Raw genomic sequence first — 251,746 nt, 5'->3', positions numbered from 1 at the left:
CCTAATAAGACATTGTAACATTTATACTTTTATTTAGATGGAAGGAAAGCTGTTGAAGATAAAACCCATTTTTATTTCTTTCTTAAAGGACAAAAAGCAGTATGTAAGCCCTGTTTTTTCTGTATCTGGTGCCTTACTCCATTTTTCCACTGGTTATCTCATAGAAAATTAATTCTCCAAGACCACAGGTTTATTAGAGTCAAACATAGAGAAACTTAAACCAGAATTTTTACTTAAATGTTTAGACTCTTATTACACTTGACAAATTTGCCAGAATAAGGCCACAGCCAAAAGGAGAAAATCTAGCAAGAGTTAAAATTATTTATATCCATTACATCTGAGTGAAAGGCAAAACTCCATTGGTATGGAATACTTAGAAATACAGCCAATCAGCTAAGGGCATCTTTTCAGATCTGCTTGCAACATAGCAAGGAGTTTCTTATTAAGGAGAAAGTGAGACCCAACACCTGTATCTGTTTTAATCTGTGGAGGATTTCCAGGACTCCCTGTTCCTCTGTGTTCTCCATGAAGACTATGTGTTTATAACAGTAACAATCACCTATTTTGCTAGGTGCAAAGCTAATTTTCATTGCAGAAGTGGGGATTCTTATGCCAAATACAGCTTGTTCCTGGGCAAGCAACCTCAGTAATGCTGGCATGTATTCAGTCTTCTGGAAATAATATTTTGAGTCCTGGCTGATGTTAAACTAAGTAAGATGGACAGACAAAGCTTCATCTCACTTAAGTAAGCCTGCATTATTCAGAGATTTAAACTATATTAAATTTGTACTAGGAAAATGTCAATGCCTTATGACTAAACAGAAGTACTTTTTTAGTTAGAGAAAGGAAAAGGACAGTCCATCTACCCACCTATCCTTCAGGAAATACCCATGGACTGCTAGAAAGGAGAAGGCAAGATAAGGTAGTCTTCCTGACAGTCTGATAAAAACCTTTAAGAATCTTGGGCTGGGTCACAAAGATTATTTGTGAAGTGTGAAGTCATTCTTCAGAATTGGTATGAAAGTATCATTAGGAATAACACAACAAATTCAGGTCTTCATTATGTTTCATAGAGTTTGATCAACTCCTATGTGAGATAGAGGCAGAAATGAGAAGTCAGTGATGTGTGTGTGCTTTCTCACTGTTCCAAAGATAAATGTCTATCACTCAGTGCTCTCAGACTATGTTTGCTCTTACCTGGATCCCTGGCTTCAAAGTTTCCCTTTTAATTCTGCATGATACCTCATATACCAATAGAAGAGATTGCTATCTGTTTTCTACTCATTTTGATGCTCATGACATCAGCCTACTAAAAAAGAAATCCCTAAATATTAATATTGATTTAATTAACGCCACTGAAAATAATATCCCCCTCAGTCCTATGAAAAACAAAAGCGTTGTGGAAAAGAGTGCTAGACTTCTGTAGGGCAGTAAAGCTGGTTTGACCCAGAGTTGTGCATTTTTTTAAATGCAAATTTGCTGCAGGGCCATAGAGAAATATTTTATTAGATCCGTAGTAGAATCTGAGATGAGTGTGTGAGTGTTTTATCTTTCTTTTTTAATCTCCATGGTTTGTATTTGTAAACATTACAAGTAACATTAATTGCTAGTAAGAGGCTGACAGTAACTACAAGAGCTGTGCTGAAGACATTGGACTTTGGCTGATGTGCACCAGGCAGAATCTAACTTTCAGAAGCTTTCAACTCAGTAAGGATCCTTTCATTTCTGCCCTACACCTCTGTGCATTTCACCATACCATATCCAGGAGAATATATCCTTTCAATAGCTGTCAGCACTTTCTAAACACCTGCTGTTTATTCTTTTAAAAGTTGCAAGGGAGAGGAAGAAAAATAAATCTAGCAGATTTACAGGCTTATTTTCCCCCCAGATCACATCTCTTTATCCTATCTCAGAGCACTGTTAGTTTTCCAACATATTTTGGAAAGGTCAGGATTGTGCATTAAAGATCCCATTTCGTATTTCACAGATTTATCACAAAAGGTGTGCTGTTTCTGTTCTAAGTAGTCTAACAGAGCATGGCAAATTTGGTGCTAGAAAAGTGACAATTTCTTTAAAGATTTAGGCTCTTACTTCTTTGGGGCACAATGTACTCTTCAGTGTTTATGCTCGTCTGCCCTGTCTGCATTCACAGAGCTGTTCCAGGTACGGGGAGAATGGTCCTAAGCTAGGGAAGGGAACAGAAGAAAACCAAAAATTTGCCTGAAACCTGTTATGAAAAACAGTGTTTTGAATGTTCAACAGTGTTATGGCTATTAATTAGTACATCTACTGCAGTGTACTAAAGTGGTTTGGCTTGAAAACATCATAGTTTGTAGACACATCATTTTACATGTGCCTGCTAAGATTATTATTCAACTGATACAGTTTTCTCATTCTGAACAATGAAGCTCATAAAAAACTGGTTTTTGCAGGTAGCTGTTGAAGTATTCCTGCTTCATTACTTACAAAGTATTATCAGCTACAATCAAATTCAGATAGTTTTCTTGAGATAGATCCAGAAGAGACATTTATAATACAAAATGTTTTATGATATATCAATGGAGTATTTTTGTTAAATGCTTTAAATTTTCTTGCTCCATGACTTCAACTGCCTGTTATTTAATTAGGATTAAAATGCTATAAATAGGTTTAAGTGGCTATAACATAAGTCCTTGAAGTTTGCCAACATATCTGGGATCCTATAACACATATCCACACAACATCTTTGCATATGTAGGGTCATTTACAGCAGTATAGTCAAATACTGTAATTTTAAGGGTGCCATGGATAGCTTTTGCTGTGCATCCCTGAGAAACAAAATTATCTGAGGTGTGTGGCCACAGGGCCATGTTCTTAGTGGCAGCTTTGCAAAAACTCAGCTGCATGCTCACAAGCAAAGTTCTGCTTAAATTCTGAACAAATAAATGAATACAAGTAAATTACATTCTAAACTAAATTTTTCTCATTCTCTTCTTGGTTTGAACCTTATTACTTCTGTTTGTGGCATAAAGAATTTTTCAAGGCTAGAAAACTTGTCTTCTCTTGCTGCTCTACCACTGCTTCAACAGCAGGTATTAGCCATCACAAAGTAACTTCAATACATCAGGATTTAATTTAAATATAAGTAGTCAAATGAAACCTAGCAATGAGGTGATGACCCATAGTAATAAAAAGATAATTAGAATTACCATTTTTCTGGTATGAGAAGAGCCATGCAGTGACACGTATATCAGATACTTGGGAATATGTCTAGGCATTTCCATTAGTTTTGCCTTAATGTTCACTTTGAATTCAGACAAACTCAGCTATGAATATTTCTGTAAAAAATAAATGTCTATGCTACTTAACCTCTCATGTTGGATTCCTGGTACAGTTATATTCTCTATTTCTATCGGTGAGCACTGGAAAATGAAGTGCAAGCACAGACCAGATATGGCCCTTGTCAACACTCTATTTCTTTAACAAGTCCTTGGCACCAATACAGGATTTAATTGCTGCACCTTCCCCTGTTTTTCTGAGCTATATTCTGCCTCTGTGTGACATTTGCATTTGTGCTGTTATGGCATGAACTGGACTGAACACCTGATGCAAAGTAAATATGAACATCCATCATTTAGCTTGTGTTGTATTAAATACTAAGCCTCGCACTCTCACAAAAGTCGTAAGTTGGGAGTCTGAGATTGAAACATGAGACATTATAGGCAGAAATTCCAGCAAGAGATAAACACAGGCATATCCTGTGCCTGCCCATATATCCTCCACATCATCCTGTCATTTGTGCCTGAAAACATGGTGAAAGTTCAGGCTGACATAGCTCATACAGCAAGAATAATGACCTGGCTGAGAGAGGAAGATATTCCTCTTAGTTTTCCCTCAGGATTTGATTTTTGATAACATAAGCTCTTGAATGAATGGTTAGTTCCAGCTCTTTCCAGGGCCTGCTTCATTTCCAGTTGAGCATATTATGTGGGGGTAGGAAATTTAAGGACTAAGTCTTGGCAGCAACTCAGTCTATATAGTTTGGATTTCAGTGCCTTAAGGAAAGGATGTGGCTTAAAAAACAGCTCTGGAAACAAGCATTTTTCCTTCATAGAATAGCCACAATATTTACTGGGGCCCAGTGCTTAAATTCTCACACATTTGCAGCATCTGGCTTTAATCAGCTGGTTGAAGACTTGATCCAAAGATATCAAGACCGGTGATTCCAGGGCCGTAATGACTAAAATCCCTACTATGGACAAGAGCACAGTCTGCCTTTCATTAAATCCTTTGTAATGAGGATGGACAAATTGGTGGACCTAAGCAGACAGTTCCTGTTTCACAAAAAAGTCACCCTGTGAGAATGCCCTTCTGCTGCTCTGTTTGGTGGCTCAGAAGAGCACAGTACAAAGGTGGGTGTCCAAAGCCATCCTGCAAGCCTTTGGAGCACCTTTGAAGCCACTCACATTCTCATGGCGTCAGGAACAGCTGCTTCCTCACAGCATGTCTCCTAAATCTAAGCCTGGCACCTGGCTCTGCCAGTGCCCATCCCAAAGCAGGGTTTCCAGAGGACAGAAAGCCCCCGTATCTCACCACACTTGCCTCATGACATTATCTGGAGCAAAACCATAGAAGTAGGATAAGCTAATAAAGGGATTGTGGGGAAGGTATAATATATACCTTATATATAATATACCTATATAATATAAAGGTATTGTGGGGAAGGTGCTGTACTCTTGGCATGCCCATGCTGGTTGGAAGGCCGGGGGCAAGGTACAGTTGTGCCTAGCTATGGAAAACATCTCAAATCTCCTGTCAGAAAGGTCTTACTTTGATTTTTCAATGTTACGAAATCTTCAAATACTATTGCATATAATTAATAGAAAACTTAGATACTAAGATTACCATTCAGCTTCCTGAAGTGCCATAAGTGCTATCCAAGGGAATATTTCCAATGGACTAAAACCAACTGGTGAAACTTATGAACAATAAAAACTTAACTACTTTCCTTTCCACAGGAAAACTTAACTACTACTACTACTTGAGGGTCATGTTATGATGTATACTTAAAGCACAAAGAAGATTTTTTTCCCTTAAGCATGTATATTTTTTTTTCCTAATCCGCTGCTGGAATCTTTGCACTGTATTTTTATTTAATTAATACACAACATTAATTTTTAAATTTTTTTCAAGCTTACTGTCAAAATTTTCTTTTAAATTGTTTTCGTCATTTAAGTTCTTAAATTAAAACATCACAAATACTTCACAATGATATTTTTTTTCTGGTTTTATGGAACTTTCCTATGCAATTATCTATTGCATCTAAAACCTAATAAAAGAAGTTTTTGTTCCATAGCATATTTGTATCTCAGCCAGGTCTCACTGCTTCCATCGTTCTTCCAACTGAGGATGTTTGTAATGAATAAAAATTCCTTTGCCCTTCCCACAAAGCAAAAGCCAAACAATTCTGGGACAGAGCTCACCTCCTACATCCAAAAGAGACATTGCATAACTAGAGGATTAAAAATTTGGGACAAATACATCAGAGAGCAGTCATGATTTTAAATCAAGCAAGTAACCTCACATTAGTATTCCTTGTGTACTACCATGCAGCCCTGGGCAGCCAGAATTGTGCTGTTAGGGACCCCCACATCCCAGGAGGTCACTGTCAGCTCAACACACACCTATTCCCTCACAGACTCCTGCCAGCCAGGTGCTGCTGTGCTCCAGGTCCACCCTAAAGGCTCCTATGGGATCAGAGCTAAGTTAAACATTAGTTTAGAGCCCTCTATTTTTGCCATTTCCAGCAAGGCAAATGTAGAGGCAGGTTTAGGACCAAGGAATGGGAGCTGCCTTGCTCATTTAGCTGGGTCCTGCACAGGCCAGGCACTTCAGGTAAATGCTGAAGTACACAAGGTATTCCTTTGAGCTGAAGTCAAACAAACCTCTCTAAATTCTTTTCATTATAGTTTGCTCTCTACTCATACCAGTGCTAGTAGGACTTTCCAGTCTTGCTGTAAAACTGTCTTATGAAAGCAAAGAACTGACGAGAGGGAAGAGGGAAGCAAATCACTCAGAAGACAGAGATCAAATCTTAAGATTTTCTCCCTCATACTGCCAAATGCAGTGATAAGTAATCATTTGCTATCTATGCAACAAAATAAGGAAAAAAAATGCTTCCAAAGTGGAACAGATTTGTTTTGTAAGCTATAATAGGCCTATATATTTTGTTGACCAATATACTCCTGTTATGCCAACCAGCTGAAATGAGCTGCAGAGAAATGCTAAAAGAAAAATTTAGGTGCAATAGTCAATTACCTTCAAACATAACTGGCTTAACTGAAAAAAACCAAAAAGCTAAACCATATCTAGTCACCCTGAGATTTCAGGGATTTTAACAAAATGCTTCCATTGGCAGGAAATATTAAAAATTAAATTATCCCTTCTTACTGTGTTTGTTACAGACATCCTATATAGATATATCCATATATACCATCCATACATATCCAAATCCATATATACCAGTCCATATATGGACTGGTGTGTATACATATGTATATATCTATATCTGTATATTAATATCCATATCCCCATAGTAATATCTCTATACATCTATATAACCTAATCTCTATCTATCAATATAATCTGTATATATATCTATCACCCATATTTGTATAGTACAGAGAAGTGCTATATATTTGTGTTAGAATTTATGCTTTGTTAGCTTTGACACATTTTGACATACTGCATAAATGGGATGCACACAAGCATAATGGGATACATACTCAGCATATAAACAGTATCATCAGAAAATGGATAATACCTTAAACTTGAGGTTTCTCTAGTAGGAGAGATCCCTGTGATTTCTGTATAGCTGAAACACTTACCAGTGTGGATTTACTTAGCCCACATCCACAGGATGGTTGAGTTAAGTGACTGGAAGCAAAAAGTCTAGAGCTGCACTCTCTGGCTGCAGCAGCACAATGTGGAAACTAAAATATATGTTTCAAGCTTTTCCTTTTCAAATATCTTTTCTTTTTCTAATTGCCATTGCACTTTTGATAAAGCTAAAAGGGAATGATAATAACTGAAAATACTAATTTGAATTAATTTTAGCTATGAATGAATGGCACAGAGACCTTTTCTTTCCTCTTTTGTAGGTCACAAAATGAAGAGGAGACGATGGTATTTAAACCGAGTTAAAATAGTAGTGCTAATTTTAACCTTGATTGATGAAATAATGATGCCGCTGTAAGAAAGCTACAGCTTTGTTCCAGTTCCAGTTTCCCATGGGCCTGGGTATCTCAGCAAACAGTCAAGTGGAAGAATGGCTGGAGGGGGATGTGTGATGTCAGCACCATGGGAGCGAGCCAGGGAAGGGAGCCTGAGGTACCAGCACCCACAGCAAGGCACGAGCCATAAAAGAGTCTAACAGAGCTGAGAGCAGGCCACACCAACAGGGAGCCACATGACACCCCTCTTAGGAGCCCTTAGGTCACATATGGATGGAGTCGTGCTTGTTTTCATTGCAACCCTGAAAAGTTGTTTGTCTTGGAAACTATGTTTTATAAAGGCTTCTTTTACACTGTAAAAGAAAAGTCTCCAGAGAAGATATGTAAGGTGGAAATAACCAAATATTTTGAAGCATCCCACAGGGTTTATTTGGTTTTTGTATTCATTAACAGTGATAGGAACATGAAATAGCAAGCACCTTAAGCATTTTGAATAAGATATTCTTGCCACTGCATGAAAAAACGCACAAATTCATCTAGAGAGTTTGTCATCTGAAACAAGTCAGCTGATTGTCAAGAGACCAATGACTCAGATATCTCCTTAATATTGCTAGATGACCTGTCAAGGTTTACTGAAATCCCAATTACCAGAAGTCATTCAAGCACTCTCTAGTAATAATTATATCCTCTGCTACCTAGTACATGGTACTGAGCAGGAAATTGGAGGGAAAATATAAATCTACATTACATTCTAATGACTTAAAATTTAGTGAACAATCCAAGGAAAAAATTACTATTTCCAGATGATTGCCCCTGAACATCATGAATAAAGATAAATATTAAGTATCTTCATTGATGCACAAGAAATAAAAAAAACAGCTGAAAAACAATCACCGATTTTAGGCCTTAATAGCCATGTGGGTTCAGGTATTTCTCATTACCACGGTTTGAGAAGGTATAGGATTTTGCTTCTCCTCAGTCATTATAGAAGTAGTTGGCCTCACTCCAACACTTAAATGTTTAAATGAATCTTTATCTTTCTGTTCAAGAGATTCAGCTAGTTAATGGTTGAACAGCAATTCTAATAAATGTGTTGAACAAAGTAGATGATCATCATCATAATTTAAAATAATTCCATTAGTGCTTTATCACCATTGTGTAATATTGTAGCTTTAGAGTGTGTTTTGGCGAAGCTTTCACTTTCATAGTTACCCTGGCCTCAAAACAAGAAGCTCATTAGTAAAATTACTTAAGTATTTTTCTGGCAGTTAACACATGCAATCTAAGAGTGGTCATCATTGACTCATTATGATAACAAAAATGATAGGATAAATCTGATGAGACAGGGAGAATTGATGGGGTCAATATGTGTGGATAAAAGAGCATGAGATGAGTCCAAATCAATTAGTTGCTACACGTCTGTGGAAAGAAAGAAGATCCTGGATGGCAAAGGTTGCAACCAGGCAGCATCCGGCACCAACGTCCATTTGGAGAGCTACAAAGCTTTTCAGAATGGTAGATCAAAATTTTAGCAGTAATCTTGTGGTTGTGTACTCATGGGGAGAGTACATAGAAGACAAATGAACTCATCAGGTGATGTGACCAGCCTAAGCCTGTGCGTCCTAGCACAACGTCTGCTATACAGACATCCCCACCTGCACTGACTAATGAGAACAGCCTGATCTGTTCCCTCATCCAGACTATAAAGGAAAATGGATAACTGGAGGCCAGAGCTTGGACCATTGACCAGGCTCTGTTCAATCTGCAAACTACTGTATCCTATCTAATTATCTCACAAGGGCATCTGTGCTGACACAAGTTGTTTCAGCGCATGCTTGGGGAATTTACTTCAACAGTTCTGAATGGCATCTACATTTCCACAATGTCAGTTAGGTGATATGAAACATATAAGATACCAATGATATATACAAATATCAGAATGTCTTTCAGAGGTTCTTAAAAACAAGGGATGTTTATTCTGTGCTTTTCATGAACACAGTGACAAATAGCTCATACCAAAATTTCCCAAATATGCTCTTTCCTTTATCAGGTTTTCCCATTTTTCAAAAAACATAGTGAAGTACAAAATTTAAAGTTGGGTACCCATTAATAACTTAATGGGTATGAGCAGTGGGAGTACTTAGTGAGTGCCCCTGCTCTTGCACAGCAAGGCACTGCAAGCACATCAGCTGTTTGGGAGCATGAGGGCCACCAACTCTTGTGATGGCATTTCCTGAGGCTCAGCTATTTCAAGGTGCTGGAGCTGCTTCTATCTTCTACCTTGGCAGTCAAAAGGCAGCTCAGGCCTCTCTGTGTTCTGTTATTATTGCACAGAGACTAGATGTTGTCCCCTTTTCTATTTGTCTCTCTTTTCTATGTGGAAAGAAAGGTTTTTGCTTTCATTATCACCAGGGCTTGTGACATTTTTTCCCATCACAATGTCTTTAGGAAGCTATGTCATATTTAGATAATAAATAAGAACATTTCTCAGTTTTCATTTATATTAGCAAGTACTCAGTGGAACTCTTATTAGGTGACAGTGGTACTGGCAGGTCTTATAAATTTTTGCAGAAAAGAGAAAAAGGAACAGTTGGGATACAGAGTCACATACTCATTCTCATAGCAGCTGGGGCAATCACAATCAGCTTTCCCCATACTATTGGAAAGGCAGGTTTGGTTTGTGTTTTTTTCAACTGATTGGCATGTTGTGCAGACAGATCTGCCTGCATATATTTCTCTATGAGAATACACCCCCCAAACTTCACAAGATTTTTGAATCAATAAATCTAGGGATTTTTCACAAGTCCCTCTAGAATAACTAACTCCTTCAATGGGAAACACAAACCATCCAGGGTTAAATAGATGAAAATGACAGGATTTTTTGCAGAGAAAAGTCCCTTCCTTCAGAGCCACTGGTAGTTCAGAAAAATCTGTGTGTTCCCTGTGGACCCCTTGAGATCCCTCCTTTCCCTCTTGGCTGGCACTTGACAATGCAACTGCTCCACATCTTGCTGGGAACTCCTCCTGGCCTGTAACCAAATGTCTGAGCAGTGGCTTGGGGGACCTCTTGCTCTCTGCCTGCCCTACCCAGCAGCCAGAGAAAACCCCGGGAGCAAACGTGATCTTTACCCCATCACAAATGCAATCCTTTGACTTTGTATCACTTTTTATTTGCCAGAAGCTCCAGAAAATATATTAAAAAAAAAGTCTTACCTAGGTTTGTATCCAATCTGTAAATTGTGTAATTGCATCTGAAAACAAGCAAGAATTAAATTCCTTGGCAGGTTTTCTTTCTTGGTTAAACCTTTCTCAGCTACAAGGATAAATATTTCTTACTTATCTAATATTGCTTACTTAGCTAATATTGACCTCCTTCAAAGGCATGAAATTTATTTATGTCAGTGCCCAAGGACTAAAGTCTAGTTCTCCATTTGAATAAATGGTTTTAGCAAGTAGAGTAGTAGACAAATCATTGTATTTTGTGGTGCTTCTGGGCATCATTTATCTTGCATTTTATGCTACACCATGAACAACTTCTGGTACTGATTTTGTTGATTCTGAGTTTGAACAGTACACAGCTTTCTCCCCCAGGTCTCTTTTCCTTCTCATTTTAAATTCTCTCTCATGTCCAAACTGGAGAGCCACTATCCATCCCTATAAACATCAGACTGGATGAAGCAAATTCCCTGGCTTGCCAGATTTAATTACTTTGTCAAAGGCAGATTCTGTATCTTTCTGAATGTTCTGCCTCAAATCCTGTAAAAATGTGTTCCCTTAGTCAGAAACCCTCCTCAAATTTCTTTTGTTATTCTCTCAATATCAATAAGAATACATCTGAAAAGTTTGTTTGGCTTTCTTTTTATTTTTTTTCCCTGAAGTAAAAAAAAATGCAACACTTGACTCATACAGTTTTGTCAAAGTTCCCTACTTGCATACAGCTCAATGGCCTATAAATTATGCCCATTTATAAGGGGAGTTTTAGACTGATGACTGGAATCAAAGTTATCAGATTGCTAGACTATAGGACAATTGGTTCATGAAAATTTCCTTTTAACATCTTAGTCTGCTGTTATGTAACAATTTCTGTCTTCCCTTAAGATGAATCAAGTTATAAAGAGCCTTTTTGTTGGACAGAAGTTATGGTCAATTTTAACTCCCTTAATTTATGATTGCCTCTTGGTTAAAGATTTCTGGGTACAAGGTCCAGAATTCATTAAAGAAGTTATAAATGCTGACCTTGATCTACCCTTGCCTCTGGTGGTTCTTATATCTGCTTCCCTGCCTAGGGGCAAGGATACTAATGTTGAGAATGTATTAAAATATGCTTCCAGAAAGATTCTTGCTAATTGGCCAGATTTTTCCAAGATCAATAGCAAGCACACTGGACTGAACTCTAAGTGCTTGACCTGTGAATGCTAAAAAATTCCAGCAACCAAACTGACAGGTCATTAAGATGTCATCCCAGGATCCCAGAATATTTTTCCTAATTGCTAGTTTATCCTGCCCAAAACTTGAATCTGTAAGTTTCATATCTCCTATTGTATCCTGTAGTGTCATATTTTGAGCCTGTGTTTAGCTCATATTTTGTTCAAAGGTCATTTTATTTGGTTTTCAGACTTGTTTTGATGTCTCCTTCAATTTGTGGAAGTATCACATATAAAATGAATCAAGGCAAGCTAGAGAGGAAATGCATGAACCTAGAACCTCTGTCTATGTTTTCCATCCTTTGTTTCACATAGTACACTTTCCCACTTTCTTCCTATCTGAAAATCATGGTTCTGTAAACAAAATAGTAATATTTTTGTTATGGGCTTGTTTTCTCCTTCGTGTTAAATGGCAGCTTTGCTCTGGTCTGTCAGTCATCCACTTCAGCCACCAGTGGGTGAAGAACAGTAGCATTTCACCCAGAAAATCAAACCTGAAACTGTGTCTTTGCTTGGAGGGAACATACAGAAGAAGATTGTTCTCAACTAACACAAAACATCTAAAGATGTCTAGATCTGTGCAATTGCTTTATGCTCTGTGCCTGATCAACAGAAAAAAACATTCATGTCCAAGCAGTGAGTCATCCTATCTACTGTAGGCATCTTAGCAAGATGCTGGAGATGCTTATTTTTCTTAAGAGAGATTTTTTAGTTCTATTAGATAAAAATCTATCAAGGCCATCAGGAGTTAAATTTTTAATTGGCATGAATTAGATTACATAAAGTAGGATAAAATTGTATGAAATTTGATCAGATTATTAAAGGTTTTTCTTTGGATAACACTGGAATGAAAGAGCACTTGATCTGGTCAGAATATCACACACAAAAACTTCCAGTGTTGAAATTTTCTTCTGATTTTTAACTCCATACTTGATGCACTTTTTAGTACGAAACCCATAACATTTCCAACAGTTTATCATAATTGTGTCATAGGAAATTATAATTTTCCTATGAAGAACAAATGATCCTTTAAAAATACTTCTGCAGAATGAATTTATGTTTTTCTTTAAACTAGAAATGTTGTTGGATTGGAAAGCACACACTGCAAATACTTCCTGATTCACCTTTAAGGAGAACCTGTATTGTTCTTTAAGGATCAGCATCTTTCTCACCTTCTGTTTTGAAATATGAGGACATAGATAAGTGGGAATAGAAGTAAAAATTCCAGGTAAAAAAATAAAGGCTGTCTGTTCAGCTGCTCCCAAGGGCTGCATGTCAGGAGAAGGGCAGAACCCAGGGGAAGTGGTTTGGTGCTGGGAGAGCTGAGTCTGCTCTGAGTCAGCCTGAGCTGCAGGAGATCATGAATCTGAGAGCTTCTGGGAAGAGAGCAAGAAAAAAACCCACAATACAAAACAAAAGAGAAACACTCCATATCCCACCTGTCTCTAGTGATCCAAAAAGAAATGTGCAATTTCAGGTAGTCCAAGAAGCCATGGAATGGCACTGGGCTAACATTAAGAGAGGAGACAGAGATTTGTTTTGAAACTTTTGTTGTAAGTCTTTTTAGCAGGAAGACATCATTATCTCCATTTCAAAAGTGACATTCATAAATGCACTACAAAGTTCTTACTTCAAGAGACTGAAAACAATTTCTGGTTTCAAAGTGTTCAGTCAAAGGGAAAAAATAAGCTAAGGACTTAGCAAAAAGGGCAAAACATTCTTTAAAATCCTCAGCTATAGTCACATAAATTTGTTTGTAGTAACGAGATGCCAGGTCCTTACAGTTCCTAATATAAAGAACTGCTTTATGAATGGTAGCTAAAGGTATTTTCACATATGAGTCGGATGGATCAGAGCATTTGTGTCTCTTCTGGGAAGAAACTTACTGAATGTTCCTGAATGTTGCTGTGGTATGAATAAAACAAGCAATAGGCTTCTCTTAATTTAAAAGGTCCTACATAGCACCCAGTCAAATACTCAGTGCACGTTTTTCCAGTTCTGAAATCCTCACCAAGGGATAGTCTTCTTCCTTGTTCTATGTTTTTTTATAAAGATGTAGGTTTGAAGAAAGGACAGCGAAGTCTCCTTAAGTTACACATTTCTTTGATCTCAGATAACCCTAAAGCTGGTGCACACAGCAACTTAAGTTTGCATACATAAAAATTAACTCTCTTTGGTGTATCAAAGATAGCAGTAATTTTTACTTCAGGTTATTTGCTTTCTGCTTTAGTACTAAGTCTGCTCTGAGCTAGACTTCAGTTTGCTTTAATTGTTCTCTTTCTTCTAATTTTATTTTAATTTTTAATATTGAAGTGGTTCAGCAGAGTAATGTAGAAGCAAAGGAAACACTCTCCTTTTCTTGTAATGTTTTCCAAAGAAATAATAGGCAGAAACTGTCTGTGACCATATTTCATGAGGGCTGGATGACACCTTGGAAAAGGTTGACTGTGCCAAAAAAATTGCAGGTGAAGTTCTCGCTTGAAAACTACAGAAAAAAAATATCCTGACACTCCAAATTACCTATATAGAAAAACCCAAACAAATGAACAATGGCATTTTAGTTTAGTTTGGGAAGAAGAATTCACACTCAAGAATAAAGTCGCTGACTTTCCAACTGTATTTTCAGTGACCAATTACAAAATAACAGAAAAAAAGATGAAAAAATGGACTGAAAAGGTCACCTATTTTATCTTTGGGTTGCATCAACTATACCTAACCAGTCCTGACAGATGTTTCTCTAACTTGTCCTTAAAATCCTCCAGTGATAGAAAGGCTGCAGGCTTCCAAAGCAGTCTCATACGCACCAATTTATTATGATAGATAACTAAACAGTTTAATCAGAGATTACTTTTAATGCTCCAAAGGAAAACATGTTTTGAAACTGCCTGAATATCATCCAGGCTGGCTTGAGAGAATCACAAGAAGATGTGTAATTGCAGTTCACTCGTGGTCAAGGCCAGGACTCAAGGATGTACATCTGTTTGCTCAAAAGGATGAGGGATCAATTGCTGAATGCAACTGCAATAAGAATTACAAATTACTGGCAAAGGTACAGCATTAAATCCATGCAGCACCTGGTAAGTACACATGCACGTGTAGCCTCACCAAATGCCAGGTACCCTAGTTCTCATTTATTGAGTGGGAGGAAACAAAAAGAAGGCATGGAACACAGCCCAGTAATGTGGAACAGCTGATTAAAAACTCTCACCACTGTTTACTTGGTAATATTTTCATCTATACACACAGAACAGATAAAACAGTGCAATCTATTATAATCTTGACTGTGCTAAGGATTTTGAGGAAAATATAAAAGGCTCCTTTCTTCTTGGTGTCTGTTTTTTCTATTTTATCAGGGTCAATCCACTGACAATCACATGGGAGTCTTACACTGAGAGTCAGATAAAAAAAATCTGGAACTTTCATAAAAATTTAAAAAGCAACCAAAGGATTAGGTGATACCCAAATTTCTCTGAACTGGAGAACAGGTTTGGTATTGAACAACTGCACTGTAAAATCAATACATGACTGATACTTTTCAGTTCCTCCATCTCTCCCAGTATGAGCAGAAAACAGTCTGAGCTGTGCATTGACTTGCATTGGATCCAAGAAGGTTTTAGAGTTGTGAATATGTACTCACTCTCTTGTGTTACATACTTTGCTGTTAGTCACTGTTGTGACTAATACCAAATTCACCATGGACCACAGCCTTTAGAAATTGTTGGCTAAGGGAAAATGTTGGTTCAAGGGCAAAAAGAGCAAGCAAGGTTTGCAAAGAGAACAGTAACAGCTGGTCCTTCAGATATATTAGGAGAAAATATTGATGTGGACATATAACACAAAATAGTCTATTTACACTGACAATACACTGGCTACACAAGGACCATACTTCTACAAAAGAAGAGTAAAATATTTTACAGGTCACCTGCAATACAAGATAGAAGATGGTGGAGTAATTTGGGAGGAAAATAAATTATTAAACAAAGGTAAAAATGAAACTAAGGGAGATATGGGCATTTTCGGCAAATAGAAAAGTACTTTAACTGTTAATAGGACAATTAACCAAGGTAAGTTTAGCTTGCAAACTACAAAATAGCAGGGTGAGTTGGATAGGACTGGAAAATGACCTCTTGGCAGACAGAGGCTGGGGAAACCCTGTTCCAGATGGTTTTAAAAAGACCCTGTTAAAATAAATCTCTGTGGGGGCTGCTTTAGGAATAGCTGATCTTGTCTTGGAGAAGGAGACCAGATCAAGACACCTGCAGATATTTACTAAACAGAGCAGATTTTTAACAGTTCAAGACATTTGCTTGCTCTAGTATAAGTGACACAACACAGAATTTGTCAGTAAAGACAAATGAAATACAAGAAGAGAGTTTCCTCCTTTACTTTAGCAGTCTGGAGCAAACGGGCTCTTCCAATACTGCTTGGCTACAGATCCATTATTGCTTTATAAACTTGCTTGTAGGTTTGCCTCAGATGCAGAATCATGGTGAAACTGTACAAGTGAAGTCCTATCCAAGTAGCAGAGAATGAAACCAGGAACAAGGCACTATAGACAAAGCAGAGACTTTTGAACAACTGAGAAAGCAATTTCTCTAAGAGTAGTCTGTTACAAAGGCTACAGAGTTGTGTTAAATACACTCAATGTAAAATCATTCTGAAAAATGTTGTTTTGGAAAATGCATGAGATGGTAAACTATTTCTCCATTGGGATATAAATTGATAAACTATTTATTGGTCTGGATGTAAATGGATAAACTATTTCTTGATCTGTACATAACCTGGGATGAGACGCTATATATCTATGGAAATCTGAGTCAGTGGGACTGACAGGGTTCATTCAACTCAGTATGTTCACTTGAGTCCCTTTGCCTCTTCACAAGGACAAGTACAAGCTGAGCTCCACTGCAAAGGATTTCATGTTTGGTTTTTGTAAAATTTTCAGTGGAGCAGTTAACCAAGTGAATGGAGTAATCCATCTACAGCTCAAGTATATTTACAAGCAGGCAGGCTAGTAAATCTCAGACCAGGTGGAGCAGGCCAGTGTTCATATACCCACTACATGTTCAATACCCCAAGCACTTTGAAACACAACTGACTAATCCTCCATGAGAACGTGCAAAATCTGATCACAGATTATGGATAGAGGAACTATTTCTTTTTGTAAACCTCATAGTAATACAGAGCCTTATTTTAAGCTTATTTTATTTTTTTTTATTGGTAAGATTTGAGTGCTAGGTGACTTTGCTTGTATATGATATGCTATTAGTGGCTTACTGAAAATATTTCTGGAAATGGAGAGAGGGTCAGGTATGCAGATTCTCTCCTTGAACTGTCCCACTGTAGCTACCAGAGAATATGGGAGACACAAATGGACAGTTATTCTCATAGCCCTCTGAAGTGACTGCAGGACCAACAAACCTGCGGCTGTTACCACAGCTATATCCCAATGGCTATACTGAGCACTGTCCAAAGATTGTGTATCTGGTCAGGTCTTGTCTCTGTGGAGGATTTTCTTCACAGCAGAATGCTGCACCTGCCAGGGGACTGGTGTTCCCTGCATGGCACTTTGGGGAAGTTAAACACACCAGTTTTCACTCCCACTTAGCTTGGACAATCATGGAGCAGGAGAGCTGTCGGGGTCTCTTGCTGGTCACTGTGACCCCGAGAAAAGTTGGAAAGTTTCTTTTCCCAGCTCAGCACTTGAAGAAGGAGTCAGAGCTCTTCATTTCTTGGTCTCAAGATTGTTTATTGTATCTTACCTATGAAATTCTTTCTCCTGTCCTGCCGAGGTCCAGTCACCATGACAGTCAGAGGCACTCTGCCTGCCCCCGGGGTGGTGTTATGTCTTTATACTAAAAACTACGTACACAATGTTTACAATTACTTTCCAATACCTATCACCTATGTTAGACAGTGAGCTTCTACTCTAAACCAATCTAAAAGTGCCAACATCACAGCAGAAGATGGAGACCAAGAAGAAGGAAGAAGAAAGGCTGGATGCACCCAGATCCCTCCATCTTGCCCCCTGAACCTCCATTCTAGAAACCCCAAAATCTACTTTTTCACCCTGTGATAAATTCACTATTATTCTACTTAACTGTCGTGGCCTGCAGATCTTCATCTAAGGTTGGTAACTTGCTCCATGGGTCACAATCAAACCCACCGGCATCTTGGGCTCTGTGCCAGGGTCTCTGAGCACCCTGGCAGGGTCTTGGCTGCTCAGAACAGCCAGAGGGATGTCCTGGGTCCTGACAGAGAGCACAGTGCATCATGACCTTCTAAAACTGAAGGTAATCAGTAATCTGTATGCTTTTCTCAGTCCATGAACATATCTGTGTTACCATGTGTTTAAGCAGCGTGAATCTTTCCTTACATCTGTGCATTTAATTTCAATTAATTAGAAAAAGTGCTAATCCTAGCTGGATTATGCATGGATTAAACACATAGTACAACCTCTAGTAAGAAGGTTGATGTTTTTCAATGCCACATTTCACCACCTAATAACTGAACATCCCTGTGGGTCATATGTGTCACAAGGAAAGGGTCATACTTGCAAGGTCAAAGTGCACAGTAAAATTAAAGAATGATTAAGAATGATTTAATTCTAGAAATTAAAAAAAAAAAGCACTATATTTTGCCTTTTTTTCCCCTAACAAGAGCAATTATCAATTCAGAGACAAAACAAAACCAATCCAATTCCCAGAAATGTTACTAAAACCTTAATGAATGTACTTGAAAAAAAATATAATAAACTAAGGAATAAGTGCCCAGTGAGCAAAAAAAGTAATATTTCCCTACTTGCATAACTATTTTAAGAGAATTTTGCTTCTTAATGATCTCAGCCTATTTCTATTTCTAGTTTTGCAAGTACTGCTTTTTAGGAGTCTCACAGCATTTAATACTTTACAGTGGTGTGTGCTGTCCCAGATGTGTCGTTCTGCATGCTAAAATACATTTGCAGTGTTGCAGGTTTTGTTCTGCTGACTCTTAGCACAATATCAAAGGCAGGTGCGTGCAGGATTTGGATAAAAAATTGTTAATTTTTTTTTAACTACCCCATTGCCTTTTTATAATTTTTTTTTTTGTAAATATATAAACAATTTCAATACTTCATAGGCTGCAGGGATGAAAAATGCAAAAGCTCAGTGTTGAAGTTGTTTTAGTAATATTCCAGGGAGTCACTTGTTCAAACAAATTTTACTATTTTGTTAATCTTAGGGATGAACCAGATGCTCAGGAAAAGACTATTAAGGTGGCAGATTTGAGGGCTGGATTGTGTTGTGAAAGCTGCCACATGTTTCTGGAGCTTTTTGTTAATGCCCATCACTGCAGGGGATTGGGAGGACACGCTCTTTGTAAATTCTTAGAGGAAAATAGAAGTAATTACCCAGCCAGACCTAGTTCTCAATACTATTACTATTTTAGCACACCTTTCAGATGTGCCAGATCATCTGATATGAAAAAAATGTTCAGGGTTTAGCCTGAATCTCTTTAAGCACTCACACTAAAACTGTTCCTGTTTCTGAGCACTTCCAGATAAGAACCACTAGTTATTAAATTATTAGTTTTTTTCTATTTTAAGAAAAAAAAACTAAGCGTGGCTAAATCAAAGTTACAGGAATGTCTTCAGAGAGACTGAAAATCAGCTGAGCTGTTTATGTCTTCACCATAGACAGTTTGTATGACTTTTAAAAAAGTATTTGGCAATACCAAAACATAAAGACACAGAATAGGTTTCTGTTGTAGGTATTTAGACATCACTCTTCTACAAAGTCCCTGGTCATTAAAAAAATTCATCTCTGTAATAATGAGAACAAATTGAGGAAATCTTTACTGTTATATCAGCCTTTGTGGTAACTTTCCTTTTCCCTCCTTTCCACTCCCCCCGACACATGCTTGGCTCCGATTCATCCTAATTCTCTTATATGATAAATTCCTAAAGCTGCTGGAAGCTGTTGGCAGGGAGAGATGTAATAAAAACAACAGGGGGGAGAGGGCATTAGTACTTATAATAACACTGACACCAAATGACTTCCACCAGAGCTGTAAACATGTTCCTAAGGAGGGATTCACCAGGCTGCTTCCCTCTGCCCACAGTTTAGCTCCACAATGGGACCCAGAGTGGGAGCAAACAGGGGGAAACAAACACATTTCTGGGAAACAAACACATTTCTGGGAAACAAACACATTTCTAGTAAACAAAGCACAAACAGGGGAAAAGCCATGACCCCAGTAGCCCTCCTCAAACCTTGATTTAGCTAGCAAGCAAGGTTTGTGGGCACACATTCATCCCACCTCCATGTGAAATCCCTCCTGTGTTGATGAGTTGCCAGGTTCTGCTGTGTTTTCTTTGAGACTTGTGTTTGCCTGGAGACAGCAGGTCCCACCCTGCACTGATGGACTCTGCAGTTTCTGCTGCCTTGCCCAGCACTACACCAATGCACCAAAAACAAAGGAAGCACAGGTTCCACTGCAACAAGCAGTTTTCCCAGTTCTGTGCTCTTCAATGCAGGGATATGCATAAACACTAATTATTATCTTGCCTGAATAGATGCAAAGGTAAATTACACTCAAAGAAGTGAAAAGAATTTGCAGCCTCCCCAAAAAACCCAAAAAAAAACCCAAACTGAAAAACCCCAAACACAACCAACTAAACACACAAACAAACAGAAAAACCAAACAAACAAATGCCACAAAAACATGGCCAAAAGAGAAATGTTTGGAAATTGATAACCTGGAAAGACTTAGAAATAAAGAGACACACATTAAATGAGATAGAAATAAAATATTGTATAACTGAAGAATAAAATCACATAATTTCAATACTTATAAATTTTAGAATCTTCTAACTGCATTTAACACTACATAAACAGACATATATAAAATATTATTTGTATCAATAAAACCATCAAATCATTAAAAGCAAATTATATTTTTAGATTTTACTAAGGACAGGCACTTTTGGGTTCTTATGTATATTCCTAAACAGGAGTAGACATTTCAATAGGCAGGACAATCCTAACAATGAATACAACCCTTCTATTTTCACGATTGCTTTCCACATGATTTTATTGTAGTTTAGCTGACAGACAAGGACATGAACAAAAGAAAAAATATCTCACACATTGAAGAAAATGTATCTTCTCTAGTTTCTGTCAGAGTGATAGATTGCATTGTCCTATATATGTTGTATGTAAAGAATACACACAAGAAAAGTGCAGAGCTTGCAAAACAATAGTTTATGTTCAGTAAAAAATAATCCTGAGAAGAAAAATACTATTAATGGCAAAGATTCCAAAAAACATTGTGGAAGCGCATTTTCCCCATTTTCTGATCATTTTTCACTTCTCATAGAATTATGCACAATATCTCTGCCATAATTCTTCATTAATTCAGGTAAGGAAAGAACTTATGAGATAGTTTTCAGGCATTTTACTTCTGAAGATGAAATTATGTTTTAACTTCACTTAGACCCTACTTCAGGTTCAATTTTATCTAAAGCCTCTTGCTGGGTGAGACAGAGATGCAATTTTTAATGAGATAACATATTCAATTAATAATTAAAATTCTGGTGAATGGTTTGAAATAAAGTTAGGGGAATTTTCTTGACTAGGAATTTTTCTGAAAACTGCTAATCTTATGTGGCTTTTTAGGACTGTATATGAACCATCACATGTTCAGAAATTGAATTGAAAAGTTAGGTGTCTTTTTCCTCTGGAAAAAACATCCAAATTGCATTCTTACTTTTAATCTCACTCTAAAGAACTGTAACTTGGTTTTATAAATGCCCGCTGCTAAGAGTTTATTGTTATAAACCATTGTGAAAATATTTGTGTTCACCCCGTGTTGGTACTCTGGGCATCCAGGAAGGCAGAAGCCATTGCTCTCCCCAAGTCAGTAAATTCAGTGTAGGTTATTGGGTTGGTCAAGCATGATGTCCCATTTGTGATTCCTTGTTAATCACTCCTGAAACCTTTATTGTCCTCCCTGTGCCTGGCAGGATTTTGCAGGATTAGCTGCTCCATCACCGTCCCTAGGTGTCAAGGTGAGACTGAGGCACCTGAAGTTCCCAGGATCCTTCTTGCCCTTTCCAAGGTAGGAGTAACATTTGCTCCTTTCACTATTCCAATTACTTTTGTCATTAACTGTTAACAGTTTCATGACATGACATATTACCATAAAAGGAAATATGGATGATGACCCTTTTTAATATTCCCAGGACAAGTGTCTCAATTAGAATTATTTGGTGCTGTCCTGCTTAAGGTACACAACTCTTACTCACTTGAAAATCATGTAAACAAAAAAGTTATATTCCCAAGATTGCAAATGAGGAATAAAAGTATATAAGTATAGCTCTTTAATGTCTTGTGTTGACATTACTTCCGCAGTCAACTTTAAAACTGTGTTAGGACCTGCAGTGGTCCTTTTAATTTCATGTGGACTGAAAACAGGCACCACCTGTCAGAAAGTTAAAGCTATGTTAGATGGCCTTGATCACATCAGTTCTGCTGGTAGGAAATCAGTAAAAATTCTGGAAAGAGACACAAGGAAAATGCAAGGAAATTCAAAAGTAACTTCATCTTAAAAATAAAAAGTGACTCTTTGTTAACTATTTCAGTTTTCTAGTAAATACTTGCCATCTATTCAGATATGTGAGGGAGGAAATGTGATATATGTTTATGCAGGAATGATAAAACAAAAAAAAATGAGGCTGCAGAAAATAGATGGGAATTAGAACATGTTATTTAAGAATTAATGTCATAAAGCATCATATAAGTGCTAATTTTTCCTCAAGACCTGGAAAATGCTTGGAAGATAAATAGCTACTGTTCATATGCATAACGGAGCAAGGAACACAGAACCACCCCAGGTTTTGGTCCCCAAAAACTTTGGGAAGTGGATACTGATGAGCTAAACACTGCAAACTCATGAGATAGCCACACACTTGCTAGTCACACAGTGAAAAGAAACAATCAAACCAGTCAAGGACAGAAATGGAATGTGCATTCTTTCTTCTCCCAGGCAGTTTGCCTTATTTTGATGAGTAGTTAAATGAGGGCTACTGAAAAAAATGCTTTCACCCCAAGGCACTCAGCAAAATAGCAACTGAAGAGAAACAAATTCTGTACCTGAACTGGAAATAGATATATGTTACAGAAAATGTTGGATTTTATAATTTCAGAGGTCTCAAATGTTAACAATGTGATAACACACAGCAATCAAAATTTAATGCTGCATATTTAGAGTTATTAAAACCTTCTATGGAAAGCCTGTTCATGCAGCACACACAGCACCTGACCAAAAAACATAAAGAGGTAAGGTAGACATCCAGAAAATGGCAAATGATCAGGAAATTACCAAGGGCTAATCATAAAAAGATGAAGAATGAAAGAAAAAAACCAAGACAACAAAACAAATGAACAGTGAGGATGCACCTTATTCATCACTGAAGTGTGCAAATTGTCATGAATAGAAAGTGACAAGCAATGGTTGGCTCAGGTATGGGATAATAAAACACAGACTATAGGCCTTGATTAAAGAGTATTGTCTTATATAGCCAAGGAGGGTAAAATCTTTGGATGCCTGATGAAATAATCATTTTCCATTAATATGCTTAATTGAAGCTTTTGAATCAGAAAAACGTGCCTGATTTTTGACAACTGTCATTTTGAATCTATGCTTTCCCAGCATGGTTATAACAAAATATATTCTTGACACAGAAAATGGGACATGCAAAATGGAAAACTAAAAAACCATCTCAGTACTGAAGAGTGTGGCATCCACTAAGAGATGCTGCACCACTCATAGATGGAAATGGTTGATCAGAGATGATATGAAAAAAGCACAGGGATAAAATGGCAATAAAATGGCAGCTGGCAATGATTTAAGCAGAAGAAAATGAATGTGTTAAAGTTAATTTTGACTTCTGAGCTGTGACAGAAGAAGATGCAGTTAGGTGCCTTAGGGGAGTACAGGAGGTGTGCAGATCCTACACAGAATTGGATGGTATTTCCAGCAGCTCTGGCAATTACACCATGAGCCCATCAGCTATTGAGCAGGTACCTAATATACTCTGCTCCTTCACCTACCTAATGACAGAAGGAATTCTTTCTGATGGAAAAACCCATATCTAATATGAACTGTGACTAAACAGCTGCACTGAGTCTAATTCAGTCTAAAGCCCTGGAAGGTCTGCAATGTGGCTGCACACCTGGGACATGTGAAGAGCCTCTGCTTCCTTTGCACTGAAATTTTAATTCAGGCGGCGCTTAGTTCCACCTACTTGGAAAATGTCCAGCAGGCTGTGAGAAAAATACATTGGAGCATTTTTACCTAGAAGTGTAAAGAAAAGTCTCCTTATGCAATATTCTGGTGAGAGAGGTACTCAGGACATCTGTGTCACACCACTGCCCAGTTTAAGTGGGTGTTTGAGCTTCAGCCCCAGATGATTATTTATTCATTTATCTGGCAAAAATACCTAGCTCCCAGCCAGAAAGGAAGGCCTGGCTTTGTTTAGGTACCAGATGAGGTTCTCAGCCCAAATCCTCAATGGAGGAAATTGCTTCTCTCCTGCCTAGAAAGAGGCATGTGGCTCAGCATCCCTTCCTCCAAGGACAGCTTTGGCTCTCTTGGCTCTCAGTTCTCCTTGAAATTTTGCTTCTGAGTCAGGCCTTCCCCTGCTTAGTCATAAGCATTTTTGTGGGCACCTAACTCATCATGTGCTGTACCAGGGAGCCCCATCAAGGTGGATACTGTGAAGGACAGCCTAAAAATTTGATAGTGCGCAGTGTGTCCTAGAATGCTTGCTTCTTTCGCAGCTAATGAGCTGCATTTTTCAAGGGACACTGCCAAAATATGCCATTTAAAGTGATTTACATTGCAAATGAAATGAATGCCAATGAATATCCCATTTTCTCAGCCTATCCATGGCATGGTTTCCAAGTGTATATAAGAATAACACGTATCAAAAAAGTGTGCCTGAAATATTTCCAATAGGAATACAAAGTCTGAATGTGACCACCTCACCTCCTGTAAATAACCTTTCATTGCCTAGACTTCTGTTTATTTGTGTTCTTAAATTTAACTTCTAGACTTCAGGGGAAGGTCATTCCCATCCAACCAGAATCTCTTAAGTAGGCAAGCACTTGGAGATCAGAAAAGCTTAGAGAGTTGTAGCTGTGTAACAATCACATGTGATAGAAATCAAACATTTGTTTCAAACCCTGTAATTCTAACTGACATACAGAACGTTAATGACTGAGGAAGGAACAAAGGCAATGGAAGCTTCAGCAAATCCTCATGCAAAATTAATAGGCAACTTTGAATGAACATTTGAAATTAATACAGAAAATTTTAACTTGTACCTGTATTTTTGCATCTGTATATGACAAAGCTTTTCAATCTGTCTCTCTTGTTCAAGGAAGTGTGAGTGAAATGGGGGTGGGGAAAGGCAAAAAACCCTGCCCTGATGCTGGGAATCACTTTTTTTATTCTCACTCTGAGAACTTTAAGTGTTATTATTGCCCCAAAAAGAAACCCTGAACTATAATTTCAAACTTCTCACAAACTACTTTTTCCCCACACTCATCCTTGTCTAGCTGAAACTATATTAAATTAGGGGCAAAGCTCACACAATCTGCATATGTGCCTACATAGAGATGACTATATATTACCAGACATGTAGAAAGGCTTCACAATTTATTTACAGTTGGATGGCACTGAAATTAGATGTCAGGTGCTCAAGCATTCTCATCATCAGAATGACAGCAGGAGTAAAGGAATTGCTGGTGCTGTTTAATTGTTTACCACAAGAGGCATTTAATAAAAGAAATGAAGATCCTGTGCTCTTGGCAGTGTATAAAGGTATTGCAAGATTCTCTGAGATTTACATTTACCAATATTTTGTTAATTGTTGTTCTACTTCTGACTTAGCTGGTTGCATCTAATTTCACGGTTGAATTCCTAATATAATTTCTGAGCTTTATTAGTAGTGATCTGGTTATTAAGAGACATATGGTAAATTAAAAAACCCAATAGCTTGTTAAAAGGGGACCGGATGTGCAGTCTATTGAAATCAGTGGAAATTTCCCTTTGACTGTGGACCAAGCTCAAGGGAAGCAGCATCTCAGCCACCAGGAATGCTGGTAACTCACTACCTTCCCACTGCCTCCCTCCAGCAGTGTCCTGAAAGGAGTCCCCTGTCTGTTGTCTGCTCCAGTTTTACAATCTCACTATTAAAGAAGGCCATTCTTTTTTGTTGCTTTGCTTATAATTGGAACGATTTTAAAGCAGCCACATTTTATTTTATAATATTCACTAACAATTCATTTTTGCCCAGAAAACATCTAGGTGGATTCCAAAGGTCCACCTATTGCCAACACCTAGAATAATTTCTTGACCTCTAATCAACTTTCCTGCGTTCAATCAATATTTATATTCCTTTCCTCATAAAACACATCGATGTCAAAAGCCAGTGATATCAAGGAATCATTGTTACTGCAGTGAAAAGTGAACCTCTATTGCAAAGAATGGAGACAATTGTAATATATTATACAACCATTATGTGTCAAAGTCACAGAAATCTTACTTAAGATCCCAGTGTAGACATATATCCTTTATTGTTCTAGCTTAAATACATAAATTCACCATAGTAGAATAATATCCCACAGTCCTCTTTACAGTAAGAATCAGATTTTAAGAGCATTCCTTGCTAGATTTTCAAAGAAATTTATTTCACCACCCAAGAAAGACCTTTTGTATTTTCTTTTTTATTTTTTTTTTTAAATTTCACTTCATTTTTTCAGTAATTCGGAGTTCAGCATTTTGAGTTTATTAGGAAATGCTGCTAAGTATACAGCAGGTTTACAGTTGCCAAGCTACTTATTAATATGACAGTCATAAATAAAGATTAAATTTGAATTGGTATTATTCCATTATAGCAGCACTGTGTATGCATTTAGATATGAATTACAGAAACAGAGTCATTGAAATTCCTGCCTCCGATTCCTTTTTTGACCCTTTCCTGGGACTCCCAAAGCTACTGAGGCATGCTGATGGCTAGGACCTAGTTAAATTTGGCAGAGTTAAGTCATGTGAAAATGTATGTAACTAAAATGTTAGGAAGTGTTTATTTGGGTAAAATGATACAGAATCACATACAGAAATGGACCAGATGATAAAACCAATCAGGCCAGTCTAGGCTGTGTGCCTGTGCAGTGCAAGTGCCAACATGGAAAACAGGCACACAAATGCCATGTCATGAGTGGAGAGCAGATGTGAAACAGCACTGCCTCAGTGATGCCTTGTAGCACACCCCTGCTCTCTGGGGACACACAGCGCCACATTTTTCACAGAGGAAAAGGTGAAATGTGCCCTTTTGACTTCACCAAGGGTGAGAGTAACTTATCAGGGAGTTGCTGGCACTGCAGGTTCAGCCCTGACCCACTGCAGTGGCTTGTAGCCATGTCTGTGCTGCAGCAGTGTTGACGGTCCTACGCCACGAGATTGCACTGCTGTGTGTGACAGAGCCCAAGGGCAGACTTGGGTCCATAAACAGGCTAAATTGTGCCTATGGAGGCAACACAGCTTACTGATGCCTTTACTGCAGATTTCCATCCGCTGAACTTGGGAAGGTGTTCTGCTTTTCAAAACTGCCCTCAGGAACATCTTCCACCTCAGAGCTGAAAGCTGCTAGCAAAATGAAGAGTATGGCACTGCCTGAGGCAAGATAACAGACTTGAAAGAAACAGTGTGGTCTTGGCACAAATAATTTCCTAAAATGTAGGTATTTCTGAGGAAAAAATCATGCATTAACAATTTTTAACCTAAAAATGTCTGAAATAAATGTAAATTAATTTTAGAAGCCCTCTGCCAAGTATAGTCAGTGTCTCCAAATGTTAGGAGGGGAGCATGTAATGGCCTCTGGAAGCAGCAGTGGCGTAACATCAGGGAAGCTGAGATGGAATTAGATATCTGGCTCTGAATGCACTCTGCAGTGTGCCCACAGTCCAGAGCCAGACAGCCCAAAGCTCCCCCACCAGCACACAGAGAAGGGAGGAGGCCAATAACGCAGAGGAACAGAAGATTGCAATGCAAGGACCAGCAGGAGGTCCTTGATCCTTCACCCAAAGCATGAGGTGCACTTGCTGTACCATTTTCCTGCTCTGCAGACTGAAGACACATCACATCAGGAGACATGCTGGGGCTGGGTAAGGCAGCCTGGTCTGCTTGCTGTACAACCACCAGCAAAGCAGCCTGATCTGCCCATACAACAGGCAGCACAGCTTGGAAAAGGTGACAGGTGAGAGTAGTGGGGGACTCTTCTGGCAGAAGCAGAGGCACCCCTGTGCTGACTTGACACACTCTCTAGAGAGATGTGCTGTTTATTGGGGGATCACGTCAGGGGTGCCAGCTGGAGACTACTAAGCCTCCTAAAAGACCACTTATTACTCAGTGCTGTTGTTTCACATGGGTGGCAGTGATACAGACAGGAGCAGTCTGAAGAGTACCAAGAAGGATTACAGAGCCCTGGAAGTGGGCTCATGACCCTCTGGTCAAAACGAAGGGGTTTGAAGGGGCCATCTTCCTCATACAAGAGATGCAGCAGTCCTCCAGTCATCTTCCTAGCCTCATCTTCCTAGCCCTTTACTGCATCCTCTCCAGGAGTTCTTGAACTGGGGCTGGACACACTACTCCAGACACAACCTCACCAGAGTAAAGTAGAGAGGCCAGGATCACTTCCCTTTACTGGCATTACACTCATTATAATGCAGGATACCCATTGGCTTTTCTGGCTACAAAGGCACACCAGGACTCTCAGGTTCTTTTCTGCAGAGCACTTTTCCATCAGGACAGGCCCCATGCAGTACATGCACCTGTACTGGTGCATGGGTTTATTCTTCCCCTACTGCAGGACCCTGCAAATTTGCCTTTGTGGAACTTCACTAGGTTCCTCTCCACACAACTCTCCAGCCTGTCCAGGTCTCACACAGCTTCCTGAGTATCAACCACTCCTCCCAGCCCTGTGCCATCCTCAAACTTGTCCCTTCATGCCATGTCCCTTCATCCAGGTCACTGATCAACAGGCTGAACAAGATGGACCCAGTACTGAGCCCTGGGGAACACGGCTGACTGCAGGCCTCCAACTGCACTCTGCACTGCTGATCACAGCCCTCTGAGCTCTGACAGTCAATTCTCAACCCAGTCAGGTGCCACAATATAAGAGATTTTAAATTAATGGAGATCATCCAAATGAGGGTCACAAGGACAATGAAGGGTCAGAAGGGGAAACTGTGAGGAGCAGCTGAGTTCACTTGGTCTGTTCAGCCTGGGGAGGAGAAGACTGAGGGAAGACCTCACTGCAGTCTAGGAGGAGCTTCCTCATGGGGGAAAGTGGAGGGGCAGGCAGTGACCTCTTCTCTCTGGTGACCAGTGACAGTTCCTGGCTCCCTGAGGTGCTGGTCTGTCTTTCAAGGAACAATGGGGCACTTTGCAGGATCTCAGCTTGTCAGTGTAATCCTATAACTTATTTACTACAGAGGGCTTTTAAAATCCATCAAGAAAAATCCATTATGCTTTAGAGAAAGGTCTTATAAGGGTTTGAATGCTGCAGCAGCCTGTACTCCAGTATTAGGGCAGTTACTTGCAATGTGACCAGCTGTTTTTGAAATGGCCACAGCCTATTCTGTCTCTGCAGGAACAGCATCTCTCATGTCTGTCTCCACTGTGTCATCTGCTCAAACTGAAGGCAGCTCTCACAGCACTCCCCTGCAGCTCCTCAGAAATGGATGAGCAGAAAAGCATTTGTGAATCTCATGAGATCACAGGAAGAATGTAAACACACAGAGAAGAAATCCAGAAATAAAAAGGTTTCACAGCATTTAACTCAAAAGGTATGCTCTGAGTCAGAAAATGGCTGCTACCTGGACATTTTGAAATTAAAAGTTGATGTAAAATTACAGTTTATTGGGAGTCAGGTACAGGCAGAAATGTATTTTCTTTCATAGTTGCAGTACCAGAGCAAAATCTGAAAGTGAAGATAGATTTAGTGTATCTGGTCCTGATGAAGTACTCATTAAAGTATTAGCCTAGGTGAGCATTAAAGGATGTCATCTCAGCCCCATAGCTAGGAGAGGAAACCTGAAGTACCTTTTCCACACCAAAATTACAGACTCACAGAATACCTGAGAATGGTTGGCACCTATAAAGACCAACTTTTCTGTCCCCTTTTCTCAGAGCAGGGTCACCTGTGGCAGATTGCTCAAAGCCATGCCCAGTAATGTTTTGAATACCCCCAAAAGATACAAAGTCAACACTTTTTTGGGCAATCTGATCCATTGTTTGATCACCTGCACAGAAATAAAACAAACAACCTTCATAATTCCAAGTAGAAATGCAACTTTTGCTTATTCCTTCTTTTCCTCTCACTGGGTACCACTAAGAAGGGTATGACTTCATCTCCTTTATTTCCTCCCATCATCAGGCAGTTACCAGATTGATAAGATTTCCCCTGAGATTTCCCTTCTCTGGGATAAACCCTCTCAGCTCTCTCAGTCTCTCATGGTATGCCTGATACTTTAAACCCAGCCTCAATCATCTTAGTGACCCTTTGTTAGGCTGTCTAGTATGTCCACACCTTTATTGTACTGGGAAAGTAACTCCAGCTGTGTCTTACCAGTACTGAGGGATTGGATACCTTGCCCAACCTGCTGCCAACAGTTCTATTGCAGTCCAGGATGGTTTTAGCCTTCTCTGACACTAAGGAATATGACTGGCTAATGGCCATCTCATAATTTACTGGGACCCTCAGATTCTTCTCTGCAAAGCAGCTTTTTAAGTCAGCATTTACTCATGCCAGGGGTTATTCCTCCCAAGGTGTAGGATTTCACATTTGTCCCTGTTTGACTCAATGGGTTTCCTGCTGACCCATATATTTCGAATAGTGGCAGAAACAACTGGTGGCAGAAACAACTGTTGTATCAGGTACTTTTTTGCATCATCTGAAAACTAGCTGAAAACTCTGTCTCATCACCCATTAATGAAGATGCTAAATGGGATTTGTCCCTGTATTGGAGGGAGGAGGTAGCTCATGTTCAAGGAGAGGCAGAGTATGAAATGAGTAAGGGACAGTGGCAAAAATCTAGCCTTTGATCAGGTCTTCTACAACATGATTCATCTTCATACACATTCATTAATGCAGCTGGTTTGGGACAACAAACCACCTTTTAATGTAAGTTTTCATTTCTGTAGTCTGATATTCTGTGACTGTGACTTGCTCCTTTCTACAAACCTTTCTACTTTTAGATTGTATCCTAAACATGCCTTGATAGTTGAGAACTATTCAACTTCCAAGACCAAAGAACAGGAGTACTCATCCTAGTGTGCCCAAATGTAATACATTCCATGACAAAAGACTGAGAAGGCAAAAGAGGCCACTCAGGCCTGTCCCCACACAACCCTTTGGAGGGCCAAACAAGTAATTTGCTATGATATCAACAAATCAATGGGTTGAGCTGGTGCTGAGGCCAAAAGGTTGCAAACTCAAAGGCTGCAAAGGTAACCGAGCCCTTCTGCAATCATAACAAAGCTGGTGAATGATCAGGGAAATTGCTTGAAAACCACAACTGCTCTGACACAAAATACTAATGTAGGCCCAGCCTAAAGCATAGACAGCAGAGATAGAATTTTCTCTATCTCCAAGAAAATGCAGTAACAAAATTAGTCTGAAACATGTGAGGGAACAAATAACTTTTTCCTTATTATCTTTACCTCATTTGTCTCTAGGAATCAGGAAGTAGTTTCTGAGGGGAAGCAAGATAAGAGTCCAGAGAAATTGACAGGTGGCAGCTATATACATATACATACACATACACATACACATATATATATATATATATATATATATATATATATATATATGTATGTATGTGTGTGCACACATACGTGTGTCTAAGTCCAAATGCATAACTAATCTTTTCCCAAAGCTCATAAAATTCAGGTCATGTAAGTCCTTGTTCTTTCTGTATTGTAAAGAAACACATTTTGTTTTTTTAGACTCAGATTAGAATTCTCTGAATTAGTGCACAGGGAACCTTGCCAGTTTAGTAAATGCCTGATGAGACCCATATATCACAGCAAAACACAGCATTCAGAGGCCTGGCCTACCTTGCATGAAAAGTTGAGAACACAGCCATCAATAGGTATTTAATGTTGCCTTGTAAGTTATTGATTTTTTTCTTTAAAAAATCAAGGAAAGAATGTGAAAATAATAAGTCATGCTTACAAACTCGAATTGTTTCATAATGTATACAAATGTGTGTATAACAGCACTGAAAACTAGGTTTCTATTCAAATCCCTGGTGGTACTAAAGATCAAATTTACCTCATTGAAAAGCAAATACAAATCAAATTAATGTACTGAATGTCTTTAAAAGCCATTTTTCCTTTTCACAAATGTTTCCTTAGACTGCTAGAATTATTTCAATTTAAAATGGCCTACTTACATTCTTGTCAGCTGCAGGTTTGTTACAGTAAGCAATTAGGGAGTTTTGTGTCATCCATCAAGAATATTGAATTTTCTGTCAGTGTGACGATTCACATTTAATAAAATTAGTGCAAAAGTAGCAATTGTTTGAATATTGAGCCCAAGAGAGTATAAAAATTTGACCTGCCTTTTGTATCCCATGAACAGAGTGTAATTAATCAAATAGTATTAACGCTCTGGAGTATTGCAAAATAGCCCACTGCAAAGATTCTTAGGATGCACCATGATAGGGACAGGCTTGCTGCCCCCACTGAAGATATCAGGTGGCAAAGTGAAAAACAAGATGCCTTTTGTCCTTCCCCCCATACTTGCACTGGTTGCAGTGCCACCAGGGAACGAGTGGGTGTCAATCTGTCAGGCTTTCCTGTCAGGCTTTCCTTTTGTTGCATTCAAGGAAGACTGACAGTGACAAACTTTAGCTTTCAAAAATCATGCATTAGAGCTAAATAATAGTGAAATTCTGCTCCTTTTCTTGTTTATCTTACATCCTGAACATATTTTCAGCTTGGGTAGATTTACTTTATTTTTCTTTTAGTGAAGTTGACATGCTGATATGTTCATTATTCAATTTTAGGGCTGCTATGAAAGAGCAGAAGAGTCACAGTAAATTAGTAAGAATTGGTAACACTGTACCATAATAAGATGACTGTAGCAAACACCACTGGGCATTGATGTTAGCATAAAATTTTTATAAGAACTTCCATTAACTATGGGCTTTACATTCTCTTAAATTTTTTGAATCAAAAAGGGATCCATTTAGATATAAACTCAAGGCATGTTCAGTTGGCACTAATTCTCTAGGAAGATTTGAGATAGGAAAAGGTTTTGACTGAGGCTAAAAGTTTGTTGGTTATTGGAGGTTTTTAAAAATAATTATGTAACCACTTTCAGAGCAACTATTTACTCTCTTGTTGAACTTGTTGAACCATTTTACATAAAAGTCTTGCAGAGTGTAACCTAAAATAAGAACTGTAAAACCAAGACATGGAAGTGAAGCAACATATGCCTGGATGCTGTTGATATTTTTGCCATATTGGTTTAAAGCTAGGAGGGAGTATTTCATCTGCACTCTCAGTAGGTAGCCTAACACCATGGCAGAGGCACACAGCTGACAAGTGACACAGCAGAGTGCTGTGTGAAGTGACACAAGCAGCTGAAAGGCAAGGAGGACTTTTCTGTGTGCTTTGCTCTTATGCTTTCCTTTCATGCAAGTCCTTAATTTTAAGGGTTGATAAATTATTTGGCTAACAAGGAATCTCTGGAAATGGACCTTGGTGTTCAAGCAGCCAAGCAGCCAAATTAATGTCAAAGAAAACAAAATATTATCTCCTAGTTCTCTCTTTCTTCTGCCTTTTGAGCTGATTTTGACTGGAATCCAGTGTCTAAATTTTGAGCGTGTCTGAGGAGGCTTATTTTACTGTTCTAGTAGGCCCACATATTCTGTGAGAACATTAAAAGACACTCCTACCACTAAGCATTATACCATGTGTTGGGAGGAAAGGGTTAGAACCAGAAGATATGGTGAGTAGTGAATAATTTCATTTAAAGTCATCTTGCAGCTGGGAATACTAGGAATATAAGTGTGGGAAAACCCCACTCATTATGCCTAGCATTCATGCCCTGCCTGTTCTGAGCAGCAGAATTCCTGTGTAGAGACACTCTCACAGACATGCTCGAGCCTCCTGCTGGAGGAGAGAGAACGTGAAAGCACAGCCTCGTGATAAAGTGTGTGTGCAAAGCCCTTTTTACACCGGGGCAGGCAGTGGGGCCCCCGCACTGTCTGTCAGGGTGAACTGAGCCTGGCAGAGCCTGTGTCCCTCTGTGCCTCTGCCCACTAGGATGGCCTGAGCCTGAAGGAGCCTGTGCCCCACGTGTCCCTGCTGCCTGATGTTGTTAGGAAGGTAACAATGAAAATCTGCTCTGCATTGTGGCTGCGGTCTGCTGGTCTCCCTGGCTACCTACATCTGTCAATTCACACACCACGAAATACAGGGCACGAGCAGTACCCAGCTGATATCAAACTCTTGAGTTTTCTTATGTAGCCGGTCCAGTTACCTGAACCTCAATTTAATAAGTGTGTACAGCCACATCCATGAAGACACATTCCTGCATTTAAGGAGAGATGTTATAACAAGCACTGGAAATTATTTGCACATGCACTGAATTATTTTCCCTTTCCCTATAGTGTGTTGCATTAGAGCCTGGTGACTTCAAATTCAAGTGGCTTACTAAGGTGTTACTTTTCTACTCAAAGGAATTCCTTCTTTGTTAAAGAATCCAACTTGATTCTTATTTTGCATCTCTGGGGCTTCATGTACCACTACTGCAACAGATAATAAAATATTCAGGACCCACATGACTTGGACTTACTCTGTTTTGAAGAACAGCCTGAGTCCAGAGTTCATGTGTGATGATACAGTTTAGAGAGACTGACAGTACAAGATGCATGTATGGGCTAGACAGACTGAATCTATAAGCTGCATGCACTGTCTGGGGCAGAGTGAAATTTGGGGCCACTTAAAAGCAAGGCTTGTTTGACTCTTGACTCTGGCAATGATTTCTAGTCCTGTTTCTCTGCTCCTTGTGTGTAAATTCAGGATAAAAAAAATTTCCTTGTTTCCCACGTTATTCCAAAAACTGTTCAGAAATTGCTAATATCTTTGTTATATTGACTAGCCAGGAAATTATATTAATTAGCCAGGAAATTATGCTGAGCAGTCAGGAAAAGTGTTACCCACAAGATAAAAGAGGATGTTAGCAAAATACAAGCTATTTAGAAAGAATAATGCTATGATGGAGTCATTTTTTCAAATCATCAGATATGTGATGTTGTACAATGTTCTTTCAATAGGATGACTTAGGGATACATTTGCTAAGCAGTAAAGAGACTCAGGAGAAAATAAATCTGATGGGTAAGGAAGATAACTTTCAACTCCTTCGTGTTTAAAAAAATGTGACTATCTCAAAAATGTTTAATTTCTAGGGCTGTGTAAAGTATGCCCTATACTTTACTGCACATTTTAAGAAAAACTTATTTCAGGACAGCTGATTCTACATTGCTGAAAAGAATCCTGATTAATTTTAGGATAACTAACTAGTAAAATATTTTCTCAACATAAGGAAATGTTTGGCAGAAATCACAGTGCATGGTTTTGGCACAATTGTAAGCTCCCTAAAGCAGCAGCTACATGTGCTGTGAAAAAGGAGGGGCTCTGGTATGAATAAAAGAAAATTCTTGCCACTTCTTCGAGTTTTCTTGGGTAAAGGAAATTGGAAATTATATTAGAAGAGATGTGTTTAATTCATACAGAGATAGTAATCAACTTTGTTCTTATGTTACTATTTTAAGGAGAAAAAAAATGACTAAGAACTGAAAATAAGTTTATGTATTTCATTTAAGCACAGGTCTTTTCAATTTCAGAAACTCCAAATCTAAATGCTGTCTGTCCTCTCACTAAAACCCATGCCCATACTTGCTCCTCTAACAAGGCTTTAATGAAATCACAAAAAACTTCGAAGATATAATCCATCTGTAATTCACAAAGAGTGCAATTAAGAAAAAGGACAGCAATCTTTTCAGAGCGAATCACACCCAACTTCTCAGTTTCCATTGCAATGACAAGCCCTTGCTGATGCCACCTTTCCAACACAGAACTATTCTGTCACCTATATGAACTGTGCTTGATACGTCATTAATACAGCCCGACTTCTATTTCACCTAGAATGAACACAGCCATGATCATAAACACTACAAGATGGGTTTAAATAGTTATTTTTCTCTCTTTACAAAGCAGTATATGTTTCTTAAAACAAAGATTTCCAGGCCCAAGAAAATTAAAGCCTGACTTGTTTTGGAAACAGACTAAGCACATCTTCGGATCACAGATTAGCTCAGGAAAGTTTGCTCAAATGGTTGACTCTGTGAATTCTAATAAAGTCACTAAAGTTGCCTATAACAAGTTGTTTCTTGAGCTTGCACTCCAGTGTTCTGCTGACACAGCTGCAACAGAGATACACAGAGTCCCTGAGCTGCAGGATCCCTCTTGGACAAAAACATTGATCAGCAAAACTCTACTGTTAGCAGAGTTGCTCATTTCTTTCATTGGATGAGCACTTTGCAGACTCTATAGATTGAAACTGTACCTTCCCATTTTGAGCCATTATCTGGGAAACCACATTTACATTTCAGTCAACAGTCTCAGTCCCTACTTCAGTATGTTCCATAGATTTTCTTTCATCCCATTTCACATGACAGAAACTAAGAAGCAAAAGTTGCAAGACAGCTCTCATGTCACAGGAAAAAATGCTTCCTGTGCATCATCAGTTAATAAAATTGGATTTTGTTCTGGAATTTAGGTATAGACACTGCTCATCTGCACACGGGCCAGCAGAGCTATTAAGATGTCTCGGTTTCAGCACCAGTCATTTGGCAATGTATTTAAGGCTAAGTAGCATCAGTAGAGCTTATGGCAATAAACAAAATTGCCAGATTGACTTTACACTTTAATTAATTAGAAGTACTTGTAAATTATCTTTATATCTTTTAGATGTAAGGCTAGCATTAAGTAAAGTAAATCACCATTAACTGTTAGGAGAAGTTGATAAAAAAGCAGGGATTAAAAAAAAAAAGTAATTAAAATTAATAAAAGATGACATTTTTTATAATGGAGACAGAAATGAATGCAAGGACAAGAGGCCAAGAAAGCATGGAGAAGAAATTTTAAATAAGAGAGTGGCAGGGGCAGATACATAAATTGCTATTTGAGCTTTCAGACTTCCTTAATTTTTTGCTGCAAGGAATAAAGGACCATTGTGTATTCTACAAAATCAGGAATGTCTGTGGGGGGGGCACATAGTGCAATGCAGCACTTTCCAATTTTTATGCAATTTTTTATTGCTGTATGACAAATACAGGTTGCACACAATCCAAGATGCAACAAACTGGGAACAAACATCATTCTTGAAAAAGTGACTGTAAAAACTCAGCTGTTTAGGGCTCTGCATCTTATGTGTCTCAAAGGCTGTAAATCACATCTGTTCAAAGCAGAACTTGGTTTTTTCGCTTCTAGAAATATGGCCAGAAGGCTTCCTTTGGGATAAGAATATTCTACTGTGTTCCTTTAGGATTATGCTTCCTCCTCGGGATGATGATTTATTTGAATACATATTTCTGAGTGTGATAGGTAAGCCAAAAGGAAAGCAGAAGCTTCTTGCAATACCAACTGCTCGCAGAAAACTTTACTTATAGCATAATGATTCAGAGCTGACTCTGAATGGTAGTGGAGCATCTCACCTGGCTCTTATATTAACTGATGATCAGAGTTAAAATGGTAATATGGTTACCATGGTTATCTGCTCAGTAACTAACTGAGCACAAAGGTTTGAATTTTGCAGCATGTACCTGAAAATGACTAAAAATCCATTTGACACACATAGAGGGCCTACCCCAACTTTGATGATAATAATAATAATAATAATAATAATAATAATCTTGCAGCAATATGCAGTATACCCCTGCTTCATGCTAACATTTAAAATCCAAATTAAATAAGATACTATGAAGAGCAATCTTCAAGAGCATTGAACAGTATCTCCACTCTGGGGCTGTTAGCTTACTTCTAGATGTCAGGTCTGAGAACAGGAAGGGGATGTTTCAAAATGCTTGGAATCTGTCACCTGAAATAATAAAACAATCTCAGCATCCAACTTTGGTTTGTAGAACCCTTTAGAATGTCACTTGGCCAACAAAGACAGAGAGGCTCCTGCACTGCTCAGATTTCAACCAGAAAGCACCTTCTAACCTCAAAAATGAAACAACATAGATAACCATCCTTTTGAAGCCTAATTGAAATGTCTTCTTGAATGACAGCAATGGCTATCACACAATCCAAGCATGTCTGGAAAGAAGCATATGAATGGCTGTCTTCTCACATATCAGCTTTTACAGGTATGAATTCTTCCTATTTCAATTTTTTGCAGCATTATTGGTCCATAAAAATCACTGCACACACACAAAATCAGTTTGATTTGTAGTTAAACAGAATATTTAATTTCTTCCAATACAGACTGAACATGCAGGGCTATGTTCAGCCTGTGTGCGGAGACAATACATACAAAACAAATATACCCTGGTTTCTGTATTACAGATGGGGATGCTGGGCTATAATCCACACAGAAGCATAAGCAAGATGCTTCTATCACATTTAGTATTACCTGTTGCACCTCTGCCGCTAATAAAGACTGAGTTTTGGATGTATAACTACAAGTTTGCCGACAGTTTTTGTTCCGGTTTATAACAACAGACAGAAGGGAATGCAGCCTAGTCTGCTGGCACCATAGTGTTAAGTGCAAGAGATAGGAAAATACTTGTCAGCTGAGTGAACAGAAGAGGTTTGAGTGCATATGCAGAAATAAGATTGCCTGAGGAAAAAAACTGGAAACTTTACTCAAGAATTTTCCAGCAGGAAGGCCACTGTATTACCTGGGATATTTCATTGTTTTCCCCCACTCCTCTGTGTTCTTCTCTTTCCCTCTTGCTTTTAACTTGAGGAGTGATTCCAGGCAGCTCCATTTCTCCTAAGGCATCTTGTACAAGGGCTGTTCTACAATGCCCAAGCCAGAAAAGGTCTCCCTCCATATTAACAACAAAGTAGCAGTGGCTTTGACTTTGTGACATAAGGATGCAAGCTTGTTCAGACAAACTGGCTGGTGCTGAGATTGCAGGAGTGGTGGGCACATTACAATCACAAAATCACAGAAAAATTTAAGTTAGAAGTGATCTCTGGAGTCTATCCAGTACAAGCCTGTTTGAGACAGGTCTAGTTAGATCAGGCTCCTTGTGGCAGTGCTCAGTTTAGTCTTGCACACCCACAAGGATGGTGATGCAACAGCCTCACTCAGCTTGTTTTCCAGTAACTGTGTGCCCTATTAGGAAAAAACATTTCTCCTTTACATCTATCTGGAACTTCATTTGTTCCAACTTATGTTCATCACCTTTCAACCTGCTGCTTGCATCAGCAAGAAGAGTCTGTGGATGTGTCTGCAGCACATCTGTATCCTCTGATCAGGTATTCACAGACAGGAATAAGGCTTCCCCAAGGCCCACCCACTTCATCTTTAGGCTAAACAAGCTCTCCTTGTCCATCACCCTGGATACCTTGCATATTCTTTCCTGGACTTGCTCCATTGTTCAATCGTTTTCCTGCACTGGGGAGCCCTGAACTGGATACAATACTCCTGGTTTAGTCCCACAAGTGCTGCATTGAGGGACATGATCACTTCCCTCAGCCTGCTGGCTGCTGCTTTGCTAATACAGCTGAGCATGTCAAGTGCTGCCTTTGCTGCCAGACCACAACCTTGACTAAAGATCATCTTGTCATCTGCAGGACTTGTCATGTCCCCAGCTCTTCTGCAAAACTGTTTTCTACATAAACATCCCTCAGACTGTAATGCTGAATAGAATTATTCCATACCAGCTGCAAGACTTTCCATTTGCTTTTTTGACCTTCATGAGATGTCAGCCCATTTGTCCAGCCTGCTGAGGACCCATTGGATGCCCTTGTCCTCTGTCTTATGAACTTCTTGTCCACGCTGCCCCCTGTCAGCTGTGGAGTGCTGGTAAATTTGCAGAAAGTGCACTTTGTCCCACCACCAGAGTTATAAAGCTACTGGCCAGAACAGTGGTCCCAGAGGGATGCTGCTAATTACTGACTTGTCAGCTGGACTGTGCACCCATACCATGCAAATGGTTGTACACATCATTTGAACCGCCTTTAAACACAGGCAATGGTGGTAAATGGTCTATTTGTCCTGAAAAAAAGGAGTAAAAATTCAAGCTGGACTAGGGAAGACTAGAAAAATAAAGGTTAGTGAATGAACTGTTAGACGAATAACCCTGAGCAAAAGAGACTGAAGCTAAAGGGCTGGTACTGCCATGAGACTGGGGGAACAGAGCTGAAGAATTTGTCCATAGTGTTTTGTACAGTGTAAGATTTCTTTACTCCAGCCCTTACAGAAATTCCTCTGTTCAGTTCTACTACATTAGGGTTTCTTTCTTGTATGCCAACACTCTTCTCTAATGTCAATATAATAAAATATATGAGGTAATAATCAAAACTTATTCCTTGTGACATAACCTTAATCTTAGTATACAGTATAAATCTAATATATTATCTAAATGAGGGTTCTACTTGCTGAAAAAAAATCTAAAATAAAATGTCTGAAGTATGATATTTAGTATTTTTATAAATGGTTAACAGTTTAAGATTAGGAAATACTTTCAGCTAAATTTCCCACACTGAAAGTTTAAAAGGAATAGTTTTGACTACAACATTCCTCTGGCTGAAAAAACATCCCATCAGCCACTGATGGTATTGCATGCACTTAGCAATGGCTGGAGACTACAGATGGCTGTAAACAACTTAATATCCAAGGTACAGTCTTTGGATTCAAGGTATAGAAGGTTGGGTTGTGCTGCTATCTGCATAAAAACCCATGCACAAGCTTTAGACAGATGTAGATAACTGTTTCAGCTTTGTTCTATTCAATTTGGTTTGATTTATTTATACATTTATACATTACTGAATAGCTTTCCATCATTTTGCTGTAAGGGCATGTATTCAAAGTGCTAGCACCAATAAAATTTCAACTAATTTACATGAGGCCTATTGAGATATGATGTTCCATCAAAAATGCAGTTTGTATGTGTGTTCTTAGATGTTAATGGTTAAAAGAGTGGCGTCTCTTTTCCTCCCAAAACTCATTTGTTGTAGGGTCTTAGGTGTAGTCACTATTTATTTATCCTAGATTTGATGTTATTATCTGTGATGAGCTTGCTTTTCCCCAACTATAGTGTTAAAACTTAATGTATAAAAGGAATTAAATAATATTCTAGTTATTTTATTCTTGATGGATTTCAAAATAATGCATGGCTCTCTTTAATATTTGCAAGACATATTATGAAGCAAACAAGTAGCCTTTCCTGATTATAGTCTCTGCCAAAGACAGTTTTATCACAGTTTTCTGGGGCACTGTCATGATTTGTTGACTTTCACCATCACTACAGTGATGTTCTGGCTTCACTCCCAGAAGCCAACAAATGACTTACAGGATGTGCAAAAAAAAAACAGGGAAAAAAAAAGAAAAGGAAGATAGGGTGATGTGTAGGGTTTAAATTAGAATGAATCTTTGGGAAAAACTTCACTGGAAATCTCATATGCTATTTATGCGGCATCCCAGCCTCCACTAGGCCCTGACCAGTAGTATTTTTTGGGATTTTCATTTTAGTTATTTGGACTGATTCACATTAAACTTTTTTCAGCCTATGCTGAAGTTTAATTAGCAATGCTGACAAATCTTGTGCACATTTTCCAATAATTATAAAAGGAATTGTTAGACACAGAGTGCAATACTATTGTAACAAAAAAAAAAATATTACAGCATTTTTCCATGTAGAAAAGGTCCTACAAGGATTCATTTATCAGTGAACATAAAATCCCAAAATATCCACTACTTTTGTGATGTTCTTGATCATCTTTCTTACATCCTTCTTCTAGCAGGCCCATCTCTGATATCAACAGAAGGAACAAGCAAAGTAGGTCTACCAACTTTCAGTACTCAAACAACAAAAATTGCATAAAAGAAGTCCAGTATTTGTGGCAGAAACAAGAGAGATTGATTTCTGCTGCTCCCCCAGCTTTATGGCTACCCTCATGACAGAGCCGCTTGGCAGCCTTAAATAGGACATGACATGTTGTCCTCTTTGCTCCCCTATCCTTTTCAGGTCCTTCAGGGAATCTCGACACAAACGCCTTATTTCAAGGAAATAATTTGTTTCTGCCTCTGGCAATTCTCTTTTCCTTTCATCTACTCATTGTTATTGTCACTTTTGCTCTTTTCATTGTGCTTGGGCAATGACATCAGTATTTCACAATTACTACTGAGAACCTTCTCCAAACATATGAGAAAAAAAGAAAAAAAACCCCTAGAGAACAATCATTCCACCTGATGCAATGAATTTTTTCACCTATTACGGCTGAAGTGATGAAAATACTGTTCTAGAACAATTTTTGTATGTTCCAGCTATTCGCATGTCTGTCTTGCACAGGAGTACTAGGGACAGGATAAGAGAGCAAAAAGTGACCCAAGCAGAGTCAGCAATAAACAATACGTGACCTCATTAAAAATCATGGACTTGAAACAGCCAGTGTAACCAGGACCATGACATATGGTGCTCTGTGCTAAGTGTTGTCTGCTGTAATAACACTGCTTACACTATGGAAGTTTACCCCAGATATGTCAGTTTTTGCCACTTATTAACAATGCCAACTTTCTTTTTCTTAGCAGGCTGTTAAAACAATGACAGAAGACCTGTTAAAAACATAACTCCTCTCACAGAACACTTCACTGCCATAGAACTGAGCAAGAAAACAACAGATATATAGTATTCATCTTCCCAAACTCCAAATCTAGGAGATGACATATGTGAGATACTTTCATTATGATTAATGCAGCTCTTACAGAAAACAGGAAACCAGTTGGAATGCTTATTTATAGAGGATCAAAACCTTAGGGATTTGTAATGTCCTCTTTTTGTTGCTGTTTTTGTGTTTGGATTTCTTATTCTGGGACATTAAAATGTGTATAAACAAAATAGGAGATTAAAAGCGTAAAGACATAGTTTCTCACTTTCTGGCTCAGAGGTTATCTTTGATCTTACCCAAAGACAGATTACAGAGTGTTTAGGGACACACACCACCTTAAGCCATGTGTGGTGAAAAAATGAATTTTTTTCATTGTCTAAAAGCTTGTTTTCTGATGTTATGTACTAAGATTAGCATAAGCTCTATAATTTCTCTGTGTGTATTAACTCAGTCAAAGTTTTCACTAGCAGCTCTGAATTGTGTCCACATCTTTTTGTCTTGCAAAAAAGACATGAGCAAAAGCAACAGCCTTGAACCACACCATTTGATTCTTATTCATCTGGTGGATCTGATGAACTTCTTGCTATTGGAGAGAACAAAGGAGATGTCAAAACCATTCTCTAGAATCTTTCCATGGCATTCACCATTTCTGCCAAGAGCATGATTATCTGTGACACAGTACCAAAGGTCCAAGTGCATCAGTGAATGTACTTGAGTCCTTCCTGATGGAGGGCACCAGCGTAATACCAGTTGGTAAAACATACACATACATTTCCTTTATCATGTTTGGTTGTTTTTTAGCATTGTTTTGTTTGCCTTTTTTTAAAACCCCAGACTTAATCCTTTTTGATATTTAACATGCAGGTATCAGCTAAATGGAAATATAGTTGCGATGCACTCTCTACAAATATTGGTACATATTTCTGTTGCCAAGACGACGTTGCAGAGGATGAAGACACATTACAGACAAAATGGGCATTGACTAGCAGATTTTAAAAAAAGCAAAGTCTGCAACTGCAATATAATCTAGTTTATCACAGAAGGCTCAGATGCGAATTGATCAGTCTGGTTCATTTTTGGGGATATTTCTGGTTTTTGTAAGACCACATCTAACACTGCTATCCATCTTCTTGCTTTACCTAGATTTCCTGTAGCAGCGGACAACGACCTGGCAACAGTTACTGCTCACAGCGCCTGTAGCTGGAGTAGAGGAATGAATATAATAGGATGTAAATCTTCCAGCACTTAGAAATAATTAAACGCTATAAAAAACTGCAGGCCTCTCCTCAAAAATAGAGACTGCACATTTAGTGTAACAAACACAGCACACCCATTATTAATGTTGACTTTGCAGAGAAATAAAAAATCCAATTCAAGAACAGCCTGGCCTAGGAACCCAAAATGCCTAACAGCTTACATGAAAACTGAGATCTGCAGTTACTGTCCTCTGATACACAGGAACTTTTTAAACTTCAAAACCAGATCTCTACTTAAAACCTCTACACTGCAGTGACAAAACAGGAAACAGACTGCACATATTTGGCTTTCTGAAGAGAAGGTGTTTAAGCATGAATAGTGGTCATACTCAATGTACCACCCACAGAATACTGCAGATTTTGTGACGTTAAGATGATCAAGAATATGATTCACAGGGCTAAGTATGCAAGCACTGGGTACTGATTGTTGCGGAAAAATCTATAAATTCAAAATTCACGGCATGTATTTCTCTTAGGACATAGTCTAGGACAATATTAATGCTCTTACAGTCAGTCCCTTGATTAAATAAAAAAAATAGAAGGCCAAACCACTAAAGAAATAAATTTGCACACCCAATTCTAATAGAGTGTTAAAATAATGCTTGTAGCTCAGACCTACGATTTGTAAAGAAACATTTTCTGTTCCTATAGTGTAGCAAATTTTTTTTTTTTTTTTGTGAACAGAGAACTTTTGAACAGCAGAAATGACTGTCACTGAGTATTTCCAGAGCAGTTGAATTTCAGATTAATTTAAAAGTTTATCATCTTGTTTTTCAAATAAAATGCTTTTTACTTCACTGAACAATGTCACTTACACAGTAGAAAAGAATGCATCTGTATAGAAATACTGAAGTCAGTGTGAGAACTCAAATTTTGAAAACAGAAGTATTAAGTTTACCTCTTACTGACATGCACCAAGGAATGAAAGTTTGCTATTCAGAATAAAATTTACTTTGGTTCCAGTCCAAGGTAAGGTAGGAAGTAGGCTGAGGTAGATAGAGATATAAGACATTAGGAGATTCTAAAAATATACAAATTAGTGTGTAAATACACATCAATATCATGTATAGTGATATAAAATACCACTTAAAAATAACCCTTTGTTTTGCTTGGATGTGGACACAAAAATGTATGTTATAATAAGACTGGACCAGACAGCAATGTATACTCTGTGAAGTGGTCAAATGCAGACAAGAGAACTGGATTTTGCTGCTCAACAAAATTCTTCTGGTTCAATGCTGGTATTTTTGAAAATCACTTCATTGCCTACCACTGGAATAGAGCTATATCTTAGCAATGCAAAGTAAAAATAAAAGAAGAAATACTAGTGAAAGGAATTCACAATACACTTTACAGTGCAAATTACAAAAAATAGAATAAAATAAAATATGACTACCCAGGCTTGCTTAAAATCAGTTTATCAATTCAGGATTCTATTGACCCTACTGAAGGTAATGTAAAACACACAATGTGCTATTGATTTGAACGGACTGTGCTTTTTAATTTACAATGACCTAAAATGCGATTAATGAACATTACTTCCATGTCAATGGTGCCTTAAAATCTCAACTCTTATACACAAGTTCAGAGGTACATCATCTGGGATTGGCACACACAGTAAGATAAAGTGAAATATTATAGAATACATTTTCCTTAAGTTACACTAACAACTATTTGCAATTCTTCCTCCAGATATTTAATATATAAAAACAAGCTTAACTTTCAAATATTTGTAGTCATGATATATTTCTGATAAATGGTAATAGCTTACATGAGAGTTTTTTGGGAAAATAAATTTCTCTAATCTGCAGAGGAAACACAGCTTAGGAACTGCTTGTGTAAATCACATAGTATCCTTGAATTTCTAAGCCTTCTTATTTCAGAAATGCACAGAATTAATCAGGCAGCTTTTTCTCCACCTCCCCATACTCAGTGCATATCACTTTTGGGCACAGAATAAAGAAAAGAGATAAGCAAACAGTTCTTCTTTTATGGTAAAGCAAAAGTTGGCTCAGTTACACAGATAATGGAAGGAAAAAAATATCATGGTTTTATTTTTTTATATATTTTCTTCAATTTATTAATAATCTTTTATATTTGTTTATTTATGGCTTTGAGCAAAGACAAAAAAAAAATCTAACTCATCCCTGATCATACAATTATTGTAAGAACCAGATCTATATTCTTCCCAGCAGCAGTAAGATCCAACCTTTTTCATTAATACATTTCATCTTGTACAGATGTGAGATTTCATACTTATGGGCCTACTTATGTACAGAGAAAATAGGTCACTTCTGAAACTAGCAATGGACCTTTATATTACAGGAATGTGAGTCATTTGTTTCTTAATCTAAGTATATATACATTCATACATACATATATATATATACGTATATAATTTTATACCCTGTACCATTTTTTTTAATTAACATACAAATCCTAGATATTGTCCACTCTATTACAAAGTCATTAAAAATTATTTATGGTTTCACTGAAAGACCATGTGAATTAATATTTCTTCATAGTGCTTAAAATAAAATAAAAATATATATAAAAATATTTTGCTACTAACCCCATTTCTCCTATTAAATGTAAACCTTAAACAGTTTTCAAGATCAGTATATGATCTTAATTAACTGACAGAATTTGTTAGCATTAAAATAATATAAGGGGTATTGTACTCATAAATAAATGGTCTTGCAGCGTATCCATAATGTTTGAGACACTTTTTTAAACAATCATTTCCCCATTTCCACTCCAGGTCACTTAAATTAATGGCAGCAGCATGTTAGTGGGTTAATTACATCGATCTTTACTGGTGAATGTGAGTCAGCAAAAAAAATGGACGATTTAAAAAAATTTTATTTGATGTACCACTTTAGTAAAAGGTATAACAGGCAGCACGGGTTCAAGCTCTGTTAGCTTTAGAGAATTTACTTGGCTCTCAAGTACATCTGGATTCACTGCATTACGTAGTTTGTGATGTTATTTAATTTTTCCATGCATCGTTAAACTCAGCATTGATGGGAAGAGGAGAACTCCTTTGCATCCATTTCCTTAACAGAGTCAGCTGGGTTTTAAGGAACAGAATATATGCTTGTATCATATCCATAATGCTGATTTTTCAGTGAGTTAAATTATGACACATTTAGTTTCAATCTCTATTTAATGTGACAAATCAGGCACAAACGATTACGAATTTTTTTTCTTTTTTTTTTTGTGGATAAGATAATGTGAAGGTTTGAGCAAACAAAACAAAATGTTCACAAAACAGTATGCTTTAACCCTGCTTTCTGTCACCATTTCCTTTCTGTTTTGAAGACATAAAAAATAATAAACCTCATACCTATGGGCTATGTTTGACACTACATGCCTTAGGATATACTAACCATTTAATTACAATATACACAGAGCAAATCGTGCATTTCCAGACAGACTTGATGCTATATTATATTTATTTTTGTAAATTAACACCACAGTCAACTACAAAACTACAGTGAAGACACAGAAAGCACCTGAAAGTCTAAATCAAGCTGTGGTTTACAAATAATCCTTTAAATGAAAAACCTCACTTCTAGACTTAAACCAGAGATTCAAAGTCAGCATTATAGGAATTTAAGGTAGACACAATTAATGAATGGTTATTATTTTCTAAGATACCGTAAAGCCTTTTCCTACTGACCAAACCTATTTTTATTGTCTTTTTTTTTCCAAAGCATGCATGGAATATTCTCAGATGCTATTGAGGGCAAGAAGAAAAGTGATGGTATTGGTGAAGTACAAGCGATTTGCAGGATCAAGCGTACAATTTTGCATAAAACATTGCATGTAAAAGTAACACTGTAGGTTTTAAGCCATTGCATTACAATTTAACAGTTGTGTTGCACTTAGCTTTAACAAATTTTAAAACTGTAAATTTTGAAGTGAAAAGCGGAACCTAAATTCCTAAACAAAGACCTTGCAATGGTACACCACACAGCATCTATTTTTGCTTGGGTCTAAAAAGTTATTTACAATGGAAATATATTTAGTCTTTGAAAAGTCTTTAGCAGTGTGAAGATCAAAGTCCACCCAATTCTCTTAGACAACAGAAGGGTTGACATGCCATGAGGTTACAACCTATCCAGAGGAGTGCTAGTGCCTCCCTTTACACTGCAGGTGTTTGTAATATAATTCTCTTCCAATCTAAATTCCAATGGATGGTGCTAACATATGAAATGCAATGTGAAATAACAACTGAATTCTTCACGAGAAATTAACAACGTATACGCAATAAATGAAGTAACAAAGGTTTCAGAATATCACTCAGTCAGTGCTATGTGTTAGTTAAATTAATGGTTTTCTTTCCTTTTTTTTTTTCTTTTTTTAAAATATACTTGTTTGAAGTTTGTTGTTGTGTTGACAATTTCCCCATGAAAACAGCCAATCTCATAAACAGAGAAATCTGTTAGGCTGATTTTAAAGTCAACACATTAAAAATAAGTAATATTAGCGCTAATTTTAATCTTCTGCAATGGTTGCAAAAAAGGAAGACGTGAACTCAAACTAAAAGTTTTTTTAATTGCCTTTATATATATATATTTAGATATATATATATAAAACTTTTACATTCGTTACATAGGGCAAAGCTGTCTAAATTATTTTTCTGATAGTAGACTGCTGGGGCACATTAGGAAACAGGCTAAAACAGTTCGGGGGATGGTGCTCGGTTTGTTGCAAGTCTATTGCTCACAGTCACCAGGGATCATAAGTTTGAGGCGAACCGCGGTTTGTCTCCCTCGGGCTCTGTGCTTAAGACTGTGGAAGAATCCCTTTGCAGCGGGGCGGCGGGCGGCGCGGCCCCGCGGTTCGGGGGGATGGCTCCCGAGGACATCTGCCGGAACAGCGAGACCCGCTGGGGCACGGTGGCCCGGCCGGCCGGGGGCACGCCGGGGCCCGGCGCGGGCTGCGGGAGGGAGGCGAGGGACTCCCCCACGGTGGGGTGAGGCCTGGCGATCAGGGTGGAGATCTCGTGGGGCAAGGAGGGCTGCGAGGCGGACAGCGGCCGCACCTCCCGCGTCAGGTTGGTGTTGTGGAGGGCCTGGGTGCTCTTGTGCACCTCGTTCTTCTGCGCGGCTCCCGGCGGCTGCTGCGCCGCCTGCGGCTGCTGCTGCTGCTGTTGCTGCTGCTGCTGCTGCATGAGGGAGAGCTGCGAGGCGGTCGGCGAGGCGTACTGGAAAGTTCGGCCGGCCAGCGGGCTCTGTACCGGCGGGCTGCAGACGGCCGTAGTGTAGGAGCAGGGCGACAGGATGACAGCCTGCTGTGGCGGCTGCGTGCTGGGCGAGGGCGAGTGCAGGTTGGTGTGCGAGAGGCTGCTGCTGGTGTACACGGGAGGGGACTGCGTCCTGCCGCGCGACGACGAGGCCGAGGTGCTGGAGTTGAGGGCTGGCATCTGCTGCAGGCTCACCGGGGCGATGGTCTGCACCATCTCCCTGTCGTGCTTCACGATCTGCTTCAAGATCTCATTCTCCTGGTTGTTGAAGACGCCGGTGTTGAGGTCCTTCTGGAACTTCTGCAGCAGGATCGAGTTCTTCTTCCCTTCACAGAGAGGCAGAAGAGTTAGTGAGCCCGAGGTGCGGGGGCAGGGCCCCGCTCTGGCTTTGTGTTCAGCACCCATCGCTGAGGACTGTGTGTTGTAAAAGCCTCAGCAGGCAGCGGGTGGCTGAGCGGGCATCGCTCGGCCGGCCAGCCCAGGGCAGGAAGGGGCTGTGCCCCGCCGGCACTGCCGCAGCTCCCCGCGGCTGTGCTCCGCATGCAGCCCGCCCCGGCCCCGTCCGCACCGCGGCCTTCGGAGCCCCGCCGCGCTCCGACACCTGGCCTTGCTCTGCCCCTTCGCCTGCAGCTCACTGTTATTACTGCAATTACGTGTAAGAACCGTAATTTCCTGAACAACTGTCAGAAAAAGTCATCGTGCTCTGCACCTACATCATCTTTCTCGTTGCAAAACTGTCTGAATTTCCACTAAACAGTTACATATTTTAAAAGTACACCTGCCATCTAGCACATTTCTGGGAACTAGTTACTAGACATCGGTAGTAACCATTGTTTTTAAGTGTTTGTGAACTAATATGAACTCGTGGATAATGTGACGCTTGCACAGTGAAGACGGCTGTACACTGTGACCTGATGGTTCACAGTGTCTGTAAGATGTAGACGCTATTCTGTCTGAGTCATCAGATGCTTGGGAACACAATGGCACTCTACTGCTCTTTTTTTTTTTTCGATAAAACACTGCACTTCAAATGGGATTGCTACTCCAAGAACAGACTGAAGCTTTAGTGCTAATAATTTTCAAGCACATATAACTTAGAGTTGGACTGCAAGACAAATTGTCTTGCAAGACAAATTGTAGAAGTTTAATGCATTGAGTTGATGTGGAGAAGTCCTCAGACTGAAAATTTCTTGTGAAGTTGAGGAAACACCACCAAACAGGACAAGTTTTTTTTAGAGCTATATTTTTAAAATGAGTGGCAGTAATGATGATCAGAGTGCAATTCTCCTGACCAAAGATGTTATGCTTTGCCTAGTATGTCCTGTTGGGAGGTCCCAAATACTGGAACAGCAGGTTTACACCTCTTGATTTTATAATCTGCCATACCCTTTCACTTGCATATTATTGGACTGCTTTTCTGATTGCAGGCAGATCTGAGCAGTGCCAGTGCAGCCATCAAGGCTAGCAGTGCCCATGTTGTGAGGAAAATGAGAGCCCTGTTGCAGAGGATTAATTCACTTCCACAAACAACAGGTTTGTGAGTGCTGAGAGGCTTCAGCTCTTCCCAGCATTATAGATGTCATCTGTAAGCAATTTATTTAGGAAAATGTCATCTACTGCTCGTGACACAGCATACATCCTATCAAGTGCTGAAGGCAGCAAAAGAAATCTACAGGATTAATAAATAATACTAATGATAATTAAAGTATGAAAAATAATCCTCAGAGGAGTACAAGACCTTTCTAAAACTCGGTGGGTTTTATTATTTAAAAGTGAGACTGCAAAATTCTTGTCTGCACACGTGTTATTTAGAGATCAAGAAAACATTTACTGCAGCATAAGAGAAAAAAACTTTTAAAGATGGCTCTTTTATCATGCAGTTCAAGGGAAAGAAAATGGATTTTAAGAAGGATTTTGAGAATTAATCATACGCAAAAAAAATGAAATAAATACCTATCCTGTCAAGTCTGTCAATTGCCACGGTTTCGAAGGCCCTTCTCATCATGGGGTACTCTTCCAGGACCTCGTTGAAGTTGTCCACGGAGAGGGAGTACAGGCGACAGTACGTGTCTGCTCGGACGCTGGCAGTTCGACGGCCCTTGGTTAAAAGGCAGATCTCTGGGGAGAGAAAAATTCAGCACACACTGAAAACAAAGAAGTTACTGAACCATGTGAAACTTTAAAGGTAGAAATCGACTCTGTGCTAACAAGTTATAATTTAGTACTCAGCAGCAATTTTTCTATTTCTGCTTATGTAAGGTTGCAGGGACAATTTTGAAGGTATTTGATTCTATTTTTGCTACTCTGAAAAAATAATTCATGTCCTTTAAGAGCCCTGCCTATAGGTTTTCTCAGTATGAACTCTGATTTTATGAAGCCTTTTTAAAATAGTGCTTCAAGTTCTAAGAAATGATCCATCAGCTGTCAAACACAGCTTGATGACTTCGATTAACCCAAGTGCTGAACTAACCCAAGTGATTCTATTGATTTTTTTTTTTTAAATATACAGCTGCCATAGAGGACCAATCCCTTTAATCATTCACCAGATTTGCTAAACTAATGCAATACATGATATCATGATGTAATGATATTTGAATATAAGAACTGTTCTGAGAAAAAAAATAACTTGAAGCATGAACATGCCTTCTGTTTCCTTGATGTTTATGTCCTAGCTAGGTATTTTGGGGAGAGAAAACTTACAACTTTTGAACTTTTTTCTCATTAGATTAAAAAGTGGAATTCATATGATTAGTCTAGTAGCCTTTCTCTGCAAGTGCCCCCAACAGAAATTCATTGTTCTGGAACACTGGAAACTGAAGCTAAGAAACAGCCCCAAACTTCTGACTTCTATTTCTTCAACCCACAGAATCAGGGTTACTGCATAGAGGCCAAAGGCGGTGTCTGAGGCTTGTATCAGCAAAACACTTGGGGTAAAATATTTATTTACATTATTTAGATTAAAGTACAGAAAATTAAAAAGTCATTTGCAAAAAGTAGTGTTTGAGTTCATCCTATTTTCAAACTGGAGACTAAGAACACACTTAAAAATACTGAGAATTCTTGAGCTCGAGCAGAGCAAGAGACAGTTCCAGCAGTCAAGGGCTGCGAGTTCATACTTTGTATTTAAATACAAAAGTAGGAAACTGTCTCCTACCTTTCTTTTTTGTACATTACATGCTCAATTTCAATCAAACTATAATTTTCAAGTGGAAAACTAATAAATAATTCTGGGGACTTCAGTTCTATAAAGTACCAACCTAGTTCTTGGTTTGGGGTCTTTTTGCTGTATGTCTTTAAGAAATATATTTTTTATTAATCTAGAATATTAAGAACCTTGATTTTTTTGTCACATACTTCTTGAGGAATTTCCACATGCTATCTAACCCTGAAGGCTTAGGGGATAAGATGCTTAAATTACAGTGGATAAATCAAAGTAAATTAACATTGGACCAGTACTAGTACAGAATGTACTTAAACCCCAACAGCTTTGGGGAGAATTTATAGAGACTATTGGGAGAATAAAATACAGAATTTATAGAGAATGCTGGTAAGAGACTTGACCTAACTTGAAACTTGACCTCACAAAACTTGATGTCCATGAAATAATGACAGTTTACTGTAAAGAACCAGCCAGGTATAACAGAAGTCAGTCCTTTCCTTTTCTCACTCCTAGCGTAGCCTGACCTCTTCTCCTTAGATTGAACCCATTGCATTTTAGTTAAAAGAGAAGGACATTTTGCCCAAAGGGAGCAGTTAAATGCAGACAATACCTGTTTTATTTCCTAAGATATTCTTTAGGTCTCACAAATAATAAAGTGTTACAATGCATGGTTGAATTTAGAGAAAATCATCTGGAAAGTCTGTGTGACTAATGATAACCTATTGATTTTCAGCTCTCTTCAATTAAAATTGCTGCAGACAATAAAGACACATAAATAGGTGTCTTCTGCTACTCTCAACAAATACTTGAGTATAAAAAGCATCACCCCCAAAAACCCAGCATCTCCTAAATCCCCATCATCCTGAAGAGTGCAGAAAAAATTAGAGAAAGTACAGTTTTCATCGTTAATAGTCTTGACTACTGTATTTAGATTACTTAAACAAGAAAAATGGGAAGAAACCATAAGAGACAATGTTAGGCTTCATGACAGGACAATGGGACCAGAGAATTCATAGATATTACTGAACAAATAATTCCTTTTTTTCTTCAGCTTCTCTCATCTTCTATTATTTTTGTCAAGGTGAAGGGAAAAAAATCAATGAAAACTGATGTGCAGACTCTGTCAGCCCACAACTTCTGGTTGAAGACTGTAAGTCTGGAAGGCTTTTAATATCTATAATCCTACTAGTTAGATAATATAATAAACAACGGGTCAGAAAAGATGACTAATATCCCAGTGCCCAGAAAATGGTCAGGGAGTGCTGCTGTGGAGCCTGCCTGCTCAGAAAGCAAAGACAGCTTTGTGTTCTCAACTCCACTTGAATGGTCTGAACTACAGTTTCCGTACAGAAAAAATACTGTGAATGAATACCCACATACTGCATTTCCCGTGGTATTTCTTGTCTGATTAGAACTGTATTGTAGTCACTGATACATTATCTATATTGCCTTGTAATATGTATCAATCGCATCATCTGTAGTCTGTTCATAAGACTAAAGTGTTTGCTAATTGCATGTGTTAATCTATCAGCTGTTTGTTTGGACATAAAAAATAATATATGAAATCTTCCTTACCAGGACCAGAGAGGAGGAACACAGAATACTGAAATGAGTTCCCATTAAACACTTGTGTTCATTTAAATAAACCAAAGTGTTTGTTTTCCATGAAAATAATAAAGTAATGAAAACAGCCATGACATATTTAAAATGAGCCTTAGTGGCATCAAGTACACCAGGTGCCCTTAACAATTATGCTCTCCTTGATGTTCAATTGATTTAAATAGACTGGGAGATACAATAATAGCATAGGAGTGTATAGGGGAACACAAAAGGCATAGACTATTTTTAAATAGCTTGGGTAAACAAGGTGCTCTATTAGCATTAAAATAAAGTGTCAGCAGCATATTACTCACTAATATTACTATGTGCATTTGGCATGGTGCATTGCCTTCATGCTGACACTTTCAGTGTGTGAAATATTACTATCTTTCCTTTCCAAACAAAAGAATATCTTAAGTTCCAATTAAAAATTATGTATTAGGCTACAATGAACCCGTAATTCAATTCTGAATGCAAATTCTACTTTAATTATTTACTCTCTGTGGACAGCTGTTACCTAGAACATTGTGAAACAATTGTCAATCACTGAACTAATGAAAAGTGACTGAAAACACAGAATGATGCTAAAAACATTAATTTGTTCTTACAGTCCATGTTTAATGAAAATTTAATTAATTAATTTGTGAAAATCATAATTTGTGGTCTGCAAGGATCAGGTGTTTCCCATGTAAAAAAACAGCCCTCAAAAGAATGTGGAAATGGGCTCAAATACAGTGTACTCTCTGCTGTGAAGATTCTAACTGAAATGTGCAATGATAGGTTAAAGCTAACTTGTTCTGAAAGTTGCAATAATCAAAATTGATCACAAACAAATCAGTTGCACACCTGTGTGGGATGTGGCTGTGTGATGGAGTTGTTAGTGCTGGGTTAACAGTGGTATTCAATGATCCAAAGGTCTTTTCAATCTAAGTGGTTCTATGATTTTATGGCAGGATTTCAGCAAAAGCTGGATCAGGTTCAATTTTTGAAACACTATGAATTTCTAAAGGAACTTGCCTGTATCAATTTCTCATAAAACAGGGAATGCATAGGTTGTGTTTTACTATTGCATTAATGTGACAGAACACTCTGCATGGGAAGTTCTGCATATCTGAAAGACAGCAATGAGGAAGGCTGATTTCAGGAAAATCTGAATGAGGTAAGGTGAGTGACATAGCCCACCATATGAATTTTAAAGAATAGGATTAATAGGTCTTTTGTAAGGATCAAGTTTTGATCCTAACTGAGACCAGTTTCATTGTTCTTATGGACTGTACTGATATGCCACTGTAGGAGATAATTTTTAGCCCTCCTCTGGTGCTACATGATGCCTAAACACCTTTTTCTTTGAGAAAATAAGGATATGGGGATGTATATGTAATGTTTTATGTATCAATCTCCCCCACATTTGTGTATATGGATGTGGGGCAGATTAATGATTAGTAGCATGTATGACATTGATCTCGTCTTTAGTCTTTGCTGGATGGGTATGTATCTACTGGCCATCCTAGCAATAACTTCTGGTTTCCATTTTATACAGAAAATTTTTAGATAAGAAAATTTCTTTTTTACTCTGAGAAGCAGTACAGTTTCTGTGAGAGTGTTAACTTGTCCATTCATCATCTATTCATTTTACATCAGTTATATTCCAGATGTAATTACCTCATATGTCACATTAACATTTGACTAGAGAAAATCTACAGAAAAAACGTGCCCACCAAATGTGTTGATAAAGGTAAGCTATGAGTCCAGTAGTTAGCAAGTTTACTGAAGGACACCAAACCAGTCGTGTCTCCATGGACCATATTTCTTAGCTTAGGATTGTATGAACAGAAAATTCTTACAATGAATTACCGTATGTGCATCTTTGTCTTGCAAGGACACAAGTTCCCTTTACTAGGTGTAGAAATTAAATTTGTGTAGTAATGAATTAATGAATTCAATAGTATTTCAGCTATATAGTGTCTATATTAAAAACAACTAAAAACAAATAGCAGTTTTTATACATTTCTGTCCCCTTCCAAATCTGTGTGATTTCTCATCATCTGTTAGATTAAACATTAACTAGGATCTAGTGAGAGGTCCTTCCAACTGAGGACAGCTGACTACTGCTTCAGTTCCTCAACAGCAAACTTGTTCTTGTCATGGGCATATAGGTTGCTGTGCGTGCTATCAGCTGTTCAGGCTGACTACTTCCAGCAGCAGAAGAAAGATGGAAAGTCAAAGCAATTCAAAAGCTTGGGTCAGTCAGTCTAACAGACTTGGGAATGTTTTTTAAGAACAGGACAGTGGATTGGAATATAGTTTATTTTATAGAGAGCAGTGAGTTACTGAACTGCCATAGACAAATGTCCAAGTGCTCTTTCCATCCACCCATCTTGCAAGACTTCAGAGTAAGCTTCCCAGAACCACCATGGCTATCCTTATTTTCCAACAGCTCTTCCTAACAGCATCTCCTTTGCATGCTACAAAGATTGATAGTTCTTTACTTTTTTCAAGCAGCTGAAGTTATCCACTGAGCAGAAACTAGCTAATGGGCACTTTCTTGCTGTGCCACTCACAGCAAGGGACATTCAGCATGGGACACTCAATTCTCAGCTTTACAACACTTAGTATGAGAATGGTTGGGTTCTTTTTCCCTTCAGGAAAGGACTATATGAACTTCAAGCAGGTTAAAAAAAAAAAAAAATCAGTAAGCTTCTAGGCATCCCATTCTTTCAGAAATTGTGTGATTTTCCAGTTCCATGTTGACTTAAGCATCTCCCATATAGAAAAGAGGGAGAAGCTGTTTCATATGATAACATGTTACTTTAACATAAGCATCTGCACTTCTGTTTTCTTTTTCTTTATTAAACTCTGGAAAATTCTAGAAATACATTTATCTATGTTTTTTCCACATTTTAATGTGTTCAAAATTTCAGTGTATTATTGCTAGTGTACACAATGGTAAAGTCGGACATATGATGCTATTTTTTTTATAGTTACTAAAATATCTACCACCATGTCTTACAATTAGTCAAAATGTAGTTTGATGCAATTAAAAGAATTTCAGTAATGTGTGTTCTAAAAAATTCAGTCCTCCATTTAAGAAATCCTAAAATATAGTCACTGCTCAAGAGGAACATTTCTGCAGCAAGGAAGAGAGCTTAAGGAGAACAGAAAATGGAGATAATTCCTGCCTTTTACCGCCAGATTTGTAATCTGGACTGTCCAAAAGGAAGCTATGGAAAAACTGCCACTTTTGCCACCATGTTTACACTAAATATGGAATTGCAGACAAGTCAGTTTGAGTCAGGAGATAAAGCCTGCATGACCTCTTCATTTAAAATATGACAGCAATAATTGTCTGTTGAGTTGCTTTCAGATATCTGGACTCATCAGTTGGAGAGAGGGAGCCTGGATACATAACTGAGAAGTTATTGTTTTGAAGAGGGGCTGAAAATGGCTGATTGGAATGAAAAGCAACTTCTGTAATATCCCATTTCCAGTCTTTTATCACTTTTTAAACTACTTACCTGAACTTATTTTAAATATATCTATTTGTAATTTGTGATAGCTGTTGCCCTTATTAGTCATCCTATTAAAAAATCCAACCAAACAAATAACAAAAAAACCCCGAAATTCCCCAAACAAAAAACACATACATTAGTTTAGCTAACATTTTTACTGTCTGTTTGTAGTATAATTAATAGTATTTTATTTAATGTAATGTAAAAATAGCAAAAGAGATAGCAAAAAATTACTTGGGGAAAAAAAAAGTGCCTACATTTAATTGACCCAAACTTTGATAGAATTTATAGACAAATACTTATTAAATAAAAAAAAATATTTTAGGGTTTGCCAACAACCCTGAGAGTATGTCCCTTTCTTTACCTAGCTCCAAATGTGTATTTTATGCCACTTAGCTAGGAGAAACCAGTTTTTCATCTTAATAAAATGTGGCAAGTTATCTGAGCAGGAACTTCTTATTTTTCATCCTGACCTCTCTTTGCTTTCTTCCATGTGCAGGTTCTGAAAATAGCTGTGGCCAAGTTTTCAATACTAGTGCAGAGTAATGAAAAGGCCAGTAGCAGAAACACAGAATCACTGAGGTTGGAAAAGACCTCTAAGATCATCGAGTCTGACCTTCAACTGAACTCCACCCTGTCAGCCAGACCCTGGCACTCAGTGCCACATCTAGACTTATGAACATTTCTTACATCCTGACTATTTTCCCATGTTCTATTAAATTCTTCTAAGAAAGGTCTGTAAGAACAGAAGCTTAGGGTCATTTTTTAAAACAGAAATAAAAGTGCATATTTTGTCTTCAAAGCTATTTATAACAGAGCATCCACATGTTTTTCTTCTTACTTATTAAAGCGTTCTTTCTAAAAGAGTGATTAATATAGTCTATTTATTATCTTTTAAAAGCCCACAACTTTACTGATAGGAATTCCATATGCTTTAAAAAAATTAATAATTAAGCTAAGATGCTAAGATAATATGCCTAAGTACAGATTTAGTTTCCATACTCACTGTGTCAAAGGCCAAAAGTGATTTTATCTAATTCATTTACTCCTACTTTTATTCTGACACATGCTTACTGCCTATGGAAAAAAACCACTTAATTCCTTATGTATTCAGTAGTATGCTCTTGTAATCTTGAGTTTGGCAAACAATAACAGTTACAATTTAAACTATTCAAATTAAATTAAAGTTGACTATAAAAATATTGTACTTCTTTTCATTAAATTATTTAAAATATTATCAGAGACTGTCGGTTCTGAATTAAATATTTAGATTAAATATTTAATCTAAACTCAAATATTTAGTTAAAATTCTACTGTGTGAAATTGAAGGTGCTTGGAAAATCTTCTGCTTTATCTGTGTTGACCACATTTGATTTCCAAGGCATGCTATGTCATATTTTACTTGTGTCTAGTTATATAAAGTTTAAATTAAAAATATATGCTGTTAATGAATTAGTAGAATTATAATTATAATTTATTTATGCTTTTAGATTGCAAGACATATTACTTGTGTTATTATTATGAATACTGTTAAATTTATATTTATATTTGCTACCTAATAAAACTCCTAAACCCAAATCAGCTTCTGATTAAGAGTAAGTTATTTTCATTCAATTTTCCTAAAAATTCTCCTGTAATTTTAAAAAAATTATTGAGTTTGAATAGCAAGAAGTCCTTCTGACTGATTATTATTTTCAATATAAAATGTGGTGCCAAAAGAACAACACAACCATTTATTGTCAACAAGAAATTACGCAATATTACGAGGACTATTGCATATTATGTAGCCTCAAAATGGCAGATTAGTCTGTGCCAAAAAGATATTTAATTTTTAGGCCCTCTTGCAGACAATATTTTTAGAAAAATGTTCTATACTGTTCAGCTGAAAAATGTTTTACAAACGAGTTGGCATGGAGATGTGGAGATCCTGCTCCCTTAAAGCATTTAATTATGTCCCTGCTATTAAGAATACGAATAATCACACCTCAGTGGGGCTACTTATAATTAACTATCTGGATTATAGTATGAATATTGAAAGACTTAATCCACCACTACCTTGAATAACGAATAGCCATATGCAGTATTTTTGCAAAATGTAAAATTATAAATCATATCATATCATAATGTCCATATGTAAAGCACTTAAAGAGATCTTTTTCTATTTAAAATCAGTATTATACTTCAAATCTTTTAAAGTATTCTATCAAAAGGAAGCACCTAGAGTGTAACCAGAAAAAAATAAGTGGGAAAATATAATCTAAAGTGACTCAACATTTCCCATGGTATTATTTTCCACTGCACTGGTCTAAAATATACTGACAGTTACTGTTCCGAGAGGGGGAAAAGTTCCAGAAATAATAGGTAGGTCAAAGAAGTTCTGTCTAATTGGCCTTCTACAAGCTGAAGCAAATGCAAAATAGAGTTTATTAGAATTTTAAGTGCAGAAGGGTAAATGTTAAAACTGCATTAAATAATTGAAGCAAAATAAAACATTTAAAATTGAAAGTATTCCATGAACTACATGTTACAAAAAATAAACCAAAAAAGAAAAGATGCTATAATATGTCTCTGGGACATTGTCTGGGTAGATGGCAATGAGAATCTGGTTTCTAGATAGATTTGTTAGATGAATGATGACATGAAGCACAGATAGTGATATCTGCCTTTGAGTAAGTAAAATAAAACATGTATTTGTTTCCTATTACAATGCAAGAGATAGGCCAATACATTTTCATATTCACACACAGTAACTCTCATATATACAGCTCATAATTATTTTTTTTTTAAATCACATTCATTTCTTCATGTTCAACATACCTGGAATTTGATAGGAAAAAAAATTAGCAGCATGAGTTTTAGTTAGTCTAAAAACTGATTTATCTACTGATTCCAAGTGGCATGATACCAGTGGGATTTTCAGTGGGGGAAAAAAACAATGGGGAGCTGGATCTGCAATGGATACATGAAAAAATTGGGCTGTGTGAATTATTGAAGACTTACCTACTGGAATTAGGAAATTCCTTGAGCTAACAAAACCTCCATGGGGCCCCCAGACCTAATTAATAAAAATATATCTGCACTTCCTAAACACTAAGTTTGGATTTCCCTAGGAATGTCAGCATTCCTTCAGCTCTAACATAGTATCTGTTAAAAACAGCAAAAAAGGGGTTAAATTTCCAGGAACATATGTCTGGGCTGCTGCATGAAGGAAAGCCTGTGTAAACACAGGTGGGAAAACAGATGGAGAAAGGAAAAGATAGCAGGGAGACCAGTCTTATCTTGTGTCCTTTGTGGTTGAGAGGAATTTTGCCAGTGACTACAGAAAAGAGCAGGATGAGACCACAGTGAACAATCAGGCCTCTGTCCATCAGTGAGTAAGCAAATGAAGTAACAGCAGAGTCCTGAATGTGTTCCCAGAAATCCTCCTTTGAGTAAGCTGTGCTGAGCTGTACTGGCTGGGCAGTGTGGGATTTATTCCTTTCTTCTCCTCTCTGTAGGCTTGTCAGCCCCACTCTAACACACCAGCTCATGGAGGCAGCTCAGCAAGTGCTTATCTAAACCAGGACTACCTGTCCTTAGTCACTTCTCTGGTTCTGATTCTGACAGGGCTGGCAGCTGACGGGGCATAGGACCTCATGAAACCACTCCTGCTCATCAAAGTCCTTTGCACTAGCTTTGGGAGAGCTAAAACTTTTTATGTTTTCAGGGGTAACAATCTCAGGCAAGTTATCAATGGTTGAAAGCTGATTTTCCACTTGGCTCTCCAGGCAGGAGCCTGCTGTGTGTAGGTGAGGGCATGGGAACACCATCTGACTGAGTCTGGGGTGAGGGATGTGCAGAGAAGTGGAGGGTCACAAGGTATCAGAGAGCAGAAGGCCTTTCCAGAAGGGAAAGAGAATTTGCAGGGCTTGATCTTACTGTCATGACTGAAGTACCCTTAAGACCCACACATCTGAGAGGAAGGAGATAATTGGAAAGGCTTTATTGTATTAAAGCAAACATCTCTTTAGTTTATTACACTACTGCATGTTTGATAATTAATGTCAGATTAATCATCAGAGATTTTGAATTACCAATTTATATAATATTATTATGTAGTGTTTCTGAAAAAATTCACCACAGCAAAAATCAGAATATTCACACAGCAGTGGTAGTACATCAGTTTCTATCAATATGTATTGGTATAGGTAAATTAGATTAGTATCAGGCTCATTAGATATGTTAATAATTCTGCTCTGTAAAGCCCCTGTAACTGATGAACTAATCTCTTCTATAAGCAAAAGACTCATATTCTGGTGCTTCATCTCAAAAGATGTCAAAATCTTTGCATTTTGCCGATTTTGTATGTGTAGTGAAGAATTAATACACAATCTGTTGAGTAATTCCTCCTGTCACAAGAAGAGCAATTTCTAATCCAACACATGGTACTGAGAGAAAAAGGTTCAACAGGATTGAAACCTGGCAATTTCTTTCCTACCATATATTACTAGGATTATATCATAAATGAGTTTGGACTACCAAGATACTAAAGAGAAAGACAAATATGCACTGAGACAGAGAAAGCAAAAATGGGGGAGCTGTCATAATCCACTGCTGTGTACTTTGTATTTTCAGTATTGTAAACTGTAGATACTCAGGACCAGGGACAAGATGACAAGAAAATTAAACCACTTCATAATCACAACATCCTCAAAATACAATTGCTTACATTTTTCACCTGCCTCCTGATTTTTATTCTTCATTCGAGGAAGCTGAGTTCAAGTGTGTCAATCTCAAGTTTTCAGTTCAGCTTAAATGTGCAGTCAGGTTTTCCAACTTGCTATCCAAAAGGGATAGGTGTAAGCACCTTCCCACTCTTTTCCAGCTTCTGGAGGTTGTTCAAAACTGTGCTTGCCACTTGCGTTTTCCTCCCTTTCCCATCAGTCTCATGCCCATGATGTTCCCCTGCACTGTCAGCTGCTCTGTCTCCCATTTATTTGCACCACTCACAACCTGACTCCTACCCACAGAGTTCTCTCTCTGTTGACATCTATATCGCTCCCCACGCTCTTCCCTACAGTTTTGTCCTATGTGTTAACAGAGTCCGTACCATCCATTCATTCTCTCCTGACCTTCAGTCACATGTCACTAACCCTACAGGCAGCTAGATCATAATTCCTTGAATAAAGAATTGTTTGTATGGTCACATCCAGAGGGCACTGTCAATGGCTCAGAGTCCTGATGGACATCAGTGACAAGTGGTGTCCCTCAGGGATCCATACTGGGACCAGTCTTGTGTAGTGTCTTCATTAATGAAATAAATTAAGCAATTGAGAGCACTCTCAGCAAATTTGCGATGAATCCAAACTAAGCAGTGCAGCTGACACTTCTGAAGGATGGGATGCCATCAAGAGGACCTGGACAAGTTTGAGAAGTAACTTCATTTGAGAATATAATGAGGTTTAACAAGGCCAAGTGCTGGTGCTGCACCTGGGCTGGGACAACCCTGGTACCAGCACAGGCTGGGCATGAACAGCCCCAGAGCAGCCCTGCCCAGAAGGGCTTGGGGGTGCTGTGGGTGAGAGGCTGCACATGGCCCAGCCATGGCACTCACAGCCCAGAGAGCCAAACGTGTCCTGGGCTGCATCCAGAGCCCCGTGGGCAGCAGGGCAGGGAGGGGATTCTGCCCCTCTGCTCTGCTCTGCTGAGACCCACCTGGAGCACTGCATCCAGAGCTGGGGTCTCCAAGACAGGAAGGACTTGGACCTATTGGAACAAATCCAGAGGAGGCCAAGATGATAAGAAGGCTGGAGCACCTCTCCAATAAGGCAAAGCTGACAGAATTGGGTTTTTCAGCCTGGAAAAGAGAAGGCTTAGAGGTGACCTGATTGAGATCCTCTGGTACCTGAAGGGAGTCTCCAAGAAAGAGAGAGAGAGTCTTTCTACAAGAGCATGTGGTGAAAGGACAATGGGAAATGGCTTCAAACTGAAACAGAATAGATTTACATTAGACTCTAAGAAAAAATTCTTTACTGTGAGAGTGGTCAGGCACCGGGACAGCTTGCCCAGAGAGGGTGTGGATGCCCCCATCCCTGGAGTGTTCAAGGATGAACACTCAGATGGGGCTTTTAGCAACTCAGTCTAGTGAAAGGAGTCCCTGACCATGATGGGGGGAGCAGAAGTAGATGATGTTAAACATCCCTTTCAACCCAAGCTAGTTTATGTTTCTATGTTTCTATAGTAATTTCAATTGAGGGCAACCTTATTTCCTGCCATATGAAAACTCTGTCAGTGTCTGTGTGAGAAGTTTCTCTTGTACTTGTACAAGGAAAAGATGCATCAACTGCTATCTATGCTATGATAGTGGCAATTCCATTTCTAATAATGGGGAACAAGGAGCAAAACTTCTAATAATGGGGAACTGTTAGCAAACAGAGAACAAAAAATTAAGGACATAAAAAAATCCACTGATGTTTTGGAGAAAACAAAGTTAATTTAAAAATAAATCCAATAAAAGCCACTATAGAGTATTAAAATCCCATGATTCTTCACTGTTAACTGTGGCTTACATAATTTCACTGAAGTAGAAATAACTATATAACTGCACAGTATAGTGAAAAGTAGTTTCATGTATTCTTCCTTGTCTAATTCCTGTCCCTTTTATAAAAATTCACATGAGCATACCATGAATATGGTAGGGGGAATATGGCCTATTGAAAAGGATAGTACCAGAAACAGCTTTCAAATTCCTGCTAGCACTTGGAGGAGATATGTAGGATGATAATGTCCTTTAACTAGCAGTCTGAAAAAAACCCCACTTACTGGGGATGAAATGAAATGTTGAGCTAAAAATTGCTCCTGCACACAAAGTTCAAGAAGATTACATTTATGGACAAACATGAAGGTCAAGGGACAGAAAGCTCTTCCCACAGAAATACCAGGGAGTAAACCACAAGATCTTTGTGGTTACAGAATTGTATTTACTCCTTCCCTCCCCAAAGGAGAAACCAGCGAGCACAGATGAGGAAGGAGGCAGACAGTAGTCAAGCCCAGATCTTTCTGTTGTCACCACTTTGCATGCCCCTGTCCTAGGGTGACGTTATGATGCTTGTATCCCCATCATGTGTTCTGTTTATGCTGGATATTATATTCTGTGCCTTCAAGAGTGGCTCTGAGAGGAAAGGTGGGGAGAAGAAGCATGGAGTTTGTTATCAGAGAGTGCACTTACTCCTCCACATATGGCTGAATACAGAACTGTGGTGTCTGTAGACAGGGCAGAACAGGGCCCTCCTTTGCTTTTTAGTTAGTTTAGCTAGCTGAGGCAGAGAAGTTCCTGGACTGGTTTTCTTTTTCCCTTTTCTTGAAACTGTTCTAACCTGTTCTGGGAGCTGGGGAGCACTGAGAGCTTGCACTTTGTGGCCTATGGGGGCCTACTCTGGGCAGCAGCCTTTGCCAGCGCCGGAGGGACTGATAACAGAGAGATCACCCAGGAGAGGATTTCTGAATTTGTCATCTCTTCAGAGCAGCAAATGAGTTTTGTCATCTGGTATTGTTCATTTTGTGTGCTGGGGAGTGCTTTGCCTGTTTAAATAAAAAGGTTTTTTCCCACTTCTTTCTGAGGAAATTTTTTCCTGATCTGGTTGTGGGGAGGGGCCCTGTGGGTTGGCTTTCTGGGGGGGCCCCTTTTGGAGGTTTTCTCCCAAATTTGCCCTAAACCAGGACAGTCCCTCAAAAATGAACAGCAAGTGTACAGCAGAGGTGTAGTCTGATTCATCTATTCCACTGGTGGTTATCCAGGCATATTCTTTTTGAGAAGAATTACCAACTAACTGTAAAGTTTATTTGGTTTCCTATTAGACCAGATGTAAGGCTGTTTTTAATTAAAAACAAAGATCAGGCAAGAGAATTTAAATGTTCAACATCAGTCCTCAAACCTCAAGATATTTCCTCTTTTTTTTTACTGCAACTTTTGGTTTCATTAATTTCATTCATTTCAACTTTCATTCTTCCAACAGTCTCCATTCAAGTCACTCCCAAATATTCGTGATTCTGCCTTGGTTCCTCTTAAATCTTGGCTTTCACACTTATCTCCAGTTCTCCCACAACTTAAGAGTTGTTGTTTTTTTTACTGGTAAGTATTTTTACCTAAATTTTCTTCCTGATATAATGTTATTAGCACAGAAATATTTTACATATTAAGAGTTTGGTTTTCCAAATCCAAGGCAGGATGCTGGTGAAACCCTCCACTGTTCTGGAAGTGAGCCTGCAATCTCTCTAGAGACAAGGTCCCCAGGTAACTTAGCTCTGGGACATACCCAACAGACAGAAGTTAGCATCTCTGAGCTGGGACAAGGAAGTTTCAAAACATAAGATATTTAAAAAATTTAAAAAAAATTAAAAATATCTGTTTAGGCATGGCACCCTGTTACCTGTGTGCCCTTTACTTATTTTTGGGAGCTCAGGTGTTGATATTGATGTATTGCATCAGACCTGGGAGCTATACAGATCAGTTGTTACAAGTAGCATTTTAAACATAGTGTGAGCTTCGGATTTATCATGCGTCCTTTAAGCAAAAAAAGGGGTTATTGGTCATAGGATTTGAATGTAGCCTTGACTTCCAGTTTATTATTTTATCACTATGCAATATTCCTTGTGTCTGCTTTGGTCAGGAAGCTTTACTCAGATTCTGATACACACTTCAGGGAAAGTGGGTATTCTCCAGAGAGATGACAATTTTAGAACTGTTTTTTATTTTCTCCTTTGAGAATCCCAACCTTTTCAATTCACATATATCTGATTTGCAGCTTGTTTTCTCTCTTTTCAGCTGCAGTCATAGAATTATAAAATCATGGAATGGTTTGAGTTATAAGGGACCTTAAGGATCATCTAGTTCCAATGCCTTTGCCATTGATGACATTCCCTAGATCAGGTTGCTCAGGGCCGAATCCAGACTGGCCTTGAACAGATCTGTGGATAGGGCATCCACAGCTCCTCTGATCCAGATAGGTCTTTCTTCTCCCCAGCTGGAAATACACTTCTGGAAATTCATAATATATGGTGTTTTTCTACAACAAGTCTGAGCCACATCATTCTGGATCTTGGGGCATTTCCTCTCTCCCTGTGCACTTGTCTTTTCTCACCTGTCCTCACCCCTCCATGCCACAGCAGCAGCTATTACCTTCTGTTTGCCCCAGCAGGCTTTGGATGCATTACCACCCATTTTTGCAACACCTGTCTCATCCCAGCTGCAGTTTGGATGAGCAAAAGTGCTTTGGTATGCAGTATAGTAAGTTCCTGTAGTGTCTGGATATTGCAAGTAGCTTATTTTTTTGTCTGCATTCCTATTAAGAAGGGTAGCAGTTGAATAGGATGAGCTAAATAGTTGTTTGCACTGCAACAACAGGCTGACAGTTATGTAAAATACTTTCATGTGCAATCTCTTCTGATCCTCTGCTGGTTCAGAGGAGTATTATGGCCAGATTCAGCACGCAGGCTCTTGCAAAGACATTTTCATAAACTAGGGCACTGCCAAGCATAGAGGAGACCAAGACCAAGGTTGCTCTGTTTCTTCATCCTCAGCATTTACCTTTTCTTTCTACTTAATCTCCTGTCTTCAGCATCTACAGTTTAATCCTGTGGGATAAGCTCAAGACCTCTTTACCAAAGTGCTTCTACAAATACTGGTGATACAAATCACCTTGCAGAGGCTACTTCGAAGTGACAAGGTCTTCAGGCCAGATCAGTAGGAGTTGCTTTAGCGTATTATTCTAAAATGGGATTAGTTAAGTAACTCTATAGCCCAATCAAAATGCTGAGCCCAATTCACTTTTCTTAGCTTCCCCCCTCTCTTTACCAACTAAATGGCACTGATTAGGCTTTCAATTGAGCATTTTCTGAAAGGGCAGTTATGGGATCATTAATGGAATTCAGCAGCAAATTAATACAATGACCAGCTAACTGTAACTCTCATGAGCAGCAGTGGTACACACACAAATATTCAAGCAGCTTCTGAAAACCAGCTTGCTTGTGGAAGCAGACACCTATTCCATTGCATAAAAATAATTTACAGTCACAAGGAACAACTATTTTGTATTGTCAATTATTATATGTAAGAAAAGCAATTGCTTTCATCAAGATATACATATTCAGATGCCTTCATCTAAGCAAATAACTATTTTTCATTAGGATTACCAGATTAATTTAATTAGGATTAAAAGTAATACCTGATTTAATTTTTTATATTATTTAATAATAATATACATTTGTTAGAGAACTACCTAGTCAAACAGGAAGTCCAGTTTCTCCTAGTATATATTGTCAGGATAAACACTGATGTATGCTAAAATTCATGGAAAAAGCACAAATAACATATTAAAATATGAATGAATTACAAAATATCCCACGTAAATAATGCTCTTCTACTCATTGTTAATTTTTAAATTCTTACTATGATTTTTACCATCAGATTTATGATTCAAAAATTTTATTATTTTTTAAAGATTAATCCTGTCAATTTTACACTTGAAAAGCTATAAAATAACTATGCAAATTAGTTTGCATTTTTATTTAAATATTTTCTGTTAAATAACAGTAATTTTAATTCAAAATAACTTCAAAATTCTGGAAGGTAATTTTGCATTTGTAACAGCTGTCCTCACAACAGTAAGCAGACTCTGAATGTTTTGTTCAGAAATATTTTGCACACTCTTCACTGTGGTTTGAATTGTCTAGGCAAGTGACTCTTAGTTAACTTAATCAAAAGTCTCTTTTAATCTGTTATCTGTATGTATTTTGTTTATCTGTATGTGTTTTGGTTTAGTGTATTCACTCCAGTGTTATTCATTTTTTCCTACTCACCTCCAAAGTAAGAGCCATCTGTCAGCTTCAGCTCCTTGTTGGACTTGGTGATGACACCAGCAACACCGTGTTGAATGAAATACATCTTCTTACCCACGGCCCCTTCTCGGATAATATAATCTCCAGGTTGGAACACCTCAAATCTCAGTTTGCTTAGCATGGCAGTCACAAAATTTGGGTCTGCATTAGCAAAAAGAGGCATTGTAGCCACCAGCTTCCGACAGTTGAAGTTGACAATCTCCTAAATGGGAAGGAAACATCATGATAATAATGGTCAGTAAATATGTTCAATATGATGGGCTTTGAAAAAAGACATTCTGCTTTCTTAATAAAGAATTTCTTTATGCTCATATTGGACTTTTCTGCGTCTCTGTGCTCACTTTATAACATATTTTCATGTGTTTCTAGAGAACTGATTGAAACGAAAGTGCAGTCTGACTTTTATTTCTAAGGTTAAATGTTGCCTTCCTCTGGTGACTTTTCCCATGTTATTTATTATTCCCATTGGAGTTTAAGAGGACAATGTGAGAGAAAGGTAAAAATTAAATAGGAATGACACTGCTTGACAACCAGATTGGCTGTTGCAATAACTATATTAAGTGATAAAATGATGCAAGCACTGTGTTTCCAAAAATTACACCATCTTTCTGTTTGAACATATCTAGTGGTAATATAAATATATATTACATTAGATAGTTGAAAGCAACAGGAAAATATCCTGCACAGTTTCTAATTAATTTTGTAAACACAGAAACATACATTTCTGCCTTTTAAAGAGATGTGTTTAAAGTAGAAAGCACTACTATTCTCCTAGGGCCTTAAGGATTTCTCCTACCAAGGAGAAACTGCATTTATATTTACAGAGCACACTGTAAGCTCATCTGCATGAAAAGATTAGCACCAAAAAAAGCTGATAATGTCATACTTACTTTAAATAAATAAAAAGAAAACAAAACCATACGAATAATTTATGAAATATTTTCAAGCTCATTCTTGCAGACCTTACATTGTCTTGGGAATACAACATGGTCAGTTGCCATTACAGATTTAACATTGCATTGAAAAACTGAGACTAATCAGTATTGCACACCAAGAATGGCTCAGGCAGGCAACATCTACTGAGGAGGCAAACCCAACATGACAGGAAGAGCAAATATAATCATCTGTATATAAATGAAGACAGAGAAAATAAAAGAAAAATACAGCCAGCAGTCACTTAACTGCTTGCAAAACAAAATATGCCTTCATTGTCTGTGGAGTACCCCTAGCATTTCTTAAACTAATACTTCAAGATTGATGTAAAGGACAAATTCCACCTACCAGTGCTCTCACTCCCATGACTGCATTCCTGCTGGAAGTGGCTCCATGCATCTGCTGTCTCATATATCTCATATATGCCACACAGACAACCCTGATCATGAAGCTCAGATATAATTGTCCAGAGATCACACAAATTCTTTTCCTCTCCCTGTCCCACAATGTAATAACCTGCTTATAGGCATGTTGGGGAAGTTCAAGTAATTTCACACTATAAGCAACAAAACCATAGTGGGTTTGTCAAATTAGTTCCCTTGCATCTAGGAAAGACATGGGAATTCCCCTCTGAAGGGAAGACATTTGTTACTGAAGCAACTAACAGGCAAGTGCATTAAGAGTGAGAAGAGTGAAGAAACAACCACCTTTCCCTGAGCAATCAACATGCTTTCCAAATAAATCTAGTGGGACTTAGAAAAGTAAATTTGAACAAAATGTCTCACTAAGCACCCTAAAAACTAGTTTCCCGTGTAAAAAACCCATGGTAAATTTGATGCAGGATGTCTTCTGTTTGCCTGAATCCAAAAATGATTGCAAGTAGCAGCATGCGGATTGCCATATCGGTGACATTCAAATCTGTGAATACTGCTGAGTCAGTAGGTCAAGAAGGGCAATGCCAAGATACCCTCTAAGTATATTTTTTATGAGGCAATAAGTATCATAATGAGATTCCAACTGTCTGTCTTTCTAAGGCATGGAGACAAGCTTATTTTCCTTCTTGTTTAAACTCTACATTTATTAGTAATGCTTCAGCCATCACCTCCCTCCCAAAGGAAAGTTATTTGCTTCTCTGACTGCCAGCAATGTGGTGGCATCCCATGAGGAGCCCCAGACTACATCCCCTGCTCCCCATGAGACTGCCTTGCTGCCATCTCCACTGACGCTGGCAACAGCTATTACTTGTCTTGTCTTGCTCAGGGACTTTTCAGTAGGCTTGCTGCTTGTTTTCTGCTTCTGAAAGTGAATAGCTTGTCTTGCATGCCCAGGAGGCAGAGAAAGGAAATTACTAAAGAAAGCAAAAATTGACTGGAAATTATGTAGAAGCTGGTGGGGAAGCACAGAAAAGGCTGGGAGAGTAGAAAGTTCAGCTCCAGTCAAGATTAGGAAGAAAGAGTAAAATAGGTGGAGTAGTACTATGAAAGAGAGAATGGGAAGAAACACAAAGAAGGAACAGTAAGACCTAGAAAAAAATAAACAGAAAAAAAAAGAAGGCAGGAATCTTGACTTTAAAAACAGGTTGAGAAATGGAAATTGCAGAAAAGTGAGAACACAGGAACACAAAACCTGGAGAATTGGTGTCTGGAGTGAAAGCTGAAAAGTAGGGCAGATGAAGTAAACAAAAGGGAAATTGGAAAAAAAAAAGAAGTTATCCCTAACATATCTTTATCAGTATAGAGAGGGGAGAATTCAGACCTGGATGAATCCTCTGTGCAGATCCAGTCCTACCCACCAGAAGGGAATTCATCACATCTTGGGAATCCCAACAACACATACCTTTGAAAGAGGATTTTCACCCATGGAATCTCATGTCCTCTTATGGCTCAATCTTCTGCCCACTTTTCTGTCACATTATGTAACCTGTATCTGGATATGCCCATGTATGCACACACATTATCCTGCTCAGCCTGAGTTGCCTAATGAAGGTACCAACATAGCTACAAAACCACCCTGCTGAGGTAATTTCAGCTGTTATTCCTAGTAATGCATTCATTTTGTTGATTAGTTTTCTGTGAAAGTTTGCACTAAAGTACAAACTTCCCTTATTTAAGATGTTAGAAGGTGGAAAATTACCGAGGGAGAAAGAAATGTGTCATTTTTAAGTGCTTTGTTTTTCTTTAAAGTGTTCTTTTATTTAAATATGAGATCATTCAGAGCAGTAAAATACATTTCCCTGAATCTTAATCACAGGCAGTTCTGCAATTTCAGGTTCTTGTGTATTACTTTAAATATCATCCTGGGGAGAAAGAAACAGTAAAGATTATGAAAGTGTTTTATGTAACTCAGAAAGTACTAGGAGAAAAAGTTCTGAGTTTTAAAAGAGAGGTAACAAAAGAACAAACTGACAAATTAAGAGTTGACATTTTGTATAGAGAAAAATCTTTCACTCTTATTTTTCTTTTAATTCTTTGGAGCTAGACTGGAACCAGACTATGGTGCCCACTATTACATCTTCATTAAATGAGATTTTGTCTCACCTCTACTTGAAGAAAATACCAAACGAAGCCTGAGGAAAGGATCACGGAAGACAATATCAAATGAAGCTTGAAGAAGGGATTAGGAATGCATTATATAGCTGAAATGGTTAAAGAGCAAGAATGAATCAGACCTAGATAGAGCAAGTGTTGATCTATCCCAATTGCTGGTCTCTTACACAATAATTAAGAGATGCAATGGTCTGCTTTATATAAGAGATTGGTTAGGTAATTACACTGGCTTCTGCTCCTTTGTACTATATTGGATTTATTACTCATCTTGACCTTTCTGGACTTTTTTCAAACTGATGTTAAAGTGTCAGATATTATCATTTTGTGTGGGTTCAATATTTCTTGATGGCTTCTCTGAAGCATCTCAAGATGTTACAGAAGCAGTCACAAGGCTGTCCCAACCGTGACTGCAGTTGTCTGATGGCATCTCTAGAAGTTTTTAGGACCTCTTTTCCAGAAAATTTTTAGATGGATAGTAGTTAGACTGACTGGAAAATCCTGTTGCCATAAAAAAGGAAAAGTTCTTGAAAGATCTGTATGCCTGAAAAGTTCTTTACTTTTTCTCAGTAATCCAGTTGAGCTAATAAAAGGTACTACTTCCATCAACAAACTATGTTCTCCCTATGTGTAGGCCATTTGGAAAAATGGCTTAGTTTAGCTTAATTATGAGACTTCTACATACTATTGCAAAAATCTAGTGTATAACTGTAACAGTGCAAGTTTTTTTCCCCAAGTGTTCCTTTACATTTTGCTTTAAAAGGATGTGAAACTAAATCAGTCTTAATTTCCTGATCATTGAAAGGAAGAAATCACTTTACTGAGAAAACTATTTTTCCCTTAGAAATACCTTGCAAATGAAAAATTACTGACCCATCATTAAGTGAGAACCATAGGCATTATATTTAGGGATTTGGGTTAATTTGAGCAGGTTAGATATATTTAAACCCAGTTCTAAGGAGCTATATTCTCTGTGTGTTCATGATTTCCTGTAATTTTTTAACCCATTGGTCAATTATAGTTGAGTTTGGCAGAAAGGAGGCATCTCACTGATACTAAGTTCTCACAGGTTTTATGACAGCAGGCAGTCAGGAGGACTAGGATTAGTATCCCACTGAGGGAATGACTACATCATTATCTAACAACTTGTTAAATGCCAAAAAATCTACATGTGGCAATGGGATGCAATATTCTTCATTTCTGGTGCACCTGAAGTTGTTCAAATTGCTTTGACACATTCTGTTTTATCATCTCTACAGAGTGTATGACTTAAAAATAAATTTTGCTCAGAGGCCTTTTATGTAAGTAAAAACAACTACATAAATTTTTTTTCTCTTTGAATGGGATTGCCTCAACTTTCCATTTTTCAATTACACTGATAAGTTTCAACATAGAGACTCTGCTTAAATTTTACTTTTAAACATGGTAACTCTTCACCATTATATCTAGAATTGTGTCAAGAAACACTATTCTTTTTCCTTCAGGATTTGGTATTTTGTCATTTTGTCAATAGAACTGGATATTCCTTGTGTCTGTTTTAGAAGCCTGTGTAGCCCCTATGGTTATATATTTTAAAGCCCAAGAATGCTCTGGTCTGAGGTACCAACTTATCTGACCCAAAGACAAAGCACAAAACCTGAAAAAAGCCTTTGATCTCTAAGGCAAAGAGAGTCCATGGGATCTCAATTGCCTTGAAAACCAGTGACCAGCCTGTCTATTTCATTTTCAAAGTCCTCCAGCTCCCAAGACCCCCAGTATATACCTGGATAAAGCATATCCAAATGCAGAAAATTTGCCATCCAGCCGTGAGATAAACTTAGGCACAATGAAGGAAGGAATTCATAGGCTTTGCAGAAAAACAATGAATGAAATTCTGATTCTACCAAGACTGACAGGACTGAGTTAAAGCAGGGGTTTTTTTTTCTGTCTAGCTCTTTTCAACTCCGATTAAGACAAGTCAGCCCTAAACAGAGCATATGGTAGCTGGTATTGCTGTCTTCGAACAGAAAGCAATCTTTTTTATGCATTTGCAATCAGGAGGGATAAAGATTTGACCAATTATATTTTCTTCGCTTAGCTGATTAAACGTCGGCCTTCTGCATACTTTTCTGTCATTCCCTTCTTGATTAGAATTTTCTATTCAACTCTTTATATGCATTTTTTATGCTTCAGTATTATTATTGCATTAAATTCCAATGCAGACAGAATAATCCTTTTGAGGCAATATGGTTCAACCAAACCTCCAATAAAGGCACTCTGATGAAAGATATCCATCTTTTTCCCAGCTTGTTAATTGATTTAATGGAGCTTAAGAGAAAGCAGTCCTGTGCATCTCAAGCTCCTCTTCAGATTGTCCATTATATTTAGAAGATTAGAAAAGAGAAAAAGAAAGAAAAAAGACACTATCCACTCTTTCATTCATCCACTGCTTATCCATTTTCTAACTATTTTTAAAAGGAATTTAGCTTTCATCTTCTTCAATGTTCTGATATGCTAAATGCTGCTTAAGTTTGTTTTCCAGCTGGAAAAAGGACGAGAGGCTTTAAAATGGGAGCAGCAATACAGCCAATGTTTTAAGGAAGCATGTAAAAGAGAGATAGCCAGTCTAATTTCAAAAGCCTGAGAAGTCCTGATAATTGAGATAAGTACTTAAAGTTTGGTCCATTTGACCAGTCTCTACTTCTTGAAGGTTTTACCCTTTAAACTATTCTGCTGAACAAATTTTCTCTGTGTATGCTTTTTTGGAAAAAACACCCACAGTTTATTAAAGAAGGTAATGTGGAATTAGTGCTGTACCATAACAGCAGTTGCTGTAGAGACTGTGTTGTCTTATTAACTGAATAAATAAACTGCAATTTTCAAAAGTATTTAACAATCACTATTTCAGTTTTTTGCCTCCGAGTAACTAAATATCTTCATTCCCATTTGTGTGTGTGTGCACTGGAATGTTGTACTTGTTAATCCTATACAGTATTTAAAATAATATCTTTGGGGGGGTGCTAATTAAGGCTGATATCTTTGTTTATCAGGAATTTTAAATATTGAAGTTGCCCATTAAGCCAATGAGAATACAGATTTAAACACATGTACTTTAACACTGCAGCAGAAAATAAATACTAAGGAATATGAAGTTGAAAAACTCCTATCAGCACCAATATCCTGTTGGTATCTATATGGTTTTCCATATTTTGTGTTAAGTGCATGGAAAAGTGGCACGAGTTAGACTTCATGTTTGCTTCACAATGAATGAAGCAACTTTCATCTTTTCCTAAGCATCACTTTTAGTGATTAAGAAAGAGGAGAAAGTTTTGCTAATAATCACAAAACTCTGTCAAACTCTGTCCAGTTTGCTTGCTCACAGGTTAGTCTCTACTGCAGCACTGCTTCTCCATGTCTTTGGAGCCTCCAGTCACCTCCTCCAGCTGGTGATCTGGTTTAATGGTAGTGGAAACCATTTCCACTGCTATGCCTTTGTACTGAAACCCCACTTGCCATCACCAGTCAGTATGTGCTTTACCTTCTATGTCATCTGTGTGGCAGCTACCACTTTTTAATAGTAGTAACTACTACACTACTACATGCTCCAAAAAAAAAAAAAACTAGTTCAATTGCTACTTACAGCTTTGCTCAATGAAGACTACCTCCAGTATCCACCCAAGTCAGTAAGATTTTACCTGATCACCACAAGAAAAGGGGGTTTGTTTTAGAACAGTGCTGGAAAGAGTGCTGCTGTTCTCAGGACAGTGCTTGATTCACCTGATAGCAAGGTAAAGTAATTGTGCTTGAGAGAAAGAAAAAGAGGACACAGTGGAGTTTCACAAAGGCAGCCTGAGTTACATTTGTGTAAACTATTAGGTAAAATACATTGATTGGGGTGCTTTATTGTTTAAAACATACAGTTAGAATGCAGGACAGCCTGGAGAGTTTCTCTCACTTGAGAAAAGGAATGCCATGCATAGAATAACTTGTGGATGAAAGCAGGGAGGAAGAAATCTGTGTTTAAAGCTATCAGGGGTGACTGGGGGCTAAAACAAAGTTTGAAGCAAAGAACTAGGTGGTGGGAAAATATAAACATGCCTTAAAAGAAATGGAAAGCCATGGTTTGGGTACAATTTTTTTGTGTTATTTCTGATTTGCTCTTGTTTGTTCCAGATCAGAAACGGAAGCTGTGAATGCATCCATGGAAAGTTTAATGTGTGCTCTGAAACAGGCAAGTAATTCCTTCTGCCATTCCAACTCTCCCTGTGTCCTCTCCTCCCTTCTTCTGTCCTCCATGTACTGCAACCCAGATGGCCAAAAGTGAGCAAGAACACAGTTCCCAAGAGAAGGTTCTTTATCTACACCCTATGTGTATGGTTTAGTTGACACAGTAGCAACAACAACCAGGAAAACAGTTATTTAAAAATCAGTGGTGATTTGTTCACTGAGTTATTTTACAGCTCTTGAGCAGCTCTGGATGAGAAATACTGTTATCTTGTTAATTGCTAGGTTAACACTTACTCTTCTTATAATGAATTAAAAGCCCACTGGTTCAAAGGCTCTCCCTATAAATTTATTAAGTGGCTTAAATTAAATCTTACCGATGACACTGGATAAATCCCAGTTAGCTGAACTTGGAATATCCACACTGAAATTATGTTTAGTGTTTTTAAGTACATTTCAGTTTGCATCAAATCTGATTTGTAACTACTCAGTAAAGGCCTACATTATATTATGTGCAAGAAATATCAAACTTTTAACTCTACCTAACACACAAAATTTAGACTTTGTTAGACCATGTCTATTCCACATTTTAAAGTGAGAAAAAGAGATTTTATAATGAATGAGAATTATTTAGGCTTCTTAGGTAAATGTGTGACAGGACCCTGAATGCCTGCATGTATATGTGCTAGAATATTTACAATGCCAGCTAGAGAGGTACACAGCTATATATAACAGAAGGATATAAAAAGAAAGATAAGGAGGATGCACAATCCCTTTCTAATTCTGAACTCGGCCTTCGTCACTGCTTTGCAATGTGAACTGGGGCAAGCTAATTGTAATACCATTTGAATTTGCCTTCTAAAGGAAACTACTGGCAAGGATGCTGGAGTGGTATCAGGTGCAAAGGCTCAGTGATCTTACGTTGTGAGTAGCAACTTGCAATACAGGTGTAAGAAGTCCATGACCCACATTCAGGCCACTGCACCAGAGCTCAAGCATGCAGAAGTAGAAAAATACTGAAAGTGCTGATTTTAGAGCCCTGGTTTACAGTGAAACATGAGGATGATGCTCATTTGTAAGGGTGAGACATAGAGAGCTGGCTCCAGAAAAGTTATCAGCAGGTCATAAAAATGGAGATGAATTTTCTGGGAATAATTTAGTAGAGTGTCAGCCAGACAGCCCTCAAGACAGAATTTGTTTGAGAGTACCACTTTGGCTAATATTGGTAGCTGCAGGGGAAAGAGATGAATAAATTGCAAGGGAGTTGTAAAGAGTGGAAAAAATTTGAGGAGGGCAAATGGTGACAGCAGAAACAGCCTCAATAGCAGATCATGTGGAGCAAAGAGAAGGAAATCTGGCAGGAGTAGACGAGTCAATGTGTATTAGTAATAACAGCTAGAGCAAAAGTAATGCATTAGACTTTAAACGTCCAGTGTTTAGTGTGTAGGCAGACACACTAAATAATGGCATGGCATCAGAGTAACAGAGTCACTTTACAACTAGGAGCCAAATCACCGTCAAGACTTGACATATCAAGGATGCACCAGGACATCCTCAGCATTTTTACATTCTGAAAACTCTTATTCTATAGAAAATGGAGAAGAAGCAGCTATGTAAATAATAAAAAAGAAACCAGGGGAGATGCCTACAGCCTTCTGCTGTCTACATTTACTCTTTGCTTTGCTCTTTGAATGCCATCACTGAGGCCTTAAATACTTGTGCTTGTGCTTCTACTACAGGGTTGGACATACACTAAAAGCAAAGGGGTCGGATGACAGCAGGGCACTCAGGATCTGCCATTAGCATCTGTGCATGAGCCCAGGCAGCCATGGTATGCTGTTCTTTATGTAATTTTAATATTCTTTTTCAAAACAATTTCAGTTCATCTGCTTGCTCAAAGTTTGAAATATATATAACTATTAGTAGCATTTAATTAACTTATATGTATAATTTAATTGCTCACTTAGTGAATTAAAGATAGGCTGAGGTTTATTTCCATAAGAAATATATTCCTATAATTTATTCAGAAAGTTCTTGAAATTATCTTTAGACTATATCTTAATCTCTACTTTTATGAATAAATTTCTCTATATTGATTTTGTATCATAGGAGGACCCCTAAACTCCTTGTAACTACAAATAATTTTAAGGTAATATATTATAAATATAGTCTGGTGGCATAAGGAAATTAGTGCTGAGATATATGACAACAGCAGAAGAAGGGAGACCATATCAGAGTACCTAATGCAATATATGCACTTAGTACTTTGCAAAGGTATCAACAGAGTTTGACACAGCATTCTTCTCAAACAGACATCCTGTACGTGTGTTTGCATGTATGTGTCAGAGTATATGTATATAGGTGTGTAAATATATGTATGTATGTATGTGTGTGTATATATATATATATATATATCAACATGTATATACATATATACACCTATGCATATATATGTTCTCCCACACATGTATTGATATGTGTACTGGACATACCTCTATGTCCTTTACATTAAATGAAAAAAAAAATCAAAGTGTAACTAATTAATGTGTCCTATTAGAAACTATATTTCAAATTAGATTTAGTTATCTTATTTAGAGGTTGATACAACTCACGTAAGAGTGTGTGTGCTTGTATAACCCAAGTTATAATCTCCAAGCAAAGAGGTGAGAGGAAAGAAGATTCTGCTCCAAGTCCCAATTATGTTCTTTGGAAATGAAATGTCCTGATGTTCTGTATTCTGCAAGGACACATGATCTGTATCTATTTTCAGCTAACTTCTTTTCACATGGTGGCCTAAAAATAGGCCAGCCATGAACTTTAAATAATGGCTCAGGAAGGTTATTAACCTCTTTCTCACATTCTAAGTTTGTCCCATTGCTCTAAGTATCAATATTATGAAGAACGTATCTGGTGTTAGAGAATGACAAAGCAAGCTACATACACTCCATTTCTGCTCCTCTACAGATGCCTTTGCTTCTTAATTCCCTTCAAGGGCTTATATAAATTAAGCTGTCCGCACACAATACTGACAGCATTTCTCTTCCTCTAAGTAGTGAATCTGTTTTCTGCCAGGTGTTAAAAAGCATGAACTATTTCATTTCCAACCCTGCAGGGTGGGAGACTTTCTACTCTTAGTGAAAACTTGCATTTTTCATAAATACACAAGTGTTTATTCAACGTGTGGCAATGATTGGTACATCGAGTTTCTGGATTTTTGTTTTGGGGATTGTGGATATCTGTACTACCTGCATTTCCCAAATACTCTCTTACAACTCCCATAGCATAATGCAAATTTTTCAAATGTTTCTTAATAATTCTGCTCCTTTCTTACTTTTTAAATAGACACAAATACATTGTTGCTTCCTGATTTTCAACCTTAGTAAAAGAAAAAATTCTCACTATGTAGTAAACTTAATTTTTTAATACATGTAAGGGATCTTAATGAGATTACAAAAATAATAGTTTCAGTTGCACAGTGATCTAATGACAGCCATACAGGCTGAAGTGAAAACTGCTAATTACAAAGAATGTGGCTTTTCTTTAAATTGATACCACACAGGTGTTTATTTTATCTACAGAATATTTTAGTTGTGTAGCAATCATCCCATTGCTTCAGCGAGTGCACAAACATGCAATGATCAGTTCACAAATTTGCAACTGTTCATGTTTTAGGGTACCTCATTTGTATCCTTTCAACCAAGCATGGAATTTTTTTGCTTTTCACAAGTGAGGGAAAAGAAAAATTCATTTATTGAGAAGAAAATTAACATAGACTTCACAGAACAAGCTAGGAGATAAAAATCCTTTTCAAGGAATTCCTTGCCTGTCAGTGCTCTACTACTACCAAGGCTGGCTTAGGATCCAGTGCTACAACTGAGCCAGCACTGAGAAAAGGTATTGTGAAAGAGGCAGTGGGGACAGATAAAAATATTGCCTTGAACTCAGTCCAGGAGCTACCAGGAAGTCTGTACCTGTACTCACAGTGTCAGACTCCACATTTTGCTCCAGCTTTTAATTTCACTCCTCTCTGAGACTCTCATTAATCACAAGTATCACATATTAAGTTCTATCAGTGTTAGACACTTTAAATGAAACAAGTGTAATTCAACACCTTGTGCATCCATATATATGCTATATTTAATTATCTGTCTATTTATAATAATTTCAAAAAATTTAATTCAATTTCCATTTTTATTTAATCCCTTACATTGAAATTATCCATCAAAAGAGATTAGATTTTCAAAAGATTATTCTGGAGCTGTTAGGAGACTCCAGATTTTCATCATGTACTAAAAACAATTCAGTGTTTCAACTTTTACTTTTACTGCAGTAAAATTTCAGGAGAAAAGATTTTAAGCATTTGCTTATTGCATCTTCTAGATAACAGTTACAATACAAAAGTACAGATTAGGCAGAGTTTTGTGTAGGTTTCAAAGTAATGTACATCTTTTTTTGCTCAAGTAGCACTAGGATGGAAGTAAAACAAGGATTTAGCATTGCCTTGAGGTGCAAAATTTAACTTGGATTATCTCCCACAGCTTTAACTAGGTTAACCTTCCTAAATCATCGGTGCATCAACAGGAAATTAAATTCATAAATGCACCTTCAGAACAGATCTGGTGCTCTGTTGTTTTTTGCTCTCCTTGTCTTTGCCTTTGAGATCACATGCTTTTAAAAGGCAACTACAGATTTATGCATGGGAAGTGCTGTGTACCCTTCTGTATGCTGTTACTACCATAATGTGCAACTGAGTGCATAAAAATAGGCACATGCATTTGCTTCTGCATCAAACAGTTCATGGCATATTTATTTCCTTTTGCTGGAGGTGAGTCACAACTCTGATCTTTGTGGTGACTTTCATGGGCAGTGGCACATTAAAAGGGTGCCCCCTCAACACCGAACCTTTTGTATTTAATGCCCCTCACACCATTTTTTCTGGTTCCAAACAAGTCTGCTTCAAAAGCCTTTAGCCTGCTTTCTGAATTTAAATTCCACAATGAAAACTCAAGGAAAAGATGTTCACTTTCAACCACCTCCATTAATGAGATTTACAGGAGAGGGATGGATGTGGGCATGTCTGTACTGTGCATCTCTGCCTTGTTTGAAATAGGTTTTCTACTGGAGTCCTGTCTGCATCCTGCCCCTCTGTTTTCTCCTTTCACCTTCCCATGCTTTCATTATGGAATGCTGTGACTTTTTTTTGCAGGAGTCAATGAAGAAGAAATGGAGAACTCTGGAGTACCAGGGTGCCAGATCCTAATCTTGTATTAAGAGAAACAATGTAATTTCCAGCTCTGCATCAAGAATTTTAATTTACTTGTTTTTCATTTATCTTCAGTTATTCTCTAAAGAGTTCAGAGGAACATATTTTAAATTCTGCTCTTTTACTGTAATGAATTAGTAGTCACAAATCAGGGATTAGGGACAATGATCATTTGGTTTCAGCTAAATAAACCAAAATTTCTCACATCCTACCAAAAAGGACACCTCTCAAGCCAAAGCAAGCTTAGTATTAAAAGAATGTGTTTACAAAAGAAGACCTAACTCAGGAGTTATCTGAAGTATGTTACTATTACTATTTTGAACCTCCTAAAAAATCAGCAATGCTATCTCTAATTGCAATAGCATATTCAGATCTGATAGGAATGAACATGTTGTGGTAGGCACCAATTTATGGCAATGCCTCTTGGCTTTCCCCAGAAACTGCAAGGAGATTTAAAAAAAAGTGCTTGACTCTTTCCATCCACTGCCCCAAGCACCACCTTGGTGTCAAGCAGCTGAGCAATTCTTTGGTCTGTTAAAAACTGAGACATGACCGACACTTGGAAGCACGGTCTTGGGCAGAACAAGGCAGGGGGTGAATTTAGTCTCAGCAGGACAGATGCTATTCTCGCACTGCGCTGGACCTGGTGCCCACAAAAACCTTTCTGATTCTGCTCTTCAGATGCCTGAACAGCACTTCCCACAGGAGCACACACAGACTGGATTTACTTTTCTGTAACAGGATTTTACCTCTCTCACAGCATCCAGTTTGCATCTAATAGTTTGGAACTTTTATCAAACAGCTTGCCTCGCTTTATATGAAAGACAACTGCTGCACTAAGAATCGGGCATTTATTTGGATTAGTATATTTGAAGAACTCATGAAAGAACTGTCATGTCTGAAATATTTATTAAACAATTACAACAAAGGAGTCTTGTAGGTGCAGTAACATGACTATTCAAAATCATAACTACTGAGGAGTACTGGTGTATTATTATCTGCGCTATTGGAAGCAATTAGACCTGGGACTTGTCAAAGCATGTCTCAGCTCAGGATGGATTTGCTAATAAAGCATGTCAAACACCAATAGGACCGTGATCAAAGTTTCCTGAACATGGGGAACAGCAGTGGAAGTGGCTGACAATTTCACTGCTGCATGTACACCGTGAATGTGCATACATCAAAGGGCAAACACTCCCCAGAGCTCAGCAAATCAAACCACATTGTCTTAGGTCCCTGGAAAACAGCCTTGAGTGTGCCCACCGTTTGTTACCACGTCACACCTGCGGAGGAAAATCATCTTAAAACACAATAATCCAATCACCACCTGGTGATTGTCTGCCCATTTCCACATTAAAATGGCCATTTGCTACTATTTCTAATTTTAAAAGCTTCATTATAGTTCCTTAAGAACTTTTCTTTCAGCCTTGTATACTTGGACTGCAATTTAGACATAATTTACACAGATATTTGAAAACCACCAATTTTCTTTTTCAGCATTAGCCAAATAAATCATGCTGTGGTATATCAGCATGTATTCTGCAAGACTGACATGCTGCATAATTCACTCATGATTCAGTACTCCAGAATATGGACTACAGTTATACTTTACCTGAGCCTCTGAGAAAAACAAACAAACAAACAAATAAACAAACACCCACACCCCCCTTTAATTCACTAATTAAAGAAAAGGAGATATTTAAGTGACTTCCAATGTGACCAGCTCTATAATGAGGATACATTTTTTTAGTTCCTCTCTTTAAGCTTCGTACAAAGGATCACTGCATTTTAAAATGCAGAAAAATACAGTGGATTGCAGTGAACTAGTTACCTGTTTTTATGAGATAAATTTATGGACATAAGTTGTAATGGAATCAAAATCTCCAAATTCAAACATTTCTATGATAATTTATTGTGTTATAATTAAAAAAAAAACTACCATTATTTTAATATTTGAAAGTCCAATCACACCCCATTTTGGCCTTATATTATTACTATGGAGATGCTTCATCTTTTGTGCACAGTACTATAGTATAGTCTAAATAAGAATACATTGCTTAGTGATTTCTAAAGATAATTACTAAATAAAAGAAAGATATAAAAAAAAGAGAGAAGTTTTAATAGGGAAAATGAGAAGGTCAACAATTAAGAAAGAACACCGAGGTTACCAAATTGCTAATTTTAAAACTGACTTTAAACACACAAAATATTTCTCTACAAAAGTACCTAATTTGTTTACAAGTACCAAACCATTTGGTTTGGGTCAAATTTTCACTCAGACACAATATAAATTATAAATCGAGTAATGGAAGCTTTCCTTCACTTTATTGTGAGAGTACTTTTCTCACAGGAACTGTCACAAAATGCCACTCCTAATGCAGCACTAAGAGGCTTCTCGGAACCCTACACCTGACTCATTAGGCTGTCATGGGTACCACAATGTACCTGCATTCACTATCCCCATGGGAACAACAGAAGTCAAGGACTTCACAAAGGTCTGCTCAGTTCCAGAAACAGCACCATGTAAAGGTGGAGAAGCTTGCAAAAAGAAACTACAAGAAGCTTCTTATGGTCTGGTTGGAAGTTACTGGTGGGGAGCAATATTAAGTGATGCACCTAAATAAATGCATGAAATAATGTATTTGTTACCACTTAGTTTTTACCATTACAATTTAAAAGAAAAAGTAAACTCAATGCTTGGCAGTGATTAAAAAGCAAATCAATATTAGGAATTACTTGCATTATTATAGCATATATCTTGCTGCAGAACTGATGCTTTCACTTCTAAAAGGCTATAGTAGACCCAGGGAAAAATAATGAAAATGGCAAGAAGAATGATCTAGCTTCCATGCAAGAAAGAATTAACATTTAAAAAATATATTTAAGGATGTTATCCCAAAACTATAAAATCATAACTGGCATGCAAAGAGTCAGTAAAAATTGACTGTACTATATCATTTTTGCTACAAGAATTAATGGCCATCTAAACCAAAAAACATTTGGAGCCATTTTCAATTCCAAAAGAAGATGGTGGTTTCTCATGCAGGAGGGGTCAGGTCTGTGCTCTTTGACAAAGGATGGTGTAGCTGCAAAGAGTACTTAGAATTAAAGAATGCAAATAAGGAATTGGAAGAGATGTGTATTAAGGATTACCCAGTACTGAACCTGAAAATACTGAAACCCTTCACCTGAAAATACTGAGAGTCTAGGACAGTCATTAAGGGTCACCATACTTTCCCTGTTCTTGTTCTTTCATGGGCATGCACCCACAGCCACTGCTGGCAAGACTGATGGCTTAAACAAAGGCCAGAGCTGAGTCACTTTGACTTATACTCAGTTACAAGATGGAACTAGCAATGTATATGTATTTCAACTTTTATAACTCAGGTGTTCTTTTAGAATATATTTCTTTAGGAGCATTTGGTTTTTTTAGCTTCTTGTCTGTAGAGTCTCCATTTCATGTAATGACAATTACAAAGAACCCCTTTGGATTAAGGCCTCCTAAGGCCAAAGGATATTCAAGCCTTGTAGAAGGTAAGAATTACAAGTTAAAAAATGTGAAGTTTAATAGCTCAGCCTGCTGAAGAGCTAGAGATGATATTTATATAAGGACAACAAGCTAATTGTTTCTAATCACTGAGTCAAGAAATGAGGGAGAGAGACAGTTAACTGCAATTGCTATTAAAGACAGAATTTATTTCACATGTCAATTGCTGTTAGAAAATGCAGTCTTTTTTCTAAGCTAGTCAGCTATGTTTTCTTTACCGTGAGAGCATGTGTGTGTGGGTGGTGTGTGCAGAGAGAGCCTGATTATTATCTTAGACTTGTTGCAGAACTTGTATGGAGCGACAGATAGGTTGGATGAATCCAACGCTGCATGGCATCAAAGAAGAAATTTAAAATCTGTCATCTCTACCAAAATTCTAACTGCCAGGAGTCTCTTGATTATCCTGTTCTTGAGAAGACTGGACACGTATTCTCAGATAAGTCTAACTGTGGAAATGGGGATATGCTTTCAATTCAAGTGAAATTTCTGAATTTAATGAAAAGAAACCCTTATAGTTTACTTTTGAGAGTACACGATACATACAGAGAGCATGTATGCTTACAAGCAGATATGCACATAGCATATTGCAATTTATGGTTAATTCAGTTTGAGCGTGCAGAGCTGAGAGTATCCAATTAATTACGTTACTGGTGGACTAATACACCCAAATTGTGCAATTAACTAAACAGGGGAGAATATAGAGCTTTTCAGTCTCATAAATGTTGTCTTAGTTCCCAGCCATTGAATGCAATCTCTTTGTTAATACTAGATTATTCTTGAAGGATACAGGTCAGGAACCAGTTGCTTTACTCAACTTTGAAGCACTTAGACAGAGCCTTGTACAGTTTAAAAAGGTTCAGGATTCCTTTTCCCCTTTTTTTAATGAAGCCTTGTTAATTGCCCACAATAAGCATGACTCTATTTCTATTATCCAACCAAGCTAGGCACTCACACACATGCATCAAATCTTTTTTCAGATTTTCATTATTTTAATCATCCAATCCACCATAGTGTTCAGAAGCTCATTAAAATGAACATTCATCCTCTTTTACAAAGTCTTAACCTCTGCTATCAAGGCAGATGATTGTCCTGCTCTGCACTGGTGTGACCTCACCTTAAGTCCTGTGTGCCATTTTGGGTGCCAGAGTACAAAAGGACATTGAACTATTAGTGGAGGGTAACAAGGATGGTGAAGGGCCTTGAGGGGAAGCTGAATAGGAGCAGCTGAAGTCACCTGGTCTGTTCAGCCTGGGGGAGACTGAGGGGAGAGCCCACTGCAGTTACAACCTCCTTGTGAGGGGAAAAGAAGGGGCAGGCACTGATCTCTACTCTGAGTGCCCAGTGACAGGACCCAAGGGAATGGCCTGAAGTTGTGCCAGGGGAGGGTTAGAAAAAGGTTGCCTATTAAAAAAGATTTTTCCCCCAGAGGGTGTTTGGGCACTGGAACAGGCTCCCCAGGGCAGTGGTCACAGCAGCAGCCTGACAGAGCTCAAGAAGTGCTTGAACACTCTCAGGCACAGGGTGTGACTCCTGGGGATGGATGGTGCTGTGAAGGGCCAGGGGTTGGACTCAATGACCCTGAGTCCCTTCCAACTCAGCATATTCTATGATTATATGATTCTATGATTCTATAAGCATATACAGCTTTATTACCAGCATTGATCATGTAAGAATTATTTTTACACTAGATTTTTGCTGCTAATTCTATGTACTTTAGCTATTTTTAATGGTTGAATGATCATATTTATATCATGCATAATTACTTTCTTGCTAAAAAAAACCCCAAAATTTTAAAACATGGACCAAAAAGAAGGTCATCACTCTTAAAGAAAGCATAGCTGTGGAAAATTTCAGCCCATACAGTAAATTTGGATGGCTGAGAACAAGAAGTAGTGAAAACCCTGCAATTTTTTCATAACATTTCATGATGCTATAATTACTCAGCAGTTAGTATAGTTTCTTTTGTTCTGCTTACTCCAAGTGAGGAAATAATGGTTTCAGATTAATGTCTAAACTACTTTTATCAAGCTAACTATGTCCTATGGAGACTCTGAATGTTTACTCTAAATTCCAAGTACAAGCAAATGTAGGATTAATTAAAAAGTCAAGAAATGCACTAAATACTTAGTTTTCAATGATGCAGCCAGGGTATTTTTGCTATTACCTATTATAGCCTTGTGCAGTTAATGGCATGTAACATGGTAAAGCCCATCCAATATATTAATAACTGTGTTCCACCTTTAAAAGCCCCCAATTTATTATCCATTATTTGCATCAAAAAGACACCACCTGCACTACTAAACTGCACATACTGAAGTGGTAGCTAAAACAGAATTTGAAACTAAGCAAAATACCTAAGTGATGTTTTCAGGCCACAGTTGATAAGCTGCCTTGAAAATTTGGACAGATTCATTGAGAAACCTGTTCTGGCACTGCCAGTGGCCAGTTATTATTTTTCTCTTTCTTTTTTTTTGACCTTTCTCTGGAACTCTACTGTGTTGTCAGCAGGGCAATGTGCAACCTGATTGTAGTTATTTTTTTGTTATATAAAAGAGAGAACAAAAAGACCTGCTAAGTATAGCATAACCATAGCAAAATCAGAAGCCACTCCTTCCATGAAATTCTATTATTCTTTCATGTTTTTAGGGGCTCATTAATTTTTGAAATTTTACATGCTTGATTTCTCACCAGAAGTGCTTTTTGTTTTTTATGGTTGACCAAATTTGCCTTTCTGCTTCTAAGCTGTTAGAAAACAAGGAGGGGAAGGGGACAGGGCTAGGGGAGGGAGAGTGGAAGGAAGGAAACAAAAAGGGAGGCAGGAAAAGCTGAAAACACAAGTAATTACGGTGCCACAATTGCAAATTGCTGATAGAAAATTGTATTTTGCAATGGAAGGGTATCAGGCTTTACTTTTGGATAAATGCTTTTCTTAGAAGTAGAAACAGATGAAACTGTTTCTGCTGTCAGTGTCTGTACATGCTTCTGTTCTCTTAACAAAACAGAAGCTCCATACTGGCCAAGATTCATGTTTTTACTCTCACTGTAGTCTAGGGGTGGTTCCCACACTTCTCCTGTCCCACACGGCAGATTCTTGCAGTACATTCTCCTCTTGGCATTTCAAAAGCTACTGAGGGGAGGCACAGTGTAAATAGGCAGTGGCAATGCAGAAGCCAGGGCCCTCTACCTGCACTCCAAAACACTGACTCAAAATATAAAGGAAGGCCTCAGTCTACACCTGTGTGAGGGAATTAAGTAGGTCAAGGATCTGGAACTTAGTCATGGGTTATTAAATTTTTAGAACAACCATGGTTTGGCCTGATTTTGACTTTAGGCATCTAGCAAAGACCAACAATTTTGGGCAGTACTCACCATTACCACTTGGCAGTTTGTAGGAAGGACGCTACGAGACTTTCACAACAGAGGTGTGGATAAACTGTGACTTGGCAAGGCTTTGTTTCTTTATGACTATTTTAAATATGGAACTTGATTGAATTTGGCAATGGATTATGACGTTCTCCCCTCCCAACAAAGTGCAGGATTCAGTAGTACAGAAAATCCATCACAGACAAAGATTCTCTCTTTGCCCTTCAAAACTTGAAAAAAACCCTGACCAACCTTCATCTATCTATCTTTCCAAAAGTATAGATGTCATGCTGTGCTCTGTTGCATGCTATATATATATATATAATACACAGCCATATATACACACACATATGGACATATAATCAGCACCACTCCTCCAAAAGCAGAGGATATTAGAAGCACTGAAAATTGGTAGCACTGAAAATTACACAAGTTTCACACATTAGACTGTTCCACCCTTAATTTTCTTGTTTCTTTTCTCTTTTCACTTTTTATGCTCTCTTCCCTCTGAGTTTTTTAACTTGCTTCTTCTCTGGGTATTTTTCCTCTTCTTTCAGTAGAGGATATCAGCCAACATCCTCGACCAGGTCAGGCATGAGCACAGCCCAACAGAAGACCATCTGATTTCTATTCCCATTAAGAAGCTACTTCTGCTACTGCAAGATCCCACACCAGCAGAGAAAATTCCAACTGCTTTCACACATCACATCACATAACATAGCAAAGCATAACCCCTAAAAAAGAGATTTTTTATATGACTTTTATATATAATATTCCGGCTTCCTCATCTCAAGTAAAGACCACCTTTACCAACGATGCTACTTTAGAAAATGAAAAAAGGCAACCCTCCCTTTGTGGTGACTCTCAGTGGTTTTATCTGTATAGATGTATGGCTGACAAGTAGGGAGAGTAGAAAAAGAATTTCACCCAGGACCATTTTAGTCCAGCTGATCTCTTTTTCAAAAAGTGGCAGAAACGTGAATTTCAGTCAACAATAAGGGGGTGGTTTTACTCTTTGGCAGGATTTTATCCTTTGGCATCCTCATGTGGCAGTGATTGACAGACTGGTCCTGAATAGAGTGTAGATCTTCTTATTTCTTTGTGTCAACCTAGTATAAATTAAATTATCCTGGTCATCCATTGACTATGGTAAAGAAGCTGAAATGCTATAGAAGGTAAAGAGCATTTCATCACAGAAACAGCAAAGATAAGAAGTTTTTTCCTAGCATGAAGAGCTATTCAAATACTTTAATCTTACCTCCCTTAGAGGATCATTGAGCTCATTCAAAATATTTTCTTCATCAAAGATCTTGCCTTGGTAGCGATGCTCATAGTAATCATGGATCTTCTGGCGCATCTCAGCAGGTAACTTGTGGAATGACATGTACTGTTCCACTTGCTTGTACTGTCAGGATAAAAAAAGGAAGGAGAATTAGAAAAAAGCCTCAAATTTTTGCTATCTAGAAGTATCTACAAAATACAAATTCATTCATGTGTCCACTTAAGCTCTACATATTTTATAAAGGTAACAATTTTTTCACATATCAGAAAACTCTCACACAAATATTAATTAATGTAATATTACTCACATGACAGCATATCTACAAATTACAGAAACTACCTTTGGCATCCATATGAATATATAAGTTTTGGAAGCCAAACCCTCATACTTCTCATATGTTTCCTAAATTCCCAGCTGTACAGGAGCTGCAAAAATACACCAACACAATTTTTAGCTCATGCAGTAGACAGGAAAGCTGTACACAGTGTTTAGTCTGTAGCACTGCATTTGGGGAGAGCTGAAGTTGTGAAATTTTAGAAACTGGCTATGCTGTATTGCTAAGCAACATATTAATGTTGTGTATGCTTATGAAGTTAAAACCTGTGGAGAAAATGAAATAGACAACATTCCTCAGGAAGGATGAAGAGAAAGGTAAACTAGAAAAATAGGTGTGGGATCAGGAAACAGAAAATGAGGGAAGAAAAAGATACCAGGATCCAGGAGACCAAGAAGAGCTCACTTCATTTACCCTGTACATTTGGTTTCTTAGTTTTTACTAGTCCTCTGTCCTATATTCTGGGGATTTGCCTTTTTTTGGATAGCATAATTTTCAGAAGATGAAGTCCCAAATCAACATACTCATAGTTGTAGTGTACTAAACTACATAATAATCTAAGACCCACAAAAAGGACAAGTTGTCTAAAGTACAAATGGACCAATCCACCAGAATAAGATTTTTGCTCTTCAGAGCCCCCATCCTTGTCTCAGCTGAAAAGGATAAGGCACTGAGGCAGAGAAGGATAAATCCCTTCTCAGGCTGAAAGGTGAGTTAAAACTTGGCAGAAACTTGATTCACAGATGTAAACAGTCTTAATTTATTTTTTATTAGTTATTTCATGCTTAATTAGGGAATCTAAACTGTTTCCAACGAGAAAACCAATGAAGTCCTAATTAGGATTGGCACCTCTGTAGAACAATTAAGCAAATGTATAATGTACATGCCCTCTTTTGTGAACTGCAGCATCTATCCTTTAACTTATATAATTGAAGACTGTTCTATCCTCTGTAACTGAAATTAGCTTTTGCTTTGCAAAGTGGCAAAAGATTTGATAAGGCCATGTGTACAACATATATTCCAAAAATACAAGGAAAGTAATTCTGCATGGGACTATTTAACAAGGAATATGTTAGAGTGATTTAACCCCTGCACAGCCATTTTGCCCTTCTGCAGTAACAATTCTTCACCCACATCCTTAAGATGTGAGATTTAAATTTGCATACTTGACATTGGTTTCTGATCTGATATGAAGAAATTTATCCATACATTGTGGGTTAAAATCAGACATCATCACTATGGCCCCTAGGACAGAGGCTGCTCCCTCACACAATCTTATTCACACACAATGTGCTTAAGTAACACTAATAATGAATAATCCTTGCTAATAAAAGAAATACATTCATTCTGATGTATATTGCAAGCAAGCTGCAGAAGATTTTTATGCCAGAATGACCTTGAAATAGGGAAAATTCGAGCTACAAGGAAATTGCTTGGGCAGCAATTTCCACCACTGCCTTTCATTAGTGCTGTTATTTGAATGGGGGCTTTCTCCTGCACTAGCAAGCTATTTTCTTTAACAAGATTTATGCTTTCACATGAGACTTTTCGGGAAAAAGAAAAAATAAAACTAGTAGGAAAGTAATGCTTATCACTGGCATGTCTCAAAAGTGTTTTCAAATTAGTAATATATAGAATAATAGGCACAGATGAATATTAGCATCCTTTTCTTTAAAAATCTATGAAGAAGTGAAAAGCCTTCCCCAATTTCCAGAAGTTTTTAATCATCTAATATAATATCAAGATCCCTTCTCATACCTAAATATCTGAGCCTGTGAGTGGGTAGTGTACTATGACTAGCTCTTTAATCAGTATTTTCCTAATGTTTCTCAGTGTGTGATTTTGGCTCATTTTCTATATCATTCACTGTTCTACTACTCCCTTCTTGACGTTCTGTTCACGCGTAGCGTTACCACAAAACTTTTAGCTTGCCCTCTTGTTCAGGAACTGGTATCTTTCATTAACTCAGCAAAAGAAATAATTACTTTTTCAATTCCTCAGAAAAGCAAGTTCATATTGTCAGCCTGCTACATGTTACTGGCAATACTGTGGGTAATCCAGATTAGTTGCCACTGTGGTGTGTCACATGAAAATTGCAAAAAAAACTGTGCTGAAAGGAAGACACAAAGAGAGCAAGATTAATATGGTCTTGTTAATTTTATGTAGTAAACCAGGAATTTGTCTAAATTAATATTGGAGAGTATTTTCTTTGTGGATACAGATATCAAATATCAGTATCAGACCATAGATATCAATAGTGGTTAGAAATAAAGGTATTTTTCACTTTAATGTAATTATACTGTGTTTTATTCCTGGGACTGTCTTTATGCATTACAAAAATGCAAATAGCTTTAAGAGAACTGAAATATGTTCTGGAAGAGATAAAAGATGTAAAAAAGATTTTAAAATTTTCATTAGTGTTTTGAACCCCTTAAAAATATGATAATTCAGTAGCTTCTTGATTTTTCTAAGTATAATTTTAAATCTGAAGTGGAAAAAACTGTCAGTAAAGTTAAATTTTGTTTAAAAACGATCTTTTAATCTTATTTAAAATGGCTGTAACCTATCCACATTTGAAACTACATTTTAATATGTGAGAAAAACAATTTCTTTCTAATGACTCTTCTCATTACACTGCATCCTCTATCTTATCCCCTCTAGACTTAAAATTTTGATTTGCTTGCTTTTTTGTTTTGGGGTGGGATTTTTGCTACGTTTTTGGGGTTTTTTTTCTTGTTTGCTTTGGTTTATTCAGAAAATAAATGCCTTAATCCCACACTTATAAGAACACGTCTGGTGTTTATTACATTTGTGTAAAAAAACTTTCAGAGCCACAGTAAGCCCCCTCAAGACTGACTTCCTTTTTTTTTTTTTTTTCTTTTATGTCTGGCTTTTCATATGACATATGAGAGGCACCAGACTACATTCAAATACAAAAGACTCTGCTACCCCCCTGCTTTTTAATTTCTAATTACCTTTCCATCCTTGCTCCAACAGGCAGCACCTGATTTTCCAGGAAGGACTATTTAATAAGGATGTGTGCACATCTAAAGGGATGTGCCATAACTGTTACAAATATATATTCCTGGTCTTTTCAATGCTATTGAATGGAGTAAGTACTGTGTTGCAGACCACTCTACAACTATATATTTTTTTAAATGAATATTGAGTTGTCTCTCCTAAAATGGCTATGTATATTAATGAGATTTATATATTGCACTGTCATAATTTCAGTAATTTATGTATGTTTTCTATTCATCACTGAAATGAAAATGCCAATACATGCCACAAAATTGCTGAAATAGGTAACAGCTAAGTGGATTTCAAAGTTTCAAAGTAACATTCCACATATTTTAATGCAAACCACCACCCAGTAGTATTTGAATCTTGCTGTTTCAGATATAATTTTATTCATGGTCTCTCTGTACGTAGCAAAATTCTGCTACTGGACTCCTCCAGCAAAAGGTGAAGAGTATGACATGAGTTATATAGGGTCCATAATAGAATGGGTTAAGAAAGTGCAGTTATCTTAAAATAATAGGTATGGAAAAAGGCAAAGGAGAAGGACATACTGTGCATAACAATTTGCAACTGAGGCAGGGAAAATATTTTAACAATATAATGTTAAATCATAATACAAAAAAAAAATCCCAGTGAAACCAGTAGAACAGAAACCTGAATGTTGATCTTTCATAAGATATTTTAGCATATATGTTGAGCCTACCAGATCCTTTCTTCACAAATTTTCGTAACTAACTAGTTGAATTGACTTTTTAGCTGAAAAATTTCTCGGAGTCCTAATAATCTTTACAGCTCAGCATGCTGTCCTTGATACAATAAATTACATAAATATTTGAAAGACATGAATAGCATCAGTTGAAAAACATGAAACTAATTACCTTCATGTGCCTGGAACTGCTCCCACCTAAACTATCTGAATACTTTTCAAGCACAGGTGCCAAAGTCAGATTTTTTCAAAATGTCAACACTCAGCAACTTCCAAACTGGCTATTTTTTCAAAGAACCTAGGTCTGTGGACCATCAGTTAAAAGTCCAGCTTGAACAACAGGCCTTTTGCACTTCTTACAATAATTTTGTCCTTGGCAATAGAGCCTCGCTTTTAAGAAAGTTTCCAACAAAAAACTAAGCAACTATAAATAGCATTTTATAGAGACTTATAGCCAGTGAAATATATTTATAGCCAGCTGTATCTTTACAAATACAAAGTTTAATGAAATGTGGTGAAAAAAAATCCTATATACTGATTGCAAAGGTAAAAGAAAGCAAAGATCATTCGTGAAATCCTTCTACTGAATCAAGGAAGTTCTGTCCCACAATTTAGATGCAACAAATCCACCAGTAGTCTTAAAATGGTTTGAAGATACTTGCATATCATCTATGAAGGAAGAATCCACACAGCATTAAAATATGCAGAAGATTTAACTCACTGAAAAGGAGTAGAAAGATAAGAGGAGGAATTTGATTAAGATGAATCCTTTCTAAGTAACAAACATGCTATTTCAAGAAGCTCAGTGGTCATATATAGTTCTGAACCTTATTTTAAATTTTAGTCTAAATATATTCAGATGCAGTTTAAATCAACTAATGTTAGTACAAAATCATCTAGCAGTTTCAAAAGATTCTGTCTCTTGGTATATCTCTCTGGAGTGTTTATAGTGAATTGTGCCTCTTCCCAGCCTCATGCAGGTAGTTGATTCTGCTTTTTGTTCAGATCACAGCATTTTTGTTTAGAACTGGCTCTCTTCTCTTTCAACTGTTCTAGCTTGGGTTCATTTCTATCCAACTGCAATTACTATAATAGTACATAATACTTTAGAAGTATCACAAATTTGTAGTTCAGACTGATTTCTTTCCCATCTATTGCAAAACCAAGACACATTGAAAATGTTGTTTGCAGCCATTTTATGAGCAGCTTCAGCACTCAGATTTCTCATTTTCTCCTTGCCACTTACAGTTGCTGTTCTCTTCATCTCCCAGTTTGTAACAGCAGCTTGTACTAGTACCTGAGTCCCTATATTTTGAGTTTCTGAATTTCATCTTATTACTATTACTTGATCTCTTAAAACTCAGTTCATTCTATTTTGATCTTTCTGCAATACTAGCATCTGAAGCTTTATACCACCCTAACCAACCTTTATACCTACCAAACCATTGCTTAGCACAAGCCTTGTGGGAATATCATGCCTTTAGGTATTTTTCTACCACACAATCACAAATCAATTAGGTTGGAAAAGACCTCTGGGATCATCAATTCCAAACTGTGACTAAACACTACAATGTCAACCACACCATGGCACTGAGTGCCAAATCCTGAAACACCTCCAGGGAAAGTGACTCCACCACTTCCTTGGGCACCAGCCCATTTCAATGTTTTATCATCTCTTCTATGAAAAAATTTCTCTCTAAAGTCTAACCTGAGACTCCCTTGGGAAAGGTTGAGACTATGTCCTCTCAGTCCAGCTTGGTATCTCAAAAACTTGCAATTGGGCCAAAATAACCAAACTGGGGTGTAGACTGGCAGTAGCAGATGTGACAGCAAAGAAAATTGCTGTCCTTCACCAGATTTGCTCATGAGAGAAGAATGAGGTCTATATAGCCTAAAGCAAATCAGTTTTGTGTAGGTGACATGTTAGGATCTACATGGCAAATATCTACACAGAAGAGATGCCAGAAACATGCTGTATGTCCCAATATATAAATGCACATAAGAAGTTTTTAGTTCTGATTAAACCCAGAATTCAGCTGACTGACAGTTACCAAGCATTTCAAAAACCAGCTGACCTTAATAGCAAGCATGGAATAAAATGGACAACTAAATACTTTTATAGTGTTCAAATAGCTTTTTAGTGGTAGCTTGTTTCTATAAACACAGTTTAAAACATTAAAAAACTATTTTCCAGTATTTTTTAATCCCTATGAAAGCTCACTGGCTTTACACCTCAGAAATTATTGATATCAAAGTCCTTTTTCTCTCTGCTATTGTGCTGTAAGGCCTTGAAACAAACTGAAGGAACAGAGGAGCTTTGACTCACCTCTTGTCCTTCACTTTGTTGAGCTCAAGGTTTTGTTTTCGGATTACAGATTTTTATTTACATTTCAGTGAAGAAAAGGGAGAAAATCTTTCTGATTTTCATACAGACTGAGGGGAAGATGGAGGAAGAGGCCCAGGAAATTGTTTCAAAACATATGAACACCCAGTTTAACAATTTGCATATACATGGAGTTTTAGGCCCCTCCTTTCTCTGCAGGAGTTACCAAGCGGAAGAATTTTGAAGAAAAGAGGGAAGGTTCAACAGGGATCCTGTGATACAGAACAGGAGGGATAGCATTTGCAACAACTGTATAGCCAAATGCAGCGTTATATTGAAGCTACCCAAAACAAAATGCAAAATGGTGTAAGGTAAAAAAACATTTTGTTGGGGGTTTTGCTGCAGACTTTTTGTTTGTTTATTTGTTTTTTAATGGAAAAATAACTTTCTTGAAGTGTATAAAAGCTAATGGTTTTCATGGAAAATTTTGCTTTGTGGAAAGTATGCTTGTTATTCAAAATATCTGCCTCCCTTTCAAGCCGCAGTGATGCTCAGCCCTGGAGATAGCACGAGCTGTATGGAAGGGACAGAACTGAACGATGACCACACATTTGCAAATTGCAGAAGGGGAGAAGCTTTGTCATATTAAAGGCATGAGAGGTTTTCTTCCTCTCTCTCAAAATTGTTCTAATGCATGGTGGGCTTGGAAAGCGAACAATCAGGGCATTACACAAACTAAGAAATATTCAGGAAGCTTCAACTTCTAGCCAAACATTAAGCGCATAAAAATAATATTCTGGTTTACAATTTACAGTAATGTCTACTACACCTACATTTTGTATTCAGCTGAGTGTTGACTTTTCACTCAAATTACATTGAGGAAGAAATTTTTAAAATATACAAGCAAGTTTCATCTGATCAAAAATTCACAGGCAATTAACTTTTAAGCATTTTATCTAGACTTCATTTGTTGAAATTTTTTTTCTGCACAGAAGGATAACTGCAAGTGCAATGAGTGATTACTGAAAAATTATAAAGGAGAACAGTTTTTTCATATGAAAAAGAAGTAATATCACTTTTTAAAAACAATCTTTCAGCAAAGTATACTTTTTATGAACACAGGTAAAAGATTTGCAAAATACTGTACAAAGATCCCAGAATGAAATAATTTCCATTTAAAGATACTATTCTGAAATAAAATGTGCACTTTAAGAGCAGCTAGTTTGCTAAAACACTTTATAAATTACTTCAATTAAATTCTACTCTATTATGCAATGCTATTTAAATAGTACATAAAAATTACCTTGTTACCCCCAAAAAGAATGTGTCATTTCATACAGTACATATCCCCCTTTCTATGGTATCTTTCTCTCTCATATAAAATAGTGAATTAATTTGCTTTTTCACTCAATCCTTTGAAAAGGCAGATAATAGATTTTTTACAATCTTTTATCTCAAGCCAGTATTCAATAGTGCCGACTACCTAGCTCAGTGGGCAGTTGGATGTCTGAATATGACATGATATTGCTTCAGTGTGCTAAACAAATAATCTAATCTGTATAAGTAAAAGTAATGTCTAGGGAAAAAATCCCTGAGGTTTCTTCCAGGAAGAATTTAAATAATGTTAGACAATCATAGACACCAGGCTATCATTTTCTCCATCTGCAGGAACTTCCAATCTAACATTATAAGTGGGTTTTATGTTAAAATAATTTTAAAGGACATTAAGTTGTAGATTAATGGGAAAGGAATGAGAATTGTATAGCTAATATTTATTAATGGCTACTTAACAAATTTTCAATTTTTCTTGTCACATTTATTGTGAGACCCTAGTATTTTTCTCTTCTTTAACTCCTTAACTTGTCATCAGCTACAAGCCCTATTCCTGACACATAGTGGTGTAAATGAGGTAAAACTGGTATTCCTGCTCAAAAAAGATGGGACACCCATATTTCCAGCCCTGCCAGTGTTTGACTATGGGAATCTGAGCAGGGCATGTAGCCACTGCAGGATGGTTACAGGCTTCCTCTCTGTCTGATACTGCAAACCATGCTATTTAGTCAGCCTGATATCTGTCATCTGACTCTGCATTGTCAGCAGAGTCCAAACCAGTTTGTGTGCCTTGACTCAGGTAAACACAGTAACAGACTGGGTCTGCTGCTCTCTATTAGCTATGCTGATCACTCTAGCCCTGGAGCTCAGCTACCAGCAGCCAGAATAAAGTGGAGAGTATAATCACTGACCATCTCTCTTCTACCATAAGGAAATCCTGCCTCACTAACGAGGATTCCTTATTACTGCAAGGACCTCACTTTATGTAAACACAAGGACCTACTGCCCTTGGGTTAGAATCAGAATCATTTTTAGATTACTGGGGGACAGAAAGGAGAGAAAGGCCAACACCTTCCCAAGCTAGAAGGATTTCTGAATACTCCTGAAGTGTTTAAGCTCAATGTCTGTTCAATTTCCTCTGCCATTTAAAAGCATGATCTTCAGTAGCTGCTAGTATGCATTTCCTATTTGGAGTGCTCATTCTCTCCCATAGAACAGTTTTTTCACCTGTACAGAAGTGCACTTCTTCATTCTGTCCTAATATTAAAAATAATCTCTTTAGGCTACTGCTTCATATGTGCTAGAGAGCTTCAGCCAGTTTTCAGGCACTTGGCCATTGCTCTCCAATGGAAATTCAACCAGGAATCAGGGAACACAGCTGTGCCCATTGCAAGGGTTACTCTAAGTCTGGTGTTTGTATAGTTCATTCTTTTATACTCCTTTTTGTCCTTTCTTTGACTGGTATTATTAGGAATGCAAGTTGAAATATCTCCATGCTTCAAATGGGGAGAAGACTCCAATTTCTGTCCCTCTCTTGCATGTTTCCCCAGCCACACTGGAAAAACAAGCAATTTCCATTTCAGAAGCACCCCCTGGTTATGCGTGGTCCTCTGGCATGCCACGGCTATTCATGAGCCAGCTGAATTTTTAACCTGACCACCAAGGCACCAAAGGACACTCTCTAACCAAATACTTGGTCAGACCTGAAGTTAGCACTGACTTTAACTCACAGGATGATTACCTGTGATGATAACTCAAAAATGAGTAAGGCCAGATGGCTCTTAAATGACCGGAGATCTGTGTTCAGAATAGACATTAAGCAGGGCACATGGCAGTCAAATATTTGGTTTTCATATTTTGGTAGTGGCAAAGTAATAAGCTCACCTGTCCATCTTACAGTCACTGAAAGCTGAATTTATCAGGGCTCAAGAGATATTTCTACAATCTGCTTTCTTTACTGCTACTTTACTTAACATACAGATATTTGCACATAAAGAAAAAAACAGTTTATAATCAAACACAGATCAAAATAAAATTTAAGTATTTCTACTGCATGGCATGTTAATGGTAAGTTCAATTTTATAATTCTTTATCATGAGATGGAACAGAAGTGATTTGTTTAGCCTAAAAGCTATCATCTGTTTACCATCTATTTTTCACTAATTACCCCCCAAAGAGTACTGTTGCTTACAAGAATGCTTTAAACTGTCATTTTACTTACAAGCAGTAATTAAACATTTCCTTTCAGTTGCCACAAAATACACAATCTCTTATTATTGTTCCTTTCAATTAGTGTAATTGAGAAATTAATTAAGTTATAGGGAGATTTCTGAATAGGATTTGTTTTCTTAGACCGTTCTTTATCTTTCACAAATTTGCTTTTTACTGCTTTAAAAAGGGGAGTGAAACAGCATGAAAACCAGGATCGGTTCCTCTCTTCACAGAGGCAATGACAGGACTCTGATTTAATGAAACAACAATCAGAGCCCCAAGGCATAAGAAGAAAAACATCCCTCCTCTGTGCTACTCTTGGTGAAAATGTATCAAGTCTAAGGCAAGAGGATTTTCTTTCTTAACGAGAAAGATACTGTTAAGATGACAACTTATTTAAAAATATCAGATATGCTGTAATGGCCTCCTTAGAGTTGCCAGTTTTAACATGAAATTTAATACCTCTCCTGTCATCTTGTACAATAATTTTCCTTATCTTTTAAACAAGTTGAGTTTCTTTTTCTTTTTTTTTTTCTTCCCCTTTTTTGAATTTACTTGGCCAGTAAGAAAGAATATACATTCAAGTTAAGTGCCTGGAGAGGAGGAGCAGGAGACAAAAGGAGTTATTCCCCTGACAAGCAGTCTAGGGAAGCAAAAGGGATCAGCCCATCTCTGCTGGGTCACTTCTTCAGTTCTGGGCATGAGCAGGACTTTGTGCAGCTCCAGGATCCACGATGGGGACATCTGGACCTGGGCATTGAATGCACACTGGTCAATCACCTATTTCCTTCTTGATGTAAGGTTTTTGGAGACTTGTGCTAATTCTGTTTATCAGAAGCCCTGGTTTCCTCTGGCATGGTGGCATGGGCTTCACCTCAAACCACCATCCTGCTGCACAGAAGCATTGCATAATGCTAAATTCTGCGTGTCCCACAATGCCTTTAGCTAAACTGGCATGCTTAGTTGGGAGCATCTCACCCACAGGAAATCCAGTTATTTCAAGAAGCAAATTGAAGTAGCAATTTAGAAAAGTAATATAGAAAAATGTTTAATTAGGTTGAAATTATGTAACTTTGTATCTATTGTTTAATAGTTGCAATGAAAAGAAGAAAGTAAGTTTTATTAACAGTGTAATTGTTACATCTGCTTGGTGTTGTGCCAACAGCTATGCTACCAGCAGCACCAGCACACACAAGACAGGAACACTGGCACAATACAGCTGCTGATCCTGGTAATTTTGTCTCTGATAAAACTTAATTATGGCTTCCCAGTTTCTTTTGTATTAATTAGAGAAAAATGCCAATTCATCAAAAAGACCTTTCTTTTTTAATGCACCCATTTTCACATTTTTCACTTCCATGTCAAGATATTTGCAGGCCAGTAAGTTTATCTTACATGGGAAGGTGTGTTCAAAGCTAAAGGGAGAAACAAAGAGATTCTTCAGTAAGTAAAGTTGCTCTGTTAAAGGATGTATTGCTTTTCTTGACCTCTGATCAGAGACCCAAAACTGGCTTTCCCTCATTTCACAGAAATGTCTTAATGATGGGGAAATGGTTCTTCTAGGCTGGGCAGGGCATCTCCCAGTGTCTTTTCTACTTGTCTATTACATGTGTATCAGAAAAAGACAGAAACTGCTCTTGTCCTTTGTTGGGATAAAAAAATTGATGTAGATGATCACATTTCACCATGCTTTTCCAAGAATGCATAATCACTTATATAAAATTAGGGTGCTGGGAAGCACAAAGAGTCATCCCATGCAGATGCTACTCATGGGGAAGAAAAGCCTACACAGGGCCATTGGCTGCAATTCATCCACCTCCCTGCAGGCATTTCACATGTAAACACCTGAGACAATGTCAGACAAATGCAGTACTAAGATTTTTTAAGACCCATAGGAGCTTAAAGGAGACCAGACAACCTCTGCTCTGAACAGGTAACCTCATTAATACTATCATTACTTTACAAACTATTGTTTAATATCTGCAGTATGAAACCTTGCATATTTTATTTGAGAATACAGGTAGATACTCCAGCATGACATAAAGAGCCCTTCCACTTAAAAATGAGACTTGAAGACTACAACTTATTTTTAGATAATCTAAGACTCTGTTTTGAACTGTTCAGGTCTCCAGTGTCACCTAGAAGACTGAGTTTCACACTCAGTATCACATAATATTCATGCATTCTTCACCAATACCTGCAGCCATCTTGACAAAATGCTCTTCATCTTCACATTCACAGCTCTTTTGTTTTATTTCTTCTTCTAAACTACCCATAATCTTCTTTTTCTTACCTTACATTTTTATAGTCTTGAAGTACTCACACTTCAGAGACATCCTCAGAGAAATAAATTTATGGCATCTGAAGGCTTCTCTGATAAACGACAGCCATGGCAGGAAAGTAATATTCCAAGCAACCTTTTGTACTCTCCTGAAAAGCATCATTATAGACCTGATGGTTCCAGAGGAATGACTGAGCAACAGGATGTATTCTCTTACATTCCAGAATTATGGAACTTATTCACTAGGTACAGGAAAAAAAACCCTTCAATTTTTAATGACTTAAAGATAATTTTTTAATTAGAATAAAAATGAGGTATATATGAGAACTACAGGCTCTATCAGGAATGGAAAAGCCAATGAAACATTCTGCAAAGAACAAATTTTAAGGCAATTTATAGCTTTCTTCAAAGAAATAGACTAATGATTCCTGTAATAGTTCTGGTTATGAAGACATAGTTCAATGCATTGACCACTTGATCATCCAAATGCATCAAATCTTACATAAAGAGTCGATCTTACTTTTTATTCTCCAAAACAATGCAGAAAGTTCTTAGTAATAGCGGATTGCTTCCCAAATATCTATGGAGATTTAAGTCTCAAATTAATGTTGATTCTGTACTTCTGTGCTGATCATTTCTGCAGAAACATTAGGGAAGTCTTTTATTCAGTATAGCTGGGTTCATTCAAAAGTGAAGTCACAGAGCTGTAACTCTTAAAGAAAAAGAACTGAGCTTCTGTGAAATAATACCTTTATTTTCTTTTCCATCTTTTTTCAGAACAAGAAGGAGAAATAGAGAGTGCTTTGAGGAAATGGGCAAAACACCTGTAAGGTGCTATGGAAAAAAAACATGAAAAGAGTAAAAGGCTAATAAAGGGTCCTTAAACAATTCTACGAACAATTCTAAAGACCTAAGGATTCCTCATAGTTTCTTCCACTTAAAGAAATATGGTTTATGAAATGCAGATTTATTTCTTCCCATCTTAAATATTTTAGAACCACTCAACTCAGCACCTGAAATTTTAGGAAAATTTGCCTTAGAGTTGAATAAAGGATCCTTTATTTCCAGAGCAAGAGAAGCAATTTGCACTCCAGTACCACTGGCTGTGATTATGACAGTCTGCCATGTGTACTGTTGTTCAGGCCCAATGGATAATTCACTTTTATTCTGAGCTAGTCCCCCAAACACCATTACCAGCACCGACAATGGTGTCTCATGGAAAGGCTGCAGTGCAGGACCCCTGCTGAAGCTGAGAAGGCACCTGCATAGCCCTGGCAAGGAGGACTCTTCCTGGTAGGCAATGCAAAACACTTGGTTTTGTTAAAAAAATTGGTTTTGAAAAGAGCCTTTTTTTTTTGTTCAGTTTTTAAAGCATGAAATAGATAAATAAAAGATCACCTTTTCATTATTCCAGAGATATTTGATGTAGACCACAAGGGAAACCTTGCAAAGAGAACAGCAGTGCACCCCCAATAGAGAAAGCTACACCTGGGCTATGTGAAAACCACAGGTAACGAGGTGCTGAGGCAAGAAAAACCTTTTCATTTGCGTTTTGTTTTTAAACTGAATCTGAATCAAGACCTGGAAGAACTCAGAATGTCTTACCAATAAATCAATAAATTTTGAAGCTGTACAGACTATGAAATTTTGAGTAATCATAATCAAATATAGCACAAGGGTCTGCAATGCTAATTCCTGAAATGGAATATTGCTTCCACTAAAACTTCAGTGTAACATAAGAACCTCACTACAGATAACAACTACCTAACAATTAGGTGGTAACCTAACAATTTTAAGGTAGCAACCACTTCAGGTAGAAGCTGGCACTTCCTTCTGTTTTTCACAGCACAAATTGATGGCTAAAACAAAAGCTCTCTCTGCCACCCAGGAAGAGTATATTAGAAATAGCATATAATGTAAGTTATAGTGTAAAATGTTGTTTTGAGAAATTTTCTGCCTTTAGCCCTGGTGTGCTGCAGAAATCCAGGCTAACATTCTGAGGAGCTGCCTTCAGCTGCTGCAGACAGAGACAGCTCATTTTCTCAGCCTGCCTGATTGATCCCTCCTCTGCTCAGAACTGTACTGCAAATTTAAAAGCCACATGCAATGGCGCTTACACCTAAATTAATGGATATACCACAGCACAGTGCTTTCATTATTCATTTTCCCCCCTTTCTTCTCCTTTTTCACATTATTCTATGTAGTTACATCACTGGGCCCTCCCCAGGAAGCTCTAACTTTCTTGATGTTAAGTGATTCTGAATCATTTGGAAAATGAAAGCTTTCTTTTCCTGGCATGGAAGGCATGGTGCAAGGTTTAGATGAATGCCCTGTCTTCTCCAAACCACACAAAACAGACTGGTTTTGTGGAGGGTTTTGAGGAAGAAGAGGACAAATGGTCTCTGCCAGATGCAGAGACTGCCTTAGAAAGAGACATGGGGACTGGGGGCAGTGCTGGTAGACTGAGAAACTATGAAGGAAAATAAAGCTGAAGTATAACCAAGGAAGAGCTAAGGTTTATATCTGTTCCAAAAAATATCGTGTTTTGGTACTATTTTGCAAGGTTATACTGTTCTCCATCTTAAATCATAAACTTTTGCAGATTAAGAGCCTGTTTTTTAAATATTTTGCAAACAAATCTAAACCACAATCTTTCAGCAATAAAAAAAAAAGTATCTTTTCATTTACTGAGTTACATATACTGTTGATTTTACTGTGCTATCATTTTTCACGCAGAGTTACTTTCTGACTGTTATAGCTTTGTTTTGAAATCAATGGACCAATGTAGTTCATCAGAGTTTTAAATCTCTTTTTTCCATTTTTACACCAGATTTCAGATTTTTTTCCTAGCAACACTGCTTAAAGAGTAAATACTGCTCATGCCTTACAGCTGCACCTGATGGAGCAGGGATTATCAGATGTTATCTTGTCTCTGCTCATGCAACCCAAAACTTCCCACCTGGCTGAACTCGGTAATGTGATATAGTAATCCAGGTAATCATTCCATTGATCATCCTCACTTCAGTTCTCTTCTTTTATTTGCACTGTCCACACACAGAAGCTGCTGCTCAAAGTGAGGGGATATGCAGCTGGAAATAGAAGGTTCATCTCTATCTCTTTGCCAAAAATTCAGAGTGTGTGTCAAATGACTTCCTAAATTCTTTCAGATGACATCATGTACTGCCCAATGAGAGGTTCTTGCTTAGCCATCAACAAATCCCTCAATACAAGCTCCTCTGTTAACCACAGTTCTTCTCTAAAACAAGTCAACATCCTCTACCCCCGGTGCAGTCCCTGTTGTTTCTTTCATCCTTACTTCCTCTCACATATTCTTTGGCTCCTGCCATTTCAAACTGGTTTTCCTTGCAGGCATACCATAGGAAAAAGCCAGACATGCCTTTCCACTATCTCTGTTACACTGACAGTCATCTTCTGAGGCTCTCTGCCTCAGTTTTCATTTGAGTCATCCTTTTGGGTTGCCTCTGGTGTCAGTGGTACTCCTGGCTAAGGTGGGGCCACGTCCATCCTCTGATGCTGCCTGATGATGCCCAAACTTGGGCTGAACAACATCAGACAGTGTGCAGGAATAAAGCAGCAACACAGACAGATGGACTCTTCAGCCAGGTGATCACCCACCTCTCTTACTTACATTCCCTACTAAATCAGGGGAAGCAAAGGCCTATGCCTTAAAAAATGTTGAAAAATTAAAAAGGATTGGGAGGTATCTTGCAATAGGGGAATTAACTCCATAAATTCTAGTTACCAGCTCCTTCATATGCATAACAAGAAACACCCGAAGACTTCACTTTTCATTTTAAAAAATTCTCAGTGTTTTCCTCAAAACTTTATAAAATTACTTTTACATATACATCAAATTCTGACCAACAAATATTTTGTCTAGAAGGAGATTGTATAGATATCTTTCTGAAAATTACAGTTTCCTAACCCAAACCTGTGAAAACATAGCACTGTGAATTTTTATTCTAAAAGCCCTTTTATTATGCTTAAGTAACTAGCATTTAGAAAAATGTTTTCTGAAGGTTTTTTTTTTCCTTTGGTAGCATAAGATGTAAAAGGCAGGTCTAGTGTATTTTATGAAAACAAATGGAGTTAAAAGCATTCTACTTCTATGTTTATTACTGCTTGTCCTTTCTAATAAATTTTCTTGAATTAGTGTTACAATATTTTTTCAAGGTTAATAACCACTTGGATTAAACTGTTAATTTATCACACAAAAAAATACAAAAGGGTTTTTAAAACACTCATTTGAAGGGAAAATGCTTTGGTTATTCTGCTATCCTCTGCACTCCAAAGCATTTATAAATACTGCATGTCTTATTTATACAAATTATTTTCTTCTCAAAGTATACATGCGTTAATTTCTCAAATATTGAGAAACAGGGTGAGGTTGGGAAAGAACTACGATGTACAAGTCAATATAAAAATAATCAATCCTTCTTTCTTCCCTTTTTCCCTAACAAAGTAAAGGAAAAAACCACATAATCTTTCACAGAAAGGATTATTTTCTCACTCCTAATATTATATTAGATAATATTGACTTTGATTTCCTTCTATCCATCTACAGGACATAAGCACAGTTATCCTAGTGCAACTTGGATAATTGCTACCTGCTATAGCTATCTGGTGTGAATCACAGTTTTCTCTTGCTAAATTTGTAACTCGTGCTGTGTTTGAACAGAAAGTTTGAAGCCCAAAACTTAGTTCCTTGTTTCTTGTTTCTCTCTTTTTTTTAAAAAAATCTATTTAGTGTGGGAACCTATGGTAATTACTGTGGAAAGAAAGCAGATTGTGTGTAAAATCTGACTCTAGAATAACTTCATGCCTTCACAGCTAATTTTATATAGTCATCATGAACATGGTTGCAATTGTAATGAGCTTGCTCTGCAGTTTCATATGGAAAACTGCTAGAAACCTAATCCATAATGCAAGACAGCAGAACACTTTATAGGTAAATTACCCACAACACAGCAATAAATCAAAGACAGTCCCATCTGTCATTTTAGAAGCAGTGGGAGTCTATTACACTTTGGCACAGGTATGATGCAGCCGGGTGGAGAGCGCTTGGCTTGCACAGAACCTGCTGCCGGCAGGGACCAAGCGCCTTCTCAGAGGAAAGGCAAAAACCACCAGCCCGATTTCCCCAGCAAGAATGGGGTAATGAGAAGGTGGAACAATAATGAAGTACCAGGACAAAAGAGGAGAGCAGTCTAGGGAGAATGTTCTGACTAATTTGTATTTCTCTCCAAAGTCTTGCTCTCAAACTAAACATCATATTCAGTTCAACTTGAGAGAAAAAAAAATTGTAGATTTTTTTAATGTTGTATCATTAAAGGTGAGTAATTTCTGATTTTTGATTGGGAGAGGGAAAGTATTTTGTTCCCTTACTTTTTGCAATGCCATCTATCATTCTTTCCTGTTTCAAAAATTGTGAAGACCAATGTCAATATCACAAGTATGTGCAACAAAAATCCAGGTAATTATTATAAACAAAACACTGATAAAGATGAGAAAGAGAAAAAAAGAGATGGCAGTGAAGGCCTTATCATGACACAACAAATATTTTCATGCTCAGTGAATAAGCTTCTGCCTGCACAGCCCACACTAGTTCTCATGGCTGAGAATTTACATATTCATTTATATGTCAGTTGATTTCATGATGGCCTTAATTACACATCAAGTTAAAAGATGCATATAAATAAAAGGATTAATGTACCTACAAGTTCTATTATGTGCATGTTCTATCAAATAACAGGATGCATCCTGTGAACTAGAGTACCTGAAAAGATTTTTCTGAGATTCAGCTGTTTTTTCCCTTCCAGAATGTTTTCCCTTTCAGAATTTTGCGTGATACCAAGTATCTTTTAATTGCTTGCTTTGTTCTAATAAATCTCATTGCTTTCTACAAGGACCAATAAGGCTCACAGAAGCCAGGAATACTACATCTCTACATTTAGCAGTCAGTGATATGATGTGTGCCAAAAAAGCATAAGATGATTCAGAAATAATCCTAAAGGCAACACTTACAGACCCTTTTCTAACTATAAGACACCCTGGACTTCCAAATAAACTCACAAATCCAGGAATTAGAACTACCAGAAACAATCCACAAATACTATGGTGTGCAATGACTCTCAGTCATGCCTAAATATTTAGGGAATAATGAATTTTGTTGTTCACAATACTGTGATGATTATATGGCTTCTGGTTGAAATGAATACTTAATACTGAAGTCCTAACATTGTACAAAACTGTTAGCAACTCTTGTACTTGATCACTTGATAAAACACTTCAAAATTCTTTACCATTTAAAATACTGCACTGTGGCAAAGCTGAATAGGATATGTGTCTGTGTAAGCTGATGAGAATTTTCTAAAAACCTGCAAAAGTAGAGAAACCCTGCTGAGAAAAGGGTTTGCTTTATTTTCCTGTTTTAGTTTGGGTTTTTTTGGTTTTGTTTTGGTTTAATTTTGGGGTGTTTTTTGTTTGTTTGTTTATGTGTTTTTTCCAAGTAGGTCAAATTCAAGGATAAAGGAAACCACCCCTCATTTTCCAAAATAAATAATTCCTTGGTGTGCCAAGTATGCTGTGCTGCATAGAAAATACTAGATTTATCTTCCAAGTTGCTCACCTTCTTCAGCAGTGATATGACATGACTTATTGCTAAAATTATGCTTTATAAATGAAAACAGGCTATTTTTAAGAAAAGAATCACAGAACATTTTTGTGTTACAGTATTGTGAGACTTTCTAAAAACTACTATCAGCCCCAGAAAAGCATTACTTCCATTTTTAAAAACCATGTGTAAACCATGAAAAGCTACTGAACTTAGAAATCAGTACGTAATGAGTACTTTGCTGCTCAGATCACACCAGATCCAGTAATAACATTCTGTGACTTCACTCTTGCAAATTCAGCTGTGTGTCTAAAATTCAGATTCTGCAATTTGCCATTTAAACATCTGTTCAATTTAAGCAAAAAAAAAATCCATAAACCAAAATTTTCAAAGATTTTATGAATTGCATATGATATTAGGCATTGGAAACGTTATCAGTTTCACTCTATTTCATCTGACTCTAGTCCAGCATAGATATTTGTATTTAGTTTAATAAAATATATAGACCACAAGCCGGTGTAAGCCTAGCTAAATAGTGATGTGGTCCTGAGTTGGCCACAGCTCTTCCTTTCCTATGAATTTCCATCATGACCAGAGCAGCCATTTCCCAGACTCATGTGGATATACACAAAAACTTACAGATGACACAGTTACAAATATCTAAAATTTTCCAGAAATATTTCCTAAGAACTGAAGTAGTTCTAATGAACACGCCAAAACATGGTATTCACCTTGCTCCACTTTCAGTTTAACCACCAACTGCTTGAAACTCAAGAAAAAATGGAAATGATGTCTCCCACTCCTCCTTAGGAAAATGCAGAGGTGTCACTGGCTGGATGAGTAGCTACCAAGTTTGATTTACTCTGTGGCAGAGCCCCTCCACTGCACCCTAAAACAACTGCTCAGAGAAGGAAGATCGGAGAGGTGGCCCCCAGTTTTGGAAGGGAGCACCTCAGCTGTGTCACTGCCCAAGGTGAGGGAGTACACACACCTGGAGGGGCAGGGAAGTGGGAACGTGTCCCATCCACAGCTCCCCCAAAGCACCCCAAGGTGCTGCTACCTCTAGCAATGCATGTCAGGGATTCCCCACGGACTGCGAGGGCAATTTAGATATCCTCTGTGAGTGTGTGACAGACAGACCAGAAAAGCTGGGGAAAGGCCTCATGCTGCAAAATCTAAACCTGCCCTGCTGCCCTAATTTGGTTATTCCTTTTAAAATGTTTCTTCTGATGCTTAAGAAATGAAAAATTGGCAATCTGAGCTCCAAATCCCAATGCTAGCTATATTAAAATGCACAATGTCATATAATTATGTAGTAGTTGCTTACTACTTACAACTTACTGGTTGCTTTTAAATTAACTTTATATATAGTTATTACTTTTTCTCTGTAAAAAGGTACATTTAAGTTATTTTCTTCTTTTGAACTAGACTGATTTACCTGAAGACATGCTCAAAGATCATAAATTAAGAGATAAAATACAAGCAATATATGGGGTTAGAAGATGTTCTTTGGGACATTGAAGGCAGTTGTAATTTTTTTCCACTTCCTATTTGTATATAATTGAATTAAACATTTTAATGTCTCTCATATTGCTTGCAATTGGCAAAAATGGTCTGACCCTTTTTTCTTTTTTTCAACAACTTATGTGGTTTGAGTTCTATTAGACAATAAACAATATATATAAAATAATAGTATAAGGAAAATAGAAAATGATAGCATAAGGAAAACTAAAATAAAATTAAATAATAACCTCCCCAGCTCATACCTGGTATTTTATCAAACCAATTTAACAATCTTTATGCTCTGAGACAATCTCTATGCCACTACAAATCTTGCCTCTAATAGCTTGTTGTTCCTTGATGCTTTTTGCCTATGACAGAATGTAACAGAGGAAATTTTAACCTATCTTCAATCATGAAAATTCTTTGACACTCACAGCATTAGGCAAACATCTTTCTACTAGGAACTGCCAACATCTAAAGGAAGAAATATTTAGCTAATGATCCTCACCTCCTTGTCAAATGTCTGCTTATTTTGCCTTCTTTGTTTCACACCAGATTGTTAACAAGTTTAGCATATGCATTTCTGGTTCTTTCAAATAAATGTCTTTGAAAAGGCAAAAATCTTTGAGATGTGCTGACTTTCTAGACATTACAAAATGTCAGAGGTGTTGTCACTTACAATATTGCTTTTAGTTATTACTGCATTCCTCTTTGACTTACACCAAAGTCAGGAAGGAGAGAGTGTTAAGATGACATTGATTGTTGATTTATTCAGTGCTTTTCTAAGGTAGAATGGTCCATCAAACTTTATTACTGTAAAGAGAATATGGATTAAGTAGACCTGAACTGGACATCTCTCTCCTTTTTTAGGTATAAGCCCTTCACTAATTGATACCAAGATCTGATGAATGTTTTAAATCTGAGAGACTTCTTTTTTCCTGTGAGAACAGTTCCATTACTTCAGCAGAGTGAAGAGAATGTATCAATGCATTCTTTTTTGTACCACTTCTCAGAGCACAAGTTTACTGTCCATCTCCTACATCTGATGGCTTATAATCACTCTTAATTTTCTGATACATTTTGGTTTTGGCCCATAAGAGTAAACCTGTGGAACAATATTTGCTTCATTAACATGTTGTGACTTCTCTCAGCATGCAGTGCTTGGCACAGATCAAATGCTTTGATAGAGTTCAACATTTGGCTTAATGAAATATTGTTCTCATTTTCCTGTGTGTAGTTTTTCCATTTTGAACAATGTTTGTTCTAGTTTTGCATACCTTGAGCTTTGGAAGGACCTGAATGAGGGAGATTTCAGCAAATATTTTATTTCTGGCTGCTTTCAGAGTGAGAAGGACCAGAAATTTCCTTTAATTGGTTGCATTCCACAGATATATTAATGATGTTATTCAGAGAAGAATCAAATAAGAACCTCTTTCTTACCTCCACTATCATTCTGTGTTGCCTAGAAATTCATATTAATTTCATTATTTTATGTAATTCTTACAAGGAAACAAATGGAGCCAATAAATATACAACCCGAGATATACTTGTCTAAAAAAAGAAGTTAATCCTGGCCCATAAGTCCAAAAAAATCAAAGAAGTCTCCCTCTTTTTTTTTAATTTCAGAAGGAAAAAAAAAAAAGCTATCTATGCAGAAATAGATAATGGAATATATTAAAACTCTGAAATCTGTAGCGGGAATTTCATCTACCTTTTTCTAAAGTGTCAGATACACCAAATATAAAAAATGTTTGTCTGCCAGTATTTTAGACAATATGATGACAAATTGGGTACAACAAAATGGTCTTGAATGCCCATTTATGTCATTTGCAGAGTAAAGACAAATATAGAATACCCTTTAAGAATTTGTAGTAATGACTTATAATTCTTATGCTATAATCAAAGATTTATTTTAAAATAAGATGAAACTATGAGAAAGAAATTATTAAGAATCTACAGACAAGTCTGTACAGTTGTTACCACTGTATCAGGGTCCAGGCTCTCAGAAATCAGTAGAAAAATATTCTTTGTTCAAGACATCCTTTTAGCCCTTAATAAACAGCGTAAGAATAGATTCCAGAAAATAAAATTTTTTTCTAAAGCATATAAATATGCAATTTCTGGCTTATTTCTTAAATTTCCGATTGTCAGTGCCATACTATTCTTTACCTCAGAAGTCAGAAAACAAGTCAGAAGAAAAAAAAAAAAAGAAAAAATGAATGTGTTGAGAATGGCAGGAGCTGAAAAATGCTGGATATTTCCATGCTAATGTTTAACAATGTGTGTGCATAAAATCAGAGAGCAAACAAATAAACAGAAAGTTTTGTTTGCTGTTTTGCAAAAAGATGAGAAATGCAATACTGCTTGATTGTTGCTGAGTTTTAATTTACAAAACAAGTGCAATTGACACTGGCTTTACTCAGCACAGTTTAAAATACACGGATATCTTTACTATATTTCTCATGCTGAAAGTATTGTGATATACTGCTGCAGCCAGCAAGGTCTGAGGATAATGATTGACATGAGATTTCAGGTCAATAGTGACATTTCTTAAATCTATGTATATGCGTGTATGTATGTTGACCCTAGCCCGTAATGATGCTGCAGTCATACTTCATGTCCATGGTTATGAGATTTCTGTCCCACAGCTTCCTAGAAATGTCCCATTTAGATAAAATTACTTTACTTCTTGTTCAAAGAACAGACCCAAAGAGCCAGTTGAGTTAGGTAACCCACCAGGATTAGCCCTTTGACATTATACTGAGATGAATAAGGGGGTTTCATCATTGACAGAACTCATTTGGTTTTAATGATCATCTCTACTCTCTTTCTAAACCTCTTCTTCTAACTTATCTTTTATGACACTACAGTGTGTGAAATTTCTTGCTTCCAAACTTTTTTCGAACTGTTTTGAACTTCCAAACTTGTTTTTGAGCTGTTTTGTCAGACACAAGCAAATTTTTCTGTCACTGGACTTACAGCTCATCTTTCCTCTTCCTGTCTCTCACATATTGAACCCATGATCTGGATGCAATTTCAGCTTAACAAAACTGTATATAAACCCTTCTTCACCCACACCTCTCATTTCCTCCCTCTCTGCTTCCTTATAAAGAAAATCCCCCAGTCCATCCAACTCTTTTTTTCCCCCCTCTTTCTTTCCCAGGAAATTCAGGTCATTCCCCTTCATCCTCAGCAGATGCCAGGGTCATCCCCTTGGCTATTTAGTCTCTGCCAGTTTTCTCCCTCAGGTTTGTGTTACATCATACTGTGATTTCTGCCCAGTTTGCCTTTCTGGACCTTGTTATGGACACATGCCAAATACTACTGCTCAGGCTGTGTTTCTTATTTGCCGATGTAAACTTTGATTTCACTGCTTTGCTCAGCTGACCTCTCCCTTGCTATGGCTCCTCCAGTTCCCCATTTACTATAATAATGAATTTTGTCATCTTTTAAGCACCTCTAATTCTGCACGCTCTTTTTGTCCCTTCCCAAGGTTCATTCTGATCCTTTCCTCCTTATGTCATCATTGCTAGCCATATCTTCCAGTTGCATGCCTTGATCCACACCTATCTCTGATTTTTATTACACAACTGACAGTTTTAATTAGTACTTCATGAAGATCCAACCCTGTACCCCTTCATATCTTTTTCATTCCAATCTTACACAGAACAGAACAACTTTTAATTCCTGCTTCATAGTGAACACTCTTCCACTAACCTTTCTCTACTTTTCCGCCTTTGGCCAAAATAATTTTTGACCTTGGAGAGGACCTTAGAGGTCATGGAGTCACATGTAAACAATACTGTTACTAAGCAAATTAAGACCTCTTCTGAGCACTCCTCTGAGGAAGTTACAAGCAAAACTAACTGATTTGGTCTGGTCCTCATTTAAAGGTCATTCTTTTGACATGTTCAAGGGTCATCCCTGAACTGCACTCCAAAGGAATGACAGGAAATTGTAAAGACAGGGCCAAGCTACCAACGTCAAGGCCATGGTTGAAGCTACCTAGTTCAACTACCTACAGAACATAAAAGGGATACAAAGTAAGTCTGAAGCAAGGGATAGAGTTTTCACAGAAGAGTATAAAGGAAGTTGAACATCAAGAACCAGCTGCTCTTCAAGCAAAGTATATTCCTGCAAAAAATACACTGAACTCATGGAGTGTTCTGAACTCCTTTGTGTTCAATGACATCTGCCAAAGGCTTCACATGCTACGAGACCATTTCATGTAAAGAGTTAAAACATCCCATTAATCTATTCTACAACCTGAGGAGTTGTGAGACAATGAGTTACCTTTTCTTGGTATTGTCGTCGTGATGAATCCAGGGACTGGATGAGGGCAGTGGCATGACCAACAAACATGGCATAGCAAGTGGCTCCCACGATCATACTCAGCATCGTTATCCAGAGGTCGGACATGCTGACGGGGGCGCGGGCCCCGTACCCAATGCAGAGCATGTGGCTCATGGCTTTGAAGAGTGCATATGAGTACTGCTTTCCCCAGGAATCGTTCTGCAAGAAAAGAGACAAGTGACTGAGCCTGCGAGCCGCTGGAAAGAAAATTACATTTGTACCTGTTTAGTGGGATCACAGATTGCTGCCTCTGAAAGACGAGTCGGGTAATGTATCCTCTATGTTTGAGAAGAGATATTCCTTCTAAATTAACTAAAGTGTCAGAGATTCTGACAGATAATACTTATCACAGTGAAATGAAATAAAGTTGACTATTTTTAATACATGATTACATTCTTAAATGCGGGTGCTATCCTTATTACAAGGAGACTAAAGGTCAATTTTATTTTACAACCCATGGCAGATGGATTAGAAAAAGCTGAGTACTCAGACTTATCAAGCCAAATAAGGTGATGTTTTGTTTTAATATGTGTATACATACTCCTAAAGCCCTATTTCTTTCTTTTTGGAATTGTCAGTTTTAACACACAACCATATTTAGCTTACTAGATTCCTTTCACTTTTCAAGGACAGAAAAAAAAGAGTATTATTTATTGTAATATCTGTTTATCCTGATTTTTTTTGTTGTTGTTTTTGTAATATTGTGTTTCTACTGGAATAATAACAATTGAAAAGAAGTCTGTTTATTCTGCGTCATAGCAAACCTATGTTCATAGTCACAGTCTGTGAAAGTCAGCTCAAAAAAAAGGTGATGCCTAGGTCCTGCATTTCTGATGTGCAGCTACCCCTCCCAGCCTCTCTGGTAGATTAGAAGGACATGACTTCTGGCTCGTAAGCTTTTAAAATTGCAAAGATGTTGGCAGTATCCTTTACATAAAGACAGTCAAAGGGGCTGTTCCCAGCAAAAAGCAGACACCTTTACACATTCCAAAAAGCCCTGGGACTCCTTGTCAGATTTTTCTGTTTTCCAAGCCAAAAGAATGAAACAAGGAGACAAACCGTGCTTGCAGGCACACAGCACACATATGAGAAAACACAGTATTTACCACAAAAATAACCAAGAACAAATTCAAAAATGAAGAAGTAAAGAAAGAGAAACTGGGATGACTGGAGAAAGATTAGTCAGTTATATAGCATAGTGTCTTAATATACAGGACCAAAAGTAACAAATTCGTTAACATAGATTTCCATATCAGCAGCAGCATTTATATACAAAGTTTATGTATGACATAAAAATATTTGTGTCTCTCTTCTGCTGATACAAGCTGTACTCAAATGCTCTAATTTCTCAAAGAGCCGCAAGCTTGCTCTCTTGCCATTTGAATGCCAAGGTTACTAACTATCCTTGTGCTTCACATCTATTAAAATGCTTTTTCTAGACCTCCTATTAGCCTAAATAACTAGTACCAGAAGATAAGCTGCCAATTGTTGTATTGCAGATGACGTAGCTAGTACTTATTTACTAAATGTAATAATTTAAAAATTAATGGTTTCTCTGTACTTAACACTTGTTTCATGTTGCAAGTCAAGCCTTTTTAGTTTTATGAGCTGTTGCTTTTTCACAAGTTAAAATTTTGTGTCATAAAAACAGCTAAGGAATAGGTTTTGAGTGTCTACACTTCAAAAAGAAAAAAAAGAAAAAAGGAAAAAATATCTTAGATAGCTGGAAGCCAGGTAGGTTTCAGTGACTAATAAGGAATATTATTTCAGACCTTCAGACCCTGAATATTGTTTCAGACTTTTTAAATATACTCAAAAAATGAGTGACTTGAAGAACCTTCCCCAAAAAATCTCCAGTTCAGGACTGAACTATCCAGTCTGAGCACAGAAACATCTTGCTGTTGGGGTCACTGCAGATATTCTAATGCAAATTCCCTATTTCTCAAGAAAGCAACTTAAAAATATTAAGGCACCATTTATTTTGAAGACCTTTCCCTCCAGCTGGCATCTAACTCCTTGTGCAAAAATAACTAATGAGGAAATTTTTAGAGACCTGTGTCAAATTCTTTAGCAGTTGTGCTTTATATAGTTTAAATTGGGAAAACAATAAACTGCATGCTGGATAAAAAATACCCAGGGTCTTTCAATGCTACAAGTAGTGTAATTAAAGCCACAGCATTCATGAAGCTGTAAGATAAAACCTTCAGTTCTTGTAGGGTTCCATAAAGTTGATCTTTCTAAGTTTATTAGCATAACTATTATAATTATTAAACTAAAATAAAAGCTATTTTTGATCCTGCCTATGAATATTTGCTATCATATCCTTGGTGTGATAAATCCCAATTAAAATACCTTCTACAAAATTACATTTTTACACCACAGTCTCCGAGTTAAGCTGAACACCAATGGATTTTATTTCTTGACTGAGATATTTTCCAGGTCTGCAAATCACAATTTTAAGTAAAATACCACTGTTTTAAGAAAGAATAAGAAAATGGAAGTGAGGAGTAGCAATAAGCAAGAAAATAGAAAGAATGTTTCTTGCTAAAAGGGTAGCAGGGTGAGTGAAAAATAAATTGAATACTACTAAAGAAGTACTACCAGAAGGGAATAAGTAGGAATAAGAGAGCTGTAATGACAGAAGAGAAATAACTAAAAATTTACCATGTAAGAAACAACGTTAATAATATACGTTTAACTATATATCAGCCTTTTAGATATGTATGTTTATAGAGACATATATAGATGTATATCTGGACCAAAGTGTGATCCAACACCTAAGACAGTCACGGCTGAACCTGAATCCAGAGTGGAAGGCATGGCCATCTCAAATGGCCATTTTTTAATACAAACAGCATCAGCTTTTACCGTGTAGCTTGTTATAGACCATGTTACAGGCTAGGCAGATTTCAGGCACTTGTGAATGGATGGTCCTGAGCAGCAGGTCCCCAGACCAGGTAGAAAGGCTTTAACAAAAAGTGAATAAACAAAAAAGGAAAGACTGACAAAGCATCTGAATTCAGCTTGGAATTCTCTGAGGATTTTGTTGTCAAAAAGAGTTTACCAATGTGTTTTTGTTTCTTTTCTTTATTAATGACAGGTTTTTAGTAAAATCAGGTGTGCAAAAATTGGTCTTTTTAGTTTGCATGGGGATATTTTTTTAAAATACTGGTTAGCAAATACCATTGTGAAGGGTGCAGATTTCAGTACAGCTACTTGTGTTGCTCAATGATTTATTCCATATATAAACCACTTAAAAAGAACATTGATTATAATGTCAAATCCTATATATCATGTATGTTACAACCAATGTTACTAAATGAAATAATAATTATTTAATTATTTTCCTATTAGTCTTGTATAACCTAAGGGTTTGGCAGGAATAACACTAATTTTGTTTCATTGTGAGGGGCTGGAATTTTCCAAACCTTGTTCCAACGTGCTGCTCTTTGCTGTTCAAAAGCAGGGTATGACCATTTCTCTGCTGGCCTACAGCAGTATTTTTTTTAATAAGAAGTAATTTTTCACCTGCATAATGAAATTTTTGCATAACGCATTTACAGATAATATCCCTGAGTTAATTAAAGGCCATCCCATGAAACAGAAAATCCTGGTTTTATACAGGATTTTATCCTTTCTTTAATACAATGTTAATTACTAATATTTATATAATTACAGATTAAATGTTTCCCAAATAGCCATATTCTATTTTTAAGGTATAGATTAAAAAACCCCAACAACAACAACAAAAAAAGCTGAAAAAATTGCCTACCAATTAATAAAAAAGGGCATTTAATTTCTTAGCTGACAATGGGTTGATCACTGTTTCCAGATTTGCAGTAATCAGTTTAAAAAGTTTTAAATTAAATGACATTAATTTGGAAAAACTATTAAAGACAGTAATTTTGGGAAAAGCTGTTTATCCAAGGATTGATTACATAATCTAGCTTGATGACATTAAGAAATCCTCACATTTGTGACAGGAATGGTGACTGATCATTTTCAATTAGTTCTGTAGCTATATACATTAACTCCTCAATTATCCTGAAGAATACATTAATTCCAGGGCACTTCTGATCCTTAAAAATCTGTGTCCAAGACTTTTCCTTCACCAAGGATGTTATGGTTTCTCCCATAATTTCACATAAGACTGCTACGAATATCTTTTTATGTATTAACTTTTCATCTCAAAAGAAATAAATCACATGGCACTTTCTAATGGACAACAATAAAAGGCAAATTTTTTTTCTAAGGGGATTAAAAAAATGTTTCTATTTTACGATATAATCTATGGAGGTTTTCATCAGGAAATGTTGTTGTCATAAGACAAATCAATTCCACTTCCATATTGTAGTCATTCCCTCAGGCACAGCTTATCTTCCTTCAGCCATATCCTTGCACTGAGATATAAATTGATTTAGAAATCTCATACCAAGGAGACTATTGCACAGACAGCAATGGTTTCCTCATTTTTGCCTCAGTCCCTTTTTTCTTTCACGTCACAATTACTGCAGGTGTTACAGAAATGGGTCTGTCAGTTTACAAGGGCAGGCTTTGCAATCATGGAGTAAAGACTGGCTTAATTATTAAATGAAATAGTTTCTACAAGGATTTTGAACTCATCCTCTTTCTCCCTTCAAAACTGAAGCAGAAGTAGGAAAGTAGCTCTCCGTCTCTGAAAGAACTTGTCTTATCACTCACACCCCTTTCTTTTATGCTCACCATTGTCTTCAGGTCATTTTGAAGGTAAGTAGTATCTGAAGGAAGATCTTGACAGGACATAGACAGTTAGTCTCTATCCCAGTAAATTAAAAAGTATCATTTCTAGCATTTCCGAGCCCTAGAAGCTGATTCCTGTGGTTTCACTTTCAGAAACTGTCTAACACTGGCCCCACAGCACTCTGCAAGCGTCAGCAGTTGTACTTTGGAGCTGGTCTAGGAGTGGAGCCCTTCCTTCTAGGCTGCTGGCATGAGCTTGTCCACTGCTGAAACTTAAAAAATATTTTTTCTGTGGATATAGTAGGTAGCTCCACAACTAGTCTCACCCCAGTGCCCATCAGAATTAGGCACTAAAATTTACTTGTGACCATGGAGGCAGCTAGAAGTCCATAAGTAAGCCCTCTGGGTTTAGCATTGTCATGGGAAGCCATTGCACAAAATGAATGCAAAGTTAGGGTTTAATAAGTTGAAGAAAGCATGAAGTGAAGAAAGCATGAAGTATCCTTGCCTGCATGGTGTCAGAGACTGTAACACAGGAATGGCCCTGAGGAAAAATCTGCATAAATTCTGGGGGACTTGAGCTACTGCTGGTCAAATTTACTGTAAAAATTAGTCTTATCCATCAGGAATTCAATTAAACTGTATTTATAAACAGTATTTTATAGCCATATATGGTTCTATAAGTCAGCTGTTTACTTATTTGCAAGTCATTATTTTCAACTGTTTCTAGAAACTGAAGAGTTACTTATAATTTAACTAATCAAAAAGGCATGCTACAAAAAGCCTACAGATGCATGTGGGCAAAATTTTTTACCAGGTATGTCTAACATAGTTAGAAAAAACGCCGTGTGATTCTTTCCCTGTGTCAACTAGTTATGTGCAAGTAACATGACAATAGAACTGGGCCTCTGTATTGAATTGATCATTTCCTCAGTAATCCATATATATATATATCTACATATATACAGATTTATATTTTACATGCTTTTCCGTCAGGAAGCTGAATAATTTTCTGCATCTGGTATCATTCAGTACCTTAGAGTTATGCATTAGTTAAAACCTCAGAGAGGAAATTGGAGCTAAATATCATCTCAGCATTTCAGCTTTTAAAGTTGTTTGAATTGACAATGAATAACCAAGTAGGCCAACGTGAAAGATGTCCAATATTTACGGTTTCAAAGCTCATGCAATGGTGAATGCACTACCATGTAAAACCTCTAGATCTTATCACAACTATTACTACTATGAATATCTTGTTTTCTAAAACTAGTAAACAAAGGCAAGGTGGGATCAGACTTGGAAGACTAAAAATCTCAGTGTTCTAAAATTCTTATGAAGTGCAAGGAAGAAGAGCCTATTTTAGGAAGTGTGCAAGTATGTATGATTTAAAACAGAAAAACCCTGAATCGGTAAGCTCAGTGAAATAAGCAGATGTCTTCAGAAACTTCTGAACACTTCTCTCAGCTGATACGTGCACAGATAGCAGATGGTGTAGGTGACTCAGCATATACTTTCAGGAGCAGTACTAGCAGGAGAAAAATAAGAAATTGTTTGGCATTGCATTCCACAGGAAAAGAAGTTTGGAGGAGCAATGACTAAATATTATATACTCTGTTCAGAGGAGTTACATGACTTTGCTGTCATTACAGCTTGTCCATTTTTTGATGCTATGTCTTTGGCACTAGCCATCAAACAAAAAACAATGTAGCATGGCAGATCTTTCTTTTTATTTTGATTATTTTTCCTGATGCAGAAAATAGCAAACATTTATCTGCTAATACACTCCCTCATTAAAAGCAAGTAGCCAGAGTGTCTACTTGTGATCACCTTTCTGAGGTAAAGAATGAATAATTTTCATTGCAGAATAAGTGTGGAAAATTCATAAACAGCAGAAGAAGGGCAGATATTTGGTTTATGTACACAGTCTGGTGTTTCACATATATTTGAGGTGTTATGTTCAAACAAAGAGGTCCATATCATTCAGAGGGATGAGAAGATATGCTCACAATTTTATAGGGGAGGATTCCCTATACACTGCTCGGTATTGTTCTTCATTCTTTGTATCTGTGCATAGTTAAGAGATACAGTAGTGAGTTTTTACAGCTATAAATACAAAGTTACAAAATAATAAATTAAATCTTATGTGAAAAATACTTCTCCTGTTCTTTTGCCTGTGAATCATCTCACTATGACTCATCCTCTTATCTGGCCATTCTGCTCCCTTAACTGAACCCAGATGACTGAAGAAATAACATTCCATTGCAAAGGACTACTTTAATAACTATTTTAAGGGAATTTCAGCTTACAAAGATGTTAGAAAGCTTTTATAAATTTTAAAGTGAAAAATATGAAAAGTGCAAACTACATTTTTCCAACAAGAAAATTTAAAAGTGCTAGAAAACATTCCCCTATTATGGAATTTGACAGTCTATAGAAAATACTTTTTCAGAAAACTAGGTTTGGCTCAAGCCAATTAATATCTTCCAGAACAGCTCCTGAACCAGCCTGAGAGTTGGCAGAGGTTGACCTGAGGCCTCCTTGCGTTGGTAACTAGGAAATCCAGTTGCATGGAAGCAGGTTGTGGAAGCAACTGACTTCCAGGATAAAAACCAGACCTGGGCCTATTTAATCTATAATCAGTACAACCCCCTTGTCAGTCAGTCAGCTACAAACTAAGGGATGAATACTGGTGAAAGAATTCTTCCAAATTGTACCTGTTACTTCATCTCTTTCCCATCTTCTCGAAAAGAAAATCAGAGTGCAGGGAAGCAGACAGGCACTTTTAAAGGATTTGTGTTTCAGTTCCTTAAAGAACTCTCACAGGATGTGAACTGCCTCTATAAGAGGGGTGTCAAGCAGCTCTTTGCCAGCCAGTAATGATTTCTTTTTTATATGTGTGTTTTCCAACTGACCAGAAGGTATCATCTTTAGCAAAAATTACTGCTTCTGGAGAGCATTCCCTCTCCCCTGATTTCAAATCAACTTCACTATCATATAACATATTTCAAAAAATAGTTTTTACAAACGTTTAGCACTGAAACAGATTAGTTACCATTAGTTATCATTTTTTGGTGCTACATCTTTGGCACTAGCCATCAAACAAAGACAATGTAGCACGGCAGATCTTTCCTTTTATTTTGATTATTTTTCCTGATACAGAAGATATTGAAGATTTATCTGCTAATATACTTCTCCAGTGAACAAAGTTCCTTACTGAAATTTATCAAATAAATTAAAAATCTGATCAAGGCTGTTGGCTTTTGTTTTCCTTTGTCATAATGCACTCAGATTTTGATTATGTTCAAACAACTATGATTTTTTATCCCGGAATAAACTAAGTGCCATTGTTTACAAGGGACTGACTGGAACAGATATACATTGCCTACAAATTGGAAAATATGTTCTAATCACAGTAAGTATCGTGTGGTCACAGTAAGTGATTACAAGTGTATCTACAGGTTTCTTCTGGGCAAACAATGCATCTTAAAATTAATTTTCTTACAGGAAAAGAAGAAAAACCCAATACAATGGCATATCTAATAAGAGAATACAGAAATCTTGCAAGGAAGCATTTTTGATGAGCAACTTTGTTCATGAAATAGCTTTGTTCAGGAGAGGCAAGAAATTCAGTGTGCACTAAAGACAACTTATCTCTTTGTTCTGCTCCTTTCATGTGGGGAAAGGAGCTGGATATAATGTAAAACAGTTTACTTAACAAGCCTCAAGTATTGAATCAAACCAGTTATGAAATGCTTTTACAATGCAATCACCAAGAAAAGCTTTGCATTTTTAACAGTAGCTATCTAGATAGTCAAGAATAGGCAGATGATAATGTGGGCTTAATATAGAGCAGTTCTGGGAAGCAGGAGAAGGAGTGAAGTGACATAAACCTGACTCGTGACTCCATAGTGCACTGCTTCACTGAAAACTGCTAGGAAGAATCTACACCATCGAGACAGTATTTGCAAGCAATTTAGGAAAGGGAACTTGGTAGAAGGAGCTCAAGCTCTCTACTATGTGAACAACTCAGACTAGAGAGCAAATTATATGAAGCATCCAATCGCAAATAAGATGACAAATGGAAATTACATGGTTTTGGAAGGGGACACTGAGCTTTCTGAGTGTTGTCACCATTCTCTTTGAATCAAAGGGATTTTAAAGCTACATTAAAAAAGGCAGAAAACAACAAACCTCACTAGTGGCAGAAAAAGCTATCATTAGGAAATATCTAGGCAAACTTGATACATAATTTGGAAAGTACATAGACAGATATGCACAAAATAATAGTATCTCAATGGTTTCCCACTACAAATATTTCCAAATGTTCAAACATTTTCCAATATCTTCCTCCTTGTTTTATGTATAGGCATACTCCAGTTAAATTCATTTCCCTTGTAAATATTTTTAAGAATGTGTCCTTAGAGGGAAAAAAAAAAAGATTACAGTAGATTAAAATGGTCTAAACTGATCTACTCACAAAGAGTCTGAATATGTTTTAATCTGCTTAAAAATGAATCAAGGTGAACGAATGCTACTTTGACACAGAGAATCAGCATAAGGGTTTGTGAGTTACTGAATCCAGTGATTTAAAAACAGGTTTTTTTCTCTAGTAAAGTGGTTCTTGGTACCATATAGGCTAATTCAAGTACTGTTCTGCTTAGTCTAAGGATATAATTTTTATCATGTTTTATTTAAGTAAGGATTTTTTTAAGGCAGAGGATCTGTGCTGGTTTTAAGCTTTTTTTTCCCTTAGCTGGTACTTTTCTTGTCATTTTTTTCGATAAATTTCCTAACCTGATGCCTTTGAGACTCTACCTTGCATCTCGTTAGTTTACAGTTCTTCAGAAAATTACCTTACTAAATATCTGAGTCCTCAAGAGGCTGATCTGCATTTTTGGTAAAGCACAATTCTTCATCAAATACTACGTCCTACAAAAAGCTGTGCATTATTTTATTAGGCAGTGACAGCAGGAAGCAAAATAGTTCTGCAGCTGAAAACCTATTTTGGCTCTATGAAAAGAACAAACCTCAGTGTCAAAGCAAGTAGGCTGAATCTAGGTCAGAGGCTTTTTTTTTTTCTGAGAATACATCAGAGTTTCCTGATGACCTTTTCTTAAACTCAGATGCCTTAAAACTGTAGGTGCTTACTAGAGTCTGCAAGACTTTCAAGGTAATATAATATGAATAAAAACAATTTAGCAGCCTAAATACCACCCACAAAATGATGTCTAGGCATTATAATAAAAAAGACTGGCTTAGTGACTCACAAAAATTTCATTTCCCTCTTCTAGCAGAGGGAGGATAATCTAAATCATAGAAGAATATCATGGCCTTGAGGGTTTGAACTTTGAGAGGAAGAAGGGGGAACATGCTCCTCTTTTATCATCCTTGAGGGAGTTCATGGAGCACCTGAGTGATCCTGTAGCATTCACCCAAGAGGTGTGGAGCACACAGGTCCCAGTTCCAGCTATAAAGACAGTGCCCACTTGGTTGCTCTGGGCTCCCTCAGGTACAGTCACCCCAGTGCGAGGTGCAGCGTCAAGGACAGCCATCAAGGGCAGCTTGACACTGACAGTACGTGACAGCACAGCAGAGTCATGACCCTGTGACACCATGCCTGTGCTTCTGGACAAATATGAACATTTTTGCATGGTCGTGCATAATAGGACTGGGCAGACTACTAGAAGAAACACAGAGTGATAGCTGCTAAACACCTGGATACCAGCTCAGAAGCTCAGCAGCACATTTCTGAAAACTGAAAGAAACATCACCCCATGCTTGCTGTGGTTTGATCTTTCCTGGGTATCTTCCCTGCCATCCTTGGAAATGGAACAGGGAAACTGCAAGGAGACATTCTGCTGGTCCCACCTGAATGAACTCCCAACAGCTCAACCATTAACTGGGACACATTCAGTTTGTCTTTATACTACTCTTGTTTCCCTGTCCAACTTTCTACCTGTTTAAGCAAGTCCAGAGGAGGCCTACAAAGATGAATGAAGGGATGAAGGCTGAGAGAGTTGGAATTGTTCAGCCTGGAGCACCTCTGGGAAGACCTCTTAGCAGGCTACCAGTACAAAGAGAGAGCTTATGAAAAAGAGGGTGAGCAACTTTTTACAAAGGCATGGAGTGATAAGACAAGGAGAAATGGATTTAAACTGAAAGACAGTGGTTTTAGATTAGAATTATATATATATATATAAAGAAATTCTTTACTGTGAGGATGGTGAGACATTGGAAAAGGTTGCCCCAAGAAGTTGTGGATGTCCCTCCACATCTTGAAGTGATCAAGGCCAGGTTGAATGGGGCTTTAAGCAATCTGGTTTAGTGGAAGGTTTTAACTTTTCTTTAGCCAACTTGCCCTCTCACAGTTCCATAGCAAGTATTTATGAAACAACTGTTTCATCCACAGAACAATGGTAATGCCATTTAACTATGTAGAAATGCTTGGAAGGCCCATGGGAAAGTTTCATACCTACAACATAAAAAGGAAGAAATTCTCTTGCTGCAATTAAGAGTTAAACTACAGGCATGGATTACAGGAAGACCTGCAAAATAATCCTGCAGAGGAACTAAAGCATCCTCCCGGTGAGTAGTTCCCTGGAACTCAGGTTCTTCAGTGTAGACCTGAGGATAAAATGCTCTGACAGAAGCAGGTAAGGCTGAGGCAGACAGCCCAGGCCAGAGAAGAAACCCTGGGGAGAGGCCAGACATGGGATGTCTGGCTCTGATGCTTGAGGGTGGGAGGCACAGCAGGAACACCACAATCCTCAGCGATGGACAATGAACAGGAAAAGTGCATTGCACTTTTTTATTGTTTACATGTGGATGTTTGCAATGACCAGTGGCTGTATTTGTCCTGAGATTTGTTTGTGAGAACCAGCACTAAGAGAGAAAGGCATCCCAAAATTTCACTTCGGCTGACTTCAGGTACTTCACTTTGATAGTTAAGAGAGTTGGCAGGTCTCCCTAGGCTCCCTACACAGTCAGTAAAAATCTGACTTCTGCAGATGGTGATTCAGAGTAGAATGTTAATGCAGGTGTTCTTTATCACCTCCAGGGGAGAATTTCTCTTTCCATAAGCTGCCCAGGATCCTATTCAGCTAAAGCTGCATCCATTATCTTCCTGAGCTTCCCTACTGGGCATACCTCTGTTTTCATGGATAGACTTGACACCCCATTTCTTCCTAGCTCCAATCCAGAGGAGAAAATAAAACTCCCTAGAACAGTCTCTTCTCTCAAGCTCTGGTTTTATTTTATGATCTGTGTTTTTTCTCTTGCAATTGAACTTTGCAGTCAGATCAGGACATGAGCTTGCCCTTGCAAGTCTGACAAAAGTCAGAGGGGGTCTGTAAGAGGTGCTGCAGATTTGACTTGGTGAATTCTGTTTTAGCACACTGGATTTAATGTAAGCATACTACAGAGAGATGGTATCATAAACCACAGATAGGAGCAGATGAAAGACAAAAAAAGATCCCAGATGAGAACAGAGGAATGCTTAGAATGCAAACACCACAATTATTTACTTATATAGATGAAGTTATACAGCAGAGAGCATGCAGTGAGACAAAAAGAGTTCTTGGATTCAGGGCACATATTTGTAAATCCGTTTATTGAAAGTATGACATTTACCTTGCTTGTAAAAGGTTGGGAAGGATGTTAAACTGGAACCATATAAAAGGACTCAGATTCTAAGGAAAATGGCATATATTTACCCAAAAATTGCATTATCTAACATGCAAATGGTTGGAAAACTTCCTTAGCTAGAACCTTCATGTTAACTGGGAACATGCCACATTTGAAGATTGATTTTAAAAATCTGATAATCGACAGAATATCTATTTAATGTTAAGTAAAATCAAAATAATAGCCTTTTTTTAGTTTTTTTTACTTAGTTTGTCAAAACAAAGTAATACAACCACTCACTTCAGATAGGGTCAGTTAAACTTGTCTTGAAACCAATACCACAGCAATGTTTGAATCTTTTAAAAAATCTAGCAAACCACAGCACTCTGCACATATATGGCACTTATTCTAAACAGTGACAAACACCAATCATTTGTTTTTATAGCAACCATGATTTGGATCCTGCAAGCACATAGGGCAGACAAGTTTAAGCTGAGTTACAGATAAAAACAGTTTGTAATTCCCTTGTAAACATTACAGAGTGAAGTTTCTGTTTCATTTAAATTAGGTTTCAAATGGTCTTGAATCTAATCTCTGAATCTAATTTCAGATTACATGGCTATTTCTTCCTTCTGAAATTTACATCAAAAATCCCAAAATTTGTGTTAAAAAATAAAATATACTGAAGTATTTTTCAAATCCAACCTTTATAGTTAAAACTGCGAAAAAGAACAAGGTCACTCAGTGGAGGGAAGGTCGTCAAAGGATAAACATCAAGGCAGCTTTTATTCTTCAAAACAGCAAAATACCATGCTTTTTTTTTACTATCTTTTAAAATAAAATTGACAGTCATTATTGATTAGAAACACACATTATATTGCATTTGTGTGTCTTTTTAATTGATACCATATTTAGTTTCTAATTCAGATTTTGCATTCAATTTTACCACTGTAAGTGAATATGGCATTTAAATGGCATTTTTTTTGCCTCTAGCATTATTAATGAGAAAAGTTTTTAGAGTATGTTCTAGATAGTTTCTGGGCAGATGTCTATGTCTTTACTGTGTGGGCACATTCTTATGCCAACTCAGAAGGATTTTAAAAGCAAAAGAGTAAAAAAAACAATCTTTTTTTAAAGCCTAGAAACCCTTCATCTTTTATTTATCTATACACATGCCAACTTTATGTTTCCTCAGATTATGTTGCAATGGTTAAGCGCACTGGCTCATGCTTAGAAAAAATGCAACTTCTACCTCAGATGTTCTATTTCTATTTAAACTGTCGCATTCCTTCTTTCTGCTCCCCATGTCACTCTGTGTGTGTGGGAGGGTTTCCCTCACAAAAATGCAACAAGAGTCGCTTAGGTTTAGTATATTTTATTGATCTGCAAAGCATGTTTACTTAGGAGCAATACACCATTAAATCTAAAGGCACTTCCTCTCAGCATTTATATGTTTGCATTAACAGCTTCTTTGTCAAGATACAGAATGCAAAAACGTAAGGGAACCTCATCCTTGCTTATTCATGGAACTCAAAAATTCATTCATTCATCTCAAGTTTTATATGCACAAAAGTGTATGTAGCAGCAGGATAGTCTAGCTGCAAGAGTAAAGCCATGATAATCAGTGTTAGAGAGTAACAAGAAGGTAAAAGCACATTTAAATATTCTGTATTGCATATTGTTTCATATAGAGAGATGGTGGTACAGGACAGGCAGCATTTAGGTGAATGGCATGGCCTATGAAAGCTCATATAGAGACATCTGAATAGGTCCAACAAATGCCAGGGTCAAATCTGTCCTTACTTACTGGAAATGCAGCATGCCTACCCATTCTCCTAAATGTACATTTCCACGGTGAGCTCTTGCATTTTCTTATCGCACAAATCTTAGTTTTATTTTGCTCCCAGCAAAGGCTTTTATCAAGGATGATAAACTTAATTTCTGAACACCTGGAAAAAGCTATTAAAATAGACAGGAAACTCCCTCAAATATTCTTCTGTCAATGTAGTTCTAGCAACATTTAGCTGAGTTTAGGTTTGCCATAACTTTTCTAGCTGTATCTAAGAGAAAAATTTTAAGTCTTTTACTATTAGAGATAAGGAGATGGGTATTACATATTACTGCAAAGAGTGACAAATTAGTGGTACACTGCCTTTATTCCTGAGCAGTACCCAATTACTCTTTGTAAAACTGAACTAGCAGTCTGAGTGCACTCCACTTGAAAACATCACTCCTAAGTAGACAGCTGTTCAAAACCAGTCATGTTAATTCTCTCCCTATCTATACAATGTAGATAATCCTGTTTTGACTGTATGTACTATCGTCAAAGTGCTACCCTCAATTGCAAGCTAACTTTATTGTCTTCTGAATATAAAAGATCAAGCACAGTGACTAAAATGATGGATGTGATGGATTAGAAAGGGAACATGAGTCATTTGTGAAGAATATGGGCATTGTTTTCTTATCTCATTCAAATGCCAACTGCTGGCTTTCAAAGAGATTGTTTCAAAGCAGCTCTCTCATGTTAGCAGTACCCCAAAATACAGGGAATATTGTCTTAATAAACAAGGCCTCATAGTGTATCTCTGCTCAAGGCCTCATATCTGTCTCTGCTCCAATCCACTTCACAGGAGGCTGTCATGAACGTTTTGTTATAAACAACAGTGATTCAAAACAAAGAGAAAATATTAAGTCAATGTCAATAATGTTTTTTTTTTTAAATTTGAGGGGAAAAGGTTTTACTTTTGCAGCTAAATTAGATAGCTGAGTACATTATTTCTGAGTACATTATTTTGAGAAATACTAATAATTTTTTAATGATAACACTGCTTTTCCCCTCACATGAGGAAAAGAAACCCAGTGAAAATTATTAAACATGGCACATGGCAGAGAAAGTTTCACCACAGGGCTTGGTTCTTTTCCTTATGTTTAACAGATATTAACAGATTAAAAATATCTGTTAAAGCATAAATGGACAAATATAAAAATCCAGATACCAGAAAGAAAGCAAAATATATATAAAGGGCATTAAGTATTTTAAGCTATTGATACTAAAAGTATTCATTGCTTGCTTTTACAAATAATATGTAAACATCTGGACACACATCTAGAAGATATTAAAAATTTACTCATTAGCAACAAAATTAATAAATAAACATAATAAATAAGATGCTGTATACTTCAGAAAATATAAAGATTCTCCTATGCAAAATCTCGTCCATAATTTCTATTAGATTCAATTTTCTGAAAGTTTTAGGTGTCTATTTGAAATAGTTCAGGTTGAATATGCTCAAATGAGTATATTGTGCAGAAAGCAGGAAGAGCAGGAAACAGATGTATGAGAGCAATCTTAAAGAAAATTATCCTATATTTTTAAAAGAGACAAAGTACATGCAGCTCACACCCAAATCCCTGGTTTATATGTATAAACATTATGGGCAAAACCATTTCAGACATGAAGGAAAATTAGTAGCCTAAAACAAATGGAAGAAAATATCATGCCATGTATTTCCTACTTTTCCTTATGTTTTGGTAACCAGAAGTGAATGTAAATTGAGACCTCCAGTTTTATAGGGAAGGTTTTAGGTTCATTCAAATTCAAATTAAAGTGAAAATATAAAATATTAAAATTTTATTGGAGAGAGAAGTTCATAAATAACCAGAATTTAGAAAGAAATATTATAAACACCTCTTTTCTTCATTTGGGATTTTGGGATTCTAGATTACAGATCCTACAGACTATTGACATAGGTCTGGTAGCCACAGACCTATATCTCAAGTTTCTAATGCATCAGAGTGACTTGGTTTAAAATTATGTGAATCAGAACAAAGTATCTTGCTTTGATTTTTTTCCAATGTGAAATGTAAGCATTCTAAATGCGCAATTTCAGATGGCCATTTTTTCATGTCTAATTGCATCCCAGAAGAGACTTCTCTCCAGATGCATTTTAAACATTAGAATGAGTCAGATGTTGAATGTGTGATGTGTAGAAAATTCAGATTTGATATCGAAAAACTCATCAGGTAAAAGCAGTAAAATCAGTGCTCTTGAGAAAATCTGATTCTGATAATGACCCTTTGACAAAAATATGGACCTTGTGCAAACCACATTTTTGTATAGCCTTAAGTCATATAGATCATGAATTAGGCTGTGCATTTTCATTAAGGTTTGCAATGAAAAAGGGGAAGATTTTCTGAAAAAAGCTGTATAGGAATGGTATTCATCTGGATATATCTACACTGGATTTATTCTGGGAAACCTGGTCTGGCATAAATATTCCAAGAGTTCAGTTTTTGGATACTCCAATCACAAGAGAAAAGGCCACCCAGGGAAATCTAATTCAAAGTAATTTTTTCACATTTATATTCCAGTTCAATCCAGAGTACAACCACATGCAGATAAACATTTTAAATTTACAGAGCAAAGCAGACTGATCTAGATCCCCCCAGAACAAAGGGAACACTCTCTTCTACAACAGAGAATCTGCTTTTGGCCATGTGGTGCTTATAACACCTTCTGAATATTTACTCCAGGGTAAATGTGGGATACAAGGTCCTAATATATATGTGGGATACAAGGCCCAATTTATGTTTTTACTTTAGTTCACATTTTTTACTAAAGAAATGCTTAGGGCACACTTTATGAAGTCTGTTATTTTCCCCTTGAATGTCTATCAAACACAACAAAAGACTTTACAATTTTATGTGCAATTTCTTCTATTCTTTCAGGTGTAAGGCTTACATAAAATATTTTGTAGTTTACAGTTACCAGAATTCCCATCACAATATACTTCAGCATTAGCATTTATGAGTTGTGTTGATTCTTGAGAGAGAAACATGGAAACCAAATTTTGATGGCAAATAAAGCAAGTTCTTCCTTGCATCTGCTCCTTGACATATTTCTACTAGCTCTTTTGAAAACACAGAAAAAGCGTGGAAATAAGTTAGAATCTTTTAAGTGTACCAGCTTGCTTTTTTATGCTCCCTCTAAATGATTGTTTCATTATTCTCATCCCATATAGGGAAGACCAGCTTTCTATCTGAAAGAAACAGAAGCATGCAAGGCAGCCAACTAATTCATTAGAGAAGTCATCCTCTTTAGCACCTATTATCACATCAGCAACACAGTGCTACAATCAACACTTACAAACCTGTCCTAATTTAGATCCTTCCATTAGGCACTAATATCTACTAAAATAACTATCACCAGCAGCATTAAATAAAAACATCAATACTACTGCAGTAGTTTTAAGCATTTTAGTGAGACTAACATAAAGTGGCAGGGCTTATGACAATAGCTGAGTTTGCAATGCTGAACAGTTCTCACAGTTGGTGGAGTTCTGTGATTACAGCTGGGAACACCTTCTCTGAATGACTATTTTCCCTTTTGAGGAAGTTATAATCCAGATATTGAAATATAACTTTCCCTATTTTTAAGCTTCTAAAAATTTTTAAACCTCCCTGAAATTGATTTTATACCTTTATGTTTCAGTTCTTATGGTTTTACATCTGAATTAGCTCATGGCCTTAAGACAATAAAGTAACATTTATAATCTGAGAAGACATTAATGGCAGAAATAATATACAGAAAAAAAAAGCAATCTCAGTAACTGTAAGGCTGGGGAAACTGTTTTTATCTAAGCACATCAGAAATCTAATGTCAAAAATACAGCCTAAAGTATATGAGACATCAAAAAATGTACAGAATATTACACCAAAGAGGTTGGAAGGAAACAAGTTTGGAAAGAAAAATTATTAAAATTATTACTACTTGCCATTCTAGGCCTGCAAAAGCAGACTAACTGCTAACCTGTCAGAGAACAGAATAAAGCATAAGTGAAAACCTATGTGGGCTTCCTAGATTCTCAGCACTTGTGGTAAAAATGAAAACCTGATTTGTTTTCCCCTTCATTGATCACGACACACTGAATTAAATCAACAGTGTCCTCAGATACCCTATTTCTCTAGCCCCCACTAGCTTGGCATAAAATTTTGGTATCGCAGTTAATGCATGTCCTCAGTTTGCATTAAACCTACCTTGTCATTTAGCACTGCACAGCCACAGATTTTTCCTCTGCATTTTCTGTTACAGAAAAATCACACAAATTAATGTATTCTCCTATCACTTCATGCGAGACCAGTGAACCAGGTCATTACTTCATCATCTTAATGCAGGAGGAAGCACACTGACCTCAGTGACTAGGTCAGTGCTGAGGGCAGGAGAGACCAGCAACTGAATTCCGAACAGCTGCACATTGCAATATAAATACTCACTGTAGATTTAAAAACCTGTGTGTCTCAGTCCTAAGGATGTCAGTTACATATTGTTGTTACTGATATGACTGCATTTTCAAATTGTGTTGTAAACAGAGTATCTGACTTGAGCAATTCCACTAATTTTGATCCCAGCCCATCTCTGATTTGTAATTTCACACTTTTATCTGTTCCAAGATGCACTGCACTAACTAAATGGACACACATTAATATAAATATATGAGTAAAAAATACATTAGAATAGTAGTATACCACATCAGATCCTCGGTGCCTCTAGGAATCAGGTGATTTCCATATGGTCCATACTTTTTAAGCACCCAGTATAAGATTAAAACTTACTCAGAAACATTTGCGAAGCTCTAAATGATGATTATCACATAATGATCAAATGCAGAAAAATCTCATGAGAAAACTAGCTTTCCTAATTGCCAGCTATAGGGAAGAAGGTGCTAAGCTGATGTATTATCAAAAAGGAAAAAAACTCAATGAAGAATAACATATCAAAATAACTATAATGAAATCTTTGAGCTCCAATAAGTAATGCAGAGATCTTATTGGAAAAAAAAGTGATTGTGCAATTGAAAATGGTGCTCATTAGTAAGAAATGCTGATATTTAAAATTATAGTTTTTATTAATTATAATTATATTATTAATTATATTATAGTTTTGGGTAAAATACTAAAGAGCTTTTTTATATATTACATGTATGTTAGCATAGTTCTTAGGGCATTATAAATCCTAACCATCTCCTGCCTTTCTGAATTTCCCTATCAAATACTAATTTAAGAAATTCGTTTTATAATGAGAGAGACTTCCAGATTCTACAGCAGAATTCCCAAATTCTTTTACTAGCAATGCTGATATCATCAGAGATGAAGAAGGTCTGATTTCTATTGCCCTGAGGAAGTTATGAGACACAAATGGGCATCAATACAATGCAAAATCCCAGGTTACTAAATCCATCCTAGAACACCCCAAGAGCTGTAAACAATCCAACTGCAAGGACAGAAAGGAAAAGACAAAACAAAATAAATCAGAGTACCTGAAGGGCTCTTGCTGAGCAAACATTGGCTGACTGCCAGAGGAAATGCCAGAAAAGTAAGGCATTCCAAAAGCTTTACAGTCTCTTTTGGCTTTTAAAAAACTCACCATTCCAGTTAAATTCTGTACCTCTCCACTACACTTTTATTTCACAAAGGGAACATTATAAATAAAAAGATCTGTAAAGCCCAGGTAAGTATCTTGCTTAAGGGACCATATGTTTTCCTAACCATACAACTAATTATTGCAAATACAGGAGGAACGTATAGGTTGGGAATCTTCAGATATTGTTAGTAATATCTGCTGCAAGGTATGCTATATTACAGGCTCTGATGTTTAGATAGCCAGATGGCATCAGTGGCAAAAGAGTCATCTCTTATCTGTACTTGCCTAGAAACCCTCCCCATATAAGACATGACTGGGTGAGTTCATCAGCTGGGACCCACACATTGGATTTGCAATTACTGCACCTGAAACTGAATGCAGAATCTTGGTTTGCATAGACTGAGTATGGCAGAGGACCACTGTGGTTTTCTGGTTTTGTGTGTACCTAGTGATTTCTGTGTATCTGAAAGTTTTAGTCTTAATTTTTTAAGGAACTACTGGCTCAAACTCTGAGGCGTGATAAAAATGTTTAGTCTATGAGTCATTATGGAAGGACACTAGTCTAAAGCAATGCAGATCAGAAAGCTGAGGATAAATTACACAGGGAGCTGCAGATAATAGGCTTTCTGAACCAAGGAGAAATTAGGCAGCATCATTAAGAAAGTCTGCAAAACTTCTTCAGAAAAGACCTTCTTTAGGAATTAAAAAAGCCTAGTGTTTAAAAAAACTAAAACTACATCAAAGAGCTATATTCCCTCCTACAAGTAATTTACCCTTATTTTGTCTGTAATGGATGGGCTGGAATGTGACTTAAAGTGAGGAGGGAATGGGGGGGAAACAGCTGCTACTTACTTTCACACTGTATTTACCAGTGTTCTTATTTTTAATGGCCAGTACACTGACATTCTGGAAGATGTCAGCTCTGGCAGTCATTTTATTGCAAGATGAGGGCCTAGGTTAGGAACTGCCAAGATGTTCAAGCTGAGAGTACAGATACAATATGGGCTCATAATTATTATCATGGCAAAGAGTACAGCAATGTGATCTGAACAATTTTGTTGAACTACTTAGGTTGTAGGTTGGTACAGTGTTAACCAGGGGTGATCTTATCCCCTTTTACAGAGAGGGCTTTCCATTTTATAGTCTCCTTTGTGTTGCACTATGAAGTTTCTGTAACCTTTCAAAGATAAAAATCCAACTAATTTGTTTTGTTTTAATTTCATTCAGTCACATTGTTCAAAGAGGTAGTAAGCAACCTGAAACCTGGGCTCATTTTCCTATTCCTCCATGACACTAAATTTAATCTATGTTACTTCCCTTTACAGTATTTATATATTAAAACCATGAGCATGCCTTAGGCATTTGGATACTTTCGTGTATCAGTTCAGACAGATGAAACAGCTTTCAAGACAAGGCTTTTAAATGTCCTTTCAGTCTGCAGCCTGAAGCAACTAATGTGCAAGACAGAATGGAGCTATGGACTGGAAGAGTAGGTTGGGCTGTGTCAGTTGAGGAGACACCATGTCATCCTTCCAACTTCCTTACTTCCTTTATTAACAGATTATCTGCAAAAGCTTTGACTTGCCACTGACTTACATTTTGTTAAAACTGACTTCTTTCTGGCTGAGCTCACATTGGTTTAAATAAGTCTTCAAGCCAGTGATCACAATTAATAAGTTTAAAATTTTACTTTACATCCAAACCCCACTACCAGGTGCATTCATCTCAGTATCAAAAGTTAAAATTCAGAGTAGATTAAATTTTTATTTGTTACAGTATACCAGGAGAGTAAAGTTTCCCTCTTGCCAAAGCTCTTGCAGTATCAGGAATGTGAAACCTTTTCAAACAAGGTCCCTGTCACTTAGATTCTGAACACACCAGAAAAGCAGATAACCATCATCATCATCATCATCATCATCATCCTCCTCCTGTTTCCACTATCATTTTAGAGGACCGATATCCCATGACAGCTTCACTGTCTTTTTTTAGTGTTAAAGAATTCATCCCCAGAGCCTGGAAAACAACTAGGAAATGTCTTGTAACACCATGACACATCTAGAAAGGTCTATATGTTTTCCCTAAGACTGGTCTTAAATATGGTTCTGATTCCAGGCTGGCATCCCACCTCTCTTTCTCTTGCCCCTGGCCTAAAAGACTGCCTATGCTGTGAACTTTATATTCAAATTTCTCCCCAGTGTTCATTCAACATAAACAACAAATGCAGTTGCTGATAAAAAAAAAATTAGTGCTGCAACTTTCAGAAAGGATCTTTCCAAGTTTATGCAGACAGTAGAGAGAGAATATTGTTTCCATAAAAAAAACCCTGAATGTGGGTAGGCAGAAAAAAGGGTCTGAGCATGTGCATAATGTGTACAGCTTTCGTAAGATTGAATGCAGCTCTTAAGGAGCAGAGAGAATTTAAAAGTTTAGTGTTTTCTAAAAGTTAAATACTTCAATTAAGTGTAATCCGAGACTTCCTTTCATTCGCTAGCATGATTTTCATCCAGATCTTTAAAAAGCTGGTAGAAAATTTATGCTTTGTAAACATGAATGGAGGATGTTAGAAAGCAGAACACAGAATACAGCAGAATGGAAAGATGTGCCAGTCAGCACTGTGGTGACCTACTTTTATTGTAGCAAACCCATTTTTGAAGATATGTCAGTATTTTTTTTAGAAAAGTAGGGACAATGAGATGTCAGCAAACATGCTGGTTATCATTAAAGATGTTGCCTGATGACTGCAAATACTTGTCTGTGTGACTGACAGGCTTAGTCAAGGAGCTCCCACATTAATGTGCAGTATCGTGTTCCTAAAGGAACAAATACTGTATGGTTTTACAGTAGGAATATGTGACACTGAGCAAGATGCCCATCTACAATAAAGGTGATGGTTTATGGATCCTAAGATTACAAAAACTGGAGAGACACATACTTTCAGATCACCAATGAGAGAGCTGCTTGAGGCCTTTTGTTTTGGCTATAGACCCATTCCAACAATTTCACTGTAACTCCTATAAAAATGTTCTGTATACTGCCACATTATCTGACTTGATTAAAAAAAAGTATTTTTCACAGCCATTGTCCTTTAAATAGAAAGTCATTACCCGTCCTTATAAATAACGCACAGTCACATTCTGTCCTTGAACATTCTGTTCCCATACAGAAAACTATCCTACAACTGACTCTATTTATCTTATTTTACTTATAAAAATCTTGATCTGTGTGTTTGGAACAATGGATCATTACATGACTCAGAAGTTTACAAACTGAGGATAACATTACATGAAACTAATGCCAATAATCTACTTTCAGTAGCGTTCTGAAACTATGGCCTAAACTGAAAGCAGTGGTGAACTGAGTGTTTCCATATTTCTTTTTAGGGAATTTATTTTTATTTTTTTAGGTAATAAGGGTTAATAAACTAGGATGACTTTAAAACTTAAAGTATTTTCTGGCTCATTTACTGAAAGTGAGTCAATATCATTTTATTGACCATGAGGACTATAAAACAAACTTTAGTTCATTAGCAAGTGAGCCAACAAAATATGAAAGTAACCTTGAATATATTGCAGGGCAGCATATTACTAGGCATGTGTTTTTACACTAAATTCTGAAGCTAACTGTTTAGAAAAATAATGTTTAGAAAGCACAATGAAAAATGAACAATACTTACAACCATACCGTTTAGGGACACCCAGCAATCTGGTGGGAAATCCTGAAGTAACGGTACTAAAAACTGTAGACAACCATCCCAGTGGCACAGCAGGAGCATCATTCCAATCAGATTAAAGATTCTCACCACTGCACTGGCCAGATCGTATGTCATGTGGAAAATCTGCAGACAAAAATTACAGGTGATGCACATGTTGCCAATCAGAAATCAAACTCATTTAATTCTCATCAGGCAGCTTAAAGGAAAAGAAGTGTCATCCTGAACTTCTAAAAAAGGTGAGGTTTCTAAGGCAGGATCATTAATTTGAGCACATTAATTTTAGCAGAGAACCATACTGACACACCTGACTCTTGGCTGCATGCCAGTGTTATGTAAGCTCCTGAAAAAGGCATATATTGGATAGAAGTCACCCACTAAAGTGTTTTCTAAAAACCTTCTACTCCTTTCAATTGAAGCAAGACTCAGAAATTAAAAAATACCTGGTAAAGCTAGTGATACCATTACTTGCCTATGAGTTTGGTATTTAAATACCCAAAAGTTGTGGGAGATTTAATTACCCCTTCAGAAGATTCATTTTTGCATTTATTACCTTCTAAAATGCACAAAATTCTGAGTGAAGAAACAATACAAGTGTTACATTTTTTGTCTTCTACTTTTATACTTTTAATCCAATTTGTATCTACCAGTTCACCGATCAAAAATGACAAAAAGGTAGTTGATAGCTCTTAATAGCATTTTCCTAAAATGCTGATAATTCCATGGCTACTACATAGGCTACTGCAGTAGATAAATTCATATCAATTTAATACAGTAAGTTGGATTTCAATGTATTCCTCCATTCTTAAGACACAAACAATTTACATCTGAAAAGCGTCTTACAGTAAATCACACATAAAATTCTCAAAAACAACAGAGACATTTTCAAGTTTGTCATGGGCAAATTTGCTGGACAGAATTTGCATAAGGAGCATCAGTCAGCTGTTGATATAGTATGAAAAAATGCATTTAGCACTTCTCTGCTATATTGGTTTTAATGTACTTCCAATCTATAAATACAGACATAGTTCATACTTCTTACAAAATTCAACCAACTGAAGATAAATATATAACATTGTAATATGCATAATTATCACTATGCAGGAGTTATATTTAGAAACTAAAGAATGTGCAATTGGTGTTGCATAGAATTTTAAGTATAAAATACTATTTAGTAGTGTGGCTAGACATAGAAACCAGAGGATTTAGGACTGAAAACATTAGATGACTAGAGATATATGGGCATATTGGTACATGAAATTTTGCATTTTTAAATTTAAAAAAAAAATCACACATAAAAGAGGGAAAATCTGTGTCCTAAATTTTACATATCTAAACTAAAAGCAAAGGTAAAGTATCCACATTGCAAATGAGTGCAAGTACAAATATGGGGAGCACATTGTGGTGTCTCTAACTTTCTGTTCATGGGACTTGGTTGTTGTTCAAAAATGGCAGTTTATATTCTGAGTCCCAGAATGCAAAACCTGCATATTAGAAACATACTTCAGACCCTAACACTATGTACAAAACATGTTTTTCAGTTTAGAGTATTTACAGAGAATGCATTCCAAATTTCAATTCAACAGTCATTGGAAATAGAGGCTGGTAACATAAATCCTATCCAAATACCATCTAGCTGCTGTCAAAATTGAGAAGATAACACTGATATTTAGAAGTAGGAAATGGAAATAAAAAGTCACTATTATGCATTTTTCTTGCGAAGCAATGGATTTGTGTTACAGCCATTTCAATAGCTTCAGTTTCAGTAGCTGCTATGAACCAAAATAGTGGATGTGTGCACTGTAATCATTTTATTTCAAAGAACTGGAAAGAATAGCAAGGATTACTATTGGTTGGAACACCATCTCTCATTTGGGTTGTACTTTGTTGACATGGTTCCTATACTACAACTGCAAAGAGCAGGTAATTCCTGATCACATGAAAAGTGTCGGAACTTTTTCCCTCAAGTTTCCCATTAGGCTTTGCTGTAAGAGACCCAGGGAAAGACCTGATTGTCAAAACTCTCCAGAGTTCAAAACCCAGCAATCATATATACCCAAGGCTCTGAATCCTCATCCTGACTCTGCATCTATGGGCTTAGGAATTGCGCTGCTGAGTTTGGGCTCTTCCAGGACTGTTTTATCTTGTCACTGTGTTCTTCAAAATCTTTGCATTATTAGTGTGCCTCTGCCAAAATGGCCACATACTGCTAGAATGCTAAAAGGTTGGAAATTTTGTATGAAACCAAATCCATCGAAGGAAATGACTGCCAACAGTCTGTGTGCAACACTGCAAACTTCCATCATTTCTGAAACTTTGCTCCAGAAGTAGCTTCTGTGAAGCTTAGTGTTAAAACGTTAAAAATGCTTGAACATATGCAGGATATTATCTAGGCTGCATAATGTGGTAATATTTTATCAGCATTTCAAACATACCATTCTTTTATTGCTTATCTTTTGGCTATATAGCCTAATATTTGTGTGTTCTATCCTAGTAAGTGTGATGCCTCTGTGCTAAAAACGATTACTCCAACAGAAAAATCTTAAGCAAGCGTTGGAAAAACATTTAAAAAAATCTTTGCATACCCACTCTCCAGCTAATAGTATCTGACAGTTTTTCTTCAAAAAGGAACTTGTGGAAATGTGTGTTTGGCTGGAAAAACATTAAATACTGCAAGCATGCACTGTTCAATGTAAACAATAATATTTGCCTGTAGTATTGTATTGACATATTTACACTTAGTGGGTGGGAGGGGTGGGATGTGTTGATTTTTTTTAGACTATAGCCAAAATGCCCTTTGGACTGAAGTCATATACTGCATGTTTCACGTTCTTCCATTCAGGAATTGATTGTGATACCATGAAGCAGGAGGAGTAAAAGAAGCCATATTTTTATAGCTGTTTTTTGGTAATCACAAATTACAATTCTCGTATAATGAGCTAAACCTCATTAAAACTCCTAGGAGATATGTGAAGTGTAGTCTTCTCAGAGATAAACTGGATGACAAGAAACTAAGGCCATTCATTTGTGGAAATGGTGGTTGTCCATCAGCTGGTCCTCCAGTGGGATAGAAAGAAATACAAGAAGACCACAAATGAGTTTACCTTGATTTTGAAGAGCAGATGTGCACTCAAATCTCTCAATTTCAACAAGTTTTTTAACAAGATTTTAACTATCCATAACAAAAATAATTCAAACATTTGCACGCAACTAAAGTTAAACTCCTAAGCCCTTCACTCACGTAGTTAAAGATAAATGCTTGGTTATCATTAAACATTTACCATAAAAAATGCCACGCAAATAAGAGGAGATTACAATCGCAAAATACATTTGAAAATCTGGCCACTTAATTTAGATTCCTAATTTCATACCTAAATATTTAGTTTAACCAGAAAGAGAGTAAATTTTGGATTACATATTTCTAAAAAGATTACTAGAATTACTTAAGATTACTGCTCATGAGAAAAAATTAAAATCCTCCTGAGAACTAACTGTTCCCACAGTTTTGTTTCATATAATAGGAAAAACTTCATAAATATTTCTCCTTTTTAATTACTACTCAACTTCATTTTAGTATTGTTATGTTTGTCTGTATGTGTTTGGCTATAGTACTGTCATTTTTCATAGTTTCCAAATACTTGAAAATTTAAAAAATCTAGCCTGTGAACTCACTTCTATAAACTTATAATTTCTTCCTTTATTAATTTTACAGGCTTTTATCAAAAGCCTGGAAACCTTAATTTTTTTCCTGAATAACTGACAATGCATCTGACAATGGCTGAAATGGAGCCACAGATTAACAGTTTCCAGTTTTTTGGCACAATATTGCTCACAGGAAATAAGAAATTGCTAAAGAAGTCAGACTTCACATGTTTTATCTCAGTTTTCACTCACACTTTATTAATGACTCTTTTTATTCCCACATAAGAAGCAGAAAGCAGACTGTTCCTTCCTCACATTTATAATGGAGTGTATATATCAAATTGGTCCTGCTAACTTTGATTTCTGAGCCTGAGATGGAAAAACCTTTCCAGTCTCACCAGCCCATGTGCTTAATTGCCTTTTAGGGCTGTCATATTAAATTAATAGCACATGTATAGTTTAACCAAGTGAACACAAAAGCTGTTGAACTGCTGTCGTGGAATGCACAGGTTACCTCTTCTGCCTTCTGATAATTGGTATGTAATATTTGTTTAGTTGTGATTTTTAGTTCAGTTCAGAATGACACAATCATAGAACCATGAAAAAGATGGAAAAGACCTCCAAGATTAGCAAGTCCAACTTTTGACTGAACACTACCCTTCCAACTAGTCCATGGCACTAAGTGCCATATCCGGTCATTTCTTGAACACTTTCAGGGATAGTTATTCCACTGTCTTTGATTTATAGGTTCAGTTTATATAAAAATTAATTTTTATAAATCATCAGAATTTAACTCTGATTAAATTAAGGAAAAAAACTTTGGAATTTCCTAGAAAAATTTATTCAAGTCTCACTTCATTGAGTTAATGCAGATACCTCTTCTACTTCTCAGAAGTACTAAAGATGCTTAGCATCACAAAGCTACCTCAGGTTTAGTCTTCAAATGAGGTCTGCAACCTGCCTTCTGCAATATGAAATGGCACTTGCACCAGGTGAGCTGAGGAGTCAGGAATGTTAAACAGCCACGGTGGGGAAAAAGGGAGATCTGCTCAAGTGCAGCTCTGGAAGGCATGCTGAAAGCTGAACTTCCAGCAGTGAAACTCCAAGCTAGACTGCAGGGCAAAATAACAGCTATGAAAGTGACAAGGGTTTTTTGGATTCTGTCTCTGGGTCAGCCCAAAATTATTAGTTTTATCCCTCAGAGCACCAACTAAACAGAGATTATAAATAGTAGGATCTGAATTCTCCTATCTGAAGTGAATGTTTACTTTTAAGATAGTAGCTGCAACAAAGCTTCCCCGGAGATAAAATAATATAAAAGGGAGAGCAAAATGCCTCTTTTTGAGCATTCATCTCTCAATCTTCTTTAAACCACGAAGGCTTTTTTTCTTTATCTATTTCATTTTTGACAAATCAACTTCAAAAGATATTCTTCATAGATATCACTTGGGATACCACCGGTCTGATTCAACTCCTACCAAAGCCAGTTTCTTTGAGAACTGCAGGTTATCACACTCTACACTGAAAATACATCTGCACAAGCAGATGTAAACATGCATTGATTGAAATGCCTGGCTATGCCCTCAGGGTAACATTTTACACTCAACTGACTCCTGATATGTGTGCTTAATTTTATAATAAATAATTTATCATTGATAATTCAGTAGTGGGAAAAGGTATATAGCATTATCTAATCCAATTGTATTTGTGACCTTAAGCTGATGACAAATGCAAAGATCTGCTTCTGCTTTAGTTGGCCCTGAAGGGAAAACACCAGTGATTTAATAAACAGAGCAAACTATTTTTAATCAAACATATTCAGAAAAAAAAATAGCTGAGAATGGCCTATTTTATGTGACCTTTAAAATTTGTTACTTTCTAGATGGAGTCAGTCTGACATTAGGTTTTATAATAGGAGTCCCATTTATTCCAATTCAAGGAAATGTACAAATAGAAGCCAGCTTCTGCTGATCAAAAAGAACAGAACAACAAAATAGAAATGTGACAGGTTAAACCTGGAAGCATAATAGAACTACTTTGCTGAAGGACCATTTAGGCAAGACTTGAAAAGGTCACATATAACCAGAAAGCAATATTTATTTAGGATATTTAAGTTCTGCAATATTTATTTACCATCTATATATTCTGCAAATACTATATAAAAATACTGTAAATTGGCCAGTGCTATACTAAATATTAACTCTCACACAGAGGTCATGACTTCACTATTAGAATGTGTGGTTTTGTTATCCTCATGTGATAAATGCGTGGGACCTGTCTTGACATCTAAATAGATAGTAGCAGTCACTTTATCTCTACAAGAAAAAAGCAAGCAAATGACAAAGGACTCAGGATTCTGAAATAAAATCAGTGCTAATTCTCACTTGTTTCTACAGAGGTGGAGGTCTCATTCATCACTTATACTGATGACACAAAGTACCTTATTATATAGACTAAGCATTTATCTCAAGTGAAGCAAAGCAAACCAAAAACATTTCACAGCTGTCAGAAAGACATAAACATAGAATACAAACAGCCTGCCTCTGTGACAAAGTTCAGCTGTAACTCTTCTTAAGTCATAGTACTAAACTGAGTGTGACCATATGGCAAATAACACTGGAACTTGAACATGAACATAGAGACTGATAGTTTTGGCAGCTAGAAGTGTAGGTCTGTTCCCACTTCAGCATTATTTCAAGCATCAGCATCACCTGAGCTTCAGCTCAAGCTTCTTGATGGGTCAAATATTTCCTCTGACAGCATCACTGAACTCAGCTGGAGACCTCCGAGCATGGAGCTGAGCTAAAAGGAACATTTATTTTCTTTCATAATTATTTAGATCTTAAAAAGAAGGCAGCTAGGAGATATAGCCAGTCTGTAAATGGCCCAAAATATTATTTTAGATTTTTCTTACTAGCTGAGCAAGAGGAACTATTTCTTTTACTAATGTGAGGATGTACTTTGGCAGCAACAAGAGAAGAGAAATAAGTTATTCCCCTTCAGTCTTTGCCAAGGCAGGGATTCCCACTATGCTAAAAAGGCAGTTGAACAAGCAATGTGAATCCTAAAAAATATCACTGCCCACAACTTTTCAAATATCAGATACCTGACTGCATCTTTAGAAATTAGTATCAGATTCTGAAGTCTATATTCCCCAATTTTAACATACTTATGCAAGCAGTTTTCATCATTAGTGGATCTGAAACAAGCAATAAACATCAGACTCACATTTACCAAGAAATCTCCAATAAAATATATCTAAACGCAAAGCCAATGCAGGGAGAACCTTAGGAAGTAGCAAATTCTTCACAAAAAAATGCACGCTTGTTAAAATATTCTACAACATTTTTGATCATTCAAGTCTCTCAAACCCTGAACCCAATTTTATTTTTATTTTTAAGGCATAACTTTGGTGGCGATTACACTCTACCCTGAGCACACTAGGTCTTTTCCTAAGAGAGACAGGTATTTAGGAGAGAGAACAGAGCAGTGCCCTGACTGTACCTTACATTGAAATGGGTGAAGAATGATCCAGTGCACAGGCCCCTGGATCAAACGGTGCAATTCAATCAAAATGAATAAATACAAAGCAGCTACAATGCTTTTTATGCATTTATAAATATTTTTACAATCATCACTGTACAAATGGGACACATGTAACCAACTTCTTTCAATCTCAGTTTTTTCCTGACCTTCTTTTCAAATTTTTTTAAGGTAGTAATATTTTTATCTTCCCATCTCTGTGAATACAAAATGAAATCAGATACTTTTTCATAGTATGTGAAGTACCAGAAGATTGGATGTACACAGAAACTTGGATTTTTTTACATTTACAAAAATTGTATCTGAAACTAATGTTGTAAAACAAATTTTTCAGTAGATCTGTACATCACGTGTCTCAGTAGATGCAGATTTGGGAAGCAATGGAAACTGAGTGTAGAAAAGCAGAAAGTTTTCTCTTTTGTGATCCTAACTCCTCCTCAAAGTATCACTTTGAGATTTAAGTGGATGGTTCATTAAGCACAGTTCTTTTTACGTGATGCCTTCTCCCCAGCTCACATTGCCACATAGCTGAGTTTCAAACCAATTGTCCTAATTATAATAGGGCAGTGTAATGATCTCATTGAAAACAACAGAAATAATTGAGAATATTTCTTCTGGGGAATTTAAGCTGATGTCTTTCTGAAGCTGATGAGGTTAATCTTCCAAACATGGAAATAATGGGCAAGGAATTGAAAATTAAAGTAATTACATTAAATTTCCTGTGGAATAAAAGTTCTGAGATGAAACTGGTTCTAAATGCTTTCTTTTAATAGCATGCAATACCTTCCTTTTGAAAAGCCCAAGAAATGTTGCTTTCTATTGCACAATTGTTTTAATGTTTATAAATTTGAGTTGTTAAGAATAAATTTAAGCTGTGAATGAAATATGTAAAATTCCATACCATATTGGAATCTGAATTTTGCTTTTGCTAGTAATTTAATTGAAGAGTTCATAGGTCAATCGTTACAAAAAAAATCCAACACTATCAGTACAATTCAAGGTAGTTGATTAGGGCACAATATTGCATGAAATTTGGAACTGTTCAACAGTTGAATGCTTAAGGCCCTAAACACATGAAATTCATTTTCTCTGATGAAAATCTTACAATAGTCACTCATATATCATAGTAACTCAAAGGCATAAAAATCCAGGAAATAACATGTAAAAGTACATACGTGAATAAATAACTCTTCCAGTAAGGAATCAGTGAGTTGTGATCTAAGTCAATGTTTCACAATATTGACAAATTATTCTAAAAATTATATAGCTAATTGAATGAAATAATAGAGAAACTTTTCTGTAGGAAGTGAAGATCATTGTGCAAAAATGCACAAATTGTGCAAAAAAAAAAGTTTACAGTTAAAATCTTACTGCCTAAAGTAAAAAGTGACACTAAAAGTCACATGGAGGACATCTTTTAGAGTTTTAAAGTTTTAATTAAAAAGATTGCTGGGCAGGTACAAAGAACACACCAGAATCAAAATCTTAATAACTTGCCTCAAAAATCACCAGCAGAATTTAGGAATTCAGTTGCATGATAAAGAGCAACATACAGCCAATGAACCGAACCAAACCAAACCAAACCAACAAACAAAAACAAACAAACAAAACAAACACAAACAAACAAACCAAAAAAACCACCAACATTTTAAAGAAGTTACGTTTGGAAATTTGCAAATGATAGTCTCTTTTCAAAAATACTATGTTTATTTGGTTTAGTTCATAAAACTACCTTGAGCTGAATTATTCATATGCTGAATTATTCTATTTTTCTGTGTCCAACAACTGATAAATACATGGCTACCATTATTAGGAAAAGTGAGAGTATGTTTGCATGCACACAAACTTGATTTGCTCATGGCCCTTAATACTCAAATTTTCTATAGATAGCCTGTCAGCCTAAAAAAGTGAGAGACTGAGAAAAAAAATCTGAAAGACAAAATAGACATATAGGTATAGGTAGTATTAGAAAAGAGGAAATATAGTAAGAAGAAACAAGTGTTCTTTCATGGTCTTGTTTGGGTTTTTTGAATTTTATGTATTTTCTATCTATTTTAAATTGACACTCGTGTCTGATGGTTAAAATTTTTCTGCATTCAATACAGAATCAACTTAGATTTTACATTTTAATGCTAGCAATTTTAACAAGCTGATGGGCTCTTGTGTCTAGATTTTTTCCGTTGTTTTTTGATAAAATAAATTAATATTAAATAATTAAAAAATTTAACATGGTTGTTTTATTATGCAAAGGCATTTTGAAAAAGAAGACTTCTTTAAAAAGAAAACTGTTAGTGTACAGCAAGCCTAATGTGTAAGTTCCTCTCACAGTTTACTATAATACAGTCTCTCAAAGTTTACATTTGGTACCTTTTTTTTCTTTTTTAACTAGCTAACCTTATGAAACACAATGCCTAATGGGAATAATGGAAAAAGATAGATCCACTAGACTGCACTTTCCAAAAGCTGACTCTGGCTCCCTACCAGAGCTCTTGCTGACATTGGAGTCACCCCAGGTGACCACCTGAGGTCTCTCTGCAGAGATTTGGTCTCAACATTTCATCGTTCCAGCCAGATTTTATGTGACTGCCCAGTCTTGAGAGATCTGCTGTTGAACACTACGCAAATAAACATCTTTTGCACAATTAATGGCTTTCAGCTGGCCATTCATGTTGTAGTAGACCACACACCCCATTGCTTCTCCCAGGAAAACTTCTGCCCTCTCAACTATTTTGATTTCATGTATTAACATATCTGCTGATCTTTTCTAGATGTTATTGCCAGACTTCATTCAGACAATATTTAAACCCAGCCTGCACTTGGTGACAGGAACAACCCTCTGCGCACTCATTCCTTGCCCTCTTGCACTGATCTACTGCTGGGGACTGTCTGTGGGATTGTCTGCAGCCTTTCCCAGTGGATCCACACGGACACCAGAAAAATCAGCTGTGTGCTGCTCCACTGAAGTACATGCTCCATCCTGTGTTCTGCAAACCTTACAGGTTTAGCAACCAATAGTGAGCTCTTTCTGGTAAATATCCCATCCAGACCACAATGCTGAAGGCTCAGTAATTTAGGCTGCTTTCTTACAGCTTCTAATTTATAAAAGTGACAGAATTTTATCTGCTTACAAGAGCAATTCATGCAGCCTTTAACTCTCTGATCCCCCATCTCCAGTTCCAACCTGTTGCAAGCACACCAGCATTGAAAGCACCCTCACATCAGGATGGCTGGTGATGGTTGGTTCTTGTGTTAGCTCTTCTTTGACACCAGGGTTCAATGCTGCGCTGAAATACTGCAACACTGAGCACAGCACAAAGCAAAAACATCTCTCATTTCACACTTTTTTTAACCAAATGCATTTCACTTTCTGGTTTCTTAGGGGAATTAGCATGCTAAGCCTCACACAGCTTTTATGCAGTGGCCTCCTTCTGCTTTGTCCCCAAAGCACAGCTGGAATCAAACTGGCTCATGAGCAACAGCATAACTCATACGTGGCAATCTGGCAGCCAATGGAAAAGATGTGGTGAATCAAAACCAAGAATTTGAAGCAAACATGCTCTTCTTCTTTGAATTATCCCATGTGTCCCAACTTTTTTAATTCTTCCTCAAACGGAAGGAAAACTTCGGAACATTTCCTTGGGATATTTGATTCCATTTACATTGCAAGAACTTTCTTGTTGCTGGCTGAATGCATTCCTCTACAATACAGGCTGCAATCAACCTTTTTCCTTCTCCATCAGTCTGTTTCTGTCTAGTCCTATTTTACAGCTCTAAGCATACTGATGTTTTCCTTTTCTGGTTTCTCTAGGTTGCTTATATTTAAAAGAAAAGAAAGATTTCTAAAAAAATAGAACATAATTATTTTTAAGAAAAGAGTATTCTTACTTCCCTTTTGCCAATTATAAGCAATTCCAAATTAGTACTGAGATTTTGGCTCACTTTATATTTTGAAAGGCAGACTCTTCTGTTACTAAACATCTGGAGGGAAACTATTTACTTTCAGTAAGTAGATGAGAATTTCCCCCTAGTTTCTGTGCTTTCTCTTATTCTTGTTTTCCAGAGCATCCCTGCACAATTTCAGTTCATCTATTCCACGTTCTACTTTTTCTACATCCTGTCCCTGTGCCATACCTTCCTTTTGCTTTTATATACTCCAATAGAGGACATGAGTATTATATCAACAGATATTCATAAAAGAGTCTCAAGTCCAGAATAAGTAACACTTCCATCCTTTTTTTAGAATGACTGTACCCAATGGCTACCATGAAAAGGTCAGTAGTTCAACTACCACACTGTAGCAATATTGCCAACTCTGAGCCAGTATTACTGTGATTTAGGTTAGTCTGCAAAACCTGTGATTCACTTAAAAATATCCTTTGGGTTGTTCATATTTGCATGCCTATCAAACTTCCCTCAGAAACTGATGGCTAAAAATAGTTATGAAAAATAAAAAGAAAATAGTAATAAATCTGAGATATTTACAAAATCACTCAACTCCAGGAAATGGGACAGAGAAAGAAAAACATTATTTTAAGGCCTACAATAAAAATGCAAGAGTTTGCAAGTTTTCAATGATATTTTAATCATCTCCCTTTTACTAACTTAATCCTAAATTACGGGAACCCTTTGTTTCCAGAAGGCTAAATCCTGGAGCCATTTATCCTGTGTGCTCCCTGTGCTGCAGATTACATTTCTGTGACTGTGCTGTGACGGAGAGTGAACAGCAAGAACAGTATTTACGCAATTGCAGAGTGGCAGTGGGATGGAGAGGTATTTATATCATTGCATTTGGCAGCACCAGCACTAGATGCTTCAAGTGTTTCCAAAGGCTGTGGTACAGCTAATAGCCCAGGAAGTGAACAGTGGAGAACACAGAGGTGGCAGGAGGGAGGAGAACCAATATATGGTGAAAACCAATTCATCATGCATGGAAATGGGCTAAGATTGTGCATTGTTCAGGCAGTGCCATCAGGAGCACTGGGTGACAGCACCTCACATGTGGTTGACAAGGATGGAAAAAGCAGCACTGAAGCACCGAGCAACAGAAGTGGTGAGTGCCAGGAGGAGCACCAGCCTGCTGCCTCTACTGACACTGTCTGTTGTTGATTACCACATTTCCAGTTGGCCAGGTTGGCCCACGTGCCATGACCACGTATGTAAGCTGAACCCTTCATAGACTCAGGGCGTCCTGAAGTATTTTGTGGGCATGGTGGCAGACCCTCTTACTTATCAGCCCCTCTTATTTCTAATGAGGTGGTGAAAAAAAAATATGAGGAGTTTCCAAGCAACCCCATCCCACAGGACAGATAATGTTTTATCTCCAAATACTTTTCCAGCTGCATAACTGCTGTGTGCCTGTGTGTATGCATGTGTGTAGCATCACTCTAGGAAGAAACAGAGCAGGAGAAGTCATGGTTTTACAGAGCTACAAAAACTATTTCTCTACACAGTTCCTGTGCTGTAGAGATGCTCTATTAACAATAAGGCTGCAGGGAGCTCTCTGAGAGACTGCTGGATGTGGAGTAGCACTCACTCAATTCTTTACCAGGCTGTACTCCCTGAAGTACAATTTTGAAATTACTCTGGACAATTTATCACCTGCCTAAATGACCCTGTCACTTGGTGAGTCCACCTGCATGGAACTTGCTCTAATATTCCCAGCCCTAGAAGCAACAATAAACAACAACCTTTTTTTTTATAAATCAACCTGACAAATACAGCTCCTTCTCCTCTGATGACATGAAAAACAAAATAATATTCATTCCTAGGTCACCCACATGTTTTCTAGACATTAAAATGCCATTGCTAAATAAAATTGAAAAAAAAATCCCAACCCACAGTCACGATCATTCTGGGAAATCCTTTGTGGTTTGACTGGCTACCATCTGATTTCTATTTCTGAAATAAACACATTAAAAATAAATAAAGAAGTTGTCTTATTTTTTAAACATGCCTCATGTTAAATATTCAAACTGTGTTCTGCACAAGTCCTGCACTTATTCTGCTCATTTGTTCTTCTTTACAACACGAGCTGCAGAACAGCTCATGTTGAGAAGCAGGAGACATGGATGCTATGGCTCATCCTTGGCTCTCTGCTGGCAATCTGGATAAAACATGGCAGAAGACAGAGAACTCTTCTGGGGCTGATACCCTATTTCTTCTGCACCCAGCACATGGAGGTCATAAATTTCTCACATATAGTTTCAACAAATAATGCTCATCCATTTTACACCCCTTGGATGATGGAGTGGGAATAGTCAGTTTCTTTATATGAGGAGAAACAATGATAAATATTATTCATGTTAAAAAACCCTAAATAATTAATTACTTTTTTTTCTCAAAAACAAAGGAGTTCATTGCACGATGGTAACAATAAAGCAAATATTATCTCTGAAAGTCAAACCATAACAAATAATGAAAGTACATCATTATGTTCAAAAGATGGAAAAGATTATGTAATCACAGACTAAATCCTCACTAAGTCAGAGTCAGGTCTCTCTCCTAGAGATTTTCCTCTCATTCTTTTTATTTTTCCTTTCAATTGGTTGTCCCTATCCACTTCAGTGATTATTGATTTCTCCTTTCTGAAGGAGCACAGGTCTAAAACAATTATCTGCTCTCTCAGTATTTCCCTCTTAGCTACATGCAGAATGTTATTCCATTAGTGTACTGTTAGTTCTTTTCTCTTCATTAAAGTACAACTGTTAAAATGGGAAAACAGGGTACAGTTTGTTTTCTAACAATGGATATAATGTACTGACATAGAAGGGATATCATCTACCCTGGCTACACCCCTCAACAGTGTTTCAGTACCAAAAGTGTCATTTCTGTGTGTAAAGGCAGTTCCTAAAAATGCCCCATTCAACATGCAATTTCCTTCTCCATCCTTTGATTTCAAAAAGATCTTTTCTTAAGAACGTAACAGAGCTCTTTTCAGGGATGTACATACATTCAGGTACCCATGGGAATCCTTTTCCCAAAAGTCAGGAGGAGTTTGCTATTGTCTTCAGTGGATGCAGCATTTCACTTGATTTTCTCTATCCTTTTGGGGCTGAATTAAATTAAATGGCAGTCTGTCCCAGCCACGAGAGGAGAAAGGTGAGGGGAGGCATGCCTTCAAGAGAGAGAGACAGCTGTTTGGCAAGGATAGCCAAAAAAGAAGAGCTGTTGTTGATATGGATTTTAGTTTATTTCAGGTATTAATCTCTGTTTTACTAGATATTGCATATTTTAATTTTATGACTGAATTAGCAAAGGGATCCATTAACATTTCCTTACATGTCTCCACATAAAAATGTATGTAAGTTTAAGTTTTATTTGTATATCTATACTCCTGGCACTGAGAACATGTGTATCTTGGTTATCAATAAACAGCCATGTTGTAACAGTCTGTATTAAATGTTTTTGATTTTTTTTTCTATCTGTCGCAGTAAAATTGGCCTTGCTGATGTACATGCTCTTTTCTGAAATGCAAACAATTTTTAGATTTTGCATATTTTGAAGTTTACACAGGACTCATATGAAAACCAACTGAAGAACATCATGTGGGCATTTACTACTCTTCCATCTTTCTCTGATGACCCATGAGAAAACACTGTGATACTGCTTTATGTGTTTTTTAGCCTCAAACACTATTTAGCAGCAAGATGACAGGAAAGAGTCACCACTCTGTGTTAAATCTGGATACATAAACTCTAGGAAAGTCACCAAGCACTGAAATTCAAGAAGAGAACATGCATACAATCCATATAGTTTCCTTGCTTTCCTATGACTTATTTTACACCAGCTTTAAAAAAGGTAAAAAACCTGTCCTGCTAAACAACATCACTTAGATATGGCTAATCCTGGCTGAGGATGCAGAAAAAATACCATGCCGTTTAATGCATATAATGAAAACCAGGATGTCTGAACATGGTCCCACTCTACTCTGCACTGGTATGGATCTCAAATGCTATCTTCAGTTTTGGGTGTCTCAATAGAAGAAGGGTATCAAATTGTTAGAGTGTGTCCAGAAGAGAGGGATAAAGAAGGTAAGGAGTCTCAAGGGCAACACTGAGTGTCTAATTAAGTTGGCTTGCTCAGCTTGGAGAGGAGAAGCTGAGGGGGGACCTGGCAGCAAGGTACAATTTCCTCCTGGGGGCAGAGAAGGGGAGGTGCTGATCTCTCCCTGGTGACCAGTGCCAGGACACAAAGAAGTGGAATGAAGCTGCACTGGGGAAATTCAGATTTGACATTAGGGAAAGGTTCTTTACGAGAAGATAGTCAATCCCTGGAAGGGCTTCCTACAGCACCAAGCCTCTCAGTTTTCAAGGACTATCTGAAGGATGGTCTTGATCCTGTGGTTTATTTTCAATAGTCATGTGATCAAAAAGGACTTGTGGGTCCTTTCCAATCTGAAATTCTGTGACTGTACAATGCTATCATCTTGTTCTCCTCCAATACACAGTCTATCTCATTTTAATCCAGTAGGCTTCTAGGCAACACTTCCTTAGTTGTAAAACTGCCTTGTGATTAATATTAATATAGGACACAGTTTAATGTTGTGTTTTTCATCTTTGGTTACTTCAGTTCTTCTACATCAGATGTCACAGAAACAGTTGTGTTGTTTCAACAGGACTGAAGCCATCATCCCCAGTGCTACTTCAGCAATGGCACAAATGTCACCATAACTGCTGACTGCCAGGGCTTTTCTTCCTGCTTTGGGGAAGGAAGAGGGAGGAGGTAACAGGTGAAGCTCCTCTGCTCATTTGAGTGACTCTTTTGAAAACCAAACCCTATGCAACCAAGATGAGAGTGATGCCTGAGTACTCATGCAGCTGTGTCCCAGTCCTGCATTGCCCTGTGTTTGTACCACATGAAAAACTGACCCTATCTTGTGGGGGATCTTCTGTCTTCACACAAACCCATGGAACAGTCATGTCCATATGCAGCCAACAGATGAAAAAGCAGAACATATTAGTTAACATGCTAACAAGACTTACTGGTCACCAAAAAGGATTAATTCACACAAGAGAGTTTTTAGTCTTATGAAACAGGTCAATCACTCAGACCTAGTCCACTCCTGTTTGTCCCCTCTGCTCCTGTTGGCATGGCTTTACCAAGGAGGTATTCAAACATGTTAAAATCTAAGTAAAAATACAAGCATATTTTAGTGAAAGTTTTATACCTCCTTCAAGAAAATTTTGTATTCAAGTCTTTATAGGTATTTTTCACAAAATTCTAAAAAGACCTTTAGTAGTAAATCACTCAATCCTCAGACAAGAAAAATTTTATTCCATGAGTTATTGTACTGGTTTCAGATGGGACAGAATGATTTTTTTTCTTACTAGCTGGTACATTGCTGTGCTTTGCATTCAGTGTGAGAATCACGCTGGTGGCACGGAGATGTTTGGGATATTGCTCAGCAGAGCTCACCCTAAATCCAGGACATTTCAGTGTCCCATGCTCTGCATTGCTCAGGTGCCCCAGAGGCTGGGGGAGCATGGCCAGGAGAGCTGACCTGACCTGGCCAAAGGGATGTGCCATACACAGACTGACGTGGCCAGCACACAAACACTGGGAATTACCAGAAAAGAAGACAATAAGGGTTCAAGGACAGGATTTGGCATCTGTCAGTGGGTGGCGAGAAATTTTTTCTGCATCACTAGTCTTTCTTGGGTTTTATCTCCCTCTCTCCCTCTCCTTTTTATTACAATTATTAGTAGTAGTACTAGCATTACAATTATTGCGATTATTATTGTTGTTGCTGCTATTATTATTGTAGTTGTTGTTATTATTATAATCTTCTACTTTGTTTCTGTTCTTATGACTGTTCTTATGTCAACACATGAGTTCCATTTTCTTTCCTTTATCTCCTCCCCATCCCACTGATGAGAGGAGGGGGAAGGAGAAGTGAGAGAGCAGCTCTGTGGTACTTAGTTGCCATCTGGGGTTAAATCATGACAGTTAAAAAAAAAGCTTGTTAGCCACCTTTATTGGCAAAAATACGGAATGTATTTTATATATAATGCATATTAAGCTATTATGATTTTGCTTTTATTTACATTTAAAGTGTTTGATTATTTTTTAGCAAAAAAGCATGTAGTGCCACCTAGGGGTATTCATAAGCTTATGAATTTGAATTTTTGACAGCTCAAATATTTTGGATTAGACTGGTTCTTCATAGCTGCATTCCTAGGAATAAAAATATGCAATAAAGGAGGAAGTTTTGTTTTGCTGGCCTGACAACAGGGCATATGCTAATTCTAACAACATAATGAAATTTATTTTTTCTTCTCTGCATCAGCTAGTAGCAATAAAATAAACAACTCTCACAGAAAATTGGAAAAGAAATAATCCTTATACTAGAAAGAAATAAATAATAAGTGAAAAAAAGCCCCTTCTCCTGACTCAAAACTCCCACATTACCAAAACAGTGGAAAACTAAAAATCACATTAATTGGCTGTCTCAAATGTGTGAAACTCCATTTCACATGCTTGAGTTTTCATTTGATTTCCTCCAGTTCAGCATGAGCTGGTCCAGCGGGAGGATTCCTCACAAGCAGCATGAAGCCGAATGCCATGTCAGCCACAGCATCTATTTACTCACTTTAGTTTTTATTTCTTGCATTGATTTGTTTTCCTTTGTTTTGTTTTCCCCTTTGCTTGATAGCTTGAGTCAATCAGGGATATATTGGTGTTATTTTGGAGAGATTATTGATAGAAAAATGGATTAATCTACCAAAGGCTACTTTCAGACACAGTTCATTGATAAAAAGTGCACTGCTTCCAAAACAAGCCTTTAATGCACTATACTGATTACAGATATGGGCTGCTAAATTTATCAAGAAGATTTTTTAATAGAAAATACTACAGCAAATATAAAATATACTGGCAGAGAACTTATCCTTTCTATTTTACATGGCAAATTCAGATGACCAAACCGACTACAGTCATGAAAATATTTCAATCAGGCTGCTTCAGCAATACAAATTTCTCACTGACTTCCATCTAATGGTATGCACCTCCCTTGCAATAGTATCCCAGCACCTGACCAAACAAGAACTTTATACATTAGTTTGTTCAATAACAAATATGCATTTGCAGGTGATGCAGCATGAGCATTTTCTGCCTAACCCAGGAAAGCACTTAGCAAGTACATTATTTTAAGGGCATGAGCAAGTGCTTTGTTTCAGTGGAGGAAAAAAACAACCAGCCAAGCAGAGCTTTGTCCATCATTTTAACTTTGTGTAGGAAGGTTGGCATCACTGGAAAGCAGAGCTATTTGTCTCTCTCCCTGCCCTGCCTCTTTTGTCAGACACCAAAGAGAGGAGCACTGCTCTCAATCCAATATACCTCCGTCCCTATGAAATATCCTGATATAATTTTCACAAATACAACAGTAGCAAGAAGAGCTGGTTTTATTATTTTGAATTGATTTTTCATCAATTTTCAATCTGCCTGATTTTTGAGATTATTGAATCACACTGTCATAGTAATAATTCTGTCATGCTGGATACAGCCTAAAGAACCCCATATAAATGCAGAAGTGGTAGCCTATCCAGTGCAAACTATAAGAAAGCCAGACAAGTCTTTTAACAAACAGTCTCTGTTCCACATAGCAGGGTTTTTTTCACAGCTTCCTCCTCTATCAAGCCCACCCACTCATCTCCACATCCAAGTAATTCAAAGATGTTACCAGAATGTCTGCAAGGTTTGAAGAATCTGTGAAATTGTATGGATTATTTAGAAAGCACTGTTCAGAAACGCTGTATTATAATAGATTTTTCCAAAGAAATTGTCCAGTAGTTCCCTTGAAAATCTGCAGAACTAGCAACAGTAGCATAAGGAAAGGATTTAACTCTAAAAGTACGAATGTCAATGCAAATATGGGCTGTGGAATCTTCATACTCAATTTGTAAACACTTGGCTAACAGGGGATACAATGATACTAATACAGTAAGACTTAATCACAATAGTGAGAAAAAGAGAAAAGAAAAAATAAAAGATATGGGATTAGTCCCTAGAAATACAGGGTTTTTCATAGACTTTATGGGAGAACAATCCTGCAAAATGCTGTGTATTCCATGGTCCCAATCCAGGAAAGCACTTAGCAAGTACCTTATTTTAAGCTTATTATCAGTTGCCTTTATGCAATAGGGGAAAAAAAAAAAACAACCCAAAAAAAAAAAAACCCAAACAAGCAAACAGGAGTCAGTCCATCATTCTAATGCTGCATACTAAGGCTGTCATCACTAGCAAGTTATCTTTTCACCTTTTCAACTGTAGATTCATTCTGGTTTAAAATCACTCTATTTTATTTGAAGAGTCTGCTTTACATCCTGCTGACCAGAGAGCCTCCTCAATTACATTTTTTTTTCTCTGAAGTTAGTGCTCCTGCATGTAGATCCTGGAAATCCTACTGCATCATTCCATGAGGGTTTTTTTTCATAAAATTCACCAAAGTAATAGCATTTTTATAGTTGCATTTCATTGCAATCTAATTTGGTTTTCTAGTGCGATGCTCTAGTCATCTACTTGGAAATAACCCCTCCTCTCTTCTATGTTCTCTGAGGCTACTTTTCTGCTGCACAGAAGGAGAACAGTTATGGACAATTAAAATTACTCTAAGTGATAAAGGGAAATTGTGAAATGTAAAATAAGGCTCAATAACTAAGTGGTTTTTGAGATGATCTCTCTGTGTTACAAGAAGGCCTAAAAATACAAAAACAAACAAGAACCTCTTCTTGATATACAGATTATTGACTTTCTTGTTCTTACTTTAACAAGTGGTTAGAGGTTATTGGGTTTTGTCTCTTTTAAATTACTGTCTTTATTTACCCAAAGTTAATTTTTTTTGAGTCAAGGACAACAAAGGCTAATTTATCTCCATCATATTCCCAATCTGTTATATTTTTCTTTCTTCAGAGAAAGAAACTTTTACAAGGGTCCCAGTTAAATCTGTGTTCTGTGACAGATCAGCTTAATACACTGTCTGCCCCTCTTCTTCTGCCCTGGAGAGGTGACATGCAAACTAAGAAATGGGTTCCAAAGTAGTGCTTTTAGCCAACTCCCCTTCCTTTCTGATGCTTGTTTGAGACATCTTATGCATTTATTTGTTTAGTTCTTCATCACCTGTACTCTGAGATCACACGGCACTGATCACACAAGAAACACAAACTGGGATTTATTCCTCTGCATAAAAAGAGGGAAAAAAACCACTAAGCTTTGTTATAAGCTTGGTGAGCTCACTTAGATGAACGTTTATGTCTCTCAAGGGGAACCACACTCAGACCAAATTGAGAACAAAAGAAGGCATTGCAAAAGAGCATAGTAAAACCAGTTAAATAAGGCAGGATGGGGTAAAATATCTGAGAAGTCAAGAAAATTCACTCAAATAAGATCTCAAAGACTGGTGAGAGTAGGCAAGGGCATTCAGCAATATTAGTATACTTTCTGATTGGGAAAGGGAGTATCACAGGACAGAAGTAAAAACAGGTTTTCTTAATTCTTCCTGCAGAGCTCATGAAGAGTTAGTGAGCATGTGGTATCATACCTGAACACCATCCACGATCTCAGATCTAGACTGCTGTGTACCTATGCTCCTCCTGAGGTACCTAAAAACCTCCTGAGACACAATGCACAGCAAGCAAAGATACTTGTGTTTGATATGTGGCTAAATATCTATTTTGCTATTTCAGGAATTTAGCTGTAACAATTCTAGTGTTCTCTGTTCAAAATAACAGCTCTAGCTCTAAGTTTCAGCCAAATATTGCTTTTCTACATCTCACACAGAGATCCAGGCTGCCCCTGGCCAGCCACAAGGCAGAACAAATACTTTGTACACTCTTGGCCAGTTATAAGGAGTCCCTTTTGCACAGTTCCAGCTCCTCTCTGGGTGACCAGCTCACCCTCTCCCAGGTGGAGCGGAAACAGGAGTGCACCCAGCATTTCACCTCTATGAGCCTTCAGAGACAAATCTGAAATATGACGTGAACTGCAATTCTCTTTCATTTTCATAGCCTGGGCAAATGCTCTGGGATCAACTGTTTTCAAATAAAGTATCTAACTGTAGCTTTGACATGTGAATTTGGACGCATAGGTCATCTAAGGGTTTTAATGGATCAACCCCATACACACTTATGTGAACATACAGAGAGGAGCCTATTTATGCAGACAGGCAGGTTTTAGAAAAAATACAAATCAGTTAAATTCACACATTGACCCTTGGGATCAGATGGTGGAAAACAGTATTGAATCCTCCTATTCAGTGCTAAGAAAGTTAACAAAGTACAAATCTCAGAATAAAAGTGAAACGAAAAATAATTGACTTCTTTGAGTTTTTAGCTCATTACTGCTACAGTTAAATTAGCCTGTGAAGAAACCTGTGAAGTTTTCCTCACCAATTCATACTGCCTGTGTCCAAAAATTATTCATAAATTTTATCCCTACATTTCTTTCTTGCACTCCACATGGACAATTGCTATGCTTTCTCAGCAGGTCTACCAGCAAAGCCGATTAGTAGTCTCCAAGCAATTCAAAATCCAGCTGCAAGACACACTGCTAGAAAGAAAGGAATATTTCTCAACTGTAACCCCAGCATAAATCTTTCAAACAGGCTTTTAGTGTGCACTTGGAGACATACCACTTTGCACAGAACACAAAAAGGTACCTAAATTACCTCACTAAGTTGCTCATCATGTACTTCATTCACTCCTTTGGTAATATGGAAAACAAGATGTCAAACGGCCTGTTTCACCAACACAGTATGCCATTATAATTTGAATTATCACAGAGCCCCACATTGCTCAGAATAAACTGATCCAGAATGTTTACTCTTCAACAGGGCAAATAATATCTTTACAGCAGAGCACAGAGACAAATATAGAACTTCTCTTATCCTTATGCAAGGAAACAGGCACCAGCAAGAGAATCCCCCAAATTATCCCCATTCAAGTCATGCAACAGCATTGCTGTTCACTGCTCCCTCATGAGCAGACAGACCAGGGGAGGGAGAGCAGCAGAGGGCCTTGGGGGAGGCACCAGAGAGCCCTCCAAGCAGCAGCCTTAGGTAACTCGTGCTCCAGCTTTGGGTGCAGCTCTGCTGACACTGCCTGAGACACGGCAGGGCTCACAACACAGGGTTGGTGTGCATGCCTGTGCCTGCCCACACAGTGTCTACAACTGCCAGACAACAGGAAATGCTCCTCGGGCAGGGAGATGCACAAAATTAGCGTTGGACTTACTTCTTACCTTTCCCAACTGTCTTGCTATGAAACAGACTGATGGCTAATGGCTTTTAAACAAACTCACATGCATCTGACACGACAGAGCAAATCAGTTTGAGAGGGGATTGGATAAGACACTTCTATACATCTGCTGTACTTTTTAGACTTTAAAATTTTCTACAGCAGAAGTTGTAGTTACAGGGTAAAGTTTAGTTCTAAGATAGGAGAATATGCATGTCAATATACAGAAATTAAGACTTTCAGGAAAATTAAAATACTTAACATATTTAATTTTGTTTTTCCTTATCTGGCATCCAAGATTACATTGCAGTTAATTTTACTATTACTTTCACTTGCACAATGACTTTCTGATATTTTTTTGTTCAGACTTCCTCTAAGTCCCCTCCAAAAGTTGAAAATTATTATTTTTTGATGTCTCATTATTCTGAACTCTCAGTCAGCTCGTGTTAAGATACCGGAATGATTACACTGCTATCATCTTTCTGTATGGAAGAGATAATTTTTTACTAAAACTTGACTGTAATTTATTCATGTCTGGCATTAAGGTACTGACTAATGGAGTCTAATTTCTCAGAAAAACAACATGAATAATTTTACAATAATTCATTAAAAGTATTATTTACTAAAATCCAATTTTGAATATATTAACATTGTTATTAATTGAATATTCCAAGGGGTTTTTTTTTCTGTGTGGCTATTTGACATTTTTCAGTTCAGTTACACAACCTCCTGCTTCCTCTTTTCAGTTATTAGAGCAGAGGATAAGAAGATTCCTCCTGACACCCATTCATTACCATCCTTGGTAAAGCTGCAGAGGACACTGTGACAATGAGGACACACGCAGGCACATTTTGCTGACATTTGTGCATTTGTGAAAAAGTTATCTGTAGGAGTAAAACATGAGAAAGGAAGCATCCTCCTCACATCTTAGTGATGACCAGGTTAAGTGAACGAGCTAGACAAATACATTTTATTCCTGCAGATTCCCAAAAGGCCAACCGAGAAAACAGGTAAAGATTCTCCCACTACTGCTGGGAATTCCTCAAAAATTCCTGAGTGTCCAGATCCCAGCTGCTGGTGGGATCCATGTTCCATATGTAGATATTTATACACATCGATGTTTTGCAGTACATAGGAATGGGCTGCCTGCTTTTGTATGAGCACCATGTTTTCTGCCCATTTTGATCAGTGTGGCTTTGCATGCACTTCTATACGTATATGTATATGTATATATAAAGGCATGCATGTGTGACCTAGTGGTAACAGGTTCAGTCTCACTGCTGGCTGGACCTGGGAACATGGAGCTGCAACAGCCTTGACTTTTTTGGGCTACTGAATCTGGCAACTTCTAACAAACATCACTGACACAAATGCAGCTACTCAAAACGCTATCAGGCAGTACTCAAATGGAATTAAATGAGTTTAATAGATCTGTAGTTGTAACTATGCTACATTACATGATGATACAAGAATTATAAGGCTTGGCTTGCAGACTAACAGCTGGAAAGGGACACAAGGTTTTGGACATGTGGTTCTGTCATTACGTGACCTTGTAATTCTTAATAAAACAATCGTATCTGTGCAGAAAACCTGTTTCTCCAGGTAATACATACCAGAAACACATAAAGCTGTCAATGTGACACAGAAACTAATTGCATTTGGGGACCAGTAATACTGCTGACGACAACAGCAACAGAGAGGCTTAGGAAGGCTAAGCACAGAGAACAGATTTTCTGCAGGAAAGCCAAAGGAACCAAGTATCCATGTGGTCTGGAAGCATTTTGTGAAATGACAACAGATCTTCATTGACAATCACTAAATCTAAAAATGGTTACAAGTCCTAAGATTAATCTAAACAGCCAGGGTCTTTCAACTGTACAGATATTTCCTTTCCTCTCAGCTAACCCCACAAAAAACTATTTGGGTTGCCAGTATTTTGACTTTGCTTTTATATGACTAACATCCCAAGGTGTATTGTAGCAGGTGAGGTCACATGAAAAGTACAGAAGTTCCTAGTCTCCCTTCTGATTCCATGTCCTCTTATTTCCCAGGCTGCCCACTGTTGCCTTCCCAGGGGTGGTGTCCATTGGGATGCTCCCTCCAGAGCAGGGCTTATGCCTCCATCCCCGAGGAGAGCTGCTTAGTGGGTCCGTACCAAGGTCACAGAAATGAAAAGGCCACTAGATGCTCTGGGCAAGGAAAGGAGCAGCTGATCTCCACAAGGTCTGGGAAGAAGGCAAGGCAAATGAACCTCAAGCCAGCAAAGAGTTAACATTCTTTCTCAGATTATTGGGTAAGGATCCACCAACTTCCACAAATACCCTGAGGTATTGGGAACCAGAGTCTTTGGAGATGTTGAGGTCCTAGAATACAGTTCACGGAGGTTATTTGAAATTGATCACCTAATTGTTCCATTATTCATAATTTACATTGTAATTATCCCTCTTGGTTTTACTTTCTCCAGAAATTATTCTGTATTTTGCCCATTAAAACATGTAACCCATTAGATACACCTAAAATAGTGCCTGAATATTTCTGTGCTCCAAAGTATATTGAAGTACAATAAACCATGTCTTCAATTTCTTCTAAACTAGTGAATTTCTTTGAAGTTCACAAACTTATATCAGTCAAAAGAGGGATGCCATGGTTAAAATGCATTTCCATTAATGAATATGACACAATCACTGACAAAAGTAAAGTACTCATCACCTTAAACTAAGGTGAACCTCACTGCTATCTTTTACACCCAACTTCAAAGGGTTGCTTTGTTTTGTTTGAAATCTGAGTGCACTTCAGAGACATTGATTAAATGATCCAACACCACTTTTACAGGTAAACCCACATTAACCTGTCCTATTGGTAATCTCAACTTTAAAGTGAAAGTACCAATTATGCTCAGAAATTATTTGCAATTCAGACTCAAAATTTGCCTCCTGCTAAAAATTAAAAAGCATCATTTTCCATCCTTGCCCTAAACTACATCTAGTTTTAACATTTTTTCTCAAAACATCAGCTATAGAACTATGTGATACTATAATAATCAAATTTCACCTCAGCTTTTTCTTCAGCAACAACAACAAAAAGTATTTTCCTCTCTCAATCTCATAGTGCCCACACTTCTAAATATCCAACAGAAGGAAATACAGGCTAGGTTTTTCCATACTCAGGAAAATAAGTCAGCTGGAAAGAGAAGACAGATCACCTTTTTGCTCCTATGTCTTTTCCTTGTCCAAAAATAACGCCACAAAGCTCAAACAATATTAGATACTAGCAGATCCATAAGGAGAAATCCTCACCCCAAAAGAAGTTCAGAGATTACACCTTATTAAACATAGGAGGATCAACACAGAACAAGGCTATATACAAACAGATTGGAAATACCACCAATACCCAGTCTACAACCTCAAAAATACAAGTCACTAACTCTCATGATCGCCCCAAAAAGCTCACAAATTAAGACCCTGAGGGCTTGCAAACCTGACATAGGCCTCAAATGTTTTCTTCGTGTAATCTTACAACCACAACATGAAAAATAATAATTTCTAATGCTTCAACTTGTATTTGGTTGCTGGAATCAATTATATGAGTTTTCATACAATAAAATCTGTTCTGAAGGCTCTGAATGTTTTCCTTGGGAGGATGCTAATGGCACTGCTGAAATGAGTTCCTCTGGATGCTGTGAGCTTTGCAAAAGCCTCTAACCATATTATCTGGCAGAGCTTTTATTGTGATAACAGATCACAATTCTTTTCTGCTTTGCAGCATACTGAGTAAAAAATGTAAAACTGCTATATATTCTGTAAAAAATTGGTGGAAAATGGAAATATATTCTAAGGGAAGTTGCTTTCATGATATTGTAGAAAGTAGGAGAGTCAGTGAGGGAATATTTGTCCACTAATGGATTTCAGCATATATTTTTCTGTTGGAAATGAGAAGGAAAAAATAAATCTAATATCTTTTTTTCTGGCATCAAGGGTGAGGGGTTTTTTGTGCCATTATCTTCTATCTGAATTTTATTTTGTTACAACTTTCATTCCCAGACAGTAACTACATTTGCACATGCACAGGAGTAGATACTTGCTTTGCTTTGTCTTCTTAGTACAAAACAGAATAAATACAGAAGAGGAAATTCCACTCTAATGGACACCTGCCTTAAATGATTTTGAAAAATATTTTTATAGTTACAGAGTAATAAGTACTCAGAAATATTTCTGGCTTCTTTTCATTACAATTGTTTCTTCATTACCCTTCCTACCCTTTCTTACAGCAGGGACCCAGATATCAAAAGGAGGAAGATGGTATATGGTCTTAGAGCCAGGTTTTTCAAAATTGGGTGCCATATTTAGGCACCTATATATAAATGGCCTGGTTTTCAAAAGAACTGAGCACTCATCAGTTCCCATTGATTTCAATAGGACCTAGAATTGATCACACCTCTGCAAATCAGGCCACTTCTATTTAGGCCCAAGAATGTGAAAATACCAGAAGCACTTTGAGCACCCGGTTTAAAAGCAACAGCAAAACATTCTACCATAGAGTTTTTAGATAAACATTGCAATCTCTAAATTAATTCACAACAGCCCAAGAGTTTAAACAAAGGCATCTGAGCTGTGACACTTCTTATTGCCTAAATGGAGTTGGTGAGAATTTTGCTGCTGATCAGCTATTCTTCAGAGCTCTTCAAAAAACTTTTCGATTTGTAAATAAAGTGGATCTGAATAATCTCATATATTCATTTTCTTTCCCAACTAAAATAACCCAGTTCTCAGTTTCCATTTCACTAGCTGCCTGCTGTGACACTAAAAATTATGTTAGTTATGTAACAACATGCTCTTTGTAGCTGCAGAATAAGAGAATAGTGACAGGGACTGGGACAGCGAAGTCCCCATGATATTTCAGCTTTAGCTGCTTAATGACAGCAGGTTGCAAATGCACTTTGCTGAGCTGGAAGGCATTTGCTCCTTTATCTGACAGAACTAGACAGCTTCAAGAAAAAAATGGGTATAAATGGCATAAACAAGAGGCATGAACTTAATTTTTAAACATTGTATTTGCTGGATATTAAGAGACCACGCACAAATGAATTTTATATGCAATTTCTGGGACAGAGAAGCAAAAAGAGCAACATTTGTCATTATCATTTCACAGAAAATGTCAGATTGTCCTTAAAAACTATAAAAATAAAATATGATGATGCAAACTGCTCTCCTTAAAGTTTCTGTTTCTTTAAAGGTGCTCTTTTACAAACCTTAATAAAAGGGACAAAGATCTCCACAGCAGCCTTCACTCAGGCACAATGAATTCACAGAATGCTGAGCTGTGCTATGCAAATACAGAAGCCTACCTATGGAAGCAACACATGTTTATGATACTGCACCCAACCTCATACATCCTTGTCAGGATACCTGATAAAAGCTGCACAACCTCAAAGCAACACAGAGAGACAAGGGCTGGATGGGGAGGAGGGAGGAGACGAGTGGTGGAAAATCCAAATAACCCAAATAGTAGCAGGCTGCTCCCAGGGCTGCCCCCAGGAGAGTCTCAGCCTCAGTGTCCAGGCAGGAAAACCACCAAGCTGAGTGAACACTATCAATGCTTTTGACTGCCAAGGGGGCATGGGACCCTCCATGGGATGCAGAGGAAAAGCCAGCCCAGAAACCTTTACATCACTGCCCTCAGGAAATCTATTCCCAACACAACTCTGCAATTTGATAGTCTTGTAATCAGGATAGGTGAGATGGGTATGAAAATAGCTGCCAGTGATGAGCTCACAGCAAGCACTTTAACATGGAGGTTTGTAAATACAAACTCTCCCAGCACAGAAATTACCAATTACTGCCTTTAGCTCCTAAGGGAGCACCTCTAACCTCTAGCAATGGAGCATTCTGCATTCTCTCCTTTGCTCTTCAGAGACTCTGATGGGTATCCTTCATCACTGCTCTCTCCCCACTTCAGAAACACGCTTGCACCAAATCTCTTCTTTCTCCCTAACTATAAGGCATTCAAATTTAGGTGTATTCTCTTTTTGACAGTTATATATGTATATGTTAAATTAATTTTTTTGCAACATTTGTTTTCCATACCATGAGCTCACGTAATTTTATTGCCTTTGCAATAAACAAGCCTTATAAATTGAAGTAAAGGACAGGGTTCAGGAATGAGGCTGTTTTGTTTCAAGCTGGCAGCTAGCATGGATGCTGCAGCTCTTTCATGGGAGTATTCTGGGATGCACATCACTAAGGTGACAAGAGAAGCAGCAACGGGAAAAAGCTGTCTTCTGACCCTGGAACAACGATTTGGAAGTTTACATTAAAAACACAGAAAGGTATTATACCTCAATGATACATTAAAGAAATGGCTAAAAGCTGGATGCAGCTTCATTGCGAATGAATGGGAGAGAAAAACAGGCATCTGTGATGGTAAATTGATCTGCTCTTGTTCACTGAATTCATGCTGTAATGGGCACTTCTAAAAAGGGCGAGGGAGATTCTGCAACCTGAGACTCTACTGCTGCTTGTAATGCTGTAATTTCTTATTCTAAGTTAAAGTGTGCCAGGGATACTTTCTCTCTGTTATAGGGAAAGAGATTTCACTGAGAGGCAGAACATGCTGTACATAAGCACAAAAAGCTGAAGTGTAAAAAATTTAAGCAGTAAGAGTGTTGGGGAAGCTGCAGCCTGGTTCCACTTTGAGGAGAGACTGAAATACAAACTGCTGAGACAGCTCGTTGTCTTCCACCAGAGCAGAAGTGAACGTCCATGAACATACAGAAACCTTTCCAGAAGAGTACAAAACATATATATCCTTGTGTTGTGCCACCAAAAAAAAAAAAAAAAGAGTAAGTTTCAGAAGCTTGAGACAAAACAGTGAATCCATTCAGGCAAACAGCTGTTGGGAGATGGGAGGAAGTTAGGATTTTTTATGGACCATGTATAGGCCATGTAAATTCTGTTTTTCTTTCTTACCTACTTTTAACTACAAAAATTCCCTTGTTAGACCTAATTGACAGCACTTTCACATACTCTTAGAAAAGGGCTGTGGCATCATGTTTCTATTTTGAGGTTCTGTTGCACTTTCGACTCGCACAAATTGCTGCCTTTGTGATTGTTCTACTTATAAATAATTTCTGTGTTATTGCATATATACAGAGAGAAAGTCTTGATCACATTATTCTAATCTTCCAAGTCTAAGGAGGAAAAATGTAACAATTAAACAAGATGCTGATCCTGATGTTCTGAAAGAAATGTGGTTCATAAATATTGGGATTAAAAAAAATTACAGATGATGCAACTATCTACAACTGAGGCAAGATACCCATCTATCAAAACTAATTTCTTTAGACACTCTTATCAGCTCCCAGCTATCTGAAGTTTTTATTCAATGCCTAGCCTTTTTTTTTTCTATCATGTACATATTTAGCATTATTTTACATGTATCATTGACTTTATATCTTCTTTTGATGTGAATGTTTTCTGACCAGGATAATAAAAAAAATACGTCAGAAAGAGATATTATGAATGCACTGAACCCTGAACATAATGATTTTTATTTAAGCAGAAAACTTGAAGGGAAGACATACACAACTGCAGAGACAAACTATTAACCAAAGACTTCTCAACACTCAGGGAGTACTGGGCTGTACAATGTACATAGAGGGCTTTTTTACAGAAAATTACATGTTTCTTCTGGCTTGTTTTTCTTTCAAGACAACTAGTAGGCACTGCCACAAAATGAACTGGGGCAATGACTGGGTTACAAAAATAACGATAAAAATTCTGTTTTGGTTTTGAGCTTAGATCTTCTCCCTGATCTGCTTTACAGAGTAGACCTGACAAACACCCACACTAGTGCAACCAAAGGGGTGAATTCAGATAAAAGAGGTCAAGACAGGCACTTCAGCTTTTGTGACAAAGCATATTTATCCTCTGAACTATAGTCTGAGCTAGAGCTTTTGAGAAAAAAGTCCTTCCATAATGTAGAGGTATAGCCTGTGCTCTTTGTCTGTTTTAAGGACTGTTAATTCCTTAATGCTGCATTTAAATGACTGATCAGTTTTATGTCACAATGAAGTTTTACAAGCGAAGGTTTTATGTTTTCATTCAAGTTTCTGATAAATATATGACAGGGAATTGGGCAACGAGCAGATTCTTCCAAAAAGCTGTAATTTCTGACTTATATTAGTTTTTCTTTTTCTTAATTTGCAGTTTGCAGTTAGCATGTTTAGGCCTATTGAACTTGCTTTCCTTAGCCTTTTTCATCTGTTCCTAGCTACCTGACTTGGCAGGTATTATTCAATGCCTTTGGGGTTTTTGTTTCTGTACTTACTAGAAATATGTATGTATCACTGATTTTGTATCTTCTTTTCATCTGGGTGGTTTCTGATCAATTCAAGCTTGAATAAATATGGATCTATACATTTTTGGACAATCAGGAGAATGTCCTTGAGCAGTTTTTTATATTTGAAGACAATCTAACTTCAATGCGTAGTCCTGTTCCATACAGTTGGAGCATTTTGGAATGCCAGTCTCAGATCTAAATTCTAAATATCTTATTTGCATATGGAAAATATAGCTAAATGATAATCAGTGCAACCTGCACAGTTTCTGAATGGTTTTCAACTTCCATAATTCACTGCTCTGAACAACATCCAATTCTGGATTTGAGCTTTTTCACACAGGCCTTTCTGGTCTCAAACAAGTTATTCTAACTTCTGAAAAGCTTTTTTTTGGTTCTGAATTAATCAGAGAACTGCTGAGGTGGGATGGCACCTCTGGAGATCACTGAACTCACCCCTTGCTAAAAGCTGAGTCACCTACATGAAGTTGCTCGGGGCTGTTTTTCTGTCAGGCTTTTTGTGTCTGCAATGATGAAAAGGCCATTGGCTTTGTGGGCAATCTGATAACCACTCTAAAAGTCACAAACTAATTACAGAACCTGGGATCGCTAGCTTACTGCATTATGAATCTCTGCAGCACCCAATGTGTGGAACTTTTCTTTTTTTTTGCTAAAAGTGAGACAGAATACATTTTTTTCCTGATGAATTTTAATTTGGTATTTTGATTAGAGTAGTATAGAGCAGGTCTTCAGGGGAAAAAAAAAATCAAATTAAAAAATTTAGTGCTATGGACACTTCATTCTTTGCATGGAATTGCAGTCCAGACAATATCAACCCAGGTGAGATGGATCCCAACCAAAGGAAAAGTTTGACAGAGAATACAAAGACAAGGTGCTGCTCCCCTGAGTTTATGAACTGTCATTCCCAACCGTAGTTGTGAAAAATAACTCAAAGCTATCTACTCAGTTCAACAGGTGATAATCTTTGGAACCTAATGTGGAATTGCTACTGACATTGTAAGACTAAAGCTCTAGATTTTGGTGTTGAACTTGGTCAGTGAAGGTGTTTGAGTTTAATGCTCTGTACCCTCAATTGCCTGTAACAGGTAGTAATGAAATGTCTTTCCTACAAGGCTTCAAATATAATTTTTTATTTTCCATTAAAACAAGAAACTGAAACCTCCCTCCTTAAAAGTGTACCAAGGCCTCCTAACTCTTTTCTGTTAAAATAATATCAAAAATTTTACTTGTTCTTTCAAAATGAAGAAACATTAAGCCTGATTGCTAAAGGACACTCCTTTTCCTCTGATGGCATAATTCTCTGCCATAATGTACATTACTGACAATTATATTTTCATTCAGTAACTCAAAGATTATTAGGAAAGTTGGCCACTACAGATTTAAGCTGTAACAAAAGTCTCTTCGGGCTTGCGCTGAAAAGCTTGCTAACAGCTGTTTGTCTTTTAGATTTCAAATGGAAACAAATCACAAAGCAGCCAATATTTAATGTGGAGAGTTGCTAATTTGTATTTTCCCTATGCTTTTTCCCAAATCTGATACTAGTCAAGTGACAATGTATAAAACCATAAAGAAGGTGACGTTGCTAGAAGGCAGACTGCAAGGAAAAAAAGTGATTACCAAATCAAATAAGGAGACATTCATTATGAGTTTAATTCCCCTTTCTTTGACATTTCCTCCTCAATTTAATTAGTCACTCCTGAGGCTCACAGTCTTAGCAGTCTTCCTATGCAAAAGAAAACTTGCTTGCCAAGGAAAGTAAGTCCAAAACTGTCCCAGCTCTGCGTCACTGAGACTAGATTCTATAAATAACCCCCACAAAATCTACCACATTCTCAGCCTGCAAAGTCACATTATTAAATCTGACATGTCTATTACATCCAGCTGTGGCACAATTCCTCTCTTTTTTCTGAAATCTTGCAGACAACAGAAGCATTGCAGTTGTGGATAGCTAGTGCTCCCCATGAGAGACTGAAGGGTATGGTGGGTGGATGACAAGATCAACATAAGCTGGCAGTGGGCCCTTCAGTCCCAGGAAGCCAGCCTGGCTGTGATGGATCCTGGGCTGCATGCAGAGCAGAGTGACCAGCAGGGTAAGGTGATTCTACCTGTCTGCTCTGCCCTCCTGAGATCACACCTGGAGCACTGCATCCAGCTCTGGGGTCCTCAGCCCAAGAAGGACAGGGACCTGCTGAAGAAAGTCCAGAAGAGGGCTATGAAGATGAACAGGGGGCTGGAGCACCTCTGCTATGGGAGCAGGCTGAGAGAGTTGGGGTGCTGTGCCTGGAGAAGAGCAGGCCCCTGGGACAACTTACAGAACCTCCCAGTGCCTAAATCAGGCCTAAAAGAAAGCTGAAGAAGTACTTTTTAAAAACTCATGCAGTAACTGGATAAGGAATAATGGCTTCACACTGAAGAGGAGAGATTTGGACTAGATACTAGGGATAAATTCTTTGCTGGGAGGGTGGTGAGGTACAGGAACAAGCTGCCCAGAGTAGCTGTGGATGTCCCATCCCTGGAAGTGGCCAAGGCCAGGCTGAATGGGGCTTTGAGAAACCTGGTCTAGTTGAAGGTGTTCCTGCTCAAGGCAGGGGATTGGAACGAGATGATATTCCAACCTAAACCATTCCAAAAGTCTCTACTATCAGCTCTGTTTCTAGAAGAACACAGAACTTTTTAATTCAAAGTTTACGTTTAAATCTTTTTATTCAAAGTTTAAGTTTAAATATATTAATATTAAAAACATGGTACTTCAGCAGCTTACTGCTTGTCAGCACATAATGATAAAGACTAGTGAAGTTAATCAAGCTAGTTAAGGGCCTGATTCTGCAAACCTGCTCTTGAAGAACCTTTGCATTGCAAATCAAAAAAAATCACTGTTAGTCTAACAATTCCTGACTTTTTAACTCTCATATCCTAACAGGATACCCAGGAAGTATCTCATTTTTAGTTTCGCAATTTCTATAGAGATTAGAAAAACCTTGAAGAATACTTGTCTCAGACTCGTCAAAAAAATCTAAACACAACCTTTTTTTTTTTTTTTTCTCAAGCAAAGGACTGTGATCTCTGAGGGACATAACTCCTGAATTTTCAACTCCTGGCAATACTTTTGTAATTTGAACCATGCAGTCATATTGGCTTTCATGAGATGCTTTCATAATTTATAAAAGGATTTATAAACTCAGCCTTTGATGACATTTCTCTAAAACAGAGATAGAGAAATATGAGCCAGTTATTATTGCCCTTAATGTTCTCACTTTTACGCAAGGTAACCAGATGCAAAATTTTGTTGCTGCTTCTAAAATCAGGATGCTGCTTTGCTTACATTAATATATTCAGCTGTCCTGTCTGTTCAATTTTATGTGCGATATTTTTTAAATGCAATTTTAGTTCTGTTCAGTAGTTTATAGATGTAGCTGTGTCACCAGTCTTTTTGTAATGCATTCTTCTGTGCTCCACACTTAAAAATATGGTGCTGCTTTCTTTCTGCTTTCCCTCCATGTTGTATAACAAAACAGTAAACAGAAACAGCAGTGAACAAATAAGGACTTATTCTAAAACAGAATTATATCCTCTTTTTGTGTTGACCTTAGAGGAAAAAGAGGAATACTCAATTTTCTATTTCCTGACTGAAAAAGAACAGACTATTATATCTGATGACAAACTAGTAATGAAAGAGTCTGCAGCAGTAATTGATCTTTCCACTTTACTTCTCCATATGGCTCTGTCCTAAGCATCAAAAAGCTTCCAAGTGTTTTGTAACAACCTCTTCCATTGAACAGTTCATTAGTTCTGTAAGGAAGCAAAAAAAAAAAATCAGCTAACTCTCCGTTACTCCAGTCTTTTCAAAGTGCACAGAATACTTGCAGTTACAGTTACACATTCCTCTCGGTATGTTTGTCATGGATGCTGACGCTGTAGGCATTTACAGCAGTTTACTAAGAAAAAAGCCTCTGACTTCAGGCATTTCCCTAGAACTCCATTATGTCATGACCCAGTTAGCTATTTTTCTCTGGATCTGCTCTTAAATTGTTCGCAGAACTTTATATTTTGCTTGACTCCTCACTCATGAAACTTACTTGTCTCTCTGCAGGAAAAGTCTACTAGCTCAAGTCTTATGTCTCACACCAGGGCTTTATGTCTCACACCTAGAGATCACTCAGAACATTAGCACTAAGAGGAGCCTCCTAAGAACAAATTCTTTTTGATTATGTGGATTCACGACAAATTTAAAACCAGGGATGATGTCCACATCACTCCCCTTCTCCAGCCACAAGGCTGAAGTTCAGTGGTAGGCAAGGAATTCTGTATTTCCACCAAGTACTTTCTATACCCCACAAGCCTCATAATCATTCTGGAAAGAAACATAAGTTCAACATGGGTTTTTTTACTGCTATTTTACTATCCAGACAGAGGCAGAAGGAGAAGCCATCAATGTTTTTGCTATTTGCCTCTGATAATAACTCTAAAGTGCAATTTTTTTCATTTCAAGACCAGAATTTAATGCAAACAGTACTCCATAGCATTGTTCATCTTGATTTCCCTTTTAACAGTTTACAAATGTCAGCAGAAAGAACAAAGCACAGATACAGAAATCACTCTCCTTCTTGGCATCATCCTTAAAGTAGCTGAGCTGGTCCCAGGTATTTGTAAACAAAAGTATTTCTCTTTATGCACAAACTATATAGAGCATAGTTTAATTAATTTACCATTTCAGAACCCTAACTGATTTTGAGAGGAATTTCTTTTTCAACAGTATATACTGAAAAATATCCTCTGTATTTCCCTATACCGACAAATGCAAGCACTTTGAGAATATGTTCATCCAAATGGTTACCAGTGTGTACAGGGGAAAAAAAAAGTTGTTTTAGATACATAATCTTGTATTTAAGGAACAATGACTTGCTTTATAAGCTGACCTTGACATACTGTCTTCCTTTCTGTGAACAAAGTAGTGAAAAAATGATGTTTACATAATTAGGCTAACTTTACAGACACAAAAGTAACTGTACTGTTCTATAGCATAAAAAAAGAAACTTCAGATTTCTTAAGTAGTCAGGTACTTTTGGCAGTGAATTCATGCTTTGGATTGAAATTCCAAAAGTTTAAAACTTTCGATGTCCTTTAATCTTCCATGGTTTTATTGTCTGTGTTGCTCACCGTCTCCAGGAGGCAGGCTGACCTAGAATCCCAGGTCTGAAAAGGCTTTACTATAGTGTACAGGTCAGCACACACTTAGCCAGACATAAAACCACACTTCTGGCCCCTGTGTCAGGAAAAAAGGTTTAGAGCTTTCTTCTGTTCTACCAACTGCATCTCTTCTGCTCTTCACTGCTCTGCAGACATTGGGCTAAATTGATAATCTTTGCCTCTTTTTTTTGCTTTTGTCTTCTTTTCTCTTTGTGCTTTATCCCTTCCTACAGAAGTTGGCGAGTATATCACAGTGATAGAAGGCAGCATGGTCAGGCCATGTATCCTTGAAAAGAGAAAATCCAGTTACAGCCAACTGATGGAATTTTTTTAGCAGTTTTCAGCAAAATTTATGATGGTGTTCAGTCTTCAGAAGTATTTGTCCTTATCTTCTTTTTGTAGTTTTGACTTGCATATTTCAAAGTCAAATAGACCTAAAGAGTTTTCCAATTTGTCAATCTGTGACATTATTTCATTATTTCTTGGTGTAGCTAAGTATTACTGCTGTGATGACAAGCAAAATCATCAACAGTAGTACACAACAATGAAAAATTTGTCTGATAAGGAATTTCACAACCTCAGGAATATGAATTACAAACCAGACCCTTGAGACTCAATCTTCTGTTGCCCTTACCACTCCCTTTTCCCTTTTAACAACCAAGTTTTGGCATAGATTTCTTTCACTCTAACTTTTCAAACTCTGTCAGTAACAGCCTCATTTGGCTAACTTCATTGTCCTCTACCAGTACTAGATTTGTTTCAAAGTTAGCCAAAATAACTTGTGAAGTGGTTAAGAGGCCTTTGCATTTTTCAAATTTCTTACTGAAGTGGCTACATTGACAGCTCATTTTTTGTGTTCTTTGAGATAAAAATAGTGTGGTTCACTCTGGATTGAAGAAGTGATCAGGAAATTCCTGATCTTGAAGTATTTGTATTTGAAAAACATAAAAAAAGTTTAGACTCCTCAGAATTTTGTTTGTTTGAGGCAGGAGGAAGACAGTACACAGGAAGCCCAAATTCAACATTTGGGGGTCTATACATTAAACAATATAGAAGCCAAAAAATTTAAACCAAACAAACTAAACCCCAAACAAAAACCAAACTCTCAGGCAAAAGATACCTATCATAACATGTCTACAGCAAATTTCAGCCAAAAGTTATCTGTCATGATACCTCACCAGCACAGATTTAGTATTTTCTAATAGTAATTTGTTTTGGAATGCATTCCAACAACAACTGAAATTATATATAAATCTGTTATGAAACCATCTTTATCATCAAAATATTGAGTGATTTTGTTCTCACTAAAGCATTCAAGTAAGAGAAAGGGCACACTAGTAATTTTTGACCCCTACAATTGTCTTGAAAGATTATTACTTATTATCACTTAAGGTTTTGGAAATGCCTCTCAATTACCTTCCTGTAAATCACCAAACCAGTATCTTATTGCTTCATATCTACTGCACTCAGAAAAAATTCTAGATCTGTCATCTTACAGCTTCAGAATCTTGAATACTAGCCTAAAACATTATTTAAATTGGTCAGCTGGATCAAAAAGATCCATCTTGACCCCTGTTGCTTCAGAGCTTCACATTTTTAGGCAGTCTAAAGTAAGGATTTGTACTTGAGTGACAAGGATTATTCCATTTTATTTCTTCAGGGCATGCAAAATTTCTAATTTTTGTATCATTTATGTTAGCAAACTATAAAAGGATGTGTATGACAAGAAACTCTGTGAGACCATGCAACTGCTCTTCCAGTGCAAAGCAGGAGAAAATGCTGTTTTCACTTTCCCTCTTGTGACATGAGTACCAAGATGGCTCCTTCACTTTTCTACCTTCTAGAGAAGAAAGCTAAAGACTATAGATGATTCACACAAGAATAAAATGAGCAAATATGGGAGGTGGTGATGGTGTTTCTCAGTCAGAAAATATTTGAGCTATTTCAGCATATTTTGTATGTTGATTTCTTATCTTTGAGGTTCTGAGTAATATAGGACATAAACTTTCCTTAATCTTGTTTGAGTAAATTCTTAATCTGTAAATTTATGTTTTCAAATGCTGCTTGTTTAACCTGCCTTTTCAATCTTGAATTATATTCTGACCTCACTGAAATCACTGTCAAAGTCACTTGCAATGTCTGAGGAGCTGTGATTTTATTCTTCATGTTTAGTTGTTACTGCTAAGTTAGTATGTTTGTTTGCATATTAAGCTGCATTAAATCTACTAGGAAGTGTATGTTTCATTTGTGGGACAACTTCACATCTTCAGCAGCAAGCTTCTGCTCTTACTTTCACTTTTGTAGCTAAAAAGGTTGGACCTAAACAAAGCCAATTGCACGCTTAAGCTGTACATGTCTCAGCCTGACAGGATCGGGGCCTTAAATCCTGGCAGTGCTGACTATGAAACACATTATGCTGTCAGAATTTCCTTGTATTATCTAATTTTGACAGATCTCACAAAATAAATCCAAACAAATACCTGGCATCAGGAAGAAGTATGAATATTATTTTTGAAAAAACTCATTATAGTATTGCTAGATGATGGATTTTGACATTAAACTGGCATTTTTTCCAAGCACTCTCTGTTCAAGACGTTTCAATAAATAATGATTCAAATGAAAATGCATGTATCAATTGATAAATGTATTTCAATTAATGCCATAGTCATAAAAAACTTTATACAGTTGCATGCATCCAGCAACTGGATTTATGTTAACATTGCGTAAATAAATATAAAAATTATTTAACAATAGATAATTTTGTAGCTTTGTGAGATTGGGGGTTTCTGAAGAGTAGCTGAGGAGAAAAGAGGTTGCATTGTGACTTCATCCATAATTAGCAGAATACCCATGGACTCCAATATGACCAGAATTTCACCATAGGAATACAAATTTAAATTTGACGTGAGACATGCAACGTGAGACATTCAAATGAGGACTAAAATGGCAACATTCTTCAGTTTAGACTGTAACTATCTCCCTTTACAAAAACCAAAACCAAACAAAAAAAAAGGAACAAAACCAAAAAAACAAGTAAACAAACAAAAAAACCCCAACCCAGAATATGCAAAGTGATTCACAGTGCTTGATCTTTAGGTAGTTAATTATATTCTGTCAGCACTAAGGAAGAAATAGTAAAGAATTCAATAACCCTACTATGAAGTCTTTATAGAGATTTTTAAATAGATTGAGTTTCAAGTAAACAGTTGGTTATCACAATTTTTTTTCCTTATCAGCATGTGTATGCATATATCCCTAACAAAAAAATCTAAAACAACCATTAAAATTTACACCAAGAACAATATTTCAAATTAAAAGAAAATTCAGTAATTTCTAATCAAATGATACTGATAAGCTTTGTACATGTCAGAAAACAACAGTCTTCAAGACTGAATGACAATCTAAAAAGGAATCAAAATTGTTTGATATTTTTCAGCTCTCATAAAATCAGTACATGCTTGGCATGCTGCAAAAAGCATAAGGAAAAAATTAATGTGTATTCTCAAAATCCCAGGAAGTACTAAAGATAAAAAAGCCAACCTGATTTTAAAAAAAAGAAAAATGAGACACATTTAGTCTGGGGAAAGGAACAAAAGGGAAGAAACAAAGGATGGTCTGGTATCAAATAAACATGGGGAAGATTCACCTAAAGATACTATTAGGCTGTCTTTGGAAAATAAAGGACAGTGCAGAAAAGGGTATGAATATGTGGGATCTAGGATACCTTTATTACTGCTTTCGTTTTATCTCCTATTTAAAATAAACTATTCAATACCTTCTACATTATGGCTCTGAGTATTGTTTCTGTTTTCTGCCCTGGCCAAGACATTGATCAAAGAGTAGTCCAGCTTGGAGTCACTATTGAGAATACAAGGGAAGGAAATAGCATATAAATAGCATATCTAGAGGCAGCTGAATATTAGACACTGGAGCTCCCAGTGCAAATTGAATGATCGTATCAAGACATAATGCATAGTATAAAAATTTTCTTCTTTTAGACATGATCCTATCAATAAAGTAACTTTAGTATCTGACTCTCTGTCCTAGTTGTGCTGTTCATTTCCCAAATATATTTGAGGGTCAGCCTAAATGAAAGCTGGGGATATCTTAGGGTTTTTTTCCATCAGGATTCTCATACAAAGTTAAATTTCATTAAAGCTTAAATCAGTTTATTTTCCAATTCAGGCTACACTATATTTGCTTTTATCTCAAGTAATTTTTCTAGCCATTTAAAAATATTACAACTGCTGCAATACTGCTCATTTCCACTTCACTCCTGAATGATCTTTGATCTATGCTGGACTGCTTGCTAAAATATCCTCAGTTAGGTCTTCCAAACTTGCATTGTTAGCCCTGAAAGAGCTCTGAAGCAGTCACATGAGCCCTTCCCATCATACTGAAGAACTGTAGAATTTCCTCAGTGAGATGAAAGATGCAGGGGTTTTGTATCACTTCACCTGAAAACTGCTCTCCTCAGTCCTCTGGAAGAACAGTTTTATTGGAATCACGTGTAATACTTTGTACAATATATGCATACAATACTATAACTATTAAAGTATTTTGATTCTTTTGATTTTGAACATGCTTTCTGTTATAAATGAGGGACCACGGAGGAGTTTCAGACAGAACAATCTCAGTTCTGGCTTAGTAAGTTGTCACTTTTGTCTGCTCCTGCTTTCACTCTCTCAGATCCAGTAATTGACACTTCAGTGGTATGTGCAATGTAAATCTTCTCCTAGTTTACTCTTTAGCAGAAACCACCAGTACATAAAGACAACTACATTTACCTACCATAACAACTTCAGAGGAGTTATGACCCACTGCAATCTTAGGTCAATTCTACCATGCTTACATAAGCAGTAAAGGCAAAAAACATAATATCCTAATATATTTTCTTCTCATTTTCAAATGGTTCTAGTTAAGGAAGAGAGCAGTGGTAAAAATTAGCTTTGTTTGTTGAAGTGTTTGTTTCTAAAAACAAAATACATGTACTGCTTTCCATTCTAAGCAGCATATTATAATACAGGTAGACAACCGGATAAAAAATGAAGCAAAATTCTCAGTGAGGCAAGTAATCAGGTGAAGCTATCCAAGTATGATCTTTTCTGTGCCATGTACATGCATATCCATGCTCTGTCAAATTACCTGAGAAGAGAAATTATATGAAAAAGAAACATCATTTTTTCACTATTGTAAATACAAATATATGACAACAAATAATTTTTCAGCACATTTAAATATTGGAACTGATGAGCTTAAACCTGTCAGATGACCTAGCATGTAAAGCTTTCAAAACTCAGAGGAGGGTTGTTGCCTTTTACAAAACAGTAATCAGTCCTCAAGCTGGAGAGGTTTGGGGGGGCAAGATTCTCAATAACCAATGACATTTTGTGCTTGTAGAATTTTTAAGCTTTTATATGGCATCCTTCACAGACAAATTAAAAAAAAAAAAAAAAAAAAAACAAAAAGAAGCCATAACTAGAAAATGTTTTTATTTAAAAGGCAGCTTTACTCCTGAAAAATGTAGTGGTCAAACCATAAAGAACCAGGCACTGGCATATGGCTGAAATGCATTTATGAGCACAGCTGTGCTTGCTAACCAAAAAAACCTGAAATTGCATGCTGTTTTCTATGATAGAGATGTGTCATGCCAGCCACAGGAAACAGTACAAGAAAGAAGGGCTGGGGGCAAGGCTTTGAAGGCTGCTGGGGAGAAGCTGGCTCTGTGCAGAGACAGGACAGGCATTTCAGAAGCCTGAAGAGCAATAAAGCATTTAACATGCAACAAACAAATTTGAGAAACATTTATAGGAATTAAAAATCAGGATTTTTAACAGAACTTGTGAGTGCTGATGTCAAGGAGGTACTAAGGATAATGAGCAAAAGACAAAACCAGAAGATCACAGGGGGCAGCTGGCAAGGATGCAGCTAACAAATTAGTGAGCGTTTTATAACAAAGTGTTTTAAGTCAGCTCTGCTTTCACATATTTCAACATCTGTATCGGATCAGCAAGGATCAGCTAGTCTTCCAATCCCATCTTACTTATTTTTGATGTATTTTCAAAAGAAGATGCTTTTTAAAGCTTTTTATAAGAAGAGCTTAAATTAATACTCTATATCGGAAAGAAGTAATTACCAATGGGCTTGAGGTATTTTGTGGCAATATGGGGACAGAGGATGGTGAAAGGTATTATCCTAACCAGAGACACCTCTGTTTCACAGAAATTTGATGTCCTAATTAGCACAAACGTTAGATCATGTACAAATCATAAAGCAGACATAAAAAGGCACTTTAACAGTCATTCTACTGTTTGCTCATTATTTCCTAATAGCTCTGCCTATCCCCAGCTCATTTTGCTTACCACCTTTATCCTTCATTTCAAGCAGCTTTCATATACATTTTAAAGCTTTTTAAGCGTTTTAAGACTCAGATATCCTAAATACATACATTTTTATACTGCCTAACCTAAGAACTGGATCAATTTTGCATCACCTCTGAGGATTTCAAAAGCACAATATATTGCTCTTACTCGTGGCTGGAAAACAGGGTACAAGCATCAAGAAAATGTGAAATTTTCTGCTTTGCAATTCTGGAACACTTCCAAATGTAAGAGTGATACTCATGAGAGAACGAAGAAGAAATTTCATGGCATACTAATGTATGTTCAGTCCTGCCATAAGCATTAACAAACCAAGAAGTTAATTAAGCTGAATTACTATATTTAAAACAAAAAAACAGTGGTGGAAGGGATTAGCTGATCCTTAGGAAAAAAAAATACCAATTCAAGCCACCCCCAACTTTGTACAGGAAGACACAGCTCTACATACTTTGGTGTCAATGATGTTATAAAAATCCAGATTAAGTCTCAAAGAACTTGCATACTAATTTTTTTATAAATAAAAGTAACAGTTTTCCTACAATGTAAATATATATCCAGCAATACGCAACAAGAACAGAAGTTGTGAAGATCATTATTTTGGATTTGAGTTCCCAAAGCTGAACCACACAATAAAATTAAATCCAACTGACCATTAGATGGAATTAATAACACTGTACTTCATGTCCAATCCTTTGGTAGGCTAGGAGAATACTGTTTTGAGAAGTGACAGTCATCAACGTGACCCTCATCAGACCTTAAGTAACATCTGCTTGATTCCAGATGGGATCTCCAGCCCCACTAGGCTATTGGTCAAGACTAGCAGCAGCACAGTCACATCTGTATTCCCTCTGGAAGTGCCATGCTGTCTGCAAGCTGATACGCATCCTGTCTCATGTCTGTAGTCTCAGAGACTGAGGAGGGATCATCCACACCTCGATTATTCTAATTTCCCAAACTTGTTTATTCTATATCTGATCTAGACAGAAAAATATTAAAATAAAAAGGAAGTAACAGGAGCTCTACTGTCAAGACTAACCTATGATTTTCTGCTCTTATTAACCTTCAGACAACAATGCAGTTTGCTTCTCAGTCCATTAAAATCAACTGTTCAGCTTTTATTTTTTGCATTGTGGTTAGGACACATTTTACATGTAATTTTACTTGAAATGCAAGCTTAGGATCATAAAATCATCAGAAAATTAAGGAAGTACTGTATCTGGGCTATTTTGTCTTTGTTGAATAAATTACATTGGTTATTCATTTTCAGAATTCAGGTAAACAACATAGTCAAAACCAGCAGTAAGTCAGAATGCAAACCATTAATAATTATATTACAAAAATGTACCAATACATATAATAGTACATATTTGATATTTAAATGGTGATTCCCACATCTTAATGAGATATGTAGATGTTTTAAGGTTCTGAAACTATGGTTTGGAATCTTAATAGCACTATGATAATACAGTCTGCTGCTTCAGGCTTTAGCTCACACAGAGAGTAGCCCTCCTTCCCCTGAGCAATATTTTACAGGAGTTTTATATTCTGTGATATGTAGAAGAAGTGAGATGCAGGAAGGGAAAAAATTATACTAATTTATTGACCCATACTTCAAGCTGAATAAGCAACAAAAATTGGAAGAACGTACAGATCCATGAATGTTTTGCCCTGTGTAAGAGCCCACCTGGGAACATTCCTGAATATTCAAATGAATATTTTGATCTCATACAAACACATTGCTGAGTTGCATCAGCTAACTGTTCATGGTGTCCTGTCTCAGGTACCCCGCAAGTGCAGATGAAAATAATGGGGAGGAAGATATTCTTTAGAAATATCTAAAGCTGCCACACACCAGAGGCAAGGAAAACAGTTGTGAACACTTATGTCCTCTGTTATTTATTCCCTAGGACAGCAGATAAGGGAAGTGGAATTTCATTATTCTCAAAAATCCTGCTAAAGGCAGATATTTCTATTTGTTATTTCATGTGACACTAGTCCTTAACCAAACATACAATTTCTGCACCTAACTGAGCCTGAGCACCCAATCCTATTTCACTCTGATACTCAAAAGATAAAGCTCATAGCTTGAAAACACAGGTGTTCTTTCCAGGAGCAAATATGAAATTCTGCTCACTTTTTTGGATTCAATTACATTTGGGAACATCAAAATTAGAGGAAAACCCTAAAATTCGTCTCAGTTTAACTCATGTGAGCTAGAACAGTTTATTTTCTCATAGCATCAAAATGGAAAGAATAACTGTTTAATAATTAATCTTTTCTCCATAAGACTGTCATAATTCTCAATTTCTCAGCACAATTCTTCTATATTTTATGTTTTCATTATGAAATAAACAGAGCTTTTCAGACTCAGAGAAGAAAGTACTGAACCTATTTAAGTGATTATAGTATAGGAATATATCTGTTACAGGTATGAAAACAGGATTCTCTAAATGCAGCCCCATCTCAGAACTGCACTGCTTTGATGCTTAGATATTCCCTTCAACTGTCAACTGGAAGGGTTAGTGCATATTTCTAATAAATTTAATTTGAAATGGTCAACGTAGTGTCAGGAGTTTTCAAAAAGGTTTTGTAAAATAATAAAAAAATAGAGTTCATTTTAGAAAAGCATGCAGTGTATAAATTAAAAATTCTGAAATGGTGAAGTGCAATGAAAAATAAGAAAGAATACAGCTGAGTATTAACAGAAAATGCAGTAGACATAAGGTCTCTGAAACAATTAATGCTTATTTATCCTCAAAGCATTATTGTGTGAAGAGTGAAAATGAAGTAACATTCAAAATCAATTTTAAAAACCATATTATTCACATTAATCAACCATTAAAATAATATTATCTTGATTAGAGATAATTTTTCATTATTATATTCTCCAATTTACTACATCAGTAAACCAGTATCTCATAGCTGCTATCATAATTAAGCTTAATTTCTATCTTGTTTAAAGTGGTTTAGAAATGGTCTTGAAAAATAAAACCTGTGTAAAAATACTGAGATAGCTTAAGCAGGTCTGTCTTTTGCTAGAGAAAACCTAAATTCTGCAGATCTTTCCTTCCCTAAAGCCCCGTGTAACCACAGGTAAGAAATCCCTAGGCTGATCCGATGAGGTGGAGATGGAAAGAAAGGTAGAGGGTCCCTTCCCTGATGAGGAATGTCCTGCTGTGGGATGTGCAGGACATTCCTCATCAGGGAAATGCCCAAGGACATGCAGTGGGTGTGCACTTCTGTGCACTCAGTGAACACACAGTAATTCCTATTGCTGGGGCTTGGGTAAGGCAAGGCAGTAGCGAAATAAAGGACAGGGGATGAGAGACAGAGGGCAGACATACTGCCAATAAGGGAGACAACTGCACATCTGCTTGAAGAGCAGGACCACAACGCTGGAATATTATTTTAGAAAAGCATTAGTTCAAAATATACCAAATGAGCACAAACTGAAGAGCAAAGAAAGACACAAACAGATTGGCTTCCTTTTTCTGCAACCAAACTTGATAAAGAACTTGTCCCCTTACATAACAAGATCTGTGGCAGCTGAAATTCAAGTAATATATTGCACAATGGTGGTAAAATATGAATGGTAATATAATGCAGTCTAATCAGTTCAGGTTTTAGTCAAAAGCATTGCTGTGGCATCACCACGGTAACAAAGTCCTACTTGTGCAAAAGCTGAGCTCAGGGCAGTACAGACTGTTCTGAATACCAATGCTAAATTGCTGTTGTGGAAATATCTTACAAGTATCACTTTACAATGGTTATCTCTCTGCCATAGTTTAAAATGAAACATAATGAAGGCATCCAAGCACTGGACATGCAAAGAAGAACATATCATATGCCATATACCCTTTTCTTTGCTACACATGTTCTGGTCTCAAGTAACTAGTTATTTGCAGTTGTATATGCATTATTGCAACATGAATCTCACACAAATAAATTTTTTATCCTGGTCAGAGGAAAAAAAAATCTTGTCCTTAATGCACATGACTGCTTATTAATAACTTTCACCTGAGTTTGAAGCTTGCTTTCCGTCATGATACCAACACCTTCAAATAGAATTCTGAAAGCTGGAAAAATATAGTCAAGTGGTAAAGACCTTTTCTTTGCTTATGGATGTGATGCATTTAGAGGGTTTTTTTTTTTGAAGCCTGTTGAAATACTAACAGTGTTACCAACAGTAACTACCAGTTATCTCAAGGAACACCACTTTGTAACATAACAGAACTAAACTTCAAGAAATAAAATTGTTAAGTTCTTTAAGACTACTAAAACCAACATTTTTACAACATGATGAATAAGAGAACATGAAAAGTTTATAATTCATTAGTCATGAACAGGTACATGAATGCAGAACTGGTACAACCATCTTATAAATAGAAGTGAGGAAAATGTATTAAAAGCTAAAGATTTGGTGTGTCCAGAAATAATGACCAAGAATATTACATTTAGTAGGAAATGCTGAGGTCTGAAAAGAATGCTTTGATTTTATATTGCTATCACACCTTGCGTAGAAAACAACAACAAATATCATAACAAACATAGAAAAGAAAAGAAAACCAAACAGAGTAGACAAGCCTGGAATATTTTGAGTCCAATAACGTCATTCAGTTGGCAGGTTGGTCGACAGGTTGGTTCTGAGATGAACTGGCAAACCAAACTAAGAGTTTTCAGCATCCTTCCCTATAGCCCTATTTAAATATACTTTGTTTTTAATACACTGTCCTTGTCTCATGCTTTCACATACTGAGGACACATTAATTATGCTACTGCTACCTGTCTTGTACCTGAAATGACAAAGAAACCAGACTCTGTGCAGCTCGAGAGTCCTAGAGGGCAGTAGGTGCTGTGATGGACACTGGGTTGGTCAGCCATTTCGAGCTGCATCCATTTTCAATGCTGACTTCAAAAAATTATCAAAAAAATTTCTTTTTGAAATTGCAACTGCAACAGAAATCAGCAACACGTGAGATATACAGAAAAATATTTGCCAGTAGCCATTTCTGATCATAATAATGCTTATCATAATTTTAAATTCACTCGGGAAGAGAGACCAAAATAAAGCTGTACAGAGACAGAGCTAAAGAGACATTTGAAATACACTGCACTCAGCATAAAATATAAAATATGATCAATACACTCCTTTAAGGAGAATGCAAAAGGAATGGGAACATAAAGGATCAGTAAAAAGGTGAACAAGTCCAGCATATTTTTGAAGGACTGGGGAAGGGGAGACTTGTGATGTTTGGGCAGTGTTCTGACATAAATAACATTTCAAAGAATCCAAAGGAATAAGAGAGAAAAGACTCTGGAATCCACTACTGAATTTTGTCCAAAACCACACAACTGCGTACACAGTTGTGATGACCAACGCAATATAAAAATGATGCTTATCTGACATGAAAAGACATAGGAAATGGAACAATAATATTGCTTTGTGAATTTTCTATGTAGGAACAAGAAGTCCAAATTTCATCATCTGCCATGATGTTGTCTGTTGCATTAGGGAAGATGGATTGCTATTAGTCTGACAGAAAAAAAAAAAAATTAAATTGGACAAAGATGCATAAGCAAGTCTCTTGCCAGGACAAACTTAACTGGATTTTAAGACACCAAATAGGTGAAATTCTGAGAATATTCCAGAAGCACATGCGTGAAAAACAAAGTTCATAAAATAAAATTCATAAAATCGCATCAGTTGGAAAGTACTTTGAGAGGCCTTCTGGTCCAACTATTTCCTCAAAGAAAGGTCACCTTTTATCAGGTTGCTTACGTCCACATTCAGTGAAGTTCTGAATATCTCCAGGAACTGAGATACTGCAAGCCCACAATGTGGAACTCTGCTCCAGTATTTCACCAGTCTCATAGCGGAAAGATAGATTTACCTCAGATAAATCCATCAGTTCTGAGAAGTACCTCCATTCTGCTATGAATCTTCTTGATATGAATCTCTCTACAGCGTAACCATTAGTATTTTGTAATCTTTGGATTCAAATACAAGGGCACCTAGTTTTTCTTTGTGTTTTTGGTCTCAGGATACCACACTTTGTCCAAGCATTTGTCCTGTATCTTTGAAAGCATTGTACTCTCTTTCCCTGGAGAAAATAGGAGTTTTTCTGAAATTGAGCTTGCACGTAAAAAAAGGTTTATGGTTTAGTGATGGACTTGATCTTTTTTAGCCTAGGGGATACTATGATTCTATTATAGGCGATCGAAGCTTGTTACTGCAGTTCATGTCCACTAAATGTCCTCTTATTTGGCACCTGAGAAAAGCCTAACTCCATCTTCCCAAAGACTGACAGAAGTTAGGCAGCTGTAGACAGCAATCAGGTCTTGCAAAGCCTTAAATAAGCCTTAAATGGTGCCTCAGCTGCTTCTTTCACCCCTTCTGTCCCAGATCCTCAAGCATTTGATGCCCATAGTCTGCTCTTTCCTCCAGTACGAAACCTGTCTTGTCTGGCACTGGGGAACCCAAAGTTAGGCCCAGCACCCTAGATTTGGTCTCAGAGCACCCTAGATGTGGTGTCAAACAGAGGAGAAGGATTACTTCCCTCCATCTCCTTGTTGTGCCCTTGCCCCCACAGCACCAGATGCTGCAGGCTTTCACTGCTGCCAGTCCCAGGGTGGCTCCTCTGCAGCTCCTGTGTCCCAGAGAGCCGTCCCACAGAGCTGCTCCCAAGCAGGCAGTGCCCAGCTTGGACTTTTCCTAGCAATACCTAGATATCACTGCATTCACCTGTGTCTTCTAATGGCAAGATTAAACAGCTGAGGGAGAAGCTTAAGTACATCTTGCAATGCATAAACCCTCTGTCAACAGAGGAGCACCACATTTCAAAATTAACAGATTCAGCAGTTGAAAAATCAGAACTGTATCAACACTGGCAATATTAGCAGTGTAACCACAGCTTATGAACAGACCCAACTGAAAAGGAAGGTATTTTTGGAGAGAAGTGAAGCAAAGATCAATAAATTTGGAGAGCAAATATTTACTCCTATGAGCCAATGAAGCAAGTTCCAAGAGTAAAACAGAGCTAACATTTGTGCTGAATTAACCCCTTTTACAGACAACACTGTTCTTGAAGCTATGACTGCCAGCTGAGGTCCTCAGCTTTGGGCTGGGAGCAGAACCTGACGAGCAAGAGGCTCAGCAGTATGGCTAAGGGTTTATTGTTTTCAGCTTTGTTTGCTGCAATGAACACATTGAGAGAGTTCATTTTTTATTCCTGGCATCCGTTGCTTTTACATTTGTAAAACACTTGTGTGTTAACTATTCAGAATGTACCAGCTGTTAGGAGACCCAGCAGGAAAATGACCCTCTGGAGCTTGTTGTGTGTCTCCAAGATAATGTTCAGAGGCAAACTGCCAGAGAGCAATGGTTTGCCATACATTTACAATGACACCTTAAATTGGACTGGGTACAAAACTATCTTAATTTTAAGTTTGGACTGAAAGTATTAAAGCACTACTCTTGACCATACCTAAAAAAAGACACAACCATATCCTCCTTTTACTCTGACAAAAAGTTCTGAAAGTATTTTTTTGAGCAAAGGATGGCAAAATTACATCCAAATATGCCTGAAGTAATGTTTACCTTCTGCATTTATTTTCTCCATGTTAAAGTAGGCAGAACAGAGTGTATTACATTAAGTCAAAAATCTTAAATGTTTCTGTCAAGCCTGAGTCTAATATCAACTTTTTGCTAAAAAGAATCAACTGTAAACACAATCTTGAATGTCCTTTCAGTCTAAGCCTGTGATATCCTTATCACTGCTGAGAAATACATGATCTCCTAGTTAGGATCTTCCTCATGTTTGTTATTATTGTAAGTAATTTAGCCAATACTAAAATAATTTCAATTACACTCTTGTAGTCATTTTGCTTTTGGTGTCCTTTATTTGACAGATTCAGACCAACAATGATTAAAATTTTTATTCATTTAACTGAGTCTCTTTGCATATGCAAAATAAAATATTAACAAATTCTCTAGCCATGTGATTTGGACAGGAAGAATTACCTTTTCCTTTTTTTTTTTTAATCGACTCCTTTTGAGTCTTTATCTTCCACTTAAATCTCTGGTAAGAAAAGTGTGTTTGTGTATACTCTGGGTAACTTTCAGGTTCATGATGACACATTTCACCAGGTGTTTCCAATACTAAAAATCCCCAGGATATCTGCACTAATTATAAGCAATTTTAGCAATTAATATTAATGTGTTTCAAAAATTACATAGCTGTCTTGCTGTGCTGATAGGTTAAAAAAGGTTATTCTGGCTTATCAATAGTCTACATCATTGTATTTTATCTCTATGGTATCTAGAGAATCTCCTCAAGCTTCAGGTAATGTCATGGTATTGTTTTTCATCTTAAAAAATAATACCAAACAACCCTCCAAAACTGAATTAATAAACACAATTTCTTTAATTATTTTTTTAAGTCCTATCTCAAAGTGTCATATGCTACCTCATGTTGAGCTCTTTTTTCCTTTTCACTGGAGGGCTACTTTCCACTCAGCCAGTTTTACAGGAACAGTTTTAACAGAAGAATGGCACTTACACCCAGACATACAGCAGCGTGATCACATTTGCAAGTTTCAAGTTCAGTTCTCATCAGAAGTTTATTTAGTCTTGATGGAGATGTATATTAATGAGACAGTAAAGCTGGAAAATCTCTGGAGCACCTGAGCAACTTTCTAAGGAACTGGAGTATGTGCTGAATCCTTTAAACCCTTACTGGTACCGGTCCTGCAAAATACAGCCTGCTCAAAATACCACATGAAAATTCTTTGGTCTAATTACTGAAATACTTCTTACAATTTCACATTAGAAATAAACACACTGATATTTAGAAAGATATATTTTTTTTTCTTTTTAAGGGCATCAAGAACAACATTGCTGCAAATCAATCAGTTTGGGCAAAGCTGACACTGGAACAGTTTGAAAACAGCAAGAGAATTGAAGCAATTGCAGTCTTTGAAGAAGAGAAAACAAATGAAAGCATAGAGTTAAGCAGAAAAGCAAATGTTTTTAAATACTTTGTGATCACACATCAAAATACTAAACCAAGACCTGCTAGTTTGTCAGTATGATGATACCAAGAGAAATCAGACTGGGAAGCCCTTTGGAAACCTCAACCACTTCACATCAAGGTTTTCTTGAATGAAAAATGCCGTAAAGAGCTATATTATTGCAGTCAATAAAAAAAAAAGAAATGTCACATGCATAAGATCACAAATTAAACAACTGCAGAATGTCCTCCTTTCGCTAAGTAATCTAAGATTTAATTCTGATACTCAGTTAATTTAAGCCTATTGCTTTGTAATGGAGCTAATAAGAAATGTAGGAGAGAAAAAGATGTTCCAGATTCAGTCTTAGTTTAAAAAGACTGACTCAGCTCCCTTGATTTCATTCGATTTCAATTCACTTTTCTCCAAATGAAATAACCCCAATATTCTTAAAAGAAATTATAATGATATCATCAGTCTTCATCCCTCAGATAATTCAACAGTGACTATTTTTTAGAAAATTATGTTTAAGTTTCAGAAGCTCCCTCTTTCCAGGAAGGTTAATTACTCTAATATGTTTATCTAGTTCTCTATCAGTAATACCCTATGTCACATGGCAATATCACTTTAAAAATAGGGCAGATTAAACAAATCTCTTTACTTGTCCTGTAAAAATATTGGTTGTGGTTTAAAATGCACTTTCATAAGTATGCCATTAATGGCTTGTCCTCTTAAAACATTAAGGCATATGTAACTATAGTATTATGTTCTTCATAAACCCTGAGGCAATGTTAAAAAGATTGATAAACAGTGACTTAATTCTAACTGCTACTGGCTAAATCTAAATGTGCTCTGAACAGATAAGATCAAAATTAAGCAATACTCAAGATCTGCCTATGCAAAACAACATGCACTTGCTAAATTCTACCACAGATTATGTCTGCAGATTTCATGTTTAACATTTAAACAGGAAACAAAGCGTACAGGTACAGAAAACTATTGACACCACATTTTAAACATTTAGCTATGTTTTGCAAAGTGCTATATGGTCTTATTGTAACAACACAGGTTCTTGCAGGATCAAGCCCAAACCTAACATCTAAATAACCCAGTGCTTAACATGCATGCCCAGTTTTTGTTTCAGCATCTTGAAACCGAATTGAAATAATTCATGTGCACAATTTTGAGCACAGTCCTGGGCTTGGGAGAGGGTTGCCCACCACCAGCACCACCAACTTCTTGTGAGAAATGCTCAGTTCTGACAGTGGAGAGAGGCCACCACCTCTGATGGCACTGTACTTTTCTCCATGATAAACAGTTTAGAAAGGGTGTAAGAATATTTTCTGATAATAATGAAGAACTGTAGAAGGACATTGAAATGAGCTAGAAAATAAAAGTATCATTTCTATTTCAGTCTTGAGTGACATACAAGGTTAAAGAAACTCCTTAGCTTTATATCCAAGATGATGAACACTCAGCCAGCTATTGCACAGAGATAAGATCTTGGGTGATGGTAGTCCTAAAATCATAGAATCATCAAGACTTAAAAAGACCTTCATGACCATCCAGTCCAATCACCCACCCAGCACTGCCCCTGTAACCCTACACCACTAAACCACATCACCTCAATGCCAGAAGCCTCTTGAACACCTCCAGGCATGGTCACTCCACCACCTCCCTGGGTCACCTGTTCCAATGACTGACCAGCTGAACGTGAAAGTATGTTTTTTTAATCTGATCTGAATCTCCCCTGTCTCAGCTTAAGGCCATTTCTTCTTTTCCTCTCACTGTAGGCACAGTAGAAAAGTCTGCCCCCCAACTCACTACACCCTCCCTTCAGGTTATTGTTGAGACTGATGAAGTCTCCCCCAAGACTCCTCTTGAGACTAAACACTCCCAGCTGCTTCAGCCATAAGACATGGTTCCTAGGCCCCTCCCCAGTCCCACTGCCCTTCTCTGGACACAGTCCATCACATCAAACTCCTTCTGGAAGTGAGTAACCCAACAGTGAGTGCAGTACTCTAGGAGCATCCCACCAATGCTGAGTACAGGGGGGGATGATCCCTTCCCTAGTCCTGCTGGCCACACTATTGCTGATTCGGGCCAGGATGCCTCTGGCCTTCTTGGCACACCCTGGGTCATGTTCAGCCAACCAGTACCCCCAAGTCACTTTCTGCCAATGAAAGGAACAGCCTAATGCTCAGCTCTGGTCAAAAAAAGTCTATAATGTGTTTTTCTTTATTAATAAAGCTTCAGGTTATACCGCAGAACAGTAATCTATGTTTTGGTCTCTATGACCAAAACATAGATTACTGTTCTGCGGTATAACCTGAAGCTTTCTTGCATCTTAGATATTTTTGCCTAAATCGCAGACAGAGTGTTCAGGATGCAAAAAGAGTTGGTTCCTAATACCTGTTGTCCACTATTATTCATAATCAGAAGAATTAGTCCTAGAAAAGAAGATACTGGACTGATATTAGCAACACAGGAAAAAAAGTAAAAATGAGAGTCTCAATGAAAAAATTGTTTTGAAAAATAATATCTTTACACTCAGTAATTACATTAGTTACAGTTTTCATTTCATATAGCACCTTTCATTAGTTTTCTTTCAGAAATAACCGAATTAAAATGAATGTCCTTACGAAGGGCAGATAGAAGTTACTCCTACCAAAAAAAACTCCAAAACCAACCAACCAAACAAAAAAAATCAGTAGATGAACTGATTTTGACAAGGAACAAACAGCAAAATCTCAATCATTTTATCATGATAATTTTATAGAAGGCTGATGGTTTTCCAGAAGTAAACATCTACATTTCTTCAGATTAATTTTATTCCATGTGTCCATACAATTTTGATGTTGTGTTGAGTCTCAAGGCACGAAGACAAATAGAAAACAAATAGTCATGACCTTGGAGGTTACAGTGGTATCTCAGTGGGTTTGCTACTGGAATGCAGATCAAATTATTAATAGCAGTTATTAATTATATTATGATAGTTGCTGCAAAATCTAGCTGAACTCCACTACACAACTGTGCTGGCATATTACAGACAGACAAAGAAAACGGCCACTGTTCTAGAAGAATTAAAGACTGAAAATTTAAGTAAAGCAGAAACAATGACCAGTCTAGACTTGTTGAATCAAAAGTGAGCCAGAATGATGTCAGCAATAAAACATGAATTTTAGCAGAGTGTGTGGAGACTCATGTTTCAACCTCCATAAAGAGATCAGAAAGAAAAACTGTCGGGGTACTGGAGTCAAAACCGAAAAAAAAGATGGGAATTACCCCATTCCTGAAAACCTGGGTGCTCTCCAGTAGTGCCAGTAGACTTCTACATATAGATTGCCTTCATCTTTCCCCAGCTGCTTCAAGAAATCCTTGCAATAGCCTCCTCAGCACTACAGCATGTGTTCAGGGTATGATGCTGTAGCAAGAGAAGTACGGATTATGACAGAATCCCCCAAATATCCTCCTCAAAGGGAAAACAGGGAAGGGGATCACTGTAGGGATTTGCAACCAGATTTTATGTTTTTATTCATGGTTTGAAACACTGAAGTGATTCTGAAAAAGTTGGTGAAGTGACTACATTGAAGTGGTATCACAGGGACTAAAAAGACAAGTACAGATGAATGTCTGCAAGAAGAACATTATGCCTTTAAGAAGGTGAATACTGACAAATAATTTCAGGGAGTATTAACCTTGCTTTTCTGTCAAATGCTTTGCACTTCTATTCACAGCCATCTCGTTGCATTGCAGGAATAATTTGCCAGAACAGGGCATTTTAAATTCATACTAGAGAACACTAGAAAACAGAATTGTTATTTATAGCTGGGAGTACTTGTACCAGAAATATGACTGATTTTTTTCTGGCCAGGAAACACAAGAGCACGTGACACATCTATTCAGTAAAAATCAGCTGAAATTTGAAGACCAGCTTTACTTTCAGTTCTAGCAGATGATTTTTTTTTTTCAAAAACCATCCAGAAAACAGTTTCTAGTCAATGTATTTGGGAAAATGCCATATAAATAGTGAACATATAAAATTAGTTTTGATTAATTTTGACTGCTTAAAACTAATCCAAAGGAAAAATTGACTAATCTGTGTGTCAGGATCTTTAAGCAAGCAGACATGCTTACATTGTAACAAGACCAAATAGCAGCAGGTTCCATTTTGTCTAGTTGTGCATCTCGCTAACTCCAAATTTGCACTGCAGTGTAACCAAGCCCAGTCAGCCATTAAATAAGGAAACTAGCATTTCTGGTCTCATTTATAGATGGGGAAATTAGTATTTCTAGAAAAAGCTACATTTAGTTGAGGAAGCCATAAAGAACCCATGAATTATTCCACATGAAGAGAGGGCTTCTAATAAAATGCATCTGAGGTAATAACAGTCTATGCAGCAACGACACAACGGTAGGCATGAAAACTATTGTAGAGTTTTATAGCTTCAAAATCTATTCTGTTACTGCTAAGACAGTGTAGATCCCTAAGTATGGCTGGAAGAGGAGTTTTGGCTTGTCTCAGACAGAGGAAAGCAGATGGACACCCCACAGGGTTCTCTCTATATCTTGTGCAGCTTTCTCCCTTGACATGAGCAAGCTTGTTCCATATCTTTTTTAATGATAAACTCAGCATTATTTAGAAAATTACCTATGCCTACTTTCAAAAACATAAAACTGTGTTTCTTTTCTCAGAATAGAACAGTGTAAAATTCAGTCATGTGTTTGTTGCTCATATGGTAGGTGCAAAATTAAAAAAAAATTACTATGAGTACACGTGTTTTGAAATTTTGATTAATAAAAACATACATAAAAGGGCATACATTACAAAAATTGAAAGTGTTAAGCAGTATTCTAAGATAAAATATAGGTGCTTATGCATTCTGGATGGAGCCCATACTATTTGAATAGTTATACAAAATAACAAAAACTTAATTTGTAAACTCAAATGTTCCATAGATTAGATATGTGTTAGACAGGCTTATTTAACAAAACTTTTGCCTACAGAGTGAAACCTACGTTTTTCTTTTCCTCTGCCTTCTAAGAAAATCACAGCAGTTCCTGGCTTAAAAATAAGTGCACAGTTGAAGTCGTACTCCTTATGTTTCTTTTGCTGTTAGTCAAGAAAAACAGAAGTCTACATTTTTATGACATGATAGTGTCAGAAATATTGGTAAAAAAAATAACTCTGACACAGGGTAAATTATTGGTGCTACTCTTTCAAAGATGTTGCCAGAACCTAACCTTGCTTTTCTAATAATTTATTAAAAATGTGCATACAATTAGTACATACAATTAGTACATAATTTCCCTATTTTTTCACTGAGAGGCTGTAAACCTTATCAGCGCCATTCCATTGACTCTACAAGTAAAATTATTAGGATGCATGTATTTCAGCTGCGGGTACACTCGGATTTGTTTTCTGCTAATCGTTCTGTACTGCTTTATAATTATGCTTGGTTTACTTGAACTTGCTTGTAATTAGTAATTTTTTTTTAGGCCAGATAACTCAGTCTAGCTTGTAATACTATTTAAAAATAGAAGTAAGTGTCTTAGGGAAATACTTTGGGCGTGCTGAAGAACCTCTTTGGAGCGGACAGCTGAAGAGGGCTGCCCTGGCCTTGCCTCTCGAGCAGGTAGCAGCCCTTGGCAGAGTGCTGCTGCACCTGGCCAACGTGGCTCCTGTGATCCGCTTAGCGAGACACGCCTCCGCGGGAATTAAGGTGCAAACAAGGCCACACGCCAGAGTAAACAATATGGACTTTATCTAACTATGGCTGTGAGGGAGAGAGAGAAAGAAATAGAAAAGAAAGAGGAAGGGGGAGAGGGAATACTTCAACATCAAATAAACTAATTTCGGGTAGGGACTACAGTGCAATTAATGAATACAGAAGATCATTTGATGCAAGATTTCTTAAGAATCTGTCAACAGATTGCATAAGAAGTGAATATCTTTGTCCTACTTAGTGGAGACAAGGGCAGAGATTACATTACTGTCTATAATACAAAAACTGAAGCAAGTCTTTGTTGCCTGCACTAGCAATTTTAATGTCCTGCTTGTGATATTGGCTTTTTTTCATCTTGCAGTCTTGTGATACTGTGTTTAAAACCATTATTAGACTAGAATTCATCATCAGGGTCTTAGATTTTGTTTAACTATGTGAAATAGACAATACTAAACCTAAATTTAATTTTCTCCAATGTCTCCTATTGAGCTAAAGTAACTTTTTTTGTTACTTCTATGAAAATACTGATGAGTATTTTCAGTTTATTCATATCCATTTCACTTGCTCCTCCACAAGATCATTTCACTTGCTCCTCCACAAGACTGATTTACTTCATTTATTGGAAAACTGATGAATGATGAAGCTCACAACTCAAGTAACAGATGTGACAAAATTTCAACTTGTAATATTAGGTGTCTAACAAACTGCTTACTGTGAAGAAATCAGGACAACATATTTTATCCAAAATTTTCATGCTATCTTTCTTGCTAGAGATTTTTTTTTTTTTACTGCGGTTCAGGACTAGTTTTGTAGCTTAACAGAGAAGTGAATAGATCTCAAAGTCAAATGAAGATAGAACTTAAAAAAAAAAATCTTACAACCAGTAACAAACTGATGCATTTTACAAAAATTCTTTCTAGACACAGTCAAATAGGCTCACCCTCTCTGACTGACTCTTAGCAGTTTTAAGGAAAAGATCATATACTTCCACCCACAGCCTCATGGTAAAAGGAGCCAAGGAATGAGCCAGCAGTAGCTCCTATCTTCCAGTGCAATGGAAATCACAGTGAAAGTGAATGAGGCAGCAGAGAGGACAGAGGAAAATAGGAGGAAAAACCAGAATTACATAAAACCATTAAAAGTCTTATTTCTGCAATAATAATGAAACAAATCTAAAACAGTGAGAGCATGAAGAATCTAAACCAACTTTGCTTTAAAAGCAAACAAGCAAACAGAGTTAAAGAGATAAAAGAAAAACTCAGGTTGAGGACACAATTCTCAGCAGGTCCCTGGAAGCATGGTCTGGAAGCACTCCAAGAGATCAGACTGTCTGAAGGTAGGATTACCTACACCTACAGCATTTACCTGACCTGGATCTTGTGGAATGTCTGAAGCACTATTTATTTCCTAAAGTTTTGGTGGTTTTTTTTCCCAGACCATTTAGTTCCCGTACTACCATACTTCACCTACACAATAGTGTGACCTCCATGCAAACAAAGTGTACTCAAATGTAATCTAAAGGACAAAGTAAAATAATACCAAGAAGATGACAGCCAATGTCAAGCAAAACACAAGAAAGTAGAAATCGACTGAATTTGAAGGATGGTGTATTAGTAAATACATCATTTAGCCTTAACTAAATTTACTCTATTCAGTTTTTCAACTTTGTGTCATTTTCAGTGTTACTTGCCATCAAGTCAAAACTAAAAACTGAGTAGAGAGCATGCTCCAACATGCTCCAAAAATACCATACAATCATCCCCTGGCCAGAAGTGATATTGTCACTTCACATGAAATAAAATTCAGCATGGTTATGAAGATCATATAAAGCCTGAACTGCAGGATTAATTTATAAAGGCTGAAGTCCTATTAAAGCTGCTGCCTTTCTCCTTAGGTTCTTTGCAAGTGATAATAAAACATCAAGATATGTAAGGTTTTGTGACAGTCCATACAGTTTTATTCTGACTTTCTACTTAAACCAGTATTTTTTAAAAATGCTATCTACCTCTTCTCCTGATTCTCTGAAAACTGCTCTGGTAGGTCTTGTCAAAGTATCCTAATGCAAACCACCAGGAATCAAAGTCTCACAGATTTGGAATCACAGATCATAGAATACCACGAGCTGGAAATGACCATCAATCCCAACTCCTGGCTCTGCAAAGGACAACCCCAAAGAAATCACCCCAATGAAATATCATTAGCTTCTATATAATTGTTTAGGAAATTAGATACTCCATGATGGTGGAGGAGGACCCCTATTTCAGACTGTCCCACAGGACATATGAGTCACCATGCTACAGACCATTATGAATAGGAAAACCCCACACTTCTCTGGCCTCTATGTTTTATATTGCCTACCCAAACACATCTGGCTCAGGGCAAATACACTTGGGGGCACAGCATTTAGAATGACTTTGAATCCAGTTTTGAAAAAAAAATCCTTGGCACAATTGACAGGATAAATATTACGTATCACAAGTTTTCCCTAAATATTACCTGCATGATAATTTTTGTATGATAGCTTTTTAGACTAGAAAAAGCAGAGAAGGTATGAAGACTTTAAGAAGAGAAAAACTGCTAAATAATGTATGCTGTAATTGAAAAGTAAAAGCCAGACAGCATCAAGAGTGTTCCAGGCAGTGTAATGGCTTTATCTGTTCCTGAAAATGAGTCATTCTATTTCAGAAAATGCACGGTCGCCACTCTTAGTCTGCACAAAAATCTGCTATGATTTTATATAACTCAGTAGTATATCTGATGTAAAAAAAAAGATATATTTCAGATTGGGAAGCACATTTCTTTCAAAATGAAAGAACACCACTTCTTCCAACATTTTTTGGAGAAGGAGGAGCAAGGAAGAAGTTAAGGATTTGACAATATTGAAATATCCCATCTCTAAATTGAAATTAAAATTGTAACAACTGCATATATAAAATGAAAAATACAAAATATAAAAAATGAAAAATAAAGGTGAAATCAAATGTTTTGATTTTGTCACACTAAAATAGTCTATCTTAATTGAAGAATATTCTTTTTTGATTCTTCCTTTTTGAAAACATGATGTTATTGTACTTTGTTCTTTACTGAAGCAAAGAAATATTTCAAAATCACTAAATCATTCACAAAACAGAACTGCTCAAGAAAAGACTGCCACACAACCCTAGCTACTGTCTCTTAAAGTTGCATGCTGAACTGTGTTCCTTTCTTCACTGAGAATGTCTTTATCATCATTCTCTAAATGAATAAAAAACCCCAAAACCTTCATTTAGAGTGTACTAAAATAATAAATAATCATAAATCTGCATTAAGGAAACAATCACTATGAAATGGCATAAATAACTTCTTCCTGTATCAACTTTCCTCATGATTAGATTGCACTCTGAATCTAACATACATACATGTCTTTTACCTGTGGATACATAAATAGATTTCACTAATTTATTTTTCCCAACTAAAAAATTTGCCCTTGAGCTTATAAATGACAAATATTAGCTTTGAGCTAACAAAATAACATTGCCTTTTATAAGGGATGAGGAATGTGGGATAATCAAACATTCCATGCAACACATACCAAAAATCATGAGCACTTTACAGAGTTGAGTAATAATAGACAGAAATAGAATTATTACAGTGTATTGGCATTGACCATTTTCTCAGCAAAAAGCAGCTGTTAATAACAACTTTTCCATGAACTGCCAGCACTGACATTTTAAAAGCAATTCTGTCACCAGTGGCTATAAACACCTTAGAGTAATGTGACAACTGTCAAGGCTTAGGAAGGCAAATAGAGAAAAGTTAATTTTCAACGTTTGTAAGATTAAAAAGAAAAAAAGGCAGAAGAGTTAATATACATATTAGTTTCAATTTGATACGGAAATTTTGGAAAAATTTATATCTAGACATACCATCTGCCCATCTTTAGCAATGAGCCAGAAAGTTGTCCTCATCCCAAAAGCCTCTACTGCTTCAAACAAAACACAGACATTTCTATGTGCACTGTTAATAGGTCCAAGACATTTCTGCAATATAATAAAAAACAAATATGGAGGCATTTCTCCTGTGGAGCCTCGAGGCCAGACCACTTATCTGAGATAAGAAATAGATGAATTATTTCCTAAGAACAAAATTGAACCACTTCAATAGATCAAATAGGGAGTACGTAGTCATCTGATAATTTGGACCACTCAGTAGGGGGTATAGCAGTGTATCCAGGCAGGGACTTTATCTGATTTTTCTGCGCTCAAGATGAGTTATCTCATTTACTGAACATTATTCTTTTTGGCATCTCTCTCTCTCTCCTTCCCTTTTCCCCCTCACATCGATGAAAAATATTCAGATCTGCATTTTTTCCACACTAAAGAGCTGTCATTGGTAGCATCACTCTTTCATTTTTTTAAAATTATTATTATTATTTTTGGCAACATGAATTGGCATTGGCTGTGAAAGCTCACAATTTGCTGAAAATGCCAGCTCTAATTATCCTAGAGCCTTAATTTATCACTGCCAAAATGAAGGCAAGATTGGCATGCCACTTGGGTGTGTTATAACACAAGGTCAGACATTGCTACTGCTGTTACTGGAATTATCTACAGTGCATAAAAATAGCAGAACAAGAAAAGAAAATCCCTACTAATGGATAAGACATATTTAATCATCTAAGAGTGGAATTTTCCCTTCATTGGTTGCCTCACTACCACCTTCTCCCAAAGAAAATAAATATGTGGACACAATAACATCCAAGCCTAAGCAAGGTACATACATGGAACAAAAAATTCACAACAGACAAAAAACATTTCCAATTTTAAGTAAGTTTTTCCAAAAACTGAAGCTTGCCGGCCTTGTAACTATTGTTGAGTTGATATCATTATTTTTGATATTTTTATATCAATCATGGAATTGAAAAGAAAAATGCTAATCATGAATCATCTCCAAGGAAATTTACAGTATACAGACCCTCTGGGAGTTTCCCAGTGTCCCCTCCTTCCCTATACACTTATTCATGAGATTCCCTCAAAGTTGTATATTGATTACAGAGAGTCAATTAATTTGAGAAACTATGAAAAAAGAAAAATTACTCAGACCAACAAAACTTAACTCTGAGAAAGCTCTTTATGAAATAGTACATAGCAGGAGATATGTCACTCCAGAAATACAGATTGTTAAAAGCACTTGAAGCCCATCTTCTATTTAGAGTTTGACTTATTCAGATTCAAGCCTTCAAACTATCTTCAAAGTATGCCATGTTTCAGCTTTGAAACTTAAAGTCTGTAAAATTCTCCAAAAGGAAGACTGTAGAAAGCAACGATGCTCACCAGCAGAACTGAACATTTCACAACTTCATTAAATCTTACATTTAAAAAGTTAAAAAGTCTTTAACAAATAATAAGAAGCCTCATCTATGAATAAAAGAATTCATGCTACATCCTACCTACTCTGAAATTAAAAAAAAAAAATCAAACAAATCAGTTTTAAGGAGCTTCAGAACTAAGACTTATGAAACAATATTGACTTGGCTGGCATTAGACAGTGCTCACAGAAACATAACAGAAAGATGATCTGAGGCACACAGCAGCTCCCTAACAGCTGCAAGCAAAGGCAACAGGGGACAAATCTACTTGCCTAAGAACTGCAGCAGTCTCAAAGCAATATAAATGTGGGGTACTTTTAACACTGGGCTTGATGTGGGCACAAGGGAGCAAGAGCAGCAGAGCATCAAGAGGGGATTGTCTCTGAGAGCCTATTCAAGTTCTTAAAAACCTGCACCCTGGTAGGTACAGAGGTTGCTGTAACCCCATTGATCTTACAGAAATAAACAGGATAAAAGGATAAAGACATGTGAATACTGGTGGATCAGGATCTGTGATAGCAAATCTGCACTACAAAGAGAAAGAAGATTTTAGTGATCCTTTTTGGCGACTGCTGAGTCTCACAACCTCTTATCAATGGCACACCTAAAAAGGCATAGAACAAAGTGAATTTGTAACACTTTGTTAAGAATGGAGCTACAGCATCAGGGAAATCACTGACAACAATTAAATGTAAGCACTGGTATATATTTAATATTCTGAATTGCTGTGAACTACGTCAAGGTTATAAGCCAATCTGTATTTATTACCCTGAGAATGCCAAACTCCAACTGGTTCCCAATTTAAAAAGTGCTGACTGTCTAGAATTTAGCTGAGACAGGACAATATAACCTTGTACTTTACATTGCATTTTTATATGCCAAGGACACCATAGCAAACAAGCAAAAGGGGAATCTTCAGCTGCCTAATAATTTTAGAAATCTCAGATTTGGAATTCCACAGATAACTCATACTCCACTCCTTCAGGCAATGAGGGAAAACTGTGGCAAATTAAGAACTCTGAATAGATGTTACTTTGGGGAAAAAATTCTTAAAAGTTGATGATGGTTCATGGAACAGGCAAAAACATTCCATGTGACAGGAGATGTGCACAATCACAATGCTGGCTTTAAAATGAATTTCAGTTGAAGAAATTGTAAATTTTTAAAGAAACATTACCTTACAACAGGTAGAATAGCAATCTTTACTGATGCTGGTGCACTTAGCATGACCAAAAGCTAGAGTACAATATCTTTACATGCCAGCAAAGACAGTACTATGAATTACAAAGGTGTTACTCAGGGTAGAAACACATTTTGAAAAATAGTATAAAACAAAAGATATGTCATGTCAGGCATTTTTCTGAAGGTATGCAAATTTTTTTTGCTCTAGCCTTTTTACTGCCATGTTCCATTTTCCTGAGCCATTTTGGCTCACTGTTTCTTCTTATACTGATTAGAAATAAGTGCAGCAGATCTGTGTCAATGTTAGACCACCTTTTATCATCTTTTCAGCTACCAGTAGTTTATCTCATCACACTTTTAATCAGTAAGTAGATTAAGTCACCAAGCTGCTACAGAAACATGCCCTTTTTATGCACTGTAGTAAAACTTCACCCTGAGCAGTTAAGGATAAAAAGCTCATTAAAATGCCTTTTTCCATTTGAATTTTTTTTTCTAAAACAGTCATAGTAAGTAGAAGATTGAGATTCTAGTAATGGGTCAAAGCATCTGATGCCTCTGAAGTACCTCTACCTATTTAAGAGTTACTGTAAATGATTTTGTTCTACCTACATAGTGGTTTTCATCAACAATTGTGAGCTGAACGCTTCTCCCAGTACTCAACAAATCTATGAGAATTCTTTCAAAAAGCATAACAAAGAATACATAACTGTTTTTCATGTATAAATACTTGATCTGCAATGGGAAACATTGTGAAGAGTCAGAATCAGTCTTTCCCTGCTACTCTAGAAATAGTCTGAGAATACAACTTAAGGTAACTGAATGCTAGCATTACTCCTGCAAAGCTCTAGCACAATCATGGAACACATTTCTACACTTAAAATGAACAGCAGCTTTAAAATACAAATTTTTAAAGGTCAGATCTATTCTTCTGTTCCACATTTAAGGATCTTTTCAGCAGAGCTATCTATTTTTCCACTTGAATGTGAATGAAATGGGTCACCAAACCAAGTCTTAAGGAGACTCCAGAGTTTCCACCAGTAAAACAGAAAATTCTCACATTTTCACTGGTGCCACCTCACTGAATTCAGCTGAGCTAAACTCAGAGATGGGATCACTGAATTCAAAATATTAAAAGGCAAAACTAAAGGAGCTACATCTTTCCATTCTCTCCAGGTTATACACCTTATTTGTCCTGCAGACAAGTAAATTCAATGCTATCTCTGGGCAGGAGTTTGAGAGTTGCTCTATTAGCCAAGGCTAAGAAAGTCCTGATTTTGAAGTGTTTGCTTTCCAGTGATTAATGGCTGTTTGTTTGTGCTGTCTGCCCAATCTTTGGAAAGAGATGGACACTTCAGATGGTGCTGCTAAGAGACGCAACAGGGAATGTGTATCTGCTGACAGCTAGTCAATGGGAAATGTCAGGGCTGCCCTTTCTCCGTGTCATGGAACAGTCATTCCACACAACCCACATGCAGCCTTGCTGCCTCTCCATCAGTATGAGTGCTCCCACCTGCTCCATTAGGTGCTTAGTCTGGCACAAGGAATCAAATCAGGTTAGGTAGGGCAGTGTGCCAGGGCCAACTTCATCCCATGCCAACCCTGCCTGAAGCCCTTCAGACCAAGGAAGGAAGGGATAATCTTCTTCAAGACAATAGTAGATGATACAGGGGACTTCCTTGTGTTTGTTTCCTTTCAAAAATAAAGCACTGCTACTATAGGAGAAAATTTGTAAAAAGGAATTAAAGAGTGGAAAAATTCTACATCCTGCAGCTTTCATCTTGAATGGCTGGCAAAATCCCTCATTTAACTCAGCAAACACAAGTCTAGATTAGAAAACCAGTTTTCTCTCGATTCCAAGTTTAAGAAAAAATCTGGAGCATAAGTCTTCTTGGTATGCTTATTTGTACCAGCCTAAGTAAAACTGTCGCCAAAACCTCTCAGGTTTTCCATCTTCAGTTAACTTGAGGGACACAGAGCTACTAATCCAGTACCAGGCTCTAACACTCCAGAGCCACTGCCCATTAGCACAGAGCACAGGCTCTGTGTCTTACCAAGACAACAACACAAAGGAAGAGGTGTAGGACTGAAAAGATATTGTGGGACAAATGCCTGAGCGTGTATTTTTCAGCTGGAGGTCATTCAAGTACATCTGTAGCTCAATTTAAAAATGCTGTTGGATAAACTTTATCCACGTAAAAGATCTGAAATGTGAAAATGCTGAAAAATATGTAACAGGTTTATATATCAGAATTCCTAAATCATATTTTTAAGTATAAGTCATTCAGTGAAAAGAAAAATGTCAGGCCACAAAATTGCATCTCCCTGCCCTGCTAATCTACTGAATACTACACATGCCAAATGTTAAATACATGCAAATGGAGAGGGGGAATGGTGCAAGTACTTCCTTGCAACATTTCTGTCCCAAGTGCAGTGCTCACAGCAGCCCACCTCAGCTGCTTCTTACTCCTGCCTGATAGGGTCTCTGTGTATCTGACCCTACTGATGTCCTCTAGGTAGCTGGAAACCTGCTTCTATAAATGTCCCAAACTGCCCTGAGGAGTCCAGACAACTAAAGACTAATGAACACTCAAGAACTAGAACAAGGCAATTAAACAGGCTTCATAAGCAGCAAGAATATTAATTTTTACTACTTATTACTAATTATTCAATTATTACATAATTGAATTGATAATAATACTACCAGAAACCTGGAGATGCCTGTCAAAACTGGAATCCCAAAAACATAAACACAGATGAAAAGATGGTGGCTGTTAAGGAAATGGGAAAAAAAAACAACCAAAAAAAAACCAAAACCAAATCATACCAAACCAAACCAACAAACTGAAAACAAAATTAAGGCTAGGTGAAGACTACAAAGCCATCAAAAACTCATGGCAGAAAAATATCAGACATTGTGATTTCCAGTCAAAATTCCTTTACTGTACTAAACTGCCCAAGCTGCCCAGACATAAATAAGATTTCTGTAAAAATCTGCCATTGTTTCCATAATAACAAATATAAAAATATAGTCAAACAAAAATATTTACACATGAAATTAATAAAAGCACTATTCAACAGACTGAGTAGAAATCACACTGAACATATTTTCTCTCTTAGACATTCAGAAAGATATTTTCTTGTGAGGTGCCACCAGTCTTGTTTCTTTCTCACCACATTGATTCTGCTGAGTACTTTCAATGACAAGAACACAGTCAGGAGAGAAACAAATGGAGTATTCAGTTTCCAGTGACAAAGTGGGTATCAGAGCAGCGGAAGAAATTTGATCAGGTCCGTGATACCACCAGTCATAGCACTTGCAAATTTTCATATAGCTTAAAATAAAAGGTGATAGTCATGGAAGGTATGACAGATGAACATTTTGATACTGGTTTTCTAGACAGCAGCAGGTAACAAAAAGCACCAGTTATAAAGGAAAAATGGGCATGAGATGATTTTCCCTCTCTTACCAGATTTTTCTGTTTTCCCTGTCCTCTCATCTTCCCAAGGTGTAAGATGCATAAGGGTTAATACAGTATTAAAATTTTGAAGTACATTTAGCACTGGAGCACAAAGCTAGAAGTGCATTGCTGCTTCAAGAACCTTAGGTCAAAAGATCAAAAAAGATGAAGTAAAGGAAGACTCCTTAAGTATGTATAACAACCCCGCAATTCCAACTTTAAATATCTCAAGCCATACCTCTGTTATGACTCAGCAAAAATTTACTGTTTTTTAATTGGTGAGGAATTTTTTTTGCACTACTCAGATGAAAATCCACCACTGGGCTAAATTTTCTAATTCTAAATGAGCTGATAATCTCTACTTCTAAAGACCATTATGTTATTTATCACATCAGGAGAAAAATATCAACAAAGAAAGCAACAACAAAAAGCCTAATGTTTAAAGGAAGAGGAAAGAAATCCATGGAGCCATGATCATGACTCATGTGGACCTTTTTAAATTAGGAGAGAAACAGAGTTCAGTACTCAAATAAATTCACAGTGAAAGCAAAACTTTAACTCTATATTCTTCCTTTCATATTTCAGTGCTGACTAAATATTGAACTGACCATCTTTCTCTTCATTATCTGTTCAAACCTATGAGAAATTCACTACTTGAGGCTGAGAGCTTAAATAAAAATATTGTCTCTATAATAAGAGACGTACTGTTATAACAATTTTAAATTCTTAGCTCTAACTAGGTTAACATAGACGTGTAGTTTTAACATTACAATTTAGCCGCAGATTTCTGGTCTTCAGCTGTTTTTTCAGAACCATGCTCACTTTGCACAAACTGTAAAGGTATCCATAGACATCTCCCATAAGAGTAACAATGGGAAAGTAAAATGAAAAGGAAGAAAGTACATGAAGTTATACTGGAATTTCTTTTGCAATTGTTTTTAAAAAAAGATAAATAAGATAGCTCTTCAATTATTTACTTCAATGAAAAAGGTTACAGTGTTGATATTCATTCTAACCATACAAACCTTTGACATCCTCATTTCTTGTGGCTTGCAGTTACTACACCCAACAAGAATGCTCCAAAAAAGACAGATTTTTAAAATTATTTTAAAAGACCAAGAAATATACGTATTTGTGATAGGCAAGTGTTATCAGAAACATAAATATATACCCAAAGTGGGCCAATCTGTGTATTAAGTTATCAAAATTGACACATAGGAAAAAGGAAAAAAAACACCTTTGTTCTAGAGGTTGATTTTGCCCTGGGCAAAATGAGTAAGTGATAGGAAAAAAAGTGTTTAAATGACTGATGCTGGAGATAAAACAGTGTTTTGCTTAATTAATTTGAAAGTCCTTGCAAGAAAAATTCAAGTTACTTGTTTGGGTTCAGTATTTTAAAACTTCTGCTAGAAGTTCTAATCAAAACAAAGCAGAGTTTTGAAGGCAGGTAATCAAAACATGGCAGATTTCTAGAAGTTACCTCTTGCCTGCTGAAACTGAATTTCAGATGCATTTTTTTTCCATTTCCTTTTTAAAACATATTCCCCAGCTGGGACACAATTCTCATGTGGGATGCCTAGCTATTTTTGAGGCAGATGAAGACATAATTCATGTCTTTGGTTAAGGGAAAAATCGATCATTCTGATGAGAACTACTATATGGTTTTCAATAATGTCCCTTGGAAATCCCACAGGAAGGTACTCTTGAAAAGACATGAATTTTAAATTATGCACAGCAATATTTGCTTTCCAGGTTCAAGTTTTGCCATAAATTTTGTATGCCACTATCTTTACAGTATGAAAAGATCTATTAACTCAACAGTGAAACTTACAGTTTTTTAGTTGAGATAAAGGACTGCCTGTTTGTCATGAATCTTTGAATATGGGCAGTCACTTCAGGTAAACTGAGTACATGATGCAAGGAGAATTGATCCAGAGAGATAAAAAATTGTAGACAGATTCGTTTTCGTTTCAGAGGTACAGAGTGAAGTGTTCCTATTGAAAGGTGCAGTGAAGGTTAGGAACCTGCACCCTTGAAGACATATTCACAGAAATATGTACATACACACTTGTCTGAACTACCATTGTTCTCTCATGTTCTGGATTTGTGCTGTTTCCTGGGGTTTTCTCTATTTTGTTTTTGTTTGGTGGGGGGGGGTTTGGTTGGCTTTTGGTTGGGTTTGGGTTTTTTTGGGTTGGGGAAGGTTGATAGTCACATCTTTCTCTGTTCTACAGGTAGCTCAACTGAACAAGGTCCATGGTTCTGGCAAAGATTACAGCAGTTATATCATAATTAGCCTTCAGACACTTCCTTTTTTTTAGAGATGGGTTCCCCTCATGCATATACAGGGCTCCACTCCCACAGCTGCTCATCTGGGACGATCCACTTGGACTCAAAGCAGGATTGCAGGTATTGCATACCATTTTGTCACAAACCCCAAGACAGAAATGACATCAAATACACCACATGGCAGCAGCTTCTGCCAGGTCAATAACAAGTTGGAACATTCACTGGAAAGAAAGGAAGTGCAACTAAAAGACACTGTACTAAGTTAAGCAGATGTATAGTTAAGCCCATTGGTTCTGAAAGAGAGGATGGGGGAAAAAGATGTGCTTTAAGAAGATAAAAAAGTAACAACAAAATACTATGAGCTTAAATACATGGAAAGATCACAGCAAAACACCTGCCTGGGTTAAGAAAGGAGAAAATTGTGAGAAATAGAGCATCTTTCCAATGCAGTCTAGTGAGGAGAGATTAACAGTTCAACCACAGCATTCATTTCTACTTGGAAGCAAAGAGCTCTAAAAATCTCTGAATTAGGTGATCTCCCTGTTTTTTCCAGGTCACAACTACATTTCAATCATACACATGTGGGATAATACTTGTTATTTGGAATAAACTTCATGAGATTCAGGTTAGAAATAAGTCATTTAATATAACGTACAAATGGTCGAGCCAAATGGCTCTACACCGCCATCTCAGCTCTCTAACCCTCTCTAAATAGGTTTATGCATTTGCATCTTCCTCTCTAAATGGTAAATTTAGGCCATTTTACCCTTTCAAAACAGACCCTTCTTCCCAGTTAACTCTTAAAGTACATTCCACTGTCCTCAATGGGAGCCATGACAACAGAAACCTACTTAAAAGAGTAACGTCACAGGTGTTTTACTGTATTAGAAGGTTGTCAAATTTGATCAAATTCAGAACATGATCCTCAGCCTATTGACATGAAGTGAATTCTGTATCATTTCAGTCCTAATTTGTTCAATAGAATGCCCATATGAGCTCATGGACATGACTCACTGGGCGAATAAATAAATAAAAGCAGCAGTGTATGGATGGTCTGACCAGCACAGCCCAACACAAGCCCAACATCTCCATTTTCTACCTCTCAGACCTTTCTGAGATAACCAGACTTCTCCTACAAAATCCCCCAAAATTTCACCTGCACAATGTTCTGTGCATAAGAGAACCAAGAGAATACAGCTTGTTATTTTTTAAAAAAAGCTGTTCATTTCAATTGACAATTTTCTTCTCAAAGTAGAATATATTAAATAGAATATATACATAGAATTATATTAAATTGAAATCTTATGAATTATCTTTTCACCCTTTAATAAATGATTACTTAATTTAAAAATTAAAGTGCCCCTTTGTAGGCAAATTTTAGGAAAATGTTAAAATATTTCATATCCACTTTCTACGCATACACTTTTCAAATTAATTTTTTAGTGTATAATTTATTTTTCAGATTTCAAATAGTAATGATGCACTGTAAGGACATCTTCTGGCTTTCTTTAATAGACACATCAATATATACTGTATTAGGAATTATTACTGTGGGTTATATTTCAGCTGTTAGCTGGCCATATTTTACCACATGGACTAGCAACCTGCCTTCAAATGTGTGTTTCAAAATTTTATTTTAAAATTAATTATTTTAAGGCAGCATATAATGACCATAAAATATCCCTAACTATTTCTTCCCTAGCAGCTGCAGAAAGAGAACAACTGACTTTTTTACTCACAAAGTTCTATAGGTTTTATGGAAAAAAAAACAAAGAAGGAAAAGATTCTACATGGCATTAGTGACAAGGTGGGAATATCTTTTATCAATTACTGTTGCTAAATAATTTAAATTAAACAGCAATTCTGTACTGGTTACTATTAATACAAATTGAAAACGCAGAGATACCTGAATGAATTGTGTTTAGCCTGCAAGGAACAAAACTACGATTGTCATTCTTGTGAAATTTGTACAATTTTTGACTTTTTAAAATCAAATTTGAAAAGAACTGAAAAATCCCATTCACATCTTCCCTTTCTGTCTCACCACTGCAGGAATCAATGTGGGAGTTTGTAATCCATGCACTCAGTGTGGGAAGGACCCTGCAGTATCGCAGTGTCCGAATGGTGAACCGTGATCCCGACCGTGCGCTGCCCAAAAAGCTCTTTGGCTGTCAGCACCTCCTCCGACAGCTCCTCAGCTCCAGGGAGGGAGCAGGACGCCGTGGGAGCAGCCAGCAGCTCTGTCTTGCAAGGGGACTGAACATTCCTGACCTCCCCCCTTGCCTGAAATGGGGTGTATCCAGCAGGCCATTACCCTGCAAAGCTAAGTGGGTTTTCTGCCTCGGCTAAAAGCTTAAGATGGAAGAACAAGGCTTTTTTTAAATATATCTGCAGCCACAGATAGTGTGTGCAAGCTCTAGCAAATGCAAAAAAAAAAGCATTATTGCTAGAATGGCTTAAAAATAGTGAACTATGAGTTAGACTAAAAAAATTAATCTGCTAAAAACCTGTGTTAGACTTAAGTGTCAAAGACATGCTGACACTACTCTGATAATTTTCAAAACTGATTGACTGGCATTATCTATAAATGTTACTGCAAGGGTGAGCCCACTTTCTTGGGTCTACAGCCAAGTCCCCCAAGAACATTACTATAGAAGCCAGGCAAACACTTGCATAAAGAAGAAAACATTATCATACAGTTCAGGGAAATTTATCTCAGGCTATGTTCTACATTTCCCTGGTTTATCTCCCAGGGAAAGCATCACCGCCACACAATTACTCTCCTGGCGTAGGCACAGAAGAAAGGCAGCTCAGTTTGAACAGTCTTAAAAAGGGGGTAGAACGATGAAGCAAGAAACTTTACACTCATTACACTTCCTATTTGCTCTCTAGGGGAATGGATTATTCTTTCTATGAAAGTGATTATGCCTAGACCACAAAGTAGGAAATTAAAAACCAGAATACTCAGTGTCTTCCTTGCATTTTAGTAATTGCCTTCTCTACAAATGTGCTGTTCTTTTTCAACAGTTAGTATTCTATTATTAGGACACCATGGATAATAATGCCTTTTAATTGTCTCTATCTGTTATTCGTGTTTCCCTACAGTTGCACAGAATTCAAAAGAGTGAAAAAAAAACCCTTGAGTTTTTGTCAGAGATGTTTATGGATGTATGCTTTATCTGCAGTGGTACATACATTTCTCAAACAAATAATTTAACTTGAAATTTTTCCTTATAAAATATTACATAACTGAACACAATTTATCCACCTAATGTTAAAATATGCATAATTTCATGTAAACAAAAAGGTTTACAGGAAATGAGATCCATCATAATTTCCCATTTGGAACACTACCTGTTTTGTAAAGATTATATTAGGTGCTCTGTTCAGCAAAACACAGACAATGGCCTTGTAAGTTACATGTCAAAGAAGAAAAAAATTAAAAGCACTGTGGCTTACATATATTCATGAGAGTGATGAAAAAAATTTTATTCACACATTCACTTATATTGTATAACACTTTATGTTAAAATTTAGGTATCTTACCACCTTATTTATGTAACTTACCTTCAGTTCTATCCACATATGCAAATTCTATTTAGCAAACCAGAACTACATTATCAAGACATAGCCTCAACAGTCTCAAAGAAAATGCCTTTACACCCTCTAATTTTAAGTGGGAAAAAAAGGGCTAGTAGTCCAGGTTCTATCTCTGTGAAGATAAAAGACCTTGCTGTCATTGAGACAGAATATCCATGAGCCAACATCCCAATGGAATTAGGGAGGAATACCAGCACTGCAAGTCTCACCCAGGAATGAACTGACAGCTAGCACAACACATTCCCTCAGTGGAACAGGGCTGAGCAGCCCTGTGCTCTGATAAAGCTGGAGAGCTCGTCTGCTACAGCAACACTGAGCAAGGAGCACTCCTAGATTTTTCAATTCAAAATGCGACCAAACAGCATGTTTGGGGTTTTTTTCCCTGCAGATTAAATAGAGATGGTGCTGGTCAGCACATGCCAAGGACTTACTGACCACAGCTGGTCATCATGATCTCATAGGGAATGCTGCAGAGCAAAGAGGAACCCTCAAGCAAACCTGGATGTGGCCCCAGTCATAGGCTTCACGTGGGAGAACACAAATTCACTAATTTACACAAAAAAAAAAAGGACAATGCTTGTGTTTCTGTTTCCCTTCCTCTAGAACTAGGGGTTTTCTCCTACCTCCTATTTTCATCTTTTTGATGGTAGGCAGGCAGAAGGCATCAATACAGAGGCTTCGTTGCATAATTCACACACTTTGTGCCTCTTTTCCCTCAAGTTACTTAACAAATATCCTCCCCTCAGCCCTTAAGAGACAGACAACCATGAACCATGTATTTGGTTCATGTACCTCTAAAAGGCAATAAAAAAGTGTCCCACTTTCAGCTAATCTACTTCAAAATTGCCACTCAACCTGTACTGATGTGCTTATTTGCAGTACCTAACTAATTGACACAACTATATGGGGCCTAGAAAATGTACTTTAAATACCTCCCTGGACAACAGGCATTAAAATAGAATAAAAAGAAAGTAAAATATGCCACCTTCCATTTCCACAAGGCTATTAATTAAAAAAATTTAAACTGTAAAACATCATCATTGATAGGAAAGCCTCATGCCTTGTTGACAGAGTCCTGTTAAAATAAAATAAAAATAAATTAATAATCCAGTCAGTAAAGATAAGTGTTTTCAACCAACACTACCAAGTACTCACCTAATTCATCATCTCTCTCTTACCACACAAAAAGTCAGTGATCAAGAGGAGAGAAAAAAACCCTTGAATTCTCATCTGGCTTGAGATGAAAGAAAAAGTTGCTTGGTTTTCTTGTAGGGCAAAAGTCATCTGTGTACCTACCATAGAAACAGCAGGCTACTGAAGTAGAAGTTTTCTTCTGTTGTCTGGGTAAGTCTTCCTTTACAATAATTTTATTTAGGAAATAATAATGGTTCATCACAGAGACACATAATGTGTGTTTTTGTACCACTGGCAACAAACAGAACAACAAGGAGAGGACACCTAGTGGTGGTCTCTGATCATCAGGGTTGGTAGCATGGGAGCAACAGATGAAATCTTTAATGCAGGATTCGGCAAAGCTCTCACACTCTTAATTTTTGAGCTCTTTAGTAAGTCTTAGCAATCCAGCAAGCTTTTACTTATGCACTGTTCTGAACCTGCATTACAGAAACAAACCAGCAAATTTGGAATATGGCATGTTGGTGTGACATGTTCAGGAGTGTGTTTCATTAAACACCAGAGCTTTATCAACAACTAGAGTTGACATTGATACTTAGGTAGGTTCATGAAACACAAAAAGGTCTGGGCAAATTGAAAACCAGATTTCAGTAGAAGTTGAATGAAAATAAGACATGGCTGCAAATCACAATTTTTGTAGATTTTGCCATGTGATTTTTTTGCAGAATATAACCTTTATTATACAACTTGCAATAAGCATTGATTCTTTTTAAAAAAGGTTCTAGTTCTACATAATCAGACATCCCAGAACAAAAAAGATTTAGGGCACATTTTTGGAAGAACGACTTCTACTTACTCATAGATTTACTAGGTCTTGTCTATGTTTAGAATAGCTGTAAGCAAAGCTATTGAAGTCTGGGTTTTAAGCAGCTTTCAGAAAACATTGTAATTTTAAAGAACCAGTAAACTAGTATCATAGGTAAATGTAAAGCAAAGTGGCATATCATTTGGCATGGAACAATGTATCTATTTTAATTGTTTGTATCTTTTATTTTAATTGTTCACTGATCTATGAGCATATTTAACTAAGAATAATCTACTAGTTGCATATAAGCCTATGTAAAACAACATTAAAAAGTCAGAAGTTTGGGTAGTCTCATAAAACTTAAAGGAAATAAGAACTAGGTCGCAGACCTCCAGCTCAGTACTTTTAGGAATGTAAATTTTAAAAAAATCCAAAACAAGCCCCTTGTCAGAAATTACTGCAAAATTATAATTTCTGTAATCACCAATTTAAATATAGATCTTTTTCTTGCATATAATTTATTTCAAGTAAAAATATGATCTATTTTCAATATCTAAGTCTAAAGGACTGTAATATTAGAATTTGTAGCTAAAAAACAGTTTCAGGGAAGTGTGAATTTGCATATTCAGTATATTTATTTCCTGCCCACACATCTCCTGTCCCTTTCTTGAAGTGTTTCTTCCCATTTCCACTGAGCCATTCATTTGGGTAAGTAATTAACATCAGACTGATATGAATATATCAATCAGTTTTCATATATATTCCACCACAGGCTATAGCTGTTCCATACCACTTAATGAGGAGAAAGCTTCTGCAATGCATACATTATTTACATCAATATTACTTTAGGTGGCTGCTGGCAGCTTGATCTTAATTTAATTGACTTAAATGATGTGGAAATAAATAAAGAGGAACCATGTTTCAAGAGTGTCATGTAAGAATCTTTTAAATTTTTGCTCATCTTAAGGTTCAGGATAGCAACCACCTGGATTCCACATATGTGATATGAAGAAAAGCTCTTCACATATGTGAAGAAAAGCTCCAACAATGTCAGCCTGCCTTTTTTATTTGAGTATGTAGAAATACTGGGATAACTGCCTTATCATACAGCTTGGGTTGTTCATACATCAGTTATCCATGAATAACAGTTACCCAAGTATTCTCTTGGCACATTATGAAGATTGAGTTTGCTGGCCATCCCTTCAATATTTTTGACATAATGCTTATTATTCTGGAACCAAATACATATATTACAGATTTATCTGCACCACATTTAAAACCAACGTGTCAGCTCATACTATACAAAAACTATTAAATCCTTTTAACCACACACAAACAGGCTCCAGTTCTATGCCATAAAAATTAGTTAACAGTTGCTCCTTGTTGTCCATGTGGAAACACACACATACAGAGAACATTAAAACCAGCAGCAGTCTCGCTGACTACGCCATGGGATGATCCAGTTATTGTTTCCCAGTAATTCAGCAAATGTCATCCCTACCAGTTGTTTTGTCTGTCTCTTTTAAAACATTAATATATTGTAACACACATTTTCCAGGAAGGCATATATGAAAATCCATGACTTTCTGCATTTCTGCTGCCTGTAAAATGCTAAACAAAAATAAAAACAAATAAACAAACAAAAAAACCTCCCTTTTTTCTTTCACACATTTCATTTTGGGGGTTATCAAAGCCTGATTCAGACTGATATATTTCTCTCTATTCTCACATGTGATTATTTTTTTCAAAATCAGCCAACAAACTTTTCGCTGCTTTATTACAGGCTCAAAATAACCCCCAAAAAAGAAAAAAAAACCCTCTACCTTTAGATTCCCTTTCACCTTCCTGTGAACCTATTTCACAAATTTTACTAGTGGAATTAAAGCTGAAGTTGCAATCAAGCAGCCATTAGCTAAATGGACCAAACAGCAGCTACTGCTGATTTGGACCACATACTCTGGTCACTTTTAATCCCACTTAGTGGCCAATTCAACTATTTTTATTTAGATTACCTGATTTCCATTTGACAACTGACAGAAAGTGGGGGGGAAAAGGAATTTATTTCTCTGCCTAGTAGGCCTTTACAGTGGCAAGTGACTAACTCAAGCTGCCAGAAAATAATGACATTGAATTCATTTCAGAAGGTTGTCTCTCTGTGAAGCACAGAGGAGACAAAAGCACAGCTTTATGGTAGAACTGCAAAATATGCTTAATCATTTGCCTTAGTTGAATTGAGTACAAAAACTACAGTGCTCTATTTCTGTACAAAAACATCTTTTCAGTGCTTTACAGAGAGGCAAAAAGAAATAGCTTTACCAAACAGAGTAATAAAAAATAATGACCTATTTCAGGAACTTTTTGAGAGACTACTATAAATTTTTTAGACTTTTGATATTTAGCATCATCCGGCATCATGCCATTTTAAATTGTAATCTGACTTTATTTGAGATGGCACTGCTTTTAGGTTCCTCTTAAACCAGAAAGTGCATATTATACTAGAGATAACCAGCAGAAAAACCACCAAGAATAGTATCAAATCATCCTTCAATATTCATTTAATTAAATAAATCTTTATCACAGAAGTAAATAAATTTATGGAAATCAATTTTAATACTACTTCCATGATCATGCTCTACAAAATAATTCTCCCTACGCTTACTGCAAGAAAGGTTTAGAAAAAAGCAATTATTTTTCCTATGGCTTTAGCACTTCTCTTTAAAACACATGATGATATTCAGAACTACAGAAATGAGGACAGGCAAGAAACAAAATGGTGGTACGTGCCAATGCATTGACATTTCCCAGCCAAAGTATGCCAAAGTGGGGAATGCCATAATTTCCTAGAAAAATCACTAAGCCAAATTGAAAGGCAGCATAACATCATGCCTGGAATCAATGGAGTTGACAGCTTAGAAGGCAGTGACTCAAAATTTGAACTGCCCATTTTTTGTAAAGACGGCCAGTATTTATGATATTCAGCCTACATACAGCCTTCAAACAATAAGCATTCTGAGGAAATCTACTCAATGGCAGATGGTTTCAATTTCTCATAAAATAGAAAAATATAAACAAGTTTAAGTTCTCTGTCACTTCTAGAATATTAATAAATTTAAGTGCTAGTCATCAAATTCTAGTGCAGGTTTAGGTGCTTGTCAAAATTTCTAGTATTCCTTTACTTATTCCTTTACTTATTCCTTTACTTACTCCTTTATCGAATAAGTGCCTTATTCTGATATTTTGGACATTTTGTAACATCATTAGGAGTCCATCCATGCAAATTGTACCAACGCCAAACACATTTTGGTCTCTGCCATTAATAGAGAGAAGATGGTTACTCTGCTGGTTGTGTCCAAAAAGGCCTTGCCACTAGCATGTGTTTGTAATTACACCAGATAGTGAGGAAAAGCTGTGTTACATTCTTGTTCTGGTGCAGCTCTTCACAGAGATTGACTAGTGTTGGGTAGCAATAAGATCTTAGTGAATCATGTTATGACCATGTAAATCTTACCTCTTCCCACTGGTGTATGTATCTTATCAGTCTTGAAAGGCGCAATAAACGTAACAGGCTGAGGATTTTTGTAAATCTCACAATACGAAGTGCTCTTGCTGTCTTGTAAACCTCTGAATCCATTCCTTTTTCTACAATGAGAAAGATATAATCCACTGGTATTGATGAGATGAAGTCAACCACAAACCAGCTTTTTAAGTAATTCATCTTAATGATTTTAGGGTCCAGTATTATTTCAGAGCTGTCTTCATTTACAGTCCCAGTTCTAAAATTCATTATCAAGTCCAATAGAAAAACAGTGTCTGATGCCACATTGAAAATAATCCATGGTGTTGTTGTTTGTTCTGTGAAGAATGTGATTCCGACTGGTATAATGACAAGGTTTCCAACCATCATTATGAGCATGATTAAGTCCCAGTAAAACCTAGGAAAAAAGGAAGAAAGAGAATGGTTGATGTAATGAGTAAAATATTACAAAACAGTCTCCATCATGCCACCAACTTCACCACCAGATTTTGTTATTCCTAAATAAATTCTTGTTGCTTTAACTCATTCAGCATATTCATAGTTAGTAAAGACACTGTAACTAACACACTTCATTATGTGCCTTCCTTCTCAATGGCCTAGCAGTCCATGGTATATCACACACTGAAAGGTGGGCATATGTGGCACTGAGCAGATTTATTCAGACTCCTGTCAAAACCTTTTTGAGCTTTTATATAGATAAAAACGATGTCTTGTGCCAACCAGAACTGCTTTATCAATGCAACAGTTTTCCTAAAACTTTTGTCCAAATGGAAAGCCAAATACTTAATAGATATATTAAATGTCAGTATCTCTTTTCAAATGTACTGATACCATTACTGTGCTGGAATAAAATTACAGGAAAAGGAAAAAAGCACCAAAGCAAAAAATAGAAACAATAATTAGATAACATAAAAACCTTCAGCCACGTAGTTGAACTTTCATGCATTTTTACAACCTCACAGTCTATATTCTTTCAGAGCTAACTAAGAAATGTTAGAAAAAATAGCTGCAATTTGCATAGTAATAGAAAGGGGTACTGCATTTCACCACTTTTGCTCCGGAAGCATCTAAAGGCTCCCCTCCAACACTGTTAGAATATTAACCATGCTTGATACAATGTGGTAGAAGGATGGACTCATAACTCTAGTATCTGTGATGAAAATGCTGAGTAAATGCATCCATTACATAGACTATCTATCCTGATGGAAGATTTCCAGGGCATAGCCATATATACCAGATTTTAAGCAAATTATGACAAATCCTAAATGTTAAATAGTCAAAGAAAGCTATTCTTAAGTAGTAAAAGAACTGAAATGGATACTCGAAAAAGCCTGAACCCAATGCATAATCTTTTACTCTGTTCAAACACATGATCTGGTCAACTAAAATTGATTTGGAGAGGTAGAGAAACCAACCAACACCAGTTACCCATGGACTCATCATAGTTTCTAGAAGACTAGAGGCAGCAGTGGCTCCACAGGTATCCCTCTTCTCTGTCCCTCTGTCACAATGGGCCTGGTGCAGGGGACATGGCATGGACACACCACCAGCACAACACCTCAACACTGACTTCCAGGCCACTTCCATCACACTAATACCAGCCTCCTGACATGCAACACACCCTCATCTTGGTAAAGGTTCACGGCAATCAGCAAAAATAATAGTTAACTGGCCACAAAATATTTCAGAATCGCAAACCTAGTTTTTGCTAGACTCGCACAGAGAATAGGGATTGCATTAGATTTCAGAGATTGCTTCTTGTATTACCAAATTATCATAAAATCATAGATTGGCTTGGGGTGAAAGGGACATTAAAGATCATCCACTTACAACTCCTGTGCCATAGGCAGGGACATCTTTCACTAGACCAGGCTCCTCAGAGCCCCATCCAGCCTGTGGATCCCCACTTCCAGGGATGGGGGCATCCACACAGCTTCTCTGGGCAAACTGTGCAAGAGCCTCACCAACTTCACAATAAAAATAATTTTTTTAATATCTAATCTAAACCTCTTTCAGTCTGAAGCCATTCCACCTTGTTCTGTCACTACATGTCCTTGAAATTAGTCTCTATCCATCTTTCTTGTAGACTCCCTTCAGGTACTAAAAGGACACACTTATGTCACACTGAAACCCTTCTTTCTCCAGGCTGAAAAATCACAAAGATCTAGCTTTTATAAATTCCCTTTTTTCATGTCTACCTTGGAAGCGAAAACTCCTAAGTTTACAGAGTGCTCATCAGAGAATATCAATTATTATCTGTAACTGTAAAACACACTAAAGGAAAAGCAGCATAGGATTGAGAACAGCATGAGAATTCCCAGTTTCAAAATTATTTATTCCAAGAGGCACCTGGAGAGATGAGATTTAACTATCACTTGAGAAGAGAGAAGTTGGCAATGTACCTCTAACTGGTACTCAGAAACTCTATGAAACAGACTATAAAAATTATTCCCTGTGTACCACAATGTGATTTGTGTCTTACACATTTTCAGTCTTGCAATAAATGTGATCACTGACTGCTAAAAATGTTGAATTTTATGAATTTTATTCAGGCTGTATGTATTTTTGTTCACCATATGATATTATTCACCATATTGGGTAAAAATTCCCCAATTTCTCCTGTCTTTTTTAATTCCTGTAATACTTTTCACTGTGCTAGATTCCTTTTCAGCAATCTGGAATTCCTTTTCAGTAATCTGGAATTACCACAAGGAACCACTGAATTCAATACATCACTACCACTGTGATCTACAAGTAAAATTACCACAAACACTTTTCCAATGCTATCAACCAAAGTACTTCACAAAAGTGTTCTGGGAGAATAAACATCTTTGAGAAGTCCTTTAAACTAGTGGAAAACAAACAGGAAATAGTTACGACAGGTGTCCTTGCATCTGTGGCTCGCTCCTAAGCAAAGCATTGCTAACTTCAGATTGACCTTTACATTTCTCTAGCACAGTTATGCAACAAAGACTAACCAAAGCCACACAACAACCAGCCACCCAGCCAACACAGGAGATAATACAGGACCAGGTGTTTCTAACCTATGGTAATCCGCGGTTTAAAGGATCATCACGTACTGCAATTATGCAAAACACACTGGTGCTCCTGATGCTGAATGTCAGCAAAAGTGGTAGCATCAGGGCTAAAATAATATTGACTGATAAGGACTTTTGTATTTTAGCCCACAATACAATATAAGCTGATTAGTTAGTAAGAAAAAGCCTTATTATTTTTCATTTAGAAATGACTTGGACATTTCCTTGTAGGAAAATGTTTCCAAATGCTATTCTGTTGGCCATGTTTTATTCCAGGTGAGAAAAATTAGATGCAACTGCCTATATTGCCCTTCCTTGACCTGTGCAGAGAAAGCAATACAATGAGTTCCTCGCCTGCGGTTCAGAACATCCTACTATTCATCTAACAAAGAGGAAGCTGTAAAGACTCACAAGACAGTGCAATGAGCTGCCATTGACACACTGAGACAGTCCTTTGTTTCAAACTACTATTAGAATTTTTTTTCTACTTCCCCTACCCCAGTGAGGATGGTCATGAATCTACAATTTACAATCTCAAGAGTTCCACATTTATGTAAGGTATTATAAAATGTTGGTGGAGAGCAAGGAAGAGGTAGGCTTATAATTGAAAATTTTCAAGAATCAGGAAAAAAAGCAGGAGTTAGGGGGTAATGAGATCTTCCAAAGCTCAAAATGAGAAGCAAGGATTGATCTCGACCCCACAGCATAGAGCTTATTGCTCAGCTGAAGTTAACTCAGTGAATCTACTAACAAATGCCATTAACAGAGGGTGCAGAGGTGATCACTGCACTGCATTGAACTATTCCTGAAACTTTTTAAATGCTTCTAAATGTCTCAGAGGTATAATACCTCTAGGCAAAAAAATAAAGTCTTCAAGTATTAAAATATAAACCCCAATCCTTAGGCACATTTTTACAAATTTTTTTAAAATTATTTTATAGAGAAATATTGGGGGAAAAACCAAAAAAACAACAATTACTATTTTGGAATTCTCAAAATGAATTAATAGGCCTCTTTTGATGATCTTTTCACTCATAATTTATTTACTATATTTTTAAAAATTACAGTAATAGCAGTGTTTTTTCAACTCTGGAATACGGTGCTGAGGTGTTGGTGTTTTCTTCACTGCCACAGGCTGCCCTGGATAGGATGAACAGCCTGTTCAAAATGAGTGCCTACCCAAGCGGTGAGAAAGAGTTACTTAGTATTAATTAATCACTGTTTGTATTAGGCTTAATAATGTAAGACGCTATGAATTCTAACAGCCATTTTATTTTCCACCTTATATCCCTAACTCAGAGAAAACAGAGTCTTAAGGAAGGAAATTTCATCTCTGAATTAATTTGCCGCATAATTTGCTGTACATACAAATTCAGATTTGCTTGCCTTATTATTTCCTTTTTCTGCCCATCAACAGCAGAGTCTCAATTTCCCTGAATCAGCATAGTTGGAGATATGATTATCCTTGCTGCACACCCAGACTGCACCAGCAGAAGCTGTCAGTGGTCTCACAAACTGCACAGCGGAGTGAGCGGCATCTCTCAGGCATTGAGGGTGTGAGGGGAGGCTGCAGGGCAGTCAGGGCTTTGCTTAAGTTTACATTTTCTCAGTTTCAAGAAAGACTGTAAAAACTCTGATCTTTTATTAAAAAGGAATAAGTCATAGCAGTAAAACTTCAGGAAATTCAGTCTGAACAATGAAAATAAATACTCATCTACATTACAAACTGGAAGGCCATTGAAAAAGATACTAACTCAGATTGCTTGTAAAATATCTCTGAAGCAAAAAACCTCATGCATCACAGATTAGGTTTTTTGATCTCAGATGCAATGCAATTTCACTATTGCATTGAGAGGAAAGAAAGAATCAGGAACTGTAAAAAAATTTCACAAGCTTTCCTAGAAAACTTGCTTCTTCTTTAGCTAAACATTATGATTGACTAGCAATAAACATTATGATTGACTAGCAGATGCTCAGTGAAATGAACACTGACTTTCCTCTTTGCTTTGTTTTGTATTTTTTTTAATCTCACCTTCAAACACACCTTTATTTCCTTTGCTTTCATAGATCACTGGTTCACCTAACAGAGAAATCAATGTCCTATATAAAACAGAACAATCTTAGCAGAAATAACAGTAATTTTAAATTTTGTTGTACTATATGTTAGTGAACACTAAATTTGGTAGTATTCATATCAGAATTTCATTCTCATTGGATATGTCATCTTTCTCTGGTTCTGCAGCTCTATTATTCTACTAAGAGGGAACAAAGCTGGATGCCTGAAAACATCTGCAAAACACAGATAATTACTGAGATGTGTTGAAGAACGGGAGAATGAAGAAGAGTGTTTTCTTCGGAGGACCCAACTCTTTTAATGATTGCACAGGTGCCTGAAAACTTTCAGAAAAATTATCACTACTTTTTTTTACAACCTTAAAACAAGGATACCCCCTTCCGCCCAGCTATCCACTTTCATTCTGCCCCTCTGTTTCTCTCTTACAAATACACATACCTAGAGGAAAACAAGCTGCTTCTGGGAAAAAGGCATACAAATTAAATACTAAATTCGTTCTATTTTAGCAAGAAATACTTCATTCAACATCCTCCATAGAGAAAATTCTGTTAAATGTTGCCAATCCATACTTGATTGCTTCAGTGATTTTGGGTCAGCAGCAATTTTTTTTATTTTAGGATTTCAAAACATAGAATTTACTGTAATCTATCTCTGTGACCATATTAATACAAAGGCATTAAAATTACTAGTGGAGTGCCACTATGTTTTGATGGCCTGTTTTGCACAAGCAAACAGGTCACTTCTACAGTTTTGTCATGCTTCTGCATGGATAAAACTTTCCCCATCTGCATTTAACTCATTTTGCAAAGCTTTAGGAAGACAAACCTCCAGGGTTGGTATTTTGTTTTGCTTTTAAAGAATAAACTGTTCTCCTGAAATTGTCAATTTGGATTTTTTAGGTTACTCTATTTCCACCTTGACAACTATAAGCTTATATTAAGGAAACACAAACAAGGACATGTTGCAAGGCTGAAATAAAATCTCTTTCGTGGCTCACCTCTCTTGATTGCAAAGCACACACAGAATTCTAACAGTGTGTCCTACACACCCAATGGGGATACTGAAGGGCAGAAATATGATTAAGTGACACTTTCTCAGGTGAAAATTTCATCAGCATTTGCTGTTCTTTTTCAATTCATATCACTAGCTTAATGAATATTCACCGACATAGCAAGGTAACCTGCTAGAGCAGCAGAAAGGCTTTCTCTACCTGTCTGAGACTGGTCAGTCTGGGACAAGGCAGAGGCTGATGGTCTGAAAACTGTGTTTCCCTGGCTGAAATACAAGCAGTGCTGGACTTGGGAATCTTCCAGCTTAATGGTTTCATTCTCATGGAGACTAAAAGCAATTTAAAAAATAACCTAATAATGAAGTTTTCAGACCACCAGAAATCTTAATTTGATTTCAGAATAATACTGGAGTCCATTACTTCAAGGTTAGCCATATATACTTAAGAGATCCAATGTATGTCCCTTGCAGTTTGATTTTTTTATTTATTTTTAAATTAATTATTTTTTAAAATTAATTTCATTTTATGAAATTAAATTAATTATTTTATTTTTAAATTAACTTAATTTTTTTAATTTCTTACCTCAAAAAGATATTACTAAAGTTCAGTGATACTGACTCTTGTTTTCTATACAACCACAGAATGTACCTAAAATTACAATCTTCCACAATTTCAAGAAGATTTAATTATTTTTATCTCTTTAAACCCATTTAGCAGTGGCAATTTGCAATTTGTTGCTCAGTTGTGATTCTACGCACATGGCAGATGATTAGATAAATGCAGCTCTCAGGGGACCTGATCCGAGCCCAGTGAAGCCGATGAACAGCAATTTACTACTTTGGAAAGTCTTTGGTTACATAGTCTGGCTAGGTTTAAAGCTTGAGTGCTTTGAATACTAGAAAACAAAATCACAGTACAGACCATGGAAGGATACTACAAAACTAGTTAACTTACATATGTTTATTTATTTATATATATGTGTATGCATATACCTTTTCAGTATATTTTCAATTAATATTCAACCAGTGGAGATTTCATCAAAAGACAAATTGGTTCTTGCTATGCATTCAGCAGCTTCCATCTGAAGTTTTCATAGTATTTTACATGCATTAACAAACTCAGTCTCAGACTCCTGAGAAATAAAGGTACAGTAAGGAGAAGTAACTGCACTTCTTACTGCTTACAAGAGGAAAGGACAGAGAGTACAAACAGAAATTTATATAATATAGCAATATTATTTAAAAATTAGACTCTTAGTTTTTAGCCAATAATCCCCTAACACAACTGCTTGAATACTACTGATATTTGCAGTTGCTTTTCCTCCACAGAAACTTATTAAACTGCAGTGGAAAGAATTAAAGCCTGACTTCCACTTCACCTTGGGCAAGAACAGTGGATCACTGTCAGTGGAGCTCTGATAATGCTTTTGCTCTCCCTCATTTTTATATAACTCCTCCTTTCTGAGCAACTTGATCTAGTGGGTTGCATCCCCACCCATGCCAGGGTGGTTGGAGCAACATGAGCTTCAAGGTCCCTTCCAAGCCCGGCTCTTCTATGATTCCAAGATTCTTCAGCACCCTCCTCATTAAGAAAATGTGGGTACTGCCCCTGTGGGTACCAGACCAGAAAAAGGTGCTGATGAACAGTCAGGGCTCACAAACACATTTTTTCATAGCAAGTGCTGATTCTGTCTTTGCATATCTGATCGTATGGATATATATCACATCATCAAGACTGCTTCTGCATCAACACATGTCACAGCACAAGCATTACAGCTTCCTCCAATCCACCCCCCTCACACAAGTTATCAGACCACTGCTCTCAGAATCAGGCAACATTTTGTGTAGGGGCTGTAACTGATTTGTTTCAGTTTGATATCATCAGCCCTTAAACCAACTGAAAAGTGCCACACATTGGTTATCTAAGTGTCAGCAAATTTCTGTAGTGGATCACTGTAAAATATGCATTCACATTCTCAAATTAGAAATGACCATTTTAAAGGCATGAAAAAAAGTTTGAAAGAGACAGATCTAAAAATATTTCAGCTGCAAAATAATCTTGTATCTCGTGTTGAAAAACTTGCATTAATTAAGAATTTTGTAGTGACAGTAATTTTAAGAGTGCCATTCAGAAACATGACATTTAGGATGCCTCCATACTAAAAATTCAGAGGCTTAAATTGGAAGAAGCCTTCTGTAATTCTTCTCAACAAAGAATCAAGTGAAAAGGAAGGTAACTTCCTAATGCCCTTCCAAAAATTAGAAAGCCAATCAGTATCAAATAAGATTTTTTTCTTTAACCAATTAAATCTCAATTACCATATATATACGATAATCATGTATAATCTTTAAGTTTCTGCTGACAGGGAAAATTCTATTTTCTCTACTTCAGAGAAAGAGACAATGGGGAAGACGTCATTCAATAGCTATTGATAGATCTCAGGCATAGGGTTTGGTGAGGAGACTGGCCATGATCACCAGATGATGTAGGAAAATTCATTTCTTTAATTAAAAAAAAAAAACAACCAACCAAAAAAAAAAAAAACCACCAAACAAAAAAACAACAAAAAACAAAAACAAAAACAAAAACAAAAAAAACAACAAACATACCCAAAAAATAAAAAATAAAACTAAAGCTAGAACCACCAACTTAGATATGACATATATACATATATAACAATTGTATTCTGGTAATCAGAGGTAAAACTGGCTTTTTGTGTAGCTGTAACATGATACAGTACATTTGGAAGAGCAGCTACCAAGTAGGACTTGGTGTATCATTTCTTGACAAAGTGCATTGAAGGCAAGAATGGGCCCTATTTTCAAACCGAAGGAAAAAAAGAGCCAGTCTTCAAATTTCATTAAGAGAAAAATTAGAGATGTGAAAAAGTGTGAAAGAACTATAGATAGACATGAAACAAGCTGATGTACTCCCACGTCATAAATGAAAACAAATATTCACGACTGAATATTTACAGTCATCTTATGTATCTACACAGACGTGCAAGATTCTAATGCAGGACCGGGTAATCAAGATATATATATCAAATTTAATTATTATTCCCCTTTACAACTATTTATAGCTGACTTTTGGCTACAAAGCCTATGTTTCCTTGACTATAAAAATAAGTACTGAAATTTCAACCCTTTAAAATCAATGACAGCACACTTAAGAATCAGTAAGTTATTTTTATATAATCCATGAATATCACACTGCAGTAAATAATTTGCTTCAAATGGTAATAAATCTAATTTATATCTGTTAAAAACATAATAATTTGTTTGTTCTGAAAATAACATCAGAAAATTATGTATGCATGTTCAAATTTATATTATAATTTTATTAACTTATACTATGATGAAAAATATTCAAATATATTTCTGACAATTTTTAGGGAAGCAAAGGAAGGAGAAAGATCAGATTTATGGCAGAGCAACATGGTAAGTAATTAGGGTCATGCCACATGCATCCTCCTTTCAAAAAACAACTGAATACCTAGAGCTTTCATCAACACCTGTGAACATCCATTGGATTTCCTCATCTATCTGTGGGCAGCTGAGCTCAGGATCTCCCACACCTCAGAGAGCTCACTTTCCCCAAGCCATACGGTGCCTCCTGAAGTGAGGTATGCTGCTGACATGTTCTCTCTCCCTAAACAAATATAAACTAGAGCAGGAACAAAATCTTGTTCCCAAGGAAGGCAATGATGAGACAAGAGAGGCGTTCTCAGTTCCCCATTCCACCAAAGCAGAACAAATCTGAGAGGTGATTTTGTTATTGGAAGTGTCCCTACCAGAGGTGCTATGCAAAGTCAATGCACAGGTTCAAATCCTCTCCAGTAGAGGAAGAAAATTATTCTGCAGTTTCAACATCCATGCTGAATGATTTTAATTCCTAAGCAGATAAAGGAGACATTTAGGTATGCACTCAAATACACTGAAAATTTTAAGATTATGGAATTTTTATTTTAATAATTTTATTAACCAAACTAATATGGACTTATCTAAAACATCAACTGATTGAAAATACAGTGTGCACAACATGTAAGAAATAAAAGGAGTAATCTTTCACAAGCTTGATTATACCTTTCCCCATGTATGTTAATTAACACTTTTTTACGGGGGGTGCACTCCACTTTTCTAATTACTCAGCTTGTATTCATATATCTCTGCTAGCCATTTGCCTTCCACAGTATTTACGCAGATACAATGTTAATTTTAACATTTCTTTAAGACTTCCCAATTTGCATACTGCACATCCCAGTGTTACCATCCTTCTGACAGCGTAGTGCTCTGCCTGCATTGCCAAAACAAATCAGCGCATTATGCAGCTAGACAGAGCAGTGATCAGATAGACCTGATATTCGCTTGTTTAAAACAAAAAGGAAAACCCAGAAGAGCAAACAAAGTAAACAAGAAAGAGCATACATTATGCTCAGAGATGCTCTAGTTACCAGCCTAAGTAACCCAGACCTTGTCAGCTCTGCCTCTGCTCCCCTCCTCGACTTTTCGTGCTGTTCACCCTCCAGAAAGCTCCGTGCAAGCTGAGCACAGCCTCATGTGCTGCTGCTGCAACCTCAGCCAAGGCTGGAGGTTTGGAATACAAACCAAATTTCTGGGTATGCAAAATCTCTGACATTTATGAACACTGGTCAGTGTAATGGAATGCAATTGCTGAATGGCCTTTTTGCTGTTTAATCCAATATAAGGAAAGAAAGAGGGTTTTTTTCAATGACATTACTTCAGTTATTCTCAAAAAAGGAAACAAGCAAATTCCTTCCAAAAATCCCAAAGCAGCATATGTGAACTTAATATTTGAATGGTTTTGTGATTTGCAAAACAGAAGATAGCCCACAATATCAAGCACCAGGAGATGCCTTTATAGCACACCTTTGCCAGCAGTACAGGAGATAATTTCCACTGCTTGCTTGCAAATAAACATGAGGGTTTATTACATTTTATCAAAGATACATGCAATAATGACACAAAACTGAGATCCTAAAACCAGTATGTATTAAATTTACAAACTGTATGTAGAAAGTGTTTATTGAATTACAGCAGATTATTTGCTTGAAATACATTTGTTAAGTGTTTTGTTTTAAATTAGTCATATGAAATGGTTATTGAGCCACTGGAAGATACATTTTACCAAGACCTAGATTAATTTAAAATTCTGTTCTATCTTCATTGAGACAGAATCATCTAAAGTGGAGTTGTTATACAAAATACATACACTAGATAAAAGTTTTTCCTCTGCACTGCCTTTATTCATTTTTGTAAGAGAGCAAGTCACTTTAGGCACCAGAATAGCATGTCAGTTTGCAGACTGAAAAATGAAAGATTGCTAAAGATATTAAGATTTGAAAATTTATTCAAACTTAACTACAGGCTTTGTTATATGCCTCACCTATAAATATTTATCAGAAAAAATATAAAAGGGAATTATTTAATAATCTGCTTCTTCACTTTTTATTTTGGTAGAGTGACTTTGACAGATGACTTTGAAGTCTCTTCATGCAAAAATTCTTTCTCCAGTCTTAGGGTTCAAACAAAACAGTCTGAATTCCTTTCAATGGGCTGGTCTTGACATCAGACACCCACTGCGGGTTAGGGGTTGCAGGGGGAAGTGTCTGCGCCCAAGTAAAGTTGCCTCTAATTGTAGCCACTGATAAGCAGCTCTAAAATAAGCACTCAAAGAAACTTTGGTCACGCACCCATGACCTGAACTATAAACAACCACAAGAATACCAAGGAAGCTCTTTACTTCCATACTGATAGATGACTCTTGTTTTGACACAGCAAAGCAAAATGAGCTGCCCTTTCTGTGGTGAATAAAACACCAGATGTCCATCCTTATCTTTCATCCATATTCACTCAAAATGCAGTTGCCTAAATATAATAAATAGGTTTCTGCCTTTCAGCAAATGAAAACATTTTACTTTGGAGATCTCATAAGAGGTTTTAGCCACAAGCCAATATTCCTCAGAAAGACAAAATCTAATTTAGCCAAATATTTATGTTTCATCTTTTGGAGGACAGTGAGTTATGAACTAATCAAATGCGTTTAAACTAAAGATGTGTAATAATTAGAACTGCCAAATAGATATTAATAATTTATTGGTGGAGAACAGCAAGAAATTGAGAGTGAAAAATTAACAGAGCTTTTCTTCATAATCTTAGAATATACATTGATCTGTAAATTGCAAATCAAAATATATAATACAGAAAAAATGGAAGTTGAAACATATTTGCATTATTCTGACATACTAGTTCTGCAAAATACACAGCACCCATGGGCGACATTTTTTAAAAATTAGGTTTACCATTTTGGGCTCCTTATGACTGGAATTCTGAAAGATGTTCAGGCATGGAGTCCAGATGATTACAAGTATCTAGCTCCTGGAATTCAAAGATAGATGGGCTCCTGACTCCCATTTCAGATCTTCATCTAACATCCTATAGATTTGCACATTGTGTAGAGCACTGGGTAAAACTGACACTTTCAAAGCCGTTCCAGAAATGGAAAAATTTGTGCTGGAAACACGAAACCAAGTTAAATACCATATTCCATTTGCTCATTTTGCCAGTGGCACAAAATCAGCATGCACATTCAACGCAGACGAACTGCTATTCAGTGACACTTCACGGAATCACGAGTCAGCAGCCCCAGCAGGAACATCTGCCACCATTTTAGGCAGATCCATGGTACCTGCATTCCCAGGCTACACAGCTAGCTCTCCTTCCCCGAAGCAAATCTGAACTCTGTCGTGCTATGAGGAACAAGTGTGGGAGTGGAAGTTCACTGCAGCTCTCCCATCCATTCCACAGAAAGATAAATTTGGTCTAGCCTGTGGAGAATGTAGAAGTTGGCTGCAGCTTAGAAATTACAGAAACAGCCATAGTCACATCAAGCAGTGCTCATACAGGCCTGGGGAATGAGGGGGATGGTGGTGGAAATTGCTGAATAACACTGCCTGATTGTATAATACTGACGGAGTATTCCTCAGACCCGTCTTAATGAGAATCATCTCTCGAAAAAAAAAAAAATTAGCATGCTTGTGAACAATGAAGCACAACACACAGGCAGACTACAGAAAATCTAACTTTAGGAAACAAGAATAGAGAATAGTTTAAGGTTAAACAAGAAATTTTAAACTCATAGTTAGTGCCTTTAAATAGCAATGTAAAGCCAGAGACATTTAATTGGATTCAGTCACAATTTATGTTGTACTTATTTCACATCTATCTAAATGATATGTATATGAAATAATAAAATTATTACATCCTGGATTTAATTATTTTCAACACAAAAACCTTGAAATTGTTTTTTGACTTCTTTTTCCATTGCAGAGAGATGAAGCATGCTAATAAATTTATTACTTCAACAAATTAACAGTAAGAACATGTACAAATCCTACTGAACTTTTCAACACTCAGCAGTATATCACTGGATTTAATATTCTGTTCCAAATTTCAAAGCCACATTTAATTTAGCAAAAACAAGTATTTCATATATTACTGGCAGAATGCATGCAATTAAAAGTCTGTTTGGTCATGTGGGCACCTCATGCTTAGGTTACTCATCTCTCACTTTTCCCACACATTCAACATCTACTGCTTAATAAGCCATCGGATTTCAGACATTTTCAATTCTGACCCTTTTTAAACGCTCTGATAGATTGCCTACCATCTGGCAGTGCTTACTCTTGGTACCACACTCCCTTTGCATTACAAAACTGTGCTTCTGATAATTATATCTTTAATGTGGTAGATGTATGCAAGACTTGAATTCCCATGCTGGCAGTATACAAGCTGAAGGGACAATTTCGGCCGAGCGCCTGTGTAGCAGTGCATGGTAACAATATGTTCAACTGCATCACGGTGCAATTCTCAACAAAAGGCTGCTAACCTGTCCGAGTCAAGGGAAATGGAAAATATACGTGAAGTTTTTTTGGTTTTTTTTTTTTTAATTACTACAAGGCATTTTACAAACTGCAAGAGGCTATGAAAATACCTAAACTGAATTCCCCCTGCTAGTTTGAACAAACAGCTCAGTATCTTCTAGCTAACAGACTGAGTAAGAATGGAAAACTACACAGCAGAACAAAAAATTGTAAAAATAAAAAATCAGTGCATTGTTTCCATTTATTTAAAGGAATGCATTATATCTTCAGAAAGAGATGTAGGAGGATGAAGAGAGGACAGAATGAGGCGGGAAAGGAAGCTGTTTCCAAAAAATACTCTTTCAGGGACTACATCCATGCGCTCCTAGGAACTTTTGAATGCAAATTCCCTGTAGCATGATTTCACAGACTGAAAATTAAACCATAAGAAATGCTATAAACAAAAGAAAAAGTAGGATTCAGTACTTCAGCAGTCATCTAGATAAGACCTTCCATGAACACTGTATACACAGCTCTGAAAAACAGCACTTAAGAACACTTGGTAAAGTGGGTATATGAGAAAGGTACCCAATTAAGAACTGAAGTTTGAGGTATATACTTAATTTATTTTGCTTCTTTTGTTCTGTTTCCAAGTTTCAATCTACCAGACTAATCCCAAGCTGGAAAAGCAATTCCTTTTCCTACCACTGGGCTTGTCTGGCACTAAAGGCAAGGTGAACCCAAGTGGCAGACAAGCTTGGCTCTTACCTTCACTGAAAAATCAAGTGCAAACAAGCCCATATGCAGCTATTCCAATGATCCTGTAGCACTGGATGTGGTTGGGGAACCCAGAGGCATGCAAGCACCTACTGCCAGGCAGTAATAAGATGTTTAGGGAGTAGCAGCACCTGCTACAGGTTTCATATCAATTTCTCTGCCAGACCTAAATAATAAGTCCTCCTGGAATGAACAACTAGATGGAAATCACTTAAGAGCCTGATGGAAAACCTCTAACTAACCGTGTGAAAGCTTGATTGCATCTCTATGGTTTTGCAGTCATGCTTTTATTCCATCTCCTGGGTAGAGCTGGATAGATCTTACTCTGCGTATCTTATAAAATTCTGTGTATTTTCCACAGCTTTTCCCTGGGACAAGATAGACCAATTTATTATTTATTATTGGGGTCTCATTATATATTACTCTAAATTTACTGCGATCCACATATCTGCATTAAGGTCAGATCATTTCATCAGCACACTGTCTATTGCTGCAGTCATGCCATGAAGAGAGGTGCTTCTTGGAGGATCTGGTAAATTAGTGCAAGATGCAATGGAACCAGCTAAGGAAACATCATTATTTCCACACCTTAGTCTGCTGATATAAGAGGGCAAAAAAACTGGAGGTAACCAGGGTACAACATGTATAGAATTGATACTGTGAGAGCACAGTTTATTTCTATGGCACTCTTTATATACTGGAGCTTTAGTGCAAATGTAAGATTCAGTGATTTTCAGGCAAAATTGGATGAAAAAGCGTACTTTCACTTAAATCCCTCCCCAATATTAAAAACGTATAATGACCTCCCCAAATTAAAAAAAAATTAAATGTTTATTGGTTACTTTAAAGTAATTTTAAAAAATAAACTCACTCAAAAAATATTTAAAAAACAGAACCAACATAGCTTTGATTGTGAACATAGAACAACCCCTGCTTTTTCAGCTGAAAACAGAGTCTCTTAATATGAATTTTTAATAAATATTACTTGCTTAGAGATAAAAACTTAATAGCAGTAGAATACTAAATTCCAATAGTGCATCAAAATATTTAATAATTGACATGCTTAATTAGATAATATATACACATAAACAACACCAAAGATAATCACATAAAAACAAAATCCTATTCTTAGCTATGTAATGTAACTTAAGTTTTGGGTACTTCACTGGAAAAATTGAAAATGGCTTTGGGGTTAGTTTTCGGCTTTTTCAAATATTTAATGGAAACAGTATGCAGCTCTTTTGTAAATGAACATTTTCTGAACATAAGTTTATTCCAGACTTATTCCAGTTGCATTGCATTGCAAGGCAATAAGATTACTGAAAAATACCATGCAGCTTGCCTGAATCTGTCATCAGATTAAAAGATATTAGTAGAGATTTTATAGAAGCTAAATGACAGTGTCCTTGAGGTAGTACTGACATTGACTTCAGCTGATACAGTTTTTGGTCATTAACATACCTTACTATGTGTCTAGAACAAGCTCTCCAATAATTAGAGCTGAATACACTATGATTTTTAAAATTAAATCATGCCTCTGGGAAAGAATCAGGAAATAGACAGCTAAAGGACTTTCAAGCAATTAACGAGAACTGTACTGTCAGGTTAAAAATTAAACATTGCAAAGTAGGTTAAAAGTTTCCTCTCTCAAAAAAAATGTATATTGACATAGAAAACAGTTCTCATGCTGTTGAGTGAAAGCAAAGGTGAGAATGGATACTTCTTGTTTATCATCAAATTAAGTAAATTTCTTTTCAATTTTTCATATTCTACACATACTCATCACTAAAAATAGTTTTTCGCCTCTTACAGCTTCAAGTTGAACCTCTCAAAAAATCTGACGAAGTTTAATTAAATATTACAGTGACACTGATCTTAGATAGGTAGGCAGAAGTGCAGCACTAAAGACTCATACTTTTCAGGTGACCTCTGCATTCATACATCTCTCTTTCTGCTACTCCAGGCTGAACAATCAGAAACTGAGCCACTCAGATTTTGATTTCATTATATAAACCCCCCCCACACACACAAGAAAGCCTAAAGCAACATATCAAATCCTATGCATCTTTCAATTAGCTGTTGTAGTCACCAAACACCCAATCAAATCATAATCTAGACCTTTGTATATTACTCGATGCTTTTACACAGTATTCCAATTCACAGTTCCCTTCATATACCCAAGTCTGAGAAACCTAGGATGAAGAAAAAACTTTTACTGACTCAATTACAAGCATCACTTATTTTGATGTGCTAACAAATGGAGTCACAGGACACATTTAAAAACATGTTGCCGTGCTAAAACAATCAATTGGAATACCAGAATCAGTGCATTTTCCCCACAGGCCCAAGAACAATGAGACCTAATTTTGGATATGCGTATACAGAGATATGGATATAGATCATATTTACCAAGCAATTTTTTCCTCCTTGCAGTCAAAGCAGAAAAAAAATCAGAAAACTGAAGAGGAACTCTCATGATATGGACTGTCCTGAGTTAAATTTTAAAGACTCATATATAACATCCCCAACATATCATCTTTGACTTACATGTAACAGAATTATTAATGGGAATTCTGTAACATTTGAGTTTATTTTATTTTGTTGTGTTTTCTTTCTAAACCTATCTCAAAATCATGATGAACATACTTGCCTTTACATATATTGTCTAGAAAGTGAACACTGTAAAACAAAGCATCTTGCAGAAAAAAAAATGTACTTTTGTGCATATTCATAACTGCCAGTGATCTTCAAAATGTCCCAAGTTAAATTAAAAGTAACTCTGAGAACTGAGGAACTGAGTTACACTTGTTCAGCTCTTTCTCTCCCCTAAACTTCATTCAATGTTCAAGTACATAACACGACAAGAGTGTGAAAGAAAATGCAGTGAATGGACCGTTATTCCAGGACCAGAATGAACATAATGAAAACTGGCAAATGTTCAACATATAAGTGAGCTCAAATTATGCATTAGTATTCTACATATCCAGAGACAGAAGGACGTCTTACTAATAAAATGAATCACTTTGCTTGGACAAACAAGGGCATACGGCTTCCCACATGCCCTAGAGGTCTGGAAGGCGGGTGGCTGCTGCACCAGCCTTGGGTGGACTCCACTGCCTTGCTTTAGCAGCTCTTGAAGAAAATCTCAAGGCAGACAAGAGTACACAGCCCTCATGAGTCCAAAAGCACGAAATGCACCTCTCTATCCCTGTTTTCCCTCACTCATCCCTGCTTACAAGTAGAAAAGGAAAAGTCAAAGTACAAAAGGAAAAGTCAGTAGCTAGCTTCAGTCAACTAGATTTCGTAACAGATGAATCCATGATAACTACTGATGAAAAATTATTCAGTAGAGAAAATAATAGGAATGGGAGATGAAAAACAGCCTAATGCATTTCTGGCCTATATTTCACATCAGAACATTTTCAATAGAATATTTTGTTGCTTATTTTTGGTCCTGCCTCCTAAACATCTAATTTAGATACTTGTTGCTGCAATTTCACTCCATTACTTAGATGTAATTTCCTTCCTCTTGGTAACATCCGTTTATGCGTTTGAGAACCATTACTGTATTTCTCTTCAGCCTGCCTTTATGAGAGTTGCATTCTACCTGGGGAGCTATTATGAAGGCCATACATAACTTGATGTCAGAGAGAATTTTCAAACATTATAAATGCATTATTTAGGTTAATGCGACAACTCTGTCATTTTATTTTTTAAGGCATTTTCAGAAGTAAAGGGCAAAAATTTTTGGAATGCTGCAAATAAAACCCAACTACTATTAATAATCTTTTTAGTACTAATGGAACTCCATGTTTAGTCAAATGTAAGGACTGAACATCTAGCAATACGAATAGTTTATCTGTACAAAGCTTTTCTATAGTAGAACTAAAAATTACAGTCACAACAATAGTATTTGAAAATGATACATGAAAGATAGCCCCAGATGAATCTGTGCTTCATTTATAAAAATATAAATATTTTTTTTAAAAATTGCTTGCACAAGGAATGTACTGTATATAGCACAATTATAAATACAGGATAATGATTTTATTAGTGAATTCAGAAGTGTCAATTCTGCAATAGAATCACATCCTGAACAAAGACAAATCCTGAATAAGAAATTACTACCTTGAGAATACAAAACTATGGCCATTTCATATTCCTACACTACCAGTGACACAATGTATCCATTAAAACCCACGCAAATTTGTATCTGAACTATTTAATATAGACCAATATAGACTTGATTTATATTTTCCATTTTGAATACATATACCTCTATCAATTACATTTAAGTCTGATACAATATATTTTGTCTTTATTGCATATAGCATTACCTTCCAACTCTACTGCTCTATATAAACCTAAGTCTGTAACAGCTCACAAAAACATAAATCTCATTAGCTTCAAGAGAGACATTCAAAACATGTGACAAAAGAGAAGCACAAAGTGCTTATCCTAAGCTTCTTAAGACACAACTTAAGATAGGTATAACACGTAGAGTGAAGACTGGTCCCAAAAGGCAGGTTTTAAAACAATGCATGCATGAATTTTAGAGACCTGATTGTGAGCTTCACATATGACATGCACAGTCTATCATGTTAGGGCGACTGCTGGCGGTCAAAGACAGGTCCACAAGATAGGTGAAAATGAAAAAGAAAATTGATTCATTATGGAAATGTAAGTTCAAATGTTTTTAAAAAAGTATAATTAAAAAGAAAAACCAGGAGGCATGCTAAACCATGGCAATTTTGACTTACAGTTTGGCACACACTTACTTGAAAATTAAAGCTGTACATGTGTATGACAACATGGATGGGTTGCATAAAACTGCACAATATAACAGAATGTTTTTTAACAGCAACAGAAGCAAATTCTTCTGTAACTACCCAGACATACACATGCAAATACTGTGTCTTTCAGCCTGATTAAAACCCTTTGAAACCTGGCATTAAATTACTTACAAGGTATTACCAATGAAGCCTTCAATGATTTATAAAGATTTCCACGATAAACCTCAAACATTTACATGATGCCTTAAATGTGTATACAAAAAGGTTTTGAAATTGTAATGGCACACAAGCTAAAAAAAATCTGGCAAACTTTTACTATTCACTACACTTTTAAATTTTCTGTTCAAGTTTTAGAAATAATTCTGCTTTTACTTTACTGTTATCATTAAAATAAGGCTTTAAGTTTCTTGGATAAATGAAAAGTTACCCAGAGAAATAAAATGCCAATGTTTTTGGTTGTTTTTTTTTTCCTAGTGCTGCAAATTAATTTATACTTGGTATTATTTACACAGGGGAAAAAGACCTTCAGCTCTGCCTGCACTGAACCTCTTTACCTGCTGCTCTGACAGACAATGCCACATCACAGTCTGGCTTCATTTTGAAGCCAGTTAAAATTTTTGTCCCCACTTCCAGACAAAGGCTGCTCTCAAACATCAAGCTGACTGCAATCATCAGAGTGTGAAGGCTACATTTACGCATACACGCATTATTTCCACTCAGTCTGTCTCATACATTGCTATTTCTGCAACTCTGTAGCAACTCTGTTTTCTTTATAGATTGCTGACTACAGATGCCCTATCCAATGTGGTAATAAACCCAAGATTTCCTTGACAGTGTGAGTTTCTCTTTGAGGAGGGAGGGAGATGCTACAAGGCTGGATGAGCAGCCCAGGCATGTGCAAGCCAGCCCTCTGAACATTACAGAAACTCCTTCCATGCCAAAGGATGTGGAGTAATTAATCATCTAAAAATCAGTCACGTACATTTCCATTAATACCAGAAGGCCCTAACATATAAAAGTCATCCAAAGCCCATGTCCACCACTAATCTCCTATGAAATAAATGACATGTGTGTGGCAGCAGCAGAACCATGTGCAGTTGCTCCCACCTCCTGTCAGCTTCGTCCTGCTCTCATCCTGTGGCTGCAAGGCCACAGGGCTGGACCAGTGAAGCTCTCCTGAAGGCTCATTCTTCCACATATGAGAATGGACAGCTGGAGGCACTCAGTATCCCACAGAACACACACAGGACTTCAGCAAACTCTGAGTGATAAATTCACTTTTGTTACTTAAGTAATTACACAGAATTGTTGTTGAGCTTTAGAAATACAGTAGTCACGGCTGCAAAGTGATAAACAGAGGCCTTGTGCTGGGGTTTGATGTGCATTAGGTGGAGGGTTTATATAACAGCTTCCAAATTACACATTAACCTCAGAAGACTGGGAAAAGACAACCAGGATCAAAATGGTCCCCTTGTGGAAAAATTATGTAATACTTATTGAATTTAATCCTCCAAGGGTGTATCTGCCCAAAGAAGAGACAATTTTTCCCTGAAACACATGCAAGATGGAGAGCCATAAAACTAAAGACCAAACCCCACAAGGCTGTAAGTAACCAACTGACAGAGCACGGAGTTTAGAGACAGCTTCCACGTTCTGTTCATACCAAAACAACGGGCAGGGGGGCACTGAGATGCTGCCCACTCCTCCAAATGCCACAACAGAATGCCATTTGGTGTAGATTAATATACTGTTTTACAAAAAACATAAGAATGAAATCAAGAAATAAAGCGAAATAAAATACATCAAATTATCCAAGGAAATACATACAAGCATGCAGAACTAGAAAAAAAATAAAAGAGGGAGCAGAAGCCTATACCAGAATTTTCCCACATTTTACATGGTTAACCCAGTATTTTCCTAAGTGTGGCTACATTTAAAGTCTACTAAGATGTTTATTTTCATAGGTGCCACAACTACCCTAATAAGAACTTGATTTACAAATGCATAATACATCTCCTTATATGGATACCATAAAATACACAGCTTTTTACTTTTTTCTTGTTGTTTTAGTAGAGAATTTAATTCTTTCCCCTTGATGAAAAGAACATCGAAACAGCAGCATGGGAATACCTGTGTCTCTTTGGATGCTTTAAAGCTTGTCTACACACAAATAACTTGCAAAAATAAATCAAAGCAACTCCATCCTTACACCTGAATTCATTCTGGTACAGAGCCACTGTTAGATTGCAGTTAAAAGTGCTGTTGTAATTCCCAAATAAGGTGAATATACTGTATAGTACAACGTCTTCACGCATTTTGCACTGCCACCCAAAAAGAGTGGTACCACTGCACAGCTGCAATTGTTTCGGGAGAAAAAACACGCACATCTCCTATTTCTCACTGAAACAGTCTTATGGGCTAAAAAATTAGATCTGGAACCTGCCACACCATCCCAATACTAATGAAAGAGTATGAACTTTATTTAAAAACCAAACACTCTAATAAAATCAAAACTTTAAAAAACCCATCTGAAAATACCAATTAATTTAAGAATATGCAGACAACAAGACTGAAAAGGATTCAGTGCTGTTTACTTCTATTGAAAAAAAAATGGGAAACATATGCTACGATCTCTAAACTGTCCCACTTGAAGTATTAGGACAGAATTAGAAGATATTTCTATAATGAAACAGAATGAACATGCTTATCACCTATTTCACAGAACTGCTTAAAAAGTTACATGCTGCAAAATATGACAAGCTCCTATTGCCCAATACACCATTTGAGTGTGCACCTCACTCAGAAACCAAGCTTACAACAGAACAAGGAAAATTATTCGCTAGAATAACCTCATTCAATTCAACAGAATCCTCACGTGAATAAAGTTACTCATGCACACACACAGATAAGGAAGAGGCTATCAGACCCCCCCCCATCCCCTATGCATCCTACCACGACACCAAATGCAACCTGCTACGTCCCTCTCTAGCAGGTAGAAAGGGAGAGGGTAGGTGCTTGGCTCTCTCTCCCCACTTAATGCTCCTGCTAATGCAGCTGAGCTGGAAAAGGTACCCCAGGAAAAGAATGAGTGCAGTTTATTGAGTTCAGGGAACCAGGAAAACAAGTAGCGACTTGAAGCATGATTTCAAGTCACAACTGACTGTGCCGTGCTCCTCCACTCCTGTAGCTGTACTGCTCTCAGACTCAGCTGCAAGGTGCTAGCACAGCTCATTGTGAAACACCTCACTCCACGCAGTCCCGCAGAAACTTGGACTTTCAAAGTATTTCTTCCTGTCCTCACTGAAAGAATGTTCTGTTTAACCCCGTGTTTTCTACTGAACATTCTGGATTTTCTTTTTTCAAATGCAGTCTCCGGTGCAATTCACTTATCATATAGACGCAGGTTGTTCAATTCAAGCTGTTGATTAAATACGCTTAACGACATCGATAGTTCCTCAGAAATATCACAGAGAGTGTTACATTTATAAAGGCACACAGCCAGCTGGCATAGAGTACGAAATGTAATAATCTTACACTTTAAATGTATTTTTAAAGGGAACTGTAACTTCTTGGGCATTTCTTTGCACTGCTTTCTGTATGAATATTCCAGTCCTGCATCCATGCATCTTACTGTGAAAGCAATGCTAATCTGCCATCACATTTACCTGTCTCCCTATGAAAACACAGTTTTCTACAGACCACCTGGATAAACTTATTTTACTGTAACTCTGGCAGAGACGCACTTCCTTCTCGCAGCCCCTGGAACAAGTGTTTACACACCGGGTGCTCAGGGAAGGGCAGGCGTGCGCAGACACGGGGATTTTACCGATGCCGATGCATCGGATGTGTAACCCCCCGGGTGAGCCCTCATCACCCCGGGGCAGAGTCGTGCTCGACGGCCCGCGACCCCGCGGCGCGGACAGACCGGCACGGCGGGACGGAGAGCCACAGAGCTCAGCATCCTGCCTCGGGGGCTGCGGGCGGCGCCCCGGCCGGCGCGGGGCCTGCGGGGCCGTCCCGGGTGCAGCACGCTGGAGAGCGCCGGGCCGAGCCCGCGGCAGCCCCAGCCCCGCCGCCCGCCGAAGTTTGCGCCGGGCGAGGTGCGAGGCACCGGGGCCACCCCGCTCCCTCCCGCCGTGAGCCCCGCGCTAACCTGAAGTCGCTGTAGGGGTGGATGATCCAGAACCCCGCAGTTTTAACCCTTTCTTGTTCTTTCTCCACCGCCTTCTGGCTGCCGAACATGCGGAGGGAGAATTTGTTGACCCCCGGCTGCAGCATGGAGGTGAACTGCCGCTGCATGAAGCCGTACTGCCGCCGGGGTCCCTCGGCATCCTCGAAGCCCACCACGGGCTCCTCGCCCCCGCCGCCGTCCACTTTGAAGCACACCGAGTTGCCATGCTCCTTCACGCCGCCACTGCCGGGGCTGCTCTGGGCTTTCTCCGCCGAGGCCGCCGGCTTGGCCGGGAAGGAGTTAGCGCTGCCATCGTCCCGGCTGCCGGCGGAGGAGCTGCGCTTCCCAGCCTCCATGCTGCGGGGCGGGCGCACCCCAGCCGCGGGAGAGCGCGGGGAAGCCTCGCCGCCGCCGGTGCCCTTCAGCGGCGCGGCTGGGCTGTGCCGCCCTGAGCTGGGCTGGGCTGGGCAAGGCTGGGCAGGGCTGGGCTGGGCTGGGCTGGGCTGGGGCTGGGCTGAGCTCCGCGCCGCCGCGCCGCCCGGCCTCAGTAGCGCCGCCGGCTCGGAGCGCGCTCCGCGCAGGGCGGGCACCGCCGCCCCTCGCCCGCCCCCTGCCGGCGGCCCCGCTCCGCCTGACATTGAGCGCCAAGTCCTTGAGGGGCCGCGCGGCGAGCGGGCAGCGCCTGAGGGAGGGGCCGGGGCCGAGCGCGGGCAGGGGACAGGGGACAGGGGCCCCCGAGCGCCGGGCCCGCGCCTCCGCAGGAGCACAGGAACACGCGTAGGTGGATGTTTCACCCTGAGCAAAGCAAGGGGCAAGGCGTGGGGGGGTAGCGTGCCTGTGCAGCCCGAGCGAGAAATAGTGGCCGGGAGTGATGCAGTGAGGCGTTTCCACGGGCTCGGCGGTCCCCTGGGAAGCCTCTGTTGCTCCTCGTGCAGCTGGCGGACTGAGAGAGGGCAAGAGGCGGGGGTCTGCTTGGCCGTGGGGTCGAGGGTGGCACTGGGAGTCGCGGAGGCTTTGTGGGTTCGTCCTGCTCAGGGTGCGGTGTGTGTCCGGCACAGGGGAACATCGGGGCACCGTGAGGGGGCAGGGAAGGCCCTTGGCTGTTGAGTGGCATTCGTTTTCACAGACGAAGCTCATCGGTTCGGTTAGACATCCCCGCCAAGCGGCTCTTCCTTGTCCTTTAGCCTGGAGCGGGCTGCAGACGGGCCACGCGACGTGAGAGATGCTGCGAGCAGGGCTGGACCACCCAGGGATGCCGTTCCCGTCGGGAGGGCTGTGCTGCCATGGGCACCTGCCTTTTCTCCCTGAAAGGCGTAAAATGGCAGGTGCTCCCGAGTGCGTACACAACCTTTTCACGTATGCCAAGAGGTGATTTGGCCTTTGTTTGGATGTCAGTAGGAAACTGGAGTCCACATTTAGTTTGCTCCCCTTGACATTTAAGTACATAAATTATAATTTAGAAGCCCTTAAAAAACTTCGGCCCCTAAAAAGATGAAAAAAGCTGTCAGACAGAAAGGAAACAGTGGGTATTTCTAGCTTCCAGTACTCTACATACACTCAAAGGAAATAGGCTATATATTGCCTTCAGTATCTCTACAGACATTGTCCTAGTGATTGCAGGTTGTAATTGGAGAGCTCTGGGGTGAGGTAGGAGCTGAGAGAGCAAATGATAAGAAGCTGTTTGTAAACCATGAGCGAGGAGGAGCTTGGTCTCTGGTCTGAAAAATGAAAAATGCTGATACTTATCCCAAAAGCTATGAGGTTTTTTGGGTTACAGAATGATGGAGAATCAATATCTGCAGATATTACTAGAAGAGCTCTAGCATTATGTCTGCCTGCAAAAACATATATTACAGCATATACATGTAGGTCCTGGCCCTCCATTTAGAATAGGTTTGACATAGGTTTGTTTTTCACCCATTCCCGACACATTTTTCATTTTGCACATTAAAAGTAGAGTAGAAAACAATTAGTAAAGCCTCACAAGCTTGACTCTTGTATTTTCAGAAGCATTTTCCACTTCATTTTTACATGCTTTGTCCTTTACATAACAGATGCTTAAATCTAGAAGAGAAACAGATGTGCAAATCTGCACCCCACCATTTGCACAGTGTCAATCTGGTGCATTGGGGGGCTATATTTCAAAGTGGGACCTGAGGGCTTTCCTCAGCAATTGCAGCTCTAACAGAATGTTTATGCCTAGTGCACTCAAACACACCATTTTCCATTGATGTTAATGACTTTAGTGTGGAAGATGTTAGCATCATGCCAGTGTGGAAGAAGATGACAAGTACAGATGCACTAGGATGGATTGCTGAAGGCTGGGCAGCGACGAGGATAGGAAGGAATATGCTTGTAGAGTGACTGGTCAAGGGCTGACACACATAAACCTTCCCCACCAGGAGTGACACTTTTCTGTAGGATTTTATCCTAAGACAGTGAAGAGTGTGTGCACAGCTGCTAATGGTTCATACGCAGCTGCTGATAGACAAAAACCTCCTGGTGTTTTATCCCCAAATGATTCCCCCTCCTTCCCTCATCCAATGTCTGTCACTATACAATAATTAAAAAGTAAGAAACTACTACTGTTTTGCACCTTTCTTAAAGAATTAACTCACATCATATTTGACAACAACCCAGAAAGGCAAGGGGTGAAAAGTCTAACTCACACAGTGCTTTTCCACACACTCAGACAGCATTCCACATCATGGGCAGTGGAACTGACAATTGCCATGTCAGTCGAATAAATGATGCAACCTCAGGGTTTCTGCTACTTCTTCACAACTTATTCCACAGGACTTTTGCATTCAGTCCTTGACCTGAATGGTCTTTGCCAGCATAACCCAGGACAGCAACAGCTAGTCATGTACAGGACAAAAATAGACCTGTAGTGGAGTAAATCAGAACAGTGAAATGGAGACATTTACAGCTGCAGTAAGCAGATTCTGTAGATCTGTACAAAGATGTACATTTTTTTAATTGGAGAAGCAATGAGCACTGGATTAATGGTGATGATCCTTCATTTATGGATGAGGAAAATTTTGCACAGCAAGAACATTCAATTTCTTCCTTCATGAAACTTGCTTTCACTTGTATTTAATGTCTCATTTGCCTGTATTTATCCTTACTTAGCATGGACTGCAGGCCTACCAAAATGACCAGCCCTGCCTACCTTTCCCTCTTTTTACAACAGAAGAATTTGGAAGTGTTCTATTTCCCTTGGTGGCATTATATAGACATGACAGGGGTTTGTTCCATCAATGCCCTACAACTTAGGAGAAGTTCTTAAAGAAAGAACTTGCATTACCTGTAACATATGATTTTTTGCATGCTTTTCAAACACAGCATGTGTATAAACCACACAGGTATTTATCTCTTGGTAAAATTGAGATTTTGATATTTTCTGCTTCCCGTGATCAAACTTAAGATTTTTGTAACTTTTTTTCTGTATAGAAGAAATAGATACTTATTTGTACACATCTGAGTGGTATTTGTCCTAAGTATGGCCTAATTGACCTTAACAACTCAACATCTTGCAATTTTTAATAGCGATCCTGAGATGTTAGGATGAGAAGGCATTTTCATAATCTGTAGTTTTTCTTTGGGAGAATGGATTCTTCCAAATAACTGAACATTGTTTTCAGCCCAGAAATTTAACTCTCCTGAAACCCACTATCTATGCTTAGATGAGAGAATTTTGGTTCACATAAGAAGAAATAATAGAGGATGGTGTGTGGGAATAGTCCTGAAGACTGCACCAGGGATGAAAATGGTTGAAAGGTCACTTTAGCTGAAGGTATAGCTTGTTCTCTGTCAAGTTTTATTTTGATTTTGTGGCCATGTCAGGAGAAATACACAGAAAAGTGAAATTTATACATGAAATATATAATCAGTGCTAGCAGAACAAAAGGGGCAAAAAATTGATTTTGCATCTCTTTGCTACATCCTAGATTAATCGATCACTACTAAAAATTTAGTAAGCTGTTTTACTTGTCTGTATTAAATTATTTTTATTACTTATTCTACTTCATCAAAGTACTGTGACATCATTAGTTTCAGTGCTTTATATGACTCTGTAATGCTAATGTATACTAAGATTAATATAAAAAAATTAATTTTCTTCTCTTCTGCCAAACATAGTAAATTTTTTATACCTGTAGTAAATTTCTCCTTCTCTTTATTTTTTCATTTTGATATAACTTGAACATACACAGAACAGTTTGGCTGTAGAAATCAAAAAAAAAAAAAAAAAATAGCAGCCTGTGTACAGAGGCATATGTATTTGTTCAGTGAAGAAACTGGGGCACAGCCAAGCAACAAGACTTCTTTGAGATGACCCAGTAAGGTACACCTGACTGCAGAACAAAGCTGTTGTCTCTCAAGTTAAGGTTTCAAGCCATGTGAGATACTTTTAAGATTCTTTCTCAACACAAGGTCACCATCAAGTCAAATGGCAAACCAGGGTTAGGAAGGAAGGAAAATAGTTATATTTACAGTTATATAACTATGTCTGCCAGCTTAATTGAGGATTTATCTAGATTCATAATATGTGCTGTATTCCATGCCTGTTTGCTTGAGGTTTGCAATTAAATAATTTTAATTTGATCCTACCCTACTTATGTTACTTTCCATGCATATTTACTCACACATACTTATTGGCAGTAAATGTTTTCAATAATACAAATTTTTTATTAATATTAGCCAGTGTTTATGAAGCAGGAAGAGTCTTAGCATTCTTTGAAGAAAACATACCACACAGCAATTGGAACTTCAACCATGAATGTTACCTGGCAGCTGTCCATATAGTTACTCAGGTTGTTTTAGTTGTTTTTTTTTTAACTCTGTAGTACAGTTTGATTGTCCCCAGTGAGTACTGATAAATATGTAAATATGATCTAGGTGATTTCTGTTCTGGCCTGGTGCTGAGTGTTGGAAGTCCTACTGCAGCATCTCAGTGCTTCAGAACTGGATCAGTTCTGGAACAGGAGGGTAAAATTAAATCACAGAATATTCCTACTGGTTTTTACCCACTCTCTGAAGTGTCTTTTATTTATGCAAATTACTTTCTAAATTTAATAGAATATTTGTGTGCTTTGAGTGCCTTATCTTTTTTGGAAGAAAAATACTTTAATGCCAGTGTTTATTATCTGTTTAATAAGCTGCCAGATCTTTATTCAACCCTATGGAGATATCATTGCAACAAAAGAAAAATAAAAAATGAAGAACAAATTCAAATTTAATTTTTTTTAGTTGTATGTGTATTATTGTTTATTATTCTTTGCTAATGTCTGAATTGTTGGGTACCTGAAGTGCTTTAGAAATTATTAAGAAATTGCTTTCTCTCACAAATGTTCAGCTGACCAACTAAGTGGCTTTGATAAGACACTTCAAATTTTTACTATGTTAAAAATATTTTTTCTTGTAGTTTAAATGGAAATGTACCCCAAATAAATTGTATTTAAAATCATATTCTTAACAATAACTATTTTATGACTGTATTGCTTTGAAGAACTATGATTTGACACTACAAACATGAAGGCATTTCTGAGTAATTTTTTTATAAATCACAGTACTTGTTTCATACAATGCCTAATCCTGTGAACATTTCTAAAATTAGTGCATACAGATGTGAAAGGTCACATGTTACTATTCAGAGTGCTATATGCTATACTAGGCTCAAGTATTTGCAGCCTTGTACCCCTTCTCTGTAATACAAGAGAAATATAGTTTCTATAAAAATGTAAATACCATTAATTGGTCTGGAGTGTAACTTGACATTAGCAATAGCTTTTTTCTCCTGTTGCACACAGTGTTCCTACATAATTGCATAATCAATCCACAAAAGCAAGTCCTCGTGATTTAAAAATCTTTCCCTTCTGGAACTTCCAGAGAAAAATAAATAAGTGCTTTTCAAAACTTGTATACTTCAATAATGTGTGAATATCAGCATTAAACAGAATGACCTAATTGCCACCATCCAGTAACTAAAGGGAGTTTACAAGAAAGATGGAAAGGAAGTTTTTACAGGAGCATGTAGTGACAGGATGAGGGAAAATGGCTCATTTCCCTTTCTTCAAGCTGAAAGAAAGTAGGTTTAGGTTAGACATTAGGAAAAAATTCTTTACTTTGAGAATGGTGAGGCACTGGAACAGATTGTCCAGAGAAGCTGTGGATGCCCCATCCTTGGGAATTGCTCAAGGCCAGGCTGGATGGGGCTCTGAACAACCTGATCCAGTGAAAGGTGCTCCTGCCCATGGCAGGGGGATTGGAACCAGCTGATCTTTAAGGTCCCTTTCAAACCAAACCATTGTACGATTCTGTGACAGACCCTGCACTACCTTTTAAACAATTGTCTTTCCATGGCCCTGATTTTTCATAACTCAACCATCTTTTTGATCTTTCCACCCTAACTTTGCTCATGTCATCAGTACTGGTAGGATGCTTTTTGGGATAGCTGGAAAGCACCATCTTGGTGACTTAGTTCATTAGTTAAAGTGAATAATGAATTATTAAATTGCAGATTAAATCCTGCAAGTTGCTGCCCTGTGTTCCTTGACTTAGTTTAAGTACTTAAGATCCCTCACCTCACAATCATATTTTAATGAATATGGATGCTATCAACAAGCAACATGCCTGAGTTGTGTCATCTATTCAATTCCTTATACAGTTCCTTATGCAGACCCATGTCTTGGAGGACTAATATCTGTCTTTGATATAATATTCATTAAATTGAGTGTACTGCTTTAGTGTTCCAGTTGTTTCTAAATTATAGTTAGGTCTTCAAGTTATTACCAAGGAATTTCACCTATTAAACCACCAATGAGGAAGAAAAACAGAAACCAAAGACTTTTGAAACAATTCTTTAAAACTACACTGCTTTTTATGACTTGCCAGAATAGTTTTTTAGAGTTCTAACTATGGAAAAGTGTTTGTATTTTAATAAATTATTTTGGAAGAGCAGTGTGAAGGTTCTAAATCCTTAGATCAATGTTGATCTAAACATTCAGTTCCACCACTAAATAAAAAGAGATCCGGAGGAGTCCAGAGATGGTACAATCAGTAATCCAGAGCTATATCTCACTTACTGTCTTTAAGGTACCTACAAGTGTTCTGATTGCTCAGAGGTACTTTTTGTTACTTCTAGCTAGCTGTGCTGGCAGTAGGCACATTTCAATTACTAGCATGTATAATGAGAAGAACACACAGCACTATTCCCTGTTGATTGCACTGCCTCAGAGATGATGTCTAGATGGTGACATTGAACACATGACTCTGTAAGGATTGCCCCAGTTTTTGCTGTCAGACTTTCATTCCTCAGTTCACATGGGCAGCTTTCTTGCAGCTAAAGAAATCTCTGTTGCAGGGGAGGGGAATAAGCTATCACAGCTGGCAGAGGCAAACAGTACAGCATGCACAGCTGAACAAATGTAGCATCCCGAATTGCCATAAATACTTGGAGGCAAAAGCTGCTACAGAAGACAGGACCGCTAGCTGTTTAAGTTTGAAAGCATAAGGTTCTTCCCATAGACTGCCTTCTTCTACTTGGAATGTAGATTAATTTGTGATTATAAAGAAGTTCTACCTCTCAGATTATTTTTCCCCTTTCAAGTTGTGATACCAATACATGAGGAAATGGTAACTGCCATAATGGAGACATTCCTGTTATAGGGTTGGTGTCCTTTTATTAAAGACAAATATGAATAAAAAATCAAATCATTAGCAAAAACAATGGAAAATAAAAAGTGGGGTTTCTCTATGGGCCACTGCTGGGTGAAAATACACATGACCTTATATATACACTTCCTTAAATTAGACATTTAGATTTCTGGTGGGAAATGGACTGTGAGAGGTGCTGAGAGGTGCCTGTGTGTCTGGTAGATGTATTGGTAAGGGGACATGGGTAGTTATTGTGCTCTGTAAATGAATTTCCAGATGTCTGGTCCATGCCTATGGCAGCCTTACAAGTAAGGGATCTTGTGTGTCTGTGGCAAGTTCATGTCTTGTGAAAAAGTAAGACTGACTAGAAAAAAAACAACTTTTATTGACTGAAGTTATTTACTCCCTAGGGCTGTGACAGTGGTAGCATTAGGAACATGAAGCATAAAGAGGCCTTAACCAGTGACATCCAAGCCATCTCAGAGGACTTTGAACTGTAATGCTGGCAGTAATTATCAATGTTCATGAAACTAAAGTATTGCTGAACTAGAAGTGGCAACTATAGAGAATTAAGGGATTGCAAACATTCTCCTCTAAGTGGTATTAGAAAAAGATATCGAGACTTTATTTTAAAATAAAAGGGGGGAAAATGCATACAAGCTTTAACTTTTTTGAAAGTATATGCATAGTAGGTATCCTCAGCAGTAAAGTAAGGTAAGCATACCTAAAACTTCAATTAACAAAGGCATTTTCAATAATTATTTCCTATAGCCTTTTAATATATTTTTATTTTATCTAATAGTTTATTTTTTTAATTACTGTATTCTTCCATGTGACTTTCAGTTTTGTTACAATTACTGCTAAAAGCTACTTTGCATAGAAGCTGGATAAACACAAACATTTACAGATGGAATTGCCATGCAACCATTCATCTTTGTATTTACACATTCACAGAGACAGGAGAAGGTGTTTGACACATAGAACAGTGGAGATTATTTTATGTTTCTAAGGGTTGTTCTTCATTTTTGTGACTGATGGAAGAACTGGACTCAAAAGGTTAACCAGAAAAAAAAAAAAACAGTAAATGGTCAGTCTTTCTAAAGCATTTAATTTTAGCAAAACTCAGAGGACATAGTTGATTTTTGGGGTATTTTTTAGTGGTTGTAGGGAAATGAGAGGGCAGGTCTTCAGTACCAAACAATCTCTATTTGAAAATAATGTGATTCCAGAGAAAGAAAATAAGAAAGAATCCATATTTGTCTTCAAAACTTACCTGAAAAATTCTGGATCTTACTTAGCAATTAAAAAGTCAGATAAATTTAAGCATCAGTGGAAGCAAGATATTATAGAAAGGATGAAAAATTGTAAATATCTTCAGAAAAATAAGGATAGCAGTCTGGACAAAATGCAATCTTTCAAAGTGGTTGTTAAGCAAGATTCTACTTGATATAAAAGGAGTATAAATTGAAGGCAAAGAATATCCTCAAATACTTTCAAAGCTTGTGTGAAAGTACATGTCATGTGGACCAATCAGAGATAACCAGAGAAAATTGGTATCTGGTACTTTATTAATGGAGTTCTCCTATCTCACTTTTTTTGTAATGGTATTCAAAAGCACAACAGCCTTCTCTGACAGTAATGCTCAACAGGTAGTAGATGGTGTTGATATTAGATGTGAGAAAGTTATCTCGATTCCTTTTGTAAGAAAGATTGGAATTTCAGAGTGCAATATGGCAAGCTGAAAAGTCAAATCTGATAAGCAGAAGACTGTAATACAACCAGAAAGAGGCAGTGGTAGCAATAGAAAAGAGATCGGGAAAGCTCTCTATCTAAAACTTGCTTTTCTGAAACGCTTGAATAATGTTTTTATACACTAGATGGCAAATTGCAAAGGGAATGAATGACTTGTGATGACCTGTAACGTCCTAAACATGAGAAGATTTTGTTTCACCTTTTTTTCTTGTCTTTGAGAACTCCAGCCTCTCTGAGCAGAGACCATAATAGATTCTTTTAATACTGTTCTTATTTTGTGTACATCAAAGTAAGAGGCTTTTACTCTGGTCTAATTACAAAACTGATGATGTTAAATATTTCTAATCAAATGATAATCCAACCACTTTTGCCATCTTACAAGTGATCTTTTAGTAAATTCTCTGGATGTCACTTTTGTGAAGAATCACTTATCAGTTAATGTTCTGTAAGTTAGTGTTTTCACAGATTTTATTCTTGAATTCTGTATTTCCAACCTGGATAGCTTTATAATCTATCTTCATTCATACTGGCTATTCACTAACTTCACTCATACTGTGGAGTATTCTTTTACTTCTCTGCTGCTAATACTGCTGTATTGGAGCAGTAGAGAATATTGCCTATTTAACACGAAAATGTACATACCCGTATCTAAAAATTCTCCATCTAAAAATTAATTGATGTTTGAGATGGGTCCCTTCTATGCATTGAAACACTCAAGTGAAAACCATGAGGTAATTTATGTTTTATAGTTTGAGTTTGATTCTTCTAAGTATGATAAACTTAATAGAATTTTTTAATCCATGTATCACTGAAGTACTTATCCATGTTTGCATGAAAAAGAGGCTTTCAAGAGCATTATACGGTTTGCCAGAACTGTGGCTTCTGAAAGTCACAATAAGGAGTTTAAAGTGCTTTAAAATAAGCTATTCCATTATTTGTAATCTTTGTATGTTGTGCATTGTGAGATGTGGTTAGTGTAGACATGAGTTTGGTATAGGTATATGTATATGTATATGTTTATGTTTCAAAAATTTTCTATGATCAAAGTACACATGAGATAATATCTTAAAACTGTGTAAATTTTCTACTAGGAATTTGTCAGTGAGGATTTGTTAAGGAGTGATGGAGTTATGTTCTCTGGCCTTTTTCTCTGTATTTTGAAAACTATGGCACACATCCTGCTAAAAAAAACCACAGGACAATGGGAGGCATCTGGCTTGCCTAATTTTAAAATTCAAGGTTGACAAAGCCATTTGTTTTTTAGTCATGCATATTCTTTACTATGATTTCCCATAAAATATTTTTCCTTTCTATGCCTCTCATATGTATCTTTTCCTCTCTTTACCTTTATCTGTATCTCTAAGAGAGATAGTGCATCATCAAATCTCTTCAGCTAACAGAGGGGAGGGAACTCTCACACAGACTTGGAATCATAGACTCATTTAGGCTGGAAAAGGCCTTTAAGATCATTTACTCCAACTGTTAACCTTACATTGGCATGGCCCACTAGGCCGTGTTCCCGAGTGCTATGTCTACACATCTGTTAAATACCTCCAGAAATGGTGACTCTGCCACTTCCCTAGGCAGCCTGTTTCCATGCTTAATAACAATTTCTGTGTAGAAATATTTCCTAATGTCCAATCTAAGCCTCCCAGCTTTAGGCTGTGTCCTCTTATTCTATCACTGGTTTCCTGGGAGAAGAGACCAACCCCACCTGGCCATAGTCTCCTTTCTGGCAGTGGTGGAGAGTGATAAGGTCTCCCCTGAGCCTCCTTTTCTCCAGGATAAACACCCCCAGCTCCCTCAGCTGCTCCTCACAGCACTTGTGCCCCAGCCCCTGCCCCAGCTCCATTGCCCTTCTCTGGACTCTCTCCAGCCCCTCAGTGCCTTTCCTGCAGTGAGGGCCCAGAGCTGGACACAGCACTGGAGGTGAGGCCTCAGCAGTGCCCAGCACAGGGGGACAATCCCTGCCCTGGCCCTGCTGGCCACAGCATTGCTGATCCAGGCCAGGATGCCATTGGCCTTCTTGGCCACCTGGGCACAGCCTGGCTCATGTCCAGCTGCTCTCACCAGCACCCCCAGGTCCTTTCCAGCCACTCTGCCCCAGCCTGTGGCACTGCCTGGGGCTGTTGTGACCCAAGGGCAGGACCTGGCACTTGGCCTTGTTGAACCTCACACCATCGGCCTCAGCCCATGATCCAGCCTGTCCAGATCCCTCTGCAGAGCTTTCCTGCCCTCCAGCAGATCAACACCCACTCAACTCATTGTCATCTTTAGAACTGGTGCTAGACAAAGAGGACAGGCATTTTGCTAATGGATTTAATAAATATTTCCTGGCAGAAGAACTAGTGGGTCCCATTCCTGACTCTCGACTCTTTAACTAAAAGATTTTGCATGTGCACTTGGAAGAAAGACCCAGGCTTCTTTCTTGCCAAGGAGTACTTCAGCAAGTGTGATTTTTTTTCTTAAAATCTTGGATATTCTGGAACTTATTAAAAAAATTACCCCTACCTGATATACGAGAAATATATTTTGTTTTGTCTAACCCTTTAAAAAAAACCTCTTCTATTTTGTCCATCTGTTAAAATTCAGCCTAAGGCAGATTCCTGGCACAGGCAAAATAT

General features: G+C 37.3%; 1 protein-coding gene and 1 long non-coding RNA gene across 2 annotated transcripts; one reads left to right on the top strand and one right to left on the bottom strand.

The window, feature by feature from the left end:
* Positions 1 to 45,337: 45,337 nt before the first annotated feature.
* On the bottom strand, positions 45,338 to 240,210 carry HCN1 (hyperpolarization activated cyclic nucleotide gated potassium channel 1). Its single transcript, XM_054652160.2, has 8 exons — positions 239,697 to 240,210; positions 215,944 to 216,367; positions 137,519 to 137,680; positions 114,024 to 114,242; positions 89,362 to 89,508; positions 68,213 to 68,453; positions 51,062 to 51,226; positions 45,338 to 49,434 (listed from the first exon to the last, which is right to left on the bottom strand). Exons 1-8 carry the CDS (start codon positions 240,068 to 240,070, stop codon positions 48,602 to 48,604), a joined length of 2,565 nt encoding a protein of 854 aa, XP_054508135.2. The 5' UTR covers positions 240,071 to 240,210; the 3' UTR covers positions 45,338 to 48,601.
* Positions 240,211 to 240,265: 55 nt separating this feature from the next.
* On the top strand, positions 240,266 to 242,183 carry LOC143691986 (uncharacterized). Its single transcript, XR_013179817.1, has 2 exons — positions 240,266 to 240,491; positions 240,841 to 242,183. It is a non-coding gene; the product is annotated as an uncharacterized LOC143691986 (long non-coding RNA).
* Positions 242,184 to 251,746: the final 9,563 nt, after the last annotated feature.

This window comes from Agelaius phoeniceus, chromosome Z, assembly GCF_051311805.1.
Source record: "Agelaius phoeniceus isolate bAgePho1 chromosome Z, bAgePho1.hap1, whole genome shotgun sequence".
Lineage (NCBI taxonomy): Eukaryota > Metazoa > Chordata > Aves > Passeriformes > Icteridae > Agelaius > Agelaius phoeniceus.
This window is presented reverse-complemented; position numbering and strand designations above follow the sequence as displayed.

What these genes read in the sequence shown, in the direction of transcription:
- HCN1 (XM_054652160.2), bottom strand. Translation starts at nt 240,070, where the DNA reads ATGGAGGCTGGGAAGCGCAGCTCCTCCGCCGGCAGCCGGGACGATGGC. An exon ending in TGTCCCTAAACGGTATGGTT is followed by an intron (nt 114,243 to 137,518) that starts GTAAGTATTGTT and finishes CTTTTCTTGCAG; the next exon opens with AACGATTCCTGGGGAAAGCA. An exon ending in TCAATGATCCTCTAAGGGAG is followed by an intron (nt 68,454 to 89,361) that starts GTAAGATTAAAG and finishes CTTCCCATTTAG; the next exon opens with GAGATTGTCAACTTCAACTG.